Source organism: Pristis pectinata, chromosome 15 (assembly GCF_009764475.1).
Source record: "Pristis pectinata isolate sPriPec2 chromosome 15, sPriPec2.1.pri, whole genome shotgun sequence".
NCBI classification, from domain to species: Eukaryota; Metazoa; Chordata; class Chondrichthyes; order Rhinopristiformes; family Pristidae; genus Pristis; species Pristis pectinata.
This window is the reverse complement of record NC_067419.1, coordinates 47,520,918-47,809,275: the sequence shown is the minus strand read 5'-3', so window position 1 is coordinate 47,809,275 and position 288,358 is coordinate 47,520,918. Positions and strand designations below refer to the sequence as shown.

The window sequence follows — 288,358 nt, the reverse complement described above, 5'->3', positions numbered from 1 at the left end:
ATTAATCTTTCTGTCTGTTCCTGACTTTGAAGTGTATCAACTTGCAATTAGTCAAAGTCAAAGTCAAGTTCATTGTCATCTGCACAAGTCCATGTGTGCACAGGGGCAATGAAAAACTTACTTGCAGCAGCATCACGGGCACAGAGCATCATACAAGCAGCACTTAAAAGAAAAACATAAATTAATCATAAATTATACACAATTTTTACAAGAAACAATACAATTAAAAACAAAAAAGTCCATTGTAGTGCAAAGTGGTCCCAGTGTTGCTGTACTGAGGCAGTGATTAGGGTTGTGCAGATTAGTTCAAGAACCAAATGGCTGAAGGGAAGTAGCTGTTCCTGAACCTGGTGGTGTGGGGACTTCAGGCTTCTGTACCTCTTGCCTGATGGTAGCTGTGAGAAGATGGCATGGCCCAGATGGTGGGGATCTTTGATGGTAGATGTTGCCTTGTTGAGGCAGAGCCTCCTGTAGATACTCCCGATGGTGGGGAGGGATGTGCCTGTGATTATTCACACTAGACTGGATCTGTTAATTGTCCACCCACATTACATCATCCAGTCCCTCTTCTCACCTATCACACACTCTAGATTGCTTCCAGCACCTTAAAAGAGCTAAATGGATTGCCAAACCTGTAGCACAATTACTGAGATACCCAGTCAAGTCTAGGTAACGTGATCATCACAAGAAACAGAAGCAGGAGTAGGCTGCTTTTCCCATGTCCCTGTTGCACCATTCAAAGAGATCATATCTGAACTTTTACCTTGGCAGCCCTTTCTCGCACTGCCCGTATCCCTCGATTCCCTTAACGACATCAAGAGCCTTAACAACATCAAGAGTTGTATAGCACAGAAACAGGCCCTTCGGCTCACCATATCCATGCCGGCCTTTCCGCCCATCTAGACTAACTCAATCTTCTCATATTAGGACTGTATCCTTCTACACCTCGTCTACTTAAGGGGCTGTCTAAATGACAGCTTCTACTCCCACTGTGATAAGACTATTGAACAGTTCCCTCATACAATGAGATGGATTCTGACCTCATGATCTACCTTGTTGTGACCTTGCACCTTATTGCACTGCACTTTCTCTGTAGCTGTGACACTTTACTCTGTACTGTTACTGTTTTTACCTGTACTACATCAATGCACTCTGTACTACCTTGATGCACTGTGTAATGAATTGACCTGTACGATCGGTATGCAAGACAAGTTTTTCGCTGTACCTCGATACAAGTGACAATAATAAACCAATACATGTAGTGATTGTATCTGATTCCACTACCTCCTTCCCATTTTTGAACGGTCCATGGACACTACCTCATTATTTCTCTATTGCACTTTTTATTTATTTTTGTAACTTATAGTAATTTTTATGTCTTGCACTGTACTGCTGCCACAAAACAACAAATCTCACGACATATTCTGATCCTGACCTCTTCCACGAGTTCTAGGTTATCAACCACCGTCTGTGTGGAAAACTTTCCCCTCAGATTCTCTTTAAAACTCTTGCCTTAAACTCTCACCTCCGGTCTCTTGTTTCTGATACCCCTGCCATCCAACAATTTATAAACATCCGCCTTGAATATATGGTGAATGAGCCTCGGGTTGAGAATTCCAAAGATTCACCGGCATCTCGATGAGGACATGTCTTCTCATCTCAGTCCTGAATGGTCAGTCCCCTGAGAATGGTCGGTCCCATGCTCTGAGATTGGTTCTTGGCACCCCAGTCAGGGGAAATACCACCTCCCCAATCCCATTGTGTAACTTGACATTACCACAGTAGAAATTACTGATTACTTAGAAATCTAGGTTGCTGACTTATAAAGGATGAAAAGCAACAGATGTGTTTGAATGGAGTCTGTTAATCCAGAATATCCCTCCTTAGAACTCCTGGTCACAGAAAGGCAGTAAGTATGTTTCACTTACTGAATACAGACGAGGTAAGCTTCAAATATTCACAGCTTCACAAGTATTAGTGGCTTCTTTGAAGATTTACCAATGAATGCAAAAATATTACTCTCAGTAATCCAGCAGTAAAAAGAAAGAAAGATTAGCATTTCTACAGCTCTTTTCATGACCTCGAGACCCATCACAGAATCCGACAACTTTCCAAAGTGTAACCACCAAGCAAACACAGTCAACAAAGACGACGAATTGATGCTAATGGGCAAACTCTGACCCACGTACAAGGGTAGAACCAGGTCCCTTGTGTGTTTGAACTGGGGTATTTTAGTCATAGAGTGGTACTGCACAGAAACAGTCCCTTCGGCCCACTGAATCTCTACTGACCACCAACCACCCATTCACACTAAGCCTACACTAATCCCATTTTATTCTCCTCATATTGCCATCAACTCCCCCCAGATTCTACCATTCATCTATACACTAGGGGACAATTAACCTACCAACATGCATATTTTGGGGATGTGGGGGGAAACCCACGTGGTCACAGGGAGAATGTGCAAACTCCAAACAGACAGCGCCGGAGGTCAGGATTTAACCCGGGTCTCTGGAGCTGTGAGGCAGTGACTTTACCAGCAGAGCTGCCCAAGCAAGAAGGCAGGTGTGGTTTCAGTTTAACTTCCATTGTAGAACATCAATCAAGAGCAAATTCTTTTAGTTATTAAACCAGGATTACAAAGGGAGTGCTGAACCCTTCGGTGTTAACGGAAGCAGCAGATTACTTTCTCTCTCTGCACGATATAGGCAACTACCCATGACAAGTCTGGGGCTCGCCTCCAGCGCCCCAGGCAACGGCTAGCCAATGGCTTCCCTGCCAGCTCTCAGCTTGCCAAGGCATCAACCTGATCAAGTTTGACTTGGCAGCTCTTTATTTAACCTGGCAAGAAGAGGCAGAGAAGAAGAAGAAAAATAAATGGCCAAGGGCAGAATTTTCTCCTCTTATACTTAACTGCAACAAATAAAAAGCAATACTTTACCCCAATTCTTCTCTGCACCCCCATTAAGGCTTACAACCCAAAACCCAGACTGTGCGCCAATATCAAGTTCGACCTACCGGCATGTGTGGTCATCGCTCACAGTGGCAATCTGTTTTCCATTGATGGGCTCGAAGACCAGATCGTTGATGTAGTCAGTGTGGCCTTCGATGACCTATGTGGAATCAAAAGTCAGATGCTTCAGTTTGAACAACTGCGTTTTTTCCCCTCAACTCAACTGGTTGATGTCACATTTCATTGATATTTCTGTGCTTGGAAATGACTGACACAATAAGTTCACCTAAGTCCATGAGCTGAGCGGAGGAGAGATTGCAAAACGACTGCCAGCATGTCCTTTAGGGCAATAAGCAAAACATATTTAAACAACGCTGTTAATGTGGCAGCAGCTCCCAATGAGTGATATCCAACACACTTCGGTTTTGTAACATCTACCAGTTCCTTCAAGGAGAAATGGCAAACTCTGAGAAAGTTTCAGGAAATTTGTTGGAATAACACCAGGGGAGGACTTCGGCCACACACAGAGACTAGGGGAGCTGAAAATATCTTAGTGGAAATTTAACTGAGAGCTTCAAAATTATAAAGGTTTAAGGTGGAACATTTAGTGAGGAGGGACTGGAATGGGCTGGGCTTGTTTTCCTTGCAGCTACCATCGGGCAGGAGGTACAGAGGCCTGAAGTCCCACACCACCAGGTTCAGGAACAGCTACTTCCCTTCAGCCATTCGGTTCTTGAACCAACCGGCACAACCCTAATGAGTATAACAACACGGTGACCACTTTACACTATAATGGACTTTGTTTTTTCTTTGTTCTAGTTGTGTTCTTTCTTGTAAAATATTGTGTATAATTAATGTTTAATTTATGTTTTTCTTGTGAATGCTGCTTAACTGATGCTCTGTGCCTGTGATGCTGCTGCAAGTAAGTTTTTCATTGCACCTGTGCATACATGGACTTGTGCAGATGACAATAAACTCAACTTTAACTTTGACTTTGAAGCGGAGGAGGAACCTGATAGAGGTATACAAAATTAGGAGGGGCATTGACAGAGTAGGAAACTTTAGGTATATAAATCTAGACAACATTGGTTTAGGGTAAGAGTTAAGAGGCTTGGAGGGTATGTACAGAACTTTTTCCACCCAGAGGAAGGTTGCAATTTGGAACACACTACCCGGGGGAGTGGTGGAGGCGTGTACTCTCACAACATTTAAGAAGTACCTAAAGGAGCACTTAAATTGCCAAGGCGTATAAGGCTACTGACCATGTACCACCTGGCTCAAGGACAACTTCTATCCCACTATTATCAGACTCTTGAACGGACCTCTCATACGCTAGAGATGAATTCTTGATTTCCCAACCTACCTCGTCACGGCCCTCGAACTGTATTTGTTCTCCTGCACTGCATTTTCTCTGTAGCTACAAAACTTGTAGCAGTTAGCGTAACATTATGACAGCGCCAGCGACCTGGGTTCAATTCCGGCCGCTGTCGGTAAGGAGTTTGTACGTTCTCCCCGTGTCTGCGTGGGTTTCCTCCAGGTGCTCTGGTTTCCTCCCACCTTCCAAAGACGTACGGGTTAGGAAGTTGTGGGTATGCTATGTTGGCGCTGGAAGCATGGCGACACTTGCGGGCTGCCCCCAGAACACTCTACGCAAAAGATGTATTTCACTGTGTGTTTTGACGTACATGTGACTAATAAAGATAGCTTATCGTATTTCTCTTTTTACTACCTCAATGTACTTACGTATGGAATGGTCTGTCTGGATGGCACGCAGACAAAAGCTCTTCACTGTATCTCGTTTTATGTGGCATTAATAAACCAATACCAAGTGCTGGTAAATTGGATTAGCATAGATGACTGCCTGCTGGTCAGCATGGACACGATGGGCCAAAGGGCCTGGTTCAGTCCTGTACTCTATGCAAGGACAATCTGTTTCCACAGTCAGAAGGAAGAGGACAGAGATCTGGGAATCTCCTCACCGAACAGGTGCAGGAGGAGCTGGTAAGTTACAGGGAGAAATGTTTTCACGGAGCAGTTAACGTGATGTGAAAAGCACTCGGGTAAAAGATTGGTGGAAGGGGAGGTAAATTCAACAAGAATATCAGCAGGGGTCAATAAACCACAGCTGGAAAGCCCTGGTCGATCTCATTAGGGATGGGGGGGGTGGCGGGATTGAAGAAATCCCCCGACCACAGAATGAAAAGACTCCCCTCCCACTGGCTCTCCCTGCACGAGTCAGATGTCTCCACTGCTGATGTGCACCAGGCCTGTCGGTACAATCTCCTCAGTTAGTGGACAGGGTTCTTGGCAAATAGTCGGCATATTCAGGGGAGAGAAACTGGCTTCACAGATCGGTGTACAAGTAAAAATTTAATGAATGCAGCACCTACTGGAAACAATACCAACAAAGGCAGCACAGAGCTTCTGTAACACTGCTGATGGTGGTGTGACACTGCGATGAACTGTGGAATCATGGAGACACACAGCATAGACACCCCACTGAGTCTGTGCTGGCCAACAAGTGCTCAGTCCTACACTAGTCCTGAAGAAGGGTCCTGACCCGAAACGTTGATTGCCGGCTTTTATCCACGGATGCTGCCTGGCCTGCTGAGTTCCTCCAGCATCATCATGTTTTTCATCTAGGTTCCAGCATCTGCGGTCCTTTGTTTCCCTGCACTAATCCCACTTTTACTCCCCACACATTTCTATTAACTCCCCCCAGGTTCTAAAATTCACCTATACACCAGGGGGAATTCACAGCAACCAATTAACCCACTAACCATGTGCATTAGATAATTTTACAACACTTTATCAGGACGCCGCCTGGATTAGAGGGCCTGAGCTAAAAGGAGAGGTTGAACAAGCTTGGGTTGTTTTTTCTGGAGCGGCTGACGCTGAGGGGAGACCTGATAGAAGTTTATAAGATTATGAGAGGTGTAGATAGACAGCTGGTATCTTTTCCCCAGGGTAAAAATCTCAAGCATGCATTTAACATGAGAGGGGGTAACTTTAAAGGAGGTATTTTTTAATTTTACACAGAGTGTGGCGGGTGCCTGGAATGTGCTGCCAGGGGCAGTGCTGGAGGCAGATTCGATGAGGCTCTTAGATTGGAACATGAATATGCAGAGAATGGAGCAATGTGGATCATGTGCAGGCAAAAGAGATTACTGTCATTAGCTTGATTAATTTGGGACAACATGGTGGGACAAAGGACCTGTTCCTGTGCTGTTCTATGTTCTGGGTTCGACTACCATTTAGCCTACTGTGCCTGTACACCTTCTTTGAAGAAGCTTTACGGACACAGGCAAGCCCCCGGGTTATTGAGTGGAGGGGCTGTTTTCCTAGAAAACGGTCCGTAATGTGATTTTCCGTAATGCAAAGCTGTGTCATCTGCACATGTGTCACGAAATGCAAGTTGAAAAATAAATTGTGTGTTTATTTTTTTTTCCAAATAAATTCCGTGAGAATGAATTTTATTTCTGGGTAGTGATCTGTGAATTCTGTAAGGGCGAATTCTGGTTACGTGAGTGTCCGTAACACGAGGGTTGCCTGTAGTCCCAGGGTCCCAGTCCTCCTGAACTGTTGCAAGTTTTTCCTTTAATTCTGGTTGTGATTAATTAATTTCCACCCCAGCCTGACTGATTTGCAGTTAATGGGTTTTATACCTCAATGTCCAATAGAAGTGTGATGCTTGCAACCCTCCTGTCCACAGGCACCACTGCCGTTAAAAAGAGCGGCTGGAAGATTGTGGGCAGATTCCACAACTTCCAGCTTATTTACCGCAGTGAACGTAGAACATCGAACATTACAGCACAGTACAGGCCCTTCGGCCTACGATGTTGTGCCAACATTTTATCCTGCTCTAAGATCTATCTAACCCTTCCCTCCCACACAACCCTCCATTTCTCTATCATTCACGTGTCTATCTAAGAGTCTCTTAAATGTCCCTAATGTATCTGCCCCGACAACCTTTGCTGGCAGTGCATTCCATTCACCCACCACTCTCTGTGTAAAAAAAACTTACCCCTGACATCCCCCTTATACCTTCCTCCAATCACCTTAAAATTATGCCCCCTCGCGGTAGCCATTGCAGTGACCTGGGGTACACCCCACCTTGACTACGGGACTTTCACAGAGTCATAGGGCACAGGAACAGGCCCTTCAGACAACTGAGTCAACCACCCATTTACACTGATCCCATTTTATTCTCCCCACATCCCCATCAACTCCCCTCAGATTCTACCCCTCACCCACACACTGGGGACAACTTACAACAGCCAATTAACCCAACGAGCCGCATGTCTTTGGGATGTGGAGAAAACCTACCCGGTCACAGGGAGAACATGCACACTCCACACAGACAGCGCCGGAGGTCAGGACTGAGCCAGGGTTGCTGGATCTATGAGGCACTGACTGCTAGGTACACCACTATACCGCCCATGTTTAACTTCCTAACTAGATTTTGATTTTTTACCCTATCCACTTTCCTCACTACTAAAGACAATACAACTGTAAGTAGTTCTGACACTGAAGTTAGTTTCTCAGTGGCCAATCTGCCAATGACTTGTTCTTTGTTCCCAGGTCAAACAGTGGCAGTGGAAGCGGGTAGGACAATCGTATACACCAGTTACATCCAGCCTCCAATTACCCTTTCAAGTGCAACGTTAATGTTAAACACAGCAGATCCAGAAAAGCCAATTTAGGCAAACATTCTTCACTTGACAATCTCCTCCTGCCTCTCATAGAATCACAGGCTAGTACAGCACAGAAACGGAGACACGAGAGATGGCAGATTCTGGAATCTGGAGCAACACACAAAACACTGGAGGAATTCAGCAGGTCAGGTGGTCAGATGAAAGGTCCCAACCTGAAATATTGACTGTCCATTTCCCTCCACAGATGCTGCCTGACCTACTGAGTTCCTCCAGGGTTTTGTGTGTTGCTACAACACAGAAATGGTCCATTTATGTCCATCTCGTCCATGCTGTCCATGATGTCTCTCTATGATAATCCCATTTGCCTGCATTAGATCCTCTACACCTTTCCTATCCAAGTACCTGTAATTATAATTTGATGTCTTTTTATTCAATGACTATAAAAAACCTTACCTGTTCTTACCTGCTACTAACCCGTGCCTTATTGCTGAAGCCTCTAGCCAAAGCCTCAGAATTCCCACTCCTACACTGGTCCACTCACACAGTGGCCACTCTAAAACCAAAAGGTGGTTGCGGGTTCAAATCCCACTGTGGAAACTTGAACCTAGAAATCTAAGCTGGCACTGAGGGGAGTGGATAACTGTTGGAGGTGCCAACATTTGGACGAGGCACATCCTAGTGTGTGGAGGAGCGCTAGAATCTTCGTGGCAGCTCACAGCAATGTTGGGACAATAAAGTCGCTTACGGTGGGACTAGTCTAAATGGTGCTTGATGGTCAGCACAGACTTGGTGGGCCAAAGGGCCTGTTCCTGTGGTGCATCTCTCCATCTATCTAACATGACCTGTCTTACACCTAAAAGAGAGCTGCTCCTAAATTGCCAATGCAGTATAAAGAAAGGAACTTGTTCTAATAGCAAACTTCACAGCCTTTTCACGGTATCCCACAGTGATTTGGAGTGGATGAAATACCTTTAAAGTGTAATCACTGTTGGGGACCAGGCAACTTACCTGCCACGTGGTGTTCTCTTTGAGATCAGAGGTCAGTAATCGTAACTTCCTATCTGCATCTGCTGTGCATAACCTGAGAACATTGAAGGAAAATAATTTAAACTGTGTTAAAACTGAAAGGAAAACATCACTCAGTTTATTTGTGTATTGGCTTTGTATAGAGTCACGGAGAGATACAGCATGGAAACAGGCCCTTCAGTCCATCGTCCATGCTGGCTGTCAACCACCTGTTTATTCCTTTGCTTTCGCACGATTTATTGATTTTTATAATTTATAGTAATTTTATGTCCTGCACTGTACTGCTGCCGCAAAACAACACATTTCACCTCATGTGTCAGTGATAATAAATCTGATTCTAATTCTGACTAATCTACACTGATCCCATTTTAGTCACGGTAGTGTAGCGGTTAGCGTAACGCTATTACAGTGCCAGCGACCCGGGTTCAATTCCCACCGCTGTAAGGCGTTTGTACGTTCTCCCCGTGTCTGCGTGGGTTTCCTCCGGGTGCTCCAGTTTCCTCCCACATTCCAAAGACGTATGGTTTAGGAAGTTGTGGGCATGCTATGTTGGCGCCGGAAGCGTGGCGACACTTGTGGGCTGTCCCCAGAACACTCTACACAAAAAGATGCATTTCACTGTGTGTTTCGATGTACACGTGACTAATGAAGATACCTTATCTCCCCACATTCTCATCAAATCCCTTCAGATTCTCCCCCTCACCTACACACCAGGGTCAATTAACTTACCAACCCATGCATCTGGGATGTGGGAGGAAACTGGAGCACCCAGAAAAACCCACACAGTCACAGGGAGAACGTGCAAACTCCACACAGACAGCACCAGAGGTCAGGATTGAACCCGGGTCACTGGGGTTGTGAGGCAGCGGCATTACCCGCTGCGCCACTGTGTCACCCCAAAGACAGACCCTTTGTACTGGTCTTGACGGCCCAATTATAGGAAACGAACAGGCACCTATTTAAGATTTCTTTATTAGTCACATGTACATCGAAACACACAGTGAAATGCATCTTTTTGCGTGGGGTGTTCTGGGGGCAGCCCGCAAGTGTCGCCACGCTTCCGGCACCAACATAGCATGGCCACAACTTCCTAACCCGTACGTCTTTGGAATGTGGGCACCCAGAGTATGTCTCACAGCCTCATTTATCCTAAAGCAGTTTACAACCAATACAGTGTCAGGGTAACTAAATTACCAGGTGAATAATCCAGAGGCCTAGATTAACAATCCAGAGACCCGCATCCAAATCCCACCATGCAGGATTTAAACTCAGGTTAATAACCCAGATTTTAATAAAGATTTGGGTCACTGGTCATATGGAGCCCCGTGATTCTGCTCCACCATTCACCAAGATCATGGTTGATCTGAATGCATCCTCAGATCTACCTTCTTCAATGTTGAGAGAGTCTCTGCCTCCACCACCCCCTCAGGAAGTGTGTTCCAGATTCCAACCACCCTCTGGCTGAAAAAATTCTTCCTCTGATCCCCTCTAAACCTCTTCCCCCACTTACCCTAAATATAAGCCCTCTAGTTTCAGATACCTCCACTATGAGTTCTCACTATCTACCCTGTCAATAGTAATTGGGTTGTGATTGCCACATGTACCGAGGTACAGTGAAAAACTTTGTTCTGCATGCCATCCATACAGATCATTTCATCACATCAGTGCATTGAGGGAAAGTAATAACAGAATGCAGAATAAAGTGTTACCGTTCCCAGGTTTTCTCTTTGCAGCCTTCCTTAAATAAAGGCACAACGTTCGCTACCCTCCAGTCTACCAGCACCTCAGCTATGGCTAACGATGATGGAAATGTCTCAGCCAGGCCTCCTGCAATTTCTTCTCTAGCCTCTCACTGTGTTCTTGGATTAACCTGATCAGGCCCTGGAGATTTGGTAAATTGGTTTATTATTGTCACATGTACCGAGGTACAGTGAAAAACTTTGTTTTGCATGCCATCCATACAGATCATTTCACATCAGTGCATTGAGGTAGTACAAGGGAAAACAATAACAGAATGCAGAATAAAGTGTAACAGTTACAGAAAAAGTGCAGTGCAGACAGACAATAAGGTGCAAGGTCATAACAAGAGATTGTGAGATCAAGAGACCATCTCACCATACAAGAGGTCTGTTCAATAGTCTTATAACAGCGGGATAGAAGCTGTCCTTGCCTGGTGGTATGTGCTTTCAGGCTTTTGTACCTTCTGCCCGATGGGAGGGGGGAAGAAGAGAGAATGTCCGAGGTGGACATTCCCTTTATAATTTTGTACCCTTCTATCAGGTCCCCCCTCAGCCTCCTATGCTCCAAGGAAAAAAACCCTGCCTTTCCAGTCTCTCCTCATAATCAAAACACTCCATCCCAGGCAACATCCTGGTAAACCTTCCGTCAAACCTCTCCAATGCAATCACATCCTTCCTATGGCGTGGGCATCAGAAATGTACACAGTCCTCCAGCTGTGACCTGGCCAATGTTTTAGAAAGTTGTACCATGGCATTCAAGCTCTTATATCTGATACCCCAGCTAATGTCGGCAAGTATCCCACACCTTCTGTACCACCTTCTCTACCTGTGCTACCATCTTCAGAGATCCTTGGGACTTGTACACCAACGTCCCTCTGTTCCTCAGTACTCCCCAGGGCCCTACCATTCATTGAGAAATTTATCAGCCATTCTAGGAAATCCCTGCCGTTCCCTCTCTTTGCATCCTTCCTGAAGTGCGGTGACCAGAATTAGATGCAATACTCCAGTTGAGGTCTAATTGGTGCTTCACATAACCTTCCTAGTTTTGTATTCTATTGGCGTTTATGAAGGCCAAGTTCCCATTCACTTTACTAATCATTCTCCAAACATATCCCACCACTTTCAAAGTGCACAAGATCACAAGGGAGCAGAAGCAGGCCATTTGGCCCATCGAGTCTGCTCCAAGGAAAGGGAAATAGAAATGAGAAATGGGGAATGGGGGAAGAAAAAGAAAAAAAACTATTCTAATCCCAATTACCGGCCTTATCCCCATATCCCTTGATATCCTGACTATTTAGATATCTATCTATCTCCTCCTTGAACGCCCCCACTGATCTGGCTTCCACTGCTGTACGTGGCAAGGAGTTCCACAAATTCACCACCCTCTGGCTAAAGAAATTTTTCCTCATCTCTGTTTTGAAACTGTACCTTCTAATTCTAAGATTGTGCCCTCTGGTCCTGGACTCACCCACCAAGGGAAACAGCCTAGCCACATTTACTCTGCACATATCCAGAACCCTCTATCCTTGCACCCCTTTTAGAACTGTGCCATTTGTGCTATACAGTCTACATATACACACTTACTTCTGTCAGTTCCCTTGGGATCAGATTTCACCACCTTTTCAGGCAATGAGTCCCAGAAAAGGTTCAAGAACTTGCTCAAAAGAAAAAGCAGTAGGATTTTATTGGCACTCCGTAATACTGTCTGCAGCTTTCAAAGAAAGATATGTTTTTAAGATATGTTTATTAGTCACATGTACATCAAAATACACAGTGAAATGCATCCTTAGCGTAAAGTGTTCTGGGGGCAACCCACAGGTGTCACCACACTTCCGGTGCCAACAATAGTATGCCCACAACTTCCGAACCTGTATGTCTTTGGAATGTGGGAGGAAACCGGAGCACCCGGAGGAAACCCACGCAGACACGAGGAGAACGTACAAACTCCTTACAGACAGTGGCCAGAATTGAACCTGGGTCGCTGGCGCTGGAATAGCGTCACACTCACTGCAAAACTACCATGCCTGCCTAAAGAGATGCATTGAAAACCAAACAACTGCAGATGCTGCAGAACTGAAATAAAAATAGAAAATGCTGGAAACACCCAGCAGGTCAGGCAGCATCTGTGGAGAAAGGAATAGTTAACATTTCAGGTTGAAGACCCTTCGTCAGAAATTGCTCCATGTCCTCCCCCGAAGGATATTGGTAATGACTGATGAGGCATCTTGACAGGGTGGATATGGAAACATTTCCTCTTGTGGGAGGATCCAGAACGAGGGGTTAATGTTTATAAATATGGGTCACCCACTTAAGTCTAATGAGGCAAGAGCTTTTCCCTCACGGGGCTCAGCATCTTTGACCTGAAACATTAATTTTGCTTTTCCACAGGTACTGTCTGATCTGATAAGTGTTTTCAGCATGTTGGGATTACTACATGGCAAACAGACATACACATTAATCTTACATATTTGTAGATCATTGAGAAATGTGCGGAATTCACAGAGGAAGGTGAATTGATTAAAACAACAAGGCCAAGCTGTGCTGCAGCCTCTAAATGACTGTCGGTAGCACATTCTTCTGGAGACATGAAATCCTGGAATCTGGAGCAACAAACAATCTGCTGGAGGAACTCAGCGGGTCGAGCAGCAGGTGGTGGGGGGGGGGACGAACTGATGCAGGATTTTGACCCCAAACATCAACAATTCTCTCCAACCCCCCATGAGCCCCCCACAGATGCTGCTCAACCCGCTGAGTTCCTCGAGCAGGTTGTTTGTTGCTGCACATTTCTCCTCTCAGTTAGAAGTGGAATGAGGCCAAGTTTTCACCTCTCCAGGCACAGACCTACCATAAAACTTACCTAGACAGCTCAAGCCTTTCAAGTTACAAGTTCAGACTTTGACACCACCAGAGCACTCACACATTTCCCCAATCTATTGGTGCACGTTCATTCATGTGTATAATCTTCATGAGTGTCAACACTCTGACCTCAAGAGTCAAGTCCCAGCCTAAAGCACAAGGACAACAACACAAGAATACCTGCAGGAGTGCTGCACCGTTGGAGGTCCTGTCGTCCAGATGAGACATTAAACTGGACTCCATCTGGTCTCTCCAGTGACCAGATTACTACTTTAAAGCCCCGTTCAGGGGCAGTCAACAACAATTAAACAATCCAGGAACTTCCTTCCCAACAGCTCTATGGGAGCACCTTCACCAGGAGGGCTGCAGCGGTTCAAGGAGATGGACAACCTCCACGGTCACGGGCAGTTTTGACAGCAATCCCCCCAAACAAATACACAGCAGCAATCTGCCATCAACTGTCCATTGCCCTCCACAGATGCTGCCTGACCCACTGAGTTCCTCCAGCTCCTTTGTGTGTTGCTTCAGATTTCCAGCCTCTGCAGTCTCGTGTCAGCAACCTGCCATGACTTTTTTGGCAAACCCATGAACCCACATGAAAGACAACTGAAGAGCAACAGCTGCAGTGTACGAAGTGCGGCAGCCAATCTGTGCACAGTCAGCTCCCACAAACTGGCCAGGTGATGTTTTAGTGACGTTTTAGAGCAACATAGCTTGGAGATTTACTGCCTCACAGCTCTAGAGACCCAGGTTCAATCCTGACCTCCAGTGCTGTCTGTGTGGAGTTTGCACGTTCTCCCTGCGACCGTGTGGGCTTCCTCTGGTGTTCCAGTTTCCTCCCACATCCCAAAGATGTTCATGTCGTTTGGTTAGTTGGCCGCTGTAAACTGTCCCTGATGTGTAGGTGAGTGGCAGGAGGATCTGAGGGGTGTTGAGGGGAATGTGGAGAGAATAGAAATGGGACTAAATGTAGGATTAGGGTAAATGGGTGGCTGATGGTTGGCATGGACTCGACGGGCTGAAGGGCCTATTTCTATATGATAAACAGTGGCTAGGTCCCTGGGTGGAACCAAGACCCTGCTTCAAATAATGATCGTGCATTTTTATCATCTATCTTGTGTGGTAGTGCAAATCTGAAGCTTTATAATGGTCACACTAAATCTTTGTCCACAAAATTCCAAAAATTATATTCTGACTGACCTCAGTTTGGATTTATTTCAGAACAATTTAACAAATCTCAAATAATACTTTCTTTATTAAAAAAAATATACATTTTGCAACAAATGCAAAAATCCTCCGGGGGGGGGGGGGGGTAACTCGACTGATTTATTACTGTCAGTGCAACTTGTAGAACTGAATAGAAAATGCAAATGGAAACAGTTCTCTGCTTTCTTAACATCGAGGGTAGTGTAGTGGAGAAATTATGCTGCAGAACCATTAATCCAAAACTCTGGGCCAATAATCCAGAGAACAAGAGTTGAAATTCCACCCTGGCAGTATGGATTTAGATTCATTTTACAAAAGCTACAATAGATATTCCTGTACAGTGTACTGCTGCATTGGGGAGGGATTGCGTTCCTAGAAAACCGGCTGTACCTGATTTTCCATAAACTGAACTGCTTTTACCCATTTAATCCCACGTTGGAAGTGGACCCTGTGTTCCTACGGGAAGCTTTTCTCTCAAAGGTAATGCCCACAAGGATGCATGGTGTATAGGCAAGGGAATTCTGATTGTACTGCAGGCAGAAGAGAAAAGGTTGTTGTTTTAATTGACTAGCAATTGATGTTACATTGTTTGATAAAGTATTGTTGCACTTTGATAAAGTATCAATAGACCAGATTGCCTTGTCAATTTCCAAAGCAATTCTCTTAAGTGGCCTCCCGCCATGAACCGGCAGCCTGCGATTGTTATCCTTGGTAAAATAGTTCAGTTCTCTGTGTGCATTTTGTGTTTATTTATTTATATTTTTCCCCCACACAAATTCCGTAACAGCGAATTTTTATTCTGCATCTGAGATTTTTTGGTTGTTATTTGCAAATTCAGTAAGGACAAATTTCTGTTACTGGAACTGCTGCAATGTGGAGGGAGTTACACTGTGTATAAAGCCACCTCTTATATCTCTCATGGTTCTTTGCAACAAAGGAAGCTATTCATCCCATCGAGTCTCTGCTGGCTCTCAGAGCATTCCCATCAAACCCATCCCCTCACTTATTTCCCTATAACCTATTCTCTCTCACATGCCCATCAAATCTACCCTGATGCTCCTACCTACACAGGTTAATTAATCCTAGCTTCCTTGTCCGATCGATATGTTTCGTTAATGTGCTTGACTCATTATTTCCCCTTGAAGAGGCCAATAGATCTCTCACTTGCATCACCACCACCTTCCCCAGCCCTGCCAAGCTGTTCCCAGGGACACACACCAAGATAAACATCAAGTACTGCTGGAAGATCATCAACTTGATGAAAGACACACTTTGGTCTGCCCAAAACTTGTTGGTCTTCCAGTGTAAGGAAATGTCTAAGTGAATTCTGCTAACTGGTACATTCCAGGGTGCAGAAGTACATTCTGAGGGACACGCTGAAGCTTAGTGCAGCCTCTGCAAAAGTCCTGTGGGGAAAGACCAGAGACTAGGGCCCTACTGCCACTGGACGCTGAGAGGCTGGGTCCTTTGTAACAGCCTCTCACATACTTCATAGGTGCTTTACTTAAGGAAGAAACATGAGTGGTGTCGATGTACTGCAAATAGAATGTATTGATTTGATGGCACAACAAATGTAAAAAAAAGTGTACTGATTGTATAATATTTCCTGTACATATATTTTATGAATAAAGTATACTTTAGAAATTAAAAAACCTGCACCAAAAGGGTTAGTGGATAATTAATGGCTCATTCTTACTTTATCAGGTGTGTCAGTGTATCAATCTTCGTCTCTGGGCTCCAGGCAATGGCACCCACTCGCACCCCTCTGTGAAAAGTCTGCAGGGTCTTGTACTCCATGCCTTTAATGTCTGCATCTTCTTCCTAAAAGATCATGATGAAGAGGTTACGATTTTCCACGAATCTCTCACGCGTTGGACGGACAGACGTTTGGTCTGCTGGGAATCAAAGGTTACGGGGGACAGACAGGGAAGTGGAGCCAAAGCAGAGACCAGAGAAGCCATGATCTTACTGAGCGGCAGATCTGGCTCGAGGATCCACATGACTGACTCCTGCTTCTATATCTTATGAGCTTAGATGTTAACGGTTCAAATCCCACTCCAGGCAGAGGAAAAATTAAGGCATGTTTTTAAGAGGTGAGTCAATCACTAGGCCTGGATCATGGCCAGAGTGTTATGACACATGTTTCTATTTGGCCCAAAACATCCATGCTAGCTCCTAACAGAACATTCCCTGTTAATATAGATGACAAATAACAATGGGTCCAGCACCAAGCCCTGAGGCACACCAACAGTCACTGGCCTCCAGTCCAACAAACAATCTTCCTCCTTCACCTTCTGTTTCCTACATTAAGCCAATTGTGTATCCAATTAGCCACCTCTCTCTGGATTCCATGCAATATAACATATGGTCCTTGAACATCTGCTGATAAGGACATCTTCCCTCTCCCTACCTTATCCAAACCAGTCATAATCTAATGCACCTCTATCAAATCTCTTCTCAACCTTTCTTCCAAGAAGAGTCCAGCTTCTCCTGTCTCTCGTGGTCAGTGGAGAAAATCCCTCAGAGTCTGACTATCTCTACCCAAACCATCAATACACCCATAGTGCCAGAGTATTGGAAGATGGGTTTTATGATACTAGTTTTTGAGAAAGGTACAGACAGTAACTGCAGCACATCAGTTACTTGTGAAGAAAAATTAAGAAATGACATAAGTGAATATTCAGAGAGAAACAAAAGATTTATTAAGGGAATTTTTTTGAAGTGGTATCAAGGAAAGTAGGGCAGCACTGATTTTGGCAGACTTATTTGTCTACACTGCTTTTGGCAGAACCTCTGACAAAATCGAAAATCCTGAGTACAAAGACCCTGGGGATCCATATGAACATAAAACAGGCCCTTTGGCCCACCATGTCTGTGCTGGCCATAATGCCAGTCCAAACTAATCCCATCTGCCTACACACAGTCCATATCCCTCCATTCTCAGACTGTTCACGTGCCTGTCTAAAAGCCTCTTAAAAGTTGCTGTTCACCACCTCCCCCTTACAGCCCATTCCAGGCACCTACCACTCATTGTATAGAAAACTGCCTCACCATCCCCCCCCCCCCCCCCCCCCCCCCCCCCCCCCCCCCCCCCCCCCCCACCATCATGTGGTGGGATGATTTAGCAACTCTCTCAGTGAAATGGTTGAAGGAGGGTATTAGGGACTGGAAGGTTGTAGCAGTGGGGTTCCACAGGGCTCAGTACAACATCTCTTGCTGTGGAGTTGGATATTAACATTTATGTCCACAATTAAGTACTTTGAAGGTAAAACCAAAATTGGTTGGTAGTTTTAGGTCGAAGGAAGATATGAATGGACTGTACATAGAATCGTACTGTACAGAAACAGGCCTCCATTAACCTGCCTCGTCTATGCCAACTGTGATGCCGATCTACGCTACTCCCACTTGTCTGCTTTCATCCTGTATCCCTCTATGCCTTTCCTATCTGTACCCGTCCAAATGCCTTTTACACGTTGTATCTGCCTCCACCACCTCCTCTGGTGTCCACCTTCCTGTGAGTGCTGCTTCTGTGATGCTATGTGCCTGTGATGCTGCTGCAAGTTTCTCATTGCACCCGTGCACACACGGACTTGTGCGTATGACAATAAACTCAACTTTGACTTTGGTAGCTCATTCCAGATAACAACCGCCCTCGGTCAAAACCTACCCTTCAGACCTCCTTTATATTTCTCCTCTCTCACCTTAAACCTGTGCCCTCTTCTTTTGCAGACTGCCCTATCCTGGTAAAAAGGCTTTCGGTCCCATCTATGCCCCTTATAATTTTATACACCACGTGCCAGTGACAATAAACCTAGACTATCCAAACTCTCCTTATAACCACATCCCTCCAATCCAAGGCAATGTCCTGGTGAATCTCTTCTGTACTCTCTCTATCGCTACCACATCCTTCCTGTAGTGTGGTGACCGGAAGTGTGCACAATAATCCAAGTGCAATCTAACCAGTGTTTCACACAGCAGCAACATTACATCTGAACTCTTATACTCAATGCCTTGACCTCTGAAGACAAGCACACCAAGTGCCTTCTTCACTACCAATCTACCTGTGTTTCTGCTTTCAGGGAGCTACGAACTTGCATCCCAAGTACATCAACGCTCCTAAAGTTCCTGCCATTTACTCCACATGTCCTCCCAGAATTTGACCTCCCAAAGTTCATTACCCCACATTTGTCTGGATTAAATTCCAACTGCCCGACTTTCCAGCTGATCTGTGCCCTGCTGTATCTTTCGGCAACCTTCCTCACTATCTACAGCTCCACTGATTTTCACGTCATCTGCAAATTTACTATCAGACCACCTACTTTGGCATACAAGTCATTCATACATGTTATCAACAAAGATCCCAGCACTGATCCCTGTAGTACTCCATTTGCTACAAATTCTAGTCTGACAACCACCCCCACCACCCTCTGCCTCCTATCACGAAGCCAGTTTTCGACCTAGTTTGCCAAAATGCCTCCAGTCCCTTGTGTCTGAACCTTCTGCAGCAATGAGCACAGTCCAGAGAATTGAGAGGCAATGTGTTGGAGAACTACTGGGACATTGCCAAGGTTAGGTTATAGCTACAGGAAGAAGTCAACTAGGCTGGAGCTGCCTTCTAAAGTACCGGTTTGAGGGGAGATATGATCGAGGTTTCCAAGATTAGAAAATGCATAGACAGGATGAAAAGCAAGTACCTATTTTTCTGAGCAGAAACAAAAATAAAACCTAGAGGGAAGACTAACGACCGGGGGAGATGAACCACTGCTCGAGGGGATTATTCAGGCAGAAGACCACTATCACATTGAATAAGGTGATGAGTATCTCATCGGTCCTAACCACAACCTGCAAGGCCAGCAAGTACTGGAAAGGGGGCTTGCCTGTATAATTATTAGGGCTAGTATCGGCATTAAGGACCGAACAGCCTCCCTTTGTGTCATCCCTTCCTGCACGGTTGCGGTCAAGAAGCCCCCCCACTCACCTGGAAACGACAAATGCCCACCACCACGTAGTTATCCCCTCCGTAGGCGACCAGGCTGCCAGAGTCGCAGCTCTCGAACGGGCTGAACTCCACGGCGATCACCGTCTCCTCGCTCGGCACCGAGTGCGTGGCGCTCCGGGCCGCCGCCTCCTTCTTCATCAGCAGCATGGTCAGGGGGACCGGAGTCCAGGGGAGGAGCAGGCGGTGGCCGGGAGTCCTGGGTCCGAGGGACGGAGCAGCCGGGCTCCGGGATTCCCCACCGTGCGCCCAGGGATTCCCCGCCTGGAACGTTCAGACACTCCTGTCCGCCGCTCATTGGCTGCGGCAACATCGCTTCCGAGTGGAAAGTGCAACATTGCAGCGCGGCGGCTCCCATTGGCTGCTGCAACACCGGCCCGGGACTTTTAAACGAGCCCGGAGCCGGTGTTAAACTGTAGTTAGGGAGAGGTTGGGCTGTGTTAACGGCGAGTTCTCCTGGTAATCCCTGAGACAGGCTGCACTGGGTCTCAGGCGACCTGTCCACCCAGCAGAGAGCTTGTTCTGTGTTCTGGGTCACACCTATATTGAAGGAAGGGCACTGTCCTTTGAGGGATATCGTCTAATTTTCCAACCAAGTGCTGGGACCAAATTTATCCCAGGTAACCGACGGTTTGGGGGGGAAGAGGACTGCCCGGGGTAATTCTAATTGCAAAATAACATGTACCTGGGGTTCTAATGCTTTGGGGATGGGGTGGTTGGGTATTGGCTGTAACTGACGGTTGCTTTGTTTAAACTGCCTAGCTGCCGGGTGATTGGATTTCAGTTAAACGCTCACTGCAAAACCAAGGTTGGGTTTGCACAGGAAAGAGGCTCGCTCAGTGTTGACGGTGCTTCAAAGAGGTTTGGCTTTTGTCAGAATAATGGTTTCCTTTTAACATAAGCATAGAATGTACTTCTAGCGCTTCATCCTGCCGATCTCGCTGGTGCGGGAGTGTGATTGCGGTTTCAGTTGTTGCTTAGAGTGACCTGAAGTTCGTTTCTGTGATAAGGTGGAGGCCAAGATTGTCCCGGTGACTCAAGCAGTTGGTGTTGCCTAAGTTATGAAATGCTTGCTGATCAGACGGGGGAGGTATAAGTGGTGAGGGAAAATCTTGCTGCATCAGTGAGATGTTGGAATGTGGCGAGGGAAAAGCGTTAACGTTACAGCTGCATGAACTTGCATTGGAAGATGAAAAGCTTGTTATTGGAAATCGGTATTCAATGTGGAGTCCCAAGCAACAAGCACCTTGCCAGAGGGACCTGCATATCATGAACTAAAAGAAAAACTTTGTATACTGTAATCTTTCTCCCTGTGGCCCAGTCACTGCCATGTTGTCACTTAGGTCCTTAGAAAACATTCTTTCATTTGGAATAAACAACACTGGAAGATCTGCCAATTTTGTGTGTAGTAGATTCTTAATGGAATTTAGCATGCCCTCAAACTGCCCAGTGCCAGTCTTATTTCCACATCTGAAATAACATGTTTCTGCAAATCTCCCCTGTCAATTGATAGGTGATACTTGTCTCCTCACTGGGAGACACTTGGGACACCTTACAACTTTCAATAGAATGTGTTTAAAAGCTTGTCTTCTGTGTTGAGAATGCTGTAAAAGTTTAGTTAATTGTGGGGATGAGCTACAATTGGGATTAGTAAATGAAGCTTCACTTCTGGAATTTCAAGAGTAATTTCACAAATTGGGCATAGTGAGCCAAGAATCACCATATCAGTGACTATCCTCCCCAACTTGCCTAGTGATAATGAAAATATCTTGTATTGTTCAAATTTCTAAATCTACATAATTGTTTTTCAACCATCCTTAGGGTCATGAATTCTCCTCAGCAGAGAGTGTTACAGATGATAAGGAGACTTCGGAGAGAATGGTGCCAGGTACCAGAGCGGGAGAGGATGACAGTCTGCAGTGCAGACAACATGGTCTTGGTTCTGCAGCTTGCCATGGCTGAGATAAACAAAGAGGTAAGTCCTGGTTGTCAATAAGATGGAAGATCTCAATCCCCCTGCTTTAAGTCTTCACCGAAAGATGGAAGTATTCAATTTGAAATGATTACTACTAGTACCAACTGTTCCTTTTGTGGGAAAGTTCTACACATCTATCACCCTTGACATTCAAGAGGTCTTCCTAAACCCTCAGTTTGGTGCTAATGTAATGTGCTGAACTTGGGTTTGCATGTCTTCATCAGCAGAGCTGTTAAGTTATTGACCCTAAGGCTCAGGGCATTATCCTGGGAATGAGTTCAAATCCCACCATGGCAACTGGCAACTCTACATCTGAGTCAGTCGTACAACATGGAAACAGGCCTTCAGCCCAAGTCCACCATGCTGACCAAGGTGCCTACTTGAGCTAGTCCCACTTTGCCTGTGTTTGGTCCATATCCCTCTTAAACCTTTCCTATCCATGTACCCATCCAAATGTACCTGCCTCAGCCGCTTCCTCTAATAGATGATTCCATATACTGACCATCCTCTGGGTGTAAAAGATGTCACAGGTTCCAGTTAAATCTCTCCCCTCAAACCTGTGCCCTCTAGTTCTTTTTCTCCAACCCTTGGGGTGGGGGGGGGGGGGGGGGGGGGAAGAAGACAGGGTGAATGCACAAAATCTATGCCCCTCATGATTTTGTATACTTCTATAAGATCATCCCTCATTCTCCTATACTGAGAGATTGAGTAGGCTAGAATTATTTCTAACTCAGTCCTTTGAGTTTCAGCAACATCCTTGTAAATCTCCTCTGCACTTTTTTCTAGCTTAATAGCATCTTTCCTATAGCAGGGTAACTAAAATGGAGCACAATATTCCAAATGTGGCCTCACCAATGTCCTGTACAACTGCAACATAACATCCCAATTTCTATCAGTGTCCTGACTAATGAGGGCCAGTGAGCCAAAAGCCACCTTCACCACCCTGTCTACCTGTGGTGCTACTTTCAGGGAACCATGTACTTGTACTCCTGGGTCCCTCTGTTCTACATTTCTAAATGACTGCATAAATCTGTGATTTTTGTTTTTCTTTGGGGGTGGGGGGGGAAGAAACTAATATTGGTACTAGTGACTTCAAAACAATTTAACTGTTGTGAAAACTCTTCTGGTTCAGCACAAAAGCTCATCCACAGCATAGTGATTGACTATGGACTTCCCTCTGGGCCTCAAGGATCTCAATTTGGTGGTGAGGGAGGGGGGTGGAATTTGGGTTTGGACAATGTTCTGGCCCTGTCAGTGATATTTATATTTAAAAAAAAACAATTCCAAATATCAGATTGCTGTCAGCTCCAATGTAGTTCATCCCACTCCAGAGATTGGGGGAAGGAGAAAAATCTTGGCCTCGCAATCTGCCTGCTCTGCACTTCCTCTGTAGCTGTGACACTTTGTATTCTGTTACTGTTTTTACCCTGTACTACCTCAATGCACTGCATAATGAATCGATCTGTATGAACAGCAGGGAAGAAGTTTTTCCACTACCTTGGTACAAGTGACAAATAATAAACCAATAGTGTTGCTGTGGCACTACCCATTAGAGGAGACATGAAGTAAAGTCCATGTCCCTTAGCTGAGTGAGATGTCCAAAGGTGTGATTGAAAGGTCCCTGCCCCTCCCTTATTGAAGGAACTGAATTCAATGTGTTGCCTGATGTATCATGGCAATTTGTGGCTTCATTTGAATCACTTTCAATGTGGAGCATGAGTTTTCTGGCTAAATCCTGCTATTTACTATTTATTCCTTTTAGTCTTGTGGAGAATTTACCATCGTCTTGAGTGAACTGTTCCTGATGTGGAAGTATTTACTTCAGGAGAAACTGGAGTTGCTGAGTAAACATGAAAAAGTGCCTGAAGGATATAACAGAGTACAAGAAAGGTATCATTCCTTCCTGAGCAGGAGTAATTCGATGGATCTGATTGATGTGTACAAGATCTGTGCTGATCTGAACACTGAAGATGCTGGGGAGACATTGTCTAAGGTAAGGAGCAGAATGTAGAACAAGCCTTTGGCCCATGATGTCTGTGCCAAAGATGCTAAATTAAACTAAATCTCTTCTGCCTGCACATGGTCCAGATCCCTCCACTCCCTGGATAGGTCTATCTAAAAGCCTCTTCAATGCCACTATTGTATCTGCTCCCATTACCCTGGCAGCCTGTTTCAGGCACCCATCGCTGTACTTAAAGGGGGGGAAAACTTGTCCAACACATCTCCATAAACTACCCCCATGCATGTCCTCTAGTAGTTGACATAGTGGAATAAGTACATTGGGAACATAAGTTGTAAGAGGGAGATCAAGTAATGTGGGTGGAGGCTTAAATGAAGCATAAACACCAGTACAGTCCTGTTGAACTGAAAATCCTCTTGTTAAACTGTCACTTGTTGGCAGTGAAACAGTTTGGGAAGTAACCTGGTGCTAAGCTTGCACTGCCATATTTCCATACAGCATTGGAGGCCATTCTGCCCATTGAGTCTATGCCAGCTCACACTGCAATTCACCCCCCAATTTGCCTGCCTTCCCAACTGCCCCTCACCTTCCCCCAAGTTTGGCATCAGAATAATCTTGTGTATTAGTGATTAAATTGTTGGACTAAATCCAAAGGCTAGCAGTCTTCCAGAGAAGTTCAAATTAATCATAGTAATACAGCACAGGAACTGGCACTTTGGCCCAACTTGTTCATGCTGACAAAGATGCCCATCTGACCTAGTCCTTTTGATGATATCCCTTAAACTTTTCTGTACACATGCAAGTGTCTTAAATGTTGTATCCACTGCAACTTCCTCTGGCAGTTTATTCTAGATACAGGCCACTCTCAAGTTGCCTCATGGGTCCCTTTTAACTTTCCCTCTTTAAACCTGTTCCCTTTTTTGATTCACCTTCCCTGGGAAAGACTGTCCATTCACATTATCTAGGCCCCCTGATTTGATGCCTCTATAAAGTCACCCCTTGGTCTCCTACACACTAATGAATAAAGACCCAGCCTGTCCAACCTCTCCCTATGACTTGGGGGGGGGGGGGGGGGGGGGGGCACCTTGAGTTCTGGCAACATCTTCATAAATCTTTGTACTCTCCAGTTTAATATCTCTCCTATAACATGGTAACCAAACTGTTCAATACTTCAGGTGCTGCCTCACCAGCATCTTGTACAATTGCAACATAATCTTGTAAATCCACAACATAAATCTAATCCCACTAGCCAGGGAGTGTAACTTTGGTGTAATTCAAGAGTTCAGTAACAGAACTACATTGTTGCAAAAATCCATTTGGTTCACCAATATCCTTCAGGAGAGAAACTTCCTCCCCTCATCTGGTATAACCTTTGACTCTGAACCTAACATTGACTCTTGCCTCCTTGTTCAGGGAAATTGAGAATGGACAACAGATGCTGGCATTGCCAGCAATGTCTGTAACCTATGAATAAAAGAGAACTTGTTAAGAAAATGCTTTGTGCTTTTGTCTTTACAAGTGACTGTAGTTGAAACTTTACTAATGGAGAATTGAGTAATCTTTTGGTTTATTTTCACATGTACCAAGATACAGTGAAAAGCTTTTATTTGTACTGTGCAGATGGATTATTCCATACATTGAGGTAGTGAAGGGTTGAAGGTGTAGACTGCAGTGCAAGGGCCATGATGAGTTCATCTTCATAATCAGGCTTGTTGAGGATCTAACAGCAAGGTAGAAGTTGTCCTTGATCTGGTGCATCCACCAAAGCTTTTGTATCTTCTGCCCAACAGGGGAGAAGAGAGAATAACTATGGGGAATTATCCTCACTGCTTTCCCAAGGCAGTAAGGAAGTGTAGATGAAATCAATGGAGGGGAGGCTGGTTTGTGTGATGGACTGGGTTACATTCACATCTCTCTGCAGTTGTGTGGTCTTGACAGAGCAGTTGCCATACCAAGCTGTGATGCATCTAGATAGGATGGTTTCTATGGTGCATCTGTTTAAAAACTGGTAGGAGAGATTGTTTCAGTACAAAAACACAGCTGGAGATCAATTGAACAGCAACATATTAAAGTAACTGCTCCTACTGCAAGGTTTGTACCCAGAAGGAATAGCTGTAAAACACTGAGCTTTAGAAATGGGAGTATACAGGTGAAACTTTCCATGGGGAGAATTTAGTGTGATCAGGAATGCACTTGAAAGTGGTGAGAACAAGTGTTTGGCACTAATTGGTACATCTATCAAATCAAAAGGGCAATGCAGGCAGTGGGCAAACAGCTATTAGTTGTTGGATTTGACAGAATGCATTATTGGAGTGTTGCCAACTTGTGTGATTGAAGTAACAATGTAGAATCCTTTAGGTCGAATTACTGGACTTCTTGCTGGGTTCTTCATTGGAAAACACCACTCCCCCAGTGCCCACTTCTCCATCCAATGAACAAAGTCAATCCATTTCTAAGGTGAGGGCAAAATCTTAAAGATATTCAATTTTATTTAAACCAATGGTTGCATTTAAACTGAACAGTCACAGGCATGAGTGGGGTAAAGAATTTGAAGTTGAGGTTGGGAACAATTTTCCTGTAATACTTGCAGAGTCTACGGTACTTCAGTCTACTTAGCCATGCAAGTTTGAACTGTGCCTTTGATCATGCAACTCATGAGCTATGAATTGTACAAGCAGCAATCTCCTGAGCAGATGTCAGTTACCTTTATTTCATTTAAACTTTAATACTATGTCTGAAATTAGGTTTTAAGCTCTTAAGTAGATATTGGTTTATTCATGTGGTCAAGGCAAATTGGTGTTGTGCATGTTTCTCTCACTTTAATGTTCTGTTGCAGCTGGTACCACTTTGGAGGAAGCTTCTTTGTGATTATTTGCATTTGCTAGTGAACTCTAGGAGTGACCTGGCACTGGCATGTGTCTTCAACATCCCTGAGCGGGGACTTGGTCGTGACGCTTTCACCCACCTCAGGCACATGGCATGCAACAAGCAGACATCATTATACCTGGTAAGGCAGCAATCTGAATCACCTCCTTCAATCTTAGTGTTAGTGTTTCTTGATCAGCAACTTGCATGTAGAAATTGCCTTGGGTGTGGTGGGATGATGAGGATGGTTCACCACATGTGATCAGAATGAGACTTGAGACCAAACCACCAAATTGTAAAGTTGAGACACCTGAGGAGTTGGTCAGAAAGGTGACCAAAGGGTTGGGTTTTTTAGGTCCAAGGCAGAAAAATTCTGGGAATTCCAAGGCAGCTGATGGTATGGCTGCCAATGTTGGAATCTGTCTATTGCCACAACAGTCAAATGCTATTTCACCAGCTCTCTGCCCTTCTCTGGACAAGAACATGTACATCAGGCTACTGTCATCAACAACAAGTTCAACACTATCACAAACTTGTCTTCAAGCTCCAAGCCCTGGGCCTCTGTACCTTCTTTTGCAACTGGATTGTTGACTTCCATGTTGGCAGACCTCATCACTGATCATCTCTCTGACCATCAACATGGGTGTACCTGAAAGCTGTGTGCTGAGCCCCCTGCTCTACTCATTACACTGACTTTGTGGCTAAACACTGCTCCAATACCACCAAAAAATTTGCCAATGATATCAGTTGTTGGCTGAATCACAGGTGGAGTCAGTGATAGGGAGTGGGAGCACCTGGTTGAGCAGTGCTGCAATAACCTCTCACTGAACATCAAAACTAAGGAGCTAATTGCCCTTCAGAAAGAGTCAGGAGACCACATGCCAGTTCTCATTGGTGGGTCAGAGGTAGAGAGGGCAAATTCCTGGGCATTAACATCTCAAATAACCTGTCCTGTGCCAACACCTCTACTTAAAAGCTTAAGGTGATTTGGAATGTTACTAAATAGTCCAACAAACTTCTATGATGTAACTGTAGAAAGTGTCCTGACTGGTTGCATCACAGCCTGATATGGAAATTTCAACACAAACAAGGCTGCAGAGTAGTGGACACAGCCTGGTCCATCACAGGCACATTCCTCCCCACCACCGACAGCATCTACAGGAGGCACTGCCTCAAGAAGGTGGCATCTATCATCCTGGATCCCCACCATCCAGGTCATGCCCTCTTAGCTACCATTGGACAGGAGGTTCTGAAGTCTCTCACCACTGGGTTCAAGAACAACTTCCTTACAACTATTGGGTTTGTGAACCTATCTGCATAACCCTAACTCTCTCAGCAATAGAATGCTACAGACCACCTCTTCCAATACTATAGACTGTTGGGTTTTTGCACTAATGTCTTGCGGTCTTCACTTTTGTATAACTTGTGTACAACTGATGCTCTGTCTGAATATGTACATGCCTGTGACACTGCAAGCAAGCTTTCCATTGTACCTGTATCTTGTCACATGGCAATAAACTTGGTGTATGTGGTCAGGATAGGACAAGTGCAGGCAGAGGTTCATGGGGCAAGAGGAGGTTACTGAAGCTGGGAGGGGTGTGGGGCTTTTAATGTTGGGTCAGTGAGTACAAGGCAATGGACAAAAGACTTGGCCTGACCTTTACCTGCCTATGAAATAAATTCTCTGGGGTATGTCTTCAAAATTGCAATGGGATCTTGGTCAACTGGGCCAGTGGTCTGAGGAATGGCAGATGCAGATAAATGCAAGGTGTTGGCATTTTGGTAAGACAAACCATAGCAGGACTTTCACACAAATAGTAGGGCACTGGGGAGTGTTGTAGAACAGATCTGGGGTTCAAGTACATATTTCCTTAAGTGGTGACAGACAAGATGAAGGCATTTGGCATGCTTGTTTTCATCAGTCATGGCACTGGGTACAGGGGTTGTGATATCTTGCAACTCAACAAGATGTTGGTAAGGCTACATTACATTCTGTTCTCTTCACCCTGCTGTAAGAAGGATGTCATTTAACTTGATCTCAACCATCTTGACATGACCTTGCACCTTATTGTCTGCCTGCACAGAACTTTCTGTAACTAACACTTTATTCTGCATTCTGTTATTGTTTACCCCTGTACTACCTTGAGGTACTGATGTGATGAAATGATCTGTATGGATGGTATGCAAGATGGTTTTCCACTGTACCTCATACATGTAACAATAATAAACCAATTTAACTGGAAAATGTGGAAAAAATGAGAATGTTACTAGGACTGGCAGGTTTGAGTTAAAAGGGAAGACTGGGTAGTATAGGACTTTCTTCCCTGAAGTGCAAGAGACTGAGGGGTGATCTTTCTCGGGTTTATAAATCAGTGTGTATATAAGGTGAATGGGCTGTCTTTTCTCTAGGGTAGGGGAGACCAAAACTAGAGAGCATAAGTTTAAAGTGAGAGGGGGAAAGATTGAGGACCTGAGGGGCAATGTTTTCAGTGGTGTGTGTATATGGAGTGAGGTGTGTACAATCCTGACATTCAAAATTTAAAAAAAAAACTTGGACAGGTACATGGGGTAAATGACCCCAGCTTAATGAGGCAACTTGGTTGAGTTGGGCAGGAGAACCTGTTTCTATGCTGTATAACCCTGAGCTCTATTATAGAAAATAACTTCATAAATAGTGCAGCAGTCTCCACCCAAGGGATACAATTTCCAACCCCAGTCTCATGTCTTGGAGCATGCTCTTGGGTTTCATTTAATGTTCTGATAAAGTGCCTTAATGTTTTTGGGATGGGGGTGTTACTTGACAAAGCTGACACTTATTGCTGTGAGGATGGTAGGGGTGAGCTGTGCTTTGGTAGTGCTGCAGTGCTTCTGATGAAGGTGTCATGGTGACTCCAGAGTAAATCCAAGAACCAGTTCTGCCATAAAATAGGATCATTAGCCTATGATATCTGCAGCAAACACTAAGCTGAATTAAATTTTCTTCTGCCTGTACATGATCCATCCCTCATTCCCTGTATATTCATGTGTCTAACACCTCTATCACCCTTGGCAGCCCATTCCAGGCACCCACCACTGTTTATATTTATTTAAGTATACATATTTATTTAAAAATATATAAAATCTTGCTCAGCACATCTTTTAACTTTTCCCCTTAAATGTCTTCTTGTATTTGATATTTCTACCCTGGGAAAAAGATTCTGACAGTCTAATCTATCTCTGCCTCATAATCTTAAACTTTGATCAGGTCTCCCCTCAGCATTAAATAAGCCAAGTTTGTCCAACCTCTCCTTATAGCCCATATCCTCTAATCCAGGAAACATCCTAGTGAACCTCTTCTGCACCTCCTCTAAAGCCTCCACATCCTTCCTGTAATGGGGTAACCAGAATTGCCCACAATACTCAAGTGCAGCCCAGCTAAAGTTTTGACTTCCTGACTCAATGCCCCAAGTAATGAAGGCAAGTGTACCCATATGCCACCTCTACCACCCTATCTACTTGTGTGGCCACTTTCAGTGAGCTATGGACTTGGGCCCCAAGATCCCTCTATGCATCAATGGTCCTGACATTAACTATATACTTTCCCCTTACATTTGACATGGCTTTAGGGTGAAAGGGGAAAGGTTTAGGGGGAACTTCTTTACTCAGTGGTGGGAGCATGGAACAGGCTGCCATCTGATTGTAATGAGCCTGCATTTACTCTGACTCTTAAGAAGATGGGAGAAGTCTGGAGGGTTATGGACTGGGTGCAGGTAATTGGGACTAGCAGAATAAAGTTTTGGTACAGACTAGAAGGACTGAATGTCCAGAATTTCTGTGCTGTTGTGTTCTATGGTTCTCCCAAAGTGCAGCACCTCACACGTGGCCCCAATTAAGCTCCATCTGCCACTTCACCTATATCTGTAACTGATCTGTAGTCTGCTGTATCTTTTGACAGCTGTCTACAGTCCAGAAATCCACCAATCTTTGTGTCATTTGCAAACTTGCTAACCCACCCATCTACACTTGCATTTTGTAAATGATCCTCCAGCCCTATAGACAACCCCTGGATCCACAATTTATGTGGGACTCTCTGGTACATAAGCTAATACTACATTTCTTCAATCCAAGGCTGCAACGTCTTTCATTAGGTGCTTGGAGCTCGGAGGTAAGAGCTACGCCCCTTCAGCAGACGATCCGTTGATGCAGTATGTCAAAGGTCTAATGGATCTGGTGCATTTTGTGGACAAGTTGCAAGAAATATTGGGAGAGACTTCTGACTCCAGGTACTAGCAATCGCTTGCTCGTGAATAAAATCAGGCTGGATGTATTTTTGCAATAAAGCATTTAATAAGGTCACTAAGTTAGTATGTGGATATCTGATGCTGGAAATCTAAAATAAAAAGAAAATACTTGGCAGGTCAGGTAGAAAATGTGAGGTATAACCAGAGTGTCTGTAGAGCTGTAACATGAAGCTGAGGTTCTGATTAGTTTGGGAAGGATCAATAAATTCAACCAATAGGATCAACCATTCATGTATTTCAACATTCAAATAAATAAGTGTATGGACACAGCATACAATACTTCAGTTCTGATTCAACTGTAGTGCATAATTAATGTGTTCTTGTGCTTACCACCCACTGGGTAGGAGCAGTTTTTAGGGGCATAATCCCTGGTCACTCCTGCACCCAGCCCCCAAACCCAAGAGATCAGGAGAAATCTGCCACTTTTACATAGAAAACAGTTTGCAAAAGAAAGTGTTGGTTCCACCCTAGTTGTCATCCAATGAGTACCCAAACCAAGAGGCATTGTTAGCATTACCCACTCAGCCTTGATGTTGGGCTGTTAGCATTTGCTGAATTATTATAGCTGTTTTTCTAAAGCAGAGATCAAATGCATTATTTAATTTGCTATCACTGGGTCAAAATCCTGGAACTCTCCCCCGAACAGCACTGGGTACACCCACACCTCAAGGACTGCAGTGGTTCAAGGCAGCTCACTGCCACCTCGAGGGCAACTAGGGGTGGGCAATTAAATGCTGGCTCAGCCTGTGAAGCCCACGTCCCTTGAATGAAAAATATATAGATGCAACAAGTACTGCTGTGTAATTGATATCTAAGGGTTAGCACACGCTCGCTCAGCTGAATTGCTCTTCTGTGCCGTGATTCCAACACAATCCAAGGTCCTGTTTTTTTTCCAAACAGAAGGTGGCTGACTTTATTCCTGAGGCATTAATTGGCTGGAAAGCAATCCTGAACTTTGAGCAGAACAGGAGGGAGAGGGACGGGATCTTGTTGGATTTCAGTGTGCTGACGGCCAAAGTGAAAAGTGCTGAGCTTGCGTTGACTGTATTGTCCCGAGTTCTTGGGATGAGGATTGAGCAGCTGTGGGTTTAACCCTGATTGCTTCTACTTATCATAAGGTTTCCAGGTGTTTAATCATTTAGTTGTGTCATGAAACGCACAGGCAGCCAACGTGGAAATAGTTGGAAAGAATTAACTTGTGACAAGTGCTGTGTGAAGTGACTACATTGGGTGACTCTGTTCTGTCATCTTTTTAATATAAACTTGTATGTACATCTGAGGGTCGGTTCTCTCCAGCTATTGCAGTGTGGATCATCTGTATGAGGGGCTACACTGTTACCAGACTTGGCCAGCAGCTGTGCACACACCCTGGGCCCCTGCTTTCCCAGTGTGAGTGCCTGAGGTCAGGATGAATTAATTTGAAAGGCTGGAGCTGCTGGGATGTAAAAATACACAATTTACAATAAATCTACAAAGACAATGGATGCTTAACTTAATTGAAACCAGAGACTGCGGGAAAGGCTCAGCAGGTCAGGCCACAGTGGAGAGAAATGGTTAATGTTTAGGGTCGATGACCTTTCATCAGAGATAGAGAAAGCTAGACACATTACGAATTTTAAACAAGTATAGATTCGGTGTGGAGTGGGTGGTGTTTAAGGGAGGGTGTGCAACAGATTGGAAGGCTGAAGTGATTAAATGACAATGGTATGGTCGGGGGGAAGGTGTGGCAAAAGGACAAGCAAAGGCACAAGATGGGGTGAGAGAATCTGCAGTTTGGAATCACATTGTCACCACTCACTGTCTGATTTTCTTTTAAAAACAAAATCAATCACAAATTTGTCACATGTAAATTGGTTTATTATTACCACATACTGAGATACAGTGGAAAAAACAGTTGCATGCCATCCATACAGATAATTTCATCACATCAGTACATTGAAGTAGTACAAAGGAAAACAATAACAATGCAGAATAGTGTTATAGAGAGTGCAGTGCAGGCAAGAGAATAAAATGAGGTAGATTGTGAGGTTAAGAGTCCACCTTAAGGGGACTGTTCTAATAACAGCTGTCCTTGAACCTGGTAGTACATGCTTTCAGGTTTTATCTTCCTCCTAATGGGAGGGGGAAGAGAGAATGTCTGAGGTGGGTGGGGTCTTTGATTATGTTGCCTACCTACACTGGCTAGAAAGACTTGAGACCAAACCCCACACTCCATTCACAACCCTGTAGGTCACTGCTCTGCAAATCTTCAACCAGCATCACTCAAATGTGAGGGGTTTCTGTCCCCAGCACCCTTCCAGGCATTGAGATCCAGACCCCACCACTCTCTGGGAGAGAACATTGCTTTCTTTTCTCCCCTCTAATCCTTTGACCAATTAATTTAAATCAATGCCCCCTAGTTTTTACCTCATTGTTAAGGGAAATGGGCTCTTCGTAATTTTATGTCCTCCTCGTGGGAGGCTAATGTGGAAACTGCAAACTCCTCCACAGATGAAGTAGGAGGGTGGGGAGTGAGTGAGGTTTGCCTTTCCACTGTTTACACAGGGCTTTTGTGTGCTCCTGATGCATGGACTGTAGAGAACACAGAAACAGATCCTCTGGCCCAACTAATCCATTGCTGACCAAGATGCTCATCTAAGCTAGTCTCATTTGCCAGTGTTTGGCTCTAAACCTTTCCATGTACCCATACAAGTGTCTATCAAATGTTATGGTACCTGTCTCATCCACTCCCTCTGGCAGCTCGTTCCATCACCATCTGAAGGAGTTGTCCCTCATTCCCCTCTTAAATCTTTCCCCTCTCACCTTAAACCTATGACCTCAAGTTTTTGATGCCCTTTCCCTGGGGTGGAAAAAAAGACCCTGTGTAATCACTGTATCTATGCCCCACATAATATTATACCTCCTATAAAGTCATCCTTGGTCTCCTACACTCCACTGAATAAAGTCCTAGCATGCCCAGCCTCTCCCTATAACTCGGTCCCTCAAGTCCTGGCAACGTTCTTGTAAATCTTCTCTGCACTCTTTCCAGCCTAATGGCATCTTTCCTATCACATGGTAGCCAAAATGTTACACGATACTCCAAGTGTGACTTTACTGACATCTTGTACAACTGCAACAGAACGTCCCAACTCCTATCCTCAGTGCCCTGACTGATGAAGGCTGGTGTATTTGTACCATTTGCCTAATGTAGGAGGTGTGGATGCAAGGCTATTTTCACCAACGTTGGTTTGGCAAACTCGCTTTTTCTATGAAAGTTTATTTACTCTGTCAAATGGCGAGAACAGTTTATCTGTCAATGTTACCACCAATTCCCAGTAAAGCTAGAGGATTGCCACAGAATTCATTCAGTTTAGTTTTTATAATCTGTCAATTATTCACAATTTGAAATTTGCCAAAATCCTGCTTTTTATCAGGTCAGGGTCCAGCTCTATCAACTTAGTGTTTTGTATATCCCAAACCTTGCGTCTATTTTCAGGGTTTCCCATTTATAAAGCTGCCCCACTTTAATTGAGTACAAAGTCCATTTTTTTCTTTATTGAGTGTTAAGGAGCAATTTTACTTGGAACATAAAGTACAGCACAGAACAGGCCCTACTGCCCACAATATCTGTGCCAAACACAATGCCAAATTAAACTCTTCTGCCTGTACTGATCCATATCCCTCCATCCCCCGCATGTTCATGTCTGTCTAAAAGTTTCAAACACTACTATCGTGTCTGCTTCCTTCCCTCCTCGCAGCAGCCTGTTCCAGGTACCCATCAGTCTCTGTAAAGGGAAAAACACTTGCCCCACACACCTAAACTTTCCCCCTCTCAGCTTAAATGCATGTCTTCGAGTGTTTGACATTTCTACTCTGGGGTCGGGGGAAGATTCTGACTGTCTACCCTATCTATGCCTCTTGTAATTTTATAAACTTCTGTCAGGTCTCCCCTCAGCCTTTGACATTCCAGACTAAACAGCCCAAGTTTGTCCAACCTCTCCTTGTAGTGCACACCTTCTAATCCAGGCAGCATCGTGGTAAACCTCTTCTGCACCCTCTAAAGCCGCTACATCCTTCCTGTAATGGGGTGACCAGAACTGCACACAATACTCCAAATGTGGCCTAAAGTTCTATACAGAACACAGTACAGTACAGGCCCTTCAGCCCACGATATTGTGCTGACCTATATAAACACCCAACTCAATCAATCTAACCCTTCCCTCCTGCACAGCCCATAACCCTCCATTTTCTTACATCCATGTGCCTATCTAAGAGTCTTTTAAATGTCCCTATTGTATCAACCTCTACCACCACCCCCAGCAGTATGTTCCACCACTTTTTTTTAAATATTAACCCATCCAACTGACTGCATTTACCCTATCCACTGTCCATCCTCAGTCTCTCTGAACATTGCATCTACCTTTACACCAACTGCTTCGCCATCTGACCTAACACTCTGGTTCCCATCCCCCTACCAACCTAGTTTAAACCCTCCCCAACAGCTCCAGCAAACCTGCCTGAAAACACTTTGGTTCCTCTTGAGTTCAGGTGCAACCTGTCCCTTTTGTACAGGTCAAACCTTCCCCCAAAGAGATCCTAATGTTCCACAAATCTGAAACCCTGCACCAACTGTAGGGTACCCTCTCTTTCTTCTATGAAGTATAGATGTTGCTTAAAAGGCCAGCATTTAGTGCCTATCCCTGACTATTATAGAGTTGTACATTCACCTGCCATATTTTCCTATCCTTGCCCTCACTGGCACAGGCAGCAATCCAGAGATTACCACCCTTGAGGTCCTGCTTCTTGGCTTCCTTCCTAACTCCCTATATTCCCTCTTCAGGACCTCATTCCTTTATCCTATCTATGCTGTTGGTACCAATGTGTACCACAACTTCTGGCTGCTCACCCTCCCCCTTAAGAATGCTGTGGACTTGATCTGAAAGCTGGAACAGGACTCCTTGACTTTTATACTCAATGCCCCAACCTATGAAGGCAAGCACACTGTACACCTTCTTTACACCTTATCTATTTGTGTGGCTACTTTCGGTGAGCTATAACTTGGACCTCAAGATCCCTCTGTACATCAGTGGTGTTAAGGTTCCTGCCATTAACTGTATACTTTCTCCTTACATTTGACCTCCCAAAGTGCAACACCTCACACTTGGTTGGATTAATCCCCATCCGCCATTTCTCTGTCCATGACTGTAACTGATCTATATCCCACTGTATCCTGTGACGGCCGTCTTCACTGTCCACAGCTCCACCATTCTTTGTGTTGTCGGCAAACTTACTAACCCACCCACCTACATTTTCATCCAAGTCATTAATGTATATCACAAACAAGAGGTCCCAGCACTGATCCCTGTGGAACACCACTGGTCATGGACTCCAGCCAGAGCCACACACTTCCACCGCTACCCTCTGAATTCCATGGGCAAGCCAATTCTGAATCCAGACTACCAAGACACCATGGATCCCTTGCGTCTTAATCTTCTGAATCAGCTGACCATGAGGGATCTTGACAAATGTCAACTTCGACCCCACAAGATATTGCTAGTTTACCTTGTAATTGGTTCTCATTACTATAGCTCCCCCAAATGTTTTAAAGACATTTTCCAAGCCATTGTTGTAATGTCAGAAAGACAGCACAGCAAGATCCCACAAACAACAGTATAACTGCTGGGTAATCTCTTTATTCTTCTACGAAGTATAGATGCTGTCTAAAAGGCCAGCGTTTGGTGCCCATCCCTGACCATCATAGAGTTGTATAGTATAGGAAACAGGCCCTTCAGCCCAACTTGTTCATTCAGATTTGTCTGCCTGCACTTTCTCTGTAACTGTAACACTATATTCTGCATTCTGTTATTGTTTTACTACCTCAATGTGCTGATGTTTTCAATGATCAGTCTGGATGGCATGTAAGCAAAAGCTTTTCACTGTGTCTCAGTACATGTGACAATAATAAACCAATACTATACCAAATACTGGCCTACCCAACGACATCCACATCCCGTGAAAAGGGAATTGAAACTCTTCTACAGATACGAAGCCGAGGGGTGTGACTGTCTGTTTTGCTTTCAGTGTTGCAGGGGGTCGGATACTGTCCACCATCATGAGGCGGCTGTTGAAGGGGCAAAGCAGTGAGAGTTCAATCTATCTCGCCAGTGAGGAGATTCGACAGGAACTAACGATGAGGATTACCAATGCCGTCAACAGCCTGGACAGTCCTGCAGGGCAGAGAGCGACAAACATCAGCCCTGCTCAAGTGAGGGTCCTTCGGTTTTAATCCCTTGCTGCTTCCCCTTTTCTTTACCACAGCTGGAAATTAGTTAATCCCCAGACTGGATCTAAATATCTGGCTGTGCCCTTAGTGGATTTACTTAAAAATAAGTCCCACAGAGTTGAAAAGATTCTTAGTCATTTTGAAGTAGCTCTCATTCTATGTATAACTTTCTTCTCCACAGGATACTCTCCTGGTGTATGTACTGTTCGAATTAGTTAGTTTTAAAACTTGGATTAATTCTGTGTTTCAACTTTTTATTTTGTTAATTAATCCCTGCTCTTTCAATTCAGGGAAGGAAATAATTCAGAAGAAGGCAGAAGAGATGGGGTTAATTTTAATCTAAACAAAGACTCCCCATTCTCTACAATTTTTAAAATGTTGGTGGTATTATTGTTGTAGACAACGGTTAATGGAAAGGATATGAGTCAGGAAGGTGTGTTGCAATGATATAAAAATTTGGTTAAACCGCACTTGGAGTATTGCATGCAATTCTGGTCACCCCATTGCAGGAAGGATGTGGAGGCTTTGGAGAGGGTGCAGAAGAGTTTCATCAGGATGCTGCCCAGATTAGAGGGTATGAGCAAAAGGAGAGGTTGGACAAACTGGGGTTGTTTTCTCTGGAGCGTTGGAGGCTGTAGGGAGATTGATAGAAGTTATAAGATTGTGAGAGGCATAGATAGAATCTTTTCGCCAGGGTGGAAATGTCAAGTACTAGAGGGCGTGCATTTAAGGTGAGGGGGGATGTTTAAAGATGATGTGTGGGTAAGTCTTTTTACACAGAGTTGTGGGTTCTTGTAACATGTTGCCAGGGGTGGTGGTGGTGGAAGCAGATACGATAGTGGTGTTTAAGAAACTGTTAGATTGACACATGAATATGCAGGGAATGGATCATATGCAGGCAGAAGAGATTTAGTTTAATTTGGCATCGTGTTTGTCACAAACATCGTGGGTTGAAGGGCCTGTTCCTGTGTTGTATGTTCTATGATAATCAGTGAAGGAGGTGAGTTGGGAGGGGGAGGTGTATATGTTAATTGTGTCCATTCCCTGCATTGGGTTAGGTTTGCCCCTTTAAGACACCTGATGTTGTTCCAGACAGTCAATCCCCCACAGAATCTACTGCATTTCAATAAGATCACCATTCATTCAATTAGTATAGACTTAACCTCTCATCATACACTAACTTCTTCATCCCAGGAATCGACCTCATAAACCTTCTCCGTGCTGCCTTCAATGCAAGCACATTCTTCCTTAAATGTGGAGATCAAAACTGTACCCAGTACTCCAGGTATGGTCTCACCAGCACCCTGTAAGGTCACATCAAAACTTCCCTTCTTTTATCCTTCATACCCCTTGTAATAAATGTCAACATTGGCTATCCTCCAGTCTTTCAGGATTGGTGGGAATCACTGATGGGTTAGTACTGTAGGGCCCCCCAACAGTCAGCAGGAATTAGAGTAAACATATAGGGAAATCACATATGTGTAGGAGTAATAGGTGTATAATAGTAGGTGATATTAACTTCCGTAATATTGACCTTGGTGCTATGTGATTAGATGGGGCAGAATTTAAATGTGTCCAGGAATGTTTTCTGAAACAATGTACAGGTGGCACTACTGGAGTATACTTCTTCCTTTACCGTACCACCCTTTCCCTGTCTCAGTGGGACAGACCTATGCAGAACCCCATGCAAGTGTTCCCTAAACAGCCTCCATGTTTCTTCTGTGCATTTCCCTGAGAGCATCCGTCACTAATTTACACTCCCAGGATCCTGCCTAATGTCATTGTAGTTAGCCCTCCCACAATTAAAAACTTTTCCATATAATCTGCTCCTATCCCTGTCCATGGCTATGCTAGAGGTCAGGGAGTTGTGGTCACTATCTACAAAATGCTCGCCCACCAAGAGGTCTGTCACCTGACCAGGTTCGTTGCCTAGTACTAGGTCCAGTATGGCCTCTCCCCTAGTCTGCCTGTCCACACACTGTCAGGAATCCTTCCTAACAAATTCTGCCCTATCTAAACCTTCTGCTCTAAAGAGGTGCCAATGAATATTAGGGAATTTGAAGTCTCCTATGACAACAATCCTGTTATTTTTGCACCTTTCCAAATCTGCCTACTTATCTGCTCCTCAGTGTCCTGGTGGCTATTGGGGGGGAGCCTATAGAACACTCCCAATAGAGTGATCGCTCCCTCCCTAACTTCCACCCACACTGACTCAGTGGACGATCCCTCCAGGACGTCCTCCCTTTCTACAGCTGTGACACTGTTCCTGATCAGCAAAGCCACTCCCCCACCTTTTTTTAACCTCCCTCCCTGTCCCTTTTGAAACATCGAGCAGCCAATCCTGCCAAGTCTCTATATGTAGTGGTTAGCGTAACGTTATTACAGCGCCAGTGACCCGGGTTCAATTCCGGCCACTGTCTGTAAGAAGTTTGTACATTCTCCCTGTGTCTGCGTGGGTTTCCTCCGGGTGCTCCGGTTTCCTCCCACATTCCAAAGACGTACGGCTTAGGAAGCTGTGGGCATGCTGTGTTGTCGCCGGAAGAGTGGCGACACTTGCAGGCTGCCCCTGGCACATTCTCAGTAACAAAGACGCATTTCATTGCGTGTTTCGATGTACGTGTGACTAAATAAATAATAAATAATTCCATGTGCAGATCCATGTAGTTGTATAAGCTGCACTTGGAGCACTGTGTGCAGTTTTGGTCACCCTGTTATAGGAAAGACGTGGTTAAGCTGGAAAGAGTGCAGAGAAGATTTACGAGGATGTTGCCAGGACTCGAGGGCCTGAGTTATAGGGAGAGGTTGGCCAGGCTGGGTCTTTATTCCTTGGAACGTAGGAGAATGAGGGACGACCTTACAGAAATGTTTGAAGTTATGAGAGGCATAGATAAGGTGGATGGTAACAGTCTTTTCCCCAGGGTAGGGGAGTCCAAAACTAGGGGACATAGGTTTAAGGTGGGAGGGGAAAGATTTAAAAGGGACCTGAGGGGCAACTTTTTCATGCAGAGGGTGGTGAGTATATGGAACGAGCTGCCAGAGGAAGTGCGTGAGGCAGGTACAAGATCATTTGAGAATCACTTGGATAGGTACATTGGAGGGGTGGGGCTTGGAGGGATATGGGCTGAACGCAGGAAATTGGGACTAGCTGGGTGGGAACCGTGGTCAGCATGGACTGGTTGGGCCAAAGGGCCTGTATCCATGCTATTTTGCTCTATGATTGTAAGTCATAAATTGTAGGATGGTCTCCTTCTGTGCTAAAACATTTAGTCCATTGAGTCCATGCCAGCTCCTAGTAATCCCATCAGTCCCGTTTCCCTCCTGATTCTTCCCAGTCCTGCAGGGAGTTTGATCTTTCAACAAATAGTAAAAGGGGGAGACATTTTCTTTGGACAATTGTATTCAGGAAGCTGTTGCCTGAAGGAGCAGTGGGATCAGACTGAACAAACTTCTGACAGAGAATCTGAGAGATACTGGTAAGGGAATTATTCCAAAGCTGTGTGGGGAGAGCAAAGGAGAGGGTCTATTGGAAAGCTCATTCAAAAATCCAGCACAGGCACAACAGACTGAAGGGTTTCCTCCTGTGCTAGCTTGTTCAGTGCTTTTCCTCCCTGTAATGAGCGCTGTTGCTTTTTGTTGTTAGCCCAAAGTTTACGCCATCAACCATGCCACGGCGTATGGTGGGAGAAGGACTGTCAAGGCTTTCCTTGCTGTGCTTGATGAAGAAGCTGCCAGTCCTCCGAGCAGAGGCAAGGCAGAGCTGCTGTATGGATCCGAGGAACACATCAACCCTCTTGGAATACCATGTATGCTGACATTGTTCAGGTACGGTGGAGTATCACAGAACCTTTGAGTGAGCTAGGGCTTTTCTCTTTGGAGAGGAGGAGGAGGATGAGAGGTGATCTAATCGAGGTGTACAAGATGATGAGAGGCACAGATCAAGTGGACAGTCAGGCTTTTTCCCAGGGTGAAAGTGGCTAACACGAGGGGGCGTAATTTTAAGGTGATTGGAGGGATGTCAGAGGCAAGTTTTTTTTTGAGTGGAATGCACTGCCGGCAGAGGTTGTGGGGGCAGATACATTAGGGACATTTAAGAGACTCTGAGATAGCCCTTCATCTCTCTATCATTCACGTGTCTATGTGGGAGGGAAGGGTTAGATAGATCTTAGAGCAGGATAAAATGTCAGCACAACAACATGCCCTGAAGGGCCTGTACTGTGCTGTAATGTTCTATGTTCTAACCTTACAGTTTTACTAATGAAGAACATAATTTTTGTGACCTTGGTGGTACAAAGCTAGGTAACTGTAGCCACTGTTGTCAGGAGAAAAAAAATGGCAGATGGCTTGAGCACAGCAAGATCCCAAAGGCAAGCACTTGGGAATCCTTTGAACTCTACTGATTTGTATCAGGGGGATTTTATTGTCTTTAAGCAGGACCTCCAACCATGGGAGAGTCAGCTTAGACAACTATCTGCTGCTAGCTGGGCAGTAAGCTCCACCCTCTCCCTCATCCTCAAGACTAGGAGAACTTGGACATGTGCGGTCACCAGGATCCGCTCATTAACTGGGCCGAGCCTTTTTAAGTTGTTAGCCACCCCTGCCAACTTCTCATCCCTTGACCATTAATCTTTGTCTGGTTTACCCTCCTCTGCAGCACCCAAGATGGGATTTGTACATCAATAGTGCTACATAGAAGTTGTTGCTTCCTTTTCCTCCTTTGTAAGAATTTTCCTAAAATGTTGCTCGGTGTTAACAGCTCGAGCTTCTTTCAGTACGATTGTTCAGTCCAAGCCCCTCTGCAATGCAGGTTGTGATGAGGGGGATGTAGGAACTGACACAAGTCGGCAATGAGTTGAACTGGTGTCCTCTGGAACACCAGCAGGAATAAGACCTTGGAGCCTGTTCCTCCACTCAAGAACGTCATGGCTGATCCTGTCACCTGTCTACTTTCTTACCCGGTTCCCACCCCCTCTGATTCTCTTTATGTCCAACAATTTATCCATCTCATTTTTGAATATGTTCGGTGACTGAGCACTCAACTCCCTTGGGCAGGGACTCCCAGCCCTCTGAGTAAGGGAACTTGCTCTCTCTCAGCCCTAACTGGACTGGAGAGGAAAGGTCCTGAGGGATATGGGCAAAAGGTACTAGCTTTGATGGGCATCTTGAACTAGTTGGGCCAAAGGGTCCATTTCCGTGCTGTATGACTCTATGCCCCTTAACTTGCAAAGTGCAGTTCCTCTTTTCAGATTCACCAGCCAGAAGCAACTGCCCCTCATCCTGGTAATCTTCATCTTATCCCTTTTCTGAAGAAATGCCTCATTTATTCCATCCCTTTACAGTGGAGCAGGGACACTATGCCTGTACTGGGCCAGACCATTGACGTGCTCTCCAGTACTTTAGTTATATTAAACCTATCAAATTGTGCCCTACGGCATGGAGAGAGGTCCTGTGGCCCATTAAGTCCATGCCAATCATCTCCTGTGTCCACATCCCACAGCAATCTCATTTTATTCTCCCCACATTCTAATTCTAGATCCCCAAAGCAATCAAGTGGCTTATCTCCAAAGGCTTTGCGTCATCGCATTCAGAGACGGGACCAGGAAAGAAATCCCACTAAGGTAATTCTTAAAGCTTTAAGGGAAAGTTGGGGACACGAGACTGCAAATGCTAGAATCTGGAGTAACACAATCTGCCAGTCCAGAGGAAGGGTCTCAACCTGAAATGTCAACTGTCCATTTCCCTCCATAGATGCTGCCTGACCCGCTGAGTTCCTCCAGCACTTTTTGTGTTGCAAGGGAACATTGGAGTTCCTTTGCAGAACAATGACTGAACCTATACTGTTCAGAGGATGTTTAGTCCTACACTATTACCACTTTCCAGCTTCCCTGAAACATAGGTCTATCTGTAGTTACCCCTTTATTCAAAGTGAGAGGAGTTTCTGTAGTTTTTCAAAATCTTGTGTGGAGCTGTTGGATTTATCTATACATTACAGCAGGTTTGTTTAGGTCAGATATTTATCCTGGCTTTACTCAGCAGAATTCCTGCTTTGTAGTCTAAAGTGATCATACTGGTGACTGCAGCCACAGACTTTCCCTGTCAGTCACTAACCTGTCTGTTGTATTGCCTTGTACTCCCAGCCTGCCTTCCCACTGACTCAGTGGACCTGTCCATCTCCAGAGACCACTAACAAGCTTGGCACTTCAGTGCAGTGCTGGGGGAGTGCCACCCAGTTGGAAGGGCAGTACTGAGGGAGCACCGCCTTGTCAGATGGGCTGTGTTGAGGGAGCACCTTGGTGTCAGAAGGGCACACTGAGGAACCCCAGCCCTATCACTGGTAGAAAACTACAGCACAGAAAACAGGCCATTCGGCCCTTCTAGTCTGTGCCAAAACATTATTCTGCTAGTCCCATTTACCTGCCCCCAGCCCATACCCCTCCAGACTTCTCTTGTCCATGTATCTATCCAATTTACTCTTAAAAGTTAAGAGTGAGCCTGCATTTACCACATCAGATGGCAGCCCATTCCACACTCCCACCACTCTTTGAGTGAAGAAGTTCCCTCTAATGTTCCCCCTAAACCTTTCACTCAAAAGCCATGTCCTCTCGTACTTATCTCTCCTAATCTAGGTGGAAAGAGCCTACTTGCATTAACTCTATGCCCCTCATCATTTTGTAAACCTCTATCATATCTCCCCTCATTCTTCTCCACTCCAAGGAATAAAGTCCTAACATGCTCACTCTTTCCCTATAACTCAACTCCTGAAGACCCGGCAACATTCTAGTAAATCTCCTCTGCACTCTTTCAATCTTACTGACATCCTTCCTGTAGTTTGGTGACCAGAACTGCACACAATATTCCAAATTTGGTCTCACCAATGACTTATACAACCTCACCAAAACATTCCAACTCCTATACTCAATACTTTGATTTATAGATGCCAAAAGCCTCTTTTACAACCCTGTCTATCTGTGACTACTTTCAGGGAATTATGTATCTGAACTCCCAGATCCCTTTGTTCCTCTGCACTCTCCAGTGCCCTACCATTTACTGTGTGTGTCCTCCCTTGATTTGTCCTTCCAAAATGCAACACCTCACACTTGTCTGCATTAAATTCCATCCGCCATTTTCTGGACCATTTTTCCATTTGGTCCAGATCCCTCTGCAAGCTTTGAAAGCCTTCCTCGCTGTGCACTACACCTCCAATCTTAGTGTCATCCGCAAACTTACTAATCCAATTTACCACATTATCATCTAGATCACTGATATATACAACAATGGCCCCAACACAGATCCCTGAGGCACACCAATAGTCACAGGCCTCCAATCTGAGAAACAACCATCCACAACCACTCTGTCTTCTCCCACTCAGCCAATTTCAAATTGAAGTCTTCCTCCAAGTTCCTCAGGTGACGTCTTCCTGGTCTCATTAGCTCTTCCTTTCCTACTGAATTGGTACAACTGTGCTGATTGTTGATAAAGACCTAAGTATATTTGAAATAGATTCCTAATGTGCTAGGTGGGCAACTAATTATGTTGATTGGGTTAAATGTTTACTATTACACTGGAGCGTAGGTCTGAATATTGTTATGAAACAGCACCATATTTCAGTCCTGTTGTGAATTAATGATGTCATCTCTGATTCTGATCAGAATTTTAAACTAGGTTAACAACAAATAATCTGCTGGAGGAACTCAGCGGGTCGAGCAGCATCTGTGGACACTTCGAATTCAAACCCTGCATCAGGCTGACTGTTCCTTTTCCCCTTCATAGATGCTGCTCGACCCGCTGAGTTCCTCCAGCAGATTGTGTGTTGCTCCAGGTTCCAGCATCTGCAGTCTCTTGTGTCTGCATGTTTCTGTCCTGTTGTGACACATTGATGCCAGTGTGAATCTGATTAGAATTTTAAACTGGTTTAAATTGGCAGATATAGCTGTTAAGTTTTGAAGGTCGTTGATGATTTTCTCTCACCAGGTGAAGCCCACTGTGATCAAGTCACAGTTTTCTTGCACCTACAAGGAAGAGGTTGCAGCAAAATGCCAGCCCAGTCTCAGCGAGGCTCCAGCCTGTGTACATCCCACACCAAAACTCCTCCCAAACATTGCGGGTGGCAGTGAAGGTAAGGAGATGTGCTCTCCACACAACCTTTTATTCTTACCCCTTTCAAAAGGCAAACACTTCCTGTTCACAAACACTGCTTTATCATACTTCTCTGACAGTTAGCTTTGTAAAGTCTGTATGCTAACATTGCCCATTCACTTTCATCGTGTCAACTGTCTTGGCATAATTGCATTCTCTCAAGTCATGCAACATGGAAACGGGCCCTTCGGCCCACTGAATCTGTGCTGACCATCAAACATCCATTTAAATTTTTTTTATATTTTACAGCGTGGTAACAGGCCCTTTCGGCCCAACGAGTCTGCGCTGCCCATTTTAAACCCCCAAATTAACCTACCCATATGTCTTTCGAATATGGGAGCAAACTGGAGCACCCGGAGGAAACCCACACAGACACGGGGAGAACGTACAAACTCCTTACAGCGACAGGAATCGATCGCCGGCACTGTAATAGTGTCGTGCTAACCGCTACGCTACCATCCCATTTTATTCTCCCCACATTCCCATCAACTCCCTCCAGATTCTACCCCTCACCCACACGCTAGAGACAATTTACAGTGGCTGATTAACTTACCAACCCTTACACCTTTTGGGATGTGTAAGGAAATTGGGAGTACCCGGGAGAAACTCCCATTATCAAAGGGAGAACGTGCAAACTCCACACAGACAGCATCCGAGGTCAGGATTGAGGTAGCAGCTCTATGAGCTGCTCAACTGTGTTGCATGTACCTTGGGGGTGGTCATCGAGAGAGGGGCAGACAGGTTTAATGATGGAACTGTAGAGCTGGAGGCTAAGGAACCACAGGAGGGAGGAGGAGGAGAAGAAATGTTTTTATCCTGTGACTTATTGTGATTCGGAATGTGCTAAAAGACGCTTTAGGAGCTCTGGATAAACTGAGTGAGATAGCCTTTGGAAAAGCAATGTGGAAAAGTGAAGTTGTCCGCTTTGTTAGAAAAAACATAAATGTTGAGTGGTTTTTTAAATGGTGAGATATTGGGACCTGAGTGTTTTGTATACAAATTACTTGCATTTGGACTGTAGACTTCAGTAAATGGAATTAGTATAGTGGTCAGTAGGGAGATGTGGGCCAAAGGGCCTGTTTCTGTGCTGTATGACTGTGTACAGTTTTGGTCTTCCTATTATAGGAAAGACGACATCAAACTGGAAAGAGCGCAGAAAAGATTTACCAGGATGTTGCCTGGACTTGGGGGCCTGAGTTACAAGGAGAGGTTGCGTACACTGGGACTTTATTCCCTGGAATGTAGGATATTGGGGGTGACCTGATGGAGGCATATAAGATCATGAGGGGTGTAGACAGGGTGAAAGCACAGTCTATTTCCCAGGGAGAGGGTGCTTAAAACAAGAGGGCATAGGTTTAAGATCAGAGGTGAGAGATTTAAACGGGACATCAGGGGCAGCTGCTTCACACAAAGGGTGGTGCGTATTTGGAATGAGCTGCCAGAAATAGTGGTTGAAGTGGGTACATTAGCAACATTTAAAAGCTGTCTAGGTAAGTCGATGGATAGGAGAGGCTTAGAGGGCTATGGACCAAATGTGGGCAGATGGGACTAGCTCACTGGCAACACAGTCGGCATGGATAAGTTGGGCCAAAGGCCCTGTTTCTGTGCTGTACAACTGAGCTCAATTGCAGCGGACTGTTTGGAAGGCAGATGTATGCTATCCTTTGTTGGAAGAGGATTTGAGTGCAAGAGTAAAGATGTCTTGCTGCAATTAAACAGAACATCAGTGAGTCCACACCTGGAGTGTTATGTCTAGTTTTGATCATCTTAACTAAAGGCAATGCTATACTTGCTATAGAGTGCATTGAAGATTTACCAGACAGGGATGGAGGGCCCATTACATGATGTGACATTGAATAGATTAAACTAGACTTGTACTCTCCATAGTTTAGAAGAATCAAAGGTGACCTCACTAAAATGTACAAAACTGTTGGAGCGTTTGACACAGTAGATACAGGGAGGATATTTTTCTTGGCCAAGGTGTCTAGATCCAGGGTCACAGTCTCAGCTTAAGGGTTGGAGGTTAGGATTGAGATGTGGAGAAACTTCTTCACAGGGTGGTGAACTCGCATTGATCACACTTGTTTCTGACTTCTGGAACAATTTCGGGATGTGGCGATAATGCAGGGGGTGCAGGCTGGATGCATGGTGGAGCAGGCTTGAGTGACTGATGGCCAACTCCTACTTCTTGTGTTTTTTCAGTCAAAGGGAAACCAGAGTCCACAACAAGTAAGCAGGCACACGGAATGAATCTTGGGAAAGCTGGGAATGGGAAAAGCAGTGGGAAGGAGATGAAGCGGAAATGGCTGGAGCTGGACTGTGATGGTGAGAATGAGCCACCTGGTTGTGCTGATGTGAGATCAGTCACCCTGGAGGGGCGACTGTGGAAGAAGCAGCCCAGAGCTTCAAAGGAGAACAAAACTAAGAATAAGTTAATCCCTGGACAATTGAAGCTCACGAGTTTCTTCAGAGTTTAAAATATTTTTCTTGTTCTAGTAGATTTGAAATGTTAAAATCATTAACACTACACAATCAGTTTGTTTGAATTTATTTTCAGAGTGCTCTATCAATGTAATATTCTTACAATTATGGGTGCACAATTTAATTACTAAGTACAGTGGCTGTCACAAGTTCAATAACACAATATCACATTAAATCCTTCACCATTTAAACCATGGCACACAGACCAATGCCTGTGGGCACCCAAAATGCAGGAAGAATGTAGTTATACTGAGCTTCCCTGAGTGCCTGTGAATTGGTGGTCAGTTTTGCCAGCAAGGTCGATACACACGTCCCAGCATACAGCGGAGCACTGCGAGACAGAAAAAAAAACATTATTGGAGATCCATAATTCAGGTCCTGCATAACTTACATCAAGTCATAAATAGAGGTGTGTCCCTTTTACATCTGAACATACAACTTAGGAGTAGAGAGTCATACAGCAGGGAAACAAATCCTTTGGCCCAAATGGTCCATGCTACCCATCCAAACTAGTCCCATTTAACCTAGAACAGTACAGCCCAGGAACAGACCCTTCAGCCCACTCTGTTGTGCCAAACTAATTAAACACCAAAGTAAACTAATCCCTCCTGCCTACACGATGTCCACAACTCTCCACATTCATGTGCCCATCTAAGAGCCTCTTAAACATCTCCATCGCCTTTGCCTCCACTTCCATCCACCAGTGCATTCCAGGCACCCACCACTGTGTTTAATTCCTTCTTAATTGCCCTGCAAATCTCCTTTGAATGTGCCCCCTCACCTGAAATGCATGCCATGCATTTGGGCCACATCCTTTAAATCTTTCCTGTCCAACTGTCTTTTACAAGTTGTTAATGTACCTGACTCAACCACTTCCTCTGGCAGCTCGTTCCACATATGTATCAGCCTCCATGTCTTTTAGAAAAAAGTTGCCCCTCAAGTTCCTATTAAATCTCTGCCCCTCTCACCTTAAACCTGTGTCCTCTAGTTCTTGCTGTCCCCAACCCTGGGTAAAAGACTCTGTGAATTCACCCTCTCTCTGCCCCTCATGATTTTATACACTTCTATAAGATCACCTCTGTCTCCTACACTCCAAGGAATAAAGTCCAACCTCTCCCTATAACTCAGTCCCTCGAGTCCTGGCAACATCCTTATAAATATTTTCTGAACTCTTTCCAGTTTAATAACACTTTTCCTATAACAGGACGACCAAAACTGAACACAGTGCTCCAAATGCGCCTCACCAACATCTCGTACAACTGCAACATAACCTCCTAATTTCTATCCTCAGTGTCCCGACTAATGAAGTCCACCCTGTCTACCTGTGACACCACTTTCAGGGAACCAGGTACAGTACCTGAACTTCAAGGTCCCTCTGTTCTACAACACTCCCCAGGGCTCTGCTGTTTACTATGAAAGCCCTACTTTCAGGGAATTATGTATCTGAACTCCCAGATCCCTTTGTTCCTCCGCACTCTCCAGTGCCCTACCGTTTACTGTGTATGTCCTCCCAAAATGGATGGATCTTCTCCAGATCCATCCTGTGATGACCCAGCAGGAGTGTATCAGTGTACCAGCAGAAGAGGAATGCCACCATAGAGCCATTGATGAAGAAAATAAAAAGCCTTACGCTTATATAGCACCATTCACTAACTTAGGATATTCCAAAGTGCTACACAGGCAATCAAGCATTTCAGTATATTCAGATTTGTGGGTAATGTGGCATACAACTTCACGCATAGCAAGCTTCCAGAAACCACAGCAAAAATGACAGTGATATTGGGGTGGCGGGGGGTAAATATTGTTCAGCAACTATGGAGACCTCCACTGTTCTTCAAAATTGGTTTGAAGGAGACATCTCCCACAGTATTGCAGTGGTATCTCCTAGATTGGGCTCGGGTCTCTTGAGTGGGATTTGAACCCACAACCTTCTGATGCAGAAGGCAATCAAGAGTTCAATTTTGAATTAAAACCTGCTCTGTTTAAACCACGGAGAACAGACCACACAGAACTCCTTCAGGGGAAAGACAGTTTTACTTACTGAAGTGGTCAGGAAGAGGATCTACACCCCAAGGTGGCAGACAAGCTTGATTTAACCGTTCACCCAAGAGGTGGCATCTGGAAATGAAACATGGGAACAGCAGGAGGCCATTCAGCCCTCAAGCCAGTTGCAGCCCTCAGTTAGATCAAAGGTCAGAGTTAATGCTTTGGGGTTCAGTAACCCTGATCAAAAAGAAATGGATCATTCCCTGATTTTATGATTTCAATTGGCTCCCAGCTGCAGGCATGAGAGGGGAGAGTGTTCCAGATTTCCACTGGCCTTGCTGTCAGGTTCTGCCCAACATCGTCACTGACCAGCCAGTGATGGTTCTGTCCCAACAAACAAGATGCTGGAGGAACGCAGCGGGTCAGGCAGCATCTGTGGAGGGAAATGGACAGTCGACGTTTTGGGTTGAGACCCTTCGTCTGGTCTGAGAGATAGAGAGCTGGTATAAAGAGGTGGAGCAAGTGATAGGTGGATCCAGGCGAGGAGGGGTGTCAGACAGGATGGAGAGGGGAGGGTGGAGATAGTGACAGGGGCTGGGAGGTGATGGGTGGTGGGATCTGATAGGAGGGGAAGGTGAAGCACAGAAGCAAGTAAGGGAGGTGGGGAGGGCAGGTAAACAGTAGAGGGAGGGGGCCCAGTGGGAGGGTGTGTGGGTGATGGGCAGATACTGTGGGTGGAGGAGGGGAAAGAAACGATGATGGGAGCTGGGGTGGGTGCCCCACCCGTGCCCCCCCCAGACATTCTCTCTTCTCCCCCCCCCCCTCCCATTGTGCAGAAGATACAAAAGCCTGAAAGCACAAACCACCAGGCTCAAGGACAGCTTCTATATAGCTTCTATCCCACTGTTATAAAACTATTGAACAGTTCCCTAGTACAACCAGATGGACTCTTGACCTCACAATCTACTTGGTTATGGTCCTTGCACCTTATTGTCTGCCTGCACTGCATTTTCTCTGTAGCTGTGACACTTTACTCTGAATTCTGTTATTGTTGTCCCTTGTACTACCACAATGCACTGTGTGTGTGATCTGTATGAATGGTATGCAAGACAAGTTTTTCCACTGTACCTCAGTACAAGTGACAATAATAAACCAAGTTAGCAATTGGGTAGAGCAGAGAAAAGAGGCAGAGGGGGAGAAGTACACCTGACATTGGAAAATTCAACATTCATTGTTCTGTCCCCTTGCTTTGGGCTGCCCTCTCCCTTGCTTCCCCTCCAAGAGAAATAGTTTTTCTCTCCCTCCTCAAATCCTTTAAGCTTCTGAAACACCTCAATGTTGTCACATTCTACACTCAGAGAATATTAATCTAGTCCACATCCTGCTTTAGACCTGGTGTCCTTCTGCTGAATCCAAGTGCAAGTATTTCCTTGGTACTTGTGCAAAGTATCAGCCAGAATTGTTTGACGTGTGTCAGCTGTGACACTGAAGCACACTCCTGGTTGGGATGGTGTCAAGCTTCGTGTTTTGGGAGCTGCACTCATCCAAGCCAGTGAAGAGTATTCCATTGCACTCCTGACCTTGTGGGTGATGGCAATGGTTTGGGATGTCAGGAGGCGAGCCTCTCACCACAGACTTTAACATTCCTCTAAGCCTCAAACAATTGTCACACAGTGACACATCACTATTCTACCAGTGGCGATGTGCCAGTTAATCTCTTTGGAATATTGATCAGGGCAGGCATGTACTGCATTAATTTTAATGCCTCTTCCAAAAGTTAGCCTCTGACAGTGCAGCATTCCATTGGGACTGCACTCACCCATCAGATCAGGTTGTTAATCCAGGTACATTAAGGTCTTGGATTCACCACCTCCCAAGGGAAGGTCATCAGTGCCACGCTGAGCAACAGCGTGGGTTCAGCATCCTGTTCCACACAACAGCGAAGCACAGGTTGTATCCCAGGGTCATCGTTTTGGATGATGGGACTCTGACCCTGGTCACTCATGAACCACGGGCAAGGTATCACTTTCCAACCATCTCCATTGACAACGGTTGACCTTTGACCTCAAGCCAATCTATAAAACTTGATGGAAACTCTGGGGAAAGAATGGAACTGATGAGCTTGCTCCATGGAGGGCCAGCTTAGACCTATGGGCTGAATGGCCTCCTTCTGTGCTGCAAGGATTCTATGAAGTGGTAGGCGTCTTGCAAACAGAAGAAAATACTTGGAGCCAAAAATGAAAGACATTCAGTAAGTTTAGATTCTTGACTTTGTGAATCCTCCCCTGCTCCCCGCACCCGCCCCCCCCCCCCCAGGATCGCAAACCTCTACTCAATAGCCATGCCCCAACAACTTACCGTCAACATTTCTCCTCCCTATGGGAAACACAACTCCGTTTTCTTCATTGTCAGCTTCTGTGTGCACCTCTGGCAACTCAAACTCTTCCCCTTGGTTAGAGGCTTGAGAGGTTTCAGTCCTCTTGGCCAAGAAGTCAAGTGGCCTTTTCATTGATCTGAAGCCCAGAGCTGGTTTAAAGAACCTCTGGAATTTAAAAGGTTCTTGAACAGTGTTGGGGTCCATCTTGAAACTCAAATCCTAAATGGAAAATAAAAATAGATTTCAATGACAACTTGCATTAATGCAGCACCTTAAAATATCAGTCAGGGCATCGAATTTAGGAGTAGGGACATTACATTGCAGTTATACAAGTCACTGGTGAAGCCGCACTTGGAGCATTGTGTACAGTTTTGGTCACCCTGTTTATAGGAAAGACATTGTCAAGCTGGAGAGGGTGCAGAAGAGATTTACGAAGATGCTGCCTGGACTAGAGGGCCTGAGTTATAGGGAGAGGTTGGCCACGCTGGAGCATAGGAAAATGAGGGGTGACCTTATAGAAGTTTATAAAATCATGAGGGGTATGGATAAGGTGGATGGTCATAGTCTTTTCCCTGGGCTGGGGAGTCCAAAACTAGAGGGCACAGATACAAGATAAAAGGGGTCAGATTTAAGAGACCTAAGAGGTAACTTCTTTACACAGAGGGTAGTGGCTACCTGGAATGAGCTGCCAGAGGAAGTGGTCGAGGCGGGTACAATTGCAATATTTAAGGGGCATTTGGATAGGTACATGGAGGGGAGGGGCTTGGAGGGTTATGGGCCGAATGCAGGCAACTGGGACTAGCAGGGAGGATGCTGTGGTCAGCACGGACCAGTTGGGCAGAAGGGCCTGTTTCCGTGCTGTATTACTCTGTGACTCTAATATCTTCAAACTGGTGCATGATCAGACAGAGATTAAATCAAAGACCAACACTTGGCTGAAGAGGTCAGCAGGAATGAAGCTAAATCTGACAGGAGAGAGTGGTGAAGGGGTTAAGCAAGGAATCTGAGTGACTTCAGTTATACAGAAAGATTAGATGGGTTCAGATTGTCACAGTCACAGACAGCTCTTCAGCCCAGAGTCCTATCTGCCAACCATCATACACCAAGTTACACTAATTCCCATCAACTCCCTCCCCAACTCCCCTACACACAAGGAGATTTGCATTGGCCAATTAACCCACCTGCTCTCAGAATTACAAAATTAAGAGGGAATTTAACAGGAGTGCTGTTATCAGAATCAGGTTTATTATCACTGACGTATATGACATGAAATGTGTTGTTTTGCAGCAACAAGGACATAAAATTACTATAAATTACAAAATAAATAAATAGTGCAAAAAAAAGGAATAACGAGGTAGTGTTCTCAAGGACCGTTCAGAAATCTGATGGCGGAGGGGAAGAAGCTGTTCCTGAGTCGTTGAGTGTGGGTCTTCAGGCTCCTGTACCTCCTCCCCGTTGGTAGTAATGAGAAGAGGGCACGTCCCGGGTGGTGAGTTATGGAGGGGTCATTAGGGTTTAGGATGGTGGAGAAACTGTTTCCAGCTGGTTGGTCAATAACCAGAAGGGATAGTTTCAAGAAGTTGGACAAATGAGAGAGGCAAAATGAACACACATTTCTTGTATGTACTGAGTTATTATGAAGTGTGATATACCCCCGAAAGAATAATGAAGTTTCATTACTAGCTATCCTCTGGTTATAGATGCCCAATTTACAGACACCCCTATGAACGAGCTTCCATAATATTATTAAATTCAAACGTCTGACATATGTACATAGGTTCATTCCTACAAATGGCAGAACTAGTTTTACCCCCACCTTTTCTCTCTCTCTCTCTCTCTCCCACCCCCCCCCCCCCCCCCCCACTTTTAGTAATTGTTCTTAGGTTCATTGCAATACTGTGGAGGTATGGTTCCCACAAGTGACTTTATGTATTTTCCAATTTATGGACAAAATCAACTTAAGGATGTCTGTAAAAACAGAACCCATTCATTCCTCGGGAACAGCTTGTCATGATTTCCAAAAGGAAACTGGATAAATACTTGAATTGGAAACAATTTGTCTGGGTACAGGAACAGTGAAGGGGATAAAATTATAGCTCAGCCTGTTTCTGCTTTAAAAGCCCCCTTGGAAGGATTACAAAGTGGGGTAGTGATTTCCATATTAAATCCCAGGCTATGGGGAGTGCAGGAAAACTTTAGCTGCTGACAACGTACGTTACTCTTATCAACCTGTATTGAACTGCTTCAAAATAGAATGAGCAGATTTGTCTAGGAAATTAACGATCAGCTATACACGTTGAGATCACTTACAGGAAAGATGAAGTGTTTTGCGTTTACTTGGCCTGGCTGAAGAGGCTGGTCAGTCTTGTACGAGCCTGAAGACCTGCCTTTCTCTGGGAGATCCCCAACAGCCACCATCACCTCCCGGCCAAAGTCATTCCGGGCTACATTGCCTTCTTCCAATTGTCCCAGAGCTCTGGAAGAGGAACAGTCTAGAGAGAGGAGCACAGAGATGATGAGGGCACCGTAAACGGAGGCAAACATTCTTTCACAAGTTGCAATTTGCTTCAAGACTAGAGCGGGCTTGCATCCAAACTCGAAGCAATCAAGAAAGTCAGCCCAACACTGGTGGGAAAAAGTTACACCCATCTTTATATCCTTGAACATCACTGACAGACCTCCTGCCGACCCCATCTGATGGCTTAGAGTTGTCATTTACTGAAAGTAATATCTGATTCATCACCACAGGAGCTGACTTGATCATTTTCTTTAATGTAACCCTGCTAATGTCAGAAACAGCAGTAGTCTTAATGAACTATTTTCTCGACACGAAAAGAAGAGATGCCCCAAGGTGCCAGATGGGACGACACATTGTCCAGAGGATTTAATTTAAGATACCAAGCTTTGAACAATCCGTAAACAATCCTCCTCTTTTAATCTTCATTCTTCATCCAAGAGAATGTTTTCATACAAAAACCTAAACCAGAAAATTGAATTTCTTAATCAAATATTTCTAATCCCTGAAAGCTCATTTTTTGAGTGGAGAAACTGTTCCATTCAAGAACAATTTCCTATCTATAACAAATCTAATTTAAAACAAGTGCAGCAATTCCTCAGGAGTTCTAAACTTTGATAAAACCACTGCATCTCTTATTGGAATTGTATTATCCAAACAAAAAAAAATCTTTAATGTAGACACAATTCTTTAATTAAAAATTCTTAATGTAGCCAGAGACCAGGTCATTGTATTATGCGTCTCTTTTAAAAGGTAATTATTTCAGTGGCTCTAGTTAATCTCCAGTGTACTTATTTATACGGCTTTGACCGGTAAAGAAATAGAATTGACTCTAACTTTTGATTTGTTGCTCTACAGTTAGAGAATGCAGCATTCAAGAAAGTAGAGAGATTTAAGCAAATATTGACATGCTGATGGCACATGGGCTTCCAATCCTAATTCATAAATCAGTCAATAAATCAAGAGTAAAGAGTTACATTATTTAAGCAAATTTCCAGAGCTTGCATCTTGATTTATGCCACACCACAATTTCTTTTGCACTAATTGTACCTCACTTTAGCCTTCTCATTCTCAAAAACTTGTTGTACTCAGACATTAATCATCTCTTAAACCACCAGGTACGAGGTCTCGTTCTTCAAACACCCTTTTTCTCAAGTGATCCGTCTAAACCCCTCCTATCCATGTACTTATCCAAATATCTTTTAAATGTCATTATTGTACCTGCCTCAACCATTTCCTCTGGCAGCTCATTCCATATACCCACCAATCCTCTGCATGAACAAGTTGCCCCTCAGGTTCCTTTTAAATCTTTCCCCTCTCACCTTAAACCTGTGCCCTCTAGTTTTAGATCCTTTTCCCTGGTAAAAAGGCTGTGCATTCACCCTATCTATGCCCCTCACAATTTTATCTCCTACATTCCTACCCTGCCCACCCTCTTCCTATAACTCAGGCCCTCGAGTCCTGGCAGCATCCTCGTAAATCTTATCTACATTCTTTGCAGATTAATGATGTCTTCCCTATAACAGGGCAAACAGAATTGTACACGATACTCCAGCGCGGCCTCACCGACATCATGGATGGGTTGCCGGGACTGGAGGGCTTGAGTTATAAGGAGAGACTGGATAGGTTTGGACTGTTTTCCCTGGAGTGAGGGAGGCTGAGGGGTGACCTTATGGAGATTCAGAAAATCACAAGGGGCATAGATAAGGTGGATGGTCAAAGTCTTTTTCCCAGGGTAGGGGAGTCCAAAGCTAGTTGGCATAGATTTTAAGGTGAGAGGGGAAAGAGGAGCGATTTTTTTCACACAGCGGGTGGTGGGTAAACAGAACGAGCTGTCAGAGGAAGCTGTTGAGGTGGGTACAATTATAACTTTAAAAAAGATATTTGGACAGTGTTCGTGGATAGGAAAGGTTTAGGAGGGATATGGGCCAAACACGGGCAAAAGGGACTAAGTCAAGAAGGCACCTTGGTCAGCATGGACAAGTTGGGCCGAAGGGCCCGTTTCTGTGCTGTATAACTCTAATTACTTGCAGTATACTTGTGCTTTCAGAATCATGCACTAGGACACCCACATCCCTTGGCCTCTCAGAGCTCTGCAATCTCTCACCATTTAGATAATATGCCTCTTTATTTTTCCAGCAGGTCCCATTTCCCCATATTATACTCCACTTGCCATATCTTTGCCCAAGTACTTCACCTCTTTAGATGCTTTGCAACTTCGTGTCCTTTTCACAACTTACTTTCCTATTTATCTCTATATGGTTCAGCAAATTTAGCAATATTCTATTCACTGATTACATCCCTCATTTATAGAAATTGTGAAAAGAGGAGGCCCCAGCAGTGATCCCTGTGGAACACCGCTAGTTCCACATTCCCAATCAGAAACAGACCCATTGCTCCTACTCTGTTTCTTGTTCAGCCAGCCGGTCTTTTATCCATGCCAATATATTACCTCATGCAACAGGAGCCTTTATTTTTTTGCAGAATGGGAGGCCATTGTATAAAGGGGTTATTTAGAGTCATAGATCCTTACAGCACGGAAACAGGCCCTTCGGCCCAACTTATCCATGCTGACTGTTGCCCAGCGAGCTAGTCCCATCTGTCCACGTTTGGCCCATAGCCCTCTAAACCTCTCCTATCCATGGACTTATCTAGACGGCTTTTAAACGTTGCTAATGTGCCCGCCTCAACTACTATTTCTGGCAGCTCATTCCAAATACGCACCACCCTTTGTGTGAAGAAGCTGCCCCTGATGTCCCTTTTAAATCTCTCACCTTTGATCTTAAACCTCTGCCCTTTTGTTTTTAAGCACCCCTCCCTGGGAAAAAACACTGTGTGATTTCACCCTGTCTATGCCCCTCATGATCTTGTAAACCTGTATCAGGTCACCCCTCAATCTCCTACATTCTAGTCTACGCAACCTCTCCTTGTAACTCAGGCCCCCAAGTCCAGGAGACATCCTGGTAAATCTTTTCAGCACTCTTTCTAGTTTAATAAAATCTTTTCCATCACAGGGTGACCAAAACTGTACATAATACTCCAAGTGAGGCCTCACCAACAATTTATATAACTGCAACATAACATCTCAACTCCTATGCCCTGACTGATGAAGGCCAGCGTGCCAAACACCTTCTTCACCACCCTATCTACCCAAGACACCTCTTTCAGTGAACTGTGCACTTGCACTCCTGGGTCCCTCTGTTCAATAACACTCCCCAGGGCCCTACCATTCACATTACAAGTCCTACCCTGGTTTGATCTCCCAAAATGCGATACCTCACATTTATCTGGATTGAAAGCCATTTGCCAATCCTCAGCCCACGTACCCAGCTGATCAAGGTCCCCCTGTAACTTTTCATAACCTTTTACACCGACTACAACACCATCTACTTTAGTATCATCTGCAAACTTACTAACCATTGTCTTGTATATTTACATTCAAATCATTTATATAAATTACAAATAACAAAGGTCCCAGAACCGACCCCTGCGGCACACCACTAGACACAGGCCTCCAGTCCAAGAAACAACCCTTGACCGTCACCCTGTATCCTACCACTGAGCCAATTACGAATCCAATCAGCTATCTCCTCCTGGGTCCCATGCGAGCTAACCTTCCGGACTAGTCTGCCATGAGGGACCTTGTCAAAGGCCTTGCTAAAATCCATATAGACAACATAATTTGCATGTAGCAACATGCACAGGAAGTCAGCTAAGAAATGGGGAACAGTGGGGTGGTGAAGGATTGTATTGCAGACAGGAACGGTGCACAGCGAAGTTCCCCAGGGGGTCAGTACTATCAGGATTTGAGCTTGAGTTTACAGACTACCGTTTCCATTTGCAGATGAGGCAATACACAGGCATAGGGAACCGTTAAGAGGACAGTAAGAGGACTCCAAGGAGATTTAACCAAGATGATGGAACAGGCAGATGGGTACGCAAAAATCTATCTGCCAAATAGGAAAGGTTTAGAGGGATATGGACCAAATGCAGGCAAACGGGACTAGCTCAGGTAGGCAACTTGCTCGGCATGGATGAGTTGGGCTGAAGGGTTTGTTTCTGTGCTTTATAGCTCAATGGGGATTGGAGTAGATCATCATCTGACTGCTCCACTTTTCATGAAAATCAGAACCATTTTCCTGCATTATGCTGGTGTCCCTTGATTCCCATTCATTGCTTTCTGTCCATTAAACAACTCTGAATCGAGTCGCGTATACTAGCTCCAATTCCACACGCCCTAAACATCAGAGTAACAAAAGGACTGCAGATGCTGGAATCTAGATGAAAAACACAATGATGCTGGAGGAACTCAGCAGGCCAGGCAGCATCCGTGGAGAAAAGCAGGCGGTCAATGTTTCAGGTCAGAACCCTTCTTCAGGACTGAAGATAGGAAAAGGGGAGGCCCAATATATAGGAGGGAAAAGCAGAGCAGTGATAGGTGGACAGAAGAGGGGAGGCAGGGTGGGCACAAGGTGGTGATAGGCCAATATGCTCTTAATATCAACTGATCTCCTGTGTGGAACCTTATCAAAAGCCTTCCGATACATCACATCCATTATCCATTCTCAAAGAACATCCTTGAAGGAATGCAACAAGACAGTAGTTCTCTGTAGACACAAGAGTCTGCAGATGCTGGAATCTGGAGCAACACACAAAGTGCTGGAGGAACTCAGCGGGTCAGGCAGCATCTGTGGGGGAGAAATGGATCATTGACGTTTCGGGTTGAGACCCTTCATCTGGACTGGCAGAGGGATATGGGCCAAATGCAGGCAAATGGGATGACTTCAAATAGGCAATTTGGTCGGTGTGGACGAGTCCAGATGAAGGATCTCAATCCGAGCAGTTTTCTGTAATTTTCTCTCTCCCCTGTCACTAATAAACAGGTCACATTTGCCACCTTCCAATCTTCAGGAATTATTCAAGAATCTATGGGATTTTGAGAGATAATAACCAATGCATCCACTGTCTTCATAGCCACACCTTTCAAAACTTTGGGATGGAGATCATTAGGTCCTTGGGATTCAGTTCTCATACTGTTCTTTGAAAATGTGCTGGTTATAGTTTGGTAGATATTGGGGGGGGGGGGGCCACAGTAGAGCAGCAACCTCACATTTCCAGTCACCCGAGTTCAATCCTGACCTTGGGTATTTTCTGTGTGGAGTTTGCACCTTCCCCATGACCATGTGGGTTTCTCCCAGGTGCTCCAATTTCCTCCCACGTCCCAAAGACATGGCAGTCGGTAGGTTAATTGATCATTAAGTTGCCCAAGTGTGTTTACTAGCTCAGGTGGGCATCTTGGTCAACATGGATAAGTTGGCCCAAAGGGCATTTCTGTCCTGAATAACTCCCAAATGGTGGAATCTTGGAGGAGTTAATGGGGATGCAAGGAGAATAAACTGGGGTATGATTAGGGTAAATCGGTGCGTGATGGTCAGGACTGACTTGATGGGCCAAAGGGCCTGTATCTGACCTATTTTTTTTCTTATGACTCAGAGAATGAGAAGAGGCAATACAAGTTAAGAGGGCTCAGTTCTAAAAGGCACACTGGAACAGAGGGAGACCAGGGAATACACATACATCGTTTGGTTTGTTGAAGATGACAGGACAGATTGAGAAAATAGTTAAAAGACAAATAATTTCTGCCCAAGGCCCTGTACAAGAGCAAATAAATGACGATGAACCTTTCTAATGCACTCTCTCAGTCCCAAATGGAGTATTGTGTTCAGCTCTGGGCACCAGACTTTAGGAAAGAATGAGGCAGCTTTGGGGAGGGTGGAGAAGAGATTTACCCAACTGTTTATGTGCTTTACAACTCCATGAGAATTAGGAGTAGATGATCATCTGACCTTGTAGCATGGATGCACTGGAGAAGCTGGGGTTGTTCTGAGAATAGGGGAGGTTGCAAGGGGATCTGAGAGAGATATTTAGGATGTTGATAGGGAAGACAGAGAAAAGCTTTTCCCACCTGATGGAGAGGTCAAGAACTAAGAACATGGAATGAAGGTGCTCGGCAAAAGACTAAAGTGACATGGACAAGTCTTCTTATTTATAAATGCAGCAGGAATTGAGGTTTCAAATACGTTACAAGGAGTTGTAGTGAAGGAAGATTCAGTTGCAGTGTTCAAAAAGGAGCTGGATAAATATCTGGAAGGAAGGAATTTGGAGGGGTCTGGGGGGTGGGACAAGCTGGATTTCACTTCTGCACTAGTAGTATGTAGTCAATGGGACAAATGGCCTGTAATCCCTCTGATAGAACAGTACGGGCCCTTCAAGCCATAATGTTGTGCTGACCTATATAAACACCTACTCCCTGATCAATCTAAGCCTTCCCTCCTACACAGCCCATAACCCTCCATTTCACTTACTTCCATGTGCTTAACATGAATATTGTCTTTGGACCACGTTGAAACAAGGATCACAGACAATGTTCACAGGCGACCAGAGTTCGTCGGCTTCTCCTCCCACGTTAACAGACAAAAATTGGACCTTCCTCCCATTGTGGCATCTTACTGTGCACAAGATGGACTTTGTTTACTCAGCATCTAAACTTATCTACAATCAATCAACCCCCAACACAGAATAATATTGAAGAGTTTATTTAGCCAACCTCACAGAGGTGGCTGTTACATACTAAAGATACTCACTAAAAAACTTCATTTGAAAACTGCAGTCACGATAGGTAAAGAGTGATGGGAATATTTACCTTGATGCATCCATTTTGCATTCAAGTTCTTAGGATGTGGCTGCTCTGTCCCTTCTCTCCTGGAGTTGATGCCCTGCCCACTGGTAGGTTACTTCTGTAAGGCACGAGACCAGACACATAGAAGGTTGCTAGTTCCCTTCCGGTTGAACAAATGGAACCAGCTGGGACTGTTAGGCACCATCTTCACACACTCACACCTTTTAACCTGATTTATTTCAGTCGAACCAATGGCTGGGAATTCAAAACTTTGGAATCATCAAATCCAGAATGTATCCAAATCCAGTTCCTTCCTTCTTTGTTCTTTAAACACTTAAAGCAACCAGGGATTACTGTTTATGAGACAGCAAGGTGGAGGCTTTGAATCCAAATCCCCCAAATGTCATACAGCAGAGAAACAGGCCATTCAGCCCAACCAGCTCATGCTCCAACCCAGCTTCCTCCCATCTTTCCTCATCTAAATCCCTCCGATTTAACCCTCTTCTCTCTCATACCCTCATCCAGTCTCCCCTCAAGTGCAGTGACGTGGTTTACCGCAACTGCTCCCAGTGGGAGTGAGTTCCACAATCTGCCTGCTCTTTGGATAAAGTTCCTCCTGAATCCCAAATGGATTTCTTGCTGACCATTTTATATTAGTGACCTCTGGCTACACTCTTCCCTCAAGTGGAAGCTTTCTCAACATCCATTCTGTCAAAACGTTATCATTTTAAAGGTCTCTAATAAATCTATGATGGTGCCCGTGAAAACTGGTAGATTGTCATTCAGGGCAGACAATAGGATTGGCCAGAGGAGGCAGTGGAATCAGATACAATCACCATATTCAAGAGTTATTTAGACAGACACTTACATAGGCGAGGCGTAGGAGGATATTTTCCTAATGTGGGATTTTGCCCTTGGACCTGGTGAGCTGAAGGGCCTGTTTCTGTGCTGTACTCTAAGACTTGAATGTGACTCCATACCCATCAGAATGGGCGACTACTCTTTAAAATGGCTTCTCAAATTTAAAAGCCATTTGGGGCTGCACCATAAATTCTGGTGTCACTGGCAAAGATAAAAGAATTACAATAGAGCTAAAGTAAACCTCGTCGATCAAAGCCAGGGAAAGAGTAGTTTAGCGATGATGTGATTGAAATGACATGAAAAATTCTTTTCTCAATTACATTGAAAAGCAGATTCCATAGACAAAGAGGAGACATTCCCTGTCACTGAATGGTGACAATCCCATGGAAAACAACCACATCTTCACGTGTCTGGGAGAGTACTGGGAAGGTTTGGGGGACTTGCAGACTTAACACTTATTGGGAGGTCTGCCACACAAAGTTCCCCCTTCTCTTTGCAGCCACCAATCATTGTGACAATAAAAAAACTATATTGCAAAGAAGCAATGTTGGACAGTCTCAGCAAGAGAACTGAAGAAGCTTCAGGGGGAAGACCCACACCCTCCTAGGGTACCAAGGTCAACCTTGCCAGTGAAGCCCATATCCCAAGAATGACCTGACAAAATGATTGAACAGTGCCGTGAGTTAGTTCTTCAGTGGTGGACAATGTTCAGAAAAGCATCTCTTAAACAGGACCCCTGCTGCACAAGTCAAGATGTAGAAGTTGACCATGTACCATGGTGTAGGATGAGTACCAACCAGCATTGGCCAAATCAACACCTTAAAAGAAGTTTCAGTATTTTGTTACACAAAACATATTGCTCTTAAGGTCAAGTACATTCACAATTAAACAACATAATAGCACCTTTGTACTGAACAGATCGAATATCCCATTGCAAATAAACTATGTCCCCCCCCATACACAAAAGGTAGACATTTAAAACAAGCAGGCTCTTATAGCAGCCCCATCTATGAATTGTTTACAGCAAGGTTACAGGTTACACCACCTTCACCCTGTTTCTTTTGTGCCAAGACAGCCACGTTTGTGCATCAGATTGGACCATTTGTGTGCTCTCGACAGTTGCTACAATAATGCAAAGAACATCTCTTTAAAAAGTTCTCCAGCACTGAAGCAAGAGCAGAGATATGAACACAGTGCAAATACATCGTCTGGTAGGGTGCCCCCTTTAGTAACCACCTCATGTATAAAGTTGGCATCCGCTACAGATCATAGTGTCAGCCCTGCTGAGCTTGTGGTGGAATGAGTATAGAGTAAAAGGCTAGTTCAAGATTACAAAGCAAGCAAGATATTGGGAATTAGCTCGCAATGATCACAGGGGATGAAGACCCAGCAGAGAAATGAGTGTAGTGTTAAACAAAGGAATACAGATTCACCATCTCCCTTTTGGCAAAGTCCAATTTCACCACTCCTGGTCCCCAACTCACACCTTTCTATATCAATCCTCCAAATTGGATTCAGAAAGAGAAAAAAAATCCAATGCATCTCAAAAATCCTGATGGTCCAGTTATGTGGAAAGGACATGATGGAAGAGTTTGGTCATCTCAGCCTGGGAATTTTACCCACTCACACCCAGCAATACACGATTCACAAAAATAATATTGGATTCATTTGACCTGTCGACTTCATATTCTTGGAGCTAGGGTACGAAGGTCCACTCTAAAACTGGAGTCTTACTAGAGAGAAGGTCAGAGAATGAGGCTACAGAACAGATTTAGAAATTTGCCCTTTGGATATAAACTTCAAGTTGGAGAATTATAACCTTTTAACAATGGAGCAAAAATCAGTTAATCACACCTTTTTTTTGGGCAGAAATTCAGGTTATCAGCAAAAATCATATCAGACTGTGTCCTGTAGAGTGCTACCAAAATCAACAGTCCACTTAAGACTGCAAATATTGAAACCATTTGGAGCCCAACCTACATTTTCTCTGGGGAGCAGCCCAGTTACCATATTGGCTTGTATACATGTCAGAGCTGTTTATTGGCAGCACCCCAAATTTGATCCTTAATCTGATGCCCTGGTTCATTCCACCTCGCTCCATTTCATCACTACCCTTCCAAAGCAGAGATCAAAAGTAGTAATTCGTTTATGAACACTCCCAACTTAAAGTGAATGCTTTTCAAACTTGCAGCTTACATACAAATTGAGACACAAGAGCCTGCAGATGCTGGAATCTGGAGCAACAAACAATATGCTGGAGCTCAGCAGATCAAGCAGCATCTGTGGGGAGGGGGGGAATTATCAATGTCCAACCACTCCCCCTTTCCTCTTAATACTGGTCATCTTCCCTCTCCACTCTCAGTCCTGATGCAGGGTTTCAACCCGAAACATCGGCAATTCCTTTCCTCCCACAGATGCTGCTCGACCCGCTGAGTTCCTCCAGTAGACTGTTTGTTACATAAAAATTGGCTTGTAATAGCAAGTTTCATCCATGGCTCTATCTAGTCTAATCCATAGATAAATGTTGTAAAGAACATGTCACAATAATAGGGCGCACGTTAAAATGAATTCTGCATTTTTGCCACCTTATGTAGTTGGGGCTAGTGACCCTGTGGACAGTGAACATGCTTGGAAAGACACTTGTAGGAACACAACCCATTGTTTGTCCATTCCTACACTTCACTCCACAACAAAAGAAAGCAGTTGTCTTCCTGGGATGGTGATAAATGTGGAGAAACTTGCACATTCTACTGAGGGAGTTCACATATTGATCAGAATCCTTTGATAACTTGTGACCAGAGGGTGACTCCAGTCATGGCCACCATTTCCACCAAGTCCACCTAGCACACGTCCACCAATCTCAAATTCGATAATTCCTGTTGACAGTGCTGGCATTAGCTCGGTTGGGGTTCCTCCAGATGTTCTCCTATAACACCAGAGGAACAAGAAAGACTTTAGGATTATGAGCCAGTGTTGGTTGCCTCAAGACATCTGCATCTATTTGGTACTTCTCCAGTTTAGCTCTCAGAAACTCCAACTGCAATCACGTACTGTCTTGGTGACAGCAGATGTAGAAAGCTGTGGAGAACTCTTGTCTCCTAAACTAAGCAGGGATATATTTGCTTTCAAAGGAATTCAGTCAAGGTTCACCAGACAAGATGGTGAGGAGAGATCAAATGATTTAGGTCTTTGTTACCCAAGGTTTAGAAAAATAGGAGGATCTCATTGGTAATCAAAATTCTTGAGGGGCTTCACAGGACATTTCCACAGAAACAAGCCCTTCACCCACCAGGTCCATACTGACTACGAAACACCCATTTACATTGATCCCATTTTATTCTCCCCACATTCCCATCAACTCCCCCCAGATTCTACCCCCCGCCCACAAAACCAGGGCAATTTACTGCGGTCAATTAACCTACCCACCTGCATGTCTTTGGGATATGGGAGGAAACTGGAGCACCCGGGGGAAACCCACACAGTCACAGGGGTAACATGCAAACTCCACACAGACAGCCATTGGAGGTCAGGATTGAACCAAGGGACATTGGAGCCGAGAGGCAGCAGTTCTACTAACTGCACCATTGTGCCAACCCTTAGCTGGAGCATTGAGAATAGTTTCAAAATAAGGTGGTTGGCTATTTAGGGTTGGGAAGAGGAACACCTTCCCCAAGAGGACGGTGAATCTCAGGAAATGTATTCCCCAAAGAGTTGTCAGTGCTCAGTCATCAGGTCCAACTGTAACCAACTGCAGGTCAGGTTTTGGCAACAGAGGAACTGAGGCAAGCAAGGAGAAAGCAAGAGTCTTGGGGATGTGACTAAATCTCAGCCTAGGGTCAAAGCAGCATATTCCATAGCACCAAAGCAGCATATTCTGTAATCTGCTAAGTCTGGGCTAGACACTTTTGATGATCTGATCATCAGGCAGATACATTAGGGATATTCAAGAGACTCTCAGATAGACACATGAATGATAGAGAAATGGAGGGCTATGTGGGAGGGAAGGGTTAGATAGATCTTAGAGCAGGATAAAATGTCGGCACAACATTGTGGGCCGAAGGGCCTGTACTGTGCTGTTATGTTCTATAGAAGTTGGGACATTATGTTCTAGTTGTACAAGACATAAGTGAGGCTGCATTTGTGTTCAGTTTTGGTCACCCATCTATAGGAAAGATGTCATTAAGCTGAAGAGCGCATAAAAGATTTACGTCGCCAGGACTTGAGTTATAGAAAGGCCGAGTAGGTTGGGACTTTATTCATTGCAGCGTGAGAGGTGATCTCACTGAGGTGTACAAAATCATGAAGGGCATAGATCGGGTGAATGCACAAAGTCTTTTTCCCAGGGTTGGGAAATCAAGAACTAGAGGGCACGGGTTTAAGTTGAGAGGGGAGAGATTTAATAGGGACTCGAAGGGCAACTTTTTCACCCAGAGGGTGGTGAGTATATGGAACGAGCTGCCAGAGGAAGTGGTTGAGGAAGGTACATTAACAACATTTAAAAGGTACTTGGACAGGTACATGGATAGGAAAGGTTTAGAGGGATATGGGCCAAATGCAGGCAAATGAGACCAGTTTAGATGGGAATCCTGGTCAGCATGGACCAGTTGGGCCGAAGGGCTCTTTCCATGCTGTATGACTCTGTGATAAATGTAATGTCAAGACTGAACAGCCTCCAGGCAAGGGTAATGCGACAGATGTAGAGGAGATGTTTGGATGACAGGATGGAGGGGATGTTACTGGGCCTTACCCTCTGTCCTTTCTCAGTGTGACGCTGGATACGTACAGAACTGTCCAGGCGTTGGGGTTTTGCACAATACATCTCCAACAACTTGAGGTCACAGCTCTGGAAGCAGCACTCATCCACAATCCCTCGGTGCGGTCTCCTCACACTCAATCTGTAGCCCGTGGGTTTGTCTGCAAGGGGCAGGGTGAAAGGATGCACGTTAGGTTCCAGTCTCCAGGACAGTGAAGTACCAGAGAAGGTGAAAGGGTTTACTGGAATCATTGTAGACTTGACAGGTTGTGAAGCGACTAGAAAGGCTGAACAAACTACGGTTCCACACTAGAAGAGACGTTGCAGAACAGGGGTTGACCCAATGGAGGTCTTTACTATTGTGAAGGGCTTTGGAAGGGTAGATGTAGAGACAATTCCAAAAGGACAAATCCTAGGAACATAGAACAGTACAGGACAGACAACAAACAATCTGCTGGGGGAGCTCATCAGGCTGAGCAGCACCTGCTTGGGGGAGGGGGGGGGGTGGGAAGGGTGGGGTTGGGGTGTGAAGGGGAAAGAATTGTCAATGTTTCAGGTTGAAACCCTGCATCAGGACTTAGAATGGACAGGCGAGATGGCCAGTACAAAGAGAAGGTGGGTGGTGAGGAAGGAGTCCCGGGTGATTGGTGGACTGAGGGGTGCAAGATGACAGGCAGGTTGTGCCAGGTAGAGGACAGGAAAAACCCTTTCAGCACGTGATGCCTGCAACATCCATGATGCCACTTTAAACCACACATTCTCTATAATCCCTGCATTCCCTGCTTACTCATGTCTGTCTAAAAGCCTCTTAAACATCACCATCATGTCTGCTTCCACCACCACCCCTGACAGCCTGTTCCAGGCACCCACCACTCTGTGAAAAAAAAACTTGCCTCACAAATCTCGTTTATATTTTCCCCCTCTCACTTTAAAGTTATGCCCTCTAGGATCGGACATTCCTACCCTGAGAAAAAGACTATCTACCCTATCTCTGCCTCTCAATTTTATAAACTTCTATCAGGTCTCCCCTCAGCCTCAATGTCCAACATGTAAATGAGATCAGAAGCATTTAGAGAATTCAGGAAAAATGTCCATCACTCAGACCAACCTCCCTGCCATGGACTCTGTCTACACTTCTCGCTGCCTCGGGAAAGCAGCCGACATAATCAAAGACCCCACCCACCCTGGTTATTCTCTCTTCTCCCATCAGGCAGAAGATACAAAAGCAGGTACCATCAGGCTCAAGGACAGCTTCTATCCCGCTGTTATCAGACTCTTGAAAGGACCTCTCATACACTAAAAGATGAACTCTTGATCTCCCAATATACCTCATCACGGCCCTTGCACCTTATTTGTCTACCTGCACCGCACAGAACTTTCTCTGTAACTGCAACACATTCTATTTTCCTTGATTTACTCACGTATGGAATGATCTGTCTGGATGGCATGTAAACAAAAGCTTTTCACTGTAGCTTGGTACATGTGACAATAATAAACCAATGACCAATTCCAATGTCCTTACTCAGAGAGTGCAGAGAATGTGGAACTGGGTCCCTGGAGAGGGTTTGAAGGGAACTGTGTAGAACCATTTAACAACTGAACAAAGACATTAAAGGGAGAGAAGCTGGTGGGAGGTAAGGCAATGACACAAAGCAGGGGTAAAAAACAGTATGAAATATTTGGGCTGAATGGCCAGGTTTAACACCGTGGACCTTTCCCCCCCCTCACTCAACACATATTGTTTTGCATCCTAAACCACAAGTTGTTCTGACCAGTGGACAGTTGGAAAACCAAAGGCACTGATGATTTGATGCATCATTTGAGACTCTGGCTGCAAATTCTGGGGCTCCAAGCCAGAATCTACAGACTTGGAGCCCCAGAGCAGCCAGTGCCAAAAAAAGAATGTACTTGGAAGAAGAAATGCTGTGTTGTACAAAATCTATTTCTGGAGAGGAAACGCATGTTTTTGTCAAGGTTTTGGCTAAAATTGCCCATCCAATGTTAAAAGGTGTGTGTTCCCGAGATAAATTACTGCTCAAATCAATAGTGCTTGCAACATTAAAGGCAGAGGTCACAGATTTACTCAGTGAAAGAGCGACCACCTGCAGGTTTAATCAGGATCTTAAGCCTGTTACAATTATCAGAGACTAGTATCTGTGCCTACTTCCGGTTTTCAAACCTTTTTATTCACACTATCAATGTGAGACATTGTAGGGCTCTGCATTAAATGAGTTTTAAAATTCCTTTACAGGATGTGTGTGTTGCTGACAAGGCCAGCGGCAACATCCATGCCTAACAAGGTGAGTCAAGAATCATTGGCTGAGATGCCTCCACAATGGTTGGGATTTAGACCAGCAATACAACATTGGTGGGAGTTGCAGGGAAGCCTGCATTGGTGGTGGTCTCATGCGGCATATAGAGCCATACAGCACGGAAACAGGCCCTTCGGCCCTACCCGTCCATGCCAACCAAGGTGCCTCCTGACCTAGTCCCATTTGTCAGAAGTTGCTCCACATCCCTCTAAACCTTTCCTATCCATGTATCTGTCCAAATGACTTCTAAATGTTGTAACTGTACCTGCCTCAACCACCTCCTCTGGTAGCTTGTTCCATATACCCACCACCCTCTGGGTGATCAACTTGCCCCTCAGGTCCCTTTTAAATCTTTCCCCCTCACCTTAAACCTGTTCTCTCTAGTTTAAGGTTCCCCCATCCTGGGGTAAAAGACTGAAAATCCATCCTGTCTATTCCCCCAATGATTTTATAAACCCTCACAAGGTCACCCCTCAGCCTCCTTCCCTCGAGAGAAAACAGTCCCAACCTGTCCGGTCTCTCCTTATAACTCAAGCCCTCCACAGTCCCGGCAACATCCTTGTGAATATTTTCTGCACCTTTCTAGCTTAATCACATCCTTCATGTAGCACGGCAACCAGAACTGCACTCAATATTCCAGGTGCAGCCTCACCAACAGCTTGTACAGATGTAACATGACGTCCTAACTCAGTTGGTCCATTAATATGGTGGCTCCAAGAATAAGCCACTTCTTGGTGGTAGAGGTCATGGGTTTGGGAGGTTCTGCCTAAGAACTCTCAGCGAGTTACTACAGTGCATCCCTATCAGGTGGATTTCAGAGCATTTGTTCCTTTAGGAAAAGGCTGATATTCCCATGAGTTTAGACAGGAGTAGCAAATAGCAAGAAATTCATGGTGGTCTTGACAGGATGGTTATCGAGAAGCCGATTACTTCAGACTAATGAGTCTAAATCCAGGGAGTAGAGTCTCGGGATAAGAGGCCAGCCATTGAGGAGAGGTTCTTCACTCAAAGGGCTGCATAGCTTTGGAATTTTCTACCCTTGAGGTTGTGGATGCTTAGCTATCTAGTGTGTTCAAGGCTCCGATCAATGGGCATCTGGCACTAAAGCAAATCAAGAGATATGGAGATCAGGCAGGGAAGTCAAGTTGCAGGAAAGGATTAGCTAACACTTTATTAAATCACATCAGGTTTGATCTTAGCATTTTAGAGATACACTCAGCATGTCCGCACCAACCATCAACCACCCATTTACACTAATACTACATTAATTCCACATTTTATTCTCCACATGTTCTCATCAACTCAGATTCAACTACACTGGGGGTAATTTACAGCAACAAATTAACCCACCAACCCATATGCCTTTAAGATGTGGGTGGAAACCCATGTGGTCACAGGGAAAACATGCAAACTCCACACAGACAACACCAGAGGTCAGGATCGAACCTGGGTTTTCTAGAACTGTGAGGAAGCAGCTTTACTAACTGCATCACTGTGCCACCCTTTTCCTGAGCCTCATTGTTGTGCTGATCAATAGATCGAGTTCCAAACAAAACTTTCCCAAGGCCTGATGCAACCCCTAAGTACTTTTACCCCCATTCTTCTTAACATGAGAAACTTCTAAGGGTAATTCCATACAGTTACAACCTCTCACTACAACAAGGGATGATCTCTTTGTCAAAATCATTACTTGATTTTCAAATTCTCTGGACTACAATCACATCAGGTCTATTGGTGATTCACACGGGGCTTCACCTCTCTCCCTCTCGATATCTCAGGGTTTCAGCCAATAACGCAGGTCAAACCCTTTTACCAGGTTATTCCATTTTGCTTATCCATGAGATCAACAGGTCATGGTTTCACACCATGCACTTAAAACAGCAGATCTCCCATTGTTGGGCACAATCCAGGTGGAATTCTGACCCGAGGCACAAGCATTAGATGTACAATATAATGGAAGTGGAGTATAGACCCAGACTCTGATGTAAGGTGTGCGAGGACAATGGATTTCCACACCCTCACACGATACACTACTAAATAAAAATGTTAAACCATCTATAGAAGGATCTTTCTGGAATCAATCTTATAACTTAAGAGACCATTTACCTCTGAAACCAAATCACCTCCAAGGACTATTCTGCAAATCCCGCTCTTTTCCTACATCCTTGCAAACTTATCCCTTTCACGCATTATCCAGCTTGCATTTGGAAGTTTCTATTGAACCTGCTTCCACTGGTCTTTCAGGCAGAGTGCTCCAGACCACAGTGACTCGTCACGTAAATTAATTCCCCTCAGGTTCTTAAATCTGCTTCTTCTTGTTACTAAACCTCCTGCAATCACTCAGAACAAATGCAGCACAAGTTGGGGTCCACTACATTTGGCCAGGACAAGGGCAGCATGGGGTAGACACAGAGTGAAGGTCCCCGTGTTACCCCATCAAAGGCTCCAGGGAAAATACATCTAGCATGAAACTGAGGCACATGCAACTTAAGCAAGTTTCAATGGCATAAAAAGAGCTTAACGATAGGACAACCAGACGAAAGCTTGGTGTCTCAAGTATCCTGTGAGCTACCCTACAACATCACTTTAATCTCCAAGAGGAGTTTGAAGATACAATGACAATCCCTTAAGGAATCAATAAGTACCCAATGAGAACCTTAGCTCTTTGAATATCTCTGACTTTAGGTTGAGAAGTGGCCGTGGGCTGAAGATCTCACAGCCTTCAATTCCAATTCATCAGCTAATGAATTAACCCACATCTGCATACAGCAAGACCTAGACAACATTCATATATGGGCTGATGAGCTGCAAGTAATATTTGGTTCTTACAAGTGCCAGCTAATGACTGTTTAAAACAATGCTCCATATTCATCTCTTCTTGAGGAACCTCTCCTTATAACTCAAGCCCTACAATCCCAGCAACATCCCTTGAGAATCTTTGCTGCACTCTCTCTAGCTTAGAAACCATTATCTAAACCCATCACAAACTTCTACATCTACATAATCTCCTCTCAGTCCTCTTTATTCCAATGAGAACAACCCACCGATGAACAACACACAGCACCATCAATGAACCTCCAGCAGCAACATTCTGGGAGGGCGAACATTGATCAGGAGCTTAACTGGACCAGCCACATAAATACTACATGTAAGAACAGGTCAGAGCTGGGTATCCTGCAGTGAGCAGCTCACCTCGCGACACCCCGAGGCCTTACCACCATCCACAAGGCACAAGTCTTGTGAACTGGCCTTGGGCTGAAGATCTAACAGCCTTCAATACCAATTCGTCAGCTAATGAATTAGCCCACATCTGCATTTCTGCTGGAACACTCTCCATTTGATGACTACAGCTCCAACAACTCTCAAGCGGCTCAACACCATCCTGAACAAACCAGCCCACTCGATGGTACCAAGTCCACCATCTTAAACGTTTGTTTTCTCCACTGAAGCCATGTGGTTGCAGTGTGCACCATCTACAACATGCACCACTGTTACTAACCGAGCTACTCCAACAACACCTCCCAGAACCCGTGACCTTCACCAACAGTGAGGACAGTGGCAGGTGTGTGGGAATACCTCACATTCAGGTTCCTCTGCGGAAGTACTGTTCCTCCAACAACACTGAGACCAAATCCTGCAACATCCTCCCCAGTAGCACAGTGGGAGCACCTTCACCACAAGGACGGCAGCTGCTCGAGGAGGCGGCTCACCAACACCCTGCACTCATGGCAGTTAATGGGCAATAAATGCCTGTCCTGTCAGTGACACCTACATCCCAAAATAATGAACAAGTAAAAACAACCATCAAATGAGCTGACTCAGTACTTAGTCCAAGAGGAGACGGTTCAGTTCAGTTCTGTTCTGTTCACCACATATATGTGCTCCACCCTTGACCAGTGGTCAGCTCTGCTGGCCTTTATTTTCTGGGATGGAACACGTCAGGGGACCAGTGAAGCCAGTCGAACCACTGCCTCACAGCGCCAGAGACCTGGGTTCGATCCTGACCTTGGGTGCTGTCTGTGTGGAGTTTGCATGTTCTCCCTGTGACTGTGTGGGTTTCCCCTGGGTGCTCCAGTTTCCTCCCACATTCTAAAGCATGTGTGGGTTGGTGGGTTAATTGGCTGCTGTGAATAACCCCTAACATTTAGGTAGATGGTAGAATCTTGTGGGGGGGGGGGGTGCAGAAGTTGATGGGCAGGAATAAAATGGGATCAGTGTAATCAGTAATTGATGGTCGGTGTGGACTCAGTGGGTCGAAGAGATCATTTGCCTGCTGTGACTCTCTGCAACTCCAGAGAAAGATTACAAGTCCTTGGGCTGGAGTTAGGTTTACAGTTTATACCCATGGGCTTCCACTGTATGGCGACCATTAACTCCGACGCGCGAAGGAAGTCAACCTACTGAAGTAGAACCCTCGGTCCCCGCAGACAAACTGAAGAGCATCCACCAACTCTGCCCCGCAGAGGGTCTCCGGGCTGGCTTCTGCTCCGCGCAGCGTTAGCGCACACAGCATCAGGTAGAACAAAGGCGGGTAGGAGGGGAGGTCCATCCTCACAGCCTGCAGAGATAACAGAGACAATGGTCAAAGGCCCATCACCAGTGTTTGGTTAATGCAGACTGCCGTCAGAAACTTCGAACGTAACCTTGAGCGCATCCAAAACTCATGCTGTGTCCTAACTTGCGCCAAGTCCCATTCACCCCTCACCCCATGCTCACTGACCTGCACTGGCTTCTGGTTAAGCAATACCTCAATTTTAAAAACATTCAAGTTCAAGTTTATTGTCATAGGCACGCACAGGCCAGGAACATTAACTTTTGGAGTCACATAGCATGGAAACAGGCCCTTCAGCCCAACTGGTCCATGCCAACCAAGATGCCCCATCCAAGCAAGTCCCATTTGCCAGCATTTGGCCCATAACCTTCTAAACCTTTCCAATCCATTTACCTGTCCAACTGTCTTTTAAAGGTTGTTATTGTACCTGCCTCAACCACTTCCTCTGGCAGTTCATTCCACATAGATACCGCCCTTTGTGTAAGAAAAAAGTTGCCCATTAAATCTTTCCCCTCTCACCTTAAACCTATGCCCTCTAGTTCTTGATTCCCCAACCTTGGGGAAAAGACTGAGTGCATTCACCCTATATATGCCCCTCATGATTTTATACACCTCTATAAGATCATCTCTCAGTCTCCTACACTCCAAGGAATAAGCCTGTCCAACCTCTCCTCATAACTCAGGCCCTCAAGTCCTGGCAACATCCTTGTAAATCTTCTCTGCACGCTCTCCAGTGCAGTAGCATCTTTCCTACAGCAGGGCGACCGAACACGATACTCCAATTGTGGCCTTTTTGTTTTCTGAAAAAAAATTCACCCCACCACCCTTCAGTCCCACTTCTTTCTTCAGCCCTGAAGTCCTCCAAATCTCCAATTCCAACCTGTTGATCATCACCAAATTTAGTCACTTCACTAAAGGCAGCCGTGCCTTCAGCAGCCCAGGCTCCCTTAAAGCCTCCCCCCCCCCCCCCCACTCAGCCTCCCATAATACCTCCATAATTCACTCAGCCTCCCAAATTCAAACCTCCATAATACCTCCTCAGATGGCTCAGTCACCACCCTCTGGTGAAGCCCCTTGGGACCCTTGCTGTGTTGACAGAGCTCTCTCAGTGCAAGATGTAGCTCAGTCAACATCAGCCAAGCTCACAAGCTATTCTATGCTTAGTTTACGTTACCCCCGCACTCCCCCATCCTCCTACGCTGCATCCTTACAAGTTAACAAGTTGCCAGCACTCTTACTCAGAAGGTTGTGGGTTCGAGTGGTGGCTTTAGAGATTGAATAGAGTTTTGGAGCAGGGACATGGGTTGAGATTAAGGCTTTGGTTCACAATGGATCTGGGCTCCATGAAGTGTCTGAGAACCCTTTGGCCTAGGCAAGTGTGATGGAAAAAAGATCCAAGTCAAATCATTCCTGAATATGGACCCGTCCAGTTCTCCAAGGTGAGATACTTTAATCAAAACACTCAATGCTCTCAGTAAAATCTGACAAAAGTTAAAAGCAACTTATTGAATAACAACATATCTCACGTACCTCAGGGACAGCTGATTCATACAGACCTTGCTCCCATAAACTAGCTGATAGTTAGACCCATCTTGATTTAACTGGTGAACAGGGAGCTGATCGTTTCCCAGCATGGGAGCAGACTTTGAGACTTGGAAAGGGACAGATGATTGGTCAGAGAGATGCCCAATCAGACGGCGAATTTACAGGGAAATAAACGCACATTAAAGCAGGTGAATTCAATGTCAGATCAGGTTGAGCGAGTGAAATGGCGGTAGGGAGATTGGATTAAGAGACTGGAATTGGAACTATTACATTTTTAAAACTTCCAGTAACAACTACATTCTGAAGGTCAGGAGCGTACAGTTGCAACAGTTAATTTTCAAGAGGCAGAGAGGATGATTGGCAGGAATCTTGTTAACAGCGAGTTTAGAGTTGGTCTAACGCCTTGAAGCTTGGGTGTGTTTGTACCACCGGCGCAGACACAGTAAACTTCACCCGGAGTTAGTGCAGGCTGCCATGGAATTCCAACACATCCCAGCTCTCCTCTGAAATTGCTGAACCATTTACCCCAAACGCCTTGGGAACCATCGTTACTTTGAGAGTAAAAACGCCCAATATTAACGTTAAAAAAATGCTTAATATTAGTAGAACAAGCGTGGATTAATCTCAATAGCATCAACTACTGTACAGCATCAACATTACTAAACGTCTACGAATAATTCTTTGACCAACCTCAAGATAAGGGTCTACGCGCAATTAATTAAAGGCTACCTTAACACCTAGTTTTTCTCTGACGCCGCGTCCTCGCAATTAGAAGTTCACATGTGCAGTTTCTACCGGCTGTGCGCGGACTGAGTAAGGACCCCAGAGCGGACAGAGAAGTAAGATCTGGATAATTCCGCAGGCTTCCCGGGACCTTCCATCACCTCAGGCAACACAGCAGAATGAGAAGACAGATCCTCTTGTGGAGTTGACTGCTCTCAGTGTCTGGCCGGCGCAGGGGGAAGAGAGAGAGAGAGAGAGCACTGACCGATTACGCAGTTATCTGATCTCATTTTCAAGGGCAGTCGGAGAGCTTTCTCTCCTCCTCCTCCGTCTGCAGCGAGCGTACACACACAGGAAACAGCTGCAGAAACCCTCACTGATCACTGACCTGGTATAAAAGTAAGATTTTCTTGCGTGTGAACAAACGAGCTTTAAGGCGAATTCTCTCTGTAGTTAATCACAAGCTCGCCTCAGCCTTCACTGACTTTATGAACGTGAAATGTGTTTTGCGGCAGCAGTACCGTGCAAGACATAAAAATTACTATAAATTACAAGAATAAACAGTGCCAAAAAAATAACGAGGTAGTGTCCAGGACAACTGTTAAGTTCCTCCATTTTTAACAGAAACACAGCTCCCAGGACCGAGAACACAATATAAAACGTTTCCCAGCAATTAAACGAAGATCTATAAACAGTTTAATCATCATTTAAATCCTCTTTAAACACCAGTCCTTCACCCTTAAGGGACCGGCCTCCCACAGAACTTTCCATCCCCAGTTCTGGCAGAGGATCTTCGACCAGCTCTCACCTTGCTTCTCTCTCCACGGATGCTGCCCGACCTGCTGAGTGTTTCCAGCGCTCTCTCTGTTTATTTCAGAGCTCTGTCAATAGTGAGATGCAGGATTTCATGAACAGTCCTGGGACAGGGGACATGTGAAAATTTTGGGTTGTCTTCAGGGAGGAGGTACAGGAGTCTGAAGACCCACACTCAACAATTCAGGAACAGCTTCTTCCCCTCCACCATCAAATTTCTGAACGGTCCATGAACACTCCCTCGTTATTCCTTATTTTGCACTATTTTTGCAATTTATGTAATTTTATGTCTTGCACTGTAGTGCTGCTGCAAAACACCAAATTTCACAACCTATGTCAGTGATAATAAACCTGATTCTGTGTGAATTCTCCACAGGAACTGTCTGGGTGAAGAAGCTCTTTACACCTTTGAAGGAAATTTGGCATCACCAATTTTTATCAATGCACCATAGAAAGTATCCTATCTGGATGGATCACGGCTTGGTATGGCAACTGCTCTGCCCAAGAAACCAGAGAGCTGTAAACACAGCCCAGCACATCATGGAAACCAGCTTCCCCTCCATGGACTCTGTCTACACTTCTCGCTGCCTCGGGAAAGCAGCCGATGTATTCAAGGACCCCTCCCATCCCAGACATTCTCTCTTCTCCCCTCTCCCATTGGGCAGAAGATACAAAAGCTTGAGAACATGTACCACCAGGCTCAAGGACAGCTTCTATCCGCTGTCATCAAACTCTTGAACGGACCTCTCATATGCTAAAAAATAAACTCTTGACCTCACGATCTACCTCATGTTGGCCCTTGCACCTTATTGTCTGCCTGCACTGCACTTTCTCTGTAACTGTAACACTTTATTCTGCATTCTGTGTTTCTTTTTACTACCTCAATGTACTTATGTATAGAATGATCTGTCTGGATGGCACGCAGACAAAAGCTTTTCACTGTATCTCAGTAATGTAAAAGTAATAAACAGTTACCAGTGCTGTGTGTTATCAGTGGTAGAGTGGTAGAGAGATACAGTACAGGAACAGGCCCTTCAGCTCATCGAGTCCATGCTGACCATCCAGCACCCATTTACACTAACCCCATATTATTCCCAGGACCACAAGAAACTGCAGAGAGTTGTGGACACAGCCCAGCACATCATAGAAACCAGCCTCCCCTCCATGGACTCTTGCTGCCTTGGTGAAGCAGCCAGCATAATCAAAGACCCCACCCACCCGGGTCATTCTCTCTTCTCTCCTCTCCCATCAGGCAGAAGATACAAGAGCCTGAGGGCACGTACCACCAGGCTCAAGGACAGCTTCTATCCCATGGTAATAAGACTACTTAACGGTTCTCTTATCTGATGAGATGGACTCTGACCTCACGATCTACCTTGTTGTGACCTCGCACCTTATTGCACTGCACTCTCTCTGTAGCTGTGACACTTCACTCTGTACTGTTATTGTTTTTACCTGTACTACCTCAATGCACTCTGTACTAACCCAATGTAACTGCACTGTGTAATGAACTGACCTGTACGATCGGTATCCAAGACAAGTTTTTCACCGTACCTCGGTACGAGTGACAATAATAAACCAAGTTACCAATACCAATTTTATTCTCCCCACATTCCCATCAACTCCCTCCAGATTCCACTACTCATCCACACACAAGGAGCAACTTACAGCAGCCAATTAACCTCCAAACCTGCAGGTCTTTGGGATGTGGGAGGAAACCGGAGCACCCGGGGGAAACCCATGCAGTCACTGGGAGAACTTGCAAACTCCACACACAGCACCGGAAGTCGGGATCGAACCCGGGTCTCTGGGGCTGTGTGGCAGTGGCTCTACCCGCTGTGCCACTGTGCTGCCCTAGCGTGGGACTGAGGTGGGCAAGGATAAGTCCTTGAAGAGTTCAGAGCAGGTTTCCACACAGGTAATGTGCATTGTGGCTCAATGGGCAGTACTCACAATTACAAGGTTGTGGGTTCAAATCCACTCCAGGGCAGTAAGTGCAAAGATTTAACTTGACATTCCTAATCCTAGAAAGTTAACCTACAGCCCTGTCAGCTGCATAAGGTGTCTCATGGTGCTGTGCTGAAGAAGAGCAGGCCAGACCTCCCTTGTGTTCTGGGACCAATATTTACTCACTATCAAGATCACTGAAGCAGTTATTCACATCGCTGTTGGACAGAGCTCAGTCCTCTTTAGGCAGCAGATTGCTGCATCAGGTACAGCTGCTACCCCACCGTTCCAACAACCCAGCTTCCATCCCGACCTCCGGCGCTGTCTGTATGGAGTTTGCACGTTCTCCCTGTGACTCTATGGGTCTCCCCCCAGGTGCTCCGGTCTCCTGCCACATCCCAAAGGTGTGCGAATTGGTAGGTTAGTTGGCCCCTGTATGTGGCCCCCACTTTGTCGATGAGGGGAATGTGAGAGACAGTAGATTGTTGGGGTAGAGATAGATGGGTCTGAAGGGATCGCTCTGAGCTGTTATAGGATCCTTGGGCTGAATGGCCTCCTCCTCTACCATGAGAAACTACAGGCTTGCCAATGGCTGCGGCACCTCCCATGTTACAGTAGTGTGTACACTTCACTGGCTACCCAATGTTGGGTCAGAGAATAGAATCACAGAAACATACAGCATAGAAACAGGCCTTATCAGCCCACTTCGTCCATGCTGACCGTGATATCTACCTACGCTAATCCCACTTCCCACATTAAACTCGTACCCCTCTATGCCTCTCCGATGAGAGGTGCATGAATCCCGAAAGAAATGTTTCCCCCTTTCCTGTTGACCAACAGACCCAGGCGATCTCGGCCAGGGACATACATGCTGGTCCGGTTGCAGAAACCAGCACCTCAGCTACATAGCTCGCTGAAATTGGCGTCACAGGTAGACAGAGTGGCGGAGAAGGCGTTTGGCACACTGGCCTTCATTAGTGAGGGCATTAAGTACAGGAGTTGGGATGTTATGTTGCAATTGTACATTAGTGAGACCGGAGCACAGTTTTGGTCGCCCTGTTATAGGAAAGACATGGTTAAACTGGAAAGAGTGCAGAGAAGATTTATGAGGATGTTGCCAGGACTCGAGGGCCTGAGTTATAGGGAGAGGTTGGACAGGCTGGGATGTCATTTCTTAGAGCATAGGAGATTGAGAGGTGATCTCATAGAGGTGTATAAAATCATGAGAGACATAGATAGGGTGAATGAACACAGTCTTTTTCCCAAGGAAAGGGAACATAAAACTAGAGGGCATATGTTTAAGGTGAGAGGGGAGAATTTAAAATGGTCCTGAGGGGCAACTTCTTCACGCAGAGGGTGGTGGGCCTATGGAACGAGCTGCCAGAGGAAGTGGTTGAGGCAGGTACAATAACAACATTCAAAAGACATTTTGATAAGGACAAGGATAAGAAAGGTTTAGAGGGATAAGGGCCAAATGCAGGAAAATGGGACTAGCTAGGTGGGCACCATGGATGGCATGGACGAGTTGGGCCAAAGGACCTGTTTCCGTGCTGTATGACTCTATGACTCAGCAGATAAAATGCAACCACTGGATGTGAGCTCAACCTTCCCCCTAACCCCCACCCTCCACAGTTGGTTTCATTGCACCAGGAAAGGGTGCTGAGCCTCCACAGGGTGAGGTTCTCAGCAACTACAACGACCGATCTCTGATTCCCATTTCACTCCCAGCTTTACACTGGAGGTCGTCACTCTTCCTGAGAAGCTCAGGGGATGTCATGGTGATCTGAGTGTCCTTTGAGTCTGCCTCCATTTCTACTGATTCATCTGTCTGTCTGTTTACCAACCTGTATCTTTCTCTCCACTTGTCATTGCAACGTAAGAACGTAATAGTTAGCACTACAATAAGATAAGATATCCTTATTAGTCACATGTACATCTAAACACACAGTGAAATGCATCTTTAGCGTAGAGTGTTCTGGGGGCAGCCCGCAAGTGTCGCCACGCTTCCGGTGCCAACATAGCATGCCCACAACTTCCTAACCTGTACGCCTTTGGAGTGTGGGAGGAAACCAGAGCACCCGGAGGAAACCCACGCAGACATGGGGAGAACGTACAAACCCCTTACAGACAGCGGCTGGAATTGAACCTGGGTCACTGTAATAGCGTTACGTTGACTGCTACACTACCGTGACTTTGCATCATTCCATTGTTTTGCACCCATCGCTGTATTTATTATTGCCGTGTTTACTATTTACTCTGTGAGCTTCACACGAGCAAAGAATTTCATTGCACCCTGGTGTATATGACAATAAACTAATCTTATTCTAATCTGAACCTACACACTGGGGCTAATTTACAGTGCCTAATGAACCCACACTTCTTTGGGATGTGGACAATTTGGGAGAGTGGGTAAAGAAGTGGCAGATTGAATACAGTGTTGGGAAGTGTGGGGTCATGCACTTTGGTAGGAAGAATAAAGGTGTAGACTATTGTCTAAATGGGGAGAGAATTCAGTAATCAAAGGGACTTGGGAGTCCTGGTTTAGGATTCCCTTAAGGTTAACTTGCAGGTTGAGGTGGCAGATGGAATATTCGCATTCATTTCCAGAGGACTAGAATACAAAAGCAAGGATGTACAGCTGAGGCTTTATAAGGTGTTGGTCAGACTGTATTTGGGATATTCTGAGCAATTTTTAGCCCCGTATCCAAGGAAGGATGTGCTAGCTCTGGAGAGGGTCCAGAGGAGGTTTACAGGAATGATCCCAGGAATGAAAGGGTGAATGTATGAGGAGTGTTTGATGTCTCTGGGCCTGTACTCAATGGAGTTCAGAAGGATGAGGGGGGAATCTCATTGAAACCTACTGAATACAGAAAGGAACACACAAGGCACTGGAGGAACTCAGCGGGTCAGGCAGCATCTATTGGAGGGAAATGGACAGTCGATGTTTCAGGTCGAGATCCTTCATCAGGACTGACCCCCTGAGTACCTCCAGCGCTTTGTGTGTTCCTTTCTGTATTCGGTAGGTTTCAATGAGATCCCTCATGCTTCTGCTCCAGATTCCAGCATCTGTGGTCTCCTGTGTCTCTGAAATCTGAAAGTCCTGGACAGAGTGGACATGGAGAGGATGTTTCCATCAGTGGGAAAGTCTAGGACCAGAGGGCACAGCCTCAGAATAAAGGGACATCCCTTTAGACCTGAGATGAGGAGGAATTTCTTCATCCAGAGGGCGGTGAATCTGTGGAATTCATTGCCACAGACGGCTGCGGAGGCCAAGTCATTGGGTGTTTTTAAGGCAGAGATTGATTGGTTCTTGATAGTTAACTTGCAGGTTGAGCCGGTAGTAAGGAAGGCAAATGCAATGTTAGCATTCATTTCAAGAGGACAAGAATATAAAAGCAAGGATGTAATGCTGAGGCTTTATAAGGTGTCGATTAGATGACATTTGGAATATTGTGAGCAGTTTTGGGCCCCGTATCTAAGGAAAGATGACCTGGCCCTGGAGACGGTCCAGAGGAGGTTTACAGGAATGATCCCGGGAATGAAAGGCTTAATGTATGACATAAGGGGGTTAAGGGTTATAGGGAGAAGGCAGGACAATGTGGTTGAAAATATAATCAGCCATGATTGAATGGTGGAGCAGACTCGATGAGTGGAAAGGCCTAATTCTGCTCCTATATCTTATGGTCTCGTGTGGGACACCAGGAGTAAACCCACACAGTCACGGAGATAATGTACAAAACTCCATGCAAACCGTACCCGAGGTCAGGATCAAACCTGGGTTGCTGGAATTGTAAGGCAGCAGAACTACCTGCTGCACTTTCGAGCCTCGGCCACTCATCAATATCATAGGCTGATCTTTCGTCACCATCCTGGTCCTGTCTCTGTATCCCCCCCACTCCTTTATTCCTTTAATATCCAGAAATCCATCCATCTCTGTTGCGAATCAGCTCCGCCACAGAACCTTCTCAGCCCTGCCGGCTAAACAATTCCAAGGATTTACCACCTTCGAATGAAGACATTTCTCTTTACCTGAGCCTTAAATGGCCAAACCTTTACTCTGATCCTGTGCCCACTAGTTCCAGACTCCTCCGCTGGAGAAACAGCTTCCCTGCATTCATGGTGAGCCCCGTAAGAACTTTGTTTATTAGAACAAGCTTTCCTCTGACTCATCTAAGAAAATATGGCTTAGTATCCTTACATACAGTCATAGAGCAATACAGCCCGGATACAGGCCCTTCGGCCCAACCAGTCCATGCTGACCATGGTGCCAACCCAGCTAGTCCCAATTCCCTGCATTCGGCCCATATCCCTCCAAGCCCCGCCCCTCCATGTACCTATCCAAGTGCTTCTTAAATGATACTATTGTACCTGCCTCACCCACTTCCTCTGGCAGCTCGTTCCATATACTCACCACCCTCTGTGCGGAAAAGTTGCCCCTCAGGTCCCTTTTAAATCTTTCCCCTCTCACCCTAAACCTATGCCCCCTAGTTTTGGACTCCCCTACCCTGGGGAAGAGACTGTTACCGTCCACCTTATCTATGCCTCTCATAATTTTAAACACTTATAGATCACCCCTCAGTCTCCTACATTCCAAGGAATAAAGATCTAGTCTGGCCAACCTTTCCCTATAACTCAGGCCCTCGAGTCCTGGCAACATCCTCGTAAATCTTCTCTGTACTCTTTCCAGTTTAACCACGTCTTTCCTATAACAGGGCAACCAAAACTGTACACAGTGCTCCAAGTGTGGCCTCACCAACGACTTATACAACTGCAACATAATGTCCTGACTCCTGTACTCAATGTCTTGACCTGGCAATACTGCCGTCCCTGGAATCTTCGCTGCAATCCCAGGCTTAGGAATGCCGAGGTAAATCTTTGCACTTACTGCCCTGCCATGGATTTGAACCCACAACCTCGTAAGTATATTCTTACTGAGGTAATGAAACCACAACTGTACTGTACTCTCACCAAGACCCTGTACAATTGCAGTAAAACCTCTTCGGTCCTGAACTCAAACCCTTCCCATCAAAGTCCAACGCATCGTCTGCTCTATCAATCACCCACAGCACCTGCATGTTACCTTTCAATGACTGATCCACAAGGACCCAGATCCCTTCAACATTTCCCGATCTGTCACAGTGTACAAGTTCTCTGCTGTCTACCTCACATTGTTTCACATTATGTTCCATCTGCTGTGATCTTACCCACCAGCCTAGTCTGTCCAAATCCTCTTGAAGCCTTTCTATTATATAGTACAGTCATAGGGCCACTCAGCACAGAAAACAGGCCCTTCAGCCCAACTGGTCCATGCCGACCAAGATTCCCACATAAGCTAGTCCCATTTGCCGCATTTGGCCCATATCCCTCTAAATCTTTCCTATCCATGTACCCATCCAAATGTCTTTTAAATGTTGTTATTGTACCTGCCTCAACCACTTCCTCTGGCAGCTCGTTCCATATCCCCACCACCCTCTAGGTGAAGAAGTTGCCCCTCAGGTCCCTTTTAAATCTTTTAAACCTGTGCCCTCTAGTTTTGGACTCCCCTACCCTGGGGAAAAACTGTGCATTCACCTTATCTATGCCCCTCATGAGTTCACACCCTTCTCATTTGTCTCTCTCTCTCTCTATTTATCTATCCATCCATCCATCCAACCCTCCCTCCCTCCCTCATTGCCAACTATTCCACAATGGGTCACTGACCTGATGCATTGCCTCTGTTTCTCTCTCCACACACCCTGCCGGCTCTGCTGAGAATCTGCAGCATATTCTATTTTCATCTAAGGAGATGTAAGGGTGTGTTGCCAAAGGCCTGGTGGAGGAGATGGTTCGAAGCAGCGAGTTTGATCCGGTTTAAGGTGGGAGTTCCAGAGCCTCGGGTCTCGCCAGCTGACAACACAGCCGCCAGTGGGGATGGGATTCAAAACACGCATGTGTGAGAAGCCAGAAGTGGGGGGTGCGGAGACATCGGGAAGGAAATGGAAGAGATCACAGGGATAAGGAGTGGTGTGAACACAGAGGGATTGGGGAAGGACGGTGCATGCTTAGTCACTGGGTGTACTGACAACCATCAGGTTCTTGAAGCGACCTGCACCATCCTAACCCTACCTCAGGAATGAAATACTGCAGACCACTTCTTGCACGGCTGTGGACTTGTCTTCGATTGTGTCCTTTTTCTGCACCTTATTTTTTCCTCTCTCTTCATTGCCTTGCATAATTTATGTATAATCTATGTTCTGTGTGTTGTCTGTACCTACGTGCCTGTGATGCTGCTGCCAGCAAGATTTTCATTGTCAAGTCAAGTGGAGTTTATGGTCATCTGCACAAGTCCATGTGTGCACAGGTGCAATGAAAAAATTACTTGCAGCAGCATCACAGGCACACAGCATGATACAAGCAGCATTCACAAGAAAAATATAAATTAAATATAAATTATACACAATTTTTTCCAAGAAGAAACACAATTAGAACAACATAAAACAAAGTCCATTGTAGTGCAAAGTGATCAAAGTGGTCATCGTGTTGTTATACTCATTAGGGTTGTGCCGGTTGGTTCAAGAACCGAATGGTTGAAGGGAAGTAGCTGTTCCTGAACCTGGTGGTGTGGGACTTCAGGCTTCTGTACCTCCTGGTACCTGACTTGTACTTCACCGGACTTGTGTACATGACAATAAAGTCGGCTTGACTTCTCGAAACAAACATCAAAAGAATAAGAGAATTAAGGGATATGAGGCTAGTGCAGGAAAGTGATGCTGCAGTGAAAGATCAGCCAGCATATTATTGAATGGAGGAGCTGGCACGAGGGGCTGAATGGCCTCCTCCTGGTTTAACTTCTGTTCGGAATCGGGTTGTGACCAGATTAGAATACAGAGGGGCAAATGTGGGAGGGTGATGGGACTGGAGTGAGTTCAAAGCCAGGTGGCAGAGTTTTGGGGGATTGTGTGGGTCCTGGAGTGGGAAGCTCTCCTGTGATAATAAACTCTCCTCTTTACCTGCAGCAGGAGGTGATCCAGCCCATGAACGCGATTCAGTCGCAGCTCTGCCTTAGAATAAGAGCTCTTAATTTTCATGTAAACACACACACACACACACACACACACACACACACACACACACACACACACACACACACACACACACACACACACAGACTCCTGAGTCAGAACCAGACCATCTCTGAGTAATGGCTCCCACCTTGTGGTGAAAGTAGGAATAACAAGAGTGCCGGTAACATCCATCCAACCAACAGTGGGGGAACCTTTCAAAAGAGTCTTCTTGCGTTCATACCACAACCTGAAAACATGCTAAAGCACCCTCCAATCAGTGAAGTACTTTTAGAAGAAGTGGATGGATTATGTGTTTGAGCCCCTTGTGACTCCTGGTTTTATCATTTTTCTTTTTTCCACTTAAGGTTTTTATGGGTTAGTTTACTTCACATGTTATGTGTGGTCATGTCTATATTATGTGTCAGTTTATGTGTGGCTGTGTGTGTGCATGTGCGTGCGTGTGTGTTTGCATGTTTGTCTGTGTGCATTTATCTGACTCTACACATGTGTGCGTGTGTTTATCTGACTCTGTGTTTGTGCATATATGCATTTATCTGACTGTGTGCGTGTTTGTCGATGTATATATCCATTTATCTGAGTCTGTGTGTGTGTGTGTGTGTGTGTGAGATGTGTCTCTGTATTTTGAGGCATCCGAGATTATGATGTTATGTGGGTCTGAGTCCTTTGTTTATATTTCCAGATGGTCTGGATTTAAACTGCTGCAGAAGTTTAGCACAATAGTGACTCTAACTGTGATGCACTGTGTAAACTTTCCCCATATTATAGGTGCTCTATGATTCCATGTTTTTGTTGTAGTTTCTTTTCTGTGACACATCAATTGGAGGATAAAGCTCACATCAGTTTAAAGTCAAATCACTGCTACAAAATCATTTGTTGTACTGGGGACATAAGATCATGCAGATGGGCGTTTATGCCATCATGCAGCAACTGAGAGCCCTGAGGCTGATGTCATGGGGAGGAATATTTCTGACAAACTGGCCCTCAGTTGAAGAGAAGGGTGAGGAATTCTTACATTCCTACAAATATTTCATAATTTATTTATAACTGCATTTTCACTTCCCAAGTGTCACATTGACTCAGTTTGGGAATATCGTGGAACATTCCTGGAGGAGTGTCCTGGAACTCCCTCCACAACAACACTGTGAGAGCACCTTCACCAGAAGGAAGACAGCAGCTCAAGAAGCTGACACCTCCACCACTTTCTCAAGGTTGGTCAGTCAACGCCAATGATGATCACATGCCAGGAATGAACAGAAACTACAGATTATTATTCCAGTTGACATTTATTTTAACTATTATATCTAACAAGGAATTTTTAACAGTAAAATAATGCTTGAAAGAAGTTTGAAATATTTTAGATTTCCAGCTCCTGTATTATTTTGATTTTGTAAAGTTGAAATAAAATGGTTCTACTATTGACTGCTGTCGTAGTCAATGTTTCCTAATTTATGACGACATTATGTTCACATGCAAGCATACGCACAAATGTAGGCAAGCACACACAGATAGACACACAGCGGTTAGCATAATGCTATTACAGTGCCAGTGACCCGGGTTCAATTCCGGCCGCTGTCTGTAAGGAGTTTGTACGTTTTCCCCGTGTCTGCGTGGGTTTCCTCTGGGTGCTCCGGTTTCCTCCCACATTCCAAAGACGTACAGGTTAGGAAGTTGTGGGCATGCTGTGTTGGCACCAGAAGCGTGGCGACACTTGCGGGCTGCCCCCAGCGCACTCTACGCAAAGATGCATTTCACTGTGTGTTTCGATGTACATGTGACTAATAATATCTTATCTATGGGCATGACATACACCTAGACAACACACACACACATATATACACACACACATGTTCATGCATGCACTGGCTATCTACAAAATGTATTTTGTCAACTTTCCAAGTTTCCTTCAACAGCAGCTCCCAGACCCATGACCTCTGTCACCAGAATGGCTTCATCTGGAATGTACTGCCAGGGAGGGAGTGGAGGCAGTTCCGATTCAGAAGCAGGAAAAGTATCTGAAAGAGAAGACTTTGCAAGGCTATGGGGAGAGTGGGAGCGGCCAGATTGTTCTTCCATACAGACACAGTTGGCCGTGGTCTCTCTCCCTGTTGTACACTGTGCTAAGGGCAGCAACCACAGAGGAACTCACACCACACTGACCTGGGAAATCTATCACCGGTCCTTCATCATTGCAAGGTCTAGATCCTGCAACTCCCTCCTCGTCAGAACTGTGGAAGGACTACAGTGATTCATTACCACCTTCTCATGGGCAAGAAGGGAAGGTAATAAATGTCTCATCCCATGAAAGAATTAAAATTACATCTATGCTTATCTGCATACATATATACATCAGAACATAGTGCCACTCATAAATACTCAGACAGGTTAAGCTCTGCATTTAGGAATACTTTCATAAAATATTAATTGTTCTCATAGAGTCTGGACTATTCACTATATCCCTGGGTGTTTAGTACGGAGGGTTGGGTAGGTTCCCAGCAAGGAGACCCCAGGGGGAAAATCTTACAAAATGTGAACCTGCTCATTCCCCCCGTGGGAAAGATTTATTTAAGAAAGTTTATCAAGAGCAGAGCAGAGGATTCTCAGGTCTTCCCTGACCTGGGTTAGTGCGTCCTTGACCTTGTGTGGCTTGTCGAGGATCTCCACGCTGCAAGTTAATGGATCGTAGCGCAGTGAGAAAGGTTTCCTGATTTTGGAGGCATAAGCCCTGTTCAAAGAGGAAAAAAAATCAACATAATGGCCTGAAACAAGGGAGAGTCGGGTAAACCTCAGCGCCAAATGCGTCACAAACAGCAGCTCGGACCGCTGCTGTTTGTGATGTACATAAATGACCTGGATGAGTATATTGAGGGTGGGTTAGTAAGTTTGCAGATGATACCAAGATTGCTGGAGCTGGGAATAGTGTAGAAGACCGGCGATGGATACAGTGTGATATAGATCAGCTGCAGATGTGGGCAGAGAAATGGCAGATGGAGTTTAACCTGGATAAATGTGAGGTGTTGTGCCTTGGTAGGACAAATTTCAAGAGGAGGTAAACTCTTAAGGGCAAGATCCTTAACAGTGTTGAAGAGCAGAGAGACTTTGGGGTGCGTCCATGACTCATTGAAAGTGGCTACACAGGTAGATAGGGTGGTTAAGAAGGCTTATGGAATGCTTGCATTTATTAATCAAGGTATTGAGTACAGGAGTCAAGAAGTTATGATACATCTCTATAGAACTCTGGTTAGGCCACATTTAGAGTATTGCGTGCAATTCTGGTCACCTCACTATAGGAAGGATGTTGAGGCTTTAGAGAGGGAGCAGAGGAGGTTTACTAGGATGCTGCCTGGATTAGAGATCATGTGCTATCAGGAGAGGCTGGACAAACTTGGGCTGTTTTCTCTGGAGCGGCGGGGGCTGAGGGGTGATCTGTTGGAAGTGTATAAAATTATGAGGGGCATAGATAGGGTGGACAAGCAATATCTTTTTCCCATTATTGAGCGATCCGATACCAGAGGGCATGCATTTAAGGTGAGAGGGGGTAGGTTCAGAACAGACGTGAGGGGTACGTTTTTTTACTGAGAGTGTGGTGGATGCCTGGAATGCGTTGCCTGATAGGGTGGTGGAGGCAAATTCATTGGGGGCTTTTAAGAGGGGCTGTGCTGTACTGTTCTATGTTCTATGTTCTTGTCTTCATTGTAATGGTTGTCCTGCACCATCATCTCAGCCAGGTGAAGTTACGAGAGGAGGTCTTAAGACAATGTTCTGGTGTTGTGTTGATGAGTTAACTGGTGACTGCAAATTGCCCCCAGTGTAGAGTGGTAGAATCTAGGGGGCATTGAGGGGGATAAAGTGGGATTAGTGCAAATGTGTGGTTGGTGGTTGGATTGGACGGTGGATTGAAGGGCCTGTTTCTGTGCTGGATGACTCTGATTCTGTGACTTGACCCAACACAGGAGGTACAGTGGTGCCACTAGAAGACCCACTGCCTCACAGCACCAGAGACCCGAGTTTGATTCTGACCTCGGATGCTGTCTGTGTGGAGTTTGCACATTCTCCCTGTGACTGCGTGGGTTTCCCCCGGGTGCTCCAGTTTCCTCCCATGTGCAGGTTGGTAGGTTAATTTGCTGCTGTAAATTGTCCCTAGTGCGTAGGTGAGGGGTAGAATCTGTGGGGCGTTGATGAGAATGTGGGGAGAATAAAATATGGGCTCAATGTAGAATGAGTGTTAGTGGGTGGTTGATGGTCGGTGCAGACACGATGGGCCGAAAGGTCTGTTTCCCTGCTGTATCTGTCTCTATGACTCACCACATCAGAAGATGCTGGAATTTGATCAGCATTCGATCTGGAACATTAACTCTGTTTCTCTCTCCACAGCTGCTGCCTGGCCTGCCGAGTGTTTCCAATATTTTCCACTTTTATTTCAGATCTCCAGCATCTGCAGTATTTTGACCTTACAGCATCACATCAGCCGTTCACACCAGAACGCAAGGTCCGGCCTAATACGTAGTACTGCATGAAAGGAGTTGTTGACCTCCCATCAATCACCCAAGGCCACATCTACCTTCCCAGGCAGAAGAAGTGTCCCTTTGCATCAATCCCAGCAAGTCTTGGTACAGCAACTGCTCTGTCCGTGACCACAAGAAACTGCAGAGTGTTGTGGACACAGCTCAGCACATCACAGAAACCAGTCTCCCCTCCATACGCTTCTCACTGCCTTGGTAAAGCAGCCAACATAATCAAAGAAGGGTCCTGACCCGAAACATTGACCGTCTGAGTTTCTCCACAGATGCTGCCTGGCCTGCTGAGTTCCTCCAGCATTTTGTTGTTTTTTCATCTAGATTCCAGCATCTGCAGTCCTTTATTTCTCTAATCAAAGACCCCACCCAACCCGGCCATTCTCCCTTCTCCCCCCTTCCCATGAGCAGAAGATACAAAAGCCTGAAAGCACGTACCACCAGGCTCAAGGACAGCTTCTATCCCGCTGTTATAAGACTATTGAACAGTTCCCTAGTACGATAAGATGGACTCTTGACCTCACAATCTGTTATCACCTTGCAGCTTATTGTCTGCCTGCACTGCACTTTCTCTGTAACTGTAACACTTTATTCTGCATTCTGTTATTGTTTTCCCTTGTACTACCTCATTGCACTGATGTGATGAAATGATCTGTATGGATGGCATGCAAATTAAAGTTTTTCACTGTACCTCGGTACATGTGACAATAATAAACCAATTGACCAATTTATCTTGGGGCCCCCCTTAACCTGCATCTTTGGAAGGTTGATAGGTTCAGTACGTGGGTGAACTCTTGGCAAATGGAGTTGGAAAGTGTGAAGTCATAGACTTTGGAAAGAAGAATCAAAAGGCAGACTATTATCTGACTGGAGAGAGATTGCAAATATGTGTACAGGGGGATCAAGGGGTTCTCGTGAATGACACACACAAAAAAGTTATCATGTGCAGCAAGTGATCAGGAAGGCAAATGGTATATTGGCCTTTGTTGCAACGGGTCAGAGATTAGAAATCGGGTGAGTATTGTTACATTGTCCAGGGTGCCTGCATGATCATCTCCGCCAGGTGAGGTTACATGAGGAGGCCATAAGACAATGGTCTGGGGGTGGGTTGGTGGGTTAATTGGCCACTGTAAATTGCCCCTAGTATCTGCTTGAATGGTAGGATCTAGAGGGAATTTGGGATAAAATGGGATTAGGGCAGGGTCAGTGTAAGTGGGTGCTTGGTGGATGGTTTGGACTTAGTGGATCATCCAGACTCTGACTCCGAGACTGACCCCACACAGGGCAACGGGTGGAAACACTACCTTGCAGCGCCAGAGACCCAGGTTCAATCCTGACCTCGGGCACTGTCTGTGTGGAGTTTGCACGTTCATGACTGTGTGCATTTACCCCGGGTGCTCCGGTTTCCTCCCACATCCAAAAAATGTGTGGGTTGATAGGTTAATTGGCCGCACTACACACTGTTTTGGACCTTATTTAAGAAATGATATTCCTATCAAAACGGCTGTAGCGGTTAGTTCTGTATCCTTGGGAGTGTAATAGAAAGAGAGGTGAGCTACTTGAAACGTATCAGACCTTAAGGTTCGAAAGGGTAAATGTCAAGGTTTACGAGGATGTTGCCAGGACTTGAGGGACCGAGTTATAGATCGAGGTTGAACAGCGAGGATTTTATTCATTGGAGTGTAGGACAATGAGGGGTGATCTTATAGAGGTGTATAAAATCATGAGGGACGTAGATAGGGTGAATGTGCACAGTCTTTTCCCCAGGGTTGGGGAATCAAGAACTAGAGGGCATAGGTTTAAGGTGAGAGGGGAGAAATTTAATAGGAACCTGAGGGGCAACTTTTTCACCCAGAGGGTGGTCCGTATATGGAACGAGCTGCCAGAGGAAGTGGTTGAGGCAGGTACATTAACAACATTTAAAAAGCACTTGGAAAGTACATAGCTTGGAAAGGTTTAGAGGGATATGGGCAAATGGGACTAACTTAGATGGGCATCTTGGTTGGCATAGACTAGTTGGGCCGAAGGGCCTGTTTCCGTGCTGTATTTTTCCCATGAGTGGGCTGTCATTTAAAACATTTATAACAACTTCTCACCTGGGGCAGTGAATCCCTGGAATTCCTACCCCAGAGAGCTATGGAGGACGGATTGTTGGGGGTAGTTGAAGGGGAGGTAGATAGCTCTTTGAAAGATTAAGGAACTGAGCACAGAAGAGGAGATGGGGCTATGGCCATTCTGAAGGGCCGAATGGCCTACTCCTGCTCCTATCTTCTTGGGTCTCATCTCTAGCACATTCTGATTGGCTGCTGCCAACAGCAAGCCCTCCTTAGAAGCATTTAATTGGCTGCAAAGCAGTGTGTGATGTCCCTGGTTTGTGAAGGCGCTACAGGAATGCAAGACACTGTATGGTGAGGGAGCAGGGTGATCTGAACAGGGGCTTACCACAGTTTGGATTTTGCGTCTTCGAAACTCTCCGCTACAAAGTAGGCGGGTTGGAAGGTCTGGTCCTGGTAAATCTGGAGAGCTGTCACCTCGGGGTCGAAGGCTTTGTACTGGGGCTCCCCGGATAGCGAGTACTGTGCACAGTGACACTGGCCGTTAGTTACAGCTCCCATTGGAGCAGCTCCCCAAGTCCCAGTCCCGGGGGCATCTGTCAGGGACAGGGTCCGACAGGAGAGCCCAAGTAACGCCTGGGGGCGCCTGAGGATTCAAACCCCCCGGCATCACCCCGGCTGATCCCTCCCCCTCCGGCTCCCACACCCGATCATACCCCGGAGCACAACACTCGGCATTCCAGGCTTTGTACTCGCCAGTGTAGGACCGAGGGAGCGCCGTGCTGTCAGGGGAGCGGTTGAGGGAGCGCCCGAGGGCAATGAGGGAGCGACGCGGCCAGAGCGCCTGAGGGAGTGCAGAACAAATGAGGGGGGTAGTACTGAGGGAGCGCCACATTGTCCCTGAGGGAGCGCACAGTAGTAACGAGGGAAAACCACAGTGGGAATTAAACCTGCGGTGACTCTAAAGTCAAATCAGTTTAAAGTCAAATCACTGCTACAAAATCCTTTCTTGCATTGGGGAACCATGCGTGTATGCCATCAAAGGTTCCCACTCTGGCACTGAGACTGGCAAGTACACTGGTTCGAACCAACCTGCACTCTCGGAGGTGGAGGTTTCACCACAGCAGCTAAACAAGTGGTGGTCTCGAGCCCCAGGGACACCGCCCTCTGGCTCCTACACCCGGAGCGCTGGATTTGGGATTCCTGGCTATGTCACTGTAGGGGAGGGGGTACCTCAGTCAGAGATGTACTGAGGGAGCACCACACTGTGGGAAGGGGTGGTACTGAGGGAGCCGCCCTGTGAGAGGGGCAGTACTGAAGGAGCGCCGCTCTGTGGGAGGGGTGGTAGTGCTGAGGGAGTGTCACAGTGGGGGAGCAGTACTGAGGGAGCGCAGTGGGAGGGGCGGTATTGGGTGTGTGGGGCAGTACTGATGGACCGTCACACTGCAGGAGGGGCAGTATTCAAGCCCGGCGCTGTTGGTCTACGGGCACCTGGTGTGGCGCGGGGAGGGGCGTGCGACAGATCTCCTGGTGGGTCTCCTGCTGGGCCTGACCAAGCTGGCCATCCACGGGACGCTGCGGCGGGCGGCCGAGGGTCCCGGCAGGTTGGCCTGCCTGCCCGTCTTCCGCGCTTACGTGCGCGCGCGAGTGTCGTTGGAAAGGGAGCACGCGGTCTCCTCGGGTGCCCTGGCCGAGTTCTGCGCTCGGTGGGCCCCTCAGGGGATCGCATGTGTGGTGGACGAGACGGACACGATTCTGGTGTGAAGTGTCGTGCGTTTTGCGGTTGCGGGCGTAGTGTTGCGCGGGTATTGGTTTCGGCCGGGTTGTTTCTTTCTGTACTCGATGTAGCGTGTTTGCTGTTGGTTGTTTTGTAGTGTTTTTTTTAATGAATAAACGTTTTGTACAAAAAAAAGGGGCAGTATTAAGCCCGGCGCTGTTGGTCTACGGGCACCCGGTGCGGCGCGGGGAGGGCCGCGCGGCGGATCTCCTGGTGGGTCTCCTGCTGGGCCTGGCCAAGCTGGCCATCCACGGGACGCGGCGGCGGGCAGCTGAGGGTACCGGCGGGTTGGCCTGCCTACCCGTCTTCCGCGCTTACGTGCGCACGCGGGTGTGTTTAGAGAGGGAGCACGCAGTTTCTGCGGGCACCCTAGCCGAGTTCCGCGCTCAGTGGGCCCCTCGGGGGATCGCGTGTGTCGTGGACGGTACGAACGCAATTCTTATTTGAAGTGTCGCGTGTCGCGTTGACGGGTGTAGCGTCGCGTGTGTGTTTCGTTGGTATTAGTTTGCATTCTCTACCGTAGTATGTTGTTGCGTAGTTTCTTCTTTTCTGTATTAGATGTCGTGTATTGACACTGGTTGTCTTTTGTAGAGCTTTTAGTGAATAGACGTTTATTATTAAAAAAAAAGGGGCGGTACTGAGGGAGCGCTGCACTGTTGGAATTATCTGGTTATTGACGCTGCGGTGTGCTGCCACATTTCAAGTTAACGTTTCCAAAAATACATAATTGGCCCCAATGCGCTCCGGGACGTCCGGTGTCAGTTTACTATTACAGAAGTACAGTTCACAAACACGAGTAGCTGTGGGTGGCAAAGGCAACTATTGCTTTCCCATTTTAAGTGAAATTGTGTAACACACACGGGGCTGCCCCGCGGACTTCCCTCCCCACCATCTCCCTACCATTAACTCTCCGTATGAGGAGAGCAGGCCAGCTCCATAGGCTTTCAGAGCTCCATTCTGTTTACAAAGGCCGAACTCTATTGTAAACCAGTAAAGCTGCAGAAACAAACAACACATGGGGTGTTAGTACAACAGAAACACTGAGCAAAAGATTAGCCATGACTTTATTGTGCAGTGGACCAAGTATCTGAATAGTTATTGTGTAGTTCTGGTCGCCCCATTGCAGGAAGGACGTGGAGGCTTGGGAGAGAGTTTACCAGGATGCTGTGGGTATGAGTTACAAGGAGAAGCTAGACAAACTTGGGCTGTTTTCTCTGGAGCGGCAGAGGCTGAGGGGAGGCTGAAGTTTATAAAATTATGAGAGGCATAGATACAGTAGACAGTAAGAACCTTTTTCTCATGGTAGAAATGTCAATTACTAGAGGACATCCATTTAGAGTAAGGGGGGGAAGTTTAAAGGAGATGTGCGGGGCACGGGGAGTGCTGGGTGTCTGCCAGGGTGGCAGATATGATAGTGGTGTATGAGGCTGTTAGACAGGCACATGAATATGCAGGGTATGGAGGGATATGGATCATGAAGGAATTTAGTTTAATTCGGCATTGTGTTCGGCACAGACACTGTGGGCTGAAGGGCCTGTGTTCTAAGCTCTATGAATAGCCTTCTCCTGGTTCTATTTCTTATGCTCTTTTGATCTTTGATGTTCCTTCACTGTCGCTGGGTCAGAATCCCTAAACTCCCTCCCTTACAGCACTGTGGGTACACCCACATCTCAAGGACTGCAGCAGTTCAAGAAGGCAGCTCACCACCACCTTCTCAAGGGCAACTAAATACCGGCTCAGCTTGCGAAGCCCACAATGACTATAAATAAAATCTTCTCCGACTATAATGCCAACAACTTGCATTGTAGAACAGAGACATCGTTCCTTGAAAGTGGTGATACATGTAGACAAATTGGTGAAGAAGGTGTATGGCACACCTGGCTTCATAACTGAGATGTACTGGGCACAATTTGAGGACGAGAACACGCAAGTTGAAAGTGATGGGAAAAGTACTCACAGCGAGGGTGTGAGGAAAAACCTTCTTTTCTGCAGACAGCAGTGATGGTCTGGACGAAAAACACAATGCTGGAGAAACTCAGCAGGCCAGGCAGCATCCGTGGAGAAAAGCAGGTGGTCAATGTTTTTGTTTTGTATCTAGATTCCAGCACCGCAGTCCTTTGTTTCTCTAGTGATGGTCTGGGTCCCACCTTAGGGGGTGAGGGTGGAACCAGTGCCTTTGGAGGGGCACATGAGATATAGTAATTTTCATGGCTGTTGGGAACATGCAGGAGACTGGGAATAAATTGCTCAACAAGGATCCAGCATGGACTTAATGGCTGAGTGATAGTGAATCTCAATCGTGGACCTCAGAATTGAAACTAACCCCAAAACCTTTGTTACTGTTATTAATTTCTCTAGATATGAAATGGGACTAGCCAATTACTCAATGCATAGAGTCATACAGCAGGGAAACAGGCCCTTCAGCCGAACTTAGTTACTTCTATCATTAATTACTTCTGTTCCTCTGAAGATTTAGAATTGTTTTAATAATGTGACCACTGTACAAACCTACAAATTAGGAGTGGGAGTAGGCCATTCGGCCCCTTGAGTCCACTCTAGCATTCAGTAAGATCATGGCTGACCTGATTGTTATGGATTGTTATAAACTTTTTCTCTTAATTACTCACTGTTGATAGTTTCTCAATATCTTCATCTGATGCCCCGAGTGATGCAAGACCGAGTTCCTAAGTAGTGATAGAAAAGGCATAATGTTTACATTGAATGTCTAGCTATCAACAACTGATGTGACTGGAGTCAGTCACTGAAGCAGGGGCGAGACTAATCTTGCTTCTCAGAATGAGAAGTGAGATACTTGTGGAGTTAAGGATTGGAATTGGTTTAGTTCACTATATCACATGTACCTAAGTACAGTGAAAAACTTGTCTTACATACCCTTCATACAGATTAATTCATTACAAAGGGCATTGAGGTAGTACAGGGTAAAATAATAACAGAATACAGAACAAAGTGTTACAGCTCAGAGAAGGTGCAGTGCCAGTTTGCAAGGAAACAGAAAACTCAGTACTTCCATGAAGACAAGAGAGACAGCAGATTCTGGAATCTAGAACATAAAACAGAACGCTGGAAGAACTCAGCAGGTCAGGCAGCATCTTGTACGTTCTTCTTTACTTGAGGCCAACTTGGTCCCATTTGCTCCCATCGGGCAGAAGATACAAAAGCCTGAAAGCACGTACCACTAGGCTCAAGGACAGCTTCTATCCTGTTGTTATAAGAGTATTGAATGGTGCCCTAGTACAATAAGGTGGACTCATGACCTCACAATCTACCTTGTTATGACCTTGCATCTTATTGTCTACCTGCACTGCACTTTCTCTGTAGCTGTGACACTTTACTCTGCATTCTGTTATTGTTTTACCTTGTACTACCTCAATGCACTGTGTAATGAATTGACCTGTACAATCAGTATGCAAGACAAGTTTTTCACTATACCTCGGTACAAGTGACAATAATAGACCAATTCCAATTTCAATTCCATTACACTTGTGTGCAGTGCCCAGAGGCATGTTAGCTGATATCCATCCATCTGATGGTGGAGCATTGGCAGATGGAATTTAATCCTGACAAATGCGAGGTGACGCATTTTGGGATGTCAAATAGGGGTCGGACACGTACAGTAAATGGTAGGACACTATGGAATGTTGATGAACAGAGAAACCGAGGCATTCAAGTCCGTAGTTCCCTGAAAGTGGCAACACAAGTGTTCAGGGTGGTGAAGAAGGCATATGGCACATTTGCCTTCATAGATCAAGTAGAATAGAATAGTTAGGATATTATTTTGCAACCTTATGAAACACCAGTTAGATCTCACTTGTGGAGTTCTGTGTGAAGTTCTGGTCACCACACCATAGGAAGGATGTGGTTGTGCTGGATAGAAATATTGAAAAGATTCACCAGGATGCTGCCTGGATTAGTTGTGGGGGAGAGATTGGATCGGCTGGGCTTGTTTTCCCTGGAGTGGAGGAGCCTGAGGGGTGACCTGAAGAGGTGTTTAAGATTATGAAAGGCAGAGATAGGGTAGAGAGTCAAAATCTTTTTCCCATGGTCGGGGCATCAAAAACAAGAGGGTGGGGGTTTAAGGTGGGAGGAAGGAGTTTTAAAGGGGACCTGACGGGGAAGTTTTTTAACACAGAGAGTGGTTGGTATCTGGAACGTGCTGCCAGAGGAGGTGCTGGAGTCAGATACAATCACTACATCTAAGAGGCATTTAGAAAGACAGATAAATAGGGAAGGTATATGAGGATAGGTTGAGTGAGCTAGGGCTTTTCTCTTTGGAGAGGAGGAGGATGTGACTTGATAGAGGTGTACAAGATGATAAGAAGCATAGATCGATTGGACAGTCAGGGATTTTTTCCCAGGGCAACAATGGCTAACACGAGGGGACATAATTTTAAGGTGATTGGAGGAAGGTATAAGGGGGATGTCAGGGGTAAGTTTTTTTACACAGAGAGTGGTGGGTGCATGGAACGCACTGCCAGCAGAGGTTGTGGGGGCAGGTACATGTGGGACATTTAAGATACTCTTAGATAGGCACATGAATGACAGAGAAATGGGGGGCTATGTGGGAGGGAAGGGTTAGATAGATCTTAGAGCAGGATAAAATGTCGGCACAACATTGTGGGCCAAAGGGCCTGTACTGTGCTGTAATGTTCTATATTCTATGTCTGTGTTCTGTGTTCTGTGTATAGAAGGATACTCCCAATGTGGGCAAATGGGATTCGTGCTGATAGGCAAAAAGGTCAGCATGGATGTTGTGGGCTGAAGTGCCTGTTTCTGTGCTGTGCAACTCTGTGACTCTATGAATCTAAATCTGTTTGTGGTCAATATCTCTGCCGTGATCTATAGTAAAATCCATACCTTGACTCTATGATTCTAATCTAAATTAGTCTATCTCATTCATCCAACTGGGACGTTACAGAATCTGACAGCTCACATCACTACAGCTAAAAATATCATCATTCAAGAGTGCTCACTCTGTAGAATTACATTGTTTGTGAGTTATATCAAAAATCAAGCACGTTAATGAGAAAGGACAATGCCAGTGTGAGGCAGTGTTTTACCTGGGAGAACTGTGAGAATTCCTTATCTGCCAACATGGGGATGTGCCCCAGCAGTTCATGGCAGCAGTCTCTATAAAGAAGGAAAACACAACATCAGTATTAATTTTAATTTTGTGTCTACTCAGCTCTTTAATCAGGACTTGTCGGAGCGTCCTGTCTGACCGCTGCCTTCTGATGGGTCACAGACTCCAAAGCCGACCCCACTTTAAAACTTCAAAACTTCCATTTGCTTCAATTGTGACCATTGTTCACAACGCATGTCACTGAATTTTTATAATATGTATGGCATCATAGAAACTTACTGGTATAGAATGAGGCCATTTGGCCCATTGTGTCTGTACCAGCACTATAAAATAGCCCTTCATTTTGTCCCACTCTCTTACTCCTCTGGGTCAGTCTCCTTGGTTGGACATGAGGTTTGGATTTCACCACCCTTTCAGCCCTTGTATAATTACACATAATCCCTCATCTGTTTTGTTTTTGGCCATTTGCCTTAAATCTGTAGCCTCTGGTTCCCAAATCTTTCCACTTTAGAAACAGCTTCTTGTTGATTTTGACTGCATCCATTAAACCTCTCCTTAACCTTCTCTGTTCCGACAGGAACAACCACAGTGTCTCATAAGAATGGAAGAATTAGGAGCAAGGGCCGGTTGTGTCCGTGGATCTGAGGGGTAAGAGAACGGTTGGTATCCGGAACTCGTTGCCAGAGGAGGGGGTGGAATCAGATACAATCGCTGTGTTTAGGAGACATTTAGAGCAACACTTAAATCAGTAAAGCACTGAAGGATACATTCCTAATGCAGGCAAATGGGATTGGTGTAGGTGGGCGTAAGGTCATCATGGACGTGATGGACCGAAGGGCCTGTACGGCTCTGTGACTTTGTCTACGTTGCCCCAGAGCCTCGTTTGCTGTTCAATACAAGCAGAGCTGCTCACGGCCAAAACTCTACTTCTCTCCTGTCACATAACCCTTGACTTCCCCACAGGGCGAAATCTGTCTACCTCACCATTGAATGTATTCACTGACTCCCCCTCCCTGGAACAGAGAAATCCGAAGGTTTACCACATCCGAGAGAAGAAGTCCCTCCTCACTTTGTGTCTGCAATAACTTTAAAACATAAACAAGCTCACTTAAAAATTGAAGCCTTACTTCTATTTCTGTGTTAGATTTCCTGCAAAGATATCCCTTTCCTTGGCAACTACTTCATCTGCCCATTTCTCTTTCATTATTTTCATCCCATAATTTCTGCGAAAACAGATGTTTGAAGAAACAACTGACGGAAAAGGGACAGAAGTTAGGAAACTCACTCCCATCACAGAACCACACACACCACGCACGCACGCACACATTCACCTAGACACAGAAGTGGATACACACATACACAGAGACAAAGACACACTTACTGTATGTAGACTAACAAATATACACCAGTGCAGACAAGCACACTCACTTTCATTCACACAGGCACATACACACACTGACCCAGACCTCCAGTCACAAAGTTGCATGTGCACACACACACTCAGACACACACTCACACACACACTCACACACACACACACACACACACAAACATACACATAAATACACACACACACACTCACACACTCACTCAGTCACACACACACACTCACACTCACACTCACACACTTACACTCACTCACACACTCACTCTCACACGCACACTCACACACACTCACACTCACTCACACTCACACTCACTCACACTCACACTCACTCTCACTCACTCTCACACACACTCACACTCACTCACACTCACTCACACTCACTCACTCACACACACACTAACATACACACTCTCACACTCATACAAACATACACATAAATACTCTCACACACACACACACTCACACTCACACACACTCATGTGCTCACACACACACACACACACACTCTCTCACACACACACACACACTCACTTTCTCACTCACACACACACAATAAAATCCTTACGGTTCTGGAGAGTGCATTGGGGATGAAGGGTGCCGGACGTACTGTGTACACTGAAACACCCTGAATGCCAGGCTGGCTAAGAAATCTCTGGCAGACAGGAGACCAGCAACAGGTCGCAGACGAAAACCTGTCCTCTCTAGAAAGTGAAAGAACAAAGTCATTGTGAGTCAAGGTGATGGATTCCCAGCCACAGCCGACAGGGTTCTGAAACTCCAGAGTTACATGACACCTGCCTTGCAAGAAAGTAGAGACGTCCTGAAGCTGAGGGATGTTGTCTGCTTGGTACCCACACTGCTTCTCAAGCATCCAGAAGGCATCCACAAACTGCTTGCAGGCATGACTTGGGTACAAAGTGGTCAACTTAGTGTAGACCTGCTTCCTAGAACAACAAGTGCACATTATATCAGAGAATTTATCTTCCTTCCTTTCTGAGTTTACTACCCTTTCCTCCTTTGATTCCAGGTCAGATAAATGAGATTTGCAAGTGCGGTTCTGGCCGCCCCATTACAGGAAGGATGTGGAGGCTTCGGAAGGTGCAGGAGAGGTTTACCGGGATAGAGAGTATTACGTATAAGGAGGATTGGACAAACTTGCATTGTTTTCTCTGGAGCATCAAAGGCTGAGGGCCGACCTGATAGAAGTTTATACAGTTATGATAAGATATCTTTATTAGTCACATGTACACCAACACACACAGTGAAATGCATCTTTTGCGTAGTGTGTTCTGGGGGCAGCCCGCAAGTGTCGCCACGCTTCTGGCGCCAACATAGCATGCCCACAACTTCCTAACCCGTACGTTTTTGGAATGTGGGAGGAAACCGGAGCACCCGGAGGAAACCCACGCAGACACGGGGGGAACGTACAAACTCCTTACAGACAGTGGCCGGAATTGAACCCAGGTCTCTGGCGCTGTAAAGCACTACGCTAACCGCTACACTACCGTGCCTGCCCCGTCATAGGCACCCTGAGAGACACAGGCAGGGTGGATAGTCAGTCTTTTCCCCAATGTCAAATACCAGAGGGCATGGATTTAAGGTGAGAGGGAGTAAAGTTTAAAGGAGATTTTTGAGGCAAGTTTTTTTTTACTTAGAGTGTAGCGGGTGCCTGGAACACGCTGCTAGAGGAACTGGTAGAAGCAGAAACAATAGCAATATTTATGAGGCATTTAGAGAGGCACATGAACAGGCAGGGAATGGAGGGATATAGACCACATGCAGGCAGGTGAGATTAGTATAAATTGGCATCAAGTTCGGCACAGACATCATGGGCCGAAGGGCCTGCTCTTGTGTTGTACTGTTATAAGTTCTACATTCTACGTTCTGTGTTCCACGTTCTGCGTTCTATGTTCTGTGTTCTATATAAGGATGAAACAGGCCTGAGGGATGAAGCAAAACAGAAAATGCTCAACAGGCCGAGCAGCCCCTGTGGTGGGAGAAACAGACTTAACATTTAATGTTCAAGTTTTAAAAATTTTCCCAATTTGGATGAAAGATTATTGAGCTGATATGTTAATTCTGTTTCTCTCTCCACAGATGCTGCCTGACCAGCAGAACATTTTGAGCATCTCTGAATTCCAAGTCTTTTGCTCTTGGAGAACGGAAGTGGCAGCTCCTCTTCCCACATGAACACTGTCAGATCTGGAGTGAGCAAGTGGATGGAGCTACTTCCCATCATCATGTTTCCCTGCTTCTCCTGAATAAATGTACAGGTATACGCCTTAGAGTCACAGAGTCATACAACATGGAAACAGGCCCTTCAGCCCAACTCGTCCATGCTGACTGTGTTGCCCAGTGAGCTAGTCCCATCTGCCCATGTTTGGCCCATAGCACTCTAAACCTCTCCTATCCATGTACTTATCTAGATGGCTTTTAAACGTTGCTAATATGCCCGCCTCAACCACTACTTCTGGCAGCTCATTCCAAATACGCACCACCCTTTGTGTGAAGAAGCTGCCTCTGATGTCCCTTTTAAATCTCTCGCCTCTGATCTTAAACCTATGCCCTCTTGTTGTTAGCTCCCCCTGCCTGGGAAAAAGACTGTGTGCCTTCACCCTGTCTATGCTCCTCATGACCTTATACACCTCTATCAGGTCACCCCTCAATCTCCTACGTTCCAGGGAATAAAGTCCTAGTCTATACAACCTCTCCTTGTAACTCAGGCCCCCAAGTCCAGGCAACATCCTGATAAATCTTTTCTGTACCCTTTCTTGTTTAATACCATCTTTAACAGGGTGACCAAAACTGTACACCATACTCCAATGTCTTATATAATTATTCAGTGCCCTGACTGATGAAGGCCAGTTTGCTAAATGCTTTCTTCACCACCTTATCTACCTGAGATGCCACTTTCAGCGAACTACGTACTTGCACTCCTAGGTCCCTCTGTTCCACAACACTCCCCATGGCCCTACCATTCACTTGCTGTGGCTGGACTTGAATTCTAGACTGTGTAGGTTCCCAGGCTGGGTACATAACCATGAAAGTCCCACATCCAGGCAGATCCTTCTGTATGAGTGTCCACCTAAAAGAACACTCGTCAAATTGCAAAAGATACTTACCAGATCGCTATCTCCTCTGCCGTATACTCCACCCTTGGCAATGATTCTCCCCTGTTGGAAAAGACACAACAAATGCCACCTCAATCCCTATGCTGAGATTTGGTGGATATTAATTTTCCCGAAGACATGTTAACACATTGATGACAAAGACTTATTCAGAATTTAATGCTTCATCAAATGGCAAGAACTATCAATGTCAACATTTTAAATGTTATGATTATTTTATTACTTTAAAAAGATTATTAATTTAATATTACCATATATACTGTTTACTCTGAGTTTCACTCAAGCAAGGAATTTCAGTGAACCCTGGCGTTTATGCAATAAACCATTCTGAATCTGAATAATGGGGCAATTTGCACTTACTGTTTATAACTCAGAGCTAGTCTTGCAATCTGAGATCTGCGTTCTCTGTACTCCAGGTCACGGTGTCCCTTAATTGGAAAAAGAATCCTTCATCACCCACTGATTTCAACTTGTTATGAACTGATGCTATTGTTCCAACAATACACAGAGGTTCAAATTCATATCAAACTCACTGGGTGGTCCTGATCCAAGGTGGGCTCAAACTTGGTCATCAGTCGTTGACACCTGTCAAGATCTCGTATTCTTCTGGGGAACCATGGGACTGGAAGTAAATTGTGTGGTCTTTAACAATATGGGAATATATTATGGCTGGGCTTACAGTACTTTAGGTAAATGTGCCCAATAGGATGCGCTGGTCCCCACCATTTCCCTCCCACAGCATGCTCAAAGTCGAGTTTATTGTCAGATAAGATAAGATTTCTTTATTAGTCACGTGTACATCGAAACACACAGTGAAATACATCTTTTTGCGTAGAGTGCACAAGTATGTGTGTGCACAGGTGCAACGAAAAACTCACTTGCAGCAGCATCACGTGCACAGAGAATCAGATAAGTAGCATTCACAAGGAAAACATAAATTAGTCATAAATTATACACAAGTTTACAATCATCCTCTCCCTCCAGTTTTTGAACCAACCGGCAAAACCCTAATCACTACAGTTTAGCAACATTATGACCACTTTGCACTAAAATGGACTTTTGTTTTGTTCTAAATGTGTCTTCTTGTAAAATTTGTGTTTCTCTTATGAATGCTGCTTATATGATGCTCTGTGCCTGTGATAAGATAAGATAAGATTTCATTATTGGTCACATGTACATCGAAACACATGAAATGCATCTTTTGTGTAGAGTGTTCTGGGGGCAGCCCACAAGTGTCGCCACGCTTCCGGTGCCAACATAGCATGTCCACAACTTCCTAACCTGTACACCTTTGGAATGTGGGAGGAAACCGGAGCACCCGGAGGAAACCCACGCAGACACGGGGAGAACGTACAAACTCCTTACAGTCAGCGGCCGGAATTGAACCTGGGTTACTGGCGCTGTAATGGTGTTACACTAACCGCTACACTACCGTGCCTGCCCACTTCTGCAAGTAAGTTTTTCATTGCACCGGTACTTGTGCAGATGACAATAAACTCGACCTTGGACTTTGACAAATAGATGTGACTTCCAGCCAGGTGCAGTTCATTGTAACGTACACCTGCACTATCCCATTACAGTCACCACTACAGCTTCACAGAGTCAGTGTGGAGTGCAAGTGATTCAGCTGGACTCTCTACACAGCTGGCACATCAGTGTACGGCTCTGACAACTCAACTGTTAGGAACATGACTCGTGGTTGGGCCAACAAACCCCAGGAGACCACAGGTCAAAGTCAGACTGAAGGTCGGTCCCATCTCTTAAAGAATCTTGAGTTAGGCTACTGGCTTGTTTACATTAGATGTCTTTTTCTTAAGCAAGCAATCCAAATCCAAGCACAACTGAAATATAAAAAACACAGCAAATGCTGGAATTATACAACAGATGGTGGTGTTGGCTGGGAGAGGGCAGGGAAGGGTTAATTTCAGCTCATCTGTCTGAAGAAGGTGCAAATAGCAGGAGAAGAGTGAAAATAGAGAAGAGAAGAGAAATAAATGGAAAAAGAAAAAAAATACTCAAAAATGGACACTGGAGAAGCAAAATATTGCAGATGCTGCAAATCGGAACTAAAACCAGGAAATTCTGGAAACACTTAGCAAGGCAGACAGTGATAAATTCAATGGCCCTCTCGCCCCCCAACACAAGCTGTGACAGAGTCCCTCACCTTTCTCCTCCCTGAAGGCGCTGACATCTTCCACCACCTGTTTTAATGAGTTTATTAGCCGGTTGGCTCTGGCGATGGGGAGTTCACATTGGACGAAGAAATCCAGGTCGTCTGCCCCAGCCTTGTCCTTCCTCGTCGCTCTGCTTTCCAGGTGAGAGATCCGAGCTTCGAACCCCTGCAAACCAGGCCAATGGTCCATGAGTCGCTGCCCTGCTTCATTTAGGTCAGTTAACCCGGTGAAATTCCAGCTGCCAGCTCTGGTCGGGAGTATTCCTAAAGGTTTCACCCTCACTCCCCAATACTTCGACCACACAAACAACCTACAACCTCCCTAATATTTTCGGAACTTGTAATAACAGAAGATATTTAAAGCTGTTTGGATTAACAATATTGTTGTTAAAGTTTCCATTAATTTCAGTCCTGTGTTGGTGACCACAGTGCACAATGGCTCTGGGAGATTCCAAGATGGAGTAGCTTAGCTGGCAAAGCCGCTGCCTCACAGCGCCAGAGAGCTGGATTCAATCCCGACCTCCGGCGCTGTCTCTGTGGAGTTTGCACATTCTCCCTGTGACTGTGTAGGTTCCCCCCACCCCCCCGGGTGCTCCAGTTTCCTCCCATATCCCAAGTATTCAGCATGGTAGGTTAAATGGCTGCTGTAAATTGTCCCCGAGTGTGTAGGTGAGGGGTAGAACCTGTGGGGGAGTTGGTGGGAATGTGGGGAGAATAAAATGGGATCATTGTAAGTGACTGGTGGCTGATCAGGTCGAAGGGCCTGTTTCCTTGATGTGTGATGCTATGGTAAACCCAGTGGGTTCACAACACAGGTAACATGGACAATATTCAACAAAATAATGGAGGGTATAGCTTTAATGGATTGGAGAGCATGTCTTATATGAGGATAGGTTGAGAGAGCTAGGGCTTTTCTCTTTGGAGAGGAGGATGATGAGAGGTGACTTGATCGAGGTGTGCAAGATGATAAGAGGCATAGATTGTGTGGACAGTCAGAGACTTTTTCCCAGGGTGACAATGGCTAACACAAGGGGACATAATTTTAAGATGATTGGAAGAAGGTATAAGGGGGATGTCGGGGGTAAGTTTTTTACACAGAGAGTGGTGGGTGCATGGAACGCACTGCCTGCGGAGGTTGTGGGGGCAGATACATGAGGGACATTTAAGAGACTGTTAGATAGACACGTGAATAATAGAAAAATAAGGAGGGCTATGTGGGAGGGAAGGGTTAGATAGATCTTAGAGCAGGATAAAATGTCGGCACAACATGGTGGTCCGAAAGGCCTGTACTGTGCTGTGGTGTTCTACATTCTAAAGGAGATTTAGGAAGCAATTTTTTTTACACAGAGGGTGGTGGGTGCCTGGAACGTGCTGCCAAGGGTGGTGGTGGAAGCAGATACAACAGTGGTGTTTAAGAGGCTTTTAGATAGACACATGGATGTGCAGGGAATGGAGAAGGTGGACTCCTGATCTCACAATCTACTCATTATGACCTTGCACCTGATTGTCTGCCCGCACTGCACTTTCTCTGCAGCAGTGACACTTTATTCTGCATTCTGTATTGTTTTACCCTGTACTACCTCAATGCACTGATCTGATGAATGCGCAAAAAATAATGTGCAAAACAACAAATTTCAATAGCAATGATTAAGAGACATTTAGACAGGCACATGAGGAGGCAGGGAATGGAGGGATACAGACCATGTGCAGCAGATGTGCAGTTTAAATTGTCATCATGGTTGGCACAGACGTCGTGGGCCGAAGGGTCTATTCCTGTGCTGTATTGTTCTATGGTCGAAATGCCCAAAATAGAATGCACCCAATTTTCCTTTCCAACCTTCTGAGTGTCCAGTTTGGTTCCCTCCAGACCAGGTGGTGTCAGCTGCAACCAATCCAACTCAAGCACCCTGGTTCCACATGGAAGAGGGTGTGAGGCTTTCTCCAACTAATGGGGTTAAAGTTATACAGCACGGGAATAGGCCCTTCAGCCCAACTCATCCATGCCAGCCACATTGACTACCTGAGCTAGTCCCATTCGACTGCATTTGGCCCATATCCCACTAAACCTTTCCTATCCATGCACCTGTCCAAGTGTTGTAATTGTACCTGCTTCACCCACTTCCTCTGACAGCTTGTTCCACAACCTCACCATCCTCTGTGTGAAGAACTTGCCTTTCAGATCCCCTTTCCCCTCTCGCCTTAAACCTGTGTCCTCTAATTTTAGACACCCCCCCAGGGAAAAAGATTGTGACCGTCCACCTTATCTATGCCCCTCATGACTTTATAAACCTCTATAAGGTCACCCCTCAGCCTCCTTCACTCCAGGGAAAATAGTCTCAGCCTGTCCAATCTCACTCGGACCTTCACATGGCTTCACTGGGAAATCAGATGCTGGTTGTTGGAATGGTCGTTCTGAGATGTATCTCCTCCTTCAGGAACCTACTGTGCAGATTCCCTGATGTTCCTGAATTTATTTACATTAAAATTAAATTAATTAAATTTATTTGTTAGTCACATGTACATCGAAACACACAGTGAAGTGCATCTTTTTGCACCAGTGAGAATGTGCTGGCGGCAGCCCGCAAGCGTAGCCACGTTTCCAGTGCCAACATAGCATGCCCACAGCTCCTAACCCGTATGTCTTTGAAATGTGGGAGGAAACCGGAGCACCAGAAGGAAACCCACGCAGACACCAGGAGAACATACAAACTCCTTACAGACAGCAGAGGAATTGAATCCGGGTTGCTGGCGCTGTAACGTTAGTTTTTAATTAGGTTGCAATAAAATAACTTCAACACACACAAAAAGTGCTGGAGGAGCTCAGCAGGTCGGGCAGCATCTATGGAGGGAAATAAACAGTCGACGTTTTGGGCCGAGACCCTTCATCAGGACTGGAAAGGAAGAGGGCAGAAACCAGAATAAGAAGGTGGGGGAGGGGGGGAAGGAGGAGGAGGGGGAGGAACACATGCAGGTAGGGGATAGGTGGGTCCAGGTGAGAAGGGGAAGGCGGGGGGGGGGAGATGTAAGAAGCTGAGAGGTGATGGGTAGAAGAGGCAAAAGGTTGAAGACGAAGGAATCAGGTTGGAGAGGACAGTGGACCATGGGATAAAGGGAAGGGGGTGAGATTATAATGGCGGGAGAAGGGGAAGGGGGGGGGGCACAGGAATGAGGGAAGACAAAGGAAGGTGGTGGGGGGGGGGGGGGGGGAGACTGCTCCTGGCCATAGATTTGACATCGATTTAGTTTGTAGATAAACTAACGAACTCTCAAAGGAAGCCACCAAGGAATGAAGCTCACCTCGAATAGTTTGAGAGCGCGGGAGGGTCCACCGTTTTTGGCGTTTCGAAGTGTAAAGATGAGAGTCACCAAAACCTGGTCGATGGTGAAGTCCACTGGATGGTCGCTGAGTTCGGCCGGCGAGTTAATGCGGATTCTGCTGTTGCGAGCATCTTCGGTCAACCTGTTCTCTGGGAGACTCTGGGGGCCAAGTTCGGTCTTCATTGGGATCAAGTGCAACGCTTCGCAGCCGGTATGGAACAATGCACGCACGGGAATCTGCTGGCCCATGGATCAAGCCGCAAGGGCTATCTGAGGGTCCTCTATTTATTGGGACACGGCGAGTTATTTATAGAAATCCTCTGAGCTAAGTGTTGGGTATATTCACAAGCCCACCTGAAGTGCGTCATTGTGGGAGATTGAATAATGAGGCGAGTTTGTGGTTGGAAGGTGTGTGTGTGTGTGTGTGTGTGTGTGTCTGAATCTGAATGTGTGTATGTGTGTCTGAATGTGTGTGTATGTATGTGTGGGTGTGGGTGAATGTGTGTGTGAATGTGTGTGAGAGAGGGAGTGCGTGTGTGTGTGTATTGGAAGTGGGGAATGATAAACCATCAGATGAAAAGGACAAGGGGCAAAGCGGGGGGGGGGGGGGGAGGGGGAGGGCGGGGGAGAGGGAATAAAATACCCAATCTTGGGACCCCGGACTATGATATCAACACTGTTCACTTCACTGCCATCCTTGAGCCGTGGCGGCGAGTCAGTGGACGCGGTGGTATCCCGATAAATGGAGGCTCTTTGTTAACTTTTGGAAGTTACAATAAATCTTCCGAGTTATATATTTACGAATTATATATTATATAAATTATATAAAACGAATTATAGATATAAATCAGGTGCTATTTGTTTCCATTTCGAATTTAGAATAATAAAGAACGGTTTTGAAACTCACAACAGGTTGCTTGCGCCTTTGGATTTTTACATTTTGCTGTTGGTCATTGACCCGTAAGGCGCTCAGAAGCGTTTCCTCTCACTCTCTGGTGTATCTGCCTGTCCCTACCCTCTCCCCTGCCTCTCACTCTCTGGTGTATGTGTTTCCAGACAAGGACTAACCGATTCCGACCACAGATTTGACAGGTGTGGTTTGGTTTCTGTTTTGGGGCGCGGTATTTGCAGTGCTGACCGTGGTCCTGAAACAGGGAACTGCTTGAAACCAACGAACAAGATGCTGGAGGAACTCAGCGGGTCAGGCAGCATCTGTGGAGGGAAATAGACCAGGTGAAGGGTCTCGACCCGAAAGGTCGACTGTTCATTTCCCTCCACAGATGCTGCCCGACCCGCTGAGTTCCTCCAGCATTTCGTGTGTTGCTCCAGATCCCGGCATCTGCCGTCTTCTGTGTATCCAACGCCTTCAAACCGATGTACACGATTAATATAACATTATAAATGCGACCAGAGTTAAATCCCCCGAATCAGGCTACACTCCATCTCACGGGAGTTATAGAACTCAAGAACAGTGGGCGCTCAAAATCGAGTCATTCCAGGACCACCTTTAACTTCAAATCTTTTACACAGAACGATCTGTAAGGACGAGCAGCGAATGTGTTCCCCGTTTTGGTCACCGGGCGTTCACAGGGCTTTCGGTTGTCATTTTATGTTTCCAGTAATTTTTACCCTTTGTTTTTGTTCCAACTGCATTGTAATAGACCATTGGGCCGCTGAAAGAGAGTTTTAAACAACGACCTCTCACCAGTAATGAAATCAGATGTAATAAAATGGAGAGGAGAGTGATCGCGGGTGTATGTCGACTGGATTGATCCGTAGGTTCCTGACGCAAATTCTCCCATTTAACCCACCACACTGTTCAGAGAGGGGAAAAAATCAGTGAGTAGTTGGCGGAATTTTACGTAAAATATCAGCGTTTATTTCTAATTAAAAAGCATGGAACAAACCGTCTCCTCCGTAAACCTCAGTTTAACATCTGAGCTAGAACTCGGCTGACCATAAATTCTCAATATTCGGCTCCATTGCGATTTTATATTTTTGCACTTGGGTATGTGTTTATTTGTATATGCTCATGTATGTGAATTTCTTGACCTCTGTGTACGCAATAAAATTGAACAGTTAAAAATATTTAAAGACAATATTTTCCCCCTTGTAGTTAATTACAACTAATATCTAATCATGCTGTCTAAAAAGCGATGTGCAATGCCCGTAATCTTCATTCTGATTAGCCGCTCATTTTCTGTGAGGATAGGACAAGCTTTAGTGAAATTGGTTCTGAGACCATTTTTGCACACTAGGTTATCGTGCAGGTGAAATCAAGCATTTCGTTTGAGTTAACTTCTCTCAACGTTTAGAGGGCGGTTTATATTTTAGTCTCAGAACAACCTTCGTTGAAACCCAAACCCGTTGAAAATCGCTTGGAACCATAAACGAATACTTTACTATTCGTTTTCCTAAGGCTGGTAAGGGAGGTTCCTTATCTCCACAAAGAACAACAGTCCACCGTAATTAACTCGTTCGCGTAGAGTTAAATTCATTTTCTTGGTTGGATTATTTTTAGGCCGAGAAATTGTTAATTCCATAAACTGAAACCCAAGCGATTTTAGGTAGAAAGGAGACACAGCAGACGGCAGACGCTGGTATCTGGAGCAACACACAATCTGCTGGAGGAACTCAAAGGGTCGGGCAGCATCTGTGGGGGGAAAAATGCTAACAGACCTGCTGAGTTCCTCCAGCACATTGTTAGGTAGAAAGGATTTCAAGTTCACTGGTTCTCCCGTTTATTTACCGGAGTACTTCCATCCTCCTGCAGAATTTCTTGTGTCTCTAACCTTCACCCCTTTCCTTTTCAAAGTCCGTTCGGTTTTGCCACAATCGCTTGTTCGTTCAGGTTAATAAATATTGCCAGGGTTCGGGTTTGAAAGAAGGTTGTTCTCAGACTAAAATAAACTCCCTGTAAACGGCGGGAGAAATTAAGCCTCAGAATCAATTTCACTAAAACATGTCATGCTATGGATATTTGCATTTAATAACAAACAGAATACAAAAAAAGCTGCAGTAGCTATAAATCTAAAATATAACAGCAAATGCTGGAAAAACTCAGCATCTGTGGAGAGAGAACCGGGTTCTAGGGCCTTTGATGGAAACTTTCATCCGTTAAAAGGTCAATAACCTGAAACGCCAGCTGCTTTTCTCTCCACAGATGCTGACCGACCCGCTGTAGCCTCAGTTACTGTTACTTTGGATTTGGTAAACTTCAGCGCCTTTGACTAATCTAATGGTCAGAATCAATTATACTGTGTTTATATACCACCGCTGTTCGGTGTAAATATCCAAAATTTCGAAGAGAAAAGGAGGAATTTGAGAGCCTTTGGATAAAATCCCCAAAACTCGGCATTTTCCTGAGAAAAGATCCTGTGATGTTGATATTCCTCTGAAGGTTAGAGGCTTTAGAACTGAATTTCACGCTGGAATTATCAACCGGTTTACAAACCTTTCAGCGCATTTCCCCTTAGTTGCAGTTTGTTGATGTGTTTTATTTTGCATTGAATAACGCAGGTTCAATTGGATCTGCTCAGTTTAATGCCTTTCTCGGAGTTCATTTGGGTTTTTTTTCCCAAAAAGAATACGGTTTGGTAAGAAAAATTGCCTGTCACAAAATGATTATTTTCATTGTGTGTGTGTGAAATCAGCCGAAAGCAGCAATAAATATTGTTGGCGGACAACCCGAGTGGAGGTGGGATGAACAAACCAGTTCAGAAGGGAAGGGAAATGAGACCTTGAGAAAAAGATCGTAGACAGAGAGGGGTTGGGGTAACAACTGAGGTGACCGACCCGCTAAGCATATCCTGTAGCCTCAGTTACCGTTACTTTGGATTTAGTGAACTTCAGCGCCTTTGACTAATCAAATGGTCAGAGTCAATTGTACGTGTTTATATACCACCGTTGTTCGGCTTAAACATCTAAAATGTCCAAGAGAAACGAGGAATTTGGGAGCCTCGGGATAAAATCCCCAAAACTCGGCATTTTTTTGAGAAAAGATTCTGTGATTTTTGAGACGACGAGGCACAAGGGGAGGGGGTTATAGAATATTGTTGGGCAGAAATCGGACAACTAGGAAAGTGGGAGCCAGAGAGGGGGAGGGAGGGGTTCACTCCCGTTACATTTCAATCTTGCTCCGAGTGTCAGATCCATCAGTAACCAGGGTGACAAGCCTGCCTAGTGTAGCAACGTAGGAAGTATACATTTGCATTTTCATGCGGTCTTTATTGAGGGATCAATAATTATATGGACATAATTTTTCAACATTCCACCAGTAAACACAATCTGGGAGGCATGAAGCCAAAAGCAAAATCGCGCAGATGTTCAAAACCTGCTAGGAATATTCAGCAGCATCTGAGGAGGGAGAAGCAGAGTTAACGGTTCAGGTTGATGACCAGCAACAGTTCCGATGAGATGCTACCTCTGTTTCCCTCCCCACAGATCTCGTCTGATCAGATCTGCTACCTCCAGCATTTTCTGTTTTTAGTCAAGTGGTCTTTCTCTCCCAGAAGGGGGATGTGTGGGGGTGGGTGCTGATGTGTGGGAGGTGGTAGGGATGAATGGAAGATGGGAGGTAACGTGTTGGGTGGAGATGTGTGAGGATGTCCATAGATCCCTCAAGTTGCCACGCAGGTCGATAGGGTTGTTAAGAAGGCGTATGGTGTGCTGGCCTTCATTAGTCAGGGAATTGAGTTCAAGAGCCGTGAGGTAATGTTGCAGCTCTATAGAACTCTGGTTAGACCACACTTGGAGTGTTGTTTTCAGTTCTGGTCACCTCATTATAGGAAGGATGTGGAAGCTTTAGAGAGGGTAAAAATGACTAACACGAGGGGACATAATTTTAAGGTGATTGGAGGAAGGTATAAGAGGGATGTCAGGGGTAAGTTTCTTACACAGAGAGTGGTGGGTGCGTGAAATGCACTTCCAGCAGAGATTGTGGGGGCAGGTACATGAGGGACATTTAAGAACCTTTTAGCTAGGCACATAAATGATAGAGAAATGGGAGAGAAGGGTTAGGAATCAGAGCAGGATAAAATGTCGGCACAACATTGTGGGCCGAAGGGCCTGTACTGTGCTGTAGTGTTCTATGATGTGTGGAGTCGGATGGAACGTGGGTGGGAATGGGTGAGGATGTGTGGGAATGTGTGGTATAGGTAGGATGGAAGCCACTAAGTGGGTGAGGTTAGAATTGCTGAAACACTTTGCACAACCCAAACCTTTTCAGGCAGGTAAGGGTTTTCAGGCTGTTTGCAATGTTACTAACACAGTGGCCAGGCTATGGCAGCACAGTGGCTCAGCTGGTGTTCATGTGGTCAGCGTTCTGGACCATGAGCACGTGTCCATCCCGCCCGGGATATTTAAATAATCTGGCTCTTAAAACAAGCTAGCAATGAAATCACAGTGGCACAGCTGGTAGTGCCACTGCCTCACAGCTCCGGAGACCCGAGTTCAATCCTGACCTTGGGTGCTGTCAGGGTGGAGTTTGCATGTTCTCCTTGTGACCGTGTGGGTTTCCTCCGGGTGCTCTGGTTTGCTCCCACATCCCAAAGTGGCTTAATTAGTCACTGCAAATTGTCCCTGGTGTGTAGGCGAGGGGTAGAACCTGGGGGGGGGGAGTTGATGAGGATGTGGGGAGAGTAAAATAAAGATCAGTGTAAATGAGGGTTGGTGGTCGGTGGTCTGTATCCTCACTCTATCTTGCTATGACCTTTTTTTATTTCAATACATTAATTGACTTGTATTGCTGGAGATAGTGATAATGTGTTAAATCTCCACAAACTGCAACTCAGTAATGTGCCTTGTGCTCACTACAACGGAGGTGTATCATTGAGATAATTCCTGCCCCTCTCCGATTTCCTCCATTACTTTGTCAAATTGCTTATTCCTTCATGAATGTGTGTCAGAGTTCCTTGGCGTACATCCAAGTGAGAACATGGTGAACTACCTTCTCCAGTGCGGACTGCAGTGGTTCAAAAAGGTCCACCAGTAGCTTCTCAAAGGCAACAAGGCTGAGCAATATTATGCACTCAACCAGCACTAACAAAATCCAGCCTGTCCGTTTACTGTTCTTGGGATCTTTGTTCATTGTGCTGTTGTATTTTGCCAAAATAACACTGGGGTCTGGTGGCCTTTAATAGCCTGGAGTGAAAATCAGAGCTCAATAATTTCCGTAAAGGTATTTCAGTAGTTTAATTGAAAGGTGATATTCAGATATGAACATTCCAATTCTTGACACCATTGTTATAAACTGGTCAACAAGTGAAATACATTTACAGAAACCGAGAGCAGTGTTGTTTTCCCCTTGTACTACCTCAATGCACTGATGTCATGAAATGATCTGTATGGATGGCATGCAAGTCAAAGTTTTCCACTGTACCTTGGTACATGTGACAATTATAAACCAATTTACCTCATTTATTTAGTTGCTGAAAGATCACCTAATAACTTAAAACCTAAGAATGATAGAATTTTTTTTGCCAGACAAGCGTACGAAGGCATGTGGAGCCAAGGTAGACAGACAGAGTTAGGTGATGGTCTTCCTGATTTATTAAGATGGTAGGACAGATAGAGGGGCTGAGTGGCCTCTCTATGATTCAATGAACTCTTTAAGTATATGCAAGTTACTGCAGTTATGGTGTATGGAAAATGTGTGTGCACTTGGCATTTCTACGTAACCATTTTGGCATAACCTATTTGTGCCATTGCTTGGTTTTGTGAGCACTGATTTGAATGGTAACTTTCCTCCAAGACTGAAGGGCAGGAATTTACAAAGGAGTTAATATAACAATTACAGAGTCACAAGAGATTCTGCAGATGCTGGAATCTGGAGCAACAGACCTGACCTGCTGAGTTCCTCCAGCATTTTGTGTGTGTTGAATGTAAACTTTAACTGTTCTGAAACATCTAAGAGTATCAATTGTAATATAAATTGTGTAAATAGGACACACCGTGGTAAATAAAAAGCAAAGCTTTGCAATCTTGTATATCCTTATACTATTTTATTAGATACAACAGTACACTTATGATACTGACAGACAGAACATGCACCTTGTTGTTTACATTACAAATTACTGGTCTATTTATGAGCATGGCCGATATATTTTTGTAATGAGACTAAGTTATTATGGTCTGCATCACCTGAACAGGATATATTAAGGTTACCTCTTCTATTTGTTGCTGTTTTGTATAGTGCTGGAAAGGATTTGCATTTATAGTGGTGCAAAGTAATTAATCCAGCCAGTGAAGTTAAGTGTGGAAAAATACTTAAAAGCTGCAATACTTATGTGCATTCCTAGAAAACATGCAACATATGGAGAGATATCGTATTTTTCAGGGGTAGGGTGGAAGATCAAAATGATCAGAATCTGAAACGGTGAGCTTTTTGTGTTACAAAGACAGTATAAGGGAAATGCTTGAACTTTGGTCTCAGAAGTTGAGACAATTATGTAGTCTTTAGTTTTAACAGGAACACTGGAACCCATGCTGGCTGGTTTCTGGAAACACAACAGGTAAAAGGAGGATCTATCCAGGTGGTCAGGCTACACCAGTTCTCATGAAGGGTCCCAGACCCGAAACATTAACAGTTTGTCCATCTGCAGATGCTGCCTGACCTGCTGTGTATCTATCTATTGTTTCAGATCAGTGCGGGGATATGGGGAGAGAGGCTGTTGGGAATGCTCTATGAGGAAGCAATGTGAACGATGGGCTGAATGGCTTCTTCTGTACTGCAACAACCCTGCAATTCCTTTCTATGGTCCAATAATTCTCTGACCTTCCCCAGTGCAGCCACAACATCCCTGCATTGACTCACTCGTGCTGTGCCCATTTCTCTGGACTCTCCACACTATAGCTCACCTTCTCCCAGATTGCAATCCCTCACCACTATTCCACATCTATCTGTGAACCAAGTGTGAGAATATACCTTCCATGTGGGGAACTGGTTAAAATAAATCCTCTCCCTCTCACACCTCCTCTGCCACCATCTCCCACCCACTCCGAAACTCTGCCCCAGCATGAACCTTGGCCCATGAACCTCAACATCAAATACAATATATTATGTCATCCAAAAATATTCCCAGATAAACCATGAATATTTATAATGTAACAGCAGAACTGTTGCAGCAATAAATGTACTTAAACACCCTTAAAGTAATTTAAATTAGGTTTTATGTACACTATGTTGATTTTAACAGCTTAAAACTATTAAGAAATTTACTATTTCAAAATCCCTTAACTTACATGATAGATTTATTTATCTTTTGACTAAACAGTCACATCTAAATTTCAGCCCAAGGTCTAATTGATGCAACCCCCAAATGCCAAATAACCCTATTTAATTTTTAAATTAAGCAGGTTTACTAGGACGCTGCCTGGATTAGAAGGCATGTGCTATAAGGAGAGGTTGGAGAAACTTGGGCTGTTTTCTCTGGAATGGCGGAGGCTGAGGGGAGACCTGATAGAGGTTTATAAGATTATGAGAGGTATAGAATGGGTAGACAGCCGGTATCTTTTGTGCAGGGTTGAAATATCTGATACCAGAGGGCATGCATTTAAGGTGAGAGGGGGAAAGTTTAAAGGAGATGTGTGGGGCAAGTTTTTTTACACAGAGAGTGGTGGGTGTCTGGAATGTGCTGCCAGAGGTGGTGGTGGAGGCAGATACGATAGAGGGGTTCAAGATGCTCTTAGACAGGCACATGAATGTGCAGGAAATGGAGGGATATGGACATTGTGTAGACAGAAGGGATTATCTTCGATGGGCATTTGGTTATTAATTTAATTAGTTCGTCACAACATCGAGGGCCGAAGGGCCTGTTCCTATGCTGTACTGTTCTATGTTCGATGTTTATTTCCAGCTCACTCAATAAAACCCAAAGATTCTGCTGATATTTAGCAGGCCACACAACATCCATGAAAAGAGCAAGAAATGTTTTTGATCAGTGCACTTTCATCAGAACATCATTGTAAACACTGTGTTCGGTTTTGGTCGCCCTGCTACAGGAAAGATGCCATTAAGCTGGAAAGAGTGCAGAGGAGATTTACGAGGACGTTACCAGGACTCGAGGGACTGAGTTATGGAGAGAGGTTGAGCAGGTTGGGACTTTATTAGTTAGAAGTTAGAACACTACGGCACAGTACAGGCCCTTCGGCCCACAATGTTGTGCCGTCATTTTATCCTGCTCTAAGATCTATCTAACCCTTCCCTCCCACATAGCCCCCTAAACCTTTAGACTGTCAGCCCAGTAAAGCAGCTAGTAAAGCAGCCCCATAGCCCACCTCTATAAGGTCACCCCTCATTTAGGAGAATGTATATTTAGGTGTATAAAATCATTTAGGTGTATAGAATCATGAGGGGCATAGATAGGGTAAATGCATACAGTCTTTTTCTCAGAGTTGGGAAATCAAGAACTGTAGGACATAGGTTTGAGGGGAGAGATTTAATAGGAACCTGAGTGGCACCTTTTTCACCCAGATGGTCGTCAGTATATAGAAGGAGCTGCCAGAGGAAGTGGTTGAGGCAGGTACATTAACAACATTTAAAAGTAACTTGGACAGGTACATGGATAGGAAAGGGTCAGAGGGATATGAGCTAAACACGGACAAATGGGACTTAGCTTACATGGGAATCTTGGTCGGCATGGACCAGTTGGGCCGAAGGGTCTGTTTATGTGCTGCAAACAAACAAGGCTGTTAAATCACAAACATTTTCTTGTTCTGATGGAAGGAGACTGACTGAAACATTTATTTCTCTCGTTGCAGGTGCTGCCTGACTTGGCGAGAATTTCGGATATTTCTGTGAAACGTTTCCGATTTCCGGATCTAAAGTGGCCTCTTCTGACTGGCTTTATATGTTTAATATTTTCTTTAATCTGCAGATGTTGGAAAGCTAGGCAACTATGGTCCCTGAGCTGGTAATTGGAATCTCTTTTGAAATCACTTTTATCTGTTCATTATATCATACTTCTTTAAGATATTGAGCTACGTAAAGCAAAGTTCATTTTTACATCTGTTGCTGAATTCCTGTTGATGTTGGATTGATGTGAATAAGGGAACTTTGGTTTAAACTTTATGTCCCTTGATTCCCTTTTCAATATAGACCATGGAAAAGAAAGATTGGATGGCCATTGTATAATTGTAATCTCAGTTCCACATTTCAGTGTAAACCCAAGTTGCTACAAGCACAGACTTATTATTAGAAAAGCTTGATCAGAGATACAAAGCGGAAGGGGGTGAGGTGGGTGGGGTTGGAAAAGAGGGAAAGGAAAGTTCAAAGGATTAAAATGGAGCCATTTTACATAAATATGCTTCTGTTCAAAAGGATGCTCAGGTGTTGTCTTCAAATGAGTGATATTACCCTATTGTGACGGGGAAGCAGCTGAGTCTAGCTGTTTTACTGGGCTGACAGTCTAAAGGACCATTAAGCCGATTGTTGAAGACTGAGCAGCCACCATTACAGAGAGTCAAGCTCACCGTGGTATAAGAGGAAGAAAATGACCCTTGCAAAACCCAAACATTCTATTTACATTCTCAAAGCTATCGTGGCAAGCATAACGCACAGCAGAGCGAAAAGATGCAGAGACTAATAGGTTTTGTAATAGATTTTCAATGCTTTGTATAAACGACATAATCTCGTCCTCTATTTCACAGGGATATCTCACATAACCATAAAATAATAACCACAATTTTATACTGAGATCTTGAAGCCGGCCGATTATAAAATCTTGGTTAGGGAAAGAAGCTCTGATCCCAGAGTTATGAGGTGCTAATGAACAAATTGAATATTCTGGGTTTGTTAAACGTGGGTTGCATGAACGTCCACTTTTCACTGCATCTTTCATTTTATATTGAATGGATTTGCTAAGTTTAATATTATTCTCTGCACAAAATCTACACCCACACCGAAAATTTAAATGATTCCATTAAAAAAAATGGACGTGACTGAACAGGTGAATATCTCCTGATGTAGGTTAAATGTTTTAGATAGGGTGAAAAAGGGGAACCCGTTTTGTGTGGGGCAAGTCATATCTTACTGATCCGGTTGAGTTTTTGACAAGATGACCAGAGAGATTGATGAAGGTAGAGCTGTGGATGTCATCTATATGGACTTAAATAAGGCATTTGACAAAGTCCCACATAATAGGTTAATCAAGAAAGTTCAGATGCATGGGGGCAGTGGAGAATTGGCTGTGTGGATCCAGAACTGGCTTGCCTGTAGAAGACAGAGGGTGGTGTTTGAAGGGAATTATTCAGGCCGGAGGCCTGTGAGTAGTGGTGTTCTGCAGGGATCTGTACTGGGATCTCTGCTGTTTGTGATGTACATAAATGACCTGGATGAGTATGTTGATGGGGGGGTTAGCAAGTTTGCAGACGATACCAAGATTGGTGGAGTTGTGAATAGTGTAGAAGACCGGCGACGGATACAGTGTGATATAGATCAGCTGCAGATGTGGGCAGAGAAATGGCAGATGGAGTTTAACCCGGATAAATGTTAGGTGTTGCACCTTGGTAGGACTAATGTCAAGAGGCAGTGCACTCTTAAGGGCAAGACCCTCAACAGTGTTGAAGAGCAGAGAGACCTTGGGGTGCAAATCCATGGCTTACTGAAAGTGGCTACGCAGGTAGATGGGGTGGTTAAGAATGCTTATGGAATGCTTGCTTTCATTAATTGAGGTATTGAGTATAGGAGTCAAGTTATGATACATCTCTATAGAACTCAGGTTAGGCTGCATTTCCGCATGCAATTCTGGTCACCTCACTACAGAAGGATGTCGAGGCTTTAGAGATTGTGTAGAGGAGATTTACTAGGATGCTGCGTGGATTAGAGGACATGTGCTATCAGGAGAGGCTGGACAAACTTGGGCTCTTTTCTCTGGAGCAGTGGAGGCTGAGGGGTGATCTGTTGGAAGTGTATAAAATTATGAGGGGCATAGATAGGATGGACAAGCAATATCTTTTTCCCATTATTGAGCGATCCAATACCAGAGGGCATGCATTTAAGGTGAGAGGGGTAGGTTCAGAAGAGACGTGAGGATTAATTTTTTTACTGAGAGAGTGGTGGATGCCTGAAATACGTTGCCTGATAGGGTGGTGGAGGCAAATTCATTGGGGGCTTTTAAGAGGGGCTTGGATGGGCACATGAATGAGAGGAAAATGGAGGGATATGGGCGTTCTGTAGGTCAGAGGGATTAGCTATGTCGGCACAACATTGTGGGCCGAAGGGCCTGTTCTGTGCTGTACTGTTCTATGTTCTATGAGTGGTGGGAGGGTTGGTGATCAAAGGACTCAGATTCAAAGTTAAAAGCTAAGAAGCAGTGGGATTTTCCAGTGTTGTGAGTTCTATGATCCAGAAGATGCTGCCTAAATACATTCAATAGTAAGTTTAAAGGAAAAAAAGATTTATCCTTGAAAATAAAAGATTTTCAAGTGTGTGGAAAGAATAGAGGAGTGGAATTAGTCGGATAACTCACAGTTGGTTTAAAAAGGGCTGGTAAGAAGTCTTCAAAGAGCTGGCATCAGTACCATGTGACCCAAAAAGAAACTTCACCAGCTCGTGCCATTGACTACTTCTGCTGATGACACAACATTTAAAGACTCCAGCTCTGCAGAGGTTTTGTCAGTGATGTGTAACCTCACCCATTTCAAATTGTTGGGAGGACAAATTGTACAATGTTGGGAGGAGGGAGGAGAGGGAGCTAAATGAACCTATCTCAGGCTGTACACTTTCGAGAGTTCCTGAACCCTTATTCCTTGCCATCCGTGAGACGCCTTTGTCCTTGGTCAATTTCATTCAAACTTCTTGAGAGCGTGGTAGAGAATTCCCATCTCACCTAGAAATTTTAAGCAATAGCAATCAGAATGTCTGTACTTTCTGCGCAACATGTTTCAATATATTACTGTTTAGTTATCAACATGCAACATCCATTGCCTCCATGGCTTCACCTCTCCCTTCCTGTATTGTCTTTAAACCCCTGTAGCCCTCCAAGGACCCATCAATCTCTCCTTCTCCAATCACCTCATCAGTGGCCGTCATGGAACTGCTCTGCTATGCCTTCTTTGAAACCCTGTCCAACTCCTTAAGATATTCCCAAAATCCTACATCTTTGACCAAATTTTTGGTCACCTGTCTTAGTTTTCTTTTGATAATGCTCCGGTGAAGGAGAATTTCACATACTAAAGAGGTTATACAAATGCTAATTCATTCCCTGTTACATATGTAATGTTATAATTGCACAGTAGATCTCCCAAACCAATGGAAGATAACATTTCATTACATGACATCAAAGCAAGAAACAGGCAATTAGCCCAACTTGTCCACATTCATCTTCAGAGAGTCATGGAACTGTACAATGTAGAAACAGGCCCTTCAACCCACCACGTCTGTGCTGACCATTAACCTCACCTACACTAATCCTACCTGCCTGCATTAATTCCCCATCCCTCTATGCCCTGCTCATTCAAGTACCTGTCCAGATGCCTCTTAAATGTTACTGTTCCTGCCTCCACCACCTCCTCTGGGAGCTCATTCCAGATACTTCCTATCTTTGTGTAACAAGATTTACCCCTCAGATCTCCTTTAACCCTCTTCCCTCTCATCTTAAACCTACAGCCTCTAGTTTTGGACACCCCTACCATGGGAAACAGACACTGGCTATCTACCCTATCGATGCCTCTCATGATTTTATATATTTCTATCGGGGCAGACACAGTAGTGTAGTGGTTAGCGTAACGTTATTACAGCGCCAGCGACCTGGGTTCAATTCCGGCCGCTGTCCATAAGGAGTTTGTACGTTCTCCCTGTGTCTGCGTGGGTTTCCTCCAGGTGCTCCGGTTTCCTCCCACATTCCAAAGACATACAGGTTAGGAAGTTGTGGGCATGCTATGTTGGCGCCGGAAGCGTGGCAACACTTGCAGGCTGCCCACAGAACACTCCACACAAAAGATGCACTTCACTGTGTGTTTCGATGTACATGCGACTAATAAAGAGATCTTATCTTATATCTTATCACTTTGCAGCCTCCTTCACTCCAGGGAAAACAGTCCCAGTTTACCCAGTCTCTCCTTATAACTTAAGCCCTCCAATCCAGGCAACATCCTTGTGAATCTGTTCTGCACCCTCTCTGGCTTAATCACACCCTTGTGATGACCAGAACTGCACGCAATTGTGCGGCTCAACCAATGTTTTGAATGACTGTAACATGATGTCCCAACTCTTATACTCAATGCCTTTCTTCTAAAATGCTCAGCCCTTTTCTTGAGGACACTGTTTGTGGATGTGAGGATTGAAATAAACTCCAATATTCATTGCTGCAGCTGTCCTGCAAAACAGACATATCTACAAGCAGCAACTAGACCTCAGCAGACAGATCCTGAGGTCGGACTCTCAATCAGAGTTTGCCAGTGGCTTCCTGACAGCTCACTGCTGTCAAAGAACATAAACTTTAGCATTTCTTTTTGCATGACTTCAGTTTGCACTACTATAGTTTTGCACTTGTCACCATATTTATTGTTATATTCATTGTTACCATGTACACCATTCACTCTGTGAGCTTCACACAGCAAGGAATTTCATTGCACCCTGATGTATGTGACAATAAACTCATCTGAATCTGAACTGCTTTTCAGTGGCTCGATAATTAAAGCCATTTCAAAACCATTCAAAAAAAGAATTAAAATAATTTAAAACTGTAAAATCATTAAAAAAATATTTTAAAACACAATTAAAATAATTAAGATTAAATAAAGTTTAAAAAAGTTCACTTACGTCATAAATCCACATCACCAATCCATTCAAATAAGTAGGCATTACATTTGGTGATAGGTAAGGAACCAGATGAGGTTCAAGTGGCCCCATAGTCACACAGGATTAAACTGCACTACAAAACTCAGGTGTAGAAGTCAGCAAAAGAACTAACCTCCTAAAACAGTTCATCGGTAGTTCCCTGAGGAACTGCCAACAATTGGTATGGACATTTCAGTCAAACAAAACTGTAGCTTGGAAGAAGCCCATTTCTTCCATTATGGAAGGTATTTGCAGGACCCAGCCTAAATCAATTGAAAATTAACTGGTTTATTGCCTGTATAATAATGATTGACTGGAGCTTTGGCCTTGCAATAGGGAATAAGGCAGCTGTCAATCAGACCATGTTGATGTGGACACTTACCGGTGATGTTGTCAACCAGATTATTTAACTGTTTGATGCTGTCCAGAACTTCAACACTTTGTGTATAAGAGTTGTAACGGAGAGAGAAGGGGCGAGGGATACCTGCGGCAAATTTCCTACGTTGGAAAAAAAGGCAAATGTTAGCTGAATTCACCGAGTTCTCATGGAGAGTGATGAGGCAGGGTTTGCTGCCTAAATCTTGCTACCACCTGACAGGGTATATTTGAAGAGGCGTGCATTTATATAGCACCATTCACCACATAGGTTATGGTGGTGGAATAGCAAATAACTGATTGACTAGTAATGAAGAAGCCTGAACTAACAATTCAGAGTTCAAATCCTACAAGGGGAGCTGTGGAATTGAAACTCAGATTAAACAACTACTTAATTTTCATAAAAATGCTCTCAAGATTCACCAACGTACTTCGTATCTGCTCTCCTTACCAATATGGCCTAACTGTAACTTCAGACCCACCAAAAAATGTTTTAAATCAAAAAACTGCAGATGCTGAAATCAACCAAAAACAGAAAATGCTGCACACTCTCAGCACGTCAGGAAGCATCCGTGGAGAGACATACAGAGTTAATGTTTTGGGTCGAAGACCCTTCATCGTGGCATAGATAGAGTAGACAGCTGGCATCTTTCTCTCAGGGTTGACATGTCCAATACTAGAGGGCATGTATATAAGGTGAGAGAAGTTTAAAGGAGATGTGTGGGGCAGGTTTTTTAGAGTGGTGGGTGCCTGGAATGTGCTGCCAGGGGTGGTGGTGGAGGCAGATACGACAGAGACATTTAAGAGTCTCTTAGACAGGCACGTGAATGTGCAGGGAATGGAGGGATGTGGACCATGTGCAGATAGAAGGCATTAGGTATTGGTATTGGTATTGGTTTATTATTGTCACTTGTACCGAGGTACAGTGAAAAACTTGTCTTACATACTGATCATACAGATCAATTCATTACACAGTGCAGATACACTGGGTTAGCACAGAGTGCATTGAGGTAGCACAGGTAAAAACAATAACAGTACAGAGTAGTGTCACAGCTACAGAGAAAGTGCAACGCAATAAGGTGCAAGGTTACAGCAAGGTAGACCGTGAGGTCAGAGTCCATCTCATTGTACAAGGGAACTGTTCAATAGTCTTATTACAGCGGGGAAGAAGCTGTCCTTAAGTCTGGTGGTACATGCCCTCAAGCTCCTGTATCTTCAACCCGATGGAAGAGGAGAGAAGAGAGAATGATCTGGGTGGGTGGGGTCTTTGATTATGCTGGCTTGTCATTAGCTTAATTAGTTCAGCACAACACGATAGACCAAAGGACCTGTTCCTGTGCTGTACTGTTCTATGTTCTACCAGAACTGGGAAGAAAGAAAACAAGTTAGTATTAAAGAGGGGAAGCCAGGCCTCTGAGAGAAGATGGATATCTCAGAGGCACCCACGTGGACAATCTTGAAGGCATCTCGACCACGTCCCCAGAGAAATCAGTCAGGCCGGGATGTCTGGGACTTTTACACGTGCAACTGAGAAACGCACTGGGTGGGGCATTGGGACATGACTGGTTGGGACTGCATTTTTGTCACAGATTCACTTTTGGGTTCTGGGTGGGGGAGGCGATGGGGAGGAGGGTGTCAGCAGCAAGGCCAGCATTTATTGTCCATCCTGACTCTGACGTCGGTGGTGAGCTGCCTTCTTGACCAGCTGCAATCCATAAATGTAGCAGTAGAGGTATAACTGAGTGATGTGCTTGGTCACTCCAGGGGACATTTATGAGTTGACCAGTGGGCGGATAGGGACAACAGGTTTCCTCTCCTGAAGGACGTTGGTGAACCAATCAACGTCTTCATTAGTCAAAGTCAAAGTCAAGTTTATTGTCATCTGCACAAGTCCATGTGTGCACAGGTGCAATGAAAAACTTACTTGCAGCAGCATCACAGGCACAGAGCATCAGATAAGCAGCATTCACAAGAACATAAATTGGACATAACTTATACACAATTTTTACAAGAAAGAACATAATTTAAATTTAAAAAGTCAATTTTACAGGACTTTGTTTTACTGAGACTTAGACTATTACTAAGACTAATTCATTTATCTCAAATTCCAGATTATTAACTGTGTTTAAATTCAACTGTCTTGATGGGAGTTGAACACATGTTTCTGAATTACTGGACTTGCAACTGAACTGCTGTCTCACACTGCCATCCTTAGCTGGTCCCGAGCTGCAGCAGTGGGGGGGGGGGGGGGGGGGGGGGGGGGGGGGGTTCACCAGCGTTCAGTGAAAACCAAAGACGAGGTTCAGGAGAGCAGACCTCCTTCATTAAAGTTCATTAATGAACCAGGTTGGTTTTTACAACAAACCGTGGTTTCATTGTTTGTATCCAGGAAATATATTCAATCAGTTGTTATGGGGGGTTCAAGACAAATGTCCTTATTAATGCAAATAATTATGCATGTGCAACATTGTGGGAGTGTGATATTATGAAACCTTACAACTCCAGCGCCCCAGGTTTGATCCTGGCCTCTGTATGGAGTTTGCATGTTCTCCCAATGACTCCAAGACAGTGGCACAGCTGGTAGAGCCACTGCCTCACAGCACCAGAGTCCCGGGTTCAATTCTGACCTTGGGTACTATCTACGTGGAGTTTGCACTTCTCCATGTGACTTTGTGGGTTCCCCTGGGTGCTCCGGTTTCCTCCCACATTTCAAAGAAGAGCTGGTAGGTTAATTGGCTGTTGTAAATTGTCCCAAGTGTGTGGGTGGGTGGTAGAGTCTGGGGGGAGTTGATGGAAATGTGGGGAGAATAAAATAGCTTTAGTGTAGGGTTAGAGTATCCTTGAACTCGGTGGGCAGATGGACCTGTCTCTGCGATGGCTGACTATGATCTTCAGGCACTAGTCCATAGATTAAAATCTGTCAGCATGATTAAGGACGCTCACCGTCCGGGACATGCCCATTTCTCGTTACTACCATCGGGGAGGAGGTACAGGAGCCTGAAGACCCACACTCAACGATTCAGAAACAGCATCTTCCTCTCCGCCGTCAGACTTCTGAACGGTCCATGAACCCATGAACACTAGCTCATTATTTTTCTTTTGCACTATTTATTTATTTTTGTAACTTGTAATAATTTTTATGACTTTATGTCGTGCTTTGTACTGCTGCCACAAAACAACAAATTTCACGACATATGTCAGTGATAATAAACCTGATTCTGATTCATATCCCATGACTTTTACCAGTTATTAATGTCTTTGGGAGGTCAAATATAAGGGGCAAGTATATAGCTAATGGCAGGACCCTTAATAGCATTGATGTATCGAGGGATCTCGCGGTCCATACCTCCCTGAAAGGGACAACACAAGTAGATAGGTTGGTAAAGAAGGTGTATGGCATGCTTGTCTTCACTAGTAGGGACACAGAGTGTATAAGTCAGGAAGTCATGTTGCAGTTGTATAAAACTTCAGTTGGCCCACACTTGAAGAATTGTGTGCAGTTCTGGTCACCCCATTACAGGAATGATGTGGAGGCTTTGGAGAGGGTGCAGAAGAGGTTCACCAGGATGCTGCCTGGATTAGAGGGCATGTGCTATAACAAGAGGTTAGACAAAGTTGGGTTGGTTCCTCTGGAGCGTCGGAGGCTGAGGGGAGACCTGATAGAGGTTTATAAAATTACGAGAGGCATCGATAGAGTAGAGAGTCAGAATCTGTTTCCCAGGGTAGCAATGTCTAATATTAGAGGGTCTGCATTTACGGTGAGAGGGAGAATTTTTAAAAGAGATGTGCGGGGCAAGTCTTTCACACAGAGCGCGGTGGGTGCCTGGAACAGGCTTGCAGGGATGGTGGTGGAGGCAGATACAAAGTGGAGTTTAAGAGGTGTTAGTTAGACCATGAATATGCAGGAAATGGAGGGATGTGGATTATGTGCAGGCAGAAGGGATTCGTTTAGAACATAGAACATAGAACAGTACAGCACAGAACAGGCCCTTTGGCCCACAATGTTGTGCCGTGATAGCTAATCCCTCCTACCTGCAGAACGCCCATATCCCTCCATTTTCCTCTCATTCATGTGCCCATCCAAGCCCCTCTTAAAAGCCCCCAATGAATTTGCCTCCACCACCCTATCAGGCAACGCATTCCAGGCATCCACCACTCCCTCAATAAAAAACGTACCCCTCACGTCTGTTCTGAACCTACCCCCTCTCACCTTAAATGCATGCCCTCTGGTATTGGATCTCTCAGTAATGGGAAAAAGATATTGCTTGTCCACCCTATCTATGCCCCTCATAATTTTATACACTTCCAACAGATCACCCCTCAGCCTTCGCCGCTCCAGAGAAAAGATCCCAAGTTTGTCCAGCCTCTCCTGATAGCACATGCCCTCTAATCCAGGCAGTGTCCCAGTAAACCTCCTCTACACCCTCTCTTATTTAGCATCATGGTCAACATCGTGGACTGAAGGGCCTGTTCCTGTGCTATGTTCTATGTTCTGTGTCTCCAAAGATGTGAAAGCACAGGTTACCTCACTTTCTCTTTCGCATCCTCAAACGATTCAGCAACGAAATAGACTGGCTGGAAACTGGTGATGGGGTATTTCTGAATTGCCGTCATTTCAGGATCGAAGGGCCGTAGCTCTGGTTCATCTGTCAAACAATACTGGAAAGCAAAAGTCAATTTGTATGGTGAACCTGAGGTTGGAAAGATAAATGTACAGATGTGAAAACACCAGAACACAGCAGACCTGAAGCTCCCCAAAGGAAGAGAGCAGCCCAGCACCAAAGGCCTTGATCTCATTATTTTGCTTGCAGAGTCCAAATTCCACTGTGAACCAATAGACCTGGCAACAAGGGCAGGAGAAGGAGTCAGTCAGCAGGATCTGCGCTGGCAAGTCACGTTAACTTCTTGTTCTGAAAATTAGTCCCACATTTTCTCTCTGTGCAAGGATTGCCTGGCAAACATTGAGAACAAACCAGGTTCATCATGGCACACACATAGCATCAAGCACACTTACCATCAAACACCATTGCATGAAGCACACATAGAACCAAACACAATACCATCAAACACCATGGCATCAAACACCATAGCATCAACACACATACCATCAAATACAATAGCATCAAACACACATACCACCAAACACCACAGCATCAAACACACATACCATCAAACGCAATCGCATCAGACACCACAGCGTCAAATACACATACCATCAAACACACATACCATCAAATACAAGTGCATCAAACATGCATACCATCAAACACCATTGCATCAAACTATAGCATCAATACACATACCATCAAACACATACCATCAAATACAATAGCACTAAACACACATACCATCAAATACACAAACCATTTCCACAGGGTATTCATTAATGTTATTGTACAAGCTAAGGGCCTAAAGGGTGTGGATAATACAGTATATTGGGATAGATTGTGAAGCAGTTAACTATCAGAAAATAGAGCCAGAATAAATGGGTCACTTTCAGGCTGACAATCCCTCAACATACCCTTTGTGTCTTTCTCACAACTTGCTCATGCAGTTATCTCTGTATCATCTGCAAACCTGGTCCCATTGTTCCATCAGTAACTGGTGGCTGTCACAGGGATCAGTGATGGGGGGTCCTCAGACACAGCCTATATCGATGACGTGGATGATGGGACCAGATTTGTAGATGACACAGAACGAGGTGGATTATCAACTTGCAAAAAGCCTGCAGAGAGCTGCAGTGAGTGAGCAGATGGAGTATAATGTGGGAAATGTGATGTTATCCATTGGGAAGAAGACTGAAAAAGTTAATTATTATCTAAATGGAGTGAGACTAAGATTGTTCTAAAAAGATCAAGGGCATAAAACACAAACAAATTAGCAGCGAAAGCAAGTAATTAGGAAGGTTAATGAAACATTGACCTTTATAATAAGGTGAATGGGGTATGAAAGTGGAAAGTTTTGATGCAACTTTACCGGATAGTGGGGAACTACAGCTGAAATATTATGTACAGTTCTGGTCTCCATATTTAAAGAAGAATTGAAAAACATGATGACGTTGGAGGAACTCAGCAGGCCAGGCAGCATCCGTGGAGAAAAGCAGCAGGTCAACATTTTGGGTCAGGACCTGGGATGAGCTGATAGGATGCTTCCTCTAGTGAGGATATCTAGAACTTGGGGGCACATTTTCTTCCATTAAGGTGATCCATTTCAGAGAGAGATGAGGAAGAATTTATTTTCCAATGATCACGAGTTTGGGGAATTCTCTCCCTCAGAAAGCCGTGGAGGCAGAGTCATTGAATATATTCAAAGGAGAAATTGATAGACATTTAAACTACAAGGGAAATTTAAAGTTAAAGTTAAAGTCAAGTTTATTGTCACATGCACAAGTCCATGTGTGCACAGGTGCAACGAAAAACTTACTTGCAGTAGCATCACAGGCACACAGCATCAGATAAGCAGCATTGGCAAGAAAAACATAAATTAAACATAAATTATACACAATTGTTACAAGAAAAAAACACAATTAGAACAAAAAAAGTCCATTTTAGTGCAAAGTGGTCATAGTGTTGCTATACTAAAGTAGTGATTAGGGTTGTGCAGGTCGGTTCAAGAACCAAATGGTTGAGGGGAATTAGCTGTTCTTGAACCTGGTGGTGTGGGACTTCAGGCTTCTGTACCTCCTGCCCGATGGGAGCTGTGAGAAGATGGCATGGACCAGATGGTGGGGATCTTTGATGATGGATGTTGCCTTCATGAGGCAGTGCCTCCTGTAGTGGGAATCGAGGGGTATGAGCAGAGAGTGGGAAAGTGGTACTGAAGCCAGGAAATACTCAGCCACGACCTTATTGAAAAGCACAATTGACTCAAGGGATTGACTAACCTACTCCTGCACCTGTTTCTTGTGTTCTTATGTCCTCCTAACTTTTCTTTGCTGTTATGCAAGACCTGAAGCATTAATTCTGTTTCCTTCTCTACAGATGCTGCCTGACCACTGACCTTTTCCAGAATTTATTTCTGATTTCCAGAATTTGCTTTTCATTTGAAGTTGAGCACTGTGCCAATGGCCACAGGTGCACCATCAGCTGAAAGCAGTTGATAATTTTGTCCTTATTATTTAAGAACTGTGTTGTAATTGACAGCGAGTTTTATATTTTCTAATTGTTGCTTCTGTTTCTGCCTGCAATCCCTCTCTGAACAGCACTGGATAATGAGAGATAATTACTTTACCTTTCAGGTAGTGCTTCTGAGCTCCTCCTGGGACGTGGTATAAATGTTACAGCATCACTTGAAAGGCACATCAAAGGGTTTCCTCTAGCCTTGCTTATTTGCTTCATGTCGTACTGATGTTTTGTATCACTACATTTAACCCTATAAACCAATCGTAGCTTGGAATATAGGCAAGCTTCACTGAAATATATCTTCAATGATATTTACTTTTTACACTTTGCAATCCTAATGGATATTGGTCAGCGTACCAAATTAAATTTTAATCATTTTTTTAAAAGTGTTAACCCACCGAATAACCTAAACAGATTACCCCATCATTGAACAACTCAATGAGAATTTTATAATATTTCTGCACAAAAGGAAGCCAAATTTATACCATTTTGGCTTGCTTTTTACCAGACTTGAAATTCTCTCTGCTTCACAGATTGTTCTAATTTCCTGTAATGTTCCATTTTCAATCTGCTCTTTGTAACCCTTTCAGACAACTCATTCTGACATCATGATAACTGATACATACGAAAATTGTCATCTCTTATCATTGCTTATGCAAAGTGAATCGAGGGACATGGGGATCAAAGGGGTTATGGATTCAAGACATAAGGATGATCCACAAGAAGTTTGGGCTGTGTTGGTTTCTGTTATCCAGCTCACTATTTCTTCTGTTTCATATTTTGTTAAATCTGAAATCTGAGCCCTCAGTTTATCAAGCTTACTTCCAATGGAAAGCTATTGAGAGAATTATACAACATGGAAAGAGTGCGTACCAACCATCACCCACCCATTTACACTGATCCCATTTTATTCTCCCCACATTCCCATCAACTACCCCCAGATTCTAGCCCTCACTAGCACACTAGGGACAATTTACAGCGGCCAATTAACCTAGCAACTCGCATGTAAGTGTGATGCGGGAGGAAACTGGGGCACCCAAGGAAACCCACAGAGTCAGGGGGAGAACGTGCAAACTCCACACAGACAGTGCCAGAGGTTAGGATTGAACCTGGGTCGCTAGAGCTGTGAGGCAGCAGCTTTGCTGGGTGCACCACTATGCTGCCCATGTTTATTAAGACCACATAATATTGAAAGCTTTTGATCCCTGTGGAAAGTCTTAAAGCAGTTTAGTGCCTTGTGGTGCTTTTGAATAATAGTCACCATTGTAACGTTGGAAGATTATTCAGGCACAGCAAGATCCCACAAACAGAGTTATAACAATGATTAGGTGATCTGATTTAGAGATGCCAATTGGGGGGCGATATATATTGGACAGGAGTTTTATCTAAAACTCCCCTGTTCTTCTTCGAGATATGGGATCTTTTGCTTTCATTTGATCTAGTTTGTTCATTTATTGTCATAGGCATACATTCCCAGGGTATAAATGCCATGAAAGTAAGCTTTTTTGCAGCAGCAGCATAGTACATTACAAGATGAGGACAAACATAAGTTAACATAAACTTAACATAAATTATATCCTACTGTAATAAGACTATTGAACGGACCTCTTGTACAATAAAGATGAACTCTTGACTCTACAATCTATCTCAGCATGACCCTTGCACATTGTCTGCCTGCACTGCACTTTCTCTGTAACTGTAACACTATATTCTGCATTCTGTTATTGTTTTCCCTTGTACTACCTCAATGTACTGATGTTTTAAAATGATCTGTATGGACTGTATGCAAAACAAAGTATCTCAGTACATAAGACAATAATAAACCAATTACCAATTATACATAACTTATACAACAAACTAAACGTAACAACATCAGTGCAGGTTGAGAGAGAAAGAAATATAGTCTGAGGAAGTGTTAAGGTTTCTCAGTCAGTTCAAGAACCTGACAGCAGTGGGGAAGAAGCTATTGTTGAATCTTGAGGTGTGGGTCTTCAGGCTCCTGTACCTCCTGCCTGATGAACTGTTATAATGTTGTTTCACTGAGTACAGGCATTGCAGGAATCCTTTTTGTCAGTTATTCATTTTTTACAGTCTAGGCATCTGCGGCAGGCCAGCATTTACTGCCCATCCCCAGATGAAACGGAATGGCTTGGAATTTCAGAGGGCGAATGAGGTGAAGTGACCAGCTCTCAGTCATGGGAGGGAGGAGTGTTCATGTAACAATGCTGGGAACTTTACATCGAAGGTGTTCCCCGAAAATTGTGAAAGGTGGGATCTGATGATCAGGTAAGGACAGCAGATTCCCTGTTCCCAAGGACATTAGTGAACCAGATGGGTTTTTCCAACAATCCAGTAATCTTTGTGGTCATCATTACTAACGAACAGTTTTTCTAAGATTCCAGAGCTTTAACAGAATTTAGATTCCACAGTTGCTTTGGTGGGATTTGAACTCGGGTCTCTGAATTGCTAGCCTGGTAATTTAACCACTGCACAAAGAAGCTACTGAATTTAACCCCACCACCCAGCCCTGCTCACCCCCAACACTCTACCCTGAAATTGTGCCTTGGGGTCTTTTTAATATGAGCTGAGAGGAGTCGGGGCATCAGTTTAATAAAAGATCCTGAGAGGTCTTGACGGGGTGGATGTGGAGAGGATGTTCTCTCTTGTCGGAGAATCTCAAACCAGGAGTCACTTATTTAAATGAAGTGGCCGTCCATTTAACACAGAGATGAGACCCTCTGTGAGTCTTCAGAGCTCAAAGGGCAGTGGAAGCAGAGTCATTGAATATCTTTAAAGCAGAGGTAGAAAGATTCTTAATAAGCAAGGGGGAGAAAGGTTACTTTAACAGAAATACAGAGTTCACAATCAGATCAGCCATGACATCTTGAATGGGGAGTTTAACTGTGAGGCAGTGGTGGGCCAAATGTGTGTCTGGTGGTGTTGTGACTTACAGTTGGAGAAGACCTGCTGATGTACCCACCAGTGACGCTCCAGTCAATGCCTGTTCCTCCATCCTTTCACAGCTCCTTCAAACATACACTCAGAGGATTGACATACACTGGACTTGATGGTACCAATGAATTTCCCAGTGGGACTTACACGCACACACACACACACACACACACACACACACCCATATACACAGACACACACACAAGCGCACATGCACACTTCTCAGTTTCATGCTACTGTTTGTTTAAGGTCCTAACCAGCCTCCTCCCACCATGTTTCATGTTACTCAGACTCACACCTCTCCATCTTCATGGGGTTCCCTCAGCTCCATTAGAACAACCTTGGTTTAAGTGAGAGACAAAAAAAAGACCTTCTGCTTACCGTTGCAAGCTTCTCGATGTATTCATCTGGTGCTCCCAGAGAGGCAAATCCGATTTCCTGTGGGAATTGGGTGGAATGGGATTATGAAGGGGTGTTGGATTAGAAGCCTAAATTGAAATCTACCCACAGAGGAAGCTAGACTCAGGTTAGAGAGACCACTTCTCCAATCCAACTCATTTTTATTACTTTTATTCATAGATCAGATGTTGTCATTACTAGTAAGGCCAGCGATTATTGCCCATCCCCAATTGCCCTTGAGAAGCCAACTTCATGAATGTGGTGACTCTGAATCCAAGTGTGCATCCTACTAATTAAATAACTACAGAAGTCATGCATGGGTCAGACCCAAGAAGGATGACAGATTGACATCTCTTGGGGATATTTTATCACTCACCAACTTTTATCACTCACCACCTTTTATCAATGCACCATAGAAAGCATCCTATCTGGATGCATCACGGCTTGGTACGGCAACTGCTCTGCCCGGGACTGCAAGAAACTGCAGAGAGTTGTGGACACAGCCCAGCGCATCACGGAAACCAACCTCCCCTTTTGTGAAGCAGCCAGCATAATCAAGGACCCCACCCACCCGAGTCATTCTCTCTTCTCTCCTCTCCCATCAGGCAGAAGATACAGGAGCCTGAGGGCACGTACCACCAAGCTCAAGGACAGCTTCTATTCCACTGTGATAAGACATCCCTTATACAATGAGATGGACTCCTGACCTCACAATCTACCTTGTTTTGACCTTGCACCTTTTGTCTATCTGCAATGCAATTCTGTGTAGCTGTGACACTTTACTCTGTATTCTGTTATTGTTTATACCCTGTACTACCTCAATGCACTGTGTAATGAATTGACCCGTATGATCGGTATGCAAGACAGGTTTTTCACTGTACCTCGGTACAAGTGACAAGAATAAACCAATACCAATACCACTAGCTTTTATATTGCAGAATTATTGAATGAATTTACATCCCCCAGCTGCTGTAGTGGGATTTGAGCCCATTCTCATTAGCTCTGGCCTCAATGACATATCCACTGTTCTACCACACACATATCACTCTCTTTGGAAAGAAACAATCTGTGTGCTTCCTTTGAAGGGTGTTATATGCTCCGGTGTTTATTGCATCTTGATTGAACCCAGAGTGCATTAAAGTGGTTTGAGCAACATTTCACCGTCAGCCCTGTTTCCACCCTATTTTTGTTTCAGCAACACCATCTTCCAATTAATTTGCCACCTTTCACCCGCAAAACCCTTGCAAGGAAAGAGCTTTTGAGGCACAAATGGATCTCCCAAGTTGCTCCAAACCAAGAAGGCAGGACCTACTGAGTGCCGTTGTAAAGGGGGCATGGTTCAGGAGGGCAATTCCACAGCCCAGGTCCCAGGCAGCAGATACAGGAGCCTGAGGGCATGTACCACCAGGCTTAAGGACAGCTTCTACCCCACTGTGATAAGACTATTGAAAGGTTCCCTTAGACGATGAGATGGACTCTGACCTCACAATCTACCTTGTTGTGACCTTGCACCTTATTGCACTGCACTTTCTCTGTAGCTGTGACACTTTACTCTGTTATTGTTTTTACCTGTACTACCTCAATGCACTCTGTACTAACTCAATGTAACTGCACCGTGTAATGAATTGACCTGTACGATCGGTATGCAAGGCAAGTTTTTCACCGTACCTCGGTACAAATGACAATAATAAACCAATACCAATGAAAGCATGGTTGCAATGGAGGAGGCAAGGGCTATCTGAAGCTTTGTTTCCATGGTCTGCTGTCAGAGATTGGTATTGGTATTGGTATTGGTATTGGTTTATTATTGTCACTTGTACCGTGGTTGAACAATTTAGCCCCCTGTAAGGTCACAGGTTGAAAAGCCCAGGTCTCCTTAGACTTCCCACATAACTCAAACCAAGGCAGCAGGGAAAGAATTCTTTCTCAAACTGCAATGAGCATTTTCCAGATTCAAAACTGGATTTCGTGTGGACCAATCAGAAGGTAAACATTAGTCTTTGTCATTCTCTCGGCAAACACTGGGACTAATTCTGTGAACAAGGAGGCACAGATCATGGACTCAAGATTTATTGTCCACTGAAAACGACTGATACTTAATGAAGAGATCCATCAGGAGGTCTTATTTTGCAAACTCAAGAGGGCTTAAGTATATGTGAGAGGGCCAACAAGTGAGCTTATTGGTGCCTGTTCTCTGATAGTGATGGTGAATGTTGCTCATTGCACTCACTGCTTTGCTGGTCCAGAAGCAGAGAGACCAAGAACAGGTCCTTGGCCAAGCACTTCCCAACACACTTGCATCCTGAGGTGGCCAGGGTGCAAGTTAAAATTGAGTGCACTTACCTGTGAAAACTGGGCAAAACTCGGGTTGGCAAAGAGAGGCACATGTCCCAGCAGTTCATGGCACACGTCCCTATAGATGGGCAACAAAACATGAACATAAGCACAGAAGAAGTTGGCCATTCGGCCCTTCAAACTTATACTACCATTCAATATGATCACGGTTGAACATATACATCAACTCCACCTTCTCACCCTCTTCCTTACATTCCTGGATACCTGTTGAATCAAAAACCTCTCCATTGCTGTTTAGAACATACTCATTAACAGACCGTTCGAGTACCTCTGGCCAAGAGGTATTGAGAGTTTGAAAAGAGCAAAAGACCCACAAGTCACTAAAAAGCCAGGACACAGGTTGATTGGTCTGCTTAAGGAAAAGCAGAATACACACTGGGAGCATTTGTTTCCAGTGGGAGAGAATAGAAAGGCTTGATATGCTGTAAATCTGAAATATAGATAGGAAGTGCTGGAAATACTCAGCAGGGCAGACAGTGCAATCCTTCAGCAGATCTGTTCTGATGAGGATGATTGACCTGACACATTGACTGTGTTGTGTCTCCACATATGCTGATTGATCTGCTGAGCATTTATCACCTCTTTCTGTTTCGATTTGGCATAGAGATAAGTAACTCTGAGTAATGCCAGTACTGGGGCTGCAAATGCATTGGATTAAACTTCCTGACTTCTATTTCTAAAGTTGCTGCTTCCTGTCTGAGCTGGCTCTCTGGATACTTTTGTTGGGCGATGAGTTCCTTTTTCTTTCATGGAGACACCAGAGACTGCAGACGCTGAAATCTGGAGCAACAAACAATCTGCTGGAGGAACTCAGCGGGTCGAGCAGCATCTGTGGGGGGTGGGGGGGGGGGGGGGGGGAAGGAATTATCGAAGTTTCGGGTTGAAACCCTGCATCAGGGACAGAGAGTAGAGCAGGGAGATGGCCAATATCTCCCCCCACCATCCAGTTCCACCTGCCATACACCACTCCCCTAATGGTTCCCATTATCACCTTATCAGAATCCAGCGCTGGCAGCCCTTTGTGTTCCTGCTTCTCTCCCTCCAGCAGCTGTCTCCACCTTCATCCTCTCCATCCCCCCCTCCTGGCTCGACCTTGCTCCTCTTTTTGTCTGCCTCCATCTATCAGGCACGGTAGTGTAGCGGTTAGCGTAACGCTATTACAGCACCTGCGACCCGGGTTCAATTCCCGCCGCTGTCTGTAAGGAGTTTGTACGTTCTCCCCGTGTCTGCGTGGGTTTCCTCCGGGTGCTCCGGTTTCCTCCCACATTCCATAGACGTACGGGTTAGGAAGTTGTGGGCATGCTATGTTGGTGCTGGAAGCGTGGCAACACTTGCGGGCTGCCCCCAGAACACTCTACGCTAAAGATGCATGTCACTGTGTGTTTCGATGTACATGTGACTAATAAAGATATCATCTTATCTTACCTGTTAATATTCTATTTTTATTCTATCACAGCTGCATTGAGCCATTCTATTTTGCATATCTCTTTTATCTCTTATCATGTCTCCCAAGTCCACCCCTCCCTTCTCTGCTACCTGGCTCGAGCTGCCCGTCATTTTCAACAACCCTCTCCAGTCTACCTATTGCCTCTAGTCCCTGTCTCACCACTGCTCCTCTCTGTCCATTTCCCCTCTCCACTCTCAGTTCTAATGCAGGCTCTGGACCTAACAACCTTCAACCACCACCCTCTGCTTCCTACCTCTGAGCCAATGTTGAATCCAATAAAGGTGACCAACTGAGTCCAGATGAAGGGTCTTGACCTGAAACATCGACTGTCCATTTCCTTCCACAGATACTGCCTGACCCGCTGAGTTCCTCCAATGCTTGTTTATTGTTGTAAAAAGTTTCCAGCTTCTATTAATTTTCTCCACCCCATCAAAGGTGACACTTACGGTTCTGGTGTGTACATGGGTCTTGATGCGTGTCGGATGTACTGTGTGGAATGAAAGACACGGAACGCAAGGCCTGCTAGGAAGTCCCGCGAGGACAGAAGTCCGGCCACAGGGCGTAAACGGAATCCGGTGCAAGCTGTAGACCGTGAGATAAAAGGCTAGTCAGTTCCTGTGTCCAAATCTCCTCTTCACTCATGGATGTGTAGCACAACACCAAGGGGCAAGCGGTAGTGTAGCGGTTAGTGTAACACTTTACAGTGGCAGCAACCCAGGTTCAATCCCAGCCACTATCTGTAAGGAGTTTGTACATTCTCCCCGTGTCTGCGTGGGTTTCCTCCGTGTGCTCCGGTTTCCTCCCACATTCCAAAGATGTGCGGGTTAGGAAGTTGTGGGCATGTTGTGTTGGCACCAGAAATGTGGCGACACTTGCGGGCTGCCCCCAGAATACTCTACACAAAAAGATGCATTTCACTGTGTGTTTCAGTGTACATGTGATCAATGAAGATATCTTATCTTATCTGGTCTCTCCAGGCTTTGACCTCAGATTCAGATTCACATTAGTTTATTTCCAGACACACCAGGGTGCAGTGAAATTCCTTGCTCGCGTGAAGCTCACAGAGTAAACAGTGTACGAGTTAATAATAAATACAGCAATAAATACAGTGATGAGCACAAAACAGCAGACGGTGCAGAGACTGTAGCGCAATCTGAAGCAGTGCAAAAGGAAATGTTAAAGTGACAATAACAGAATAACCGAGAGAGGGAGAGTTAAGAGTCCGAGAACGTGGCAGCACCACTGGGATGGGGATGTGAGAGGGGTGATGGTTCAGGAGTCCGACAGCAGTGGGGGAGAAGCTGTTCTTGAGTCCGGACGTCGGGGCTTTCGAGCTCCTGTATCTTCTCCCAGAAGGTAGAAGAGAGAAAAGGGAACGATCAGGGTGGCAGGTATCCCTGACGATACCGTCAGCCTTCCTGAAGCAACGCACCGTGAAGGTGGACTGGATGGAAGGAACTTGAGAGGTATTAGGTTTCTGGATTGGCTGGGTTTGTTCTCCTTGGAGCAGCGGAGGCTGAATCAAAGAATTATACAGTCATCGAGTCTTCTAGCATGGAAATGGCCCTTGGCCCACTGAACCTGTGCTGATCATAAACTGTTTACACCAATTCTACACTAATCCCACTTTACTCTCCCTACGTTCCCATCAATGCTACCAGATTCCACCACTTTCCTACACGAGGGGTAATTCGCAGCAATCAATTCACCTATCAACCTGCACGCCTTTGGGACGTTGGAGGAAACTGGAGCACCCAGGGGAAACCCACATGGTCACAGAAAGACAGAGCCGGAGGTCAGGATTGAACCTGGGTCACTGGAGCTGTGAGGCAGCTGTGAGCCACGCGCTGTGCTTTGTTTTTAGGGGGAGCCTGGGCCTTCTGGGGCCAGTGGGCGCCACAGGGGCTCGAGTGCATTCTGGACAGAGATGATTGTGCTATAATTTGAAACTTTAAATAGTGTGAATTGTGGAATACTGTAATAGTGTAAATCACAAAAAACCTCCTTTGGAAAAGGGAAATTAAGGGCAGCCGATTGAGATGTACAAAACTATGAGGGGCATAGATAGAGCAGAGGGAAACTTTTCCATGAGCAGAGGTGTCTGCCCAAAGGGCATGGGTGCAAGATAAAGGGAAGGAAGTTTGATCAAGACCTAAAGAAGAATCTTTTCACCTAGAGGATGGTTGAAATCTGGAACACATTACCTACGTAGATGGCGGAGGTGGAGACTTTCACATTTAAGAACTATGTAGACGAGCACCTGAATCACCAAGCCATAGAAGGTTCTGGGCAAAGGGCTGGAAATAAGATTAGAATAAAGAGGTACCTGACGGCTGGCACAGACACAATGGGCCGAAGGGCCTGTTTCTTTGCTATATGGAAACAGCACTTTAAATTTCCCCTGGAAGGGAACCATAGTGGAAACTTCACCCTATGATTAGCCTTTCCTTCATCAACTTCACTCTAACTGGGACCTTGCTGAGGGTTCCCCACCCTACACTGCCAGACATTCACTCGTTAGCCTGCGATCACTCACAAACATCATTGCTCAGTCCTGCAACATTGAAATTCTAATCCTTCTTTTCAAATCCCTCTGTGTCCTCTGCTCTCATTAGTCATAGAGTGATACAGCACAGAAACAGGCCTTTCGGCCCAACGCATCCATGCTGACCAAGTTGTCTACTTGAGCGAGTCCCATTTCCCTGTGCTTGGCCCATATCCCACTAAAACTTTCCAATCCATGTACCTGTCCAAATGTTGTAATTGTACCCACCTCTACCACTTCCTCTGGCAGCTCGTTCCATGTACCCAACACCCTCTTGTGTGGAAAAACTTGGCCCTCAGATCCCTTTTAAATCTTTCCCCTCTCACCATAAACCTATGTCCACAAGTTTTAGACTCCCCTACCCTGGGAAAAATAGCCTGTGACCTTTATCTCTGGAATCTGATCCAGCAAAATTTGTCAACCCAGATTGTTCTAGTGAGCCTCCTAAAACTAAATAAAATTCAGAGGCTATTGAGAGAATCTTTCTGACAATATGGAGTCATATAACATGGAAACAGGCCACAGTCCCCAAGCTGGGCATCATGTTCCTATCTATACCATTTCCAGCACTCAGTCCATAGCCTTCTAAGCCTTGGTGATTTAAATGGTGTACATCTCCTCCAAGTCCGACCTCTTCTGCCCTTGTGATCATTCTTCCACTGTTGGCCATGCCTTCAGTTGCCTGGGCCATGAGCTCAGAAATTCCCTCCCTAAGTATCTCCACCTCTCTCTGTCTTTTAAACCAGACTCTCCGGACAAGCTTGTACTCACTAGTCCCAAAGCCTTGGCCCACTGTCCGGTCCTTGCTTGATAATGCCCCCTGTGAATAATTCCGGGTGGCGTCTGTCGCTGCAGTCAAGCAGTGTGTGAATGCAAGGTAATTTTTCATCACTCACATTGTAGGAACTTGGAGACATCCTGGAGTTGGGGAATGTTGTTCTTCTTATAGCCGCAGTACTGCTCCAGCAGGGGAAACACAGAATTGTGCTCATGGCAAGCGTGTGTTGGATACAGTGACTTCAGCTCCTGAAAGACAATACTCCAGGTGTTCTTCTCCTCCTCCGTGTACTCCACTCTCGGAATGTCATCACCACTGCGGCAGGACAGAAAGAGGCATTTTACACAGAGCTATGGAGGCTGGCACTGGGAGGAGGTGCCACCCAACCTACAAAGTCCTTATGTGGTCAGGAAGATCCCATTCAGCCTCCTCGAGCCTGTTCCATCATTCAGTTCAATCTCTAATTCACTCGCCAGCTGTGAACACCTTCCCAACATCTGCCTGAGCCATGCTCTTCTCCAGCCAGTGGTTCTGGACCTTGCTCCTGTAACCACATCAGTAATCCACTGTTTTGGGTTACCAGCCCAGTCATGCCCAGCAGCACGGTAGCATAGCAGTTAGCGCGATGCTATTACAGCACCAGTGATCGGGGTTCGATTCCCGTCGTTGTCTGTAAGGAGTTTGTACGTTCTCCCGTGTCTGTGGGTTTCTTCCGGGTTCTCCGGTTTCCTCCCACATTCCAAAGATGTACGGGTAGCTTAATTTGGGTTTAAAATGGGTGGCATGGACTCATTTGGCCGGAAGGGCCTGTCACCATGCTGTAAATGAAATTAAAAATTAAATTAAAAAATTAATGTAATCCCTTTGCATTACCCCCATCAGCCAGTGCCTCATAGATAGAACATAGAACAGCACAGGACAGGAACAGGCCCTTTGGCGCACGATGTTGTGCTGAACTAATTAAACTAATGACACCTAATCCCTTCTGCCTGCACTTGGTCCACATCCCTCCATTCTCTGCATGTTTCATGTGGCCATCTAAGAGCCTCTTAAACACCTTTATCATATCTGCCTCCACCACCACCCCTGGCAGTGCATTCCAGGCACCCACCACTCTCTGTGTAAAAAAACTTGCCCCGCACATCTCCTTTGAATTTTCCCCCTCTCATCTTAAATGCATGCCCTCTAGTATTAGACATTTCGACCCTGGTAAAAAGACACTGGCCGTCTACTCTCATGCCTCTCATAATCTTCTATCAGTTCTCCCCTCAGCCGCCAATGCTCTAGAGAAACTTGAATGGTGGAACAGGCTTGACAGGCTGAGTGGCCTTCTCTAGTTCCTATGTTGTAAGGAAATGAGCAGCAGTTGGCTTACTTGCTTACATCAATAGTAGGAGGCGATTCAGACGCATCAGGTCCCACCAGACCAATTCCCATTCTCCCCTCCTTTGGCTCTGTAACCTATTCTCTCACAAGTGTCCGTTGACTTCTCTTTGCCACTTGCCCACACACTAAGGGATAACGTTAGCAGCTTGCCTTAGGGATGTGGGAGGAAACTGGAGAACATGCAAACTCCACACAGACAGCACCTGAGGTCAGAATTGAACACAGGTTGCTGAAGCAGTGACTCCAAATTCTGTGCCACCTTGCTGCCTGGAGTATTAACATCAGTTTTAATTCTGTGTATGTATTTCACTGTGTGTTTCGATGTACATGTGACTAATAAAGATATCTTAATCTTAATCTTATCCAACTACAAGATAATGTCCCAACTCCTATGAAGGCCAGTTTTAGCACACTGTATCAGTCAGGGCATTGAGTATAGGAGTTGGGACATTATGTTGCAGTTGTATAAGTCGTTGGTGAGGCCGCACTTGGAGCACTGTGTACAGTTTGGTCACCCTGTTATAGGAAAAACATGGTTAAACTGGAAAGATTTACGAGGCTGTTGCCAGGACTGGAGGGCCTGAGTTATAGGGAGAGGTTGGCCAGGCTGGTTCCTATTCCTTGGAACGTAGGAGAATGAGGGGCGACCTTATAAAAGTGTTTAAAATTATGAGAGGCACAGATAAGGTGGACGGTAACAGTCTTTTCCCCAGGGTAGGGGAGTCCAAAACTAGGGGGCATAGGTTTAGGGTGAGAGGGGAAAGATTTAAAAGCGACCTGAGGGGCAACTTTTTCACGCAGAGGGTGGTGAGTGTATGGGAGGAGCTGCCAGAGGAAGTGGGTGAGGCAGGTACAACAGTATCATTTAAGAAGCACTTGGATAGGTACATGGAGGGGTGGGGTTTGGAGGGATATGGGTCGAACGCAGGAAATTGGGACAAGCTGGGTGGGCACCGTGGTCGGCATGGACTGGTTGGGCCGAAGGGCCTGTATCCGTGCCGTATTGCTCCATGACTAATTAATAGAGCTGCAGCAAAAGAATGCTATTCAAGTCAACCAACTGCTAAGAAAAACAGTACATCAACTACATCAAAAAGTCGTGCATGGAACTCTCTTTTGAAAGATTTACTTCCTTTGACTAAACTCAGGACTCTGTAAAGATATACAAAATAGAATGGCTCACTGCAGCTGTGATAGAATAAAAATAGAATATTAACAGGTAAATTACATCAGCACCATAAATGACTCATCATTATAATGCTGTGTGCAATCTCCACTTAAATGTAAATTCTAACGGCTTCAGAGAACGTCACTCAGTATTCAGCCCTTTGTAGTCGGACCTGATGAAGCCGCACTCCGAGACGACAAAGCTTGCTTGCATAATAAGGATATCTATCCCTGAACCTCACTTGCCTTCCGACAGCAAGAGGAAAGCAAAATGACAAAACATATCTGGGCCGTCAGCTACTTACAGACATTTGAGTTGCTGAATATTCCGGCACGATAGAGGAGTTCATCCCATCTCTGAAAGGACTCCAATTTGTCACACTGGGATCCTTCCCTTTGTTTATAGGAGGTGGATGTCACAGATTAGTGCCAGCATTTATCGCCTGTTCCTAATTGCCTCCTCACAAGGCATTTCAGAGGACAGTTAGAGTCATTGCATAGATGGTCATAGGTCATATAGCATGAAACAGGATCTTTGGCCCATTGAGTCTGTGCCAACCATCAATCCCCCATTTACACGAAGCAGAACGTCATAGAGTCACACAGCACGGAAACAGGCCCTTTGGCCCAACTCATCCATGCTGACTGTGTTGCCCAGCGAGCTGGTCCCATCTGCCCACGTTTGGCCCATAGCCCTCTAAACCAGTGGTTTTCAACCTTTTTCATGCTGCAGCCCCCAGAACATGTCCTTGTTAGATGGCTGACCCCCAAAGCCCACAAAATCAAACAATTAATAATTCATGCATACAACACTTAAATTACTGCACATAGGCCCTATTGAAATAGTGACTTTATCAAAGCGGCCTGGCTTTGATAAAGTTAATGATTTTAATGCACGTGGAAAACACATCCGCAAGGTTTTCATCCCTATCCTTTGCAGCCAAAGCCTCAGGGTGAATCATGCAGTGGGTTGCTGCTACATGTGGAGCTACTTCTTTCACTCGTGCGACTAGACCCGACTTCCGTCCTGTCATTGCAGCAGCACCATCCATGCATACTCCAATACACTGTGTCCATGCCAATGCCGATCGCTCAAAAAAAAAGTGTCAAGCACACGGAAAAGTTCTTCACCAGTTGTACGCCCTGGGAGCGCCTTACAAAACAAAAAGTCTTCCAAAGCCTCTCCTTCCCAGTAACATCGAACCTAAACCAACAACTGCGCAGCACTGGCAACATCAGTACTTTCACCGAGCTGAATCACAAATCTGACTTGCTCAAGACGTGCTATTGGCTGGCTCTGTATATCTTCTGCAATATTGCCAATTCTTCCGCTTACTGTGTTATCAGACAGTGGAATGGTTTTCAGTTTTTGACTGGATTCTTTTCCCAGTACAACTTTGCACATATCTACTGCTGCAGGCGGTATAAACTCTTCTCCAATTGTGTGAGGCTTTCTGGAACGTGCTATTCGTAAGGTTACCAAATATGATGCGCGAAGAGCCTTCTCATTTACAGTGGTGCAGGCTGTCATTTTGCCTTTCTGCTTGAGGTACAGCTCCTTTTGCCACTCAAAATATTCCTTTGGCTTACTGGCAATATCTGGATGCACTGTTGGTAAATGGCGCTTCAATTTTGCTGGTTTCATTTCATTGTTGGACAGTGTTTGCAAACACACAACACAGAGAGGTTGGTCTGCATTTGTCCCTACTGCGATGAAGCCATATGAAATGTATTCTGGATCGTACATGCGTTGTTTTCTCTTTCGGTCACCCTTATCCCCTTCGTCATCAGAATCTTACGGTTTCTGGTCAACTTTTCTCTTCAGAAATTTCTCCATACTCAGCAATACACGCTGGACAGTTTAATTACTATTACTGATAAACAAAATTATCAAAACTAATCTAAAATTTACACGCTTGCGCACTTTTCGTTTAACAGTGATGTCACTGTGGCGTAAATGCACGGTAAGTAAGCAATATTATTAAGGCACACCAACAACGTCACTGACTCTCGCTAATACTACAGTGCACAACAGAATAGTAGTGAACACTACTGACCACTCTGACTACACAAATCAAATATTAAGTGGCAGCTTACCAGAAGGGAACACCGTCTAAGTCTCTAAGATTGTTGCCTATAACAAGTAGAGTACATATGGCCGATTTTCTGAATAGTGGAAAACTGGAGCAAGCAAGTAAGCTACGTCTTTGTAACAGGTCACTTTTCCATTTTTTTCTTGGCTTGAAAACCTCTGCTCTAAACATCTCCTTGCCATGGACTTATCTAGATGGCTTTTAATTGTTGCTAATGTGCCTGCCTCAACCAGTACTTCTGGCAGCTCATTCCAAATACGCACCACCCTTTGCATGAAGAAGCTGCCCCTGATGTCCCTTTGAAATCTCTCGACTCTGATCTTAAACCTTTGCCCTCTTGTTTTTAGCAAACCCTCCACGGGAAAAAGACTATGTGCCTGCACTCTGTCTATGCCCCTCTGTGTATCTCAAGTTCCGTATAGGTCCAGACAACAAACTTCCTTTGTTGAAGGGCGTCAGTGAGCCAGATGAACCATAGAACCATAGAACACTACAGCACAGAAAACAGGCCATTCGGCCCTTCTAGACTGTGCCGAAATGTTTTGTAACGACAAGCCAGTTGTTTCATGGTCATCATTACTGAGGCTAGACTTTATTTAATTACTTGAATTTCAATTTCCCAGTTGCTGTGGTGGGATTTGAACACATAACATTGGACCAGACATCTGGATACTCATCAGGTAGTATACATTACAGATCACAACAACTCTCTGCCTCAGAATAGCTTGTGATTTCTCATCTTCTGCTCTGACTTTCTCTGACCTTAAGTGGGAAATAAGAACAGTTCATGCTAGAAACACCCAGCAGATCAGGCAGCGTCTGTGGAGAGAGAGTCAGGGTAAGGATCCTTCACCAGAACTTTTTGAGTTTCAGAGGAGACAGTGAGATGGAGAAAACAAGGGGAATGTCTGTGATCGGCTGAAGACCAATGTTGTCCAAGTACGTGCACACTTATTAGTCAGGAGCAGGAGTAGGACACTCAGTCCCTCAATAAGATCTTGGCTGGTCTGTTGTAACCTCAACTCCTCATTCCTGCCTACCACAGTTAAACTTTCACCCTCTTGCTTATCAAACATCTTCCTATTTCTGCCTTAAAATATCCAAAAATTCTTCACTAGTCTTTGAGGAAAAGACGTCCAAAGACTCACGGCCCTCTGAGAGAAAAAAATTTCACCACATCTGTCTTAACACTGCGGGTCCTTATATTAAATAGCGAATCTTAATTCTAGATTCTCCCTCAAGATAAACATCTTCTCCACATCCACTCCGACAACATCGCTTTGGACCTTACATGCTTTAGTCAAGACCTCTTTCAACCTGTTGCTGTAGATTACAACAAGATATTGATAGAATGCAGACCTAGGCTGAGAAGTGGCAGACGGAGTTCAACCCGGATAAGTGTGAAGTGATACACTTCGGGAGATTGAATTTGAAAGCAGCTTACAAGGTTAGTGGCAGGACTCTTAACAGTGTGGAGGAACAGAGGGATCTTGGGGTCCACGTCCATAGATCCCTCAAGGTTGCCGTGCAGGTCGATAGGGTTGTTAAGAAGGTGTATGGAACTTTGGCCATCATTAGTTGGGGTATTGAGTTCAAGAGCTGCGAGGTGATGTTGCAGCTTTATAGAACTCTGGTTAGACCACACAGAGTATTGTGTTCAGTTCTAGTCACCTCATTATAGGAAGGATGTGGAAGCTTTAGAGAGGGTGCAGAGGAGATTTACCAGGATGTTGCCTGGATTGGAGAGCATGTCTTATGAGGACAGGTTAAGTGAGCTAGGGCTTTTCTCTTTGGAGAGAAGGTGGATGAGAGGTTGACTTAATAGAGGTGTATAAGATGATAAGAGGCATAGATCGAGTGGACAGTCAGAGACTTTTTCCCAGGGCAACGATGGCTAATACGAGGGGACATAATTTTAAGGTGATTGGAGGAAGATATAGGGGGGATGTCAGTGGTAGGATTTTTACGCAGAGAGCAGTGGGTGTGTGGAATGCACTGCCGGCAGAGGTTGTGGGGGCAGATACATCAGGGACATTTAAGAGACTCTTAGATAGCCACATGAATGATAGAGAAATGGGGGGCTATGTGGGGGGGAAGGGTTAGATAGATCTTAGAATAGGATAAAATGTCGGCACAAGGTCATGGGCCGAAGGGCCTGTACTGTGCTGTAGTGTTCTATGTTCTATGCTCTTCCAAACTTCACAATGACACCATAGTTTGGGAGCCATCTGGTTAAAAGATGAATGAGAGCAGTTAAAGAAGGAATAGACAACAGAGGAAGATCTTGGAAATCTGAGCTACAGAAGGCACGGTCAATCACAGGCACAGCCCTTCCCACCATTGACAGCGTCTACAGGAAGCGCTACCTCAAGACAGCACCTACCATCAAGGATCCCCTCCATCTGGGCCGTGCCCTCTTCTTGCTGCTACCGTCGGGCAGGAGGTACAGAAGCCTGAAGTCCCCACACCACCAGGTTCAGGAACAGCTACTTCCCTTCAACCATTACATTCTTGAACTGACCTGCACAACCCTAACCCTACCTCAACAACAGAACACTACGCACCACCTCTTGCACTACCGTGGGCTTGTCTCTGATTGTGTCTTTGTTTTTTTCAGCAACTCACTCTTGCTTATGGTATAATTATACCTTATGGTATAATTTTACATGCCTGTGATGCTGCTGCAAGCAAATTTTTCATTGTACCTGTACCTCACCGTACTGGTGCACATGGCAATAAATTCGACTTGAAACCAATTGCTGGAAAACTCCAGGAAACAAGCAGCAGGTTCTCTGTACTTGGTTAGAACCTTCCTTCATCCTTGCAATTTGTGGAAGAGAGACAGGGTTTCTTGATGCTGTTTGTGGATGTTCAGTCACTGAGAGGATTCATGGCTCTAGGTGAATCAGGGAAACTGTGGGCAGGGAAGGAACTGTGGACTTGAGGTGCAGAATCAGAGGCTAGTGAATGTGGAGCAGCTTTGAGGGGCTTTCTCTTGCTCTTAATTCTCATGTTTCTTTACGTTGGTTTTTGTTATACTCACTGCCTGTAGTTGTACGCAATGTCAGCAAACTCCTTCCTCCGGGCTCGGTACACTGGGTCTGTGAAGCCCTGAGAACATGCAAAGAACAGGAAAAGCTGAGGTTTGAGTTTAGGGGCAATGGGGGCATACTTTTGATTGACACATTTCAAACAGCAGTTCCAAGCATACACTCTGAGTGAGCTGGCAGCATCTAATTTAGAAAATGCTTAATGATTATGTTCTCATTCTGAAAAAGATATCCCTTTGTAAAGCCTAATGCATTTTGGTTACGGAGAGTAATTAAATCTTATTATGTTACCTCAATTACACTAATAACTGCAATTTGTGTTGCTTTGACAAGGTCCACAATCCTGTTCATGAAAAGCAACTAGTATCAAATACTACAGCTGCCTGTAATTTCCATTTGCTTGCCTATTTGCGTGTGCATTAGTGTGTGCGTGTGCTTCAGTGTGTCTGCAGTTATATCTATTTTGTGTGTGTGTGTGTGTGTGTGTGTATTTCTGTCTCCGTGTGTGCTTCAGTGTGTCTGCAGTTATATCTGTTGTGCGTGCGTGTGTGTGTGTGTGTGTGTGTGTGTGTGTGTGTGTGTTTCTGTCTCCGTGTGTGCTTCAGTGTGTCTGCAGTTACATCTGTTTACATCTGTTTGCTCTGTTAGTACATTTTAATCTGTGTCTGTATGTATATTGTGTGTACATGAATTATATGGATGTTTTTAAGTATAAATACACTGCATCAGTGTGTGCATGCACTTATCTGTGTGCTGACTGCATGAACACAGCTGAAGCGCGGTTACAGCTCTATGTGCATCTAAACATGTGTTTTGTCTTTGTGCACATCTAAATCTATGTGTTTTTATATGTGTGTGTGTGCATGTGTGTGTGAGTCTGTGTGCATCCCTGTGTGTGTGTGTGTGTGTGTGCACGTGTGTGTGTGTTTGTGTGTATGTGTGTATGTGTCTGTGGGTGTGTATGTATGTGTGTTGGTGTCTGTGTATGTATGTGTCTGTGGATGTGTATGTGTGTGTGTGTGTGTGCGTGCGTGCGTGCGCGTGTGTGTGTGTGTCTGTGAGTGTGTGTGCCTGCGTATGAGTGTATGTGTCCGTGGGTGTGTATGTATGTGTGTGTGTCGCTGTGTGGGTGTGAGTGTATGTGTGTGTGCGTTTGTGTGTGTGTCTATGTGTGTGTGTGTGTGTGTCTGTCTGTCTGTGAGTGTGTCTGTGTATGTGTGTGCCTGTGTGTATATGTGTCTATGTGTGTGTATCTGTGTGTGTGTCTCTGTGTGTGTATGTGTGTGTATCTGTGTGTGTGTGTGTGTGTGTGTGTGTACCAGAGTATGTGTGCACAGACACACACTCCTCTCTCCCCACTGATGATCCTCCCGACACTTATCCCTGCCATTATGCAAAGTGCTACACCTGTCCCTACACCTCCTCCCTCACCACCATTCAGGGCCCTAGACAGTCCTTCCAGGTGAGGCAGCGCTTCCCCTGTGAATCCGAGAGTGTCATTTATTGCATCCAGTGCTCCAGGTGCGGCCTCCTCCACATCGGTGAGACCCGGCACAGATTGGGTGACCGTTTCATTGTGCACCTTCACTCCGTCCGCCGCATCAGCCAGGATCTCCCGGTGGCCACCCACTTCAATTCCACATCCCATTCCCATACTGACACGTCTGTCCACGGCCTCCTCTACTGCCACTTTGAGGTCAGATGCAGGTTGGAGGAACAATACCTCATATTCCACCTTGGGAGTCTCCAACCTGCCGTCTTCAACATCGATTTCTCGAACTTCTGCTAATCCCTCCTCTCTGGTTTCCCCCTTTTCCCTCATTCCTGTGGCCCCTTCACCCCTCCTCTCTTCCCTCCCCTGCTCTCATGACCTGCCCATCACCTCCCTCTGGTTCCCCACCTCCTTCCCTTTATTCCATGGTCCACTGTCCTCTCCTATCAGACTCCTTCTTCTTCAGCCCTTTGTCTCTTCCACCCATGACCTCCAAGCCTCTCACATCTCATCCCCCCTCCCCCAAGAACCTACCATCTCCCTCTCACCTGGACTCACCTGTCACCCACCAGCTTGTGCTCCTTCACCTCCCCCCACCTTCTTATTCTGGCTTCTGCCCTCTTCCTTTCCAGTCCTGATGAAGGGTCTTGACCTGAAATGTCGACTGTTTATTTCCCTCCATAGATGCTGCCTGACCCGCTCAGTTCCTTCAGCATTTTGTGTGTGTTGCTCCAGATCCCAGCATCTATAGAATCTCCTGTGTCTCCTCATTGTTTATGGGTATTTTCTGGGTACAAAATTTGCCCACTGTGTTGGTCCTTATAATAGCAGTGTCTGCTCTTCAAAAGCAATTCATTGGATGTGAAGGCCTTTAGAAACATCTTTCTTCCTTTTTGTAGAAGCTCTAAATATCTATTCTCATATTATTTGTTAGTTTACATTCATTCTTTTCCCTCCCTTTAATTATTTCTAGTCATTCCTTGTTGTATTGCTATCTAAGTACCCTGCTATCGTCTCTTAAACAATGGATTCCAGCATTTTCCCAATGACCGATGTTAGGTTAACTGGGCTATACTTTCCTGCTTTCTGTCTCCTATCTTTCCTGAATAGTTGTGTTGCATTTGTAATCTTCCAGTCCTGTGGCATCTATGTAGAATCCAGGGATTACAACCATTACATCCACAGCTCTGCAGCTGCTTCCTCTAAGACCCCTGTATGCGTATCACCAAATCCCAGGCCTTCAGCCCATTAATTTGTCTAGTACCTTGCCTCTAGTGATAGATAATGTTTGAAGTTCCTCCCACCCTACAGCCCTTCACAGGAGGAATGCAGATCAGCGTCTGTGGAGGGAAATGGACTGTCGGTGTGCGATTTGTGTGTTGCTCCAAATTCCAGCATCTCCAGTGTCTCCAGTCCCAATGAAGGGTCTCCAGCCGGAACATCGACTGTCCATTTCCCTCCACAGATGCTGCCTGAGCCGCTGGGTTCCTCCTGCAGTTTGTTGCTCCAGATTCCAGTATCTGTAGTCTCCTGTTTCTTCTTTTTTAAACAGTCCTGGAGGGGTGTGAGCCAACATTCCCCGGGAATATCAGTCACTAGCTCAGTAACACAACCACTGTAACTGGATTATCATGAAGGTGTCAGGTCTGTGAAGCATGAAAGGTTGAAAGAGCAGAGATTAATACAGTAACTACAGAAACATATCCAACAGTTCTCCCCTGCCCTTTTGGTCACTTGCAATCATCAGCATTCAGCCAATCTGCTCTCTGCCCCACACTAGCCTCCTGCCAACACCTCCTCCATCTGTATTATCTGACACAAGAGGGTACACTTCCCAGAAATTAGCTTCTTACAGGATGATCGGCATCAAGTTCTGACCCGTAGCTCAGAATCTGGTTGGCGAATCTGTCCAAATCTTGGATTGTGCGAGGGAACCACGGAACTGCAAAAGGGATGAGTAGAAGGATCAGAACATCGGAGATAGATGGAGGAGAAGGCCACGTGGTCCATTGTACCTGCTCCAACATTCAATAACATCTGAGGCGACCTTGTACCTCAGTCCCACTATCCTGCACTGACCCTATATCCCTTGATTCCTGTAAATCCATCGATCTCTGCCGTGAGTACACTTCAGTGACTGAGACTCCACGTCCCTCTTGAGTAGAGAATTCTGAAGATTCACCACCTTCTGGATGAAGAGATTTCTGCCCATCTTGGTCCTGAATGGCAGGCCCCTTATTGTTAGATTTCTCTGACCCAGTAACCCTGCCCCTCCTTGTTTTCCTTCCTCCCCCCCCTTTGTTTTCCCTCATTTCCTGTGGCCTCTTTGCCCCTTCTCTTTCCCCTCCCCCGCCCTCACGACCTGCCCAACTCCTTCCCTTCGCTCCATGGTCCAATGTCCTTTCCTATCGGATTCCTTCTTCTTCAGCCCTTTGCCTCTTCCACCGATCACCTCCCAGCTTCTCGCACCATTCTCACTTTCCCCCCTCCCCCACGTACCTACCTACCCCCTCTCACCTAGACTCATTTATCACCCACCATCTTGTGTTCCTCCCCTTCCCCCACCCTTTTATTCTGGCTTCTGCCCTCTTCCTTTCCAGTCCTGATGAAGGGTCTCAACCCAAAACTTCAACTGTTCATTTCCCTCCATAGATGCTGCCTGACCCGCTGAGTTCCTCCAGCATTGTGTGTTCATTGCCTCTTATTGGAACTCCTGGTTCAGGACACCCCAGCCAGAAGAAACATGATTCCTACATCTACCCTGTCCAGCAACAGAAGAGTTCATCTCTCATTTGTCTCAAGCCAAGAAAGAGTGCAGAAAAAATTTATGAGGATGTTGCCAGGACGAGAGGGTCTGAGTTATAGGGCGAGGTTGGCCAGGCTGGGTCTTTATTCCTTGGAGTGTAAGAGAATGAGGGGCGACCTTATAGAAATGTTTAAAATTATGAGAGGCATAGATAAGGTGGACGGTAACAAGTCTTTTCCCCAGGGTAGGGGAGTCCAAAACTAGGGGGCATAGGTTTAGGGTGAGAGGGGAAAGATTTAAAAGGGACTCGAGGGTCAACTTTTTCCACGCAGAGGGTGGTGAGTAAATGGAGCGAGCTGCCAGAGGAAGTGGGTGAGGCAGGTACTATAGTATCATTTAAGAAGCACTTGGATAGGTACATGGAGGGACGGGGCTTGGAGGGATATGGAGGAAATTGGGACTAGCTGGGTGGGCACCGTGGTCAGCACAGACTGGTTGGGCCAAAGGGCCTGTGTCCATGCTGAATTGCTCTATAACTCTATCGGCCTACCCTGTGTAATTTTGCATATTTGTTCTAAAAGTTATTCGCTGATGCTACTAGCCTTCAGTAAGAAAGCAATATTTACTGATCATTAAATTTTAGGTGGGTGACTTTTTCTCCAGCTGTCGATCAAAACAGATTTGATTAATTTTTGGTTAATTTAAAATATCTGGTTTACAACCAATTTGTATGACAGAAAATTTTATTATCCAGATTCCCTGAAACCAGTAAGGAGGAAAAGATGCAAGTTTGCAGCAGGGAGTGCACATCCAAAGGACCAGCTTAGAAACCAGTTCTCTGGAATTTAAATGTAGAAATGTCAGCCAGTGTTCAATTTCATGTATGAGTAACCAGCCGTGCCAGGAATCTGGTGAACCTCCACTACACATGTTCTGTTGTTAGGTTAAAGAATAGGAGCTGGAGTGGGCATTTGGCCTCTTGTATCTGCTCCCATTGAGTGAGATCACGTCCAATCTTTTACCTCAGTGATGTTTTCCTGCACTTGCCTAATATTGCTTGATACCATAATACCTCAATATCTAACAATAAATCTTCTTCTTCAGTGAAGGTGCCTGGACTGGTGAACAATATTCCAATCTGGGACCCTACATAATTGGAGCAAGACATCTCTACTTCTGTCCTCCAATTGTGTTGGACTAACATCCAACCACCATTTGCCTTCCTAATTTCATGGTGACCTCCAGTGCGTAAGAATAAACATGGCTACCGAGATCCCTCTTTCAACTTTCAATTTCTCATCACTTAAGAAATAATATATAAGATCATGAGGGGCAGAGACAGGGTGAAAACACATAGTCTTTATCCCACGGACGGGGGGCTAAAAACAAGAGGGCATAGGTTTAAGGTCAGAGGTGAGAGATTTAAAAGGGACATCAGGGGCAGCTTCTTCACGCAAAGGGTGGTGCATATTTGGAATGAGCTGCCAGAAATAGTGGTTGAGACGGGCACATTATCAATGTTTAAGAGCCATCTAGGTAAGTCCATGGAATGGAGAGGTTTAGAGGGCTACGGGCCAAACACAGGCAAATGGGACTAGCTCACTGGGCAACACAGTCGGTGTGGACGAGTTGGGCTGAAGGGCCTGTTTCCATGCTGTATGACTCTATGATTCTAAATACTTTTTTTTACCAAAGTGGATGAACTCACATTTTTCCATATTATATTCTATCTGACATGTCCTCACTAACTCAATTAATGTTTCTGTATTCCCCAAAAGCTACTCTGCATTCTCCCTCTGGCCCACAGTGCCACCATGATTTATAATATTGGCAACTGGATATATTACACCTTTCTGATGTGTTTGATGAAGAGTCTTTGAGCTAAGTTCTCAACTCCCCACTGATGCTGGCTGACCTCCTGACTGCTCTGGCATTTTCTATTGGTTTTCCATGTATTACACCTGATTCCCTCATCCAGATCACTGATGTAGATGGTGAACATCTGGGTCCCCAGTGAAATGCACCTTTTGTGTAGAGTGTTCTGGGGGCAGCCCGTAAGTGTCGCCACGCTTCTGGCGCCGACATAGCATGTCCACAACTTCCTAACCCCTACGTCTTTGGAACGTGGGAGGAAACCGGAGCACCCAGAGGAAACCCAAGCAGTCATGGGGAGAACATACAAACTCCTTACAGACAGCGGCCGGAATTGAACCCGGGTGGCTTTTCTATATACATGTAACTAATAAAGATATCTTATATATACACCATGTGCTCTAACTTTGTTTAATAACTTCTTGTATGGTATCTTATCTAAAGCCTCCTGAAAGTCAAAATGCACCATATCAAGTGGTTTGCCTTTATTTATTCAGCTGATTAGAATCTCAAAAAAATCCCAACGGATTTGTCATGTTGGGTTTCCCTTCCATAGATCCATGTTGACTCTACCTTATCCCATTATAGATGCCCTTTTACCACTTCTTGTGAACACAGCCCAGTTTCTCAGGTAAACAAGCCTCCCCTCCATTGACTCTACACTTCCTGCTACCTTGAGAAAGCAGCCGACGTAATCAAAGGCCCCCGGATGTTTTCTCTTCCTCCCCCCCTCCCATCAGGCAGAAGATACAAAAGCTTGAGAACACGTACCACCAGGCTCAAGGACAGCTTCTATCCTGCTGTTATAAGACTCTTGAATGGATCTCTTGCACAATAAAGATGAACTCTTGATCCCTCAATCTACTTTGTCATGACCTTGCACCTCATTTGTCTACCTGCAGTGCACTTTCTCTGTAACTGTAACACTATATTCTGCATTCTGTTATTGCTTTTCCCTTTGTACGACCTCGATATACTTATGTATGGAATGATCTATCTGGATAGCACGCAAACAAAGCTTTTCACTGTATCTTTGTTCATGTAACAAAAATAAACCAATTACCAATTTAATGATAGATTTCAGCATTTCCCCCATTACGATTTCAGAATAACCAATTAACAATTCCTTTTCTCTCTATCTTTCTCTTGGGTTACAATAACTACGCTCCGCTCTATGAGAATCATTTTAAGATCTATGGAATTTAGGGAAATGACAACCAAAGCTTCCACAGCTAACTCCTTCAAACCCGATGCTGATGATCACCAGGTCTCAGTGCTTTCAGTTTCTCCGACACTAACTTTTCACTAAAATTGATTTCTTTTGAACTCCTCAGTGACTTCAAACCTTCAAATCTTAAGTGGTTCCTGAAGGTTGCATGCCTTCTTCCCTAAAGACAATGTTAAATAACGGGTAAGGGACCCACATTAATGTTTGATAATCTTTTCCTTTTACATATCTTTTGTGGATTTAACCATCTGTTTTTATATTTCTCATGACCCGTCTCATATTTTGCTTTTCCTTATTCATGCCTTCAATCTTGTTTGCTGAAGTTTGAATGTTCCAATTCCTCAGGCTTAACTGCAATTTTTGGCAATGTTTTAAGCCTTTACCTTTGATCTAATACTAACTTCTCATGATACCTGCAGCAGGCACGGTAGTGTAGCGGTTAGCGTAACGCTTTACAGCGCCAGCAACCCAGGTTCAATTCTGGCCACTGTCTGTAAGGAGTTTGTACGTTCTCCCCGTGTCTGCGTGGGTTTCCTCCGGGTGCTCCGGTTTCCTCCCACATTCCGAAGACTTACAGGTTAGGAAGCTGTGGGCATGCTATGTTGGCGCCGGAAGTGTGGCGACACTTGCGGGCTGTCCCCAGAACACTCTACGCAAAAAGATGTATTTCACTGTGTGTTTCGATGTACATGTGACTAATAAAGATCTTATCTTGATCACTTGTTGAAAGGCAAACTATAATAGAACATTGAACAGTACAGCACAGGAACAGGCCGTTGGCCCACGATATTGTGCCGAACTAATTAAGCCAATGACGCCTAATTACGCTCATCCCTTCTGCCTGCACAAGGTCAATATCCCTCCATTCTCTGTATAACCACATACCTATCTTAAACATCTCTTATCATATCTGCCTCCACCACCACCCCCGGCAGCGCATTCCAGGCACCAACCACTCTCTGTATAAAAAACTTGCCCCGCACATCTCCTTTGAACTTTCCCCTCTCAACTTAAATTCATGCCCTCTAATATTAGACATTTCAACCCTGGGAGAAAGACACCAGCTGTCTACTCTATCAATGCCTCTCATAATTTTATAAACTTCTATCAATTCTTCCCTCAGCCTCCACTTCTCCAGAGAAAACAAACTTAGTTTGTCCAACCTGTCCTTATAGCTCATACCCTCTAATCCAGGCAGCATCCTGGTGAACCTCTTCTGCACCCTCTCCAAAGCCTCCACATGCATCCAGAATTGAATGTAATACTCCAGATGCAGCCTATCCAGAGTTTTATAAAGTTGTAACATAATTTCCTGACTCTTGAACTCAATGCCTCGACTAACGAAGGCAAGCCTGCCGTAGGCCTTCCTTACCACTGTATCTAATTGTGCAGCCACTTTCAAGGAGCTATAGACCTGGACCCCAAGATCCCTCTGTACATCAATCTACGTCGTAAACATTGCAAACTATGTATGCATCCTGTACATGTTAGCCAATGCTATCGTCCTACCTTTTATAGTGGTTCTCTAACTATCGTAGTCAACTAAGCTTTGGAATTCCCTCCTGAAATCTCACACACACACACACACACACACACACACACACACACACACACACACACACACACACACACACACACACACACACCCACATAAACCTGCAAACACATAAATGCGCACACACTTGGACATGCTTGGACAAATGCAGTCATGCATGTACTTTGAGCGCATACACCTTCACAGACACATATACAGACACTCATCCCATGTGTGTGCGCATGCACACACACACACACGCACACACATGCACACACACGCACACACATGCACACACACATGCACACACACACACACACATGCACACACACGCGCGCACACACATGCACACACACATGCACACACACGCGCACACACACGCGCACACACACGTGCACACACATGCACACATGCACACACATGCATGCACACACACGCACACACATGCACACACACACGCACATACACATGCACACATGCATGCACACATGTGCACGCACACACACACATGCACACACACGTGCACACACTCACGCGCGCGCGCACACACACACATACACACACACTTTATCAGGCTGACTCACAGAAGCTCACAAAATTCATGCACAGGCACATCCACCTGCTACTCTTTGCAAATTGGTCTGTGAAAAAACTAATAAAAAAAGCTTAATTAGTTTCTAGCCCTAAATCTAATGAAACAAATTTTATATTATTTGTGGGAAATCCAATTGCTTAACAGATTGTGGGACATTGACCCTCTGCAACCCCCCACCTCCACCTCCACCCCAACCTCTACATATAGCAGGGCACAGTAAAAGGAAGAAAATACAAGACCAAGTATAAATTCTAATTAAACAAAACAAAAATGACAGAAAATAGCTTCTAATGTAAAAGAGGAAGGGATGGGAAAGTAATAGCCAGAGATGACCAGCAAATATTGAAATTAGACCAGCTAATTTAATTGATCGCAGCCATTTATAACCTTAATTCCATGCCTGAGACCTTACTGATACTGGCTGCATTGATGGTAGGAAGGGAAACATCAGGTCAGCCAAGGAAGAGACCACAAAACAGGGCAGTTAGCCAAGCTTCTGATCTGACATTTATCCTGACCTGTTCATTTATCAAAGGATGCCTTTTAATTCATTTTCCCCAAACAGGCGGCAATGCGGACCTTCTGATAGGGGTTAGATGCCCCAAGATTTGTTAAATTTATGAGAATTCGCAACACTCGTTAAGTGCTTGTCCAAACAGAGCGAACAACTCAAGGCTGCCTCGGGGCGGAAGGAGCTTGGGAAAGAAAACCCATCTCTCCACATCTTGGCCTTTAATTCACCTCTGAAGAATAATAAATCTCCAGCAGCTATAAAGCTTCATTCTGTGACTTCCAGGCACCTGTCTGTCTGCATCTTATGAATACGTTGCTTTAAAAAAATACAATCATTTTAATAAAATAGTATTTAACTGAAACTCTCCCAAACAGAAATTGGATTGATGCTTAGCCCTTTGAGAATAAATTTGAACTGGTGTCAATAAATCTAAAAGGAAGACCTTGGGAGCTTTGCTTTCTGTTCCTTTGTAACAGCTGTATTGTCACTAATGAAGCTAAGTTAATATTTTTGTATGTGGGAGTGTATCATTTCCCCCGTGTTTAACTCGTTTCAGCAGCTGTAGAATGAGGGTAATGAATGAACATGCACTTTGTTTCCATTGTCACAAAGCACACCAGTGTTACAGAGCAGAAAGATGGAAGGTTTCACTCATTTGTGGTGAGTTTCCATGTATAAGCCTTGCTCACTGAAATGGGCCATTATGGTGAGAAGCAATGGATCTGGATTTATACAACACCTTCCATAACCTTACAATATCCCAGTACACCCCACCACAAGGAGGTACATTTAAAGTATAGTTACAGTTGCAGAAGAATGTGGCAGCTGATTTCTGCACAGAAACCTCCTATAACCAGCAGCACAATAATGATAAGATAAGATAAGATATCTTTATTGGTCACATGTACATTGAAACACACAGTGAAATGCATCTTTTGCGTACAGTGTTCTGGGGGGGCAGCCCGCAAGTGTCGCCATGCTTCCGGCGCCAACACAGCATGCCCACAACTTCCTAACCTGTACGTCTTTGGAATGTGGGAGGAAACTGGAGCACCCGGAGGAAACCCACGCAGACGGGGGGAGAATGTACAAACTCCTTACAGACAGCGGCCGGAATTGAACCTGGGTCGCTGGCGCTGTAAAGCGTTATGTTAACTGCTACACTACCGTGCCTGCCCAATCAAGAGGCAAACTGCTGGAGGAACTCAACAGGTCAGGCAGCATCTGTGGAGGGAAGGGGATAGTTGTGGCCCTGCATCAGTTTGTTTTTGCTCCAGGTTCCAGCAGCTGCAGTCTTTTGTGTCTCCAGAACAGCAATGTTAACCTTAGTGGTGTTGACTGAGGGACAGGCATTTTGTCAGGACACTGGTTGTAAACAACCAGTTTACAAGAGCAAAAGCAGAAGCCGTCAACATAAAACAGTCACCAAGAAATCCAACAGGGAATTCAGAGTAAACTTCTTTACCAAAAAGAATGTTGAGAATGTGAAACTCACTACTCTTTTTTTCAATTGCACTGTGGGGATGTTACCGTCCTTGAGAGATTTAATGTCCAGTGCAGATTCTCACAGTGCAGAGCTCCATCTGTACTGCCCCAAAGCCACAGTCTAGATCACCTGTTGGGTTCTGCACAGTGTCATCAACCTTGTGTCTGTGTCAGGAACAGCATGTGTTCTGATACGCCTTATGAGGTGGTAAGTTATGGACTGGTGCCAGAATGCAGGCATTTAGGAGCTTTGTGGCTGCTTAGATTAAATGCCATGAGGCTCCCTCTATTAGATTAATTTATTTGCCCACAACAGGATTAACTAGAATTCACAACAGGGAAACAGGCCATTCAGCCCAACCTACTCATGCTGGCATTTACATTCCACTTGAGTGTCTTCCTGACTTTCTCCATCTAAATCTTTCAGCGTAACCCTCTCTCCCTCCTGTGTTTGTCCAGCCTCACCTTTGATGTAACCTAAACCACTGCCCTCAACCGCTGACTGTGGGAGTGAGTTGCACATTCTCACCACTCTTTTTGGTAAAGAAGTTTCCTCTGAATTCCCTGTTGGATTCCTTGGTGACCATCTTATGTTGATGGCTTCTGCCTTCGCTTTCCCCCAGAACCAGGGTTCCTCTGTATAAAAAGGTACAAAAGTGGGTGGCAGTGTGGGTTGTGAGGAGGCAAAGAGGGGATATGGACAGGCTACATGAATAGGCAAAGGAGATGGTAAATGGAGTAAACAGTGGAAAACTTTGAAGCCATCCACCTTGGAAGAAAACAAAAGGAAAGAACAAAGAACATAGAGCAATATGGCACAGAAACAGGCCCTTCAGTCCACAATGTTGTGCTTAACTAATTAAGCAATGACACCTAATCCTGCCTGCATGTGGTTCATATCCCTCCATCCTCTGCATAGTCATGTGCCTAAGAGCCTCTTAAATGCCTCTATCGTATCTGCCTCCACCACCACCCCTGAGAGTGCATTCCAGGCATGCACCACTCTCTGTAAAAAACCTGCCCCACACATCTCCTTTGACCATTCCCCCTCTTACCTTAAATGCATTCCCTCTTAGTATTAGACATTTTGACCCTGGGAGAAAGACACCGGTTGTCTACCCTATCTATGCCTCATAGTCTTATAAACATCTATCAGGTCCCCACCACTCCAGGGTAAACAGCCCAAGTTTGTCCAACGTCTCCCTATACCACATGCCCTGTAATTCAGGCAGCATTCTGGTAAACTTCTTCTGCACCATTTCCAAAGTCTCCACATCCATCCTATAATGGGGCAAACAGAATTGAATGCAGTGGAATTTTTTAACTGTTGAGAAACTGAGAAGCATTTGTCTTCAGAGGAGCTGGGTGTCCTTGAACATGAATCACTGAAAGTTAACATGCAGGTGAAGCAGACAATTAGGAAGGCAAATGATGTGTCAGGCATTCCTGTGTGAGGACTTGAGTGCAAAAGTAGAGACTGCTATTGCAATTATATTGGGTGTCCTGTAGGTAATTGGTAATAGGTTTATTATTGTCACGTGTACCAAGATACAGTGAAAATCTTTGTTTTGCATGCCATCCAGACAGATCATTCCAAACATAAGTACATCCAGGTAGTACAAAAGGGAAAAACAATAACAGAATGCAGAATATAGTGTTACAGTTACAGAGAAAGTGCAGTGCAGGTCGAGACTACATCTGGAATACTGTGTGTAAGTCTGGTCTCCCTACTTAAGGAAGGATCTATCTATCTATAGATTAAACAGACTGAGCCTAGGAAAGCTGTTATTACTGAAATATACAAAATTCTTAACCAGAATGTTGGTTAAAGTTGGCAAATGTCCTCTCCTGAAAGACATAAGTGACCCATTGGGTTTTTAACAACAATCCAAGTAGTTTTGCCATCATCAGTACTAATAACTCGTTTTCTAATTCAGATTATTGAGGCCATCCATGCACACTCCCACCAACTACTGATAGCCTCTGATTTAGAATTTGCGTTTAGGTCTAATGCACTCAATGATTTGTGTGTTTTTTTTCCTGAAGAATACATATCAGCCATTCAGGACAGAGATGAGAAGAAAGTTCTTCACCCAGCGGGGAGTGAATCTTTGGAATTCTCTGCCCAAGAGGATTGTGAAGGCCTGGATTAAAGAGATCTTGGCCTCCACAACCTGTACTAACTCTATATCCCATGATTGCCTTAACATCCAGATGAATAGCCAACCCCTGCCCCCCCAAGCTAACACCTAAACATTACACCCTAACATTGAACCTTAACATAAACGCCAGTCCTTTAACATAAACGCCAGTCCTATCTCTACCATGAAACCATACAGGCCATATTAAAAAATAAATGTCCAGTTAGTTCTTTGTCCTAAATGCAAATTCTAAAGCATAAACTATAAATAGTTGGTGGGGGTGTGCATGGATGGGCTCAATAATCTGAATTTTAAAACTAGTTATTAGTAATGATGATGGCAAAACTGCTTGGATTGTTGTTAAAAACCCAATGGGTCGCTTATGTCTTTCAGGAGAGGACATTTGCCATCCTTAGCCAATCTGGTTTATATGTAACTCCTGACCCACCAATGTGGTTGACTCTTACATGCCGTTAAAGTCATTCAACAAGCCACTTAGTTCAAGTACAGTGAGGGATGGGGAACAAATGCTGGCTTTGTCAGTCCTTCCAAGGCGTCTGTCTATGCTTCTCACTGCCTCGGTAAAGCAGCCAACATAATCAAAGACCCCACCCACCCCAGACATTCTCTTTTCTCCCCTCTCCCATCAGGCAGAAGATACAAAATCCTGAAAGCACGTACCATCAGGCTCAAGGACAGCTTCTATCCCGCTGTTATAAGACTATTGAACTGTTCCCTAATACGATAAAATGGACTCTTGACCTCACAATCTACCTCGTTATGACCTTATACCTTATTGTCTGCCTGCACTGCACTTTCTCTGTAGCTGTGATACTTTACACTGCGCTCTGTATTGCTTTCCCTTGTACTACCTCAATGCCCTGCGTAATGAATTGATCTGTATGAACGGTATGCAAGGCAAGTTTTTCACTGTACCTCGGTACAAGTGACAATAATAAATCAATTCCAATTCCAATTCCAATTCCAATTCCAAAATGAATAAATAAAAAAGGATCTTACTCCATCTGACACCACTGGTCCACTGTCTGTTGAAATCTCACTCCCTCCGCTAAGTCCATTCCCCATCTACCTGATACAGGCAACCATTCTCTATCTCTGCTAAGAGGGCATCAGGGAAAAGCAATCCTCCATAACCCTATATTCTTAGTGGTAGAGCCACACATTAGTGCATAATCCCATCGGGTAGAAGATAAAAAAGCCTGAGAGCATGTACCACTAGGCTCAAGGGCAGCTTCTATCCCGCTGTTATAAGACTATTGAATGGTCCCCTTGGACTCTTGACCTCACAATCTACCTCATTATAGCCTTGCACCTTATTGTCTCTCTGCACTGCACTTTCTCTGTAACTAACATTTTATTTTTCTTTATTCTGCATTCTGTTATTGTTTTGCATTGTACTACCTCAATGTTGTAATGAGATGACGTGCAAGACAAGTTTTTCATTATACCTCGGTACATATGACAATAATAAACCAATTTACCAATTTACCAATTTAAAAACCATCCAGATATGTACACCAAGCATGGTATTAACAATAAAGACTCCCTATCTCTTGATGCATAAACACGGTCTCTCTCCAAAATGGAACACAGTCTTAGTCAGTCCCTTAATGTAAGTAATTACTTGTATTTGAATTTCCTTCTAAGAGTCAGAAGCCACCCTCACACCTTTCCCCTGTGCTGGCTCTCCCCTTGTTTAACAATCGTAAGGGATCAACACTCTGGCACCTGTGTCCTTTATCTTGTCCCGTGAAAGCTCGTGGACGGTGCCGCTGATATCCTTGCGCAGAGTCAGGAGGATCTCCTCCAGGCTGGAGATGCTCTTACAATCCAGGTCAATGAAGAACTCGTACTGTCCGTTCTTGAGGCGGGATGGGCGAGATTCAATGTGAGTGAGATTCACACCCTTCTCCTGCCAAATAAATGTGTCCCTTTATTAAGGAAAGCCTTTTAGAACCAATAGTTAACATCTACTCACATTTACCACCTCAATCACTGTGCCTGGCAGTGAATGCCACAGTCTTACCTTCGGTATACATAGAACATAGAACATAGAACATAGAACAGTACAGCACAGGAACAGGCCCTTCAGCCCAGGATGTTGTGCTGAACTAATTAAATTAGTAATTAAATGCCGAGCTAAACTAATTCCTTCTGCCTACACAATGTACATATCCCTCCATTCTCTGCACATTCATCTGCCCATCTAAAAACCTCTTGAACACCTCTTATTGTATCTGCCTCCACCACCACCCCTGGCAGCGCATTCCAGGCACCCACCACTCTCTGTGTAAAAAACTTGCCCCGCATATCTCCTTTGAACTTCCCCTCTCACCTTAAATGCATGCCTTCTGGTATTAGAAATCTCCACCCTTGGAAAAAGATGTCTGCTCTATCTATGCCTCTTGTAATCTTATAAATTTCTATCAGGTCTCCCCTCAGCCTCTGCCACTCCAGAGAAAACAACCCAAGTTTGTCCAACCTTTCTTTATAACAAATGCCCTCTAATCCAGGCAGCATCCTGGTAAACCTCTTCTGCACCCTCTCCAAAACCTATAATGGGGTGACCAGAATTGAATACGCCTAACCAGAGTTTTATAAAGCTGCAACGTAACTTGCTGACTTGAACTTAGTGCCTTGACTAATGAAAGCAAGCATGCCCTATGCCTTCTTTACTGCCCTATCAACCTGTGCAGCCACTTTTGGGACCTATGGATGGACCCCAAGATCCCTCTGTACATTAACACTGTTAAAGATCTTGCCATTAGCAGTGCACTGTTCCTTTACAATGTGTGTGGAAATGCCTCCCACTCTTAAATCCTGTACCTGTGAAACTTTGTTCTCAATGCTTTAAGTTCTCAAAACTGTTCGCTTATGTCAACCTTGTTCGAATGTATCAATATCTAAAGCAATTTGTTGTACAGTCTTAACATCTCCACTGCTTAATTGAATGAAGCTGCAATTTTTCAACACTTTATTTATATTTTTACTTCCTCTTTCCAAGCAGTGGACTCTAACCGATGCCCCAATATCCTTCTTATAGTGTGGAGTCCCCTAGTGGACTCTTGACCTCACAATCTACCTCACCATTGTCTGCCTGGACTGCACTTTCTCTGTAACTTTAATCTGCATTCTGTTACTGTTTTCCCTTGTACTACCTCCATGCACTGATGTGATGAAATGATCTGTACGGATGGCATGCAAAACAAAGTTTTTCACTGTACCTCGGTACATGTGACAATAATAAACCAATTTACCAATACTCTGTCAAATCAAAAGTCTCATTAAAAATGATACAAGCTGTAAATATTCGCTTCTTGCTGAACAAATTCCCCTTGGTGTCAGTGCCTTTGTGGATTATGGGATTCCCTTAGGGGTACCCAGCTACTCTTTTCAATCTGCGTTCACTCCGAATTCAATTCCCATATCATTGCCCATTGTATCAAACTAAATGTCCAAATTCCTGGGATGGGAGAGCTGTCCTATCACGAGTGGCTTAAGAAATTAGATCTATATTCTTTGGATTTTAAAAGCGGTGATCTTATTGAAACAGTCAAGATCATTGGGGGGCATGAAAGGGTAGATGTTGAGAAATCTGGTGGGACAATCTCAAATGAAGGGACATAGTTACAAGAAAAGGTGGTGGTCATTTAAAATAGGTTCTTTCCACAGAGGATGGAGATTTTTGTTTAAAGAGGAAGCAGATAATTTTTTGAAATATCAGGGATTTGAGGGCGACGGGGAACTGGCACAGATGAGGTCTGGGTCAGATCCGCCATGATTATATTGAATGGCAGAGCAGGCTAGAAGGTCCGGGTGGCCTATTCCTGCTCCTATTTCTGTATGTTCTTATATAAACAAGGAGCCTAGATTCACCCCCTGCCCGAACAGCATGTTAAACATTCAGACATGAAGCTCACCAGTCAGATCTTCTGCCCTTCCTGAGGTTAAGTCACACCGTCAGCCAGATGCCTTGGATACTAAATCTGTCAGTGCACCAGGTGAAAAAAAATTCACCAGAAAAGATTTATAAAACTAATTCCATATTGAAAATATTTAGGAATGGGGAATAAATGCTGGCTATAGCACTTGGAATATTGTGAGCAACTTTGGGCCCCCTATTTAAGGAAAGGTGTGCTAAGGGTCCAGAGGACGTTCACAAGAATGATCCCGGGAATGAAAGGGTTAATGTATAAGGAGTGTTTGATGTCTCTGGGCTTGTACTTGATGGAGTTCAGAAGGATGAGGGGGGATCTCATTGAAACCTACTGAATACTGAAAAGCCTGGATAGAGTGGATTTGGAGAGGATGTTTCCATCAGTGGGAGAGTCTAGGACCAAAGGGCACAGCCTCAGAATAAAGGGACTTCCCTTTAGAACTGAGATGAGGAGGAATTTCTTCAGCCAGAGGGTGGTGGATCTGTGGAATTTGTTGCTATAGATGGCTGTGGAGGCCAAGTCATTGGGTATGTTTAAGGCAGAGATTGATAGGTTCTTGACTGGTAAGGGGGTTAAGGGTTACAGGGAGAAGGTGGATGAATGGGGTTGAAAAAAAATCAGTCATGATTGAATGGCGGTGCAGATTCGATAGGCCAAATGGACTAATTCCTATATCTTATGACCTTACGAGCAGCATGCATATCTCAAAATATGAATGGAAAAATAACTTCAATATCAATTAACCTCTGTCTGGAATATACGCAACTGAACTTCGGCAGCCCTCTTTAGTAAAGAATCCCAAAGATTCACTATCCTCTGGGTGAAGAAATTTCTGCTCATCTCAGTCCTGATTGGCTGACTCCTTATTTTGGAGAGAGTAACCTCTGAGGCTAGACACCAAAATAAATGGTGACATACTGCATCTACCTTGTCGAACTATAGTGTCATAGAGTGATACAGGACAGAAACAGGCCCTTTGGCCCAACTGGTCCATGCCGACCAAGGTGCCCACCTCAGCCAGTCCCATTTGCCCACGCTTGGTCCATATCCCTCTAAACCTTTCCTATCCACGTACTTAATTGAATTGATCAGAAACCCTGATGGTCTCACACCTGGCTCACTCATTAGTCTAGAAATACGAGCTGAGCACACGGCTGGAACAGGTTTGTAGTCCGGAGCACAGGGGTCAGGAACGAGGGTAGGCTTGAAGCCAGAGCTGGGGTCTGAAGTGTTTGTATTGTTACGAGCCCAGGTTGCTACTTGATGAGTGTCCCTTTAAGATGCCTGACTGGTAGTATGTGTGTGTGGCTTTATCTGACTACTGTGAGTGAAAATCAAAACAATAACTACTGTTACGGACTCAGTGAAAGTCCCTTTAAGATAGAGAGTGTGTGTGTATGTGTGTGTGGGGCGTGCTTACGTCAATAGAAAATAAAGGACGTAATGACGTTGTTGAAGAAGGCAGAAGAAGAAGGAGAGAGAGAGAGAAGGGAGAGAGACACCAGCCTGCTTGTTTTCTCTATCGATGGATGAGAAACAATAACTGTGTTTGCCACTGAAATCCATGTATGGAAGTTGGAAGTAATCCGGTGGAGTTCACTTTGTTGCTGACCTGTAGAAGGAAACAGGTATTTGTGTGTGGACGACCACGGTTCGGATGCTTTTCAGGGTGAGGAAGTCACTACCGAGTAAACACTGAAGTGTCGTTTGGGTTCCATCGTGGAACATTTGGATTTCGTATGTACTCTCTCTATGTTTTTCTACATCTACATCTTATCTTCCGACAACGGTGGTTGTTGAAGAAGCCCTTGCTCATGTTTCACCTTATGGCTTGCGGAACAGAACTTTAAGAACCATTCCGGAACTGGGAGTTTTGGACTTTGTCACACACACACACGAAGAGTTTAGTTTTGGGGTTAACGTTCGAGGTTTAACATTCTTGAATTCTAACATACTAACATTTTTTTTTAACTTTTATTTTACGTATTATCATAAGTAGTGATTAATAAAATAGTTTTTAACACTGAATCATGCTCAGTGTGTTTCTTTTGTTGCTGGTTTGTGACACTACGTGCTGGCAAATACACAGACAGACAGACGAAGGGAGAGAGAGAGAGAGAGAGAGGAGAGAGAGAGTTGGGAACACTGACTGCCAGTCTCTGTATCTACGAGTGAAGCACAATAGTTGTGACTGTCACTATACAATCCATGTATGGATTTTTGGAGTGATCTGTGGTGTTCACTTTGTTGTTAACCTGTACTGGAAAGCAGGTATATTTGTGGGCGGCCACGTATCGAGTGCCCTCGGTGTGGCAGACTGAAAGCAATGAAGTTCTTCGGTGATTCAGGCGTCATATTGTTCTATCGCGGAACCTGCGGATTTCGTAAATTCCTTCTGTCTACTTTCTACTGTGGTTTTCAGAAGCCTTTGCTCATCGTTCTACCTTATGACTTGCTGAACTGAACTTTGAGAACTGTTCCTAACTTGGGGTTTGGGAACTTGCCACACACACACTTCGGGTTTATTTTGGGGTCAATGTCTGATATCTAACATTTTTATTTCTCTTATCATTACAAGTAGCTATTAATAAATAGATTTTAACGTGGAAACCTGGCTCGCTGTGTTTCTATTGTTGCTGGTACGTAACAAAATATTTTCCAGCTCCTTTTAACTCAACTGCTCACTGAAAAATTGTAACATGTAATAAAAAGTGAAATAACAGTGTGGTCTGCAGATTGCTGATGCTGGTATCTGGAGCAACACACAAAACGCTGGAGGAACTGAGCAGCTTGAGCAGCATCTATGGAGAGAGATGGAGGAAAAGCATTTCATAAGCCGTCTGGTTAGTCTACAACCCGGTATGAACATCTGAAATCTCCAACTTCAGGTAACCTGCTCCCTCTTTTCCCCTTCCTCCTGATCCACCTGGTCCCCATCGCCCTACCTTTCCCCTCCCCCAACTTCTCTATCTGCACATCACCCACCCCCACTCCTCCATTTGTTCCCCTCCCCACCTCCCTCCTTCATTCCTCTTCTATCAGAATCCATCATCTTCAGCCCTTGGTCACCTCCACCTCTCACCTCCCAGCTTCTGGTGCCATTCCCACTCTCCCCTCCCCCATCTGCCAATCAACCCTCCTCACCTGGATCCACCTATCACCTGCCGGCTCTTGCTCCACCCCTTCCCTCCACCTCTTTATACCGGCCATCTCCCTTCTACTCTTTCAGTCCAGGTGAAGGGTCTCGATCCGAAATGTTGACTGTCCGTTTCCCTCCCTACGTGCTGCTCGACCTGCTGAGTTCCTCCCGCATTTGATGTGTTTCTTGGAATAAAAAATGTGTTTGGGTATTAATGAGAGTAACATCCAGTCATCTGGTGCTATTAAAGTTCCATAGGTGAGGGATCATCAGCATTTTACAAAACATAACATCAACAAAACACCACCAGGTCCAAGAACAGCTACTTCCCTTCAACCATTCAGTTCTTGAACCAACCAGCACAACCCTAATCACTACCTCAGTACAGCAACACTATGACCATGTTGACCACTTTGCACTAAAATGGACTTTGTTTTTCTGTTCTAATTGTGTTTTTTCTTGTAAAAATTGTGTTTAATTTATGCTTAACATATTTTTCTTGTGAACACTGCTTATCTGATGCTATGTGCCTGTGACGCTGCTTGCAAGTAAAGTTTTTCATTGCACCTATGTACACACTGGACTTGTGCATGTGACAATAAACTCAACTTTGGACTTTGAATTCATGACTAACAAATAAAGAGAAAACAAGCGTATAATTCATGGAATAATGATAAGGTTTTAAGGAACAACAGAGCACCAAGATGGTGGAAAGAACAAAAAATGAGACTGGTGCTATAATCGGTTTGGTATGCCTTGCAAGAACTTTTGAATTTTAATGAGATCACCATTTCAGAATCAGAATCAGAATCAGGTTTATTATCACTGACATATGTCATGAAATCTGTTGTTTTGCAGCAGCAGTACAGTGCAAGACATTAAAATTACTATGAGTTACCCAAAAATAAATAAATAGTCCAAAGGAGGAATAACGAGGTAGTGTTCATGGGTTCATGGACCGTTCAGAAATCTGATGGCGGAGGGGAAGAAGCTGTTCCTGAAACATTGAGTGTGAGTCTTCAGGCTCCTGTACTCCTCCCCCATGGTAGTAATGTGAAGAGTGCGTGCCGGAGGGTTCTTATAAACTCCGGAGTGATTGGCCCAGTCTGTTTAATCTCTTCTCAAAGGACAATTCCCTCCCCATGCCAGGAATCACTCTCGTGAACCTTCGAGGAATTCCCTCTATTGCAAGGGTACCCTTCCATATGTAGGGGAACCAGATCTGAAAACAACATTCGAGGTATGGCATCCCAGATAACTGTATAAAGGAATACTTTACGACAGATCATTGGCGAACTGGCTCGAAATTTGAAGCCATTCTCTGCGTTTGGTCCACATGATCATTCACATCAGATGCTGGTGAAATTTATTCCACATTTATCATTCGTCTCATACTTACTGGAAATGTTCTCAAATACAGGTGGAGCGAGATTGGCCAACAATCGAATGTAAACAGATGTGAGTTAAGTGAATAGTTATTTCACTAGGGTCTTCGGGTACACAAGAGGGTCTGGTGCAAAAGAAGTTACATAGTTCCAAAAAACGCCATCAATACAACAATTGCAGAAGAAATGGGTGCTGCATCTGGAAAATGATTTTTGGGAAGAAAGGCTTTACACTTCCTCTGCGGTACGTAAATCAATTCCATTTTTCAGACATTAATTTAACTCCCCTGTTCGCTCAGGTCAAGTTGCCTCACACTGGATGATTTTGAAGAATACAAGAGTGTTCTCTCTGATGTTATATTGGGTCAATTTTTGTTCACTAAAACTGATTATAGTCACTGCTTGTGGGACTGAATATCACATTGGCTCAGAGCTTCCTGGGACATCCAAAGGTGCTGGAGGGCACTATAGAAATGAAGGTACCTGCTTTCATACTTAGTTTGAAAAGCTTTTGTACACATGGTCACTACTATTTACATCTGGTAAACTGCTTAGATTAAACTTCTAACTAGTTGTTTGTTGATATTTATCCCAGTTCACTAGTTCTGACAATTTGAGATCTTTTCCAACACTTTGGTCTTTGGCACAAAGATCTGAGTTATAGGGAGAGGTTGGCCAGGCTAGGTCTTTATTCCTTGCATTCCAGTGACAGACCATTCCAATCTCAACCTTCTGAGAAGAGTGAATTGCATCAGTACCTGGTACAGGAGCAGCAATCGAGCATGCAAACTTTCCACTGAAGATCGCGACTGGTTTAGACAGGGTAAGTAAAAGGAAGTTGTTTTCATTAGTAGGTGGTTCAAGGTCAAGGGAAAGCAGATTGAACATTTTGGGCAGATGATACAAGGGGGGTGTGAAGAAATGGTGATGATCTGAAACTCAATTTCCGTAGGAAGGAATAATAGTCATAGAGTCATACAGCATGGAAACAGGCCCCTTAGCCCAACTGGTCCGTTCTGACCAAGATGCTCACCTAAGCTAGTCCCATTTGCTCGTGTTTGCCCCGTGTCCCTTGAATTTCTTTTCTCTCTTGAGGGGGGGCACTTTAGGACTAGTGACCACAGCTTGCAGGACTGGATATCACAGTGACCCCAAAGCTTCTTGAGACATCCAAAAGCAATAGTTCATCAGAGTTTCCAAGAGGGTGAGGTTAACTTGTAGGCAATGGAAAAAGAGCAGGAAAAAGGGATGGCTACCAAGAGCTAGGTTAAACTCAATGGGCTGTATGGCCTATGTCTGTGCCTTGGCAATTCTATGATTCTACAGTACTACGATCCCCTAATGCCATAGACCTCAATGCTACCACTTTGCATTTGCCCTCTCTGAAAGCCCAGAGTATAAAAATATCATCTGAGAATCTGTTCTCCACCAGTTCCTATCATTGGAAACATACATTCACACCGACCTTTAACGTGACAAAATGATAATTCACAAGAACTTTACTTGGCACAAGGTGACACAGGGAGCTAGAGAAAAGAAGGCTAAATTATGGTCAAAGAGGTAGGTTTTTCAGAGTGTCAGAGGTTTAGCATTCCAGAGCTGTAGGCTCAGCAGCCAGTGTGGAGATCTCATTGTGGAGGGACTGCTGCCTTTGTCCTTGTTGGCAGCAGTGGTTGTGTGTTCGCAATGGTGCTATTGGAGTAGCCAAGACTGCAGTGCATTTTGTAACTGAAGCACACTGCAGTCATGCCGGTAGAGGGAGTGAACATTCAGTGGATGCAGAGGTGGTTGGAGTACAGATGAGTAACTGCAGTGCACTTTGTCGATGGTATGCACTTAGTTCTCCATAGTGGAGGAAATTAATGTTTAGGGAGGTGTATCGTGGAGGGTCGTGGCTGTCACGTGACAGCACTGCCCACTGCCTGGTCGGACGACACACCACTGCCAATCGAGGTTTGGCCCCGCCCCACCCATCAGTGCACACCTGACCATTGGCCCCCTGTAAGTTACCTGGGCTGGACCACCCAGCCCTCCAGCACTATAAAGGGCGCCACGTGTGCTCGGTTCGCTCTCTTTGCCATCTTCAAGGGACCACCCTGCTTCAATCCAGGCCGAGTACCGTGGAACGGCGCTGGAGAAATCATTGGTGCACTGTTAAAGGGTTGGGAGCGTTTTAGTTAGTGTCCCTCGTAGCACAGATCCGTGCCTGCACTGAGTCAAGGGGTGGCGGGTATCGTAACGTATTTCCCTGATTGCCTGTACCTAGCTCATTGTGCGTATGCGTGTATTTTATCCCCGGTGCGATTTTCTGACGCTCGCTATAAACTGTGCGGTGTGTGTTACTCCCATTACCATTTTCCCATGCTCGTCTTTTGTAAATAAAATCGTTTACTGCCAGACTGTGTTCGGAGTCCTTGCTTTTCAGACCCATCGAAATCTGTTTTCTCACTCACAACAGGAGGTTGAAGGGGTGTCAATCAAGCTGCTTAGTCCTGGATGGTCAGGTTTCCTTAGAATAGTTGGAGATGCACTCAACCAGAAGCGGAGAGTGTTCCATCACACTCCTGACCTGTACCTTGTAGGTGATGGAAAGGCTTTGAGGTGTCAGGAGATGAGTCACTGCCACAGGAAAACAAGAAACAAAAATTGCAAAAATCCCTCCCTGGGGAAAGTTTGTTTCAGTTAAGATAGAAAGATTATGGAAACAAAAACTGCCACAACAACCACATCGATCGTTTGTCCTTTGCTTTTTTGTAACAGTAAAGTCAACAGATCTGCTCTGCTGTACCAGCCAGTGGGATTTTCCACTGCAGAACACATTATGTAACCTGCTTATTGACCAGTGTCCACAGAGGTCATTGTAAATTGGATTCCAGCAAGTTTGTGGGGTTGTCGTCTGTGACTCAGTGGACCAGTACTGCCCGTGGGTCAGGCCAAGCTCAGTCCATGAGTCGGAGCCTAACATCTAATATGACTCCGGGACTGGAGGGTTTGAGTTGTGAGGAGAGATTAGATAGGCTGAGGTTGTCTTCTCTGGAGTGAAGGAGGCTGAGGGGTGACCTTATGGAGGGTTATAATAAATGAGGGCCCTAGATAGGGCAGATAATCGCAGTCTTTTTCCCGGGTAGGGTACTCTAAAACTAAGGGTAGAGGTTTAAGGTGAGAGGGGAAAGATTTAAAGGGGACAAGAGGGGCAAGTTGTTCACACAGAGGGTGGTGGGTATATGGAATGAACTACCAGAGGAAGTGATTGAAGCAGGTCCAATTACAACATTAAAAAAAACATTTGGAAGGTATGTGGATAGGAACAGTTTAGGGGGATATGGACCAAATACAGGCAAATGGGAGTAGCTTAGATGGGGTCTTTGGTCAGCATGGATGAGTTGGGCTGAAGGACATGTCTCTGTGCTGTATTACTCTATGAATCTATGACCCAACCAGTGCAGAAGTGAGGGAGTATTGTACTGACAGAAGAAGCATTGAACCAGATCCCCATACACACACTTTGATAGTCCCCGCGATTATTTTGTAGAGCAGAAGATAATCCCTCAATAAAGATTAGCTAAAACCATTAACTAGTCGTTAGTTCACAGAACTTGTGCGTGAGTTTGCAATGTGTCATTTGTCTGTCCAGCAACTACCCTTCAAAACACTGTGTTGGCTGTAACACCCAAAGCACTGGAGGAACATCTCTGGCCTCCTCCACTGCCAGGTCGAGGCTAAACGCAAACTAGAGGAACTGCACCTCATATTCCGCCTGGGCAGTCTCTGACCTGGCGGTATGAACATTGAATTCTCTGGTAACCGCTCCTGCTCTGTCCCTTTATCCCCCATTTCTCTCCTCCTGATCCACCTGGCCCCCATCACCCTATGTCTAACCCCCCCTCCCCCACCATCTGCCCGTCACACACACTCCTCCCAATGGTTTCCCTCCCCACCTCCCTCCCTTTATTCCAGGCTTCTCCTTCCTCACCCATCAGATTCCATCATTTTCAGCCTTTTGTCACTTCCACTTAACACCTCCCAGCTTCTGACATCATCCCCACTCTCCCCTCTCCCTCACCTGGATCCACCAATCACCCACCAGCTCTTGCTCCATCCCTTCCCCCCACCTTTTTATACTGACTATCCCCCCCCTTTCTTTCCAGTCCAAATGAAGAGACTCAAGCCGAATCATTGACTCTCCATTTCCCTCCACAGATGCTGCCTGACCCGCTGTGTTCCTCCAGGACTTTGTGTGTTGCTCCAGATTCCAGCATCTGCAGAATCTTGTGTCTCCAGTGTAATGGTTGTGAAGTGTTGTGGAACATCCTGACTGGGTCATGAGTGCTGGAGAAGTTATTGCCCAAATTAGTGATTGCTCACTTTGGGATGTGACCCTAGACTGCTAACCACCTAGAGTTAGTTCAAACCATGGTCGCTCAAACCATTCAATCATTGAGCTGACCCCAATTTGTTCCCTAGAAATTCTTTTAGCACATACTATCTTTGGTTAAACCAGGTCTTCCCTTTAATAGCACAGCATGGTCACGTGGTTATAGAGTTTCGTTTGTGATCCTACCCTTCTTCGGACTTGAGAACCACCTACAGATAATGACAGAAGTTCTGGTGCCTGAATTGTTGGAAGTCTATGCTGAGACATCAAGGCTACATCTAGCACTGATATGCCGCAAACCCATTATGTAAAAATCTTATTTTTAAAGTGCATTCATTGAGGGGATATGGTTATCGATGGCAAGGCTGATATCCATTGCGCATTCCTGATTACCCTTGATAGGGCATTTCAGTGGGCAGTTAAGAGCCAAACACATCGGCAGGCTAGACCAGACCAGGAAAGGACTGAGATTTCCTCACCGAACAAACATTTGTGAATCAGGTAGGTTTTAGAGGTGTACAGCATGGCAAAAGGCCCTTCGGCCCATACTTGTCCGTGCTACCCTTTTGTCAGCTGTTTATAGATTCGGGTACAGGATGTGTATCGGAAGGATAAAAGGAGTGAAGGTCAAAGCATGTCAAAAGAAAAACAAACATTTCTAAACAAAACAAGCTGAGACGATATTTCTGCATCAATATTGCATAATAACTGTCTGACATAACTGCACCTGAAATGGGAGTTGTGGGGCGAGGACTAAGTGTGAAACCCCATTGGCTGATTGAAAAGTCCTCTCCATGATTCACTGTCTCTCAACTGACCCTCCTGTGACACTTGGCAGAAAATGAAGACTATGCAACATAGGAGTCGCATTTGCTCAAGTGCTTCTGGTTTCTAGGACTTTCATACTACTGTGTATATTGTGTGTAAACAGTGCAAAGGTTAGCAGAGTAGAGTTTGGATACTGTGGTTGGACAAGGGCTTTTTCCTCTAGAGGAGGCTGGGGAGAGGGAACTCCACCTGACAGGTCCTCAATATAATGAAGAGGCTTGAGGAGATGTTCCCACGTAGTGGAGTGGAGATTTAGGGGATACAGGGGTGAATTAGGCACTCATAAATACAGTCAGGAGAAGACTCTTTACTTGCACTTTCTGCTGCCTACTCTTACCCAAGATCCACAAACAGGACTGTCCTGCTAGGCCCAGTGTCTCTGCCCACCCTTGCCCCACTGAACTTATCTCCTCATACAGAGAACATAGAACAGTACAGCACAGGACTGGCCCTTCCGCCCACAATATTGTGCCAAACTAATTAAATCACACCCCTCCCTTCTCTGCATATTCGTGTGCCTGTCTAAGAGTCTCTTAAACACTCCTGTGCTACCTGCCTCCACCACCACCCCTGGCAGTGCGTTCCAGGCACCCACCACTCTCTGTGTAAAAAACCTGCCCCGCACATCTCCTCTGTACTTTACACCTCTCACCTTAAATCACACCCTTGAGTCCTAGACATTTCAATCCTGGGAAAATGATACCAGCTGTCTACTCTATCTATGCCTCGCATAATGTTATAAACCTCTATTAAATCTCCCCTCAGCCTCCACCGCTCCAGAGAAAACAGCCTCAGCTTGTCCAACCTTTCCTCATAACACACGTCCTCTAAACCAGGCAGCATCCCGGTAAACCTCCTCTGCACCCTCTCCAGAGCCTCCACATCCTTCTGATAATGAGGTGACCATAATTGAATGCAATACTTTAAATGTGGCCTAACCAGAGTTCTATAAAGCTGCAACATAGCTTCCTGGCTCTTGAACTCAAGTGCCTCGACTAATGAAGGCAAGCATGCCATATGCCTTCTTTACCATACCTTGACTCTATCCGCTCTCCCCTTGTCCAACATCTGCAGTTTCTTGTGTCCTCACTCTTTATTTGGAACTTGCTTCCAATTGGCAGTGTCTTCTTGAGAACAACGTACCCGGCATTGAGACCCTAATGACAGTCAGTTACATTGAGCAGCCCGTGACATTCTCAGAGCTATCATAAGACTCCCAAAAGTGACACCCTAGTCCGAGGTCAGTCACAGAGGGAAATTACCAGGTGGACAGAGGAATAGATTCAAAGATGTGATCAAAGCCTCTCTGAGTACAAGAAATGGGACGTCATGTTACAGCTGTACAGGGCGTTGGTGAGACTGCACTTGGAGTACTGTGTGCAGTTCTGGTTGCCCGGCTCGAGGAAGGACGTCACTAAGCTGGAAAAGGTGAAGAAAATATTCACGAGGATGTTAACGGGACAGTGTCTCCTTATCACTGGACAGGCTGGGTTTTTTCCCTGGAGCGAAGGAGGCTGAGGGGTGACCTTATAGAGGTTTATAAAATCATGAGGGGTAGAGATAAGGTGAATGGGCTCAATCTTTTTCCCAGGGTAGGGGAGTCTAAAACTAGAGGGCATAGGTTGAAGGTGAGAGGGGAAAGATTTAAAGGGGACATGAGGGGTAATTTTTTCACCTAAACAGTATGTGGAATGAGCTGCCAGAGGAAGCAGTAGAGGCAGCTCCGATTACGATGTTAAAAAATATTTGGCCAGGTACATGGATTAGGAAAGGTTTAGAGGGAAAATGGCCAAATGCAGGCAAATGGGACTGGCTTGGGCTGCCAATGTGTTTGACTCTTAATTGCCCTATGACAGCTGAAGTAGGCAACTTGGTCAACATGGACGAGTTGGGCCGAAGGGCCTGTTTCCATGCTGTATTACTCTATGAATCTATGAATAACTCCATGGATAAATGCAATATCCCCAACTATTCCCAGCAATGGTGGAGATGTTGCATTTATTCAGAGTTATTCATAACGGCCCATGACACCTCAATGTGGAGAAGGAGATTTGGGTGCACACAGAAGCCTCGTGTAGGTGTCAGAGGAGCGCTACCCACCCACACACCCCACCAACCATCTCTTGTCTCGTCAGTGGGAGAATCTGCAGTTCCTACTGTAGCCATCTCAGAAACCACAAAACCAGAGTTGGAGCAAATCATCCTTGGTCCCAATGACGAAACTAACTGTGATCTACTGAATAATGAAGTGGGTTCGAGGAGCTCGAGGTTCCTGCCTACCCCCAGTGACCTTCCACCCCCATGTGTATGAGGAATCTATCGATCACTGTCTTAGAAATGTGCGAGGACTTTCCTTCCACCATCCTTTGAGGAAGAGAATTCTGAAGACTGAGAGCGAAAAAAAATTCACCTCATCTCTGTCTTAAAGGGTGACATCTTACTTTCAAACAGTGATGGAGCAACAAAGAATCTGCTGGAAGGACTCAACGGGTCAGGCAGCATCTGTGGGAAGAAAGGAATTGTCGATATTTCGGGCCGAAACCCTGCATCAGGACTTGATGCTCGACCTGCTGAGTTCTTCCAGCAGATTGTTTGTTGCTCCGGGTTCCACCACAAGACCATAAAACGTAGGAACAGAATTAGGCCACTCGGCCCATCGAGTCTGCTTTGCCGTTCGATCGTGGCTGATTTATTATTCCATCCCAACCCCACTCTCCTGCCTTCTCATCTGTAGCTGCAGCCTCCTGTGTCTCTTATTTTAAACAGTGATCTAGGTTCTAGGTTCTCGCACCAGAGCAAACCTTCTCTCCTCATTCATCTTGTTGAGACCCCTCAGGATCTTAAATGTTTCAATCAAGCTCTCTCTCACTTTTCCCCACTCCAGCAGAAACAAGCCTAGCCTGCCAAACCTTTCCTCATAACTCACCCTTTCATTCCAGGTCGCAAGATAGCAAACTCTTTGAATTGCTTCCTAATTCATAAGTTCCTATGCATGTACTGCCTTCCAGCTACCTCTCTAACATCCTTGCCCTTCACTGAAATTCTGAATTGTTTTGGTTGTTTCCCATAATCGTACGACATTCTCTCAGGAGTTTATCCAACATCCTTTCAAAGGCTCCTGTATCCACTTCACTCTCAGGTAACATGTTCCACATCACAACCACTTTGTGATGAAAGACGGTAGATTCAAGCAGTTAGATTAAAGCTCCACACTATGGGAATCGCCCCTGCTCTAATCTTAGTTGCATTAAGTTATAGCTAGCATTTAATTCCATGGCAATAATAAATGAGTTATTTTCATTGGCACATGCTAGAGGTGAAATATCAAGTAAAGGCATGATTACACTACAGAGAAACTGGGAGAGTGCACTGGAATCCGTCCAGTTTCCTGATCTATCAAGTGAACTGTGCTCGTTCAGGTTAGGGTTACGGTCATTTAGCATGGTGACTGACGCGTGTGTAACCTACCTCCAGATGCTGACCTTGGATGAGTTTGCGCAATGCAGAGCACAAATATTTACAATACTTTGGAACTGCAAGGCAAGTAAAAAACATAGTTTGCACCTCCAAGTTTTGGAGGCAGCTTTGGGCCAAATTTCAGAAGCACTAAACAAAACACAGACACTTGGTGCTTCTGATTCAAGAACGTACAGTTTTCCTCAATGGAGGTTGGGATGTGGGTCGGGTCAGGGGAAAGGCTTCTACTACTGATGATTATAGAACAAGTGGAAGAGAGGAGATGGTCTTCAGGTACTGCGGGAAAATTAGAATTTACAAAATGAGAAATTCATCTTTGGTCACTAGCCCCAAACACATAGAACCATAGAACCATAGAACACTACAGCACAGAAAAACAGGCCATTCGGTCCTTCTAGTCGAAACTTTATTCCGCTAGTCCCATTGACCTGCACCCAGTCCATAACCCTCCAGACCTCTCCCATACATGTATCTATCCAATTTATTCTTAAAACAAGAGTGAACCCGCATTTACCACATCAGATGGCAGCCCGTTCCACACTCCCACCACTCTCTGAGTGAAGTAGTTGCCCCTAATGTTCCCCCTAAACTATTCCCCTTTCACCCTAAAGCCATGTCCTCTCGTACTTATCTCTCCTAATCTAGGTGGAAAGAGCCTACTCGCATTAACTCTGTCTATACCCCTCATAATTTTGTAAACCTCTGCCAAATCTCCCCTCATTCTTCTGCGCTCCAAGGAATAAAGTCCTAACCTGTTCAGTCTTTCCCTGTAACTCAACTCCTGAAGACCTGGCAACATTCTAGTAAATCTCCTCTGCACTCTTTCAATCTTACTGATATCCTCCCTATAGTTAGGTGACCAGAACTGCACACAATACTCCAAATTTGGCCTCACATGTGCAGGTACTGGCTGCCAGTTGAAGTCATTTCTGCACCTGTGTTTGGGGCTGGTGCCCACAGATGAATTTCTCATTTTGTGAATTACAATGTACCTAGTGGTGGAAGCAGATATGGTAGTGGTGTTTAGGAGGCTTTCATGAATATGCAGGGAATGGAGGCACATGGATCACATGCAGACAGATCGGATTAGTTTAATTTGGCATCATGGTCAGCATAGACATGATGGGCAGAAGGGCCTGTTCCTGCACTGTACTGTTCTACATTCCCATATACTTCTGTGACTCCAATGAAATAAAATGAACAGAAGATGACAGGCAGTGAGTATTATCACACGTACTTTATGCTTGTAACCAAAGATAAACTTTTCCTGTATACAATAACAAAAACAGAAGAAAGAAATAAGCAATGTGTATGAAAAAATATTAAACCACAAGGCAACTTAAGGAAAGTGGCCCAAATGATCTTCCTGCATACGGTCACATGGAATATTCTGGTTGCCCCATTACAGGAAGGATGTGGAGGCTTGGAAAAGAGTGCAGAAGAGGTTTACCAGGACACTGCCTGGATTAGAGGGTGTGTGCAATATAGAGAGGTTGGACAAACTTGGATTGTTTTCTCTGGAGCGGTGGAGGCTGAGGGGAGACCTGATAGAGGTTTATAAATTTATGAGGGTCGTAGATAGAGTAGACAGCCAGTATCTTTTTCCCAGGGTTGAAATACCTAATACTAGGTGGCAAGCATTTAAGGTTATATAGGGAAAGTTCAAAGGAGATGTGCGGGGCGAGTTTTTTTTACACAGAGAGTGGTGGGTGCCTGGAATGTGCTGCCAGGGGTGGGGGTGGAGGCAGATATGATAGAGGCGTTTAAGAAGTTTTTAGATCAGCACATGGATGTACAGAGAATGGAGGGATGTGGACATTGTGTAGGCAGAAAGGATTAGTTTAGTTAGGCTTTTAATTATGAGTTAAATTAGTGTGGAACAACATCATGAGCTGAATGGCCTGTTCCTGTGCTGTACTGTTCTATGTTCTATGTAGTCTGAGGGATAATTGGATCTCATTGAGGGTACCAATTCAACCAGTGGAAATAGCAAGGTAGACATTGCTGAGACATGGCTGCAAAACAGTCTTGGGTAAAAATGAAATGTAGTTTCACTTTCACCCACCTACAAGTTTGCAGATGATACCACCATTGTAGGCCGTATCTCCAACAGCGATGACTTGGAGTACAGGAAGGAGATAGAGAGCTTAGTGGAATGGTGTCGTGACAACAACCTTTCCCTCAATGTCAACAAAACTAAAGAGCTGGTCATTGACTTCAGGAAAGGGGGCGATGCACATGCACCTGTCTACATCAATGGTGCTGAGGTCGAGAGGGTTGACAGCTTCAAGTTCCTGGAAGTGAACATCACCAACAGCCTGTCCTGGTCAAATCACATAGATGCCATGGCCAAGAAAGCTCACCAGTGCCTCTATTTCCTCAGGAGGCTAAAGAAATTTGGTTTGTCCCCTTTGACTCTCACCAACTTTTACCAATGCACCATAGAAAGCATCCTATCTGGATGTATCACGGTTTGGTAGAGCAACTGCTCTGCCCAAGACCGCAAGAAACTGCAGAGAGTTGTGGACACAGCCGAGCGCATCACAGACACCAGCCTCCCCTCCTTGGACTCTGTCTTTACCTCTCGTTGTCTTGGTGTAGCAGCCAGCATAATCAAAGCCCCCACCCACCAGGGACATTCTCTCTTCTCTCCTCTTCCATCGGGTAGAAGATACAGGAGCCTGAAGGCACGTACCACCAGACTTAAGGACAGCTTCTACCCCACAGTGATAAGACTATTGAACGGTTCCCTTATACAATGAGATGGACTTTGACCTCACGATCTACCTTGTTGTGACCTTGCACCTTATTGCACTGCACTTTCTCTGTAGCTGTGACACTTTACTCTGTACTGTTATTGTTTTTACCTGTACTACATCAATGCACTCTGTACTGACTCAATGTAACTGCACTGTGTAATGAATTGACCTGTACAATCAGTTTGTAAGTCAAGCTTTTCACTGTACCTCAGTACAAATGACAATAATAAACCAATACCAATACCAGTACCAATACCAATAGTAGGTTTTAAGACTCATAGGGGAGTAGTAACCTCAATGATTAAGGATCAAAGTGCCTCAATACTAAGGATGTAATGAGACGTCAGCAGATAGAGGAGAGTTAAAGGGTGGAAAATGATATTGGATTGTACTGGGAGTTGCGACCAGCTGCCTGGTAGCAGCCGTGAAGTGGCAGAATGTATAAGTGCACATATTAGCAATCATTGTATTCAAGGCAAAGAGTTTTTAATGGGGGAATTTTAATCTTCATGTAGATTAGGATAAGCAATCTAGTTCCTGTCTGAAAAGAGATGAATTTCTGAAATGAATTCAGAAAAGTTTTCTGAACAATTTCAACAATGGTACAAACCATGTTATGTTTGATAATGAGTAGTGAACCATATGTAGTGAGCAGGCTCATGTTGTGTGAAGGTTTAAATAACAATGATCGAAATGTGATTGAAAGGGAGAAAGAGGAGTCTGTTGCCTCAGCTCTTCTCCGAGACAGCTGAGATGATTGGATGATTTAGAAACTGCCCACACTATCTGTTGATCAGTAAAATCCCAGAGATCTGTAGATGTTCAGAGAAGAGCTCACCGTAAATCAGGAGCAGTTTACATCCCTAAAGGGCAAGAATTTTACTCGGTCCTAAAAAAAACATGGACAAGTGAGGGGCAATAATAAACATACGTAGAGGCAAAAACTCCAAAAGGGAGATTAAGGTGAGCAAAACAGTTCAAAACGTGGTCATGGACTTAAAACAGGAATTTGAATATGAAAAGGAAGGATTATTGGGGATGGTGGGAACTGGGCAGGAAATTGGAGCTGAGGCCAAGATCAGGTCAGCTGATCGTATCGAAGAGTGGAACAGGTTTGAGGAGCCATATCTGTGAGGAGAGAAATTGGCTCAATGTTTTTGGTTGATAAACTTTCATCAGGGCTGTGGCAGGTTCATCTCTCCACAGAAACTGTGAGTCCTAAAGTTTTCTGTTGTTATGTCAGATATGCAATATATCCGCAGTTTTTTGATGACTGGTTTCAACCAATACCAGCCTCTTTGGATATTGACCCTGCAGGTCTGACCAGCACTGGGAAGCACTTGGAGAGTTTGTGAGCAGGGTGGCTCATTGAATGCAGATTAGTCCTACCTTGTATTCACATTGACCGTTCCGCAGATCAAACCACACTGTGTTTTCGAATTAAAGGCACAATTAGACAAAAGCTTTAGTTCATTCTCTCTTCTCCCCCCTTCAACAGGCAGAAGATACAAAAGCTTGAAAACACACACCACCAGGCTCGTGGACAGCTTCTATACCACTGTTATAAGACTCTTGAATGGACCTCTTATATGTTAAAGATGAACACTTGACTTCACAATCTACCCCGTCATGGCCCTTACACCTTATTGTCTACCTGCACTGCAGTTTCTCTGTAACTGTAACACTATATTTAGCATTTTGTTATTGCTTTTGTACTACCTCGAGGTACTTATGTTTTGAAACAATCTGTATAGATGGCTTGCAAAACTCAGTTTTTCACTGTATCTCAGTACACGTAAATCTCAGTACACTCAATAATAAACCAATTCCAATTCCAATTCCAAACTCAAGTAAACACTGTGTAACCTGCAAGCTAACTCTCTGTAGTCCTGAGTAACCTCCTGAAGGTTGTGCTCAAATGTGGCCTTGAGTGGTTTAGTTTCTCAATCATTGGCCTTTGTACTGATCTGGCACATTGACTAAAACATTGAGATTGGGTTTAGATTCTATATATTTCTCACATTTCCTTACAATATAGAGGGAGGACATTCAGCCTATCAAGTCTATGCCAGGTCTCAGAGCAAACCTATCAATCCCACTTATCTCCCTGCAACCTATTCTCTCTCACATTCCCGTCGGTTTCTCCCTGGTTCACCTGCCACACATCTACACCAGGGGAAATTTACAGCGGTCAGTTGAGCTGCCAAACTGCATGCCTTTGGGATGTGGGAGGAAACCAGAGCGCCCGGGGGAAACCCACCACGGGGAGAATATGCAAACTCCTCACAGACAGCAGCCAAGGTCAGGATTGAACCTGGGTCACTGGAGCTGTGAGGCAGCAGCTCTGTGTGCGTCACCACTGTGCTGCCTGCACGGTCTCTGTGTAACTAGATCTTAGTGGAGTTAAAGTGCATTCTCCAGTTGGTCTCTCAGTGCCTGACTGTTCCCTTTTATCTGCGTTGACCTCCTATGTAATATCAACAATGATATCTGTTCCAAAGGTATTGCATGTAACTTACTGTCTATCTAAGAATTCACACTAAATATGGTACATTGACGTGTCACTCTGATTCATTCTTTTGAACGTGACACCAGAAATCAGCACAGGAGGAGACCATTCAGCACTCAAGCTTGCCCAACAGTTCATAAGATCACAATTGATTTGATCTTGCCCTCAGTTCCTGCCTGTTCCCCATAACCCTTGACTCGCATGTTGACCAAAATTCTTTTTAGCTCAGCCTAGAATATATTCAGTGACTCTGCCTCTGTCACTCTGAAGGTTGTGATCGCCAAAGATTCACAACATCCCGAGACAAGAAATTCCTCCTCACCTGTGTTTGAAATGGGTGACCCCTAATTTTGCTTTCTCGTTCTAGATAGCCCACACAAGGGGAAACATTGGAGTCATGGAAACAGACCCTTTGGCTCACCATCTCCATGCCAACCAACAGTTACACTAACTTTTTTATTCATTCAAGGGACGTGGGCTTCGCAGGCTGAGCCAGCATTTAATTGCCCATCCCTAGTTGCCCTTGAGAAGATGGTGGTGAGCTGCCTTCTTGAACCACTGCGGTCCTTGAGGTGTGGGTGTACCCACAGTGCTGTCAGGGAGGGAGTTCCAGGACTTTGACCCAGCGACGGTGAAGGAATGGTGATATATTTCCAAGTCAGGATGGTGTGGGACTTGTTGGGCAGCTTCCATGGCTGCCCTTGTCCTTCTTGCTGGTAGAGGTGGTGGTTTGGAAGGTGCTGTCTGAGGAGTTCATTTTGTTGTACCCATATTCCCATCAACTCGCACCAGATTCTGCCACTAACATACACCCGAAGGCCAATTAACCTCCCATCCCGTCAATTCTCCTCAGACCCACACATGTTCCAAAAACATCACCTCTCGTTCTTCTACAGTAGTATTGGTCCTCATAAGACATCCGCTTAATCCTAGAAATCAACCTAGTGAACCTTCTGTGAATTGAGACTGCAGATGTTGGAGTCTGGAGCAACAAACAATCTGCTGGAGGAACTCAGCTGGTCAGGCAGCATCTGTGGGGGGACCAGAATTGTCGGCGTTTTGGGTCTAAGTCCTGCAGCAGTCCTGACGTAGGGTCTTGACCTGAAACGTCGACAGTTTTGTTTCCCCCCACAGATGTTGCCTGACCTTTGTTTGTTTCTCCAACCTTCTCTGAATGACCTCCAGTGTAAGTAAATTCATGCTCATATAATGAAACCAAAACTGTATGCCATTTTTCAAGTGTTGTCTGTCCAATTCCCCGTACAGTTGTGACAAGACCTCTCTAGTATTATACTTTGCAATGAAGATCTGAGTCAATGGAACTGAATTTTGGGGGCACTGTGGAATGTGCTGACGCCTCTATATAGGGGGTTTCATGCAACTGACCAATGTGAATTTCTTGACAATCATTTTGTTTTGTTCCAGCAAAGTTCTCCACCCCATTCCAGGAAGGAAGTGGAGGCTTTGGAGAAGGCGCAGAAGAGGTTCACCAGGATGCTGCCTGGATTAGAGGGTATGAGTTATAACGAGAGGTTGGACAAACTGGGGTTGTTTTCTCTGGAGTGTTGGAGGCTGAGGGGAGAAATAATAGAAGTTTATAAAATTATAATCATAGATAGGGTAGACAGTCAGAATATTTTTCCTGGAGTAGAAATGTCAAATACTTGAGGGAATCGTCTTAAGGTGAGGGGCAGCAAATTTAAAGGAGATGTGCAGGGCAAGTTTTTTACACAGACAGCGGTGGGTGTCTGGAACGGGCTGCCAGGGGTGGTGGTGGAAGTGGATACGACAGTGGTGTTTAAGAAGCTGCGAGACAGACACATGAATATGCAGGGAATGGAGGGGTATGGATCATGTGCAGGCAGAAGGGATTTAGTTTAATTCAGCACTGTGTTTGGCACAGACATTGTGGGCCAAAGGGCCTGTCCCTGTGCTGTACTGTTCTGTGTTCTAACTGTACCGGCTGAAGGGAAGACTGATTTTCAGAAAAGAAGAATCAGTTTCCCGAATAAAATGGGTGGGAACAACCTCCGATGTTGATCTTGGGGACTAATAACAATGGGTAGATTCAAATTCAACAGGAATTACCTCAAACAGACGCAAGGCTTTGGCCAAGGCTCCAATCTCTTCCTTCAATGAAAAGATAACAGAGATCACATCACCCTTGATGGACTTCTCCTCAATGTACATGGATTGCTAGAATGGAGAAGATAAACAGCATAATGATTCTCATTGCAAGCTTCAGAACTGGAATGCCATCTTAGGCACATTTCTGGAACAAACATCTATTAAAGCAAAATACTGTAGAAACTGGAAATTTGAATTGAAACAGATATTGTTGGAAACACTCAGCAGATCAGGCAGCAGCTGTGGAGAGAGAAACAGAGGTAACTTTTCAGGTCCAAGAACATAGAACATAGAACAGGAACAGCCCTTTGTTGTGCCAAACTAATTGGACTGGGAATAATTAAAGACAAACAGGTTTTAAGACACAGAGAAAGTGAGAAGATGAGAGGAGAGTGAGAGAGAAGTCTGTAATTGTGTGTCAGGCAGGACAGAGTAGCTGTTAAAGGGCACGAAGAGGATAATGACAGAAGTAGAGAAACAAGGAACTGGTTTGAATGTGTAAGTAAGTGAAGCAGAATTGGATAAAGCTGAAACGAAAAGCTGGAGACACTAATTATTTGAAATTGAACCACAGACATTCTCTCTTATCCCTCCTCCCATTGGGCAGAAGATACAAAAGCCTGAAAGCACGTACCACCAGGATCAAGGGCAGCTTCTATCCCACTGTTATAAGACTCTTGAATGGAGCTCTGGACACTGGCCTGGGCATTTTCCATGCTTTGCCATGAATGTCCAATCCCTTAACACCTCCGTCCACACCAGGATGGCTTGAGGGCTTTTTGCTTCCTCCCTGATCAGAGCAACCGTTCCCCCTCCACCAACATGGCTTCACCTGGTTGGGTTCGTCCTCACATTGAATAACATCTCCTCTGGCTCAACTCAATTCATCCAGGTGAATTGGTAAATTGGTAAATTAGTTTATTACTGTCACATGTACCGAGGTACAGTGAAAAACTTTGTTTTGCCTGCCATCCACACAGATTATTACAACAGTACATCGAGGTAGTACAAGGGTACTTCAAAGGATCTTGAATGGATCTCAAATATGGCTGCACGAAAATCTATTTGCCTCCAATTTGCCTATTTACTCATTCTATTAATATCTCTTTATAATTTAATGCTTCACCTATCTTGTGTCCACTGTGACCCATTTTAGTTCATTGGTAACTTGATAATTACAGTGAATAGCTGGAGCTCTAACACAGGTCCTTGCAGGACACCAGATACATTGCCACTCCCCCACAGACAGAGCCGGTGGTGAATATCAGCCTTTCATAGGATGGGAAAAGATTAATTCTTCTCCTCTCTGTGCAGGTCCACTCCAGGTTATGCGGGGATTTTTTTGTCCTAATTATATTCATTCTTGTAAAAATTGTGTATAATTTATGTTTAATTTGTGCTTTTCTTGTGAATGCTGCTTACCTGATGCTCTGTGCCCGTGATGCTGCTGCAAGTAAGTTTTTCATTGCACCTGTGCACACATGGACTTGTGCAGATGACAATAAACTCGACTTTGACTTCGACTGTGAGTTGTTCGTAAGAGATCACAAATCGGAAATGTGGCCGTGAACCAAGTTCCCACCCGGCAGAAGATGCCTGCAGCCCTGCAGCAGCCGGCAAATCCATCCCACCGGTCTCCCAAATGCTCGTTTGTATCTACGGGCTGTACATAAGTTGGGTGTTGGTAACCCGGGGAGGACCTGTACCCTGTGACGGAGGAAGAGTTCCCATCCAACACCTTAACCAAGGAAAGAAGAAATAACTTGCATTTTGACTGCCACAGGGGTAGGGGCTAGACTAGTAGGGGCTTTAAACAAAAGCCCCCTCTGCCCTTCCAGATGCATGCCAAAGATCCCAAGGTGCTATTCTGAAGAAGAGCAAGGTAGGTAGTGGAGGTGGTGGGGAGTGGCGAGAAATAGGGTTCCGTCCTAATTCATCGCTAACTCACTAATTCAGGAGTAGAGGGCTTGTTATTATCACACTGTTGTCCATGGGAGCTGGTCATAATGCTTCCTACACTACAGCGATGGCTGCATTTTAAACAGTATTTCTTTGACAGTGCAGTGCATTGGACATACAAGGACTGGGAAAAGCACTACAGAAATGTAGTTGTTTCCCAATTTGGTCTTGAAAACAAACCCACTGATGATAAGATAAGATTTCTTTATTAGTCACATGTACATCGAAACACACAGTGAAATGCATCTTTTTATGTAGAGAGTTCTGGGGGCAGCCTGAAAGTGTCACCACACTTCCGGTGCCAACATAGCACGCCCACAACTTCCTAACCCAGACGTCTTTGGAATGTGGGAGGAAACTGGAACACTCGGAGGAAACCCACGCAGACACGGGGAGAACATACAAACTCCTTACAGACAGCGGCCGGAATTGAATCCTGGTCGCTGGTACTGTAATAGCTAACCTTACGCTAACCGCTACACTACCGTGAGTGTCCTGAGAGAAGAACTTCAGATAGAAACAACCCCGTGGGCTGATCAGCTTCTGAAAGACAAATCCTATTGGCTGATTAGCTGAGCATTCTCTCATTTATTTCAAATCATTTTTACGCTCAGTAACTAAAAGAACTAAGAATGTGCTTATCTGCAAGAGTGTTCATGTTAAAGTATGTACTTATGTGTATCCATGTGTGTTAATGTGTATGTGTGGAGACTCTGTTCATTGATTCTTGAACTCCATGAATGCAACATTCCTCTAGTTGGGAATTATAAAAACTGCAAATGCTGGGATTCTGAAATAAAAACAAAAAATCCTGGAAAAACTCAACTGCATCTACGGAAAGAGAATGTCAACGTTTCTCCATTTTATTGGTCCATCTGAAGTCTTGCTTAGATCTCACCTCAATATTGTCTATGATTTTGGTCTCTATATGAAGCAGAATATACTTGTTGGAGAGTTGGTTTCTGAGGTGCTGGGTCTGTCAAAGTCAAAGTCGAGTTTATTGTCATATACACAGGTACATGTACGCACAGGTGCAATGAAAAACTTACTTTCAGCAGCATCACAGACACATAGCATCAGATAAGCAGCATTCACAAGAAAAGCATAAATTAAACATAAATTATACACAATTTTACAAGAAAGAACACAATTAGAACAAAAAAAATTCTATTTTAGTGCAAAGTGATTAAAGAGGTCACAGTGTTACTAAAATGTAGTGATTAGGGTTGTGCCGGTTGGTTCAAGAACCGGATGGTTGAAGGGAAGACGCTGTTCCTGAACCTGGTGGTGTGGGACTTCAGGCTTCTGTACCTCCTGCCCGATGGTAGCTGCGAGAAGATGGCATGGCCCGGATGGTGGGGATCTTTGATGATAGATGTTGCCTTCTTGAGGCATGCACATTAAACTGTATGTAGCTGTGTATGCCGTATGCATGTCCGTATGCATTGGTGTGTATATGTTACGTGTGTATATCTGTCTGTCTGCATGTAAGAGTGTCTGTTAAGTGTGTGTGTGTGTGTGTGTGTGTGTGTATGGAGAAATGAGTGTTGAGATAAGAGGTGGCTAAGAGCAGAAATGTTCACTTCCTTACATTTTCCTGCCCACATCACCAGTTGGATAATTACCTTGGCAATCTCTCCATTTTTCTTGAAAATTGCTGCATCCATTGCCCAGAGATGGCTCGAAGACTGGCTGCTTTAGTTGCCTGGTGTTGGAGCTGCCGTCACAGGAATTGTTTCTGTTCGTTAGTCTGCAGTCCTCCCTTCTCTCAGTCAGCAGCTCAGCACAGGGATCTTTGGCCTTACTCCTCATTGGGACATCTAATGAAGCCTGGGGACACGCCCCCTCCTGTGTGATTGATAGGTTGATACCCTCTCCCATCCACGGCACTGAATCCAAAGTTCTCCCCTCGTGTACCCTAATACTGGCAACTCTTCAATTCTTCATTGTGATATGACTTTGTATTTTATTTCTTTGAAAATACTTCTAATTCTTATTTGTATTAATAAGTTCAAGCTGACAGATCTGACCTACATTGGCTTCCTGGCCAGTCATTTTAACATTCTTGTTAAATAATATATATAAATAAAATAACTATCTTGTTAAGTAAATAACCCTCCTTGTTCTCACTCCTCGCTATCACTGTATTTGCCTCTGCATCTACAAACCTCTGCTTCCTCTACTTTCCCTCAATTCTGGCCTCTTGACCACCCCTGATTTTAATCCTTCCACCATTGGTGGTGACGCCTTCTGCAGCTGACTGAGCTGTACATTCTGGAGTTCCCTCCAGAATCCTAACCCCCGCTCCTGCTTTAAGAACCTCCTTAAACATAACTCTACATCCAATGTCTACCTGATGTGGCAAATCTTGCTTGGTGAAGCTCCTGTGAACCACAAAGTTAACTCTGCTCCACAAATGCAATTTAATCCTGTCAGTTCGGAGTAACTTTATAAACTGATGAAAGCTCACTAAGTTCTCCCTCCTTTCCGGTTTTTATTTCCGATTTCCAGTGGCTTTTCCGACCTTCAGGAATCTGATGAATGCATTTCTCTCTTATGCAGCAAGCAATCTGCTGAAGGAACTCGGCGGGTCGAGCAGCGTCTGTGGGATGAAAGGAATTCTTCCTTTTCCTCCCCCATACAGATGCTGCTCGACCCAATAGGTGCTTAGTGTTCAGCACAGACTCAGTGGGCTGAAGCTCCTGCTTCCATGCCATGTGAGTTAGATGATGGGTCATTATCTCATAGGACATAGAAGATCAGATAAAGTTTCTTTATTAGTCACATGTACATCGAAACACACAGTGAAATGCATCTTTTGCGTGGAGTGTTCTGGGGGGCAGCCCGCAAGTGTCGCCACGCTTCCGGCGCCAACACAGCATGGCCATAACTTCCTAACCCGTACGTCTTTGGAATGTGGGAGGAACCGGAGCACCCGGAGGAAACCCACGAAGACACGGGTGAGAACGTTACAACTCCTTACAGACAGCGGCGGAAATTGAACCCGGGTCGCTGGCGCTGTGATAGCGTTACGCTAACCGCTACACTACCGTGCAGAACAGGCCCTTCAGCCCACAATGTTGTGCCGACATAGCTAATCCCTCCTACCTACAGAATGCCCATATCCCTCCATGTTCCTCTCATTCATGTGCCCATCCAAGCCCCTCTTAAAAGCCCCCAATGAATTTGCCTCCACCATCCTATCAGGCAACGCATTCCAGGCATCCACCACTCTCTCAGTTAAAAATGTACCCCTCACGTCTGTTCTGAACCTACCCCCTCTCACCTTGCTTGGTGGAAGCTTACTCCCTGCAAATTGACTACACTACAACAGTGACTGTACTTCTGAAGTTCTGCACAGCTACAAAGTACTTTGGGCTATTGTGAGATTGTGAAAGCTGCTATAAAAATGTACATCTTTATTTTCAAATTACAACTGCTTTAAAAGTTTAGCAGTGATTAAATGACCCTCATTCTAAACTTTCTTTATGTAGAGTACCACAGAATAAACAGAAAGAATTACATTTCTTTTAACACATAAAAGGATTTAAGTACAGGAATGAAGATGCCATTGCAGTTATGTAGGACCTTAGAGATACTGCATCTGGTGTCTTGTGCTGAGTTATGGTCTGCTGATCTATACCTTCCAAGGAGCTGCAGTAAAGTTTCAGTAGATTGGCTCTTGGGATGGTGGATTTCCTGTTTGAGGAGATTGGGACTGCATTCACTAGAGTTTAGAGGAATGAGGTGTCATCTTAACAGGTTTAACAGGTTGGATGCAGGGAGAATGTTTTCCCTGGCTGAGGAATCTAGAACCAGGGGTCACAGTAAGGGTAGGACTGAGATGAGGAAGGAATTCTTCACACGGTGGGTAGTGAATCTTCGGAAATTTCTCCCCCGGAGGCTGTGGAGGCTCAGACAAATTGGTAAATTGGTTTATTATTGTCACATGTACTGAGGTACAGTGAAAAACTTTGTTTTGCATGCCATCCATACAGATCATTTCATCACATCAGTACATTGAGGTGGTACAACAATAACAGAATGCAGAATAGAGTGTTACAGTTACAGAGAAAGGGCAGCACAGGCAGACAATAAGGTGCAAGGCCATAATGAGATAGATTATCGGGTCAAGAGTCCACCTTATCATTCTCAGGGATGATTCAAAAGTGTTATATCTTCTGATAGAAGGGATAGAAGCTGTCCTTGAGCCCGGTGGTACATGCTTTCAGGCTTTTGTATCTTCTGGCCGATGGAAGGGGGGAGAAGAGAGAATGTCCTGGGTGGGTGGGGTCTTGATCAAGTTGGCTGCTTTACGAGGCAGCAGGAAGTGTAGACAGAGTCCATGGAGGGGAGGCGGTTTCCGTGATGTGCTGAGCTGTGTCCTCAACTCTTTGTAATTTCTTGTGGTCTCGGGCAGAGCTGTTGCCATACCAAGCTGTGATGCATCACTGAATTCATTCAAAACAGAGACCAATAGATTTCTGGATATTAAGGAATCAAGGAAATTGGGAATAGGTTGGAAGATCACCCATGATCTTGAGGAATGGTGGAGCAAGCTCCAAGGGTTGGATGGCCTATTCCTGCTCCCACTTCCTATATCGCTGTGTTCTTTCCCTTCTTCAGGATGTACCAGAGTTTCACAATGTACTAACTCATAGGGTGGTTTCTTAGACCATGGAGGTATACAGAAGGGAAACAGGCCATTCAGCCCACTGAGTCTGTACTGACCATCAAGCACCCATTGTTAAACTAATTGTATACTAATCCCATCTTATTCTCCCCACATTCCCACCAGCTCCCTCCTCCCTCCAATTCTACCATCCACCTACACACTATGCACACTTGCAGTGGCCTATTTACCCACAAATCCATATGCCTGGAATATGGGAGGAAACCAGAACACCCAGGGGAAACCCACCATGGGGAGAAGGTGTAAACCACACCGAGGTCAGGATTGAACGCAGGTCACTGGAGCTGTGAGGCAGGAGTTCCCCCAGCTCCCCAAAGGCTGACCATTTGGCTCATGGTGTGATAGAACATAGAACAGCACAGGGACAGGCCCTTCGGCCCACCATGTCTGTGCCAACAATGATGCCAATTTAAGCTAATCTCTTCAGCCTGCACATGGTCCGTATCCCTCCATTCCCTGCCTTGTTCTCTCCTTGAAGCTGCTGCAGGCAAATTTTTCATTGCACCTGTACATCACTGTACTTGTACACATGGCAATAAACCTTGCTTGACTTGACTTGTTGATGTGCCTGTCTAAATGCTTCTTTTGCTCAGTTGATATCGTACCGGCTTCCACCACCTCCTCTGGCAGCATGTTCCAGGCACCTATTACCCTCTGTGCAAAGAAAACTGCCTCGAAATCTCCTTTAAACTATCCCCTCACCTTAAGCTATGCCCTCTAGTATCTGACATTTCTATCCTGTGTCCACATCAGCAGTCTGCCAGGGTTACTCTGTGGTTCCAACAACCAGACCTTTCTACTTAATTTTGCAAATTTCTCTCCATTACGTATTAATCCAATTCCCTCTTGAAGGTCACAGAGACACCCGCAGAGACACCTGGCTCCACCACAGGGACATCTGCCTCCACCACAGGGACATCTGGCTCCACCACAGGGACATCTGGCTCCACCACAGAGACACCTGCCTCCGCCACAGAGACACCTGGCTCCACCACAGAGACACCTGCCTCCACTGCAGGGACACCTGTCTCCACCACAGGGACACCTGCCTCCACCACAGAGACACCTGCCTCCACCACAGAGACACCTGGCTCCACCACAGGGACACCTGCCTCCACCACAGAGACACCTGGCTCCACCACAGAGACACCTGACTCCACCACGGAGACACCTGGCTCCACCTCAGGGACACCTGCCTCCACAACATAGACTCTTGCCTCCACCACAGGGACACCTGCCTCCACCACAGGGACACCTGCCTCCACCACAGTGCCATCTGCCTCCACCACAGAGACACCTGCCTCCACCACAGTGCCATCTGCCTCCACCACAGAGACACCTGGCTCCACCACAGGGACACCACCACAGAGACACCTGCCTCCACCACAGAGACACCTGGCTCCACCACAGGGACACCACCACAGAGACACCTGCCTCCACCACAGAGAAACCTGGCTCCACCACAGGGACACCTGCCTTCACCACAGGGACACCTGCCCCCTCCACAGAGATACCTGGCTGCATCACAGGGACACCTGCCTCCACCATGGAGACACTTGCCTCCACCACGGAGACACCTGCCTCCACCATGGAGACACTTGCCTCCACCATGGAGACACCTGCCTCCACCACAGAAACATCTGGCTGCACCACAGAGACACCTGGCTCCACCACAGGGATACCTTCCTCCACCACATCGGCAGTGTGTACATTGCAAATTTCCTTTAGGGCTGCAGTCGGTGTTGTAATGCAGAATGTCACAACTTACCCTTACTTTGCAATTAATTGTTTTGGCTTCCTCTGTGTAACCAGAGAAGGTTTACCAGCAAAAGTCTGGCATTGCAAAAGTACGGTCTGTCCTATTGTGCTGGAGATTTAATTCTGCCTGGGTGAGGCCAAACACAAACTGCGGGAACAGCACCTCACAGTCTGCCCGGCCAGTCTACAACCCAGCGTCACGAGCATTGAATTCTCCAATTTCAGGTCACCTCCTCCCCCTCTGTCTCTCCACCCACGTCCTCACCCACACCATCCTCTTTCCAAACCCCCCCCCCCACCAGCCCCCTGTTACCCAGTTTCTTTCCTTCCCTCCCCCCACATACTCCATCTGTCCATCACCCCCACACTGAATGGTCCCATCATTTCCCCTTACTACTTCCACCTGTCCTATCCGGTTCCAATCACCACCTTCCTTTCTTATTAGTTTCCGCCATTTGCAACCTATCACCTCCCAGCCTCTGCCGCTATCTCCGCCCCTCCCTCCCTCCCCCACCTGGCTCCATCCGCCCATCATCCCCTCCTCATCTGGATCCACTTATCACCTGCCAGCTCCTGCCTCAACCCTCCCCCCCCCCCACCTCTCTACCTCTCCCCTACACACTCAGTCCTGATGCAGGGTCTCAACTGGAAACATTGACCATCCCTCTGCACGGATGCTGCCTGATCCGCTGAGTTCCTCCTACAGCTTGTTTTATTGCACCTAATTCTGCACGCTTGCCCCATAGTAACCAGGGCGGATGATTAGATCTCCACAAAACTCATGCTACATAAGACCCATATGGGGCTGAGTTGTATCATATCTTCAAAATTTTCTGGATAAAGCTAATACAAGCAAAAAATGTGATTAAAGACAGGACACATATTGCATATTATTTTGTAAACTCAGTTATCCCTAGTGCACACTGCCAGATTTGTTCAAGGGTACTTTGAGGAAAATAGTTAGTTTATAATCTCATGATCGGTTGGAGCAGATTGCAGGGCGCAGAGTAACAGGAGGTCATTGTGCAGAGATTCTGGGTGAAGTTTGGTTTGAATTATCGGTAGGCTGAAATCCAAGTGTGACCTCATCAATATCTTGTACAACTGCAATATAACATCCCAGCTCCTGTACTCACCTCTCTGACTGATGAAAGGCAGCACGCCAAACGGCTTCACCACCCTGTCTACCTGTGACACTACTTTCAGGGAGTTATGTGCTTGTAGGTCCCTCTGTTCCACAATGCTCCCCAGGGCCCGATCGTTCACTGTTTAAGTCCCACCCTGGTTTGACTTCCCGAAATGCAACACTTTGCACTTAGCCGAATTGAAAGTCATTTGCCAACTGTCGACCCACTTACCCAGCTGATCAAGATCCCCCCGTAATATTTGATAACCTTCTTCACTGTTTGCGATACCACCTATTTTAGAGTCATCAACAAACTAATTAACCGTGTCTGGTACATTCTCATCCAAATCATTTATATAAATAACAAACAACAAAGGTCCCAGCACCGACCCCTGTGGTACACCACTAGACACGGGCCTCCAGTCCAAGAAATGACCTTTGACTATCACTCCCTGCTTCCTACCATTCAGTCAATTACGAATCCAATTGGCTGTCTCTCCCTTGGATCCCATGTGACCTAACCTTCCAGGTTAGCCTGCCATGTGGGAACTTGCCAATTTCATTGCTGAAGTCCATATAGGCGACATCCACTGTCCTACCCTCGTCTATCCTCTTGGTTACCTCTTCGAAAAAGTCTAAGAGATTTGTCAGACACAATTTCCCACGCACAAAGCTGTGCTGACTGTCCCTAATCAGACCTTGTCTCTCCAAATGCTGGTAGATCCTGTCCCTCAGATTCCCCTCCAGTAACTTCCCCACCACTGATGTCAGACTCACCAGCCTGGAGTTCCCTGGCTTAAATAACAGTACAACATTAACCACCCTCTGGTCTTCCGGAACTTCACCTGTGGCTAAGGATGAATCAAATCTTCATGAGGGGCATAGGGTGGACAAGCAATATCTTTTTTCCATTATTGAGAGATCCAATACCAGAGGGCATGCATTTAAGGTGAGACAGGATAGGTTCAGAACAGACATGATGGGTACATTTTTTACTGAGAGAGTGGTGGATGCCTGGAATGCGTTCCCTGATAGGGTGGTGGAGGCAAATTCATTGGGGGCTTGGATGGGCACATGAATAAGAAGAAAATAGAGGGACATGGGCGTTCTGTCAGTTGGAGGGAATAGTTATGTCGGCACAGCATTGTGGGCCGAAGGGCCTGTTCGGTGCTGTAGTGTTCTATGTTAACCCTGGGTCTGGAGATCCAATACCAGACAGCATGCATTTAAGGTGAGAAGGGGTAGGTTTAGAAGAGATGCGTGGGGTAAGTTTTTTTTTTACTCAGAGTCTGGTGGATGTCTGGAATGCATTGCCTGATAGGGTGGTGGAGGCAAATTCATTGGGGGCTTTTAAGAGGGGCTTGGATGGGCACATGAATGAGAGGAAAACGGAGGGATATGGGTGTTCTGTAGGTAGGAGGGATTAGCTATGTCGGCACAACATTGTGGGCCGAAGGTCCTGTTCTGTCCTGTGCTGTCCTAAGTTCTGTGTTAAATATCTCTGCAAGGGCCTCCACAATTTCTCCCCTAGCTTCCCACAAGGTCTGAGGATGCACTTGGTCAGGCCCTGGGGATTCATTCACCTTAAGACCACCAATACCTCCTCCCTGGTAATTCATATGCAGTCCAAGACATCATCGCTCATTTCCCTCATTCTGGTCTAGTATTTGCCATTTCCAACCTGAGAAAGAGACTGACTGTTTACCCTGTCTCTGCCTCTCATAAATTTATAAACTTCCATCAGGTCTCCCCTTAGCTTCCGACGCTACAGAGAAAACAACACAAGTTTGTCCAACCCTTCCTTATAGCTTGTACTCTCTAATCCAGGCAACATCCTGATGAACCTCTTTTGCACCCTCTCCAAAGTGTCCACATCCTTCCTGTAATGCAGGGACCAGGACTGCACACAATACTCCAAATGTGGCCTGACCAAAGTTTTATACAGCTGCAGCGTGACTTCCTGACTTTTATACTCAACGCCCCGACTGATGAAGGCAAGCATGCCTTACTCCTTCTTTACCACCGTATCTACTTGTGTTGTCACTTTCAGGGACTTGCACCCCAAGATCCCTCTGTACATCAATGCACCTAAGGATCCTGCCATTAACTGTATACTTTCCCTCTTGCATCTGACCTCCCAAAGTGCAACACCTCATACTTGTCCGGATTAAACCCCACTCAGGCAATAGTCTTGTGGCTTTCTTACCACACGAACAATGCAGACAGCATGAGTTCAAATCACGTCAGGCTGTTAACAATTAGAATTTAATTATAACCGGGGGTTAGAAATAAAATCCTTGTTCAGTAAACAATAGCTATAAGGCTGCCTGTTGTTGTAATTGGTTTAGCAATGTCCTCTAGTTAAAGAAGGAATCCTGTCGTCCTTCCTGGATTGTGATTCCTGTTTCATGCCAGAAAGATTAACTCTGGAATGTCCTGGAGCATTGAATGCAAAGCACCAACGAATCTTTGTGGAGACCACACCAGTAGCCCAAAGTTACATACAAGTTACAAGTCAGGAAGAGGAAGAGCAAAGCCTTAACAACACTCATAAAGTTCAATCCCACCCAGGACAAATTTGCCTTCTTGTTTGGTACTTCATTCACCAGTCTAAATACTCATGCCCTCCACCAACAGTACACAGTGGCTGCAGTGTGTACCATCTGCGGTTACTCACCCAGGCTACTCAGATACCAAAACCCAAACCCACAATCTCTTCCAGCTCGAGAAAAGAGGGTGGCAGAAGCGGAGAACACCACCACCTGCAGGTGTCCTTCAGACAGCACATCTTCCTGACTTGCAGACATTTCATCAACCCTTCACCGTCACTGGGTCTAATTCCTGGAACTCCCTCCCCAACAGCACTGTGAGGGTACTGTCACCAGAAGGACTGCAGCGGTTCAAAGAGGCAGCTCACCCGCTTCTCAAGGGGCAATTAGGGATGGGCAATATGAACATTGCAAAGAAACAAACTAGGAGCTGGTGTAGGCCACTCGGCCCCTCAAACCTTCTTCTGTATCACCAGCAACCTCTCCTGGTCCCTCCATACTGATCATCAGCATACATAGGCGTCTGAGAAGATTCAGATTGTCCAAGAGGATTTCTCTCAAACTTCTACAGAGGCACTATAGAAAGTACGGCAATTGCTCTGCTCTGGACTGTCGGAGTCTGCAGAGAGTGGCAAACACTGCCCAGTCCATCACACACTCATCACCTCCCTCCATCCAGTCCGCCTTCATGGTGTGTTGCTTCAGGAAGCCTCACAGTATGGTCAGGGATACCTGCCACCCTGGCCATTCCCTTTTGTCTCTTCTACCTTCTGGGAGAAGATACAGGAGCTCAAAAGCCCCGACGTCCGGACTCAAGAACAGCTTCTCCCCCACTGCTGTCAGACTCGTGAACCATCGCCTCTCTCACATCCCCTTCCCAGGCGTGCTACCGCGTTCCCAGACTCTTAATTCTATCTCTTCCGTTATTGTCACTTTAACATTTCTTTCTGCACTACCTCAGTTTGCACGACAATCTTTCCACCATTCTGTTGTTTTGCATTCATCACTGTATTTATCGTTGTATTTGTTATTGCCATGGATACTGTTTACTCTGTGAGCGAGGAATTTCATTGCACTCTGGTGTACATGACAATAAACTAATCTGAATATGAATCTGAATCACCATTTAATAAGATCTTGGTTTATCTCATGATAATCTCAGCTCAGCACTCCCGTCTACCTGTGATAATCTTTCACCCCCTTGCTTATTAAGAATCTATCTACCTCTGCCATAAAATATTCGAAGACACTGTTTCCACCACCCTTTGAGAAAGAGAGTTCTAAAGATCCATGACCTTCTGAGAGATACAAACATCATCTCCATTCTGCCTTAGGTGGCAACCTCTTATTTTTAAACAGTGAATTTAGATTCTCCCATATCACCCTGCCAAGAATTCTGTGTCTTGTACCTTGCACTCACTCTTCTAAACTCCAGTGGATACAAGCCCAGCCTGTCCACTCTTCCTTCATTAGGCAACCCACCCATTCCAGGCATTAGTCTAATAAATCTTCTCTGAACTGCTTCCAGTCTATTAGCCTCAATGAACAAGGTACTCTGGATGTGGTCTCACTGACGGCATTGGTATTTGGTATTGGTTTATTATTGTCACGTGTGCTGAGATACAATGAAGAACTTTTGATTTGTGTGCCAGCTAAACAGATTATGCCATACATAATTGCATCAAGGTAGTAAAGAGTGTTACAGTTACAGAGAAAGTGTAATGCAGGCAGACAAATAAAGTGCAAGGGCCACGATGAGATAGGTCTGGAGATCAAGAGTTCACCTATTAACACATGAGAGGTCTGTTCAAGAGTCTGATAACTGTTAGATAGAAGCTGTCCTTGAGCCTGGCGGTTCGTGTTGTCAAGCTTTTGTATCTTCTGGCCGACGGGAGGGAGGAGAAGAGAGAACGTCTGGGCTGGGAGGGGTCTTTGATTACATTGGCTGCTTTTCTGAGGCAGCAGGAAGTGTAGATGGAGTCAACGGAGGGGAGGTGATGGACCGGTCTCTACGTATGAACCATTATCTGCCCACTTGTGTATTCCACTCTGAGCATCAAGCACTCACATTTTGCTCATTTTATTATTTACCTTCTGTACCTGCAAACTAGTCAACTGAAAATGATGCACAAGGGCACCCTGATCCCACAGCTCGTACTTGCCAGTGAGGCTCATATCACTGTTTATTTATATTTTTAAAAAGTCCCCTCAGGGTAGCCAAGGATAGGCAACAAGCATTGATGGCAGTGCCCAGTTCCTTAAATGAATTTTAAATGCACAATCCATCCCACAGTTGCTGGGAATATTCCTACCTTGAATAAGAATAGATGGATTCCTAGTATGATAAAATGGATGCTTAACCTCACAATCTACCTCGTTATGACCTTGCACCTTATAGTCTGCCTGCACTGCACTTTCTTTGTAGCTGCGACACTTCATTCTGCATTCTGTTATTGTTTTTACCCTGTACTACCTCAGTGCACTTTGAAATGAATTGATCTGTACGAACGGTATGCAAGACAAATTTTTCACTGTACTTTGGTACAAGCGACAATAATAAACCAATACCAATACCAATACCAAAAGCAAAAAAAGAATCTGCAGATGCTGGAAATCTGAAATTAAAACTGAAAATGCTAGAAACAGTCAGCATTTGTGAGCAAGAGCAACATTAGACGTTTCTCTTTCCACAGATGCTGCCTGATCTGCCGAGTCGTGCCTGACTTGCTGAGTGTTTCTACCATTTTCTGTTTTATTATATATTATAGTCACTTTAGCATATGTACAGATGTACTGTTGAAAGTATCCTGACTGGTTGCATCATGGTCTGGGACGGCAATTCAAATGCACAGGAACGTAAGAAGCTGCAGAATAATGGGCTCAGCCCAATACATCACGGGCACATCCCTCCCCACCATCGGGAGTATCTACAGGAGGCGCTGCCTCAAGAAGGCAACATCCATCATCAAAGGTCCCCACCATCTGGGCCGTGCCATCTTCTCACAGCTACCATCGGGCAGGAGGTACAGAAGCCTGAAGTCCCCACACCACCAGGTTCAGGAACAGCTACTTCCCTTCAACCATTCAGTTCTTGAACAAACTAGTAAAACCCTAATCACTACAGTTTAGCAAAACGATGACCACTTTGATCACTTTGCACTAAAGTGGACTTTTGTTTTGTTGTAATCGTGTGCTTCTTGTAAAAATTGTGTATAATTTATGTTTAATTTACTTTTTTCTTGCGAATGCTGCTTATCTGATGCTATGTGCCTGTGATGCTGCTGCAAGTAAGTTTTTCATTGCACCTGTGCACACATGGACTTGAGCATGTGACAATAAACTCGCCTTTGACTTTGATCTCTTTTTGCACTACTTCAGATTGCGTTACTACACTTTGCACCATTGTGTTGTTTTTGCGCTCGTTGTTGTATTTATTGTTGTATTTATTATTACCGTGTATACTGTTTACTCTGTAAGCCTCAGGAGAGCAAAGAATTTCATTGCTCTCTGGTGTAAATGGCGATAAACTAATCTACCACCCTGGACAGCTCCGAGAAGTCTGCAGTATTGCACTTCCCCAGTAGATGGCAGACATTTCACGTTAGACCTGCGAATGGGCGCCCTTAATATTTACTTGCACTGTGAACTCTTCAATAATTGCCTGCGACGTTTATCAAATCTGGAAATGCAATAAATTAGTTGGTGGAGGCACAGTATTTATCTTGCATACGAAGGCAAAGTGCACCTGTGTACCCACACCTGCCGCTCTTGAAAGCAGTGGTTTGAAAAGACAAACAGAGTTTAGCTCTGTGAAAACTGGGTAGTCCATAGCAACGCGTTCATTTCGTTTTATTGCTCCTGCAGTTCTGTCAGGGCATAAATTTTAAGTTGTCCCCTTCCTTCGTGCCAAACAGCTCTCCGTGTCTCTCTCCATCTCTCTCCAAACTGTACACAAAACTCAGTCAAACAAGCGCTCTTGGCAAACTGGGGGTGGGTGGGGGGGGGGCAGTATTGATGGAGAGGTTAAATCCACGACTTTATCGAGTCTCCGGGTGTGATGTCGGCGTTTAAAATTTGCTTAGGAGGCTCTGAAAAGGGCTTATAAAAAAAGCGAGTGGAAACTTTAAATAAAGGCGGCCAACGTTGTGTTAAAGTGGGGACAGTGGCTTTGGAGTAATCCTGAAGAAATCAACGCTGGGTCTGTTTTAATCCCCAAACCATTCCTGAGTAGATGGAGCTGAACATTGAAATTTATATTGAAAGGTCTCCGAGTATAAAAGTGATATTTAAAAGTCTGAAGCAAGGAATCTAATCGTGAATGAACCATCCTGGCAATGCCAGCAGCCATGTCTCTCGGAATGCCCAGGGTTAATGTCCGCGCTCTCCCCTTGAATATTAGTCCTTTGTTACTCGCTGCGTTTAAAAGCACTGGCCTGCGGATGTGGTGTAACCCCCGGGGGTTCCGCAGGGTGGGTGGGGGGGGGGGGAGAGGTGAGATGGGTTTGAAGGGGTGGTTGTGGGGAGGGATGGATCGCTGTAGCCTCCTCGCCCACTGGTCTGAGCGGACAGGGCGTCCTGAAACAATGGGACACGCGTCCGACACACGGAGCACCGGAGGCGGGCATTAACCCTCCGCACTGCCCCCACATCACAGCATAAATCCCCCCCCCCCCCCAAACACGGTACCAAAGGTACCAAACTCTACACAGTGCAGCACAGGAACATGGTCTGTGCCGACCATGGGGCCAATTAAACTAATTCTATCTCCTTGCACATGGTATTGGTTTATTATTATCACTTGTACTGAGGTACGGTGAAAAACCTGTCTTGCATACCGATCCTACAGGTCAATTCATTTCACAGTGCAGTTACACTGAGGTAGTACAGAGTGCATTGATGTAGTACAGGTAAAAGCAATAACAGTACAGAGTAAAGTGTCACAGCTACAGAGAAAGTGCAGTGCAAAAGGTGCCAGGTCACAACAAGGTAGATCGTGAGGTCAGAGTCCATCTCATTGTATAAGGGAACTGTTCAATAGTCTTATCTTGGTGGGATAGAAGCTGTCCTAGAGCCTGGTGGTACGTGCCCTCAGGCTCCTGTATCTTCTACCCGATGGAAGAGATACTTGATCCCTGATCAAGTACTTGTCCAAATGCCTCTATACTGCCACTCTACACCACCATAGTGTCCAAACTCATACAGGGTGTCCCACCTCAGTGAAAGTAAATTGGTAAATTGGTTTATTACTGCCACATAGACAGCATGGAAACAGGTCCTTCGGCCCAACTCGTCCATTCCGACTGTGTTGCCCAGCGAGTTAGTCCCATCTGCTTGGGTTTGGGCCATTGGTATTAATTTGCACGAGGAATTGTATTCCCCGTGTACACCATCACTTGGTCATAAAAGAGAGAGGAGGTGGTAGAGGGGTGTTATTCTGACCAAGGTCGGTGACCAGTGGTGTTCTGCAGGCATCAGTGCTGGGACCACTGTTATTTGTGATATGTATAAACCATTTGCATGAAAATGTGAGTGGTCTGATTAGTATCTAGAAGAGGCAACAGTATATAGATCAGTTGTAAACTTGGACTGAGAAGTGGCAGATGGAGTTTAGTCCGGACAAGTACAAGGTGATGCATTTTGGGAGGTCAAATGCAAGAGGAAGGTCCACCGTAAATGGCAGGACCCTAGGAACATTGATGTACAGAAGGACCTTGGGGTTCAAGTTCATAGCTCCCTGAAAGTGGCAACATAAGTGGATAGATTAGTAAAGAAAGCGTACGGCATGCTTGCCTTCATCAGTCGGGGCACTGAGTATCAGGATTGGGAAATCATGTTACAGCTGTATAAAACTTTGGTTAGGCCACATTTGGAGTATTGTGTGCAGTTCTGGTCGCCCCATTATAGGAAGGATGTGGAGGCTTTCGAGAGGGTGCAGAAGGGGCCTGTAGTGTGCTGTAATGTTCTATGTTCTATGTTCAAAGAGATTCACCAGGATGTTGCCAGGATTATGGAGTATGAGATGCAAGGAGAGGTAGGACAAATTTGGGGTTTGTCCTCTGGAGATTTGGAAGCTGAGGGGAGACCTGATGGAAGTACATCAAGTTATGAGAAGCATAGATAGGGTAGATAGTCAGAGACACAAGGGATTCTGCAGATGCTGGAATCTGGAGCAACACACACAAAATGCTGGAGTTTGACGTTTCAGGCCGAGACCCTTCATCTGGACCTCCAGTCCTCATGAAGGATCTCGACCTGAAGCATTGACTGTTTACTTCCCTCCATAGATGCTGCCTGACCTGCTGAGTTCCTCCAGCATTTTGTGCAGATAGTCAGTCCTTTTTCCAGGGTGAAAAGTTCTAATACAAGAGGGCATGGGTTTAAGGTCAGAGGGTGAAAGTTCAAAGGAGATTTGCAAGGTAAGTTTTTTTACACAGAGCATGGTGGGTGCCTGGAACGTGCTGCCAAGGGAGCTGGTGGAAGCAGATACCACAGCAATGTTTAAGATGCATTTAGACAGACACATAAACAGGCAGGGAATGGAGGGACATAGACCATGTGCAGGCAGATGGGGTTAGTTTAGATTGGCATCATCGTCGGCACAGACATGGTGGGCCGAAGGGCCTGTGCTTTAAGGTGCTATGCTCTATGTTCCATTTGCTCCAATGTGTGACTGTAGTCTCAATATAACTGCATCTCCACCACACAAAACATTAATTTCACACACAGCATTAGTGTACAAAATAGTATTTCCTTTGGTTCAGCACTAACTTGCAAATGCACAGGATTATCAGCCATGGATTTCGATCACACCAGGCTGTGCAACTAAATGGCAAAAAACTTGCAGATGTTAAAAATCAGAAATAAAATACTCAGCAGGTTAGGCAGCATCTGTAAACTGCAATGCCAGCTTTGTTTCTCTCCCCACACTGCTGAGGTATCCAGAACTTTCGTCTCATTTCCATGAATGAGTGGCAGGCATCAGGGAATGACATGACCACAAAGGCAGTCATAACCCTCACCTCTGAGACAAACCTACTGGCCCTCAGCCAATGTAAACCATCCTGAATTCACACTGCACATCCTGACTGTCCAAGGCATCTGTACACTGAGGACGGATACAATTTAGGCAAACCTTCATGCCTAATGTTACTTACCTATAGAGAAAGCCTCCGTAAACACAACCAGCTTTTCACAGACCAACATCAATCTCACCATGCATTGCTAACTTCTGTGGAATAGAATTAACCGCATAACCTGGTAACTTCAGTGAACAATAGTGAACTTCAGTGGTGGTAAACTTCACCAATGATGAAATAACCAGCTGGCAATACAGCAGGGAATCAGACCCCTTTGCCCATCGAGTCTGTGCTGACCAATCCTACAGTCAACCCATTTCATTCCCTGATATACGATGAGATGGACTCTTGACCTCATAATCTACCTTGTTTGACCTTGCACCTTATTGTCTACCTGCAACGCACTTCCCTGTAGCTGTGACACTTTACTCTGCATTCTGTTATTGTTTTTACCCTGTACTACCTCAATGCACCGTGTAATGAATTGACCTGTACGAGCGGTATGCAAGACAAGTTTTTCACTGTACCTTGGTACAAGTGACAATAATAAACTGATACCAATACCTCTCAATTCACACCAACTTCCATCACCTATGCACTAGGGAAAAATTTATAGTGGCCAATTAACCTACCAAACTGCACCTTTTTGGGATGTGGCAGGAAACTGGAGCACCCAGTGAAACCCACACAGTCACAGGGAAAACCTGCAAACTCCACACAGACAACAGCAGAGGTCAGGAATGAACCCGGGTCACTGAAGCTGTGAGGCAGCAGCTCTACTTGGTGCATTATTCTACGATGATCCAGGTTCTTGTCAATTGTTTAAACCTTTCACTCAACACAACGTACCTCTCAAATGTGTTGTTCTGATTAAATGAAACTTTGTGTACCTGTAGATGTGAGTGTTGTAGGCCTGCATTTCTATAGCGCCTTCCATGTCCATTGAAGACAATGAAAGACTTTTGAAATGTAATCACTGATCTGATGCAGGAAACAAGAGAGACAATGTGTGTGCAGCAAGTTCCCTCAAATACCAATTAATATGGACAAAATTATCTAGGTTTTTTAATCAATATTAATTTAGAAACAAGTGTTACCTGGACATGTAGATACCTCCCCACTCTTCCCTGTCCATGGGACCTTCTGTTTTATAAAAATTGGATTTCTAGTCCTGAAACTGGTACTGGTTGACCAATTAGAATGGAATAGCATACAGTATGGAAACAGGCCATTCGGCCCACCTTCTCCATGCCAACCAGTGGGCACCTTGTCCATAGCCTTCTATGTCTAGGTGATTGAAGTACCTGTCTGAATACTTCTTAAATACTATTATTGTCCCAGCTTTAACCAGTCTCTCAAGCAATGCATTCCAGGTACAACCAGGTAGTAACTTACTGACAGTGAAGAGCTTCTCAGCAGGATGTTGGTGGGGGCATCTTATAAGCATTTTGTCATCTGTTACTGTCATTGCCTTGTTAACTTTCCAAATCTTTCACTCTCCCTACTTCTTCATATCTCCCTGTCAGTCCTTCCAACTCATCACCATTTCTCACTTGACCTGTCTGCCTGTCTCTCTCTCCAGGACTTGAGGGCCTGAAAGATTAAATTGATTGTACAAGACGTTGGTGAGGCCACACTTGGAGTATTGCATTCAGTTTCGATCACCCTGCTATGGGAAAAGGTGTTATTAAACTGGAAGAAGTGCAGAAAAAATTTATGAGGATGTTGCCAGGACTCAAGGAGCTGAGTAATAGGGAGAGGTTGGACAGGCTAGGACATTATTTCTTGGCGTGTAGAAGACTGAGGGTTGATCGGTGTATAATGTCATGAGGGGCATAGATAGAGTGAAGGCACTCGGTCTTTATCCCGGGAATCAAGAGCAAGAGGGCATAGGTTTAAGGTGAGAGGGGAGAGATTTAATAAGAATTTGAGGGGCAACATTTTTAAATAGAGGGTGGTCTCTACATAGAATGAGCTGTCAGGGGAAGTGGTGGAGGCAGGTACAATAACAACATTTAACCCTTGGACAGGTACATGGATAGGAAAGGTTTAGAAGGTTATGGGCTAAACACAGTCAAATGGGACCAGCTGGGATGGGTACCTTGGTCGGCATGGACCAATTGGGCCGAAGGGCCTGTTTCCGTGCTGTATTGGTCGATGACTCTGTAGTTCGCTTTCTTTCCTTCACCTTGAGTTTACTTCTCATTCAAAAGACAACACCTTGATGAGTGCAACACCTCCTCAGCAACACCCTGGCTCATCTAACTGGAATACCATCACTCAGCGACTACTGGCCCACTGAACCACAGCTCCCTCTGACCCCTGTCCCAGTACCATATTGCCAGATAATGTGTGTAGAAGAATGCAAGGAGAAATCTGTGGAGCGAAATGGATAGTCAACGTTTTAAGGGTCTCAACCCAAAACATCAACTGTCCAGTTCCCTCCACAGATAGAACAAAGAACATAGAACATAGAACAATTACAGCACAATTCAGGCCCTTCGGCCCACAAAGCTGTGCCGAACATGTCCCTGACCTAGAAATTACTAGGCTTACCCATAGCCCTCTATTTTACTCAGCTGCATATACTGATCTAACAGTCTCTTGAAAGACCCTAACGTATCAGCCTCCGCCACAATTTCCGGCAGCCCATTCCATGCACTCACCACTCTCTGAGTAAAAAACTTACCCCTGACATCTCCTCTATACCTTCTCCCCAGCACCTTAAACCTATGTCCTCTTGTGGCCACCATTTCAGCCCTGGGGAAAAGCCTCTATCTACCCTATCAATGCCTCTCATCATCTTATACACCTCTATCAGGTCTCCTCTCATCCTCCGTCTCTCCGAGGAGAAAAGGCTGAGTTCCCTCAGCCTGCTTTCATAAGGCATGCTCCGCATTCCAGGCAGCATCCTTGTAGATCTCCTCTCTATGGCTTCCACATCTTTCGTGTAGTGAGGCGACTAGAACTGAGCACAATACTCCAAGTGGAGTCTGACCAGGGACCTATACAGCTGCAACAATACCTCTCGGCTCCTAAATTCAATTCCCTGATTGATGAAGGACAATACACCATATGCCTTCTTAACCACTGAGTCAACCTGCGCCGCCAGATGCTGCCTGACCCGCTGAGTTCGTCCAGCAGTTTGTTTTTTGCTCCAGATTCCAGCATCTGCAATCTCTGGTGCCTCCATAGAAGAATGTTTGAGATACCTCATACATTGTGGCAACTGAACTACTTTTAGTTACATTTCCCCATTGTCACCAAGGTATGACAAGGAACATGTGCTATTGGGACATCAGAACTTTACATCCACAGGAGGCGCTGCCTCAAGAAGGTGGCATCTATCATCCAGGATCCCTACCAAATGAGTCATGCCCTCTTCTTGCTGTTACCATCAGGCAGGAGGTACAGAAGCCTGAAGTCCCACACCACCAGGTTCAGGAACAGCTTCTTTCCTACAACCGTCAGGTTCTTGAACCAACCTGCACAACCCTAACCCTATAGACCATCTCTTGCTCTACCATGGACTTGTCTTCGATGGTCTTTGTTCTTTTACACACTAAGCTCTTGCTTCTTTTTTTTCACTATATGGTATAATTTTGTGTGTGGCAGTGCCACAAAAAGGTGGCATCCATCGCCAAGGACCCTCACCACCCAGGACATGCCCTCTTCTCATTACTACCATTGGGGAGGAGGTACAGGAGCCTGAAGACCCACACTCAACGATTCAGAAACAGCTTCTTCCCCTCCGCCATCAGATTTCTGAACAGTCCATGAACCCATGAACACTGCCTCATTATTCCTTTTGTTTTGCACTGTTTATTTTTGTGTAATTTTTAAAATAATTTTCTCTTTGCACTGTACTGCTGCAGCAAAACAAGTTGCACATCATATGAGTCAGTGATAAGTCTGATTCTGGTTCTATATCATTTGCATTCTGTGTGTTGCCTGTAACTACATGCCCGTGATACTGCTGCAAGCAAGTTTTTCATTGTACCTGTACCTGCACATGGCAATCAACTCGACTATCATCCTCAACCATAAGCAACCAATGGCTAGCGTGGTTGACATAACCAGGCTCAGTGCATCTACCAGGATTAAAGTAATAATATTAAGGATGATACAATATACAGTACTAACACTAATGAGTTATCTCTCTAGTGAATGGAAAGTCTCGCTTCAAACTTCGTCAGCTAATCTTTCAAAGCTTTCAATTTGAAAAAGAACCTTACTTACACTGGATTCTTTGTTCCCTGATCTATTTGATGGAAATGAAATTTATTTCGACAACAGAAGTGTGTATGTAGCTTTCTAAACAAATCTCGGCGTCCCATTGTCATATTAACTATCGAACCGAGTGCAGACTTCAATATTCCAAACCCTCTCTCGCCACTTCGGAGAAAACTTCACAAAGCTCTAATTGGGCATCAGAAATGGTTTGACAAACCATGGAAGATTCGTTTCTTTAAATAAAAGGCCAACAATTGTGGGGTTTGAATAGAATCCTCGCTTCTTTCAGAACTCTGTCGCCGAGCGAGACGCAGAGGCAGCTCGGATGTTGGAGCCACAGTCAACAGGGAGGAAGGGAGAAGGTTGCGGATGCAATTCACCATTTGTTGCAGTGTTTTTTTCTCAGTTGTATCAATGATCAGCTGGGTGTTTTTTTTTAAGCGTGAAAGACCTTTAATCTTCTTGCAAGGCGGTGCACGTGTCTGAGACCAGCCGGCTGCACACAGCGTCACTGTGACAAATCGGTCAAAACGGAGAAGATTTCAAGATCTGTTAATTAATGGTACCACTTTCTCCCCCTCTCCGTCTCTCCCTCCCCTTTCCCTCCCTCCCTCCCCTCCCCCTGTTCTCTCCCTCCCCCTCCATCTCTCCCTCCCCCTCTCCTCTCCCTCCCCCTCCCTCCCACTCTCCCTCTCTCCTCTCCCTCCCCCTCCCTCCTTCCTTCTCTCCCTCCCTCCTCTCCCTCTCTCCCTCCCACTCTACCTCCCTCCTCTCCCTCTCTCCCTCCCACTCTACCTCCCTCCTCTCCCTCCGTCCCTTCCTCCTTCCCTCCCTCCCTCCCTCCCTCCCTCCCTCATTCCCTCTCTCGCACACAGAGGAATTGGTTAAAACCAAGAAGGAAAGAAATCTTGTCAATTAACTTTAACCGCACACAGCAGCCCAGACTAAGGGTCTCGACCCGACACGTCGACTGTCCATTTTCCCCCACAGATGCTGCTCGACCCGCTGAGTTCCTCCGGCACTTTGTTTTATGTTGTACACAGCAGCAGTTTGTCACCGCTCTATCACAGCACAGAGGCAACACAGACTCCGCTTTCAATTCGGGAGATGTCGCTTTTCACATTACCCCGGGCGAAATGGGAAGATTTCATTTAACATGAGTGCATATTAAACATTGAGTTCTGTTCCAAACTGGGGGGCTCATTATAATTTAGTGAACAAGCCTCACGTCGGACCCCATGTAAACCTACAGCAGAACCGACGCACCTCTCTGGGAAGCTCTGCACTGGGTGAAACGTTGCATACTCTTGCACTGGGAATCCAGGAGTCAAATGGTTTGAAATCTTTCAGAAGTATTGATATTAAATCCGCATTGAGGGTTCCAAGTGACATGGGGATATGCTGCCTCATGCTTGTGTGCAGACTGGTTGACTTTGGTTTTTTTTTTGGGGGGGAGGGGAGGGTTTGGAAGGAAGGGGCCGGTTGAGGCGGTGTTTATTTAGGGGCCCGGGTGGCACGCGTCCGGCGCACGCCCGGGACAACCGGTCTGAGGGAGGGGTTGGTGAAGGGGCGGAGCGGCGGCGCAAGCCTCCTGTTTGAAAAGGCAGCGCCCGTGCGCCGGGGGCTTTCAGTCGAGCTCCGACAAGGGTGAAGCGTGCCCGAGGAGGGGGATTTTCTTTTTCTTTTTTGCAAAACACCCTCAATAAAAAAAAATCTATATAAAAGGCGGCTGGAAGTGAAGCGCAAGGGGCGCACGGTGCAGCACGCGAACGCCACGAGTCGGGCGCACCGCCGGCGGAGTTTGCGCCCTTTATCCACGGCTTCAGGCGGCGCAGCCTCCCCTCCCTCCTCTCCGGTTCCCCCTGCCAAGCCCGATGCCCAACATGGGCAGCACTGTCAGGGGCGCTGGGAAGCAGCAGGACCAACAACTGCAGCCGTGCGAGGAGTCCGCCTGCCTTTACGCCTCTGCTGCGCCGGGCGAGCGGGAGGTGAGCCCGCAGCGGGGGCAATGCCAGACTCTGGCCTCGGCCAAGCTCAAGCGGCAGCGCTCGTGTTCCCCGGAGCTGCTGCGCTGCAAGAGGCGCCTGAGTTTCAGCGGCTTCGGCTACAGCCTGCCCCCGCAGCAGCCGGCCGCCGTGGCCCGGCGCAACGAGCGCGAAAGGAACCGGGTGAAGCTGGTGAACCTGGGCTTCGCCACCCTGCGGGAGCACGTCCCGAACGGCAGCGCGAACAAGAAGATGAGTAAAGTGGAGACGCTGCGCTCGGCCGTGGAGTACATCCGCGCTCTGCAGCAGCTGCTGGACGAGCACGACGCGGTGAGCGCCGCCTTCCAGTCCGGCCTCCTCTCCCCCAGCCTCTCCACCGAGATGAACTCTATGGCGGGCTCTCCCGTGTCCTCCTGCTCGTCCGACGACGCCTCCTGCGACCCGCTCAGCGCCGAGGAGCAAGAGCTGCTGGACTTTACCACCTGGTTCTGAGGGACCTCTCTCCTCCCCCCTCTCTCCTCTCTGCGCAGCAGGTAGGCTGGTGAACGCCTAACGGGGCGAAATTCGACCTTGGGGCGAGCGCATCGACACGGCTGGTTTCCACCCCCCCCCCCACCACCTCCCTCCTCCTCTCCCCTCCTAAGCGCCCCCTCCAACAGAAGAGGATATTGGAGGCTGCAGAGCAACACACAATCTGCTGGAGGAACTCGGCGGGTCGAGCAGCGTCTGTCGGGGATGGGGGTGGTGGGGGGGGGGGGTGGTGTTGGGGAAGAATTGTCGATGTTTCGGGTCCTGATGAGGGGTTTGGACCCGAAACGTCGACAATTCATTTCCCCTTCACAGACGCTGCTCGACCCGCTGAGTTATTCCAGTAGGGAATAGGGGATATTGGGGGCTGGTGATGCTCCTGGGAACGGAATTTCGCCCTCACAGGGTGAAACTTACTCTCCCAAAAACCAGTGGCAGAGAGACTGGACTTGAACAAGTTGAGTCCAAGTGTAACCAAAGACTAAATCCCATTCCTTGTGCAAGAGCAATTCTACACCTGCCACTAAATTTTGGAACACTGTGTGTGTGTGTGTGTGTGTGTGTGTGTGTGTGTGTGTGTGTGTGTGTGTGTGTGTGTGAGGGGCTTTGCGTTGTTCAAGAGAGAAAAGAGATGTGAATAGGTCTTCAAACGTAGGTCATCCTGTGATACCTTGGAGATATCATGCAGTTTAATAAACCATTCTACTACCCGGGTTAGTAGACTGTTCCTCAAAGTTGTGTGCTGGGAAGTTCTTTGAGAGTTCAATGCAGTGGGATGGATTTGTTCCACTTGCGGCCATTTAGACAAGTTATTGCCTGGGTGAAGACTTTTAAATCATTTTTCTTCTCTTGTTTTATCCAGGTCTGCCAAGGGGAAGTATCCCGGGACACACGCTCTGGAACCCCAACGGGGACAAAGCCCACTGCTGGTCTTTGCAAGTCACTTCCCGCAGATAACCCGAAGACCATCAGCGGTCCGTGAAAGCAAGTCATGAACATTGGCAAGTCAGCCAAGGGTAAAACTCACCCTGGGGTCCAGGGTGACATAGCGCATCTCCACCGCAACCGGGCCACACCTGAAGAGGGAAAATGTCAAGAAACAATACTTCAGCACTGCCTGCCCCTGTGGACTATCTCTTTGTACCAAACCTCTGAGCAAAGAGAACTTTGAAAAGCCTTCTAGCATAACAAGAGCACCATGTTGTTTGTTTAATTCCTAAAGAAAACGCAATACGCTTCACCCAAACAAAGAGCTGTTTTAATGATACTTTTATACTATTTTCGATATAGAATGCTTCCAACCTTTGTCAGTTTTTGTTTAAAGAAAATCTATTTGTATCTAACCAGTCCTGAATTATATTAAGCTATTTTTGTATATAAGAGAGATGGATTTATAGAGTTTTGTACAAAGGTTAAATGTTTTTTTAATGTGAATATGGCGATATATAAAGGAACTTGTGATGTCTGTACATCCTCACCTTTTAACTGCCTAGGTGTGATTTGAAAAGTCACTGATTCAGGTACCAGACGTACTGTAGAGCCGGCTAGTGTCTTATGATCGAATTTATATATTCCTGTGGAACTTGGCAATTTCACTGCCCAACAAAGTTGACTTAGTTCCTCTCCAAATGTTGGTTTACAGTCTAGTTCTTGCTCCTTTTTTTTATTCTTGACTGTTGTCCTATATATTATATATATTATGGCCTTTTTGGAAACTGACAGAGCATCTTATGTATGACTTTTTTCTACATACTAGTTTCATAATAAAACTTTTTGTGGAAATAACTGTTGAATCCAATGTGTGTGATTATACCTTTTCTGATTGTTTCAGTGTGCATCTTATCATGTTCGGAGTTCTGGGAGGGTGGAAGATATAAAGCTTGCAATATTCTTCCAGGACCCCACGGTGTGGGCACAGGGAGGGTGATTCCTGTGGCCGAGGAGTCCAGGGCTAGGGAGTCTCAGATTGGGAGCTAGGTTATTGAGGTGACGTGAAAGTTCTTCACTCAGACGGGAGGCAAAGTTTTGGAATTCAGTATCAGAGAGGGCTGTGGAGGCTCAAGTTACTGAATAAAGACCCATAGATATGTGGGCATTAAGATAATCGAGGGATATGAGGATAGTGCAGGAAAATGGAGCTGCAGTAGAAGATCAGACCTTAATGAAAGACAGAGCAAAGGCTGAATAACCGACTTTGTTTGTTCCATATGCTTGATGCATGTTGATTGGACACCAGCGTGTTGTCAAAATGCTATCATATTCGCTAAATGATGGCCTCTTTGGAAGCGTCATATGGGCGCTATCCAACAACTTCAAACAAAACGTTAGCACTGGAGAGAGATAGGAACAGACAGACTAGAAAGGCGTTTACTTGAGTAAAGGGAATTATGAGGCTCTCAGGCAGGAAAATGGAAGATTAAATTGGGAATAGATGTTCTCTGGGAAAAGTACGGAAGATATGTGGCAAATATTCAAGGGGTATTTGTGTGGAGTTCTGCATAGACATGTTCCAATGAGACAGGGGAGTCACGAGAGGATACAGGAACCGTGGTGTTTGGCTATAATAAATCTAGTCAAAAGGAAAAGCATACAAAAGGTACAGAGAGCTAGGTAATGTTAGAGATCTGGAAGACTACAAAGCTAAAAGGAAGAAACTTAAGAAAGAGATTAGGAGAGCCAGAAGGGGACATGAGAAGTCCTTGGCGGGCAGGATTAAGGAAAACCCCAAGGCGTTCTACAAGTATGTGAAGAGTAAGAGGATAAGACGTGAAAGGATAGGGCCTATCAAGTGCAGCAGTGGGAAAGTGTGTATGGATCCGGAAGCGGAGGTACTTAATGAATACTTTATGTCAGTATTCACTACAGAAAAAGACCTGGGGGATTGTACTGGGGACTTGCAGTGGCCTGAAAAGCTTGAGCATGTAGATATTAGAAAAGAGGTGGTGCTGAAACTTCTGGAAAGCATCAAGTTAGATAAGTCGCCGGGACCGGATGAGATGTACCCCAGGTTGCTGTGGGAGGCGAGGGAGGAGATTGCGGAGCCTCTGACAATGATCTTTGTGTTACTGATGGAGACGGGAGAGGTTCCAGAAGATTAGAGGGTTGCGGATGTTGTTCCCTTATTCAAGAAGGGGAGTAGGGATAGCCCAGGAAATTATAGACCGGTGAGTCTTACCTCAGTGGTTGGTAAGCTGATGGAGAAGATCCTGAGAGACAGGATTTATGAACATTTGGAGAGGTATAATATGATTAGGAATAGTTAGCATGGCTTTGTCAAGGGCAGGACCTACCTTATGAGCCTGATTGAATTTTTTGAGGATGTGACTAAGCACATCAATGAAGGGAGAGCAGTAGATGTAGTGTATATGGATTTCAGCAAAGTGTTTGATAAGGTACCCCATGCAAGGCTTATGGAGAAGGTGAGGAGACATGGGATCCAAGGGGACATTGTGGTGTGGATCCAGAACTGGCTGGCCCACAGTAGGCAAAGAGTGGTTGTTGAAGGGTCATATTCTGAGTGGAGGTCGGTGACCAGTGGTGTACCTCAGGGATCTGTACTGGGACCCTTACTCTTTGTGATTTTTATAAATGACCTGGATGAGGAAGTGGAGGGGTGGGTTAGTAAGTTTGCAGATGACATGAAGGTTGGGGGTGTTGTAGTTAGTTTGGAGGGCTGTCAGAGGTTACAGAGGGACATAGATAGGATGCAGAGTTGGGCTGAGAAGTGGCAGATGCAGTTCAACCCAGATAAGTGTGAAATGGTTCATTTTGGTAGGTCAAATATGTTGGCAGAATATAGTATTAATGGTAGGACTCTTGGCAGTGTGGAGGATCAGAGGGACCCCAAGTCCATAGGACACTCAAAGCTGCTGCACAGGTTGACTCTGTGGTTAAGAAGGCATATGGTGTATTGTCCTTCATCAATCGGGGAATTGAATTTAGGAGCCGAGAGGTATTGTTGCAGCTGTATAGGTCCCTGGTCAGACCGCACTTGGAGTATTGTGCTCAGTTCTAGTTGCCTCACCACACGAAAGATGTGGAAGCCGTAGAGAGGGTGCAGAGGAGATCTACAAGGATGCTGCCTGGAATGCGGAGCATGCCTTGTGAAAGCAGGCTGAGGGAACTCGGCCTTTTCTCCATGAGGGGGGACCTGATAGAGGTGTATAAGATGATGAGAGGCATTGATAGGGTAGATAGTCAGAGACTTTTCCTCAGGGCTGAAATGGTGGCCACAAGAGGACATAGGTTTAAGGTGCTGAGGAGTAGATATAGAGGAGATGTCAGGGGTAAGTTTTTTACTCAGAGAGTGGTGAGTGTGTGGAATGGGCTGCCGGCAACGGTGGTGGAGGCGGATACGATAGGGTCTTTCAAGAGACTGTTAGATAGGTACATGGAGCTGAGTAAAATAGAGGGCTATGGATAAGCCTAGTAATTTCTAGGGTAGGGACATATTCGGCACAGCTTTGTGGGCCGAAGGGCCTGAATTGTGCTGTAGTTTTTCTATGTTCTATGTTCTAAAAACCCTTGCATTTATATAGTGCCTTTCACAGTCTCGGGAGCACTTCACAGCCAATGAACCATTCGATGCATCAGGAAGCCCCTGATTCTCGTGAATATCTGATCCTCGCTTGGAAAGAGAAACCATCTTTCATTGGAAATGTAGGGTCACTAATGACACACGGGAAACGTGGAGGCGAACTTGTGCACAGCAGGATCGCACAGACAGTTTTAGCCACGAAGCTTGGGCAGGATGCCTGATTTTTCTTTAAAATAGCGCGTGGGGTTTTGTTATATAAAGTAGCTATCGTTTCCTCAGACAGTCCCTGCGCTCGGCATTTCATTAGGTAAGACGGTGCCTTCGACAGTGCAGCACTTCCTCGGTACTGCACTGAGAGCCTTGCGCTGGAGTAGCGGGTGTACCAAGGAGGTTCTACCCAGAAGCTTGAGATACTACCCACTGAGCTCTCAACAACGCTACATGGACAGCAATATCGGAAAGCACAGGGTAGGACCTTGCAGACTCCATCACGACAAGGTTCAAACACTACATTTTATTTCAACACACAGAAGGCTGGAGGAACTCAGCGGGTCAGGAGGCATCTGTGGAGGGAAATGGTCAGTCCACGTCTGGGGCGGAGACCTGCCCAGATGAAACATCGACTGACCATTTCCCTCCACAGATGCTGCCTGACCCGCTGAGTTCCTCCAGCATTGTGCGTGTTGCTCCAGATTCCAGCATCTGTATTCCCCTGTATCTTCACGAAATTTTATACAACGCGGCAACCGAATGCGCAGGGCTAGAAAAACGAAGTGGGAATTTAAAAAAGGTGGAAAATGTGGAGCTGCGATCTCGGGCGAGTTAGTTTCTGTCAGTTGGCGGGGACGTGACGCGAATGTTAGTTGGGTCTATTCTGGTCGCCTTGTTACCAGTCCTCAGGAACTCAATGAACATCAGCCCGCGGCCAGTCAAGCGGAGCTTGCGATGCACCGTGCACAATGGGCAGCCACCGAGCGCGATGCCAGGGCGCAAACCCGAGATAATCCGCTGTTTCTGGGTGGAACGGCAGGGGTGTGAGTGCTCAGAGCGAAGCAATTGTCCAACTGAGTGAAAGATTTAACTAGACCACGGACGGGGTTTCTTAAAAAGACTCGCCCTTCTTCGGAAACACATCTGTCTAAATTCCTCGCTCTTTCCAGGGTTATAGTGTAGACGGATCCGAAATTTGAAATCTTTCAGAAATGGGGGAAGTGGGGGAAATTCCTACGATGTAGCGCATTGATGGGGCTGACGTAAAGCATGCACGGTCACCCTGAGCTATACTTTAGACCACTTTCCCGGACGAGAGTAAAGATATCCGGATGCATCACGGTTTGGTGTGGCAACTGCTCTGCCCAAGAGCGCAAGAAATTGCAGCGAGTTGTGGACACGGCCCAGTCCATCAGGGAAACCAGTCTCGCCTCCATGGACTCCGTCTACACTTCTGGTTGCCTCAGGAAAGCAACCAACGTAATCAAGGACCCCACCCACCCCGGACATTCTCTCTTCTCCCCCCCCCCCCGCCCCGCCCCATCGGGGAGAAGATACAAAAGCCTGAGAACGGGTACCACCAGGCTCAAGGACAGCTTCTATCCCGCTGATATCAGACTCTTGAACGGACGTCTCATACGCTAAAGGATGAACTTTTGATCTCCCAATCTACCTCGTCATGCCCCTTGCACTTTATTTGTCTCCCTGCACTGCACTTTCTCTGTAACTGCAACACTATATTTTGCATTCTGTTTTCTTTTGTACTACCCCCATGTACTTATGAATGGAATGATCTGCCTGGATGGCACCCAACACAAAGCCTGTCACTGTATCTCCGTACATGTGACAATAATAAACCAATTACCAATATCAAGATATTTTAATCAGGTTGGGAAATGCTCCAGGAGAGATAAGAAGAGACCTTTTTTAATTCAGTGAGTTGTGCTCTGCAACCTTGGGCTGAATAGGCAGGAATTGACTCTCAACTGGAGCTTTTGTCAAGGAATATATAAAGGAATTGAGTACAGGAGTCAAGAAGTTATGATACATCTCCATAGAACTCTGGTTAGGCCACCTTTAGAGTATTGCGTGCAATTCTGGTCACCTCACTACAGGAAGGATGTCGAGGCTTTAGGGAGGGTGCAGAGGAAGTTTACTAGGATGCTGCCTGGATTAGAGGGCATGTGCTATCAGGAGAGGCTGGACAAACTTGGGCTTGTTTCTCTGGAGCGGCAGAGGCTGAGGGGTGATCTGTTGGAAGTGTATAAAATTATGAAGGGCATAGAGTGGACAAGCAATATCTTTTCCCAATTATTGAACGATCCAGTATCAGAGGGCATGCATTTAAGGTAAGAGGGGATAGGTTCAGAACCGATGCGAGGGATATGTTTTTTACTGAGAGAGTGGTGGATGTCTGGAATGCCTTGCACCTAGGGTGGTGGAGGCAAATTCATTGGGGGCCTTTACGAGGGGCCTGGATGGGCACATGAATGAGAGGAAAATAGAGGGATATGGGCATTCTGCAGGTAGGAGAGATTAGCTATGTCGGCACAACATTGTGGGCCGAAGGGCCTGTTCTGTGCTGTACTGTTCTATGTTCTATGAATCAGATCATTACTGAAAAAGGGAGCGGCTGCAAAGGTTGATGGGGCTCTGGAGCTAATTAAGGAGCTCCTCCAAAGGGCTAGCATGGGCACAATGTGTGGGATGGCTGCCTTCAGTGTGTAAAATTCCATGACATATGTTGACAGTATCTCGGTGACAACCCATTTCATTTCCTAAGCTGGAGAAACATTGGTGAGACCACATCTGGAGTATTGTAGGTGGTTCTGATCACCCGACTATTGAAAGGAGATGATTGCACTGGAGGAAGTGTGGAGGTGATTCACCAGGTTGTTGACTGGTACAGAGTGTTTCATTCACTAGGAGAGACTGGGGAGAGCTGGGGTTGTTTTCCTTGGAAAAGAGGGAGCTGAGGGGGTCCTGATAGATGGGTACAACATTATGAGGGGCATAGATTGGGCTAAAAAGTGGTAAACATTTCCCCAGAGCAGAAGAGTCCATAACCAGAAGGTATAGGTTTAAGGCAAGGAGTGAGAGGTTTAGTGGAAGTATCAGGAAGAATATTCTCACCCAGAGGATGGGTGAAATTTGGAACACCTAAGAGGGTGGCAGAGGGAGGCAGACACTCACCCAACATTTAAGAAGTATCTTGAATCAACAGGAAACAGAAGTGGAGAGCATTCTGACTGGTTGCATCACTGCCTGGTATGGAGGCTCCAATGCACAGGATCACAAGAGGCTGCAGAGGGTCGTAGACTCAGCCAGCTCCATCACAGGCACAACCCTCCCCACCATTGAGGACATCTTCAAGAGGTGGTGCCTCAAGAAGGCAGCATCCATCACTAAGGACCCTCACCACCCGGGACATGCCCTCTTCTCGTTACTACCATCAGGGAGGAGGTACAGGAGCCTGAAGACCCACACTCAATGATTCAGGAACAGCTTCTTCCCCTCTGCCATCAGATTTCTGAACAGTCCATGAACCCATGAACACTGCCTCATTATTCCTCTTTTGCACTATTTATTCACTTTTGTAACTTACAGTAATTTTTATGTCTTGCACTGTACTGCTGCCGCAAAACGACACATTTCACCTTATATGTCAGTGATAATAAACCTGATTCTGATTCTGATTCTGAAGTGCTGGTAAATGGGTTTAGTGTAGATGGGTACAATGGTTGGTGTGGACAGGGTGGGCTGAAGGGCCTGATTCTGTGCTGTATGACTCTATGAAACAGAACCCCATTTCACATTACAACAAACAATCTGCTGGAGGAACTCAGCAGGTCAAGCAGCATCTGTGAGAGGAAAAAGGAATTGTCAACATTTCGGGTCAAAACACTACATCTGGGTCCTTTTCTCCCAAAGACTGATGCAGGGTTTTGACCTGAAACATTGACAATTCCTTCCCCCCACAGATGCTGCTCGACCTGTTGAGTTCCTCCAGCAGTCTGTTTGTTGCTCCAGGTTCCAGCATCTGCCGTCTCTTGTGTCTCCAACTCAGTTATTTCTTGCATCTGGTTGTCACAGTGAAGGCTGGGGCTACCTGCTTGATAATACTGAGGTGGCTGCTGCAGATGGTGATAAAATCCTGGGCCCCCACACACCAGCACCATTGTCCCCATCACCTGCCATCCAATTAAATGTCAGTTAGGTGAACAGTATCCTTGAGCAATCCACATTGCGTCAACCCCTGGCTCAGCAACACTCCAAATTCCCTCCCACAGGAAAATGCGCTGCTATACTCTCACAATCCCTGTGACCAACCATGGTGGAATTCGGGAACACCGATTCCCCAGGGTAATGAGAATCATATACTGATTGCAGAATTAAATTGCCACAATCGATCGACAGATATGGGCAGAGAAGTGGCAGATGGAGTTTAATCTGGGCAAGTGTGAGGTGTTGCACTTTGGGAGATCAAATGTAAGGGGGAAGTATATAGTAAATGGCAGGATCCTTAACAGCATTGACGTACACAGGGATCTTGGCGTCCAAGTCCATAGTTCCACGAAAGTGGTGATGTAAGTAGATAGGGTGATAAAGGAGGTGTATGGCATGCTCGCCTTCATCGATCAGGGCAAAAGAGTCATGTTGCAGCTATATAAAACTCTGGTTAGGCCACACTTGGAGTACTGTGTGTAGTCCTGGTTGCCCCATTACTGGAAGGATGTGGATGCTTTGGAGAGGATGCAGAAGAGGTTCACCAGGATGTTGAATTGGTTGGTGAGTATTAGCTATGAGGAGAGGTTGGACAAACTTAGGTTTTCTCTGGAGCATCAGAGGCTGAGGGGAGATCTGATAGGAGTTTATAAAATTATGAGAGGCATAGATAGGGTAGATAATCAGGGTATTTTTCCCAGGGTAGAAATGTCAAGTATGAGAGGGCATGCATTTAAGGTGAGAGGAGTAAAGTTTAAAGGAGATGTGTGGGTTAAGTTTTTTTACACAGAGAGGGGTGGAACTGGCTGCCAGGGTGGTGGTGGAGGCAGATATGATAGTGGTGTTCAAGAGGCTTTTAGACAGACATACAAACATGCAGGGAATGGAGGGATATGGGTCATGTGCAGGCAGAAGGGATTAGGTATTGGTATTGGTTTATTAGTGTCACTTGTACTGAGGTACAGTGAAAAACTTATCTTGCATCCCAATCGTACAGGTCAATTCATTGCACAGTGCATTGAGGTAGTACAGGGTAAAAACAATAACAGAATGCAGAGTAAAGTGTCACAACTACAGGGAAAGTACAGTGCAGGTGGACAATAAGGTGCAAGGTCAAACAAGGTATACTGTGAGGTCAAGATTCCACCTCATTGTATAAGGGAACCATTCAATACTCTTATAACAGTGGGATAGAAGCTGTCCTTGAACCTGGTGGTACGTGCCCTCAGGTTCCTGTATCTTCTGCCTGATGGGAGGGGGAGAAGAGAGAATGACCCAGGTCAGTGGGGTCTGGCATCGTGTTCGGCACAGACATTGTGGGCCGAAGGGTCGCTTCCGGTGCTGTACTGTTCTATGTTCCATATTTAATCACCACCTACGCAGTGATAAACCATCAGAGCAGATCCTCACGCTATGCATTTGTGAATGTGTTGCCACGTTGTGACTAAAACTAAAGCATTACAACAAATGTACATTCTTAAAGCATTTTTCACCGATGCCTTAACTTCATGCCTCAACATTTTCTGATACAGTATGTGCAATGAGATGGATGATGACCTCACGATCTACCTTGTTATGACCTGGCACCCTATTGCACTGCACTTTCTCTGTAGCTGTGACACTTTACTCTGTACTGTTATTGTTTTTACCTGTACTACATCAATGCACTCTGTACTAACTCAATGTAACTGCACTGTGTAATGAATTGACCTGTACGATCAGTTTGCAAGACAAGTTTTTCACTGTACCTCGGTACAAGTGACAATAATAAATCAATCCCACTGTGTCAAGGAATGTGCGTACGCGCAGTTTCCCGGCTTGTGCATTGTGCAGTAATTCTGCAGCGCACGGCGGCTGGACGGATGCAGCGACGCTGGCGCACTGGCACGGCCAGCTTTGTGCGGCGGCGCTCAGGGCGAGCAGGCTGCCCATTGATGAGTAGCGTCGTGTGCCTCTGCTCATTACCATTCCAGGCGGGAGAGAGTGACGCAGCCCCCGCCCCGCAGGGCGCCCGCGCCTCTCATTGGCCGATGGCATGCGTTGCCTGTCAGCCGGCTCGGCTGATTGACAGGTCGGCCGCTCCCCGGGCCGGCGCGTGTCCGAGCAGGGCTGCAGGAGGGGGGAGCGGAGAGGGGGCGTCCTGCGGTACAGGGGGGTGGTGCGCTCTCCATTTGTAACACCAGTGGTCTCTTCCACCTTTTAACTCCTGTCTCCACTCCCAACTCCATTCTTTATTCTGCAATGCTTAATGCTAAAGCATGATTATGTTAAAAAAAAAACTAAATCTTTTTGCAATCGTTAAATATTTATTGGAAACTACGCTGGACCGTGCATTGGAATCAACACTTAGCCTGACATCGAACCCTTTCATTTGATGCCAGCGGATGACAAACTTCAGATACTTCGACCACAAAGTTTTAAAACTCTTCTATCTCCTGCCCACGAATTTGGTTTAAAACGTCTCGCTTTTTTTTGTATAATTAAATGATTACTTAGTAAATAACCCCCAACAAGACTGTAAACCCAATAATCATTAACAATTACCAATGGAAATTGTTTAGCATATCTAAAAAAATCCGTTGCTTCATTTAAATACTTTGCATATTTAAAACAGAATTAACGGCCGCAGCAATCGCATAAAGCCACGGTTTAGGTGTGAATGGGTTGATTGTGTGAAGCGTCGAAGCTCTGAATGTTGAGAGTCAGCATTTACGCTTTGGGGGACTCAGCACGCCTTCTGATTAAACTCAAAGTTAAATTATACGCTCCCCTCGCATCCCCGCCTCTCTCTCTCTCAAAAATCCCTGAATAACACTGCTTGCTTTTCGATTGCACCGCTAGTGTCCGCTTTCAAATAAAGCAGCACTCTGTGAGACCAGTCGAGTGTGTTGCATCTCGCACGGAATAGAGAAAAAAAGACCAGTACAATTAAGGGTCCGCCTGTCACGAACCATTATCGCCGTCTTCCACTACCCTGTCAAATGTGATGAAAATGAAAAACGCCATATCTAATTGCTTTTATTTAGTCAAACCGCTGGAAAGAAGAGGGTAGAAAAAAGTGGCTGAGATTGAGAGAGAGAGAGATACGCAGCGCACGGGGAGCCAATGTCAACACGCCTTAGTTAATCTCCCTTTTGAGTCCCTTGAGTTTGATTGGCGTTGGACGCGAACACAAGCTTCAGAGTGGATGCCCCGATGGGCATGGCATAGTTGCAGCAACGCACAAAGTCCTGGAGGAACTCAGCGGGTCAGGCAGCATCTGTGGAGGGAAAGACAGTCAACGTTTTGGGTCGAGACCCTTCCTCTGGACACAGACCCGCCGACTTCCTCCAGCATTTTACTTGTTTCTCCAGGTTCTGCAGATAGATATTTCTTTCTTTATTAGTCACATGTACATCGAAACACACAGTGAAATGCATCTTTTGCGTAGAGTGTTCTGGGGGCAGCCCGCAAGTGTCGCCACGCTTCCGGCGCCAACATAACACGCCCACAACTTCCTAACCCATACGTCTTTGGAATGTGGGAGGAAACCGGAGCACCCGGAGGAAACCCACACAGACACGGGGAGAACTTACAAACTCCTTACAGACAGCGGCAGGAATTGCACCTGGGTTACTGGTGCTGCAATTGCGTTACGCTAACCTCTACACTACTGTGCCACCCAGCCCTCTTCTCGTTACTACCATCGGGGAGGAGGTACAGGAGCCTGAAGACCCACACTCAATGATTCAGGAACAGCTTCTTCCCCTCCGCCATCAGATTTCTGAATAGTCCACGAACCCATGAACACTTCCTCTTTTGCACTATTTATTTACTTTTGTAACTTAGAGTAATTTTTATATCTTTAATTCTTGCAGTGTACTGATGCCGCAAAACAACAAATTTCATGACGTATGTCAGTGATAATAAACCTGATTCTGATTCCAAGTTGAGTTTATTGCCATGTACACCACTACGGTGAGGTACAGGTACAATGAAAAGCTTGCTTGCAGCAGCATCACAGGTACCTAGGTACAGACAACACAGAGGATATAAATTATATACACATTATACAAGACAGTGAAGAGAAAAATAGACTGTGCAAAAAAACAAGACATGAGTGCAAAAAAAACCACAATCAGAGAAAAGTCCAAGAGGTGCAGAGGAATGCAAGAGGTGGTCCGTAGTGTTCCGTTGCTGAGGTGGGGTTAGGGTTGTGCAGGTCCGTTCAAGAATCTGATGGTTGTAGGGAAGTAGCTGTTCCTGAACCTGGTGGTGTGGGACTTCAGGCTTCTGTACCTCCTGCCCAACAGTCGCAGTGAGAAGAGCATCTTCCAGTATCTGCCGTCTCTTGTGTCTCCGTCTGGCATCAATGTAAGTGGGACTTGTCTGGGTAGCAAGTTCAGGAATAGCACGCAGCAGCGGGGAAGTTCGGCCTTGCTGGGGCAATGTGTTGAATATGTGTCTCCACACTTTAGGAAGGATGTGAAATCCCATGGCAGATGCACACGTTTACTAAAATGATGCCTATGGTGAGGAGTTCCAACTCCAGACATGGGCTGGAGGAGTTGGGGTCCTTCTCCTTGGAGCAAAACTTTGATAGAGGTGTACAAGATCGTGACAGGGCAAATGGAGTAACCAGATGAGATAGAGAGCCCAGTGGCATGGTATCAAGACAACAACCTCTCCCTCAATATTGATAAGAAAGCTTGAAGCATGGACCACCAGGCTCAGGGACAGCTTCTACCCCACTGTGATCAGACTCTTGAATGGACCTCTCACATGCTGAAAGGTGGACTCTTGATCTCCCACTCTACCTCACCATGGCCCTTGCACCTCATTGTCTATCTGCACTGCACTTTCTCTGTAACTGTAACACTATATTCTGCATTCTGTTTTCCTTTTTACTACCTCGGTGCACTGGTGTACAGCATGATCTGTCTAAATGGCATGCAAACAAAAGTTTTTCACTGTTTCTTGGTACACGTGACAATGATAAACCAATACCAAGTGGGAATGTTATTACTGGGACCAGGAGGATAACATTCCTCGATCATGGTGGATCTTCATCTTCAGATCCATTGTCCCTTATCACTTGAATTCTCTATCAATCTCATGTTATTGAATGAACTCAATAATTGACCCTCCAGAGCCCTGTGTTCCACAGATTCACTACCTAACCTCATTTCAGTCCTAAGTAGCCCTCCCCTTATTCTGAGACTGGGAATTCCACAGCCAGCGAAACATCCTCCCCTTATATACTAGATCAAGCTTTCTAGAATCCTTTGTGCATCACTGAGGTTACCTCTCATTCTTCTAAACTCTGAAGAATAAAAGGAGGTGCTGCCTCAAGAAGGCAACATCCATCATCAAAGATCCCCACCATCCGGGCCGTGCCGTCTTCTTGCAGCTACCATCGGGCAGGAGGTACAGAAGCCTGAAGTCCCACACCACCAGGTTCAGGAACAGCTACTTCCCTTCAACCACTCAGTTCTTGAACCGACCGGCACAACCCTAATCACTACAGTTTAGCAAAACTATGACCACTTTGATCATTTTGCACTAAAATAGATATTTTTTTGTTTTTAATTGTGTTCTTTCACTTTAAACGTTGACATTCTCTTTCCACAGATGCAGCTGAGTTTTTCCAGCATTTCCTGTTATTATTTCAGATTTCCAGCATTTGCAGTTTTTATAATTCCCAACTAGAGGAATGTTGTATTTAGGTAGTTCAAGGACCAGAGAATACAGTTTTAAGTGATGGATGTTACGTACAATGGGAGTTTGAGGAAAGGCTTTGTTTTACTTATGTTTTGAAATTATGAGAGGCATAGATACGGTGGATGGTAACAGTCTTTTCCCCAGGGTAGGGGAGTCCAAAACTAGGGGGCATAGGTTTAGGGTGAGAGGGGAAAGATTTAAAAGGGACCTGAGGGGCAACTTTTTCACACAGAGGGTGGTGAGTGTGTGGAACGAGCTGCCAGAGGAAGTGGGTGAGACAGGTACAACAGGACCATTTAAGAAGCACTTGGACAGGTACATGGAGGGGCGGGGTTTGGAGGGATATGGGCCAAATGCAGGAAATTGGGACTAGCTGTGTGGGCACTGTGGTCGGCATGGACTAGTTGGGCCGAAGGGCCTGTATCCGTGCTGTATTACTCTATGGATGTATGAAACTCATGTCTATAATGGAGATGGACATGGAATAAGTCTGGGCCTTCAAAAAGGAATTGGCCAAGCAGTGTATGGCAGGGTCTGTCTGGATGGCAGGCAAACAAAAGGTTTCCCACTGCGTCTCCGTAGAGGTGACAATCATCAACCAATACCAGTTGTGGGGGAATGATTGCTGGGGCAACGGGGAAAGCATAAGCAACGGGACTGATGGGATTGCTCCACTGGAAGCTGGCACAGATTCAATGGGTCGAACGGCCTCCGTTGTGGAAATAATGACACGTTTCTACGTGTTTCAATGAGGCTTGAATGCAAACAACCTGGTTCATCCTCTCTCCCAACTTCACATCAACAAAAGAGTTTGATGGGCCATTGGCCAACCTTGTAAGTAGAAACACTGTTGTAAAGTGGGGGCAATTGGGAAACTGGATTCGTTGAGGAAAATTAATCTTCCAATCAATTGGTGAGGAAGGCAAAGCATCTGGATTAAACATTATTCCACTGTTCCCCTCACTACACATTTGTGCGTCGTGGATGCCTCCTTATCCCTGGGATTTTGATGGTTTACGTCCACAGTTGGTGTCACCAGTTTCCATAATCCAAATGCCCAAATCATCCGCGCAATTGACGTCAAAAGGATGGTCAGTCAATTTGGCAGTGAAATACACTGAAGCTGGTTTAATGCACAGAGTTCCACTTCACGACTAGGTTAAATTAAATAACAAGATCCTATACGGGAACTCTCTCCTCACCTCTGCCTCTCTCTCTCGACATGCAACTGATTACAGGAGTGTTTTATTTGAATTTCCACATGGGCACACACATACAGAGTCGCAGATTAGTCCAGAGCCTCATATTGTTAGTGTGAAATGCATTTTTGATTGAAAAAACGCTTGCGCCAGGATTAGACCGTGACAATGTAAATGAAAAATTGCCATATGGCTGTTATATTGAGCAAACAATGTATCGGCGATTACGGGGCCGCGGGCGTCAAGAAAGAAAATCCCGAGATAAAATTACGCAAATGTACCTCTGAAAGGGCAGATTAATTGTGAAACAACATTAAGACCTTAATTAGAAGCTCTTATTAATTTTACATTTTACACCTCTTGCATTAGCGGAACTTGTCATTCACTTTCCCTTCTGCTGAACTTTCTCCCTTTTCCTAAATCACGGAGATTTTTATAAATAATCTTTAATATCCGGTTTACTGCTTTGCTTGGATCACCTATTCTCGAGTAGAAAGCCCAATGCACAATAAATCAATCAGAAACAAAATAAAACCTGACATTTACACAATAAACCAATCAAACTCAAAACCTCAACACAACATGTAGACAATAAACCAATCAAAATTCAAAATAAAATTCATGGTATACACAATAAACCAATCAAAATCAAAATAAAATTCATTATAAACACAATAAACCAATCAAAAATCACTTAAAACTCATCATAAACCAATCAAAATCAAAATAAACCCCATCATATATTTATAAAGGAATGAAAAATCAAATAACGCGCACACAATAATGAAAATAAAAAACTCATTTTTATATAAAAAACAACCGAAATTTAGAAAAGCAAGGAAGCAAAGTAAAAATTAATTGAGAGAAAAAAAATGAAACTGAGGAAAATTCATAATCTGTGACAAAACCAAAAAGCAAAAGTGAAACAAGAACAAAACAACTGCAAAATCAAAATTCGTACACTTCAATAAAGTATTCGTTTTGTATGTGCTACCGTTTAAGTTTTGTTACTTCAGTTTCTTTTTCAAAATTGTAAGAAAAGTTAGTCTGGGATTTGGAGACAATTGTTCACTTTTCTTGCACTGGAGCCCCATCTTTTTAAGACAACTAATCAAGGGGAAAAAAAGGAACTGGTTTTCAAAAAAAATCTCACTGATTTAAAATGCAAAAGTGCAGTAAAGAGCACTTAAGGGAGGGAAAGGGGGTGTCAAAGTATGGCAGCAGGTATTAGTCTGTCTAAATAAGCGCCCATTGAGTTAATACTGGTAAAAGACTATTCAGAGTACTGAATGCAAATCAGCGATAAGGAGTCCTTTTTACCCTGAAAAGGGTGATTTTCTCTTTGCATATCTGTATAGGCAAGCTCTGCGTGTTAAACATAATTCACCATGCCTTATTCCTGGGCCTTTCAATTCATTGAGCTTGAAGAGATTGCCTATCTGCACTGTGATTAATGAGCTGCTCTGCAATTTGGACTTTAATGACTTACTGATCATCAAAAACTATAGTGGCATTTCTTTTGTGGATTTGAAAAGCTGTGGTGTTGGGGAGGTGGGGGAAAATCATAAGCCAAAAAGATTTCTTAGATAACTAAGTATATCTGCAAACCTCACCTCAGCTTATCTTGCAGTGAGGGGTGGTGGGCAATGAAATATCAGTCTCATACATTTCTTTCTTTCTCTTGTCATTTTTGCTTTTAATAAAACTCCAAAATTGGAAGTGCAGAGACTATGCAAAGTAAAAGATCTTAAGTGTAGATGGTGATTGGTATTGTCTGCACAGAATACTTTCTTTGTTTCCTACATTTGGAATCTGATTAATTTGTACATAATACTATTAAAAGCAGAAGGACAAATAGCATTTATCTTTATAGCCTTCTGGTCAAAGTGGAATTAAGGATAGCAGCCAGGATTATCTGCATGTGCACACAGTTCAGCTTTATTGTGGTAATAAAACCGCTGCACCTTTGCTGACAAGGGTCGAAGTTGGGAGTGTCTTTGGTAATAGCATGAGCAGGAAGAGGGCCCAAGTGTGCTCACAGGCAGTTAACACTCTAATGCGAAGAGGCCAGCAGTGGGTTTCTGGGGAGAAGTGCAGGAGATGGTTCAAATGTTTGAGTGGTTGAGGTGAAAAGCAGAGGCTCATTGCAGGGGGGACTGAAAAGTGGAAAAATGTGCAGATGCTGGAAATCTGAAATAAAAACAGAACCTGCTGAAAGTGGCATCCATGGAGAGACTGCCTAATCCACGGAGCATGAATTTACAGAGAAACTGGACAAACACAAAAGGGTGAAAGGGTGCAAGAAACTGCAGAGAGTTGTGGACACAGTTCAGCACATCGCGGAAACCAGCCTCCCCTCCATGGTCTACATTTCCTGCTGCCTCGGTGAAGCAGCCAACGTAATCAAAGACCCCTCCCACCCTGGACATTCTCTCTTCTCCCCCCTCCCATCAGGCAGAAGATACAAAAGCTTGAGAACATGCACCACCAGGCTCAAAGACAGCTTCTATCCCACTGTTATCCCAAAACTCTAGTTAGGCCACACTTAAAGTACTGTGTTCAGTTCTGGTCGCCTCATTATAGGAAGGATGTGGATGCGTTGGAGAGGGTGCAGAGGAGATTTACCAGGATGCTGCCTGGATTAGAGAGTATTGAATATGAGGAGAGGCTTAAGGTGCTAGGGCTTTATTCACTGGAAAGGAGGAGGATGAGAGGAGACATGATAGAGGTATATAAAATACTGAGAGGAATAGATAGAGTAGACAGTCAGCGCCTCCTTCCCAGGGCACCAATGCTCAAGACGAGAGGGCATGGCTTTAAGGTTATGGGTGGGAGGTTCAGGGGAGATGTCAGGGGGAGGTTTTTCACCCAAAGAGTGGTTGGTGCATGGAATGCACTGCCTGGGGTGGTGGTGGAGGCAGATACATTGAACAGGTTCAAGAGTTTGTTGGATGGGCATATGGAGGAATGTGGGATGGGGGATATGCGGGAGGAAGGGGTTAGGTAGTGTGAGGGTGGTTTGATGGACGGCACAACATGGTGGGCCGAAGGGCCTGTTTTGTGCTGTATGGTTCTATGGTTCTACGGTTCTATGGTTATAAGGCTCCTGAACAGATCTCTTGTACAATAAAGATGAGTTCTTGACCTCCCAATCTACCTCGTCGTAGCTCTTGCACCTTACTGTCTACCTGCACTGCACTTTTCCTGTAACCATAACACTACATTCTTCATTCTGTTCTATAAACAGATTTATGGAAGTTTCTGATTATGTATTGCTACCTCGGATAGTGTCCATTCATACAACCATGCATATTCAAGATTAGTGCAATAAAACTCTCCCAGTACTGCTTGCTTAGTTCTTGATCGTGCTCCCCAACCAGTCACAAAAATAAAGAACATCCTGTGACTATTGAACCTAGTTAAATGATCATGTAAAATGGTGAACAACAGCCCTGATGCAGGGTTCTGACCTGAAATGGCGACAATCCCTTTCTCCCCACAGGTGCTGCTCGCCCATTGAGTTCCTCCAGCAGATTGTGTGTTGCTCCAGATTCCGGCATCTGCAGTCTCTTGTGTCTCTGTGTAAAATAGTGATATTGTCAAATGTTGGACTATCAAGGGTTATCCATAATCACATACTAGCTGGGATTTTTAAAGGACAGTCATGAATTGTAAGTGTCTGCATTAAATAATGAACATTAAAGTCACTCCTAAAAGTACAGCTGTATTATTTAACTCAGTTGATTCAAAAAAAGAAAAAGAAAATCCTGTATTTACTTACTCTCCGTGACATTCCAAAGGGGTTTACAGCCAATGAGGTAGCTTTGTTGAGGTAACACTGCTGTGGGCACAGTGACATTGTTAGTGAGACCTGAGCTCCTGTGCTTTCAGAGCTGGGTTCAATCCTGACCTCCAGTGCTGCCTGTGTGGAGTTTGCACGTTCTCCCTGTGACCTCGTGGGTTTCATCCAGATGCTCTGGTTTCCTCCCGCATCCCAAAGACGTGCAGTTTGGTCGTTCAACTGGGCACTGTAAATTGCCCCTAGCGTGTAGGTGAGTGTTAGAATCTGGGGGGAGTTGAGTGTAAATGTGTGGTTGATGGTCAATGTGGACAGTGGACTAATGGGTCTGATTCTGTGCTGTGTGTTTGATTCTCTGTGATTCTATGAAATCTTGCAACCAATTTGAACACAACAAGGTCCTGCAAAAACAAAAGCAAGAATGCCTCAGCCTTATCAACAGCAAGTTTTAACCTGGAAGATCTCCATGCTCTTTATCAAACGGTGTCAGGGGATATTTTCATCACTATCTGCGAAGACAGAGCCTCAGTAAAGACTAATCTGAAAGACAGCATGTCCATCAGTCCAATTTTCCCTCAGCACTGCACCAAAAGTTGGAACCTGGAGAACGACCCCCACACTATGGAGTGGGAAGTTAAAACAGCAGGTCAGGCTACATCTGTGAGAGAGAAACGGAGTCAATGTTTCAGGTCAATGCGTCTTCTTTAGAAACACTCTTGGAGTGGGTTGTGAATCCTGTGCTTTTGAGTATAGGGGTTGGGACATTATGTTGCAGTCACTGTCGTTGGTGAGGCCACACTTGAAGCACTGTGTACAGGTTTGGTCACCCTGTTATAGGAAAAATGTGGTTAAACCAGAAAGAGCGCAGAAAAGATTTATGAGGATGTTGCCAGGACTCGAGGGACTGAGTTATAGGGAGACGTTGGCCAGGCTTGGTCTTTATTCCTTGGAACATAGGAGAATGAGGGGCGATCTTATAGAAATGTTTAAACTTATGAGAGGCATAGATAAGGGGGACGGTAACAGTCTTTTCCATAGGGTAGGGGAGTCCAAAACTAGGGGGTCATAGGTTTAGGGTGAGAAGGGAAAGTTTTAAAAGGGACCTGAGGGGCAACTTTTTCATGCAGAGGGTGGTGGGTGTATGGAACGAGCTGCCACAGGAAGTGGGTGAGGCAGGTACAACAGTGTCATTTAAGAAGCACTTGGATAGGTACATGGAGGGGCGGGGCCTGGAGGGATATGGGCCGAACACAGGAAATTGGGACGAGCTGTGTGGGCACTGTGGTCGGCATGGACTGGTTGGGCCGAAGGGCCTGTATCCATGCTGTATTTCTCTGACTGTAATCCATAACGTTCAGAACGTGCTTCACATCTGCTAACAATGAAGCATATTAAAGACTTGATTCCTTATACTGTGTCTTGCACAATCAACTTGATAAAGGTCATTGTGTTAAGTAACACTCACAGCAGAAGTCAGACAAAAAATCAGAAAGTCTGTGGGCAATAAATTTCAAGACAAAGTGTATATTGGGCAAGGTTAGGGAAAGATATTTAATTTTGCACTCGCTTCAATATAATGTCACTTTACCTTTCTTATTTGCTTTTCCCATTCATTTAGATCATCAGCTTTCACAATTATTAATTAATTCAGATTGATATTTTAATAACAAGTGTTCAGGTTATTTCAAGCTTTGTTGTGAATGCAGAAAAGTTATTATTGAAGAGTAACCTTCAGGTACAAAAAATGTTTGACTGCTTTTAGAGCTATAGAGTCATAGAAATGGAAATTTCAGCATGGACACAGGCTCTTTGGTCCAACTCATCAGTGCCATCCAAGGTGCCCACCAGTCTAGTCTCATTTACCTTTCCTATCCATGTACATCCATAGGCAAAGAGGGTGCAGATTGCAACTCCCATTCCAACATGAACTGGATATTAATTGAACTAATTCAGGCATTGAATTCATTTCAATTTATTGCAAAATTCATAACACATTGAGATTTGACTTTCTTATTTATACCACATCCATTGTTGATCATGAAACTCTTTCTGGATTTTCAAATATAGGCTGACAAAATGCAGCAAATACTATCTGCCATTTAGATGAGATATTGGCATGATGATTTTAACTTCCCTAATATTGACTGGGGCTGCCATAATGCTAAGGGATTAGATGGAGCAGAAATTGTTAGGAGCGTCCAGGAAAGTTTTCTGAAGCAATGTGCAGATGGACCTACTAGAAAAGGGGCTGCACTTGACCTCCTTTTAGGAAATGAGGCTGGGCATGTGGCTGAGGTGTCAGTGGGGAAGCACATCAGGAGCAGGGCAGGCATGGTAGTGTAGCAGTTAGCGTAACGCTATTGCAGCGCCAGCAACCCGGGTTCAATTCCGGCCGCTGTCTGTAAGGAGTTTGTACGTTCTCCCCGTGTCTGCATGGGTTTCCTCCAGGTGCTCCAGTTTCCTCCCACATTCCAAAGACGTACGGGTTAGGAAGTTGTGGGCATGCTATGCTGCCACCGGAAGCGTGGCGACACTTGCGGGCTGCCCCCAGAACACTCTACACAAAAATGCATTTCACTGTGCGTTTCGAAGTACATGTGACTAATAAAGATATCTTATCTTATCTAACTCTGTTAGTTTCAAGATAGTTATGGTAAAAGATAGGACTGGTCCACAAGTTAAAGAAAAATTGGAGAAAGGTTTCTTTTGATAACATTAGACAGGAACTTGCAAAGGTTGAATGTGGGAGGCTGTTTGTAGGTAGAGGGGCTTCTGGCAAGTGGGAGGCTTTTAAAAGGGAGATGAGGAGAGTTCGGGGCCAGCATGTTCCTATTAGAGTGATGGACAGGGCTGGCAGGATTAGGGAACCCTGGCTGATGAGGGATATTGAGGCTCTGGTCAAGAAAAAGGAGGCATGTGTCAGGTGCAGGCAACTGAGATCAAGTGAGTCTCTTGAGGAGTATAAGGGATGTAGGAGTACATTTAAGAAGGAAATTAGGAGGGCAAAAAAGAACCATAAGATATCCCTGGCAGATGAAGTAATCCTGAAAAAATCTATGTATATTAAGAGCAAAAGGTTAACCAGGGAGAGAGTAGGTCCCCTGAAGGTTCTTGTTTTCAGACCTAAATATAAGAGTGCAAAAGCACCAGAAGTTATTAAGTGATGTATCTCTGCCTCATGGCCACAATTATTTTCATCCGTGAGATAATAAGTCAACTGTAAAAGTTTAGGTTTCAGAAATAAGACTTTCTCACAGATTAATATTTCTACCTGACTTATTACAATGTAGAAGAAGGCTATTCAGACTTTCAGGTACATAATGTTGCTATGTTTCAGGACATCACAGTTCTCTTCCCTCAATTCACCAGCTTCCATGAACTGATGAAGGGTCTCAGCCTGAAACATCGACTGTTTGTTTCCCTCCATGGATGCTGCCTGACCTGCTGAGTTCCTCCAGCACTTTCTGGGTATTGCTCCAGATTCCAGCATCTGCAGAATTTCTTGTGTCTCCGTTTCCATGAACTTCTACACAGTAAATACAGACAAGAATTATTCACTTAAGACCTAAGGGAGCCAGGTGTTTTTCGGGAAGGGATTAATCTTAGGGGAGCGGATTCAGAAATCGGAGGTACAAAGGGACTTGGGAGGCCTAGTGCAGGATTCCCTAAATGTTAACTTGCAGGTTGAGTCGGTAATAAGGAAGGCAATTGCAATATTAGCATTCATTTCGAGAGGAATAGAATATAAAGGCAAGGATGTAATGCTGAGGCTTTATAAGGTGTTGGTCAGACCACATCTGGATTATTGTTAGCAGTTTTGGCCCCCATATCTAAGGAAGGATGTGCTGGCACTGGAGTGGGTCCAGAGGAGGTTTACAAGAATGATCCCGGGGGTGAAAGGGTTAACGTATGAGGAGCGTTTGATGGCTCTGTGCCTGTACGCACTGGAGTTTAGAAGTGTGAGAGGGCATCTCATTGAAATCTACTGAATACTGAAAGGCCTGGATAGAGTGGACGTGGAGAGGATGTTTCCAGCAGTGGGAGAGTCTAGGACCAGAGGGCACAGTCTCAGTTTAGAAGGATGTCCCTTTATAGCAGAGATGAGGAGGAATTTCTTTAGCCAGAGGGTGGTCAATCTGTGGAATTCATTGCCACAGAAGGCTGTGGAGGCCAAGTTATTTGGTATATTTAAAGCAGAGGTTGATAGGTTCTTGATTAGTAAGGGTGTCAAAGGTTATGGAGAGAAGGCAGGAGAATGGGGTCGAGAGTGAAAAATAAATCAGCCATGATCGAATGGCAGATCAGACCTGATGGGCCGACTGGCCTAATTCTGCTCCTATATTTTATGGGCTTATGGACCCCACCCATCTCCTGTGTCTCCACACATGGACGCCCACACTGAACCTTCAGGGGATCTACTCTCTCCCTAGATACCCCTTAGTTCTTAATATACATAGAATTTTTTTGGATTCTCCTTTACTTTATCTGCAAGGGATACCTCATGCCCCTTTTTGACCTTCTTTTTTCATTCTTAAGTGTATTCCTACATCCCGATACTCCTCAAGGGAGTTGCTTGATCCCAGTTGCCTATATCTGAAATATGCCTTCTTTTTCTTGACCGGAGCCTCAGGGTATGAAGTTGGTTATTTAGGACTGAGTCAAAGGGAAATCTCTTCGCTGGGAGAGTTCCGTATCTTTGGAATTGTCACTATCATCAGGTGGTTTTGGAATGCGCAGTCAATAACTCACTCCAGAATCGAGGGTGATAAGTTTTTCGAGGGTGAACTCTGTGGATTCATTCAACAAGGTCAATGGGATGAGAAAGTGGAGCTGACATCCATGGTGAGACATGGTCTTGTTGGAGAGACTTGACAGGCAGGCGTGCCTACTTCTATTAAGGTTGAATTCACCAGAGAAGCATAATTTTAATGGGAATACAACTGGTTTAAAATGATGAATAGATGCTCACTGTCTGGAGAGACGGTACAGGCTCAGTCATTGATAAATTGTTGGACACTGTAGTGGAGTCGAGGAATATGGGGATCAGACGGGAAACTAGGGTAGAGATAGAACTTCAGCCATAACTTTAGTGCGTGGCCAGATTGCCTGCTCTATTTCCCAGGGAGGGGGTCTAAAAACAAGAGGGCAGAGGTTTAAGATCAGAGGTGAGAGATGTAAAAGGGACATCAGGGGCAGCTTCTTCACACAAAGGGTGGTGCGTATATGGAATGAGCTGCCAGGAATAGTGGTTGAGGCAGTCACATTAGCAACATATAAAAGCCATCTGTATAAGTCCATGGATAGGAGAGGTTTAGAGGGCTATGGGCTAAATGTGGGCAGATGGGACTAGCTCGCTGGGCAACACAGTCGGCATGGACGAGTTGGGCCGAAGGGCCAGTTTCCGTGCAGTATGACTCTGTGACTCTTTGCTCCTATTTGTTAAGCTTTACATTTCAGTGTCAATAGCCTGAGTGGTGGAGCCAGGTGTTTCTCAGGAAGGGATTAATCTCAAAGCCAAAACAAGAAACGTAAAAGCATTATCATCTGTTGAGTCACGTTCAGCAAAAAATTCTAACCTTTCGAACACTTCAGTCAATTAAATACTTTTGAAATATGGTCACTGCAGTTATGTAGAAAGCATGGCAAACATAAATATGATAATGAAGAGATAATCTGTTTATAGTGACAACGGCTGATGGATAAATATTGGGCAGGAGTACAGGGAAAATTCCTCTCCTCTTTATCCAAATAGCAGATGAGATCTGTTATACCCTCTTGATGGGACTCTCGATGTGCTTCACATCCAAGAGATAAGCTTCTCCAACAGTGTAGCACTATCTCACTGGGGTAGCAACCTAGAATAAAGAATCCAGCGTCTGGAGCAGGGCTTAAATCAATGATCATCTACACTCAAGGAGAGAGCGCTGCCCATAAAGCTAAGGCTGATACAGTAACTGCTTTTGAGAAATGTCATAAAATATTAAACAAATATAATGTTTGTAATTTCTTCCCCAGATCTTCATTTCCTCAAAGATTACAAAGACAATTTGATGATCCCTCTACAATATATGTGACGGAACACTGCTATGGACCTGGGTGATGGGACGGTTGACTTTCTCCTTGCAAATGTTGCGGTCTTTGTCTTGAGGTGGAACATCAGCGGTTCTGGAGCAGACCATCAGCTCTCCAACCTCGGTACCTGATCCAAAATGGATTCAGTCTCAGGCTGATGCCAAGCAGGTGTGAATGTCCCAGAGACATAGAGTCATCCAACACAGAAGCGGGACCTTCAGCCCGAATGGTCCATGCCGACCAAGAGTCCCATCCAAACTACTTCAGCAATTCTTCCCTGCCAACATCCTTGCTAAAGTGCCTCAAAGTGGACAAAATGTGAGGGTGGAGTTGACCAATGTTTTATAAAGTCATAGAGTCATCGTCATAGAGTCATACAGCAGGGAAACAGGCCCTTCGGCCCAACTCATCCATGCTGACCAAGATTCTCATCTAAGCTAGTCCTAGTTGCCCATATCCCTCTAAACTTGTCCAAGTACCTTTGAAATGTTGTTACTATACCTGCCTCAACCACTTCCCCTGGCAGTTCATTCCACACACGAACCACCCTCTGGGTGAAGAAGTTGCCCTTCAGGTTCCTATTAAATTTTTCCCCTCTCACCTTAAACCTATGCCCTCTAGTTCTTGATTCCCCAAACCTGGGAAAAAGTCTGTGTGCATTCACCCTATCTATGCCCCTCATGATTTTATACATCTCTACAAGGTCAGCCCTCATTCTTGTACCCTCCAATGAATAAAGTCCCAACTGTGTACATTGACCCTATCTATGCCCCTCGATGTCCTAGAATGAAGTAGAAGGTTAAATGCCCTCTAGCAGAGGGTTCCTGTCCCATTTTCTTCAGGAGATCAGATATTGACTCCTGATACAAGCAGCATTTAGAGTCATAGAGTCAGAATCAGAATCAGGTTTATTATCACTGACATATGTCGTGAAATTTGTTGTTTTGTGGCAGCAGTACAGTGCACGACATAAAGGAATAAAAATTATTATAACTTACAAAAATAAATAAATAGTGTCAAAGGGGAATATCGAGGTAGTGTTCATGGGTTCATGGACCGTTCAGAAATCTGATGGCGGAAGGGAAGAAGCTGTTCCTTAAACATTGAGTGTGGGTCTTCAGGTTCGTACCTCCTCCCTGATGGTAGTAACGTGAAGAGGGCATGTCCCGGGTGGTGAGGGTCCTTAATGAGGCAAGAAATAGGAAGACAGTGCAGTTTAATATGTGGCTAAACAGACGGTGCAGGAGGGAGGGCTTCAGATTTTTAGATCATTGGACTCTCTTCCAGGGCAGGTGGGACCTGTACAAATGGGACGGTTTGCACCTGAACTGGAGGGGGACTAATATCCTTGTGGGAAGGTTTGCTAGTGCTGCTCGGGGGGGGGGGGGGGTGGGTTTAAACTAGAGTTGCAGGGGGGTGGGAACCAGAGTGGCAGGGCAGCAAGTGGAGGGGCTGTGGGGAAAGTAGATGTTAAGACTACAAGCAAAGATGGAAACTGAAAGGTTGAGCGTGTGGGACTAATGTTCTGAGTTGCGTCTATTTAAATGCAAGGAGTATTTATTGTAGGTAGGGTAGATGAACTTCGAGTGTGGATCCGTACTGGAATTATGATGTAACCGTTAGTGAGACTTGGTTGCAGGATGGGCAGGACTGGCAGCTCAATATTCCAGGGTTCTGATGTTTTAAACATGATAGAGAGGAAGGTATAAAGGGGGAGGGGTGGCATTACTCATCGGGGAAAATGTCACAGCAGTGCTCAGAGAGGACATACTGGAGGGCTCGACCACCGAGGCAATTTGGGTGGAACTGAGGAATATAAAAGGGACGACCACATTAATGGGACTATATTATAGACCTCCCAATAGTCAGCGGGATTTAGAGGAACAAATTTGGACAGATAGCAGACAGTTGCAGGGAGTATAAAAATCGTGATAGTAGGTGATTTTAACTTTCCACATATTGACTGGAAATCCCATACTGTAAAAGGTCTGGATGGGATTGAGTTTGTCAAATGTGTTCAGGAAAGTTTCTTTAATCAATATGTAGAGGTCCCAACTAGAGAGAATGCGATACTGGATCTCCTCTTAGGGAATGAGACAGGGCAGGTGACAGAAGTGAGTGTAGGACAGAAATGAGTGTAATTTTAAGATAATTATGGAGAAGGATAGGACTGGTCCTAGGGTTAAGATTCTAAACTGGAGGAAGGTCAATTTTGAGGGCATCAGAAGGGATCAGGCAGGCGTGGACTGGAACAGGTTGTTTTCCAGCAAAGAGATACTTGGTAAGTGGGAGGCCTTCAAGAATGAAATATTGAGATTACAGAATTTGTATGTTCCTGTTCGAATAAAAGGCAAGGCTAACAGGTTTAGAGAACCTTGGTTATCGAGGGATATTGAAGCTGTGGTAAAGAAAAAGAAGGAGGCGCATATCAAGTATAGGCAGTTAGGATCAAATGAGGTGTTTGAGGAGTATAAGAAATGCAAGAGACTTGAGAGAGAAATCTGGAGGGCTAAAACAGGACATGAGCTTGCTCTGGCAGACAGGGTGAAAGAGAATCCCAAGGGTTTCTATAGCTATATTAAGGGCAAAAGGATAGTAAGGGACAAAATTGTCCTCTTGAAGATCAACGTGGTCATCAGTACATGGAGCCAAATGAGATGGGGGAGATCTTAAATGGCTTTTTTGCATCTGTGTTTACTCAGGAGACAGACACAGAGTCTGAGGAAAAAGAGTAGTGAGGTCATGGACCGTATCTGGATTATGGAAGAGGAGGTGCTTGCTGTCTGAGAAGAATTAGGGTGGATAAATCCCCAGGGCCTGACAAGATGTCCCCTCAGACCTTGTGAGAGGCTAGTGCGGAAATTGCAGGGGCCCTGGCAGAGATATTTAAAATGTCCTTAGCCACGGACAAGGTGCCGGAGGAATGGAGGACAACTAATTTTGATCCGTTGTTTAAGAAAGGCTCTAAGAATAAGCTGGGAAATTATAGGCCTGATGTCAGTCGTGGGTAAATTATTGGAAGGTATTCTGAGGGACAGGATATATAAGTATTTGGATAGACAGGGCCTGATTAGGGATAGTCAACATGGCTTTGTGCGTGGCAGGTCATGTCCAACCAATCTTATCGAGTTTTCCAAGGAGGTTACCAGGAAGGCTGATTAAGGGAAGGCGGTGGACATTGTCTACATGGACGTTAACAAGGCCTTTGACAAAGTCCCACACGGCAGGCTGCTCCAGAAGGTTAAGCCGCTTGGCATTCAGGATGAGGTAGTCAATTGGATTTAACATTGGCTTAGTGGGAGAAGCCAGAGTGGTAGTAGATGGTTGTCTCTCTGATTGGAGGCCTGTGACTAGTGGTGTGTCACAGGGATCGGTGCTGGGTCTGTTGTTGTTTATCATCTATATTAATGATTTAGATGAAAATGTGCAAACTGGATCAGCAAATTTGCAGGTGACACCAAGATTGGGGGCATAGTGGACAGCGAGAAAGGCTGTCAAAGCTTGTAGTGTGATCTGGACCAGCTGGGAAAATGGCAGATGGAATTTAATGCAGACAAGTGTGAGGTGATGCACTTTGGGAGGACAAACCAGTGTAAGACTTACACAGTGAATGGTAGGGCTCTGAGGTGTGTGGTAGAACAAAGGGACCTGGGAATATAGATCCATAATTCCTTGCAAGCAGCATCGCAGGTATTGGTATTGGTTTATTATTGTCACTTGTACCGAGGTACAGTGAAAAGCTTGTCTTACAAACTGATCGTACAGGTCAATTCATTACACAGTGCAGTTACATTGAGTTAGTACAAAGTGCATTGATGTAGTACAGGTAAAAACAGTAACAGTACAGAGTAAAGTGTCACAGCTACAGAGAAAGTGCAGTGCAATAAGGTGCAAGGTCACAACAAGGTAGATCGTGAGGTCATAGTCCATCTCATTGTATAAGGGAACCTTTCAATAGTCTTATCACAGTGGGGTAGAAGCTGTCCTTAAGTCTGGTGGTACGTGCCCTCAGGCACCTTATCTTCTACCCGATGGAAGAGGAGAGAAGAGAGAATGTCCCGGGTGGGCGGGGGCTTTGATTATGCTGGCTGCTTCACCAAGACAACGAGAGGTAAAGATAGAGTCCAAGGAGGGGAGGCTGGTGTCTGTGATGCGCTCGGCTGTGTCCACAACTCTCTGCAGCTTCTTGCAGTCCTGGGCAGAGCAGTTGCCGTACCAAGCCATGATACATCCAGATAGGATGCTTTCTATGGTTCATCGGTAAAAGTTGGTGAGAGTCAAAGGGGACAAACCAAATTTCTTTAGCCTCCTGAGGAAGTAGAGGTGCTGGTGAGCTTTCTTGGCCATGGCATCTACGTGATTTGACCAGGACAGGCTGTTGGTGATGTTCACACCCAGGAACTTGAAGCTCTCAACCCTTTAGACCTCAGCACCATTGATGTAGACAGGTGCATGTACACCGCCCCCTTTCCTGAAGTCAATGACCAGCTCTTTTGTTTTGTTGACATTGAGGGAAAGGTTGTTGTCATGACACCATATCACTAAGCTCTCTATCTCCTTCCTGTACTCTGACTCATCGCTGTTTGAGATACGGCCTACAGCGGTCGTATCATCTGCAAACTTGTAGATGGAGTTAGAGCAGAATCTGGCCACACAGTGGTGAGTGTACAGGGAGTAGAGTAGGGGGCTGAGGACGCACCAGTGTTGAGAATAATCGTGCCAGATGTATGGCTGCCTATCCTCACTGATTGCGGTCTGTTTGTTAGAAAGTCAAGGATCCAGTTACAGAGGGAGGTGTTGTGTCCTAGGTCTCGGAGTTTGGTGACAAGCTTGCTTGGAATTATTGCATTGAAGACAGAGCTGTAGTCAATAAATAATAGTCTAATGTATGTGTCTTTACTGTCCAGATGCTCCAGAGCTGAGTGTAGGGCCAGGGAGATGGCATCCGCTGTAGAGGTTGAATATGTCCGCAAATACTTCTTCCAGCTAGTCAGCACAAGATCTGAGCACGCAGCCTGGGACACCATCTGGGCCAGGTGCTTTCCTCATGTTCACTCTTCGGAAGACTGATCTTACATCCTCCATTGTGATCACAGGTTCAGCTGCATTGGTGGCTGTCAGGGTGGATGGTGACAATCTACTTCCCTTTTGTTCAAAACGTGCATAGAATGCGTTAAGTTCATCAGGAAGGGATGCGCTGTTGTTAGCTATGCAGCCCGACTTCATCTTGTAGCCTGTTCTGTCATGTAAGCCCTGCCATAACTGGTGGCTGGTCAGGGACTCTATTTTGAGTTGGTATTGTCTCTTGGCATCCCTGATAGCTTTCCGAAGGTCATATTTTGAGTTCTTGTACAGATCAGGATCACCAGATTTGTGTGCAGCAGTCCTCTCCTTCAGTAGGGAGTGGATCTCCCAGTTCATCCATGGTTTCCTGTTTGGGAACTCCTATATTGTCTTCTTTGGTACACAGTCCTCCACACACTTGCTGATAAAGTCCGTGATGGCGGTGGAAGAGGAACTCAGGGTATCCTGTCTCAAGGTTGTTGACCATGGAGTATAGCTCATTGAGTGCAGGCTTCATGTCTGTCTGTGGTGGGATGTGGACTGCCATCAGGATAGCTGAAGTGAACTCCCTTGGCAGATAGAATGGTCAACACTTCACCGTTAGATATTCTAGGCTGGGTGAGGACCATCACGTCTGAGCACCACAAGTTAGTGATTAAGAAGCAGATCCTTCCACCTTTAACTTTGCCTGAGGACTCTGTACTGTCCATTCGATGAATTGAGAAGCCATCAGGTTGAATAGCACAGTCAGGTGAGGCAGGTGTGAGCCACGTTTCAGTGAGGCATAGTACACAACAGTCCCTCAGTTCTCTTTGGTAGGTCAGTCTTACCCTTAGTTCATCAACTTTGTTCTCAATGGACTGGACGTGAGCTAGTAGTATGCTGGGGAGGGGGGGTCTTGTAACCACACTGTTTCAGCCTCGTCTGCAGCCCAGCCCTCTTGCCAAGCTTCCGAGATACGCAGCGGCGACTCTTCATTCTTGAAGTGGAGCCACCAGGTAAGTTATTGTTTAGGATCAGTCCTGTATGACCTGGAGTGGATTCCCCTGGACTGGATGGTAAGTATCTTCTCCTTGCTAGACTTTGAAGCACTGGAGCAGATTCACCTGGACTGATAGGTAAGTGATTGCCAGTGAACTGACTAGGAAGACCTGGAATGGATCCCCCTGGACTGGGAGGTAAGCTTGGAAGACCTGGAGTGGATTCTGCTGTCTTGTGAGGTAAATTGTTGCTTCCACACAGGTTTAAGTAGATCGGGTCATGAAGAAAGCTTTTGGCACTTTGGCCTTCATAAATCAGGGCACTGAGTACAGGGGTTGGGATTTATGTTGAACTTGTATAAGATGTTGGTGAGGCCAACATGAGTATCATGTGCAGTTCTGGTCACCTACCTACAGGAAAGATATCAATAAGCTTGAAAAAGTGCAGAGAAAATTTACACAGATGTTGCCAAGACTTGAGGACCCGAGTTACAGGGAAAGGTTGAATTGGTTAGGACTTTATTCCCTGGAGTGCAGGAGAATGAGGGGAGATCTTATAGAAGTATACAAAATTATGAGGGGTATAGATAGGGCGAATGCATGCAGGCTTTATCCCCTCAGGTTAGCTGAGACTAGAACAAGAGGTCATAGGTTTAGGGTGAAAGGTGAAATACTTAAGGGGAACCTGAGGGGGAATTTCTTCACTCAGAGGGTGGTGCGAGTGTGGAACGAGCTGCCAGCGGAAGTGGTGGATCAGGGTTCAACTGTAACACTTAAGAGAAGTTTGGATAGGTACATGGATGAGAGAGGTATGGAGGGCTATGGTCTGGGTGCAGTTAGATGGACTAGGCAGAAAACCAGGCTGGTATGGACTCGATGGGCTGAAGGGCCTGTTTCTGTGCTGTAGAGACCCTCGGGTCTCTTTTAAATCTTTCCCCTCTCACCCTAAACCTATGCCCCCTTGTTTTGGACTCCCCTACCCTAAGGCAAAGACTGTTACCATCCACCTTATCTATGCCTCTCATAATTTTAAACACGTCTATAAGGTCGCCCCTCATTCTCCTACATTCCAAGAAATAAAGACCCAGCCTGGTCAACGTCTCCCTATAACTCAGGCCCTCAAGTCCTGACAACATCCTCACAAATCTTTTCTGCGCTCTTTCCAGTTTAACCACATCCTTCCTATAACAAGGTGACCAAAACTGTACACAACACTACAACATTTACATTGTAGCTGCAATAAATGAGGCAAATTCTGCATAAACCCATCCAGAGACACATCCTAGGTTGTACTGAACAGTAGATATGACTTGAGGCTATTCATCCCATCATGTCCTGACAGCCCTTTGAAAGAGCTCTCAACTCTTCATTCTGCATATTTATCAATTTTTATCAATATTTATCCCTCATCAATTATCTGATTCCTTCTTGAAAAGTTCCCATTGAATCTGCTTCCACTGCTCTTCCAGAAGCACGTTTCAGATTGGAACAGCCAAGTGCATATAAATTCAATCCCTGGCCTCTTAATTCTACACTCTCAGTTTGCCTAACCCAGTGCATCGAAAACTTTCTTCCTAGCCTGTCTGCCTAACTCCTCTCGACTTGAGCACCTCCATTAAATCACCTGTTGACTTCCATTGTTCAGAGGGCAAGACCCAACCTTCTCATTTCTCCACACAATTAAAACCTCTTCATCTCTTGACTGTCTGTCATGCATTGACTGAACTGCAACATTTTGAGCAAGAATTTTATATTACTGTCATAAGAGTTACAGTAGTTAATACTCTTCCTTTTGTTTTAAGTGTAATGCAACATGTTGGGCTAGTACAAACTGTGACAATCTCAAAGTCTTGAAATTTCAGCCTGCAATTCAAACACAAACCATTGGAAACAGCACTTTCCCCTTTTATCACATCTTCCTGTTGATAAGCAGAAGTTTTGGGGGGGGGTGTGGGGGCTGGGAGGGGTTGGAGGTGTAGGGGTGTGACAAAACCATCCAACAAAGAGCCCCATTCTAAACCATTAGAGCAACAGCGTGGCATTGAGGTTGCTAGGGAAGACCTAGCAACAAGCAACAATACTTTCTTTTAGAAATTCTACTGCAAACATTAACCATGATAATGGCTTGAGGTTAAAGGTGACTCTCCTAATTTTTTTCGCCTGCACGCACGTTTAGGCTTCAGAAAATTGTTTTGTTCATGTGATCCGGAAATTCTTCCTACAATCTGTGGATTCAAAGCGAACTTTGGCGATCTGGGTTGCAGACTGATGGTGGCGGGGTGGGGGGGTGGCTGTGTGGGGGAACAGTTTGAAGAGGCTTACTTGGCCATCCACACTGTGCTTGTTTCTTACAAGAGTGGAGTGGTGTAAGGAGAATGAACGCAAAAGTGTCCGGAATGAGAAGAAGCTCAGTGTGTTGACAAGGTTCTGGGAATGCCCAGGAAACTTCAACTGTTTGTCCTGATGCCAAGAAGCTGCAGACAGCAGTAAATGATAATGTCCTTCAATGCACAGTTTTAAGAGCTTGCTAATGCAGTAATAGAGTTATACAGCAGGGAAATGCGCCCTTTGGGCTAACTGGTCCATGCTGACCAAGATTCCAATCTAATCTAGTCCCATTTATCTGCATTTGGCCCATATCCCTCTAAACCTTTCCTATCCATGTACATCTAAATGCCTTTTAAACATTGTAATTGTACCCGCCTCTCCCACTTCCTCTGGCAGCTCATTTCATATATCCACCACCCTCTGTGTGAAAAATTTGCCCCTCAGGTCCCTTTAAAATTTGTCCCCTCTATGCCCCCTAGGTTCCTTTCTGACCAGTCATCCAAGGTTCACAAACCTTGCCATCCTTATCTTTCATTCTCACATTAACATGCCGGTCCAGATCTCTAATCTGGAGACATAGAGAGTGCAGATGCTGGAATCTGGAGCAAGGGTGCAGATCTGATGCAAGGTCTGGACCTGAAACATAGACTGTCCTTTTGCCTCCAAAGATGCTGCTCAACCCTCTAAGTTCCTCCACCAGCTTGTCAACTGGGAATTTGGAGGCTCCCATATGTCAGATGTGGATTTATCCCCAAACAACTGCTCCCAATCGACTTTCCCCAACTCCTCTGCATCGGTGAGACCAGACACAGATTGGGTGACCGCTTCATCGAGCACCTTCGCTCGGTCTGCCGCAACAGCCATTTTAGTTCCACTTCCCATTCCAACACTGACGTGCCTGTCCACGGCCTCCTCTACTGCCACGGTGAGGCCAGGCGCAGGTTGGAGGAACAACACCTCATATTCCACCTTAGTAGTTTTGAACATGACGGCATCAACATTGATTTCTCTAACTTCTGGTAACCCCTCTCCTCTGTTTTCCTTCCCCCCTCCCTCTGTTTTCCCTCATTCCTGTGGTCCCTTCCCCTCCCCCTGCCCTCATGACCTGCCCAACTCCTTCCCTTTACTCCATGCTCCACTGTCCTCTCCTATCAGATTCCTTCTTCTTCAGCCCTTTGCCTCTTCCACCGATCACCTCCCAGATTGTCACACCACTCTCTTTCATGCCCCTCCCCAACCCACCTACCTTCCCCCTCTTTGCCCCTTCTTCCACCTGGACTCCCCCACCGGGCCCGTTACCTTCCTGGGACCTATCCATAGCCAACTGTCGGGGTGACACCAGCTGTCTTAACTTTTCTGCCCCCCTCACCTACTCCAACCTCACCCCTTCTGAGCACTCTGCTCTCCACTCCCTCTGCACCAACCCTGCCATTGTCATCAAACCAGCCCACAAAGGTGGTGCCATGGTAGTCTGGCCTACTGACCTCAACCTTACGAAGGCCAGATGCCAACCCTCGGACATTTCCTCCTACCTACCTCTGAACCATGACCCCGCCAAGGACCACCAGGACATTATCTCTTGCACCATCACTGACCTCATCACCTTGGGAGATCTCCCCCTTCCCCCAACACCCCACAGCTGCCAACATGATAGTCCCACAACCTAGGACTGCCCACTTCTACTTCCTCCCCAAAATCCACAAGAAGGACTGTCCCTGCAGACCTATTGTCTCGGCATGCTCTTGCCCCATGGAGCTTGTATCCTCGTACCTGGACACTATCCTGTCCCCCCCCCCGGTCCAATCCCTTCCCACCTACATCCATGACACATCACACGCCCTTCAGCTCTTCCATAGCTTTGTTCTCCAGCACGCACAACCTCATCTTCACCACGGCCATCCTGTCCCTGTATATCTCCATTCCCCATCATGATGGCCTCACCGCCCTCCGCCTCCTTTTTGACCAGAGACAGAACCAGTCCCCTTCCACTAACACTCTCCTCCGCCTGGCTGAACTTGTCCTCACCCTAAACAACTTCACTTTCAATTTCAATTCCTCTCTCTTTCTACAGACCAAGGGTGTAGCCATGGGCACTCGCATGGGCCTCAGCTATGTCTGCCTCTTCATTGGCTACATTGAACAGTCTCTGTTCCAAGCCTACTCCGGCCGCATTCCTCATCTCTTTCTCCGCTACATCAATGACTGCATCGGTGCCACCTCTTGTACCCACGCGGAACTCGACAGTTTCATAAATTTCTCCATAAATTTTCACCCTGCTCTTCAATTCACTTGGACTGTCTCTGACACCTCTCTCTCCTTCCTCGATCTTTCCATCTCCATCTCAGGAGATTCCTTATCCACTGACATCTTCTACAAACCCACTGACGCCCACAGCTACCTCGATTACAGCTCCTCCCACCTTGTCTCTTGCAAGGACACGTTCCCTTTTTCTCACTTTCTCCAACTCCGCTACACCTGCTTCCATGTTGAGGCTTTCCACTCCAGGACGTCCAAGATGTCCAACTTCTTTTCTAACCAGGGCTTCCCCCCAGCTGTGGTCGAGAGAGCTCACACCCATATCTCTGCCATTTCCCGCACGTCCCCTCTCACCCCCAGCCCTCCCAGACCCAACAGGGATAGGGTCCCCCTTGTCCTCACGTTTCATCCCACCAGCCTACGTATCCAACACATCATTCTCCGGCACTTCCGCCATCTCCAACAGGACCCCACCACCAAGACTACCCCTTTCTGCCTTTAGCGGGCACTGCTCTCTCTGCGACTCCCTAGTTCACTCCTCCCACCCATCCCACTCCCACCCTTGGAACTTTCCACTGCCCCTGCCATAGGTGCAACATCTGCCCCTACAGCACCCCCATCACCTCCATCCAGGGACCCAAACAGTCCTTTCAGGTGAGACAGAGATTCACCTGCACCTCCCTTAATATCATCCACTGCATTCAGTGTTCCAAGTGTGGCCTCCTCCACACTGGTGAGACCAGATGCAGACTAGGTGACCGTTTCGCAGAACACCTGCGCTCTGTCCGTAACCGTGATCTGCATCTCCCTGTTGCCGGTCACTTCAACTCCCCCTCCCACACTATCACAGGTATGTCAGTCCTCGGCCTCCTCCACTGCCAGGAGAAGCCCAAGCGCAAACTGGAGGAACAGCATTTTCCGTCTTGGAACCTTGCAGCCTAACGGCATGAACATTGAATTCTCCCACTTTAGGTAATCCGCACCCCCCTTCCCCACAACATCCCCCCACACCCCACCACCCCACCCCACCCCACACCCCCCACCCCCCCCCCCCCCACCGAACCAGGCTTCTTCTCTTCTTCCTTTTCCCAGCCTCTCTCTTTTTTCTACCCCTTTTTTTCCTTTCTCTCCTTACCTTTGACCCATCCCCCGGTGGATCTGCTCTCCCCTCCTCCCCCACACCTGCCCATCACTATCTTTTACCTGCATCTCCCTATCACCACCCTGTGCCCACCCCACCTCCCCTCTTCTGTCCACCTATCACTGCTCTGCTTTTCCTTCCTATATATTGTGCTTCCCCTTTACTTGTCTTCAGTCCTGAAGAAGGGTCCTGACCCGAAACGTTGACCGCCTGCTTTTCTCCACGGATGCTGCCTGACCTGCTGAGTTCCTCCAGCATCATCGTGTTTTTCATCTAGATTCCAGCATCTGCAGTCCTTTGTTTCTCTACCTTCCCCCTCTTACCTGGACTCACCCATCACCCACCAGCTTGTGCTCCTCCCCTTCCCCCTACCCTTTTATTCTGGCCTCTGCCCCCTTCCTTTCAGTCTTGATGAAAGGTCTTGACCCAAAATGTCGACTGTTCATTTTCCTCCATGGATGCTGCCTGACCTGCTGAGTTCCTGCAGCTTTTTGTGCATTACTCCAGATTTCCAACATCTGCTGTCTCTCTTGTGTCTCCTGTAGTAACTAGCCTTCCCCCATTTTCACCTGAGGACCAGTTTTATGTGTTGTCAACCATTACACCAGTGATAGCTCTCTCTAGAAACACGAGCAGGCAGATGGTTCAAATGAAGCACATGGGACATGCTGACTAGTCACTGATGGTCCCAAAGGGAACTTTAGGACCATCAGTGGCCATTTGGCCATTTATTTCTCATGATGTCTCTGATTTAGTGAGTAAGTAAATGATCAAACACTCTGCTTCGAAGGCCAGATCCTGGTGCCAGGAGCACCTTGTCTTCAACTGTATATCCTCAGAGAGACAACATACAAAAGGTAACTAGTTAACGGGTCTCTGGCCATCAGGAACCATTTAAAAATTGGTAAAAGTCCTTTGATAGCTGGTGGGTTGTAAGTAAGCATGGGCAGGGATAAAGTATAACACAGAAGTTAGCAAGAACTTTGCAATCAGTTTAGAATAGTAATATTATACATTTTAAGTTTATCAAAATGTTGTGATATGTGCAACTAACATTGTTAAAAAAACACTGGTGTGGTAATGGTAAATAGTTTGATTAAAGCTGGTTTCTATAGTGAGTGGAAGTACCCATCATGCAACAGGAAGTGGTTTGATCATGTGTATAAACAGAGATTTTGCCATTGATTAAGTGAACTTCTTTGGACTGGAATTGGAAGTGGTGCTAGCAAATGAAAGTGAAAGGATGTGCCTACATTTGTTGTTGCCAAGTCATTTGGAACAGCGGAAGGGATGTGAGAACATTGTTTTCTCTGGAGAATGTTTCGTTCCCTGGATTAATAGGCAGATTTTGCCTCAGACTGTAGATGTGGCTGAGCAGCTTCAAGGGCTATTGAAGTCTTCTGATCTGGACAACAGTCCATTTATTGAAGACTCTTAAATGATCATGTCTGGGCAATAGGCCATTCAACACAAGACCTGACTAGTTAAACTAAGGCTCCATCTCAGAGAGATGGTACAACATCTCATGGTACAGTTCTGTGGAAGTACAGGCAAGTTCTGCCTGGAGTCCTGATGAGTATTTACCCACCAACCAACAAGAACAGATTATTTGGTCACCTTCCCAGTTCTGTAGGTGGGTTCTTGCTGTGTACACATCCTGTCATGCTTCCTATATTGCAATAACTATCAGACTTCAGAAGTACTTTTCCTGGGCCCTGCACATAGATGCAATCACAAGGAAAGTACGCCAGCGCCTTTATTTCCTAAGGAGGTTAAGGAGGTTCAGCTTGTCACTGAACACTAACAAACTTCTTTGGATGTACTATTGAAAGTATCCTGACCGGTTGCATCACAGTCTGGTACGGCAATTCGAATGTGCAGGAATGTAAGAAGCTGCCGAGAGTAGTGGACTCTGCCCAGTACATCATGGGCACTTCCCTCCCCACCATCGGTAGTGTCTACAGGAGGCTCTGCCTCAAGAAGGCAACATCCATCATCAAAGATCCCCACCATCCGGGCCATTCCATCTTCTCACAGCTCCCATCGGGCAGGAGGTACAGAAGCCTGAAGTCCCACACCACCAGGTTCAGGAACAGGTACTTCCCTTCAACCATTCGGTTCTTGAACCAACTGACACAACCCTAATCACTACAGTTTAGCAACATTATGGCCGCTTTAATCACTTTGCACTAAAATAAGCTTTGTGTTTTTTTGTTCTAGTTGTGTTCTCTCTTTTAAAAATCATGTACAATTTATGTTTAATTTATGTTTTTGTTGTGAATGCTGCTTATCTGATGCTGTGTGCCTGTGATGCTGCTGCAAGTAAGTTTTTCATCACACCTGTGCACACGTGGACTTGGTGCATATGGCAATAAACTCGACTTTGCCTTTGACTCTAAAATGCTTTGGGACATCCTGGGGTTGTGGAAGGTGCTACAGTAGTGGATAACTTTACAAGTTGCTCTGTGCTAAAGAGGCAGGGCATGGAAGGCTGGCAGCAAACACTTGCCATGTGAGATATGAGCTTGTAAAAGAAAGGACCTTGCATTGCGCCAGCACATTTAATCCTCAATCTTCCAAAATTTGTTACAGCCAATTAACTAGTCCAGAAGTGTAGTCATTGTTGCAATGTACCTATTCACTCAGGTCCCTGCCTTCCCTTAAGTTCGGGAGAAGTTGAGACACAGTTTGTAGGGTGTGACTCAGGGCTAAGCTTCCATCAAAGCTTGAGTTTTCACCTTGAACCCTTGTTAGAGGCATGCTGCTTACTTTGTTATGGAGTCATAGAGTCATACAGCATGGAAGCAGGCCCTTCGGCCCAACTGGTCCATGCTGACCAAGATGCTAGTTCCAATTGGCATATAATCTTCTAAACCTTTCCTATCCAAGTACCTGTCCAACTGTATTTTAAAAGTTATTATTGTAACTGCCTAAACCACTTCCTCTGGCTCATTCCATATACTGACCACCCTTTGTGTAAAAAAGTCGCCCCTCAAGTTCCTACTAAATCTTTCCCCTCTCGCCTTAAACCTATGCCCTCTAGTTCTTGATTCCCCAACCTTGGGAAAAAGATTGAGTGCATTTTCACTCTATTTACGCCCCTCATGATTTTATATCCCTCTATTAGATCACCCCTTCAGACTCCTACTCTCCAAGGAAAAAAAGAACAACTTTCTGGTGAGGACACTTTCCTGTGTTCCACCATTCTGTGTCCCACAATGTCAAGGTCATAAGTGATGTGAAATGCTGCATTCAGGATGTTGGAAGAGAAGGGCAACTTCAACCTTTCCTTGGGAAGTTAGCCTAAGATCTCTTTCAATGCTATAATTTTGGATGCAGTGTGCCTTCTCCCTGCCCTTCAGCTGACAATATCTCAGCAGAATGTAGGCCAGTAGTTTGTATCCATGCTCCGATAGGACTGACCTAACAGTGCAGACAAAATGAACACAGCTGCTTTGAGAACACTTCCAACTGTGCTGTAAGCATATCAACTGTGTGTGGTCCTGGCCCAGAATCTCATTGTTCCTTCCACTGCACATACACACACTCTTTCTTTCCCTTCAGTATGAATCCAATGTGGAGAAATAAATTTTCCAAATCTTGAAGAGAAGGAGAGGTTCCTGGTTCCCACTAATGCAGCTCATTGTGGAATTCCTTCCTGAAGACATTTGCTCTCTCCAAATTATCTCTTTTGACCAAGCTTTTGTTCATCTATTTGGGTGGCTCTTGCCAATTTTTATTTGACGTTTCTCTTGTGAATTTTTATTTTGAAGAGGCCTTGCCTAACGATCCAGAGACCTTGGCAGCTGTGGAATTTAAATCTAGTTAATAATCTAGAATTAGAAAATAAAATAGCTAGAATATCCACAAAACTACCAGATTATTGTAAAGGCCATCTGGTTCATTAATGTCTCTTAGTGAACGATATTACTCAGTTTAGCCTATGGGACTCCAGACCCCAAATATGCTTTAAATGGCCTGACCAGCTGAACTTGGGATGAGCTGTAGATGCTGCCCTTGACAATGGTGCCCAAATCAGGAATAATCAATGGGAAATAAACTCTTTTAAATGCAAGTTCTTCCTGATTATGAGAACTTTTTCCCCTAGAAATTCAATCTTAGATGATTAACGAGTAAATTAAAATATTTCTTATTAAAACTATTAATTCAATCCTCCTATTAATTATTAATCCTCCTTGTTACTACCATCGGGGAGGAGGTACAGGAGCCTGAAGACCCACATTCATCGATTCAGGAACAGTTTCTTCCCCTCCGCCATCAGATTTCTGAACGGTCCATGAACCCATGAACACTACCTCGTTATTCCTTTCTTTTTCACTATTTATTTATTTTTGTAATTTATAGTAATTTTATGTCTCTGCACTGTACTGCTGCTGAAAAACAGCAAATTTCATGTCATCTAAGTCAGTGATAATAAATATGATTCTGATTCTGAAATAAAAGACACTTGGACAGGTACATGGATAGGAAAGGTTTAGAGGGATATGGACCAAACGCAGGCAAATAGAACTAGCTTAGATGGCAATCTTGGTTGGCATGGACCAGTTGGGCCGAAGGGCCTATTTCTGTGCTGTATTACTCTTTGAGTCTCTAAGTCAGAATCGTTATGCATTATATACCATGCAAGGAAACATTAGTACAGGCGGTTGAAGAGTTAGGGTTTAAGGAATTGGGGAGACAGAGGGGTTTAGGGAGGAAACCCCAGAGGGGTGGAAGCTGGAGGCACAGCCGCCAGTGATGTGGTGTCATTCCTTATATGCCTGCATCTGGAGAAACTCCAAACCAGGCAAAATACAAATTAAGATGTCACAGAGACATAGAGTGATACAGCACGGAAATAGTCCCTTTAGCCCAACTCATCCATACCAACCCAGTTGCCTATCTAAGCTAATTGTTCTTGTCTCAGCCCCTTCCACCAGGTTACAACAATGGTGTGGTTTTCCCTTTCAGCAGCCTGTGTTTTAGTGGATGCATTGACCATCCCTTGTAGACCCTGTCCAACGGTTTCAATGCAGTGATCTTACACTGAGCTGTTGGCTCACTTCTGATCTGATTAACACGGAATGTCAGAACTGAAACCAACTCTCTTTTCAATGATTTTTCCATATCTAAGGAAAAACAGATTTATTTTGGATACTTGCTTTGACTTATAACTTGTCTCTTTCCTTACCCTGAATGACTAGATGGACCAAGCCCAAACAGTCCCCGGTGCATCTGCCTCTATCACTTAACTATGATCAAAAATTATGATTCTTAAATATCACAGCTGAATCTCCTCTCAACCTTCTCCCCTCACAGAAGATGAAGCCCAGTGTCTCCTGTCTCTCCAAGTGACTGGCACCATTTTGGCCCTCCCCCTCTGCTGACATTCAAGGACTTTTACATTCTTGCTAAAGTGCCTCAAAGTGGACACAATACACAGGTGGGGTTGACCAATGTTTTATAAAGGTCCCGTGAAATTTCCTGGCTTTTGCATTCCATGTCCTTGTATAGCTAAAAACTATGTGCCTTTCAACAGCCTAGAAGGCGTGTTACCATCTTCAAAGATTTTAGAACATAAAACTTTATTTCACTTTATCCCTCCACCGCATTTTAAAATTTTACCATTCATTTTACATTCCTTCTCTATTTTTCCCACTAAATGTATCAGTTCACTATTCTCTGCATTAAATTTCACCTGCTACTTGTCTGCCCATGTTACCAACTTGCCGTCTTGAAGTCTTTCATTTTAATCACTTTTTCAAATTTTATTTTGCCATGTTCAAACCCTGAAATGAAGCCCATAGAGTAAAACAACATGGAAGGGGGCTCCTTGACCCATAAGTCCATGTTGACCATTAAATACAAAATTACACAAATCCTATTTTCTCCTCTCTACATTCCCATCAACTCTCCCTCACACTAAGGGAAACTTACATTGGCTAATTAACCAAATGACACACAAGAATGATCCCAAGAGTGAAAGGCTTAACATATGGGGAGAGTTTGATGTCTTTGGGCTTATACTCGATGGAGATCAGAAGGATAAGGGGGGATCTCATTGAAATCTATTGAATACTGAAAGGCCTGGATAGAGAGAGGATGTTTCCATTAGTAGGGGAGTCTAGGATCTGAGGGCACAGAATAAAGGGACATCCCTTTAGAACTGAGAGGAGGAGGAATTTCTTCAGCCAGCTGGTTCATCTGTGGAATTCATGGCCACGGAGGGCTGTGGAGGCCAAGTCATTGGCTATATTTAAGGCAGAGACTGATAGGTTCTTCCTTGGTAAGGAAGTTAAGGGTTGCGGGGAGAACGTGGGAGAATGGGGTTGGGAAGAGAAAAATAATCAGCCATGATTGAATGGGGGCAGCAGATAATGGCCCGAGTGGCTTAATTCTGCTCCTATATCTGATGGTCTTATGGTCTTTAAGTCTTTGCGATGTGAGTGGAAACCAGAGCACTCAGGGGTGGCCCACATGGTCACAAACTCTACACAGACATCGAAGGTCAGGATTGAAGCCAGGTTGGAGCTATGAAGCAGCAGATCTACCAGCTGTATAATGCCATCCCTTCACTCCCAGACCCAGGTACTGAGCATAATTAGTATATATCAGAAAGAGCAATGGTACCAGCTGATGTCCCTGGGGAGCAGCACTGAATGCCTGAAACACTGTTCACCACTAATCCACGGCGGATACATATTTGTCCATTGTAGATGTGTTTCAAAAAGTGAACCAAGGATTATGTACCTAACCCTTTAATTTACACTGCAGTATAGAATTTTCCATCTTCTAGTCCAATGTAAAGATTCAGTACCATGGACAGCACAGCTCACTGACCAATGTCAAGTATTTCATGGAAAATATTCTGAAGACTGTATGTGAGAATTTTGACCATAATTCATGTTTTATGATAACCTCAGACATTTAATTTAAAACTAATTTTAATTATCAAGGAGGAGCACCTAGCCAAAGATATGGTGAACAAAAATTGTTGCAGAGATATCAGATGAGATAAAAACAAATGGAAAAGTTATTGGAAAGGCTGGTAATTAAAGTGGATGCATTATTTGTTCCATCCCAGATCCCTGAGTGAAGTAAAGGTACAAATTGCAGAGGATCTTGCCCATAATTTTCCAATGCTTCTCAGATACTGAGGTGGTGTCAGGGGACTGGGGGATTGCAATTGGAGTCATAGAGTCATAAAGCATGGAAATGGACCCTTTGGCCAAACTTGTCCATTTGATTACTGATTTAATTAGTAATCAAATGGACATTGGAAAGCATTGGACAATCCCATCTAAGCTAATCCCATTTTCCCTCATGTGGCGCATATCCCTCTTAAACCTTTCCTATCCATGTACCTGCCCAAGTACTTTTTAAATGTTGTTGATGTACCTGCCTCAACCACTTCCTCTGGCAGCTTATTCCACATACTGACCACCCTCTGGCTGAAAAAGTTGCCCCTCAGGTTCCTATTATATCTCTCCCCTCTCACCTTATACCTATGCCCTCTAGATTCCCCAACCCTGGGAAAAAGACTGTGCGCATTCACCCTATCTATGCCCCTCATGATTTTATACACCTCGATAAGATCACAGCTCATTCTCCTACACTCCAATGAAAGAGTCTCAACATGCTCAACCTCTCTCCCTAACTCTTTCCCTCAAGTCCCGGCAACATCCTCGTAAATCTCCTCTGCACTCTTTCCAGCTTAATGGTATCTTTCCTACAGCAGGGTGACCAAAACTGAACAGAACACTCCAAATGCGGACTCATCAACCAAATGTTCCACCTTGTTCAAAGAAGGGGAGAAATTCAGGCTATTCTGAATGCCAGTGGTGAGGAACAGTTTAGAAACAAAAATCCAGGAGAAAATTAACAATCACCTGAACAAGCATAGACTAATAAAGAAAAGCTTGAATAGGAGTGGAGAAAGACCATTCAGGATGGTGTTAAGAACCTTGTCCATGCATCCAATACATTCCATGGACGAAGGAAAGAAGAGTTTGGAATTAGGCTTCACGGGACTGGAGAGCACAGAAACCTTCAGTGTTGGGAGCTCACCCAGCAACACTAACGTGAAGAACTGCTCCAAAATATTTCACAGAAATAATAGAACATTGAACAATGAACAGTACAGCATGGAACAGGCCCCTCGGCCTACCATGTTGTGCCGAACGAATTAACTTAGTAATTAAATGTCCAACTAAACTAATCCCTTCTGCCTACACAACATCCATGTCCCTCCATTTCCTGTGCATTGATGTGCCTATCTGAGAGCCTCTTGAACACCTCTGTCATATTCTCCTCCACCATCCTCCCCAACAACGTCAAACAAATATTCCTCTCTAAGCCACACAAGGAGATTATTCCCCTGGGCTCACATGACCTTCCCTACAATTTTTGCTCCTTCATAGGAATTTATACAATTCCCTCTTGAACCCACTTCCCCTTCGGAAAGTACATTTCAGATCTTAACTCAGTGCTTCAAAGAAATTCTAATCTTCCTCTGGTTCATTTAACTAATGCTCTTAAACTTGTGACGTCTGGCTACCAACCCTCCCACTGGTGGGAAGAGTTTCTTTTAACTTCCTCTATCAAAACTCCTCAGAGGAATGTCTCTACTTTCAGTCCAGATAAAGGATCCTGGTCGGACATGTTGACTGTCCGTTTCCCTCCACAGATGCTGCCTGAGTTAGAGTCATAGAGTCATAGAGCAATACAGCACGGATACAGACCCTTCAGCCCAGCCAGTCCATGCCAACCACGGTGCCCACCCAGCTAGTCCCAATTTCCTGCGTTCAGCCCATATTCTCTAAGCCCCGCCCCTCCACGTACCTATCCAAGTGCTTCTTAAATAATCCCACTGTACCTGCCTCACCCACTTCCTCTGGCAGCTCGTTCCATACACTCACCACCCTCTGTGTGAAAAAGTTGCCCCTCAGGTCCCTTTTAAATCTTTCCCCTCTCACCCTAAACCTATGCCCCCTAGTTTTGGACTCCCCTACCCTGGGGAAAAGACTGTTACCGTCCACCTTATCTATGCCTCTCATAAGTTTAAACATTTCTATAAGGTCGCCCCTCATTCTCCTACATTCCAAGGAATAAAGACCCAGCCTGGCCAACCTCTCCCTATAACTCAGGCCCTCGAGTCCTGGCAACATCCTTATAAATCTTCTCTGCACTCTTTCCAGTTTAACCACGTCTTTCCTATAACAGGACAACCAAAAGTGAACACAGTTCCTCCTCCTTTGATTCCTGCAGCAGATCATTCCTTACTCCCTATTAAATCTCTGCTTAGCCTGTTCACCTCTGAGGAGAACAGTCCCAGCTGTTGCATTAACACAAAATATCAGTTGGAGTGAAACATACACACCACAAGCTGCAAAGGTAATTTTATATTAGGAAAACCAGTCTTTTAAGCAGGATTAAACAGCTTAAGTCAAATTAAGTTTGACAAACTTTGTGCTCTAAGTTTACTGACACTTTAGTTATATTTTGAACTAATGACCAGAAATAATTGAAAAGACTTTGGTCTATTCTGTCGCAATTGGCTAGATTATTACAGATAGATATTACCCTTTGATTCAGAGGGAATGTGTGCATAAACTAAGCAGGTAGCACACTGCAGTACGGAGGAGGTGCTGCAATATCAGAGGAACAGGCTTCTTTTTGATAAGAAGTGCAACTGCCAGCCAGTTCTGACAGATGCTTATTATCCCTTGGCACTGTTGGAGGAGAACATGAGGGTTTTCCCATTAACCTGACCAACATATCTCCCTCAGCCAACGCCGGAATAGATCCTGGTCACTCACCCTATTGCTCTGTGTGTTGTTCCAGATTTCCAGCATCCACAGTATTCTAATTGGCTGCAGCATTTACCTATGAAGCATTGCCCAAAAGTGTTGAAAACACTCAGGCACTATCTTTAGAGAGTAAAACGTGATCATTCATCAGAACTCTGGCCTCAGATACTGCAGACGCTGGAAATCAAGAGCAACATAAAGGAGCTGAAGGAACTCAGGGGGTCAGGCAGCATCTGGGGAGGGAAACGGATGGTCAACATTTTGGGTCGAGTTTCGGGTCCTGATGAAGGGTCTCATCCCAAAACGTACACTGTCCACTTCTCTCCATTTTCAACTTTTATTTTCGATTTCCAGCATCTGCAGTACTTTGCTCTTCTCTGATGACTGGTTTCAAATTTGTTCATTTTTCTTATCTGTCTCCCCATTATTTCCACTGAGAGGGGGGGGTTAAAACAGGCTGTTGTCCTGCTAATGTCCACTTCACTCCGTCTCACAAAATAGGGACCAATTTCATTGGATGTGAAGCACTTTGTGAATGAAGAGTTGTTATGCTGTAGCATTTCTCAAGGCTGAAACCATAGGAGAGCCTTCTACAGTGAACCTGCAGAACAATCACCTTGGGGATGTATCTTCTGAGACACAGGAACTTGTGGACAGAGTCATAGAACTCTACAGCACAGAAGCAGGCCCTTTGGCCTAACTTGTCCAGGCTAACCACAATGCCTCTCTATAGTAATCCTACTTACCTGAATTAGGCCCGTATCCCTCGACAGCATTCCTATCCAACTACCTGTCCAAGTGCTCTTTAAATGTTGTTATTGTACCTGTCTCCACCACCTCCTCTGGCAGTTTGTTCCAAATAACCACCACCCTCTGTAAGAAAAACTTATCCCTAAGATCTCCTTTAAATTTCTCCCCTCTCACTTTAAACCTGTGCCCCCTGCCCTGGGAAAAAGACTTTATCTACCCTCTCTCAGCCCTTCATAATTTTGTAAACCTCCACAAGATCACCCTTCAGTCACCTATATTCCGAAGAGCATAAACCCAACCTATCCAATCTCTTATTATAACTACAGCCCTCCATTCCCGGGGACGTCCTGATAAATCTCTTCTGCACTCTATTGTTAGCACATTCTTCCTGTAGTGTGGCAACCAGAACTGTATACAATACTCCAAGTGTGGCTTAACCAATGTTTTGTACAACTGCAACATGATGTCCCAACTCTTATCCTCAATGCCTTGGCATCATGCCAAATGCCTTCTTCACTACCCTATCCACCTGTGGTTGTGATTTTCAAGGAATTATGAACTTGCATCCGAAGGTCTCTTTGTATATCAGTCATCCTAAGGTCCCTGTTATTTGAGTGCATTACCTCACTCTTGTCTGGATTAAGTTCTGTCTGCCACCGTTCCACCCAGCTTTCCAGCTGACCTGTGTCCTGCTGTGTCCTTAGACAACTTTCCATGTTATCTACAAATCCACCAATTTTTGTGTCATCAGCAAACTTACTAATCAGACCACCTATATTCTCATTCAAGTTATTTACATATATGGTAAACGACAAAAGTCTCAACACCGATCTCTGTTATACAGACCACCCTGTGATACAGGTGGTGGTTACAGACCTCCAGTCAATAAAGCAACCCTCTGTCACTATCTTCTATCTCCTATCACCAAGCCAAACAGCTCAATTAGAAAACTTAATCAGATTTGTGAGATGAGACTTACCCCTATTAAAACCACACTGACTTCTTCTAATCAGTCCCCAAAGATGCCAAGATCTCTATCAGAGCCCCAGCAGTCTTTTCACAAGATCACGAGATCACAAGACAAGGGAGCAGAAGCAGGCCATTCGGCCCATCGAGTCTGCTCCAAGGAAAGGGAAATAGAAATGAGAGATGGGGAATGGGGGGAAAAAAAACGCTTCTTATAGATCCTGATAGATCAAGCCCTGGAGATGTATTCACCTTAACACTCCCTCCTTCCTGATACAGAGGTATTCCAGAATATCTGTGTACCCCTCCCCTAACTCTCCATCCTCCACACCCTTCTCCCTGGTGACTACCGATGAGAAGTATTCAGTTAAAACCTCACTCATATTCCCTGGCTCTGCACATAGATTTCTGCGCTGGTCCCTGAGATGACCTACTCTTTCCCTCGCTACCTTCATGCTTCTAATGCATTTGTAAAAGGTTTTGGGATTCTCATTAATCCTGCTTGCCAAGGCCAATGTCCCCTTTCTGCCCTCCTAACATCCCTAAATTCTTCCCTGTATCCCGTATAAACCTCAAAGGACTCATTTGATACCATACCTGACATACTCTTCCTTCTTTTTCCTGATCAAGCCTTCAATATCCTTTGTTAACCAAGGTTCCCTAATCTTACCATCTCTGCTTATTAGCCTTACAGGGACATGCTGACTCTAAACTCCTGCTACCTTGCCTTTAAACATCTCCCACTTATCCAATGTTGTTTCCCTCTTTAACAACTACTCCCATAGAGTCATGGAGCTATGTAGCGCATAAACAGACGTGTTGGCCCATCTCGTCGGTGCCGAACAATCTACTTTTGTCAGGTCCTGTCATACTATTGAAATCAGGCCTCCCCCAATTTAAGACCCCAAATCTGTACCAACCTTATCCTTTTCCAGTTATGGTCACTATTCCCAAAGATTTCCTGCACAGATATTTCCACCACTTTCCCATCCTCATTTCCTAATACAAGGTCAAGTACAGCCCTTTCCCTCACAGGAGTCTACATACAGCTTCAAAAAACCCACTTGGATGTAATTTACAAATTCCACCCCATCTAAACCCCTTACACTAAGGCAGCCCCAGTCAAATATTGGGAAAGTTAAAATCCCCCACTACTACTACCCTACTTGTACACCCTATTGCAGTGTGCCTACACATCTGTTCTTCTAATTCCCACTGACTATTGGGAAGCCTACAGTGTAACCCCATCAAAGTGATCTCCTTTTTAGTTTTAAGTTCTACCCATATAGCCTCATTGGCTGATCCCCCCAGGATATCCTCCCTAAGTACTGCTGTAATGATCTCTCTGTTCAACAGTGCAACACCCCCTCCTCTTTTGTACCCCAAACTTTTGTCTCCAAACTCAGAGTGTTGCAGAGTTATCCAGTGGATTTGAGACAACCGAATTGTGGATAAGGATAAAAAGCGGGAGATAGGTGAGGAAATCCAGAAGATCCAGCTCCCTCGTGTGTTGGAGTGCCTGCCGGACTTCCTCTTCGTGCATCCTGCTGATTCCGCCAGCCTTCAGCTCCAACAGGAACTGCTTGGCGCTGATTGTGCTTGACCCTGCTTCTAAATTGCACAGGAAGAGTTGCTGCAAAATGAGAAGTAATTCCTTCATTACTCATTTTTGAGGATAATCAAAATCTATTACCATCTACTTTTTAATGAGGAACAGATATTTAACAGGTGTGTGGGACATCATCAAATAACAAGAGGCCATTCAGCTCAGTCTACCTGCGCTGGCCTTTGAAAGGGTGATAGTTAGTCCTACCTGCAAAGGTCTCTCAGGAGAGAGTGATGGGACTAATATTTAGTACTTATCTATATTTTTAAAGCTCTAGTTGAATCTATGGCCACTGCCTTTTCAGACAGTGCATTAAACATAATTTCTCCCTTCTAGTTCTTTTGTTAATTATTTTAAGTCTGCTTACTCTGGTTATAGAACCACTCACCAGTGGGATAGGTATCCCCTATATAGGTATAGGACAGGCATGGCAGTGTAGTGGTTAGCATAATGCTTTTACAGCGCCAGCGACCCGGGTTCAATTCCGGCCACTATCTATAAAGAGTTTGTACGTTCTCCCCGTGTCTGTGTGGGTTTCCTCCGGGTGCTCCGGTTTCCTCCCACATTCCAAAGACGTATGGGTTAGGAAGTTGTGGGCGTGCTATGTTGGTGCCGGAAGCGTGGCGACACTTGCGGGCTGCCCCCAGAACACTCTACGCAGAAGGAGCATTTCACTGTGTGTTTCGATGTACATGTGACTATAAAGATATCTTATGTTATACTTACTCTATCAAAATGCTCCATAATTTTGAATGCTTCCATCAAATCTCCACTGAATCTTCTAAGGAGAACCATCTCAGCATTGCATTGAAAAACTTGCATCTATGTAACAGCGTTAGTATAGTGCTTCACAGGAGTTCTGATGAAGGGCCTTCGACTTGAAGCATTCACTCTGTTTCTCTTTCCTCAGGAGCTGCCTGAACTGCTGAGTATTTCCAGCACTTTTTTCTTGTTTTTTTATTTAAAATTTAGCAACATGCCAAATAAGAAGGTTTAGAGTCATAGGGTCAATAGAGTCATACAGCACAGAAACAGGCCCTTCGGTCCAACTCATCCATGCTCTCCAAGGTGCCCATCTAAGCCAGTCTCATTTGCCTGCATTTGGCCCATATCCCTCTCCTATCCATGTACCTGTCTAAAAGTTTTTAAAATGTTGTTATTATACCTGATTGCACTTGCTCTTTATTTACTTATTTATTGCCTATTCCAAATTGTCCAACAACTGAGTAGCTTACTGGCTCCTTTCAGAGAGCAGTGAACCTCACTGGTGGGTCTGGATTATGTATAACCAAACGAGATCAAGGGCAGTAGATCAAACATCACCTGTGGGAGGAAAGGAGTTGCTGACGTTTCGAGTTGAAACCTTACATCTCAGTCCTGATGCAGTGTTTCGACCCGAAACGTCATCAGTTCCTTTCCCCCCACAGATGCTGCTCGACCCGCTGAGTTCCTCCAGCAGATTGTTTGTTTGCTCCAGATTCCGGCATCTGCAGTCTCCTGTGTCTGCAAAGGATAGTAGATTTCTTCCCCTTAAGGATGTTAATGAGGCAGACGGATTTTTATAACAGGTTTCTGAAGCGAATCACAGAACTTGTTGCCCAAGGCAGCTGAAAGAATGACTACCAACAGCACAGCAATAAAATTTGGGAATATGAAGATGTAAGATCAGCTGCATGGCAGACTTTGGAGGTTTGAAGGTCTAAAGGAAAGTGTAGACATAGGGAAGGTCAAGGTCTTACATGGAACATAGAACATTATATCACAGTACAGGTCCTTCAGCCCGTAATGTTGTGCCGACATTTTATCCTGCTCTAAGATCTATCTAACCCTTCCCTCCCACACAGCTCTCCATTTCTCTATCATTCATGTGTCTTGGAGAGAGTTGGAGTCAAGAACGGGAATATTAAAACTGAGTCATTGCTTATGGGAGTCAATATAGGGCAATGGGCATAGCGTGACTGGGAAATGAGATGGAGGGAGTTAGGTTGTGGGCAGCAAAGGCTGGGATGACCTGCAATTTACAGAGACTGAAACTGTAGTAACAAACTATTTACTGGGGGAACTCAGAGGGTTGAGCAGCATCTGTGGGAGGGGAAGAAATTGTCAATATTTTGGGTCAAAACCCTACGAATTCCTTCCCCCTCACAGATGCTGCTCGACCCTCTGAGTTCCTCCAGCAGATAATTTGTGGCTCCAGATTCCAGCATCTGCAGTCTCTTGTGTCTCTAGGGACTGAAATTGTGTGTGAATAGTTGGGTCTGGAGGTAACAAAGAAACTCAAGTCCCTCACTCTGATAAACTCCCATGTTTGTGAGATTAAAATCTCAAACTACACTTCTGAAAGCTGCACATTTCACAGTAGTTTGCCACTTTCAGAAAACAATGTATCTGTTGTTCACAAATAATGAAATCAAGGGGTGTTAACACCAGGAACCTCCTCGGAAATGGGAAGGCCAATTTCCGCAAAGCAAGTTCCCTCACAGAAGCCAGTTAGGGCCTCAGTTTAAACCTCATCTGAATGACAGAACCTCTGTGGGAACAGCTGCACACTGTCAACTTTTATTACATGCTCAAGACTTTTATATGGGTCTTAACAACAGGAAACTCTGACTCAGAGATGAGAGTGCTTCCTGCAGAGACATAATGGAGCCCTGCCCACAGAGGTAAAGAACCACTAAAAGCAAAATGTAGGCATGTCAGATTGTTTGGAGTGTTCCAGTATTGGATATCACAATTTCGTCTGTTAATGTTTCCAATTTTTGTTGTTTTAAAGCAAAGTAATCATCCCTTTTCACTGTGAATTAATTGACTATGTTGCTATGCACTTGCGGTAGTGCATGTCGATTGGTCTGCATTGATTGGATTGAGGATCTTAACACGTACAACATACGATGGCAGAACAATATAAAGAGGCAATCATCATAAATTGCACAATTAAATTTGATTGAGGTTCCATACCAGGGACTTCTTCACTTTCCTCTGCCAGGCTCAGCTCATCTCTGATTTGCCATATCTCCCAGTCCTCACTCCATCCAAGTTCCCCAACTCCCCCCCGCTCCAATCTTGGAGAGTCATACTGCACAGAAACAGACCCTTCAACCCACCAAGGTCCATGCCAACCACTGTATTTATCTATACTGGTCATATTTACCAGCATTTTGTTCCTCTTCAAGTGCTCTCCAGTAGTCCACTGTTGCTTTATTTCCCTTTCCCATTTCTTGCATGGTTTTCCTGCATTTCTCCATGGCCTAAACTCCTTTGGGAACTGGGTAGAGATGTTTCCCTTTCTCCTATACACCACGTAGAGCTTGTTCAACATTTACAGAGGGACTTTTCCCAAGCGGATGACAGTTGACTTGAATGCAAAGAAGGGATTGATAGCGTAGCGTACAGTAGCGTAGCGGTTAGCGCGACGCTATGACAGCACCAGCGATCGGGGTTCGATTCCCATCGCTGTCTGTAAGGAGTTTGTGCGTTCTCCCGTGTCTGCGTGGGTTTCCTCCGGGTGCTCCGGTTTCCTCCTACATTCTAAGGATGTACGGGTAGGTTAATTTGGGGGTTTAAAATGGGCGGCGCGGACTCGTTGAGCCAGAAGGGCCTGTTACCGTGCTGTAAATAAAACTTAAAAATTTAATTTAAAACTGCCTTTCACAATATCAGGATGACTCAAATCACTTCACAGCAATGAAAATACTTTGAGGTGTAGTCACAAGGACGCAGTCTGTTTGCAGCCAACCCAACAAGCAGAAAGGTACAACGATCAGCTCCTCTGCTTGAGGAGGTACAATGATCAGCTTCTCTCCTTGGCTGAGGGATACCTATTGGCAAGATGTCAGGGAGAACTTCCCTATTCTGAAAAAACAATGTCCTGGGATCTGTCAACCTGAGAAGACAGAGGGAGACCTTGGTTTAACTCATCCTAAACACTGAAGTGATACCAAGATAACACTGATATTTTACTCAAATGAAGGTCACCATTGATCAGAAACTTCACAGGCCAAATCCTGTAAATGCAGTGGCTATGATAACAGATCAGATGTTGGTACCAATAATTCATCTCCAAAGTGAGTTGGATTTATTGGGGAAGAAATGAAAGTTTTGTACATGCACTATATCGAGTAACTTAATAAGGAGATATTATGGCAGGTGACCTAAGTTTGCTCAGATGTGTACGGAGTATCATAAAGATAAACAAAGAGGTGCAGATGTTTTTGGAGGGAATTCCAAAACCAGGCATCAAAAGAAAATGTTGGAGTGATTAAATTCAGGAATAAAACCAGAAAATCCTGGAAAAACTCAGCAGAACAGACAGCATCTGTGGAGAGAGAAAAATAGTTACTATTTCAGGTCCAAGACCTTTTGCCAGAACGATAAAATTCGAGGATATACAAGAGGCCAAACACAGAACAAGGTCATGGGGAAATTCCAATATAAGTAGGGGAGTTCTAAATCACTCTGTTGGGGACTGGGAGACTGTCTAGGAGTTGATGGGAGAACAAGATTTGATATGAGTGGGGACTTGTGGTGAGTTACACTTTGGCAGTCTGCTTCAAGCTTTAATCAAAATGCTTGGAACAATCCTTGGCAAAAGTTAGGAGATTAAAGACCCTATTGCACACATTTAAAGTCATATCATAAATGGAGCAAAGTAGTGAAGGAAATGCTGAGACAAATGAGAAGATTTGAATGAATTTATGTGCTGCGCGATGATTAGAAGGTGGACACACAATGAAAGAATGACTGACTAGAAGCTGCTTTCTGGCGGACTCATGGCACACGGTTGCTCATATTATCTGTGCCTTTTCAATGTAATGAATTTCACAATGTACCCCTGTAACTGGAAGACTTCAGGCTTTAATGTTCCATTTCTTCCCCCATTGTTAGTGCACCTGTTTTTATTTTGTACTGATTCCACATCCAATTTAATAACTTTCAGTAATCCCTTGGCTCTGACTCCAACACTTCAAAGCATTCAAGTTGGCCGGTCTAATTATAACGTGAAGAGGTGGAGGCTTCCTCTCTGTGCTGTTTTCTATACCTGACGTGTCAAGGTGATTAACATGCACAGTCTCCAATGCCACAGATTTTATCTGAACATGTTTTTTCTCTCTTTGAATAGAAGGGTACGATTCAATTAAGTAATGGCAAAGATTTTCCACCCAGCTCACAGTCATACAAAAATAAATGAGAAAACTTTGCTGCAAATACAAAATGCATCTGTGATATCCCAACGTGCGCTCCGATGAACTATTCCCAGTTGGAGAGGGATGGTATTTTGCAGCCAAAGCCTTTGTGCAGTGTAATTCTTTGTGCAAATGTCTCCATGAGTCAACCTTCAAAATTACTTGTTACAAATGGAGGTCCAATTTGATTACAGATTGACCCACGGCACCTCTCCTGCGCAGCCCCGGCCAATCACGATGCAGGGTGATTCGAGTGTGAAGTGAAGCACAGTCCGTACAACCTGTGTTTACCCAAATGTTGGAATTCATTTGAGGTTGCCATGGCAATTGTTTCCTTAGGATTGGGACTAGGCAGATGGTAACCAGATTACATTATTTATAAAGCAGCATAAAAGTCACCTTTGAAAGTCCAAAGGAATACTGTGGTCCATCAACACTGCTCCTCACAATGCAATCATAGAGTTATACAGCACAGAAACAGGCCCTTCGGTCCAACTCAACCGTGCTGACTAAGTTGCCTTCCTGAGTTAGTCCCATTTGCCTGTGTTTGGCCCATATCCCTCTAAACTTTTCCTATCTGTGTACCTGTCCAAATGTCTTTTAAACATTGCCAGTGTACCTGCCTCAACCACTTCCTCTGGCAGGTCATTCCAGATACCCACCACTCTTTGTGCGAACAAGTTGCCTCACAGCTCCCTTTAAAATCTTTCCCCTCTCCCCCTCTCACGAGTACAGAAAGGCCTGGATAGAGTGGATGTGGAGAGGATGTTTCCATCAGTGGGAGAGTCTAGGACCAGACGGCACAGCCTCAGAATAAAGAGACGTTCCTTTAGAATTGAGATGAGGAGGAATTTCTTCAGCCAGAGGGTGGTGAATCTGTGGAATTCGTTGCCATGGAGGGCTGTGGAGGCTGTCATTGGGTGTATTTAAGGCAGAGATTGATAGGTTCTTGATTGGTAAGGGGGTTAAGGGTTATGGGGAGAAGGCAGGAGAATGGGGTTGAAAACCTCAGCCGTGATTGAATGGCAGAGCAGACTCGATGGGCCGAATGGCCTAATTCTGCTCCGTTAGGTGTGACATCCAGTGGGATCTTCATAGGTGCTGAGTGATACTCCCTGCCCATCAAAAGGGTTGGAGGATCCCACCAAACCCTCCCTCCTCCTGGGACTAACCCCCATTGCCTGGTACAAAGATGGTCACTACCATGCAAGAAGCCATAACCTGTGCAGGCGACCCCCACGTTACTACTGTTCGGATAATGGAAATTCACCCTCACGGAATTCTCAAATCACTACCCAAAAATTTGAAATACGGAATAAAATTCAGTCTCGCAGAACTTACACGAGAAAAGTAAATAAATGAACCCAAGTTTGTGTTTCAACTCGTGTTGCATGACGCATGCGCAGATAATGTGGCTTTGCATGATGTAAAATCATGATATGAACCGTTTTCTGGGAACATAACCCCTCTGTAACCTGGGGTGGGGGGGGGGGGGTCACCTGTATGAGGTAGCCTGTCAGACTTTGCTCAGTGTCTGACATTCATTTGTATGTTCCCTTCACTCTGGTGTATCAGACAGAGGAGGACCTGTACAGTCAGCCATGCTAACCTGGATGGTAAATTGGTAAATTGGTTTATTATTGTCACATGTACCGAGGTGCAGTGAAAAACTTGTCTTGCAGATAATACATTCTTGTTCATACAGATCTTATTCATACAGATCAATTCATTACATGGTGCATTGAGGTAGTACAAGGTAAAACAGTACAGAATGCAAAGTAAAGTGTCACAGCTACAGAGGAAGTGCAGTGCAGGCAGACAATAAGGTGCAAGGTCATAACAAGGTAGATTGTGAGGTCAAAAGTCACCTTATTGTACTAGAGAACTGTTCAATAGTCTTATAACAGCGAGATAGAAGCTGTCCTTGAGCCTGGTGGTAGGGTGCTTTCAGGCTTTTGTATCTTCTACCTGATGGGAGGGGGCAGAAGAGAGAGTGTCCGGGGTGAGTAGGGTCTTTGATTATGTTGGCTGCTTTACCGAGGCAGCGAGAAGTGTAGACAGAGTCCATGGAGGGGAGGCTGGTCTCCGTGATGTGCTGGGCTGTGTCCACAACTCTCTGGAGTTTCTTGTGGTCAGGGGTAGAGCAGTTGACATACCAAGCTATGATGCATCCGGATAGGATGCTTCCTATGGTGCATCATTAAAAGTGGGTGAGAGTCAAAGGGGACATGCCAAATTTCTCTAGCTACTGAGGAAGCAGAGGCGCTGGTGAGCTTTCTTGACTGTGGCATCTACGTGGTTGGACCAGGACAGGCTTTTGGTGATGGTCACTCCCAAGAACTTGAAGCTCTCAACCCTCTCGACTTCAGCACTGTTGATGTGAACAGGAGCGTGCGCAAACCCCCCACCTTCCTGAAGTCAATGACCAGCCCTTTTGATTTGCTGACATTGAGGGAAAGGTTGTTGTCATGACACCATGTCACTGATGAACCATAATTGCCCCAACCAATGGCAAGAAACCAATGGGCCAGACTGGCTGCTGTGTGTGGGACAACGTTGCCATCCTCTGCTCCTGTGCACCGCACCACAGATGTACTGAACTTTCTGGAGGCCAAGTGAGTGTGCAACCATCCTCTTCACCCCTCCTGGGATTCTACTGAGTGCAGGGGAGATCAATAACTTTTGATTTGTTAGAAGGTGAGTCGGTCATTTCTGCAGAGCTGAGATGAACCTTCTCCCTAAGTTTGGAGCCAAGGGGCTGGTAAACTTTGCATCTGTCGCCTCAGCTTATTGCCAGCCATACCCAGCCATACCCAGCCTGCACCCATTCACATTTAAAAGGTACGTTTAGGCAGGTTTGTTTATTTTTCATTATTTTACTCAGTACTTAAGTTTATAATTAATTAACATCGGTTTCATGTGAGTGCTGAAGACAAGAATAAAACATTGGCAACTGTGTTCAGTCAGAAGTGCCCGTTGGATGATTCTCCCACTTTAGGTAATCCCCACCCCCCTTCCCCACAACAACCCCCCCCCCCCCCCAGGCTTCTTCTTCCCTTTCCTAGCCTCTTTTTTTCTACCTTTTTTTTTCCTTTTTCTCCTTACCTGTGCCCCATCCCCCGGTGGATCTGCTCTCCCCTCCCCCACACCTGCCCATCACTATCTCTTACCTGAATCTACCTATCACCACCTTGTGTCCACCCCACCTCCCCTCTTCTGTCCACCTATCACTGCTCTGCTTTTCCCTCCTATATATTGGGCTTCCCTTTTTCCTATCTTCAGTCCTGAAGAAGGGTCCTGACCCGAAACGTTGACCACCTGCTTTTCTCCGCGGATGCTGCCTGGCCTGCTGAGTTCCTCCTGCATCAGCGTGTTTTTCATCTAGATTCCAGCATCTGCAGTCCTTTATTTCTCTTCTCATTGGATGATCCACCTCAGCTCCCCCCTGAGATCCCCACCATCACAGGGAAAAGTCTCCAGCCAGTTCAATTCACTTCACATGATATCAAGGAATGGCTGAGAAGCACTGGATAAAGCAAAGGCAACCGTACCAGACAATATCGCACCTGTAGTACAGAAGACCTGTGCTCCAGGGTCACCTCCAGCTGAGCTGCTCCAGTACAGTTCCAACTACTCAGTCATGTTGGGAATTGCACAGATAAGTCTTGTTCACAAAACTCAGATATATCCAATCTGGTTAATCACCACCCAGTTATTCTCTCTCAAACATCAAGGTGGAAACTATCATCGATAGAGCTGCTAAGCAGCACTTAGTCACCAATAACCTACCCAACAACACCTAGTTTGGGCCTCATTAGGTCCACTCATCTTCAAACCTCAACACAGCCCTGGTTCAAAGATGGACTAAAGAGCTGAATTTCAGAGGTGAAGTGGGACTTAGTGCCTTTGACATCGAGGTAGCATTTGAGTGAATGTGGCATGAAGGTGCCCTGGTAAAAGTGAGGTCACTGGGGAAAACACTCCAATGGTTAGAGTTGTACCTTGCTCAAAGGAAGGTAGTTGTGTCTGTTGGAGGGCAATCATCCCAGGAGTTCCATCACTACAGGAGTTCCATTTGCCTGCAATAGGTCCTTATTACCCTATGCCTTGTCTATTTAAGTGTCTGTCTAATTATCTCTGAAACATAGTGGTTGTATCTCATTCCACTATCTCCTCTGGCAGCAAGTTGCACGGTAGTGTAGCGGTTAGCGTAACGCTATTACAGTGCCAACGACCCGGGTTCAATTCCAGCCTCTGTCTGTAAGGAGTTTGTACGTTCTCCCCATGTCTGCGTGGATTTCCTCCGGGTGCTCCGGTTTCCTCGCACATTTCAAAATATGTACGGGTTAGGAAGTTATGGGCTATGTTGGTGCTGGAAGCGTGGTGACACTTGCGGGCTGCCCCCAGAACACTCTACGCAAAAGATGCATTTCACTGTGTGTTTCGATGTACGTGTGATTAATAAAGAGATCTTCTCTTATATCAACCACTTTCCATGTAAAAGCGCTGAACCGTCAGAATCCCCTTTAAAGTTCCTTAAACTTATGCCTTCTTGCTTTTGATACCCCTACCATGGGAAAAAGATTTTGACTGCCTACCCTAGCTATGGCCCTCATAGTCTTATATACTTCTATCAGGGTCAACCCTCAAGCCTCCTTCGCACCAGGGAAAACAAGCCCAGCCTGTCCAATTTCTCCCCATAACTGAAGTCCTCCAATCCAGGCAAGATTCCAGTGACTCTCCTTGGGACTCTCTCCAGTGCAGACACCTCCTTCCCCCAGTGTGGTGACCAGAACTGTACACAGTACTCTCAAGAGCGATCTAACCAGTGTTTCTTAATGTTCCACCTCGTACAATCTGTGCCCCGACATATGAAGGCAAATATGCCACATGCTTTCTTCACGACCCTATCCACCTATGTTGCCACTTTCAAGGAGGTATATACTTGGACCCTACTTCTCTCTGCTCATTCCTTAGTGCCTTACAATTTACTGTATATGTCCAACCCCCTATTTGACTTCCCAAAATGCATCACCTTGCATCTGTCAAGATTAAATTTCACCTACCAACGATCCGCCCAACTTTCCAACCGATTCGCATCCTGCTGTTTCCTTAGACAGCCTTCCTCGCTATCTGCCATACTACTAATCTGTGTGTCATCTGCAAACTTGCCAATCATACCTCCTACAAGCACCTCCAAGTTGATAACATACATCACAAACAGGAGAGAATAAACAGCATTTCAGGGTAAGTGTGGGTGTTCACCAACATCGCTGCTGAGCTCTGTCCAGTGTGGCCTTGGCTCATGAAAGACTGAAGCCTTCCCTTTATTTCCCACCCCACTGCCTCCTTTGTTTGGTTAATTTCCCACCGGACTCGCTCAGCAGTCTAACCAAGGATTGACGAAAACCTTTGCTTGTAAGCTTTTTTTAACTGGGATTGGAACATCTGCAATAAATCCATGAGGATTTGCAAGCAAGGAAAGAAAGATTAAAAAAACTAGCCCAGCAAACTGATAAGGTTGTCAATCCTTGAGAACAAAATAAAACAAAGGCATCTCATTAGCAAAGGAGATGGAGTCCGTGACTCTCGATTGATTGCAAACAGTTTGTTCGTCTTTTGCCAGCTGTCTGTGTAGCATCAGTAGGAGGTGGTCTGTGTGTGTGTGTCCATGTGTGTGTGTCCCCGTGTGTGTGTGTGTGTGTGTGTGTGTGTGTGTGTCCATGTGTGTGTGTGTGTGTGTGTGTGTGTCCCTGTGTGTGTGTGTCCGTGTGTGTGTGTGTTTGTGTGTATGTGTGTGTCAATGTGTGTGTGTATGTGTGTCCATGTGCGTGTGTGTGTCCCCGTGTGTGTGTCCATGTGTGTGTGTATGTGTGTGTATCCTTGTGTGTCCCCGTGTATGTGTGTCCCCATGTGTGTGTCCATGTGTGTGTGTATATGTCTGTGTGTGCGTGTGTGTGTGTGTGTGTGTTAGTGTGTGTGTGTATATGTGTGTGTGGGTGTGTGTGTGTGTCCATGTATTCGTGTCCGTGTGTGTGCGTCTGTGTGTCTATGTCTGTGTGTGTGTGTGTGTGTCCATGTGTGTGTGTGTGTGTGTGTGTGGGTGTAGGTGTGGGGGTGTGTGTGTGTGTGGGTGTGTGCGTGTGTGTGGGTGTGCGTGGGTGTGTGTGTGGGTGTGTACACTTATTGAGTTGGAGGAGGAAGCAGTTTTGGAGGGCAAATTAGATAATGGCAGTGGCCTGCTTAAACATTGGTGCAACGCCTTAACCAAGCCAGGAAGTAATGGATCCACATAATGACACAATCCTGCTCATGATTCATTTACTGTCTTCTCCAGCACCAACTTTTCTGGGCGTGGGGACTAAGCCAAGATTTCAGTGCAAGATATCCGCAGGAATTCAAGAAAGTGCATGGATTGAGCAAGGATCTGTTGTCCTTTCAGGCTCAATCAAGAATTATTTGTCACGGGTAGACAGGGTGGTGAAGAAGGTGTTTGACACGCTGGCCTTCATCAGTCAGGGCATTGAGTATAGGAGTTGGGACGTTATGTTGCAGTTGTACGAGATATTGCTGAGGCCACACTTGGAGCACTGTGTGCAGTTTTGGTCACCCTGTTATAGGAAAGACGTTGTTAAACTGGAAAGAGGACAGAGAAGATTTATGAGGATGTTGCCAGTACTTGAGGGCCTGAGGGCCTGGCAGGCACGGTAGCATAGTGGTTAGCATAATGCTTCACAGCGCCAGCGACCCGGGTTCAATTCCGGCTACTGTCTGTGAGGAGTTTGTACGTTCTCCCTGTGTCTGCGTGGGTTTCCTCCGGGTGCTCCGGTTTCCTCCCACATTCCAGACGTACAGGTTAGGAAGTTGTGGGCATGCTATGTTGGCGACAGAAGCGTGGCGACACTTGTGGGCTGCCCCCCCCAAAATCACTACGCAAAAGATGTATTTCACTGTGGGTTTCGATGTACATGTGACTAATAAAGATCTTATCTTATCTTATCTTATAGGGAGAGGATGAGTAGGCTATGACTTTATCCACTGGAGCGTAGGAGACTGAGGGGTGACCTTACAGAGTTGTTTAAAATTATGAGGGGCATAGATAGGGTGAATGCACACAGTCTTTTTCCTAGGGAAAAGGAATCAAAAACTAGAGGGCACAGGTTTAAGGTGAGAGGGGAAAGATTTAAAAGGGACCTGAGGGGTAACTTTTTCACCCAGAGGGTGGTGAGTATATGGAACGAACTGCCAGAGGGAGTGGTTGAGGCAGGTACAATAACAACATTTAAAAAACATTTGGACAGGTGCATGGTTAGGAAAGGCTTGGAGGGACACGGGCCAAATGTGGGCAAATGGGACTAGCTTAGATGGGCATTTTGGTCGGCGTGGACCAGTTGGGCTAAAGGACCTATGCTGTGCGACTCTGTGACTCTCTGACTCTACTTACACATAGTGAAACAAGGTGCCTCACAGGACCATAAATCATACAAAACTGTACTAGAAAAGGAGACAGGTGAACAAAAACTATATTAAGAAGCAACTTAAAGGAGGAGGGAGGTAGAGAGAGAGAGAAGAGCACGTACTGAGCTAAGGGCCGAATAGCTCGGCACCATCAGTGGCGGTAAAGACAAGAGTTAGGAAGGCACCTCGATCTCCGAGTGTTGAGGGGCTGTGGGGAAGACAGAGGTTGGGAAGAGATGCAGGTTCCAAACCAGAGGGGATGATTTGTGTGAGATGATGCAAGTTTGGACACAGGCAGCAAACTGTTTATGTTGGAGATTGTTCATTAGATTGTCCTGGAGAGAGGAAGTGAGGCCAGGGATGTCTTTCATCACTCCCCCCACATATTTACCAATTTGTAAAGAGGACCCGAGGGCCATGCAAAGGGGCAAATCAATGTTAGAGGCCCCTGCCATTACGCTTCCCCTTTGAAACAAGAATCGAGAGTTCCCCAAGCATTAAGCATAGGAAGATTGTTCCCCAAGGTATCGACGTATATAATTATTACTTTAAGGAGACTGATGCCATTGGCAGGGCCAGCATTTATTGCCCATCCCCAGTTGTCCTTGAGAAGGTGGTGCTGGGCCACTTTGTTGAACTGTTGCAGTCCTTCCAATGAAGAAACTCCTACACTCGCTTGGGAGGGAGTTCCAAGACTTTGACTCAGTGATGGTGAAGGAATGACTAGTGTAAGTCCAAACGTTTTGAATAAATCGCAGTCTGGGGAGGGAAGGGTACAAAAGCGGGAAGTTGTGTTGAACCTCTACAAAGCATTGGTCCAGCCACACCAGAGTGTAGCATCTAATTTTGGCCGCAACACTCTGGGACGGATATAAAGGTCCAGGACAGAGTGTAGAAAACATTTAGTGGAATAGTTCATGGATGAGAGATTTCAGCTTCAAGGTCGGACTGGGAAAACTGAAGTTGTTCTCCCTGGAGCAGTAAAGGTTGAGAGGAGCTTAGAGGTGGACGAGTTCAGGACATGGTTAGCCAGGGAAGATAGAGGGAAGGGGTTCCCATCAGTGGATGGTTCAAGAGCCAGACAGATAGATTTAAAATTTTGGACAAAAGATGCAAGAGGGCTGTGTCTTTAATGCAGGGAGCAGTGATAGTCTAGAACATGCCCTGTGGGGTCAGTGGAAACAGAACCAATCAGAGTCTTTAGAAGGGAATTGAATGGACTCGAGGGAGAATAATGCATTGGGCTCCAGGGAGAGAGCAGAGGAATGGGACTTATGGGCTTCTGTGCCCTAACAATTCAACACTACTCTAACTCTGCAGGCACTCCAAGGGTTAACTTTAAGCAGGTTTCTCTGCTGGCAGTGGCTCCTGTGCAGATGTTAATTGCCAGCCGCTTGTTTCCCTTTGATGAATGAGGATTAAGGGTTCAGCGATGTAATTACCGCAGGTTTATCAGGAAATAATCTCCCTCTGATTGTTGGAAGACCATTGTGATGGGTGCCTTATATACACTTTGTGCATCCGGTTTGCGAGCATATAGTTTTCATTCAGCGAGCTTCAGCCTTAGGTTTCTGAGGCTTCGGTCAAGTATCAATTGCATTGAGGAGTGGTGCGGCCATCGGGGAGTCTGGGGAGGTGGGAGCACGGCGATGGTAGGGCACAAACACACTCCGGCACATTCCTGTGGTACTGGAGCCCAAACCTACACCTTACGAAAGCCAGCAGCATCCAGATAAAGTCCACAGTAGCACAAAGTGATAATACAGGAGGCCATACACCTGTCTAAGGATAAGGTTGGTCCTGTTCATTGTAAAGATCTGTGGTCAGGACAGCCTCTCCAATCCTAAATTTCAGAAGGCTTCGTAGGTGTTTGGTAATCGGAACTGCAAGGGCTGGTGGGGAGATTAAAACCTTGCAACCGAATGAGTTGCCACAAGCAGATCCAATCAAACTGCCTCAAATGGCCACCATCAGCAGGTTAATCACCTCTCTTTTAACTCAATCATGGGTTCAATCCCCACTGTAGACCAGTTCTATTAACATAGCCAACATTCCAGTGGCAGAACTGAGGGAGTGCTGTATTATTGGAGGTGCCTTCTTTTAAATGATGCATTAATTCCAGGCCATATGTGAGCTGCGAAAGATCCCATGCCATCATTTGGAAGAAGAGCAAGACGGGCTTCCCCAATGACCAGGTCAATACTTATCCCTCAACAAAGATATCTCAAACAATCTACTATCGGTTGCTGTTTATGAGAGCTCACTCTATATAACCTTGCGTCAGTAATTGCTACCACACTGACTATATTTCAAAAGGACATATCGGCTCTACAATAACTGAGGCAATCTAAGGTCATGGAAGTTGATATTTAAATCCAAAGCAATTATATGTCGCCATTTGCTTCTTCCTGGTTTTTCATGAGCAATGTCACAGGAATCTACTCCTTAGTAAAATTAGAGTTATGTAGAGTCATACATCACAGAAACAGGCCCTTCAATCCAACTGGTCCATGCCGACCAAGATGCCCATCAAAGCTGGTCAAATTTGTCCGCATTTGGCCCACATCCCTCTAAACCATGTACCTGTCCAAGGGCCTTTTAAATGTTGTTATTGTACCCGCCTCAACCACTTCCTCTGGCAGCTCGTTCTATAAACATACCAGAGAAACAAAGGACCGCAGATGCTGGAATCTAGATGAAAAACACGCTGATGCTGGAGGAACTCAGCAGGCCAGGCAGCATCAGTGGGGAAAAGCAGGCGGTCAACGTTTTGGGTCAGGACCCTTCTTCAGGACTGAAGATAGGAAAAGGGGGAAGCCCAATATATAGGAGGGAAAAGCAGAGCAGTGATAGGTGGACAAAAGATGGATGAAATGTGAGGACAAGGGGGACCGTATCCCTTTTGGGTCTGGGTGGGGTGGGGGTGAGAGAAGAGATGCGGGAAATAGCAGAGATATGGGTGTGAACTCTCTGGACCACAATCGGGGGGAAGCCCCGGTTAGAAAAGAAGTTGGACATTTTGGATGTCCTGGAGTGAAAAGCCTCATTATGGGACTAGATGCGGCGGAGGCAGAGAAATTGAGAAAAAGGGTCCACGTCCTTACAAGGAACAGGGTGGGAGGAGCTGTAATCGAGGTAGCCGTGGGCGTCAGTGGGTTTGTAGAAGATGTCAGTGGATAAGGAATCCCTTGAGATGGAGATGGAAAGATTGTGGAAGGAGAGAGAGGTGTCAGAGACAGTCCAAGTGAATTGGAGAGCAGGGTGAAAATTTGTGGGGAAATTTATGAAACTGTCGAGTTCCGCATGGGTACAAGAGGTGGCACCGATGCAGTCATTGATATAGCAGAGAAAGAGTTGAGGAATGGGGCCGGAGTAGGCTTGGAACAGAGACTGTTCAATGTAGCCAACAAAGAGGCAGGCACAGCTGGGGCCCATGCGAGTGCCCATAGCTACACCCTTGGTCTGTAGAAAGTGAGAGGAATTGAAAGTGAAGTTGTTTAGGGTGAGGACAAGTTCAGCCAGGCGGAGGAGAGTGTTAGTGGAAGGGAACTGTTTCTGTCTCTGGTCAAGAAAGAAGCGGAGGGCGGTGAGGCCATCACGATGGGGAATGGATGTAATCAGGGACTGGATGTCCATGGTGAAGATGAGGCCGGAGAACTTAAAGCTATGGAAGAGTTGGAGAGCGTGTGATGTGTCACGGACATAGGTGGGAAGGGATTGGACCGGGGGGACAGGACAGTCTACAGGTACGAGGATACAAGCTCCATGGGGCAAGAGCATGCGGAGACAATAGGTCTGCCAGGACAGTCCATCTTGTGAATTTTGGGGAGGAGGTAGAAGTGGGCAGTCCTAGGGTGCGGGACTATCATGTTGGCAGCTGTGGGGGGGAGACCTCACTTTTGTCCACCTATCACTGCTCTGCTTTTCCCTCCTATATATTGGACTTCCTCTTTTTCTATCTTCAGTCCTGAAGAAGGGTCCTGACCCGAAACGTTGACCGCCTGCTTTTCTCCACGGATGCTGCCTGGCCTGCTGAGTTCCTCCTGCATCATCGTGTTTTCAATATACTTACATATCACCCTTTGTGTCAGAAAGTTGCCCTTCAAGTTGTTATTAAACCTTTCCCCTCTCACGTTAAACCTATGCCCTCTAGTTTTTGGTTCCCCAATCCTAGAATAAAGACTGCGTGTATTCACCCTATCTATGCCCCTCATGATTTTATTTGTTCTCTGTGAGGTCACCCCTCAGTCTCCCATACTCCAATGAATAAAATCCTTGCCTGCCTAACCTCTCCCTATAACTCAGGCCCTTGAGTCCTATCAACATTCTCATAAATCTTCTCTGCACTCTTTCCAGCTTAATGACGTCTTTCCTATAACAGGGTGACCACAGCTTGACACAATACTCCAGGTGCGACCTCACCAATGTCTTGTACAACTGTAACATAAAGTTATAAAACTTTTGATAACTGAACTTTCTCCATTAAAAGCAACCATTTTTTCTAAATTTGTCCCAGAAACAGTTTGGAACATCAGTAACAAAATGCACCCCTCTCTATCTCTGTGACCTCCCCTAGCCCTACAAACATCTGACTTCTCTGCATTTCTTCAATCATTGCAGTGTTACTCTTAGCAGTGTGGAGGAACAGAGGGACCTTGGGGGTCCAATTCCATAGATCCCTCAAGGTTGTCACACAAGTCGATAGGGTTGTTAAGAACATATATGGTGTGTTGGTCTTCATTAGTCGAGGTATTGAGTTCAAGAGCTGCGAGGAGATGTTGCAGCTCTATAGAACTCTGGTCAGACCACACTTGGAGTATTGTGTTCCGTTCTGGTTGCCTCATTATAGGAAGGATGTGGAAGCTTTAGAGAGGGTGCAGAGGAAATTTACCAGGATGCTGCCTGGATTGGAGAACATGTCTTATGAGGATAGGTTGAGCGAGCTAGGGCTTTTCTCTTTGGAGAGGAGGAGGATGAGAGGTGACTTGATAGAGGTGTACAAGATGATAAGAGGCATAGATCCGAGTGGATGGTCAGAGACTTTTTCCCAGGGCGACAATGGCTAACACGAGGGGGCATAATTTTAAGGTGATTGGAGGAAGGTATAAGGGGGATGTCAGGGGTAAGTTTTTTACACAGAGAGTGGTAGGTGCATGGAACGCACTGTCTGCAGAGGTTGTGGGGGCAGGTACATTCGGAACATTTAAGAGATTCTTAGATAGACACATGAATGATAGAGAAATGGGAGGCTATGTGGGAGGGAAGGGTTAGATAGATATTAGAACAGGATAAAATGTCGGCGCAACAATGTGGGCTGAAGGGCCTGTACTGTGCTGTAATGTTCTATATTCTATGGAGTCATAGAGTTACACAGTGTGGAAACAGACCCTTCGGCCCAATATGTCCATGCCAATCAAGTTGCCTAACTGAGCTAGTCGCATTTGCCTGCACTTGATCCATATCCCTCTAAACCTTTCCTATCCATGGACTTGTCCAAATGACTTTTAAGTGCCATAATTGTACCCGCCTCTACCACTTCCTCTGGCAGCTCGATCCATGTACAGATCACCCTCTGTATGAAACAGTTGCTCCTCAGGTCCCTTTTAAATCTTTCCCCTCTCACTTAAACCTATGCCCTCTAGTTTGGACTCCCTTGCCCTGGGGAAAAGACTGTGTCTATTCAACTTATCTATAACCGATCCTGGCGTTTCGTGCTTTCACAGTTTTAATCAGTCCACCACTGGCAGTGCCTTCAGCTACCAATGGACTTCAGTTCAGGAATTCTCATCCAAAACCTTTCATGCTCTTCTTTTTCCTCACTTAAAACCTAACTCTCTGACCAAGCACTTTGTCCTCTGCCCTAACACCTCTCCACCGGGCCCACTTCATGCATTTCCCTGATTTTCCCCAGCAAGGCACCTGAGGGTGTTATATAAATGCAAGTTTTTGCTGCCCACTCTGTTTCCATTGATAATTCCATTGAGCTGGAAGGGTATGAAAAGCTGACAGAGCAGCCTACTTACTTGCTGTTGAAGCTGTGCCCTTACCTTGGCTCTGTGTACCTTCAAGTCCAAAGCTTTGAGATCCATGTTTCCGATCAATGACCTCATGAAACCACTGTTAAAGAAAGAAAGAGCAAGGAATGTTTAATATCAGAGGAGATGTTAGGCAGACCTTGGGGTGGAGGGTGACTTGCTTCAGCTATAGAAGGAGAGTGGGAAGTACCCAGCTGTGATCCCTTTCAGTTTGGGTGGCTTTTGTACGTAAGCTCCCCACATGAGCTTGACAGAGTGAAGTCTTGGTCCAGTGACTAAGGAGATCCAAGATGACTGGAGACCAGGTTCTGCTGCACAGACTTAACACACACACACACACACACACACACACACACACACATGCACACACACACACACACGCATGCACACACACTCACACACTCTCACACACACGTATGTACACACACTTGTGTGCGCGCACACACACACACACACACACACACACACATGTGGAATACAGGCGGCTGGTCACACTTTATCTGCATGTAGAAGCACTCTGATCAAACACCTACACTTCCCATCCACTCAGGAAAGCAGCCAACATAATCAAAGACCCTTCCCACCCTGAACATTCCCTCTTCTCCCCCCTTCCATTGGTACAAAAGTTTGAGAGCATGTACCACCAGGCTCAAGGACAGCTTTTATCCTGCTGTCATAAGACTCTTGAATGATCCTCTTATACTCTTGATCTCTCAGTCTACCTCATCGTGGCACTTGCACCTTATTGTCTACCTGCACTGCACTTTCTCTGTAACTGTAACACTATATTCTGCAGTCAGTTATTGCTTTTCCCTTGTACTACTTCAATGTACCTATGTTTTGAAATGATCGGTATGAATGGCTTGTAAAACTAAGTTTTTAACTGTATCTTTGTATATGTGATAATAATAAACCAGTTACCATGCACACAGCCTCTTCTCCTCCCTCCATCCTTGTCGCCCTTCCCACCGCCCTTCCTCCCTCCCTCCTGCCTTCTCTCTCCTCTTCTGTCTCCTGCTCTCTCTCTTTCCCTTCTTCCCTCCCTCCAGACCTGCCCTCCCATTTCTCCATCTTTCTCCTTCCCCATCCGGCTGCCTTCTGTGAGATTACTGAAGGCACCAATATTGATAAAGCCCTGTTATGTGAGGAGGGATACAGAGCGGGTGTAGCCTGGGAGGGAAGTCAGTGAGAGATAGGGTGGGGGGCAGAATGGAGGAGGGGAATGGTGCTGAGGCAGAGGATGGGGAGCTGGGAGGGAGAGGGTCAGTAGTTCTGTTTGTGAACATGCATTCCCACAGATGAACTGAGTCACAAGGGTTGAGAGACACAAGAGACTGCAGATACTGGAAATCTGGAGGAACTCAGCGGGTCAGGCAGCGTCTGTGGAGGGAAACGGACAGTTGACAACCCGGAACGTAGACTGGCCATTTCCCTCCACAGATGCTGCCTGACCCATTGAGTTCTTCCACTTCCTCTGTGTGTTGCACAAGGATCTAGTTCCTTGAATTTCGGAGCTTGGTGCGAAATTAGGATTGTTTAAAAATCTAGAATGTCGATATTTTTAAAACTCCTGAATGCACACCCCCAGCCTGAGCGTATTTTTAACTTGTTCTCGTTGTGGATATGGGCAGTTCTAGCAGGCCAATGGAAGTACAAAGCTACACTGAGCATTGCCTGAAGCAGAGTACACACTGAAAGGAACTTGCCCATCTACGATCCCAGTGTGACACAGAGAGTACTCACAGACAATGAGGAATGTTTTCCAAATGCATTCACTGCTGTAACGTAGGCAGCGCAACAGCCAGTGTGAGCACAGCAAGATCCTGCAAACTGCAATGCAACAGTGGCAGGGGAAGCAACTGTTGCCCTGCACCACAGGGAGAGTTCCCCTGCTCTTCTTCCAATGCAAGATCTCCATCTGAGTCCAAGCTGCAGGGTTGAGGGCAAGATGGCGACACAGGGTCACACCTCACCTCCCCAATAATCACCTGAAAGACTGGGTGCAGCATGGTCTGGGACGGCAATTCAAATGCGCAGGAACGTAAGAAGCTGCAGAGTGGTGGACTCAGCCCAATACATCACGGGCACATCTCTCCCCACCATCGGTAGTATCTACCGCAGGGACTGCCTGAAGAAGGCAACATCCATCATCAAAGATCCCCACCATCCGGGCCATGGCGTCTTCTTGCTGATACCGTCAGGCAGGAGGTTACAGAAGCCTGCAGTCCCACACCACCAGGTTCAGGAACAGCGACTTCCCTTCAATCATTAGGTTCTTGAACCGACCGGCACAACCCTAATCACTACCTCAGTACAGCATCACTATGACCACTTTGATCACTTTGCACTAAAATGGACTTTTTTTTCTCTTTAATTGTGCACTTTCTTGTAACAATTGTGTATAATTTATGTTTAATTTATATTTTCCTTGTGAATGCTGCTATGTTCCTGTGATGCTGCTGCAAGTAAGTTTTTCATTGTGCCTGTGCATATGACAATGAACTCGACTTTGACCTTAAATATATCTATTCAATGTAAGATTAGTTCACATGGCCATGTGAAGTCCACGATGTTAATTGACCTGAAACGATTTATCTTTTGTCAGCAGTTCCATAAAGAACCATTGTTTTTTCACAGTCAGCTCCCCCTGGACTTCCCAGTTTGCAGGTCAGAGGCAGGCTGGAGCTGAGGTGCTGGTGTACTTGCCCTCCTGTTGTGCTCAGCGTTGAGTCCAAAGGTGGAGCTCAAATTTTCTGAGATGAGTTATAGAGAAATGCAGCACGGAAACAGGCCCTTCGGCCCACTGAGTCCATGCCGACCACTACCACCCATTTACACCAATCCTACACCATTCCCATTTTATTCCCCTCACATTCCCATCAACTCCCCCAAGATTCCACCACTGACCCCCCTCAACTTACAGCGGCCAATTAACCTGCCAAGCTGCATGCCTTTGGGAGGTGGGAGGAAACCGGAGCACCCGGGGGAAACACATGGTTTGTTATAGCATGAGGTGGTATGAGCCTGAGGGCATGTACTACCAGGCTCCAGGACAGCTTCTACCCACAGTGATAAGACTATTGAACGGTTCCCTTATACGATGAGATGGACTGTTGACCTCACAATCTACCTTGTTTGACCTTGCACCTTATTGTCTGCCTGCATACACTTCCTTGTAGCTGTGACACTTTACTCTGCATTCTGTTATTGTTTTACCCTGTACTACCTCAATGCACTGTGTAATGAATTGATCTGTATGAACAGTATGCAAGACGCAGGCACGGTAGTGTAGCGGTTAGCATAACACTTTACAGCACCAGCAACCCAGGTTCAAATCCGGCTGCTGTCTGTAAGGAGTTTGTACGTTCTCCCCGTGTCTGCGTGGGTTCCCTCCGGGTGCTCCAGTTTCCTCCCACATTCCAAAGACGTACAGGTTAGGAAGTTGTGGGCGTGCTATGTTGGCACCAGAAGCGTGGCGACACTTGCGGGCTGTCCCCAGAACACTCTACTCAAAAGGTGCATTTCACTGTGTGTTTTGACGTACATGTGATTAATAAAGATATCTTATCTTATCTTTTTCATTGTACCTTGGTACAAGTGACAATAATAAACCAATACCAATACATGTGGTCACAGGGAGAACGTGCAAGCTCCACACAAACAGCGTCACAGGTCAGGATTGAACGAGGATCTCTGGAGCTGTAAGGCAGTGGCTCTACCAGCTTTGCCAATGTGCTGCCCTGGTGCTCACGCTGGATACCAGAGAGGCTAGAAACATTGGCTCTCCAGATACCCTGTCAGCCCCTTCCAATGAAATCACTTCTTGTTCTTTTGAGGAGAATAGGCCCAGTCTGTTTAATCCCTCAACTGACAAACCCACCATCCCAGGATCGTGCAGGCAGAAGAGATTTAGTTTAAGTCGACATTGTGTTTGGAGCAGACATTGTGGGCTGAAGGGCCTGTTCCTGTGCTGTACTGTTCCATGTTCCATGTCTGAAAGGCACATGAAAAGGCACTATAGAAATGTATGAACAAAAAACTCATTCCCAGCCAGTGGAACAAAGTGTGGGTGAACTGAATTTCAGAGACGCAATCCGATGCGCTGACAGTGACTCTACTAACCAAGGATGAATTTCTCTCCCATAATCTTTCCCTTTTTAATGGGAGACGGTGTGATTTGCCAGTGAGGCTTAATTAGGGAAACAAAGGACTGCAGATGCTGGAATCTAGATGAAAAAACAAGATGCTGGAGGAACTCAGCAGGCCAGGCAGCATCTGTGGAGAAAAGCAGACAGTCAACGTTTCTGGTCAGGACCCTTCTTCGGGACTCAAGAAGCGTCCTGACCCGAAACGTTGACCGTCTGCTTTTGTCCACCGATGCTGCCTGACCTGCTGAGTTCCTCCAGCATCTTGTTGTTTTTGCACTAATTAAGGAAAAGCCAGGGAGAGTGGTGCGGCTCTAACGATCCACAGTGTGGCCTGGAGACTGGCAGGAGTCTGAAGGTGCTCATAACCCTCTTAAGTTGGAGCACAGACCTGATCGATGTCACCTCAGGACCCAGACGAAGTCCAGCTCCGCGATGTCGATCTTTTAAGTGAAGCGGTTAACTTTCTTGTCATACTTATGACCTGACGGTGAGCAGATTTGATGCTATTGTGTTTGCTTACATGCATTAGGTGGGGTAAGGTTCAAACAATAGAGACGACTCTTTCTGTACTCAGAAGAGTAACGGATAAAACTGTCTGCTACAGTGCCAGCCCTGTCCGCGCTCCCTGCCTGACAATGGAAAGGTTTCAACATAATTAAGCAAAGACAAAAAGCAATTCTGTTCGACCATGCTGTTTCTTGCTATGTGCGTTATGACAGTCACTGTCCTGCAATGCATTCACCATTAATGAGCTCCCAAACTGATTATTAAACAGGGGAGGTAACAAGTTCCAGGCTTGTATTTGAGTGCCCACCACCTCCCCTTTGGCAAACCAGCCCTCAGGAAGCACCATTGACAGAAACCAGGATCGACAAGAGAAGAAATGATTCTGCAGAGGGCGAGGGGTGCAGTTTGATCTGCACCCTTCAAAACAATGAAAGGGAAAAATGCGACCATTATCAGAGCTGTAGACAAACTATAGAAAACTAGCTTTGATGAAGGCATTTGTTTTATTCTCTTTTGATGCTGGCTTCGGGGGAAAGGATCACAAATGCTGGTGTGGGGACGACCTACAGGCTTTTAATGCAGAAAATTGTTGCAAGGTGCACAATGAGGCAAAGCCTGAGCTAGAAGGAGAGATCAAAACTCACAAGGGAAGACACGTTGCTGTGGAAACGGGTTTTGGGGCAGCTCTTGTCAAAATGTGCTGGGGAAAGCAAGACCACTGAGGGTGAACGAGGCAAAAGGGGAAGGCTCAAGAGATATTGGGTCAGCGTGCAGGCATTGCAGAGCAGTGAGCGGCATAGTGGCATAGTTCGATCCTGACCTCCGGTGCTGTCTGTGTGGAGTTTGCATGTTCTCAGTGGTTTCCCTCTGGTTTCTTCCCACATCCCAAAGACGTGCGGGTCTGTAGTTTAAATGGCCGCTGTAAATTGCCCCCCAGTGTGTAGGTGAGTGATAGAATAGCATAACACTATTACAGCGCCAGCGACCCGGGTTCAATTCCGGCCACTGTCTGTAAGGAGTTTGTACGTTCTCCCTGTGTGTCTGCGTGGGTTTCCTCCGGGTGCTCCGGTTTCCTCCCACATTCCAAAGACGTACGGGTTAGGAAGCTGTGGGCATGCTATGT

General features: G+C 45.3%; 6 protein-coding genes across 12 annotated transcripts in view; 2 read left to right on the top strand and 4 right to left on the bottom strand.

Annotated features, from left to right (window-relative positions):
* Window positions 1-19,730, bottom strand: part of nup37 (nucleoporin 37) — a 36,912-nt gene extending 17,182 nt beyond the window's left edge. The window contains exons 1-5 of the mRNA XM_052030734.1: window positions 19,414-19,730; window positions 16,132-16,256; window positions 8,617-8,689; window positions 3,019-3,113; window positions 128-162 (exon numbers count right to left, since the gene is read on the bottom strand). Coding sequence (XP_051886694.1) covers window positions 128-162; window positions 3,019-3,113; window positions 8,617-8,689; window positions 16,132-16,256; window positions 19,414-19,581 — 496 coding nt within the window. The 5' untranslated portion in view covers window positions 19,582-19,730. The remainder of the gene's footprint in view (window positions 1-127; window positions 163-3,018; window positions 3,114-8,616; window positions 8,690-16,131; window positions 16,257-19,413) is intronic.
* A 42-nt stretch (window positions 19,731-19,772) lies between these two features.
* Window positions 19,773-47,714, top strand: parpbp (PARP1 binding protein). 3 transcript variants are annotated; one of them, XM_052029839.1, is made up of 11 exons: window positions 19,773-20,051; window positions 21,253-21,406; window positions 23,169-23,399; window positions 25,725-25,823; window positions 26,203-26,373; window positions 30,339-30,493; window positions 36,572-36,755; window positions 40,414-40,595; window positions 42,304-42,388; window positions 44,742-44,886; window positions 47,109-47,712. In XM_052029839.1, the coding sequence occupies exons 2-11, from the start codon at window positions 21,257-21,259 to the stop codon at window positions 47,381-47,383; spliced, it is 1,677 nt and encodes a 558-aa protein (XP_051885799.1). In that variant the 5' UTR covers window positions 19,773-20,051; window positions 21,253-21,256; the 3' UTR covers window positions 47,384-47,712. The 3 variants fall into 3 exon arrangements, with proteins under 3 accessions (XP_051885799.1, XP_051885800.1, XP_051885798.1); XM_052029840.1 differs by lacking the exon at window positions 19,773-20,051 and adding an exon at window positions 20,248-20,292 and having other exon boundaries at window positions 47,109-47,714; XM_052029838.1 differs by lacking the exon at window positions 19,773-20,051 and adding an exon at window positions 20,405-20,530 and having other exon boundaries at window positions 47,109-47,714.
* Window positions 47,715-62,642: 14,928 nt separating this feature from the next.
* On the bottom strand, window positions 62,643-76,056 carry igf1 (insulin-like growth factor 1). Of its 5 annotated transcripts, none has more exons than XM_052029845.1 (4): window positions 75,697-76,056; window positions 73,272-73,428; window positions 66,553-66,719; window positions 62,643-64,731 (listed from the first exon to the last, which is right to left on the bottom strand). In XM_052029845.1, exons 2-4 carry the CDS (start codon window positions 73,417-73,419, stop codon window positions 64,666-64,668), a joined length of 381 nt encoding a protein of 126 aa, XP_051885805.1. In that variant the 5' UTR covers window positions 73,420-73,428; window positions 75,697-76,056; the 3' UTR covers window positions 62,643-64,665. The 5 variants fall into 5 exon arrangements, with proteins under 5 accessions (XP_051885805.1, XP_051885809.1, XP_051885806.1 ...); XM_052029849.1 differs by having other exon boundaries at window positions 66,589-66,719; XM_052029846.1 differs by having other exon boundaries at window positions 75,763-76,056.
* Window positions 76,057-88,076: 12,020 nt separating this feature from the next.
* Window positions 88,077-109,212, bottom strand: th2 (tyrosine hydroxylase 2). The gene is made up of 12 exons (XM_052030733.1): window positions 108,943-109,212; window positions 105,637-105,811; window positions 104,006-104,094; window positions 103,833-103,900; window positions 103,467-103,517; window positions 101,143-101,288; window positions 100,910-101,045; window positions 98,935-99,004; window positions 96,484-96,540; window positions 94,757-94,852; window positions 92,468-92,601; window positions 88,077-88,236 (listed from the first exon to the last, which is right to left on the bottom strand). Exons 1-12 carry the CDS (start codon window positions 109,210-109,212, stop codon window positions 88,077-88,079), a joined length of 1,452 nt encoding a protein of 483 aa, XP_051886693.1.
* Window positions 109,213-115,942: 6,730 nt separating this feature from the next.
* pah (phenylalanine hydroxylase) lies at window positions 115,943-191,326 on the bottom strand. The gene is made up of 13 exons (XM_052029841.1): window positions 191,160-191,326; window positions 187,537-187,644; window positions 164,767-164,950; window positions 152,756-152,844; window positions 149,404-149,471; window positions 141,833-142,029; window positions 138,838-138,973; window positions 136,933-137,002; window positions 134,572-134,628; window positions 128,862-128,957; window positions 128,643-128,776; window positions 124,125-124,240; window positions 115,943-121,790 (listed from the first exon to the last, which is right to left on the bottom strand). Exons 1-13 carry the CDS (start codon window positions 191,199-191,201, stop codon window positions 121,747-121,749), a joined length of 1,341 nt encoding a protein of 446 aa, XP_051885801.1. The 5' UTR covers window positions 191,202-191,326; the 3' UTR covers window positions 115,943-121,746.
* A 21,517-nt stretch (window positions 191,327-212,843) lies between these two features.
* ascl1a (achaete-scute family bHLH transcription factor 1a) lies at window positions 212,844-213,446 on the top strand. Its single transcript, XM_052030732.1, has one exon. It carries the CDS (start codon window positions 212,844-212,846, stop codon window positions 213,444-213,446), a length of 603 nt encoding a protein of 200 aa, XP_051886692.1.
* The last annotated feature ends 74,912 nt before the right edge of the window (window positions 213,447-288,358 follow it).

Coding starts and splice junctions, on each gene's coding strand:
- pah (XM_052029841.1), bottom strand. CDS start 191,201: ATGGATGCAGCAATTTTCAAGAAAAATGGAGAGATTGCCAAG. Junction 149,472..152,755: donor AACTTGATGCCGATCATCCT/GTAAGAAGCTAA, acceptor GCATGTTCTCAG/GGCTTCACAGACCCAGTGTA. Junction 121,791..124,124: donor TCTGGTTGACAACATCACCG/GTAAGTGTCCAC, acceptor TAAAATTTCTAG/GTGAGATGGGAATTCTCTAC.
- igf1 (XM_052029845.1), bottom strand. CDS start 73,419: ATGGACCTCCCCTCCTACCCGCCTTTGTTCTACCTGATGCTGTGTGCG. Junction 66,720..73,271: donor GGACCGAGGGTTCTACTTCA/GTAGGTTGACTT, acceptor TGCCCCTTGCAG/ACAAACCCACGGGCTACAGA. Junction 64,732..66,552: donor ACACTGAGAAAGGACAGAGG/GTAAGGCCCAGT, acceptor CTGGTGTTATAG/GAGAACATCTGGAGGAACCC.
- parpbp (XM_052029838.1), top strand. CDS start 20,493: ATGAAATGCTTGCTGATCAGACGGGGGAGGTATAAGTG. Junction 30,494..36,571: donor GGAGAGACTTCTGACTCCAG/GTACTAGCAATC, acceptor TTTTGCTTTCAG/TGTTGCAGGGGGTCGGATAC. Junction 40,596..42,303: donor TGTATGCTGACATTGTTCAG/GTACGGTGGAGT, acceptor TTCTAATTCTAG/ATCCCCAAAGCAATCAAGTG.
- ascl1a (XM_052030732.1), top strand. CDS start 212,844: ATGCCCAACATGGGCAGCACTGTCAGGGGCGCTGGGAAGCAGCAGGAC.
- th2 (XM_052030733.1), bottom strand. CDS start 109,212: ATGGGCCAGCAGATTCCCGTGCGTGCATTGTTCCATACCGGCTGCGAA. Junction 101,289..103,466: donor GCAGAGGAGATAGCGATCTG/GTAAGTATCTTT, acceptor TTGTTGTTCTAG/GAAGCAGGTCTACACTAAGT. Junction 94,853..96,483: donor ATATTGAGAAACTATCAACA/GTGAGTAATTAA, acceptor TTGTTTCTGCAG/CTTTACTGGTTTACAATAGA.